The following is a 288,358-nucleotide window of genomic DNA, read 5'->3' as shown; positions in this document are numbered from 1 at the left end:
GATGGGCAACACAGAGACTGCACCAACTTTCACTAGATTTGTTTCATTCTGTTTTTAAACAAAAACTTCACATAAAAAATTCAATTCAGTTCAGGGACTTTAAGAGGAAACATGAAACTTGAAAGTGAAGAGTCTCCGACCTTTTCAGAGAGGTCATTTAAGAGTTGCAGAAGGCTCACAGCAAAGAGTTTTCAGATTCGACTGTTATGAATGTCCTGCCTCAGGTTCACAAGCAAGTCAAGTGCAAGCTTAAAGCTTCAAGTCGATCACTACTGAAGGGTCACTTAAGTGATTTAGTGTTGCACTTTCATAAAATACTTCTATTAAATGCTCAAAATTCAAGCAGCAGAGGTCAAGATATACTGTTTTCTATTGCCAAAAAGCCTGGATCCTACATTTCCCATAATGCAATTTCATAGCATCTTTTGTTAGATCCCTCCTGCCTCACAAACACCCACTACATCTTTCCAACATTACATCCACAATTTTTAATACAGGCTTTCAGTTATTATTGGTAGTGTCCATGCCAAGCTGAGATGACCCTGATGACTTCACTATGATGTCATCAGAGTTGTTTTGTCAGACTTGAGCCACAGAAGATATTATACAACTGTTCTCACAGGCTGAGTAGTGCTCCTCATGAGTAGTAAATCTGACATGTAAAATCACTGAAGTGCCCCTTTAACAACCATGTGTCCTGCCAACGTGCCCTTTAGCAACATACTGAACAGATTAGCAGCAGTGTACAGCGGGTATAAAGATCACCAGCTCACTTACTCAAAATCACTGAGCATGACCTACAGTGCTTAAAGAACTTAATTGTAAAGTATTGCCACACTGAGTGGTGAAGCGGAACTATGTGTCTCTCTGCACCTCCCCGCCTCACTGGTGGGATCCTCGGTTTCTCTGATGACGGGGTGCGACTGCGGCTTCTCGGGAGTGTCTGGAATGGATGCCATCTCCCTGCGGTGATCCACAGAGGCCTGATGACGGGAAGAGAGGGGACATGTCAGCATCTGAAACCGGCCATCGGTTGACATGTGAGGACAAGGAGAGGGAAAAGTAGGAGGAGGAGGAAGAGAGGTGGGTGAAATCGGAGGGCGCATGGGAAAGGCTTATTCTCTCCTCCACCGCCCAGCAGCTCTGGCATATCACCAACATTATGGCGGTAATTGATTCTCTCTGTGCCATTAGTTTCTGAGACAAAGATGCGCCAACTAGAGGGGGTGCTGTCACTTAGAGACTCACATGGCGCCCAGCCACACACTCTCACCAACACACAAATAGAACCATGCAAAGATGTACTCAGTTTACAGGCGCACACACACACATTTAGTTTTTCACACAGATGCAAAGTAGCATTGGTAAAATGTCAGCTGTCAAGGTCTGTTGAAGCAAGAGCATTCCTCATTTGCAAATAAGCCAAACATCAACAGTATACAGCGCAAACATGGTTAATGCAGAACTCTACACGCAGAAGAATCAAAGGGAATACAAATGACTGATGATCAGATTTGACATTCTCCTCTTATACATGACATTATTCTGTTTGTGTTATCTTTGTGAGGTTACTGTGGTCGCGGCAGAACAGCATTCCTCCAAAAGACACACACACACATTTACAGAGACACACACATACACACACACACAAACACAAAGAGAACTCCCCAGACAAAGAGCAGGGCATGTCTTTATCTCATTAAAGTTAACGAGAGGCTGCTGTCTTCTGCCTGTAGACCTGCTGTAATCTGGTACAGAAGCCTGCGCTGTGGGCATCAGGCCTCAGCGCCGTCACTACCGAGACCGTGATGTTCGTCGTCGCAACACTCATCACCGAAGCCCTCGCTGCTGTCACTGTTGCTCCTTGAGCACTCTATGTCATTATAATGGTAATTCTCGTCACCGACGTAACGGCCGTTTCTGAAATCTTCACCGAATCATCTTAACCGTTGGCACATGAATGCCAAACATTGTACGCCGTCACCATGGCAATTGTCTTTTGTCATCCTCTCTGATGCTGTTTCTCATCACCATGGCCACAGTAAGCAGTACCTGCTTCACACTGAGGAAAAGAGGTGGAACAAAAGCAGGTGGCACACACATACACACACACACAAAAAGTAGCACATGCACTGAATGCCAATTAAGCAAATGAAGGATAAGCTAGCGGAGACAATAGCCCCTCAAAGTCAGTTACGAGCTAATTAAAAAACATATAGCATACAATCTAAGATCACTCAGATCAGTTTGCCCTGAGGCGCTGCAAGCTTCTTGATAAGCGTTCCTCCACATCACTAAAGTGAGCTCTGCATGTAGGGACTGATGTAAAAGACGGAGTATTAACTGGTGGCACCCCTCCATCACTACAGTAGAGTTTAAGCAGCCCTGCCTGACTTTATTCCACTTGCCTCTCAAGGCCTGCTACTACTTGGATGCTCATTTGGAGTCTGTAATTAATTGGAGCCTCTATTTTTTCATCTATTTTTGTTTGGCTGTTGACCGACGTGTGGTCCTCTCACGCGCTCATCTTCAGGTCGACGTGGCTGCCTAATTAAGACTCCAGAGGACGGCTAATTGCTGTTGCGTGCCTCTCGGCGGAGCAAGGGAGCCTTCTCCCGGCGCTGCCCGGAAAGAGCGCCCGAGCGCTGAATTAAGGGGGCTTATGTAAGCTTGCGGTGAAACTATTAAACACCAACCAACTTTTCCTTGTGAGGAACTGCCACTTGATTTAATGGGCCTCATTAAAAGTGCACATCACAGAGATCCAAACCGCTCTCTCCAGCTTCACACGACAATGGGATAATGGTTCCTCCTCCATCCTGTCAAAGCCTAATCCTAAATATTGAACAGTGCTATTGCTCCCGCAGAACGATCCAAAATGGGCTGCAACGTTCTTAAAAGGAAGGATTCACATCATTTGTCTTTTTTGACAAGGGGCAGAGAGGAGCAGCTGAAGGAATAGATGGTGCTGAGCAGCTCTGTGTTGTTTATTGGGAGAAGTAAATGGAGAAATCTGGAGCTGAATGAAAATAGATCCTGTATCGAGCTGAAATATTGCTTTCATTGCACTCCTTAAAATTTTAAATAAGATTCTTCAGAGGAGGCGAGATCAAATACATGTTGGCATTGTTAAGGAGGCTGGCATCTGATTAAATGTCACCCAGTAAATCTTCACATCTATCAATAGATACTCTGTATACTATACATGTTTATACTCTGTACACATTTCTAAAAGAGGCAGAAAATGTGATTTAAAAAAAGACATACACTTTAAATAAACAGACTTAAAGACACAGTGAAATATACAAGCAGATTAGCTTGCTAGTAGTAGTGCTAGCTCAGCTACTCCATTGATTTTAGGTCACAGTGGTCCCAAAAAGAGTCTTCCATTTCTTTTGAGTCTCCATGCCCACCTCTGATCAAATGAAAACTCAGACTAATTTGATCAAATCCCTCTTGAAATAAAACCCCATTTACATATTCTGTTTCACACAGAAATATGTCATGTTACAGAAGCTAAAGATGCTTACATTTATTTGTGGCTGTGAAGCTGAACCAATCAAAATTCCTATATTAACAATTGATAAACTATGTGTAATAAGAAAAGTGTAGCTCAAAGTGACAAACCCACAGAGAATTATCACTCAGTTTTGCAGTTCCGCTCAGCTCAGTGGAGCTTTTTAACCTTTTTTAGCTCATTGTTTTGGTTCAACAGCCCTCGAATTTTCTGTTTTGTTTCACTCATACAGCTCTCATCAATCTCATAGCAGGCAGCTGTTTTCAGTGAAAAAGCTCTGATAAGAGGCTAAATCAGACCTAAAAGAGGAGTGAATATTAGCCTTACATTTGTCAGGCGTCCAGAAACTCAACTTCAAACGAATGCTAATGTGGCTCCATGCCTGCCTGTAAACAGGCAATAGGTTGCCAATATGTTTGCAAGTTAACAAGATCACAAGATGATAATATGTCAGTGGTGTGTTTACACCTTGTTCCACTGCTCCCAAAAAAAGGGCCAATAAAACCAACCCATAATGCACCTTTAAAGTGAGCTTATGTAACTGCTGAACAGTTGCCACCGTTGCCTGTTGAGTTGCCACAGGTGGTATTTACAGGATCGTGATAAATGCTATAACATGGTGTATCAGTGATAGAGAAGAGGTTTAAAAAGACAGCAAACTGACTCAGTATAACATTAACTAACATTACTTGGTACCAAGTTACCAAGTAAAGCTGTAGCAGCAAAAATTCTGAGTGTACTGAATTGAGCAAGAGTGTGTTTTATTACTTATGAATTTAACTTTTCATTTCAAAAGTCACATAGTATCTCTTTAAGGGACACATGTTAACTTGAGTTTAGAAGTCAGCCAACTGAAATTCCTTTCACTCACTGTTTAATCTTTCACCTTCCATTGACCTTAATTCAAACTAACAAAAGATTGCACTAATTCTCCCATATATTCTCTTTAAAGGGCTATAAATAGAAAGTCCTAAGAGAGACATCACAATTTAAAGAAAGAGAAATACAGTAGATTCTGCAGGAGAGACCAAATGAGGAAACACAGCAGCAACAATTACTTAAGAGACACAATTAAGGGATGAGCACAGCAAAGACCACTACCACAATGGGCGCTTCAGCAGATACCCTTGAAACATTCCTTCACTTCAAACACATAACTTGTGCCCCTCATAGAAAAAAAAAAAAAAGCTCTAAGAGAAGAAAGAGATGGTAAAAAAAAAACAAAAAAAACAAAAACAAATCAGGAAGAAGCTGGAAATGAGTCCAACTCATGCATAACTTCAAACACTCCATCTTCAAAGTTGCATAACATTAAAAACCAAGCCCACTCCGAGTTCTCAACATCAAAAACCAGCTAGCATCGAGGGGACACCGCCGAGCCTGCTGAGCCATGCCCTCACTCTGAGGCACAACATGCACCCACCCTCCTCTTCATCTCCATCCTATGTCGTCCCTTTATCGTCCTTGGGGTATTTGTTACCGCAGAGCAATACGGCATTATGGGTAAAAGGAGGGCCAGGTGGTAACACACATAATGACTTCCCGGCCCAAGAGCAAGCAGACAGAACACAGAATTCCTCTGAATTCTTTCCACCAGAATGCCTTTAGATCACATGCATTTTTTGTGTGTGTGTGTGTGTGTGTGTGTGTGTGTGTGTGTATGAAAGCCTGTAATGACACAGACGGAGGGTGTAAAGGGTGCAACCACCATATCATTAAAGTGTTGGTGCTGTCATTCATAACAGACCTGAGCTCAAAATTGCATTTCCGAGCAACTGAGTTTCTTTGTGGAACGCAGAGCAGGGGAAAAAAGAAGCAGTGGAAGCTACAGGATCAAGTGTGAGGTGAGAACAAGCAGATTGCAATCAGCAGCTACAAAGTGTGGGTGCATGTTGTCATCAAGAATCGACAAACGTATAGGAGGCAACACGGACAGAAAACAATACCGCCGTGTAAAAACACTTCAGTGTCTTTAAGTCTTCACTTGGCTTTTGCCCCTTCTTTGTCACTTCCAACTGACAAATTCTCCAATATACTGATAAACACATACAAAATCCCACCCACATGTTTAAACAGAGAAAGCTCTTCAGAAGCGCACCTTTCCACCCACATATGTTGACATACGCTCATGAACAAACTGGTAATGTTCCATCAAAGCTTATAGCGCCCATTAAAACACGGAGACACACATGGAGCCACGCTCGTAGTTAACACCCACACACTCTTGAATGGCGTGCATTTCCATCACTGCAATTGCCAGTGACAATCATGTACCCCACTCAATTACACCTGGCTAATTGTTGAGATGCCACATTACCACAGAGAGACTGACAAAGACAAGTCACACACTTTATATAAAGTCTCTCTCTCTCTAAATATATATATATATGTATATATATATATATATATATAAATAAACAAACCTTTGATATATTTGTGAGAAAACATATAGTATTGCAGTTGTGCATTAGCATGCAGCGCCCTCATGTAATCAGATAATGGATTATTTAAGCATCTGCTCTCACCGTGCCGTATAAACCGATGGAGATACAGTAGATTTTCAGTCTTTTTTTCTCTCTCAAACAAACACACACACACACATACACACACGCTCTGAGCACACACTTTTGCCTGAAGGATTTTAATTTGAGATGCAGACTCCAGTGTCATAGTGAATGATATTAAAAGTCGAATCATGAATAAATCAGGAGACAGAGGACTCACCTCAGCAATGTGACAGATAAGCAAAGAGAAACAGCACACAGGAGGAGACAGAGGGAGAGAGAGGGAGAGAGAGGGAGAGAGAGGGAGAGAGGTTCAGGACTGACGGCAGAGAGACCGATAAATAAAGCGACTTGCATTTTAACAATACAGACAGCGGCACTGTTTGATGTAGGCCATTAGTTTATGGCACCTCCTAACAAGGCTGTAATTACTTTACTGCTAAATCTACAACATACTATATACTACACTATATACCTTCATCTGTCATCTGATCACTCAAGAATACTTTTTTTATGACCGTTTCCAAACAGGGAACGTGTTCCAAATGAAACCCTTCATTTGTAACAAATCACTCAGCTGAAACATCAAGAGAAATTGACAATTTGTCAATTTGTCATGTAGTCATTGAACAAGACGGGATATCACAGCAGGGGAGTGGTAAATCCAAAAAATTTTTGAAGGGGTGCAAATTCATTCAAACTTCTGACACAGATTGTCAACGCAGATAACAGTAATAATATAGCTGTATAGTCTGGTTTCTTTACAATAATGCTTGACAATGAGGGCCAGAGTTACCATTGATAACACTGAGGTTATGTTTTTGGTTTTTTGGAGGATGTAAATGATTAGTCAGCCAATGACCATTATTCTTCAATTTCGCTGGAAATCAGGTGTGGAAATAGTTTGACAGGATCATTACTATCAGTGACAAAACATAGCCACAGCTGGCATGTTTGATTCATGAAATAAAATCACATTATACAATATACATGACCACCAGCCCATGCGCTTTCTTTGCTTCCACACACATATTTTTTGCAACATTTGCTTAAAAAAAAACCAAAAAAAACCAACAAGATCTTTAGTCATTTTTAAGTGTAACTGTAAACCTAATGGTAAGTCACTTTCATAACCAAACAAGCCACACGCAGGGCTGTCACTGACTGTCTCTGATGATGAAAAGTCCTCTCTAGACAGGGTTTAAAGAAGGACATACAGTAGTGCCATATATGTGAAACACCATTCATCCTGTATAAATGATGCATAAGTCACTTTCCACACAGACACTGGTATGTGTGAAAAAGTGCTGTGAGACTGTGTATATCTGCAGGCAGACACATATGTACACTTAATGATGAGCTGAGCTGAGTGTGAGAGATTTGCAATAAAGAGAAGGAGAGGGTAAAAGAGAAGATTTCAACATCTCTCTATGATTTTCTTTAAATAACTGTTATTTACACATTGCCTCCCTGATTGTACAGTAATGTTACAGCTCAGAACATGCATTGGTGTTTTATACTATACTATACTGCATGTAACAATAAAGGCTGCTCGGTACTGTTTAGATGTTGCCAGAACAAGGGCGAGGTAGGTTAGTTTAATATTTGAACAAGGTGAAAAAAAAAAGCCTGGATGTCTGCTGACACCAAAAACAGTCCAATATAATCTACCTCTCCAGCAACATTTTTCCTCCTCAGGCAATCCAATCCAGCTAAATTGAGCAGAAACCATCTGACCTCACATCAGTGATATACTGCATTGTATCAGCTCCTACTTTGAATGAAAGTGCTTGAACTATATTGGATGAGCACTAAAGGAAAAACTTTTACACAAAAGAAGTGGATGGAGGTACGGATACAATATTTTGCCTTGTTCCTCACTAACAGGATTACTAATGTTTACAAGTTCAGAAACAGGTTTGGAAGGTTGATGTGAGTGAGTGAGACCAGCTCATGAGTTGCTTCACATCTAAAAAGAAAAAAAAAAAGCAGAATTACAACAGTATTTTGTATTTTTGTTCAAAATTGAAACCATCATGAATAAAAAACCACAAATGAAAAGCTATAAACTCTCTGTCTGTTGAAGAGATGTCAGATGTCACATAGCTACCAGAGTGTGTGTGGATTCTTTAAAAGAATAACTAAATAAATTGGCTTATTTCCCTTCTTTCCAAGAGTTAGATGAGACAATTGATTTCAATCTCGCGTCTGTGCATTAAGCATGAAGCTGGAGCTGGGAGGGGGTTAGCTTAGCTTAGCATAAAGACTAGAAGCAGAGAGAAAGTTCAAAAACACACCTTCAAAAAGGCTTTCAAAGCTGACTAATTAACATTGCATCTTTTTTATTATTATTAAACGTGCACACAAACCAAAATGCAAAAACAAAGAATTTGTGGCTTTAGGTGGAATGACATGCTGGAACTATTTTTTGGCGAACAACAGCCAGGCACAGTAACCTCCTAGAGTTACAGTGAGGTGGGCAGGTTTGGTACCATTGTCACTGACTGTACATGGCAACCTGTGCTACAACTGGAGACGCTAGCCAGAGAAGTGCTAGACTGATAAATAAACTGCTTTAAAACCGCAACTTTGTGTCACTGTCACTTTTATATTTCTGTTTGTGTCCCCTTGAACAAACCAGGCAGGACAATATTTAAACTTTGTATAGAGTCAGGCTAGATGTTTCCCCCAGCTTCTAGTCTTTATGCTAAGCTAAGCTAACCTCATCCAGACTCCAGCTCTGTACTTCACCTAGACATTAGGTTGGTATCAATCTTTTATTTAACTCTCTGAATGAATGAATGAATGAATGGATGTGTGTATTTCCCAAAATGTTGACCTATTTCTTCAAGCTTGAATGGGAACAGCACTCAAGCAACACAGTTTTTTTTCTACATGCAGTGCTGTGAAGGCTCCTCCCTGATCACAGCTTCATAAAATAGTTTTAAAACCTGCAACAAAATCTTCTTCGCTGAATGTCTTTATTTTATTATTCTTTTATAATTTTATTTGAAATAAACTCTGTTGATGGCTTATGCTGCCTCAAGGAGATGCTAACTCAGGGAGAATTTTACTCACATGGAGAATTATAGTCTCCCGTTCGAAGCTCTGATCACCCCCCACCCATGATACCCACCCACCCAGAGCCATTCAGGGGGGGTCAGGAGGACAAATGAGCAGACAGAGCAGCAGAGTGAAATCAGCCTGCTTGTACAGTATGTGTGGGTGGGAGGCTGTATGTCATCTGCAGCTCTGTCTAACTAGCCGAGGGGAGGGTCCACACACACACACACACGACGTCAACTGTTACCTGGTGTGTGCGTGTGTGTATATGTGCACATGCATGTACTTGAATATGCATGTGTGTGTGTACGTCTGTGCTGTGAGGGGAGACGGCGGTGCTGTCGGCAGGTTAATCCAGCCCTCAGGCTAAGCATCAAACTTTCAGATCAGAGAATCAATAATTCAGACAGCAGCTTGTCAGGATCTATCACAGAACACAGACTGAGAGGCGGGCAGCGGCACGACAAAGGCACAGAGGTGATTTACAGCCTCATACAACTCACACACATACAAATAAAGGCGGACAGGCCTCCCTGCGTAATTGCGCGCGATGCACACGTTCAAATCACAGCCAGGGCTCTACACACACTCACACACACACACAAACAAGATGCTCAAAAGCAAAGAAACATGCGCATACATAAATTTACTCACACACAAAGAGCCACACCTTGACTCCAATCCCCAAAGATATTACAATATGCGGTGGAAAGAAACTGATTGATGGTCAGAATCACTTTTTTTGATTCCCAAACCTCAAAATCTAAACTCATTCCAGTCAGCGGCGCGTCACAGATCTACTGCTGTGCTTAAGATCCACCAGCCAGTCCATGAAGCATATACCACCCTTTTAATATGGCCGTGGCACTGTTGTAAATCCCCTGCAAATCAGAAAAACATAGCAACAAACCATGTCTGTTTAGTGTGCGTTGTGGGGGAGTGAGCTGGTAGGGGGTAAGAGAAATTGAAGGATATTTCAGCGCGTGGGTGTATAATGGCTATCAGAGGTGACTTTCAGTGGGATCAACTCAAAACACTCGCACACAAACGCACAAACAAGCTTTTTTCCCTCTCTCTCTCTCCTCGCACAGTCACAGACACAGAACATTAGCTTATACAGATAACCATATCAAATGATCACGCAGCAGCAACTACTGTAGCGAGCTCTGTGGGTGTATGTGTGTGTGTGTGTGTGTGTTTGTGTCTGCATGAGGCAGTCATAAAGTGAAAGTGCTGACGCTCAGAGACATTTTCTTGGAGCAGAGTGAGCCCCTGCAGGCCTGGTAACCTTGAGTTCTTTGCCGCGTGTGAACCGGAGGCTCGCAGTCAACATGGCGTGTGTGTGTGTGTGTGTGTGTGTGTGTGTGTTGGTGTGTATACAATGCAGCCAATCACAGCTCCTCTTACACACACAGATGGTCAGCAGGTTGTAACCCTTTACTACAGGCTGCGAGACCCTAAGGATTTCATTTCCACTCCACTTTTTAAGATCCCATTTGTGTCCCTTCATACAGCTCAACTTCAGCTTGATTTACTCACTAAAACCTGTCTAATCTGTGTCCTCTCGCTGTCCGTCCACCATGAGAGAAGGTCCTAGTTGATAAGAATGTTGATATGCTCATCTGGGTCATCCTCAAATCCACTTTTTTTGCCCCAAGTTTTACCTTTCAGGATACATACAGGCTGCTCTAAACCTTTGATTGCTGGAGTTTGTGGGTCCTGTGCAGCCTGAGAGGATGATGTGCTGCCATTACACAACAAATTCCACTACAAAATCTTTACATTTTTCATATTTTCTCTAATTTTCCCTCTTTCTAGTGAACACTTATAATTTTACCTACACGGGTCTAGAAAATTACTCTTTGACTGAACTGCTTACATCTTATGGACATGCAACATGTGACAAGGTTTCACAAGCAAATATTACTTTGTACTGAGTGAGAACACCAAAAAAGGTTAGGAAGCATGTCCTACAAGACAGTAGATTTGAATATCCGTAAAAGTTGTGAAGGACAGTGCTGTGTTTATTAAAGCTGGAAACATTACCAATCATTAAAAATCAGTTCCCAATCAAAGAATGTGTTTTTAAGTAGGGTTAGTGCATTCATGTTTAGACACCAGTTATAGGCAATATGCAATGTCATCATAATGCATTATTGGTAGTTTGATTTTAAATATATAAATACATATATATGGTGTATTTCTAGCATTCTGAAATACACCATTGTTCACATACTTTTGGGCACTTTTGGTCTTAGGCTGTTTTTTACGGTTTGGGCAGCAGAAGTGGGAATCAGTTTAAATTTTTGGTGTTTCGATTGAATTCATTCTTGATTCAAAATAACTTTAATAGAAAAGGAGGCAATATCTCCAGGCTCTTACTCCAGTACACTACAAGTTCTCCTGTCTTAGTCCACTGAATTGTTCTATGAAACATAACAGGCCAACAAAGTCTGTCCAAACAAATAAAGTATGTGGGAGTACATAGGTTTTTAAAAAACTTTCTAAAAACTTCAATAATTTGGAAGATGTTATAGTCCTCTGCCTGTCGATATGTACTGTATAATGTGTCCTGAGTGTTGGATCTGCATCATTCTCCACAATGCTGTACAGATCTTTGTTTCAATGAAGCAGGCTGTAGACTTTTAGGCGTGATCAGAGCTGGCTGGAAGTAATTTAAAGTGTTGCAGTGTGTATTGGCTGGAGGGCTTGTTTGTTAGCACTAAAGTTTGGTGCTTCACTTTTGCTAATGCTACTCTCTGGTTGGTGTCATATGATGTTTCTTCAAAATGCTTATAAAAGTTATAAAAGTCATTAAATTTAAAAATGAGCAAGAACACTTCATTAAATCTTCACCATATATATGATATGTTTTTCCATAAAAAAAAAAACATTTTCTTTAGTAAAAATCCTTAAAATGACATCTCCTTCCTCTCCCTCATTTAAAAATGTAGAATCTATGAATATGTAAATATTGTTCATTTCAAAAGTTCAAAAGTTGGACTGCTCCATTCTGAAAAGTCCATTCCCAGTGTTTGTGCACTGGAGTCTTCAAGTTTCCACATCACACTTATGTATATATAAGTTGCATACTGGACCATGTTTAGCTTCCAGACTAGTTGTGATGTCACAAATCATGCTTGTAAATACATTCAGATTTTTGATGAGAACAGAGAAACTCTCCACTTTAGGCCGATGAACGTGAGAACAAACTCTGCTCATACATCATTCTGCACAGAGAAGCTCAAACATCCAACTGAAGGAATAAGAAGAAAAACACATTTTTTGAGTGGAGGGGGACTTTGAAAAAGCTTGACTTCATAGTGCCCCCCACTTCTAAAAACCAAACCTTCACCCTTACACCTCACATGTCTAGATTCTTGATGAAGAGAGTTAGCGATAGAGAGACAAAGAGAGCAGCGGGGGGGAGAGAGAAAGACAAGATAAAGAGATAAAAGGATAAAGAGGGATGAGAGATGAGATGGAGGATGCAAGAGAGGAAAAGGAAGGAACAGCCTGCTTGCTTCCTGTGTTCATCTATATTTCACTGCACTTTCAATTAGTACCAGTATGGCTGCAAAGCGGCTGGGAGAGATAAAGAGCGAGATGGAGAGAGAGAGAGCGAGGTTTGCTCTAGGTCACTGTGGCCTGGTAATGGCCTCTCTCTCTCTCTTTTTAAAGGTATTTGCAAACATAAAGTGTGTTTGCTTTGGCCTGAAGCAGAGCATAAGCTTGTGGTTTGTTACATCTACATATTGCTCAGGTTATTTTTAATGTGGCAAAACTTCAAGCACGCTGTAATTTATCAAGAGAAGCCACATGGAAGCAGTGCTTTTGTTCATTGGTTGGAAAGTCTGGGAGAAGGATTTGGTGGGGGGAAACTCCATTTACAACTTTTTACACCCAAGCGGGTGCAAGAGCAAGCCAAGGTTAAAGTACAAACAAACACAATTCTCTGAATATGATATTATGATATGGTAGAAATTCATTTTAAAATAGCTTTGAAAAGTGGTGTGAGCTGATAGTGGAGTTCACCAACACTGAGTTCACCTGATGCAGGCAGAAGTTTTGGGAAAAACACTTTCTTGCTTAAAGTTAGATAACAAGATCGATAACTATCATGTAAGTCCAGAGCTGGAGCCAGGAGGTCTAGCTTAGCATAAAAACCTGGAAGCAGGGAGCAACAGCTAGCTTGATGCTCTCCAAAGTTCAGAAATATGCCGACCAACATGTTTAAAACTAATTAACTAACGTATTGTATCTCATTGTTTACAATAATGTAAAAACAACTATTTGTGGTTTTACTGGGGGTAACATGGAGACCAGCAGCCTGATGCAGTTATAGCACCTAACTCCCCATAAAACCACAACTTGCAGTTTTTACATTTCTGTGTACAAATTTAACAAAGAGGATAAAATTGCTTTGTCAAACTATTCCTTTAACAATGCCTGCATGTGGCCAAGTAGCTGCCATATGAGTGGCATTGTTCACATATTTGCCTGCGTACTTTGCATGTTCTGAAGGATTAAGGATAACCACAAGGTGTTGTGTGGTTACAATGCTGGCCCTCCCACTGTCATTCCCTATCTCCCTCTTTCACCTTGTTTCCTACCATCTATCTCCCGTTTTTCTAAAATATATATATATATATATTTTAAAAAATCCCTGGGCATCTTTGATGACAATGATGATTTCCAGTTTTGCGTAACACAAACATACCAAAACATGGCGACATTTCAAGGGGTTACCATATTGTATACTTTGCAAAAAAAATGGCTAAAAAGCTCTTTCATTTTCCCTTCTAAACTTTCCACCATACAGTAGTTGCTGTTGTTGATTGTTCAGAGTCTGCTGTCAACCGAACTTCACTTCCCCCAACATTCATGTGCTTAATTGCATCATGTGGACATGTACGTAGTGTTCATTTTTGAGCATGTGCACAACCAATGATCCAAAGGTGTGCAGGATATGCAGGGAAGCCATCATGCACATGCAAATGTGTAGTTAAGAGCAAATATGTAAGCGCTCTTTAAATGATGTTCTGAGATCATGTACAGTGCTCCCTGTAGTTGGTCAGATCAGTAACACCGAGCAAAGCTCAAGGATGTCTTTCAGCCATAACACAAAACCCCCATCTCATCAAGACCTGTGCCAGATTTGTGTGATTACAGTGTGCTTATGGTCAGTTAAACCACTCTAGAGTCAGAAACAACTGGTCTCAACCAGCTAAATACAGAAGAGCTGTCAGCCAAATGACAGGCTTGTTGTCAGAGCAGATCAGAGGTAGTGAGGCAGCACTGATGTTACCTTCTCTGACCTGTGTGAAGCTGCAGCTACTGGGTCTACAGTCCTCAGCTTGAGTACCACTACTATCCCAGCATCAGAGGGGTTTCCTTTTGTCTTTGAGTTATGTTTAAGGTTCATTTCAACTTGTACTTTTTGAAATAAAATCAGTGAATTTCTGTTTTTATTCATCTTATTGCAAAGGGGTCAAAATTTGATTAAAACAAAAAAAACGAACAAAAATCAGTTTGAAAACCTGACTTCAAAAAGGTTTTACTTTATAATCTATCCATTGTTTCTATACTTTAGGGGAGTCACGCAATCTGTGGCTTTTTTCACTTTAAACAAAGTATGTTAATGGTCAGTGGCGTGTCCTTGCTGCTCTAAGCATCGAAAATTCTGGATGTACTCCTCGATCTACTCCTGTGAAATTGGCAAAAGCTGTAAATGAAACTTAGTCATATTTAAACAGAGATGTGCTGCCCATAAATGGAACTTGAGTTCTTGTTTTGGCAACCCTATTGCTAGACAACATTAATATTGAATGGACTGCAAAACCCCAGATTTCAATCAATCCCAACATCTTTTTAATTCTTGAAGGCCGTACAACTTCCTGATGAACGCTGGCATTGGACATACATTTTGAGGTGCAGAATCGTCCAGTGTGGACATTATTCCTAGGAGTACTGATCTGGTTTTGGACATGGGAAGTGGAGTGCAAATTATGCCTAGCAGTAGGTTTTCATCATTTTAATGAGCTCATTAATGAACAAGAGCAAATGACAAAGACAGCTATGGGTTTTGTCATTTTTTAAAATCATCAGTGTGGAACTACCAGAAAACATTCACCTCATGAATACCACAACAGAGGGACATTCATATGAAACTGTAAACATGACCTCATTTGATGGCACCAGTACAATCATCAGACATGTGACTGAAGACATACATATGCAGACAGACCTCTAAGTAGTCTTGGGCCTCCTTGGCTCACTGTTGAAAGAAAACCACTGGTGTACAGAGCCTACCAGTTGGATTGGGGAGAAGGGGAATTGAGGGTGCATGAGAGGAAAGACCATTCCTGCTGCATCCAGCAGCTGTTATCTAGCACCACCTGCTTCTCCAGGGAGCCGAGGCCTACAGAGAAGTGACGCCAGCCCCCAGGCGTAACCCTGGGCGATGTATGTCAGCCATATGCCCGGCCTGCTGCAGGGACCGCTGCAGCAGAGAAATAATGACTCTAGTGTTGGGGTTGAGACAGAGAGACACTGTCAGCTCAGGCTGCATTCTGGCTGACAGCTCAGCTGACGCCAGACCAGGTCAAATCCCGGCCATGGACGATGAGGGGTTCAGGCCTTCGGCACCGCAGCAGACCTTTTTGATGTCAAACATCTAGCTTTGATAAAAGTAGTGCCAAAGGAAACAGAGCAGCCGATGTGACTGCAGGGAATGACAAAGAGTGATGCGTTAGGAAATTAATTAACGTGGGGAAAGGAGTGAAGCACCTGCCTCTGGGCTGCAGAGCAAAGCAGCCATCTGAATCAATGAAGCTGTGTTCGGCTTTCTTTGACCAGCCGGCCAACCCGCGGCGGTTAGCAGCATATGAAAGTGTAATGAGATGTCTATCGCCTGGCTCAACGTCACCCCTTCTGTTTCAAGCTAGCCAGAGCTGGATGGCAAGACTGTGATATGATAGCGCTGGCTGACACCTCGGGAATTGCAGAGAATTGCCCCCCTTACCTAAAAATAAGAGAGAGGAGACTAGAGGCGGACAGTGTTTTGAGGGAGATGATTCCTCTGTGATAGATGCAATCTACCTGCCATCCAATCTAACTCCTCCTGCCCTCTCCTGCATCTCAGTCTGCTCTCATCCTGCAGGTTTCCTCACATATCCTCTGAAATGGAGTTTTAGTCATGGTAAGATGGAGAAGAATCAACATTCCTGACAGAATTTTTGTGGCTCATGCAAACCTCAGTTTGCTTAACGGACACACACACACTTGTGTTACAGGCACTGTGAATTATGGCCCTGAAAAAAATCTTTTAGTTTGTCACAATTTTTGGTGCTAAGTGGTCATTGTGGTGTTTTTTGTGTTGTGGTGTATTTCCCAGAGATCATCTGTCAGTCACACAATGTGAGCTTTTCAGTTGATGAAGTGTTAGAGTCATTTTTCTTTTCTGGCCATCACTTCTCCTAGTTATTAAAAAATGGAAAAATAAAACACATCATATACTATGCTGCAGTTTGCTATGGTGCTGAGTTGTTGATTTCGTTACCACGGGGAAGATCTACGTAAATCTTTCATTAAAGTTATAATCCCTAGAGATGCACAAATCAATATTTTTAGGTCAAATGATTATGTGTCTGCCCAGCACTAGACGGCTAACAGACAAAGTTAGCAGCCAGCTGGTGAATGTAGTTGGAGCATAGTGCAGCCAAACATTTTTTCAGGAGTTGGACCAAAACAGAGCTCAAAGAGTGAATATTGGACTTACATTCACCAGGTCAACAGAAACAGGACTGTTAACACATTCACCACAACCATTTTAGCAGCCCAGTATCCTTAAGAACTATGTCCATTTTTACCCAGCCAGGAAAGAGTGTGTCCTTCATGCAAGGTGGGAAAATAAGGGTAAGAGTGGTCTAGGGGTGGATGAGTGTTAGCATGTCTGACTTACATGCAAGAGACCAGACCTCCAATTCCACCACAGACCTGCACTTAATATTTGCATTTTTATTAACCATAAGCATAACATTTCCAGAACTTTAACCCTAGCTGCCACATGCCTGACTGAATGCAATCATGGATTTGCTGAATTGTCCAGAATCAATGTTCTTGTCTATCAATAGTGTTGGTCTATTTTATGTCAGCTATGCCTTATTTTCAGCTTAAGCTTGAGTGACCAAAAGAAAAAAAATGCAGTTCTAATTTTGCTATTATATAGAACCTCAGTATTGATTCTATTTATGGCTAGCATTTTTACAGCATTCGTTGTTTTCTGACTCTCTTCTGTTACTGACTCCACATCTCCCACGCAAGATTTAAATTGAATACTGCATACGGTATTCACAGGAAACAATGTATGCATGTACGTACATGATTGAATCAGTGCACGTGGTGCATCGTGATATGGTTGAAGCCAGTGGCTACATCCAAAGCTTGATTTCCTCCAGTTTGTTTGGTTGTGCTGTAAACAGATACACAAGTTACTCTTCTTTTGTTCTTCTGTGGCAGCTCAAGTTGTGGTTGCTGCCCCAAGTGGTTGATGCACATCATTTTGAACAGAACTCTGGAACCTTTTATTTTTAAAACACATGTCAGTTACCACCAGTGTCATCAAATCAACCAGTGATTACAACTTCAGTTGGATTTAGGTGAAATTACTGATAACCCCGTCTTCCAGGCATTACCTGGAGGAGCTGTATGTGTTAATACAAATGTCCGAATCAGTCAGACCGGATATTAAACGGACTTTACCCTGCCAGCTCCCCAGTGCAAAGACTGTGTAATGTTCTCCGGAGAATTCACAGCGAGTGAGTGGGCTACAACTGCTCGCTGCCATAAGTGCAACATCTGGCAGTAAAGGAGATGGTACAAGGAATTTATCAAACAGCTGTCGAACAGACAGAACATAAACTTAAATATGACGTCTTTGACTTCCAGTAGTCAACTCCCCTCTCATCCACAATCACTATTTTACACATGTGGCTGGCGCTGGATAAACGCAGCAGGCCAGCTAAGCTGCATTGTTTTGACTGGGCCTGCATGTTCCGTTGTGTAGCTAGCGCTAATGGGACAGAGGACTTCCTGTGATTTCTCGTAAAATGAAAGCTGTTTTATTTCTTATGAAAAGCTTGAAAAATTCCAAATTTCCATATGGGAATATGACACCAATTAATTTCCCCCATCAGATTCAGCCGTGATACATGCAGCTGGTTAACCAGCAGCCTGTTCAGTGTCCTCACAGCCTGACAGTTCAGTAGTGGCACAGGGAGGGACGCTCTGCTTTCAGGACATCACAGCCTGTTGTGGACAGAGACAAAACACTATGCACACCTGATGCAGCAGTAGAGATTTATTTAGATCAGTTCCACAGGGTAGTGTGTGGTAGTGGTGCAACAGGTATGCAGGCTGTATACAGGATTCACAGTTGGGCTCCAAACGGTTGTGCCAATGACATGTTTACCAGCCAAATCTGCCTTTTCTTGTTTCTACTTCTGAAACTATTGTTTGTATTTCACTAGCAGGAAAGTTTTTCTACATTTTTACCATCATGACCCTCTTTGCAATGAGTGACAGCTCTCTCCACTGTTGCACTGCTCCAACAGAGCTTTCCTTATATAGACAAAAGGGGGCGTGGTAGTATTCTAATCACCAATAGTGGGCACGTGCCTGTCAATATAGAATGATTCTGATTCACTAACATACGCACGGTGGTAAGAACAAAATTGGCCGGTGTGAATGTCTCATGAATCTGATGGTAATTTTGCATGCACACTTATTTTGTGCACAAAGGGCATTTATTCACACATATTAGTGAATAAGGCCCACTGTCCAGAGTTCATATGTGAAAACAGCTATAGAGAGTTCTACTTTTACAGGAAAGTCTGTGTAAACTGTAAAAGTGATTTATACTTTTACATTTTGATAATCAATCTCAGATCTGGGATTTAAAGCCACTTTAAAGTTAGATCACGAAGGAACCGCTTTCAAACTCTGTGGTGTGATGGTAGTTTGCGAGAGGTGATGATGTCACCCTTGTTTGCCCAGTTTGATCTTCACTTCTCTCCGCTAACACTCCTCTCTCGCAGCTTTTTCCATCATCTGATATGGTGTTTCATTGATCTGTTTTCTCTGCTGCTTGTTTTGGCATCTCAACATGGAGTCAACAAGAAAAAGTCCCAGGGGCAGCAGAGAGTGGCTAGAAGTAGGATCGCTAAATTCTGCTAGTGTTAAAAGCAAAGAAATGATATACATGCAATCAACCAACATATAGTTTCACACTGAGATGGCAGCAGCTTCCAGTTCATGTATACAGTTTTTCTTCTTTTTGTGTTTAATATGCTGGATTTGCATAACTATTTTACTGTTTCTGTCCTACAGTGATCCCATATTGATTTTTTTTAATGTTCTTTCTACTGTATGTATTGTGTTGAAATTATAAAGCTTTATATGTATATTTAGTTTTTTGCATTTCATTTTACTTCACCCTGGAAAGCACTTTTAGCATAACTTCAAAAGTGCTATACAAATAAAAAAAAAATGATATAACTAAGCATCATGTATTAGGAGTTAATGACACAGAGATTGAGCTAAGACTAGAAAATCTTTAAAGAATGAACTGCAGAATTTCCCTAGTTTGGAACAAACCTTCAACAAGTTCACTCAAGTCCGAGATCTGTCTAGATTTGGATTTTTTGGTGCAATATTTTGCACATGGATTTGGAAACCGTAACACAGCTCAGCTTTTTGTCTGAGCTCACCTTGCATTTAATGAACTGTATTCCAAATTATTTCACAGACAATTCATGGTCATACATTTGTAATTTGACTGAGCAGAAACAGGAAAATGTAATAAAAGTAAAAGTAGAGTTACAGTATATTATAAAATATAAATCTATCCTCAGTGCTTGCGGGGAGAGATGCCTGCCTCTCTGGAATGGGCAGTATATTAAATAGATAATCTTTATGCCTATCTCTGTTTCATCATTTACTAATCATGTGTGCAGGATCACCAAAACCAGTTATTTCCAATATGTCGGGTTATGTAGCCTGTTTTACCCCAATGCCTATAAAAGCTCTCATGTCTCCTCTCGTCAGTCTAAATTGCTGCAGCCTGCCCACTACCCCATCAAAAGCCCAGTACTTTACTTTTCATAGACAAATGATCTATACTAGTAAAGTAAGGGCGTTGTGCAAGGATTTTGAAAATTATCACGAGACAACAATGTCCGCATACTGATGAGCAGCTGCAGACAGCAGGCAGGCCAGAAGGTAATGGTTGGACAAATGGATTTTTTTCTCCAGCAGACTACTGTCAATAGTGTTTAAATAAAGAAATGTGTAATAAATTTCATTAGACAAAAGCTGGGACAATTGCTGATTACCAAAGCATTGGCTTTGCTTCTTCAGTTATATATAATGAATGCTTGGCTGAAAAAAAACATCTAAGAATTAATGGAAACTCCAATCAAAAGAATTGAAAAGACTTTTTCAGAAGCACACTGAATGAATAAATCTTGAAATTTAAAACATCAACAGTGAGCTGGGAGGAAATATGGGGATTTAGAGGCATTATTAGGTACAATAATAGAATCAGGGAGTGCACCTTTGAGTAATTTTAAATACTGTATTAATAAAAAGGAGCTGCTTATGAAGCTTAGCAAAAGTTCAGTTGGGATCTTTTATGTTTACACTCACTATAAACTTAGATTTTCCTTTCCTGCTTCCAACTCAGTCCTCTGACAGAGGGCGTTCCCATTTTTCACTTCAACCAAACTGATTTTGCCATGAGCTTTGTGTGTGAATTATCTTGTTGCTGTTAAACTTTAAACCTGTTACTTTTCCTGCTGCTGCCAGCTGTCATTTTGGTGTCTGATCAACCCAGTCGCCAGAATAGAACTTTGGCATTGTATGTTTCTGCAAATCACGGATATGTTGAATCTCTATGTTTCAATCTCTGTGTTGCAATGTTGATCGCATTTTAAGCATTTCACATGTCATTTAATGCTACATTAAATGGCCATTATCAGGTGAATAATTATGTTTTATGGTGTGACAACAATGTAGTTAAGGTCTGGTTAGGTTCAGGCACAAAAACCACTTGGTAAGGGTTAGGAAAAGATCATGGTTTGTGTTAAAATACCTGGTTTTGTCACCAGAAAAACGGCTGCAGATGTCCCAACATCAGTTGAAATGTGAAGCGAGCAGTGGTCTCAAACAGTGGTCTCTGCTGATTTGATGTGAACTCTCTAGCCAACCACCCAACTGGCCTCCTCCAGACATGGAAGTGAGCTCATATAGATGTCATCTGAACGACTTCACTTTTCCTTTGATACGTAATGTAGAAATGTTGATAGGCTACGTATTAAACGCATTGCAACATGGAGATTAAACATATCCGTGGTTTGCAGAAATGTACAATGGTCAACATTTTATTCTGATGACTGACCATCCCACCCACCTCCAACCCATTCACCTCCATCACAACTGGCTGTTTAAAGGATCTGTCAAGTAAGTTCATCAGGAATTCCACTTTGGGTTTGGGTTGCACCAGCTATTCGTGAATCCATAATTAACCTTGTGAGTAAAGTCCATCCTGAGTTCTTATCGACTACTAAACAGGAAGTAACTGTAACTAATAGTTCCATGAGTTTTAGAAGCCAAAACAGTACATAAAAGCCAATCCACTGTAAATGTTGGTATTTCTTGTATATATATGTGCATATATTCTTAAATATGTGTGTTTAAGAGTTAGAAGTATTCATTCAGTTCAGACTGAATTTTAAATCTTGCCAGTTACATTATTATTCAACAGAATTTTGATCAAGTGCCAAGACAAATATGTCAACCATTATCCCATTACCTCTTTTACTCTTCTTTCTAAACAGGTCATATAGGCCTATAAGCAACAACCAATCTTTACATAAGAACAAGTTTGCTTGGTGCAACTGTTTTAATATAACTCAGCTTAGGTTTTACTTTCACTTTTTCACCACCACCAGTGTCCAGACTCCATCAGGGGTATATTTCGTGTACAGCTCATGGTGTAAAACAATAATGTCACAGTGAGTTCTAATCACCAAAGACTCCTCACATATCTCCTCAATTTTTCATCTTTTGCACACAATATCAAAATTGTTTTTGATAGCTCTTTATGCCTTTTTAATTAGTCGCTTGTGATTCCAATTACTTAATAGAACTGTATAAGTTCATAAAATATGAAATATATTCTCATACTGACTGACCCAGACAGATTTCTATGCAAGAAAGATCTGTTTTCAAGTCTTCACCCTCCCCCACAAAAGTAACAATCAACTTCCAGATCAATTAGCATTCAGTCTCAAATCTCACAGTATGTACTAAGCCTGAGCCGTGTATTATTGAGGGGATAATTGTTGCCTTGCGGTGGTTTGAAGTTGCTTGCTGACTGACTGACTGACACCGATACATACACATACATGAACAGTAATTACTAACAAGCACATAAAGACACATAAAGAATGAGTGACACCGATAATTAACGCACATGCAACACATGCACTTTTCTTTCTTGTGCCTTTCAGAGGGGCCTGTGTACACCCCAGTCAGAATAATCCATCTCCATCATGTCGACACAGCGCTCTGTCTCTGGGATTGTCACACTCACTAATTACTCTTTAAGATAATCAGCCTGTGTGGCTGGAGATTCAGCTCCCCTCCATGGCTCCGTCTTCTCGGGGAATGAGAGGTTTAATCTGTGGCGAGATCAGAGCTACTGGGTGCAGGAGGAGGAGGGGTGGGAGGCGAATGGAGGGAGGCGTGTGGAAATGAGAAGGAATTTGGGCATCTTAACAAACTCTTAATTACGTTCTCTATCCTCTGCTGGTGGCAGACGTAAATGGCGGTCCCCAGGGAGCCTCTGATCCACTTTCTGATCTGCAGAATTCACAGCCGAGCTGCTGATCAAAAAGATGGAGCGGCCTAGATGCTTCAAACACATGGGACCTTTTTTCCAGCGTGGGACTCGTAGCTTGTCATTGAGCGGAAGTTTGAATTGTCGAAATTCATGCTCAAAAAGAAAAAAAAAAAAAACTCAGCTCTCTTTAAAGACAAGGGAAAAAAAAGAATTTGAAGAGAAACAGGGAGTGTTCAATGGCTCCATGAATTGATAATGAGCATTCATGCAACGTGCTGAAGGCGTTTGTCCCATATATGAGGCAGAATTCATTGGAGATGACCTCCACCCACATTCTCGCTGTTCTAATATGCCAGGCACAGCTTTGATGTTCGCCATCAGCTGAATCCCTGGGGAGACTCTGCTGTAATAAACCACAGCAGTGAGCTCACTGTATACGCATTTGCCAGCAGGAAGTCCCATCAGCCTGTCCCACTGGCTCTCAGGGAGCTGCATGGGGTCAGGAGGCCACTGAGACTGGATCATGACACATAACTGTGCAGTATGTCCGTTGACCACCAGTGTCACATTTTACATCCTTTGTGAAAGAGAAATCAAACGTCAAATACAAGATAAATATTGTTGCAGTCCAGTGAAAAAGATTCCTCAAATATGGTTATTTTTAGCTTTACATGCTACTGGTAGTCTTGAGACAATTCTTCCCATTTATTAGGCTCAGAAACTCATTTCTGATTGGCTGGTGGGCATCCTTTCAGATTCGGTGTACAGTTCATCCACTGTTCTAAATTAGTGCACAAGGTAAATTAAGCAGTGGTTAACCATAGCAGCAATGTTTTCCATTTAATGCTACATTATGAGATAACTCTCACTGAAACTGACCAGATAAGCCAACTACAAACACATTTTTTAAAATGGTTGATGATTTAAAGACAGCCTACTTTGTTTTTTGAAAGGCTACCAGTCTAGCCAGGGATAGCAATGTCAGTCAATCTTTGGTCCAGACTGAAATATCTCAACAACTACAGGATGGATTGCCATGGTATTTTTTTACAGACATTTATGGTTCCTAGAGGATAAATCTTTCTGAGTTTTCATCTAGCACCATCATCAGGTCAAGATTTCAACTTGCCCAGTACTTTAGTTTATGACCAAATACCTGCAAAACTAATGACATTCCCATCAGCCTCAGCTGTACTTTGTGTTAAGTGCTTATTCGCAAAAGTTTGCTCACTGACATACTGTACTAAGATATATACCAGCTGAACATCAGCATGTTAGCATTTAGCTTAAAGTAACACTGTGACTATAAGTACCGCCTCATGGAGCTGCTAGGGTGGTTGTAGAGTTTCTTGTTCTTTGGCCATTCTTAATATCAGGAATATATTCCATCCTGTCATGATATAGTAAGTAATACTCATCAGAACACTTACTTTCACTTTGTTGTGTTCTTCCGGCTTCACTTTATCAACGTGTAGTGGAGTTTGTGGAGTTACAATTTATAGAAAACTTTTCACCTGTTAATGGATGTTTAAAGCTCTTGCATTTTTAAGCATAATTACATTGCACACAGTGTCCACATCTAAAGTTACCTTCATAGAGGTTAGCAGACAAAAATAAAAGAACTCTTAAAGTCCATATTTCGAGCACAAAACAGCCATCAGAACAGGTAATCCAGATGATGCAAGACATTACATAGAGGCCAAACATGGCCCACCATCATCCTCTCTTTTCATTGCATTGGCCTCTATTCATGCTCTGAGGAGGGCCTCTGGCCAAAACACGTCAGCAATGATATTTTGATAAAATACGAATCCACACAGGCATTGACTGCTATGGCAGTCTGCCACCTTTTTCTAATTTTGAACTGATTTGTTTTGTTTTGGGTTTTTTTGTTGGTTTTTTGAGGTTGAGCACCTGATTGAAATGTTCCCTTTCTGCCTTTTTTTTTTTTTAAAAAAAGTTGGATCATCTTAAAAAACACACCATCAAAAAAGCTTAACACAATTTATTTATTTATTTTAGTTTTTAAAAACTATATTTTGGAAAAATGTGTATACTTACACACTATACAAGGAAAATAGAGTGTAAGGCTCATGTGATGCACAAGTAAAGACAAAAGTACAGTGTAGTTACACCAATATTTGGCAATACTGGCCTTTTACTATGAATAGTACGTGTTGTTGATCCCTTTGTGTGTGGAATTTGCACAGAAGCTTTTCTATGTAGGTAAATGTGACTCACTCTTGTAATAGTCTGTGCAGATGCTAACGAGGAAGTTGATCGTTTGACTTTTTGGTGAATTTGTTGCATTCCAACAAAACCCCATAAATTAAATGATTTATATGAGGTATTGTCACTGATTAAACTTGAAATAGGATGATCTGTTTGGTGTAGCTTGTTACTGAGGGCTGCTTTCATTTATATTCTGATTTACAGTCGACAATGTGTAATTATATTCTCCTAAATAGAAATCCTCTTTTCAGTAACGATATAGGTATGAAATGATCTATCAAGAAGTATATAATATTTGCAAAGCTTCACCTTTGTATTGCATGAGTCATTTATAAAGGGGTTGATTGGTAGGATGGGCAGCACTAGTATTCTGGATTTCAGTGGAGAGTACAGTGTCTCACTTATATTTTCTGACATATGCACTATGCATTATACAGCATCATACAGTTTATGCAGATATCATACACTAATGTAGAGCTTGCATATCAGCCTACAACCTTTGTTAGATCACACAATTCCAAATCCTGTGAAATATGGAGACATCTCTGAACTAGCTGCAGAGGAACATGGAAGATTAGGGAGGAAAAGTGCATTAAGATGCTCTCGTTGTAAACATATACGAGGAGGGAGAGAGTGAGAGAGGAGTGTAGGTTTTTAAGTTGCTGTCACCAGGCTGTCACCGTGTCTGTCAGAACAGATCCATCACAGCTCTGACACATCAGACTTCACATTTGCATGGAGTGCAGCAGGAGCCAGTCCTTATTATGCATTCTGTCTCACACTAACCTTCCTCTCTCTACCAAATGAACTAACTAGCATCCGAGAGGCATATCTTATAAAAAAACGGTGTGAGCTGGGAATGATGGAGAGCTGTTGTTGGCTTTTGACAGTGTGTGTGTGTGTGTGTGTGTGTAGCACCAGGTGCCGCCATCTTCCCAGGTGTACAGGGATCAGCCATCTTGTCAGGTGAGCTGCTGCTAACTAACTATGTATTAGTTTGACTTTCTCTCCGCAGGCTCACACCACACACACAGCAACAAAGGTGAGGGGGCAATGAGGACTCAGTCGTGTGTGTGTGTTTGTGTGTGTGGCACAGTATAGTGGTGCAGATGCAGTCAGTCCCTCAGTGAGGAAGCCTCCGCTGGGACAGACACAGCTGTGGCACGGCATCGGGTTGCTAACGAGCCTTATCGCACAGGCGCTAGACTAGACACACACACACCAAAACACACACACACACACACACATATCAGACCATGGTCACTTTTGGGGACATTACATAAACTTACATTCATTTCCTGGAGACTTACCCTAACCCTAACCATCATCACTACTTGCCTAACCCTAACCCTCACCCTAACCTTAACCACTGACCCAAAAAACTGCTTTTTCCCCAATTCAGGACATGGCTTTTGTCCCAAATTAGACAAGCCGTCCCAAATTAACTGGTCCTGAGTCTGAAATTCGTCCCCAAAAGTAGCCTATGACAGACCACAGGAACGAACACATGTACACATGCAGGCAGTCACGCACAAATACACACTCAGACAGTCCCAAAACTGTGGTATGGGGTGATACACTGGTGAGTTAAATACATTCTCATAGCACACACGTGTGCACACAGAGATGTGAACCCTAAGACATGCATTTAATATTCACGTGCACACCTTATGTTATATACATACACACGGCAAAAAACACATGCATGCATGCTGCCATGTACTCAAACTATACTCAAACAACACAACACACACACGTATACACAGACACACATGCACAAACATTCATACTCAACACAGGAATGTGTGTTCTATAACAACACTAACAGTTCTCCAACACATGCACGTGCATATACTCCCACACATTCAACTAATGATGTATCTTGTGATATAATAACACATGTTCACTGATGTTCAACTGTCTAACATATTAGCTTGTATGACTACTGTTAGTGTGAGAAGCTCATAACTCCAGTGATTTTTGTGTTTGATTGTTTAAAAAAAAAAAAGTCAATTAAAATGAAAGGATCATTCCAATGTATTTCATCTTGGTTCTTATTTATGTTGTTTTGGTCATTATTTCTATCTGTAATAATAACATTGTACTGACCGGGTTGCTAGCATCTGGAAACATGGTAACATCACTTGAAATATGTCAGCCAGGACAAGAACCACAACCTCTAGTTTAATCAAACTTATTTGGGAAATAAATGAGCGCAAAGAGTAAAATGATTACCCAAAGTGTCCACTGTAAACATCAGTTTACAGAACACCTTCCTCTGGTCTACTCTACTTACCATTGTGTGGACAGTTCTCCTGTGCAATGATGGATTATTACATACATTTTTGTGCACTCACTTTCCATTTTACCTTCAAATAAAAGAGACTTTAGATAATCTGTCTGTTGTCTTGACTCCTCATGCTTTTTGACCTGTGTTTCCTGATCTTGCATTCATTAGTGTAGCATTATAATAAAGCTGTAATGAACTGGAAGTCTATAATGTCCTACTGGCGCTTGCCAGCATCTGGAAGTTGCTCAATGTCTTCTCTGATCCATATACTTCACATATGTTTGCACTTTCTTTACCTTTTATTGTCATTCTCTCCTTCTCCATATTGTTATTTTACTACTGATATTTCTGTCCACTTTGTATAAAACACACCTAATCTAATGACAGTATGCTGTTCAGATTGTAAAGCCCTCTAAGGCAACAAACTGTACTTTGTGATTTTGAGCACTATAAATAAATCTGATTTGACCTAATGTGGGTCTGACAAAAAACAAACTGCTTTTCATAGTTCTTTCAGAGTTAATATGCAGAAGATAGAAGGTTTTCACCTGGCAGCAGTGTACATTGTGTATGCAAATAACAAAAGAGACACAAAAAAAACATCTATGTTCTTATTTGTTTTTATTTTACGGTCACCAGATGAGCAGATACATCATTTTAGAAAAGAAATTGATATTTGCAAAAAAATTAGAATACAATTTTCTCAATATAGATTATGTACAGAATGAAATGTAGTCAAACTGAAATAGCATTCTGCCTCTGTGTCATAAAGAAGACAAAGCAGTGACGGGTCTGAGCGGTCCTCCATAGACCCATCTCCCTAACCAATAAATATAAACTGTATATATTATGTATGCTGCACTCAGCCAGGCCTGGACAATACCAGGGCAAGTTAGTTCTCAACAATATTCCCTTAATCAGTTCTCTTGTACATCACTGTGCTACACACACGCACACACACACACTCACACACCCACGAGAAGCTTGACACACAAGTGCACACAGGCCAGAGAAAAAAATTACAGTTGGGTTACAACAATGGGCCATCTTAACTCATGAAAAGGAAAGAAGAAAGCAAAAGGAATCTGTATGGAAATACCCGTCATTGTCCTTGATCATGAGGGAGAAGTGGCTTTCTGGTCAAAGCTCGCCGAAGCTGGCTGAGTAGCACTTGACATTTGGCCTGATTCAAACAGCCAATTCTACAGAAAGCTACCGAGCTGGAAAATCTCTCCCCAGTCTCACAGATCCTGCCTACTCATCTAGCTCCCTCCCTCCCATCCAGTCTCCCGCTGTATCTATCTACCTTTCTTCTCTCTCTTGTTCCTATTCTCTCTATCTTGAGTGGGAATGGTGCCAGGACAAGAGTTGGCCATTGCCCCCTTTGCCTGTTGTCCCCCTCTGGAGACGAAGAAAATAAAATGCACACGAAAGCTCCTATCCACGCTTGTATTGAAACAGGACAGACAAATGCACAATCACAGAACAAGCACAAGAAAAGACGACAGCAAAGTAAAGCTAGGGCCAGGACGGGGCGGGGAACGCTTGTAAAGGGGCTGCTTGAAGGACTTGAAGGACTTGAAGGACGATGTAAGCACACCACTTGCCAGCCGCTTTACCTTGTCACTGGGCGCAACCTCTCAAAAATCGCCCTCCTTGTGCTTGGCGGGGGGAAGAATTATGACTTTGTGCCGATGAGCGAATACACACACTTGCATAAATCATCCATCTTGTTTGGCGGTTAATTACTCTTGTTTACCCTCCGAGTAACCTCGGGATGGGGCGGCGCGATAGGAGGGAGCCTGGGAAGAGGAGATAGCACCAAATAGTAATCTGCTGACGCTGTTCATCAGCGTGCAATTCACAGGAGTAAAAGCACATAGTGGGCTTGAACCTGGGTGTTAGTGAATTAGACAAGGTTGCCTGGGGTCTGAGGACGGCAGCTCCATCAACATCTTCGCCTGACCACAGCTGCTCGCTAAGCTGTTCTGGGGTCAGCCGGTGAAGGAGCCACGCTGAGGCAGCCCAGTGCAGGCCAATCAGAGAGCTCCTCAGGATGTACAGCAGGCTCTGATCGTTGCTTATTTCATTATGGGGAAAGCTACATAAATCCACAAAATGGAGAGGAAGAGGCACAGAGGGAATATTTGCATTTCTCCTCTCCTATCATCTCCCCTCAATGCCCCCCTCCCCAACACCACCCCTTTCAATCCCTCCCCCATTTAGTGCAGAGTGACTTTAATCATCACTTTCGCCAAAACACATTAAGCCGGTGTGTCCGGAGTTGAAGAGGGAGAGGGGGGGGTTGAAAAAACACAGAGTGGCACATTAGATTTGCAATAGTGATGCATCACTCTGGCATTACTTTGGAGATTAAAGAAGGGACGTTGCATTTCAATGGAGTGGTGCTGATGGTTGCCTGATGGATGACTGTCCTGCTGCACTGAGCAGAACAGGAAACACCGCTGTCCACCGAGAGAGGAGAAGTCACACTGACCCTGGAGTTTCCTTCCTTTCTATCCCTCCATCCCTTTAGTTCTTATTCCCACTTCTTCTAAAAAACCTCCTTTTTTCTTCATCCTTAAACCTCAAAGCCTCCCCTGCCTTATAACCCCCAATCTGAGAACACCTCTACATTGAAACCTATTTATGCAGCTGTTTGATCATGTTCTCAAGTCAAAAACAACACCTCCTTTGTAGGAGGAGATAATACTGTAAAGTGGATTGCATACATTAAACTTAAGCCAACAAACAACGTGACTTTGCCTGGTCTTTGTGTTACTGCATCTGAATGAAAGGATGGATGTAAAGTGCTTGAGAGCTTGGGACAGGCAGGACGACATTGGGAGGAGAGCATAAAAAAAAAACAAAAAAAATAACTGAAGGGCATGAACAGTGGGGGCTTTAGCGATGGGCTCATTGGGGGCAGGTTCAATATGGAGACAGAAGGCTTTATAAAAAGGGGGGAGAAAGAGAGGAAGAGTAGGATGTGGGTGTGTAGGGAGTCCCCAGGAAACAAAATGACAATACGTATTTTGTTCTACAGTCTCAGAGAAACAGAATCACAGTCAGTCAGTCCAAGGGTACAGCCCACCAGCAGCCTGGCCCACTGGGTGAGCGTTCCAGTCATGTGTTTATGCAAGCCCTTGGGCCTGGGTTCACCCTGGCACCCAGCTCTGGTTGCTGTGCGCCGGTGGAGGGCAAGCAAACGCCCCTAAGCTCATGCCCATCCCCATGCCCACGCCTTGGGACAGAGAGCCGTCAAAGTTAAAGTCCATGCTCTCTGTGTCCATAAAGTCATTGAGCAGGATGGAATCTACATCACAGTCCAGGCTGTTGGGGACGTTCTCCATCTCCAAGTTAGCAGCCATTCTACTATGGGAGTTGTGCTGTTGCCCCTGGTAACCAGTGTTCCCCGACTGGTGGTTGTTGTGGTAGTAGCCGTGCCAGGAGTCGGTCATACCCTGATGGTGAGCTCCGGGGTAAGGCTGGTGACGGGGGTGAGGTGCAGACGCCAGGCGGCAAGGGTCCTGGGGAACGTCCATGACACCAGCAGGGTTAGGTGGCAGGGATGGCGATGTGGGGAGGTGAGGACGGGGCCCGTAGTGGTTAGAGGTCTTGAGGCTGTAGGGCTGCAGTATGTCAGTGCTCACCCGTGGGGAGAGGGCCTGGGGGTGAGGCCCACTGTGCATAGGGTTATGAGGGTTGTGGGGGTTGTGGTTGTGCATGTGGCTCTGGCTAGAGCGAGGGTTGTGGTCATGGCTGGGGTTTACTTTGTTACTGTGACCGTGCTCCTGACTCGGACCGTAGTCATGGGCGGGGTGGGGTTTGTGGCTGTGGCTGTAGTCGAGGCTGGCTTGGTGTTTGTGACCCTGATTGTGGTTCTGATGGTGGGTTGTGTTCTGGTCATGGACTGAGCCGTGGCCATTGTGTAGACTGGCATTGTGTGCGTGATCCTGGCTGTGACTGTGGTTATGATTGTGGCTTCGATTCTGATTGTGGCTGTGCTGGTTGTGAATGCCATTGGTTCCCTGTGTCATTAGTGTGTGTGTTTCCCGTCCCTGGCCCAGCACTGTGTCTTTGTTGCAATACGGAGGACCTCCAGTAAGAAGACTCTGCAGAGCATTGGTCTCTGAGTAGCCCCTCATTGGGCGCTGGAAGCTGGTTGGCTTGTTTTCCTGGATGGTCTCCATGGGAGTGTGGTGCCGGAGCATACCCATAGAGGGTTGCCCATACATAGGCCCGCAGTAGGAGCCCTCTGCCTTGGGCCCAGGCACGTAGGGATATCCGTTGCATTTGATTTGCGGTGGCTGGGGATAGCCGCTCTCGTCTAGACTGATAGCCCCAGTCAGATCAGTCAGCTGTGGCAGCTCCACAGTGGGGCAGTGGCCTCCAGTGCCCAGGGCCGGGGAGCGGGTGCTGGTGGGGCTGGGGTAGAGTCGTGGTGAGGCTGAACAGGACAGCCCCCCCTCCTCTGGTTCATCAGCCTCTGCCTCAGCCAGGATCGGGGACAGGCAGCCACTCAGGGTGGAGGCAGAGGAGGAGGTGCGAGAATGGAGATCTGTCCAGGTGTCGTACTCCTCACCCCCCATGCCAACACCTCCTTTCCCAGCTGGACTGCCATGCTCTGGAGAGCCCTGCATTGCAGGTCCAGGTCCTTGACCTTGTCCCCGACCAAGGCCTATGGCCCCCGCTCTCTTCCTGCTAATGCGACCCTTGGTCTTCAGAAAGCGGGTGCCGTTGTCTATAGAGGCTGCACGTCGTCTGGGTCCCTTGCCCATCTTCCCTCCTTCTGGGTTCAGCATCCACCAGGAACTCTTCCCCGTCCCTTCGTTTTGCACACGGATGAAGCGACTGTGCAGGGACAGATTGTGCCTGATCGAATTCTGGAATAAGAGAGAAAGATGGGAAGAAGATGGTAGGAGAGAGGGAGAAGGAGATGGAAAGGGGAGAGAGAAAAGAGATAAACATTAACACCTGAGGGAACATTTAGGGTTAAATAATCATTTCTTGAGAACACAAAGTCATTTCAAATTATGGCCAAACTATCAAGGCTGCACTGCGAGTGAGAAAAAAGATGGATAAAGAAAGAGAGGGAGATGGAGGGGAGAGCAAAGAGGGCAGGGAGAGTGAAAGACCAATCGATACCTCCCCTGACCAGCCTCTCCTCTCCACACGCGCTCACTGAGTCATAATATGGACATGGGTGCAGCCTCCACATCAAACCATCACCAAGGTTACAGAAATGAATCACGCGAGGCAACCCAATCACAGACAGCCCATATCGATTGCAGGGCCTCCAAATATGAGAGCCTGAGTTCCAGCCAGAGACGGGGAGGGAGGGGGAGGCGTGATTTGGCAGGAGAAGAACTGGAAGAGCACCAGAATGAAAAAAGAAACACTCATACATAGGCCTGGAATAAGATAGAGGGGAAGTAAACGGGGGAAGTGGAGGGGGGGGGGGGGACATGCTCATTTAACCTCTTTTAAAATCATGACACAATTAACATGACCAGAGGCAACAGCAGCGGATATCGTTATGATAAAGTCTTCCTGCAAGTTAGCTTTGAAGGAGGACGGCAGCGGTGGTTGTGGGTGAATGTGGAGTGCGGGGGGATGTATAGGATAAGCCTCTCCAGACCCCTGTTTAACTGTCTGAGTGGCAGCTGTATAGTTAATCCAGCAGCATTTGAAGCCGGTGCCAACCTGGTGTAAGTTGATGAGATCTAAGCCTGCCTAAAGGAGAGCTTAGCAGGGATACACATCATCTCAGCTGGCCAAGTTAGTCTAAGTACAGCATGTTCATCCAAATCTTTCCTGCTTGTGTCATTATTCACACTCTCTCCAGCTTTCCTCCCCTCGCTTTTCCGCCTTCTCTTTCTTTCCTCTCTTTTGCCTCTTCGCTCTTTTCTGATCTTTTGGGAGCAACAACCCCCAACCCCCACCCCCCCTCCACCTCCACCTCCACCTCCATCCTCTACCTCAAGCGCGCAATCACACTTTTCTTTTCCTCTCTTGAGATATCTATCTATTTCTGCCTTGTTTATTACCTGCACATAGCTCACAATCTCTGTCTCCTGATATCTCGGGCCATTCTCTATCTTCATTCACTCCCCGCCTCCTGTCCAATTTTCCTGCTCTCAGTCCCATTCATCTCCCTCTCTGTGTCTCACCGTCTCTTGATCACGACATTGCTCACTCGCTCCCTCTCTCCACATCCATCCTCTCATCACCTTACACAACTTCCAACCCCCTTCTTCCCCATCCTTCGTTCATTCATTCATTCACGCTGATAGGCGAGCGGAATATCGGAAACAAACAGCAGGAGATGCAAATCTGTGTTCGAGGGGGGCCAGCTTACATTTCACCCTTCAGCGCAATCCATACAGTCAGCATATGTACCCCTTCCTCTATTCTGGCTGCATACTGAGCCACATTGCTGAGAACTGGACAGCCAACTAAAAGAGGTGACGGCTTTTTGTTGTTTCAACATATTATGAAAAGCACAGCATCCAGAACAGCAGGTAATAGGTTTCTCGCAAAGTGTTTACAGGGGGAATTCAACCTTAAGTGGGTTTCAAATCAGTCTTGTATCCTACCTACTACTATTCTCATTCATGTAGAAAAGCCCCCTCCACATACACCCATCCCCTCAGCATGACTCCAAACAGGTAATTTCATCCCATCCTCCACTCAAATCACGCTGCTTTGACTACACTCTCTTCACAGATGTGGCAATTGGATTGGATGTGTTTTTTTTTTTTTCTCTGCTGTTCAGAGGGGTGCTCTTCAAAACACCAGGTCGGCAAAAAAATTTGCACGAGCTCAATGTTCAGCGGCGAAATAAGCCGACTGCACTTCTCAACCGCGGCGCGCTATGAAGCGCAGACTTAATCAAAGCCAAATTGAACGATGACGCCGTGTGAAAGAGGCCGCAAGTGGAGGTGACCCGCGTCAGGTGATCTGAGAGCGGCGCCCTGACAGGTTCCTCCTCAACATGACGGCTGGGCGTAGCCATGGCAACAGAGTAAACCAAAAGAGGGAGAAATGAAGAGAGGGGAGGTGATGGTGGGTAGGAGATGGGGGGGAAGCGGGGGAGGAGAGGGGGCTGATGCTGTTTGATGCTGCAGGCAACTCCAAACAGCCTTTTATCTGAGTCTGTCAGATTCCTGCTTCCAATCCACCAGGGAGGCTCAATCACCAGTAGTTCCAACGCCTCACTACCTGTACCAAGCTGTGATTAGCAGTTTGTGTGTGTGTGTGTGTGTGTATGTGTGAGAGAGGAGGAGAGCATACATACAACTACCAGAGCAACAATTACACCACAATAGTAAACTGCTGTTCCTTCACCTGCTGATATACCATACTATACTATAATGTGGCTGCTCTCTGCATTGTCTTCTATATATATTAGGATTCAACTAACATCTTTTCAAATCCTTGACATTTTTGGATTTGAACTGCTAATAGTGAAAGTTTGGTGCCAATACTGAACCACCTAATTTCAACACTTCAGTCTCCAAACATGATGATTTGTGATAGTAAGGGCCTATTATCTGAACACAGGGGAGCAATAAGAAGCCAATGAATCCTCAACAAATTAGAAGAGGTTGGAGTGACGCTACATATATATGAGGCCTCTAGAGCTCTTTAAGATGTGCTGCAGTTTTCTTGATGAAACTAAATTTCTCGACAAACATATTCATTCTCATGTGTGTGGCATCTGATCAACATGAATCAACTCAGGGTAAGGGTTTTCAATTGACAGCCACTGTGCAATTTATCAAGAAAATAAATGCATAATCAATCACGCTATATTCTTCGACTTTAAACGGCATCACAATACCATCCACTGTGACTGATGGCTAGTTACATCAACGAGGAAAAACACCACAACAACATTTCAAAAAGAAAATAATTCAGAGTCCAGCACTGCATTTTTTTTTATTGCAATCAAATATTATATAACAGGAGATGGCACTGATTAGTACGCTGTCAGCCACAGAGGAGGAGCTGATCAGTGAAATTTTTCAGCGTGGTCCTTGGTTGGAATGAAAACTTGCAGACTATCAGCCTTCCATGGCACACGGCTGCCCATCCCTGCCTCACTGTATATATATTAACTTGACAGAAAGACTGATTCTGAAGTGGAGAAGCCGGTTCCCTCTGCTCTCAGCCTTTGGCTTTCTGCTAATGCAGGAGGAGATGGACTGTTGCAGAGAAAACGGTGACTGAATCTGTCCTCACATCCACCCTGCCCCTCTACAGGGAATGCACCGCACTGTATCCAGCTCTACTACTGTATATTATACATAAATAGTGACTGAGTTTGACCCTGACACACTGCTGCTTTCACTGAGTCAGGGGATAGTCAGTCCAGTGGTTAGCTAATGGCCCATGGACACACAGATCTATCTGCACACAGGATTCCTTTTCAAAATGCCAGACCAGGCAAATATTTATGGCTAGGTTTGAACATACTGGTCAGTGTTCAGCATGGTGATAAATACTGATAGTGACAGGCCAATATGACTTTGAACTACATCATCTCACTCCACTGTATATGCTGTATAATTACAGCTGAACATTTAGATATAATGCAGTTTGAATATTAAGCCTTGACATTGAAAGAAGTTCGTCAATGTCAAGGAAAATCCCAACTCAAGGTTCACACAGTACAAGTTTTTTTCTAAAGCTTTCAACCATATCACACCGTCTTCAGTGGACTGAGTTATCTCCATTGTCATGGTGTTAGATCTGTTGACATGCAAGGTCAGTAGCTGCTATGATTTCATCCATAGAACTTATATTTACAGCTATGCATTTATAAGATGAACCCTATCCTGCTTGTCATTTTAAGCATCAAAAGTTAAACATCAAAATGTTAATCATGCTTATTATGTCAACCTACTGATGAAGACTGTGTGATATTGTCAAACTCTCCAGAAGAAGCTAACAAGTGGACCTTGAGTTGGGATTGTTTTGTCATGTTTGAATACTGTTTTTGTGGTAAGGGGTTAAGGGTGGCTCTTACGTGTCTCATCCTTTTTTTTAATGTGTGTTTGGGGGTGGCTTTTAATGTACTCCTCTTGGAATTACAACTTGAACATACACATGGACACAATAACGGGAACATCTGGACAGTCTGATGCAATACAGTACAGCATTTCTTACAGAAATACGTACATCCTTTGGAGTTTTTGTTGAGACTGTTTCAGGCCAAGAAAAAGTGGACTCAACTCTACAGTTGTACTAGATTATGTCACACTATGAGGTGCTGTTATTTTATCCACCTGCTGTACCAACAGTGCATTTTTATTGTCTCCAAACTGTATTTTAAACGGTCAGAAACTGTGTTCTCTTTAGCAGGATACCATGTGCCTACATCCTCCATTTCAGAATAGCAATAACAGAGCAATGGCTAATTTTCTTGATTATTATTATTATTTTCAGCCTCCTTGTCCCTTTTTTATTGTGGGTTATGTGGCTAGCGTTAATTACATCTATTGCAAATTTTCCAGTTTGTGTTGCATAGCAACGAGAATAATGTAACTCTTTGCACCCTTTTCCCTCTTGCTGTCTCTCTGTTACAGGCAATTCTCACAACTGAGCTTTGACTGAGCAGATACAAGTTTCCTCTATTAATTCTATATATCAACTTGTATCAAAATATAACTAAAACTAGACTATTATGCTATAAAGAAAAAAAACAGTCAGACCTTCCCAAACCTCAAAAATATAATGTTTACAGTCAAAGTAATGTCAAAAAAATCAGCTCCATTTTTTTCCCAGACTTTCCGGTCCAGGTGGTACTGTACCCACACGTTACACATGTAAACATACGCCACCATATATATATTTCACAACTTGACACATGTTCACCTCCATGTGTACGCGCACCCAGACTCACACACACACACACACACACACACACACATTCACGCCCCCCACCCACCCCAAACTGGCAATCATACTTAATCCCTCTCCAGCCTGAGTAATCCCCGACAATCCGAGGCTAATCCTGGTTAATTCTGGGCACTCCTCAGCTGGGTTTCACCCTGCAACCACAGAGACAGGGTGGGGATTGGTCGGATCATGGAGATTGAGGGTGGGCGCGGCATTGATAGACGTAATTGGTCGGACAGTTATTGGAAGCCAAGAAAAACAAGCACAGGTTTTCCATGGGTCCTCAAAAACGGCCGGATTGACCCCTGCTACGTCACATCGCAGCCTTACTGTCCAAAACATGTTTTTCACTACATGTTAGTATGTCCACGCTAATACAAGACCATGTTATTTTGTGTACTTGTTACAACCTGAGCTGGTGGGATAGATTAACCTTTTCTGTATCATTTAAAGGAATGGAAATAAAATGCTAAAATACAAGACACAAGAGCAGGATATACTGTATGACCCATTCCTTCGCTGTAAGGGCCTTCTGAGAAGTCATTAGCCTCTATTCAATCAGTTCTACCTACCCAAGCTCCAAGCTCAATTCTTCTTAGCGGCTATTGATCCTGATTCCAAAATGAAGCACTTAAGACGCCTTGATCAAGCTGCTCCTTAATCTAGCGTTAAGGAGATTGAGACCTTTTCACCCCGTGTCTCAGACAGACTTATTACTTTGGCACAGAGGTACAGTGGCAGTCAGAGCACATTTCACTATCACAGCCTCAGTTTGGGTTTTATAGTCTGTTTAAGCCCCTTTGGTGCAGAGCAGACGGCAGGAACACTTTCACTCTCTGCCATTTTGAAGAAGCTGTCAATATACACAAAGCCAAGAGTGTTAATGAAGCAATATGTCACTGAGAGGCAATAGATGGGAACGCTTTGTTAAAAACAAGGAGGCCTCTGGTGTTTGTAGACTCGACTGTGTGCCTGTTCAATGGAGTTTGCACATGGAAACTGCAGGATATGTGTGTTTGAACCGTTGGTATACTCATGAGAGCGTGAAAGCAGAAGCAAAGAGGAAACTGATTTACCTTCTGCTGCAGCTCTGTCAGCAGCGAGACGGGGTTGCAGAGGAGTTCAGTTTGCAGAGGAGTTCTGCTCCTGGACATTTTTATAGGCTGCTTTTACCTCTCTATCCTCACAGGAGAGAAGTCTCTTGGAGGGGATTCTTTTGAGGATTCAGTAGAACATCATGTAGTGGATTTTATAGTGCTTTCTGCTTCACATTTTAAGGAGCCCACCTCTAATTTATGACGCATTCCACAGCACATTCAAGAGGAAGGTTGCGTTTTAAATTCCTTGCAGTGCTCCATTAGATGTGGTACGGCACGATCTAGCCAAGTGTTGTGGAGATTGTTCTACGCAGCCTTGTTGAGAAGTAGTGGGACTAAGCAAAGCCGTTTTCTCCCCTTGCTCAACCATTATTTATTAATCCATTTCACACAGCCAGGAGTCATTATGCACGGTCCTGTCAATGGGTATCTCTCTATGCTGCGCATTTATTTGATAATAAGCAGGAGTGGGGGAGAAGATAAAAGCGCTGACTGCGTTCATTGTGGAGCGTTTTCTGCAGGCGGGGAGAGACTTAAATGAGAGCAGCCAGGCTCTGTGTGGGAATGGGTCTCGTCTGCTAAGCCTGTCTGGAGGCAATCGATGGAAATTAGTCAACGCTAAAGATTCACTTCCTGTGACTGATGTCACGGGCAGCGCTTGTCTCTTTGAAGGGAAATAAAGAAGTGGGAGGCTGAGGGATTAATGGGGTTGGAGAAGGTGTGAGCATGTGGAGTTCGGGTGGGGGCTAAGCTGGGAAGAAAGATGCTATTCTTTTGGTGGATTGCAGGGAAATAATAGGTCAGAGCATCCAGAGGAATGCAGTGTAGCTAGGAACATTTAAGGAACACAATAACTTAGTTGTGTATAAGGCCAGCAACAGCATAGACCAATCAGTTACAATAAAGACAACAATAGTGCTGCTGCTAACATTAAAACATCACCGCCAATGCAGTGTGGAAAGTTGCAAATACTGATATATTACATAGTAGTTGTAACAATAACTGAACTGTTTAACTGTTTACTGTAGCACCAGAAAATGGCTGAGACATGTACCACCTAGTAGATCATTTGACAGTGATATTAAGAACCATTTGATAAAGACTAAATGTAAAGAACATTGTGATGTGAAGAAAAAAAAAAAAATGCTGTAATTCAGTAGGTTAAAACAAGGAACCCTCAGAACAAGACTGGGTATTTGTAGGTCTTTGTAATTGGTGTCTTTGTCCTGGTCCTTGTCAAAGAGTCTTTGAAGAACCCTCCTGGATGAGTAATAGCGTTTACAGTACAAGCAGAAGGTACAGTTGTTTACTCGCAGTATCTGTGACAATACGATCAGAGTTAGTGTCTCCAGCATTTGTACTGAGGCCGCCTCCTGAAAAGGTGCACCAGTTAGTTTCTCCTCAAAGTACAGCCAAGGGACTAGCACCAGCCCTCAGGCGACAGAAGGCCTTTCACTCCCCCTTACTCCCTGTGGAGCTCCACAAGCTCTGTTGGGGGGAAGACAGAGAAACAAGGCAGACAGGGAGGGAAAAGACGGGTAGAGAGAGGCAGGGACCGAGGCGTTGTCTGAGGCTAACCTGAGAAAGGTAGACAGGAAGAGAGCCTGAGGGGCTAAGGGCGGACAGCGAGCCCAATCCCCAGCGGAGAGGCCTCTAATTGGAGCTGCCGGCCTGCCGAGGCAGCCTCTCCCTCCATGGACATTAGGAGCCGAGTAAAGGCGGAGAGCCCGGGGGCGGGAGGAGAGGGCAGATAAAAATAGAGCCGGCAGATTAACGAGCATCTGAAAGCGGGGCAGGGGATCGGAAAATCCTCCCTGCATGCCAGAGATGCCCGGTCCTCAGGCCACAGCCAGCTCTGTAAAGACTGACGGACCCAGAGTGGCCATGAGTGGTGCTTCCTTCCTGTTGGCCATCCTTACATCACGAACACCGGAGGAGGAAGGAACACCTACATGTCCTGCTCGAGGACTTTTACTTTGCTTAAAATGTGAATGAAGCACTAAGTTCTGAGGAACCAAGACAGTCAGACCAGGTCCATGTTCTACACAGGCTTATCACGTCAGGTCCTTTTACTGCTGCAGGTCTGGAGTCTGTATGTCAATATATCCAATACTCAAGTGTATGCGTATCATCTCTGACCACAAGGTGTGTGTTTTGAGTGAGAGCAGAATGTAAACTGAAGAGAATCGACGTGAGGAACAAGTTAAAGGAAAAACCAACTGGTATCAGCTGTTAGCTCCTGTTTTATGCAAACAGTCAAAGATGAGAAAAAGGTTCTGACAAGGGAACTGAAGACAAAATTTTAGGAAAATCAGTTGTCTACAAGATTTATGCTGTAAAATGAATTTTGGATTTTTGGAATTTGATTCACAGATTTTACATCTATCATTAATTTATAATAAAATAAAGAGTAAATAGGTTAGAACGTTGTCTTTTGTCCATCTATCACCAAGTATGCTATAGAAGGTTTTATTGTTTGTACAGGAGGTGGAATAGGATTATCAGCTACTATTATATGTTATAAATGTGTTTGAGGCATATAAATGAATGGGGTTTTTTCTATAACTTTACATTCGATCTTTTAGGTTATTATTATTATTATTATTATTATTATTATTATTATTATTATTATTATTATTATTACCCACTGTGGCTGCTTGTTAATTGATCGAAATTAATTGATAGTGCATCAGGCTGCTGCCGGTGTTTGTGTTCTCTCTGTTCGGGTCTGTTATGTTCTGGTCTATTCGGGTCAGGTCTCTCTTTTTTTTGAAAATTAATGGTTTGGGTAGATTTTCCACAGGTCTGTTTTAGGTCAGGTCCAACATTTTGGCCTCCACTGTGGTAGTGGCTGGGATAAAATTTTAAAAAATGCTCTTTTGTTCCATTTACTTAATTAAAATGACATCATCCTTTTTTGTGTCTCATGTTCAGATATTTAGCTCTTTTCTTTTCACTTTGTAATGGTTTTTGGGGGAAAGTTTTTAATGGATAAAAACAATAAAAAAAAAAAGGGATATTTTCTCTCATCCCTCATCTTTTTGATTTGTACTGGTGTAAACTTTTCTGCTTTGTCTCTTCGGCTTCTCTCTGGTAAAACCTACAAGCTAGCTGCTGAATGAACCAGAGGAACAATGAAGCAACAGTTTCTTCTGTTGTCCCCATGCAATGTATATTGCATGACATTATTAACTCTCAGTTTTCCAGCAATTACAAAATACATACACTTAAGTTCTTTTGATTTTATCTATCAAACGTTTAGACAATTAGCAAGACAAGCTTGTTCTTTTACTAGTTCGCTAGCTTCGAGCCTTGTGAACTAGCAAAAAACAAAAGACCCTAAACGACCATTTAGTATTATAACTAGTCTAATGTATTCTCTGCATGATGATACAGATAAGATACGGCTGGGTTCTAAAAGACTGGCATCCAAAAGAGCTTCACACATAGTGCGAATACAGAAAAAAGAACCTTCAATTATAGTAACAAGAGTAAATGTAGTTTGTCACCTACACGTTTGCCTCACAGTCATAAAAGGAGTGACCTCCACGGCTGTGATTTCTATCCTTCCCCTGGGAGCTTTCACACGCCAGGTGGAGCATCGTGACACCTATGGGAGCCAAAGGAGAAGCTGAGAAACAGGCCTGATCACACCTGCCACCGGGTCTCAGGAGAGCACCACCCACCTCAACACTCAGCTGTCACATCCATCCACACACTGAGGCTGTAAGACAACTCCAACAAAATGCACTGATCCACAGTCAAAAGCTGATACACTGGCAGAAACACAGGATGAGACGTTCTGAATGGCACAGTAATAAAAAGCAACAAAGGCTGGATTGACTTCAGGTGTTGGAAAGATGGGAACATACTTCAGATACTGCCACAACTTGCTATAAGAATAACAACTTTCCTCTTATCTTCAAATAATAAGTTCCACCTTTGGCCTTTTATCCAAACTTAGAGAGATTCCAAACAGAGAATGTTGTAGCCTTGAATGAATAATAGACCTCTGAAGAAGAGGTGATCAAATTTAGTAAAATGTCTGTACCTCAATTAAAAAGGTTAGTTTGCTTTAATCTAAATATGCACTGGAGAGCTCCTTTATCATTACTGTCAACATTTTGTACTGAAAATTCATTATTTGTTTAATAAAAAGGATGTATTGTTGAATACTCAGAGGTTGAGCACCCTTGTCCCCAAACTGCTGCTTGATAAAAATATCAAACTACTAAGTTGAATTCACTAATTCAACACAGATCATTAATAACCTGTTTATCAGACTAAATTGCCATTTCGTTTCACTTAATTCATCCAGTCTGGGAGGGGTTGCTATATTGTTTCATTTTGCCCTGAACAATTACAGTGAGTAACATATCCATTTCTACAATATCATTTTCAATCCACACAAATTGGTGGTGGCTAGCAGTGCTTAACTGTTTTCACTATGACTGAGGAAAAATGTTGATTTAAAAAGGATAGGTTCAGAACACTCATATGTACTGTGGCGGTACTGATTCCCCTTGAACACAGATGTTCTGTAAGAAGTCGGAAAACCAGCTCCCAGCCACATAAAGAAATAAAAGAAAAAACAAATAATATTCACTTGGAGAAACCTCACAAGGTGTTGCACAATGGGAAACTGCAGGTGTTTAGGCTTATCGTGGGGGAAGCACAACTTCTTGCTCAATGGGAACTAAGAAACCAATGCAGGACACTTGGTTTATGTTATGGTATTCCCTCAAAAGGTACCCTCACATCAGAAAGAAAAAGACCAGAAAAAAAGACACAAAAGGGCCTGAACAGGCCAGAGTTTCTGTCTGACAATCTTTTCAAATGAGATCTGCAACCAGTGGAGGAAAGAACAGAGTGACCATGGTGTGCAGTTTCTCTCCTCTCTTAAACCCCAGAAAAAGGGCGTTATCACACCCCGATTGGCCGAGACGGGAACGCACCCAGCTGTTCTCAATCACCACCTGGGAGCCAGTCCACACACTCTGTACACAGGTGATCTGCATAACCCTCCAATCAACCCAGACATGCAACTATCCAAATTTGGAATGGGGAGACAGAGAAATGATAGCAAGTCCCACAAATGGGTGACTGCTACAGTACAGTACGTTGGAAGATGGCAGTTTAGCCTAAGCTAACATGAGGTTTCAGCAGTGTGTGTTAGCCAGTTATAGTGTTTATTTCTAGTTATGGTTTTCTTTTAAAGTGTTTCTTTGCTGAGCTGGAGTGGACGGATACTTTGTAGGTTCAATGGCAGCAATAAATCTACACGTGACTGCCAGGACACAATACAGGAATACATATAGGAATACATTTTTGCACAGAACAAGGACTGTGGATCTTGGCTCATTTTTCCTACAGAGTAGTTGTTTTACAAAAGGTTTTGCTTCAGTATGAGGCTTTAGCAGTCTGAGCTAGCAGAACCGAGTGTGTAAGTGTGTGTATTTTCTGTATTTTCTTTTTAAAAGAAAATACAGTGTTTCTTTGTTGAGCCACAGCAAAGGGGTACGTCTTGGTAGTCACAAGTAGCTTTGTTGCTGGGGCAAAACACCAGAAGTAGACCTATATGGAGATACCCACTCGATTTGGCTAACTGAGAGTGCTGAAGAATCATATTAGCTTCAGCTGAACTTGCATTTTATGAGGTATGAGGACTGCAGATTTTGTCCCCAGTCTTTTACAGTGTAGTTGCTCTATGAATGCATTGCTTCACAGCCAGCAAGGAGAGACAGAATTATTGCAGACCCGTTCAAACCCAAACAAATCGTTCTCATCCACATTTGTCGTCATTTTTGTGGCAATGTTTCTGTCAGTCTGTCACTGGTTTTCATGAATGTATCTATTTTTTTCTGGCTCTGGTACAGGAAGATGATGCCTCCATTCTTATTCTCGCCTACAAGGCTCTGATTGGCACAGTTGAATCAGCCGTCAATGAGCACAACACCAGACCTATTGAAATTGCTGACAAATTCTGAGACGTGGGCAGCGATTCAGAGGTCTGGAAAACGAACATCACATCAGCACTCTGCAAAACTTTAAATGAGCCACATTTCATGAAGCGTAATTCTCATATTGACCCCTGATGGCAATATTTATCACAGCAAAACACATACACAGATTTATCAGGATCATATTTCACTGCAACCTGGGTGGCGTGTCTCTGTTCATAATGGATCATCATTAGCTTCATCTTTAATTGCATCTCTGTAACTCGATACCTGCCTTGGGGCCCACACTCAAATACCAAAGCTGGATAGGAATAGTAATGATATGAAATTTATGGGAAGAATACACACTTATAGCCTACAATAAATACTTCACAGTTTTGTTTGATTCAATCAGTCTCTTTTTATTCACCCAGCTTTGAAAATACTCTTCAACCCATGGGAATATGACTTGACTCCCAGAGAACAATTTTGCCAATTCACACTGTCACACTTTTTTGAGAACCCAAATTTCTTTTAAGAGAAACACATCTCTCATCAGGTGTGCTCTTTTGAAGTGCCAATTTGTGATGTGTGTTGACTGTCGTAAATCCAAGACAGGATACGTATTTGGAAAATGAAGAGAAACTGACGAGACGTGGGGAGAGAGGATATCCATATTGACAAAGTTAACAGAACTTTTCATTCTGTATCATCAGTTGACATCATGGTAGAAATAAAACCCCGCTCTGACAGTGTGCATATCACCCTTCGCAAGACAAAGCCACACAAACGCACACACACTAACACTCACACACATCTCGTGCTTCACTAGCATGGCATGCTGGGCCAGCTCATTACTACAATGCCAAGCTACTAGTTGCTAAGGAGACCTGAGGGAGAGGGAGGGTTCCTGTTGCCATGGCAGCAAGTCTGCATCCTGCCAACTGTCTTCCCCCATGAGACCTGACCATCGTAGACAGAGAGAGAAAGAGAGACGGGGAGGAAAAGTGAGGGCAGAACGAAGTGAGGAGAGAAAGGCTGGAGGGGGTTATGGTTAAGATGTTGAAAGAGGGTGACTTGTAAAGATGCCTGCGAGGCAACGAGCTTGTTGAAGAACCACAGAGACTGTTGAAATAATGCGCGGGGGAAATTGATGGGGTGAGAGCAGGAAAAGAGGGAGACCTTGGGAAAAAAAAAAAAAAGTCCCCCTTCTCTTTTGAAAGCAGCAATGTGCGTGCGGCAGCTTTCCCATGGACAACATGATCATTGCCTGGCCAACCACAACGAGATCCAGGCGTTGACAAAGACGCCAAAATGACGCTAAATACCCCCTCCCGACCCAAAACCCCTTCTTGACTCCCTCAATCCCCATCCCATAATGCCACGCATGTCCCCAAGTGAACCGCCCGCCTCTCGGCTTTTACTACGCGAGCAGAAGATCTGACAGTGCTTTTGGACGAGCGTTCACAGAGCCCATCCGTCATGGAAAGAAATCTGCTTTGGTGAGAGTGAGCGGTAATGAACGACGGATGGGAGAGAGAGAGAAAAGAGAGGGAGAGAGGGAGAGCATCTGGGAGGGATGAGCAGAGAGAGATTAAACTGATTGGGGAACGCAGAAGAAGGGCGAGGCGGAGGTCATACAAGGCAAAAGAAGAGAGGAGAAGTACTCAGTCTCAAATTCAAATTAGCCTTATTGGTTTCCAAGGACACTGAATTGTTTCCATCCTCCATTTCTTTCTCTTTGTCACTGTTTGTAACCCCCCCTCGCCCCCCCTTCCCTCTTCCCCACATTTCTCTTCTCTCTTTCCTTTTCTCTGTCTTACTTCATTCGTTCTTATTAAATCATTCTTTTCATTGCCAGGGACTGGTTCGTGTGCACATGTGCGTCAGGGGCGCCGTAATTGCAAAGCTACAACCTATTAACACCTAAAGCGCCTACACTCTCACCCCTACAGTCAGTGAGCTCTGCTTACCTGATCTGAATCCAGCAGGTCGCAACAAAGTATTAGGTTTGAGGTCGGGTGGCAGAACGCCCGTTTTGTTGCGTAAAGCTCCTGATTTCGGGTGGGTTTCAAATGTTATTTATCAAGAAAATTTCCCCTTTTCTCTCACTGACTGACTGTGCCACATCATCTCCTCCCATGTGTGTCCAACCCTGTTGTCAGACATTACATTGATATTGGACGGTTGTGAAGAACCCTGCATTCGTTTTTTTTAACATCTAATACCAACATTTCGTTATTCTCTTTTAATTTTTTTAATCTGCGCATTACAACCACAATATGATAAAGGTTAAGGAAAGATTGCTGTAATGGTAAAGAAACTCTGGTCATGGTATGGTTACTTGCATGCTAAAAAAGGGAAAGATGGCAGCATAGCCCTCAAGTTGCATTAGCCTGGTGAGCTAACAGTTCGGAATGGATGAAATAAATCAAAAACTTGTTTAAGGAGGGCGTTATTAGCATACAGTCACAACTACTTTAAAACTCATTTGCTTAGAGTTCTGCTACCCACCCTGAACTTGACAAGTCCCAACAAAGTATTAGGTTTTGGGTTGGGTTCAGGCTGTTTTGTTGCATAAAGCTTTGGGATTGGATTGGGTTGGGTTTGGTTATTTTTGGGTGTAATTCATCAAGAATTGATCAAGAAATGTGTTTCTTTCTCTCTCTGACTGTGTGAAATAAAAGTAAAAAATTATAGCTTCAGGTCTTGGAAGGAGTTTACATCACATAGGCCAGTACTTGTCGGGTTTAATTGAGTCAGGCTTTAAAGATGTGGATAAAGGCCTGGTTCAGGGCTGTGAAGAATTCCACATAACTCCACAACTTCTACTAATAGAGAGCATCGTAATCATGACTGTATTTCATTTTGTTCTCATTTATGACTGTCAAACTCAGCGAGGAAAAACATTCGGAGTTTACCGGCCATTTTCATCTGGCCAACATTGAGAAAAGACAGAGTTGATCTTGGTATGGACAAAAAGGTAAGCAGATAATTAACAGTTATGAGCTGCTATATATGACGTGCCATAGTACTGGCAACTGGTTGCAATTTGTGGCATTGCTACCAAACACACAAGAGGAATGCCTTATTAGCTGGTATAAGCTACTGGTGCTTTGTGCTGGAGAGCTGCCGGGCCGCAATTTGGATGTTGTTCGATTAATTACATTATATGATCAAAACTATGTGGACACTCTTGTAGTTTGGGGATGTTTTTCATGATTTGGGTGAGGCCCTTTAGTTCCAATTAGACCTCAGTACAACTTTGTGGCACCAGTATAGGGAAGAATTTTTGCTGTTTCTTCGTGACAATGGCCCAGTGCACAAAGCCAGCACAATAGAGAAATGTTTTTCCCAGTTTGGTGTGGAAGAACTTGACTGGCCTGCACATAGCCTCGACCTCAACCCCATTCAACACTTTTGGGATGAACACCGACTGTAAGCCAAGCGTTATCACGAAACATCAGTGTTGGACCTACGTAATGCTCTTGTGGCTGAATGGGAGCAAATCCCTGCAGTTAGGTTCCAAAATCTAGCAGAAAGCCCGAAGAGTTATATAAGTTATAGCAATAGATTAATGCCCACGGTTTTGGATTGAGATTAATAAGAGTGTCCATATACTTTTGGCAGTGTTTTTATATAAGCAAGAAAATATTTTGTTGTCAATCTGAACCAAGTATATCTCTTTGTCTTTGAAAAAAATGAATAACAAACAAATAGCCTCAGATATTGAGTCAGGTTTGGGTCTCACATTCAGCGGTACCAGCCAGGTTTAGTCGGGTTCAACTGAGTTCAGGTCTCAGTTTTAGGCCTGTGTAGAACACACACACACACACACACATACACATGCAGCACAGAGCATCCACATAGTTTTGCTTCCAACCAATTTCGTGCAATGAGCCAACATGCTGTAAATGTCCCAACCAATTCAAAGTGCTCCTCTCTCTCTCTCTCTCTCTCTCCCTCTCTCTCTCTCTCTGCACCTCGGTCTGGTTCTCATTGTGAGGGAATGTGGCGTCTGTCTCATTGTCACAGACGCTGGGAAACAAGAAGCCTCATCACCCTCATCCTCATCTGATGCTCTCCTATTCCCTCTCTTCACTCAGCCTCACCCTCAGACACACACACACACACACACACAGACATGGCTTTATTGACTTATTCATGCATGGGTTTGTTTCGGGGGCAGAGCTCCTGTCTGCCAGTCTGACAGACACCCCATGAACCCTCGAGACTCCCCTCCCCATCTTCCTCTCCACACACAGACACAGACGCACACACACAAACACACACACACACTCTCATCCTTCCATCCCCCCCCCCCCCCACCCCCCCCCACCCCCCCCACCCCCCCGCCACCCCTGAGCGCCCCTAAACCAAGCATGGCACAGGGAGTACTCATAGAGTAATCGGGGTTCACTCAGTTTTCTCCTCCATGGTTTCCCTCCTCCTCTGTCGTTTCCCTCCCCTCTTCACTTTCTACTTCTCTTTTCTCTCTCTGCTGGGGAGAAGGGGAAGGTATGCCCACATTTCCCAGAACAAAGACAGCCCAATTAAGTCAGTTTGAGTTAAGGTCTGTGTGGCAGAGAGGGATCGGAAGCGAGGAAGCTGAAGAGAGAAAGCGACGGCGTAGGAGCGAAAGGCAAGGAGAGGGAAAGAGAGAGACAGTCTAACGAACAGGGAGAAGAGGGGGTAAAAAAGAAGTAGAAGAAGAGAGGAGCGCGAGTCACTTTGTAGTGGAAGCGGGTCGACTTCGTTTTTAGCTCCTCAATGGGAGACTATGAAATATTAATAACTGCTCCAGCCATATACTTCAGAGGCCTATGGTAAAACTTAAAGTCTAATGAGACGCCGCTCATGAATTGCTAATGGGGATGCTGGAATGTGTGTTTTTTTTTGTGTGTGTGTTTGAGTGTCTGCACGTGTGTGTGTGTGTGTGTGTGTGTGTGTTTGTGTGTGCGTGTTTGTGTGTGTGTGTGTGCGTGTGTGAAGTGGGAGGGGAGGGGGGTCAAGCTGATAGCTGAGGGGTGGAGTATAGCAGAGCATTCAGTCTTTCAAAGAGTAGACAAGAAACTTCATTAGAGGCTTGAAGTTCCTGCTGCTGCACATCTAAGCGCCGTCGCGTTTTCTTGAACTGCGAAGTTAAGTTCAATGTTCTCGACGGTCGGACGGCAGCTAACAAAGTTGGAAACCCGTCCTGTTAATTGAAACAAAATGATAATGGGTTTTTGTTTTTCAGTGTGTTTTTTTTTTATGTGTGTGTGTGTGTGTCAAACTTTTCTAACAGTCCTGTTTCGTTTCATTTCTTGTTAGACATGTATGTTTGAACAGAAATGCTTACATGGGCTTCATCAGGAGATTGAATTGTTTATTAATATGAATAACTAAAAATAAGATATTGTTTAATATAATTCTATAGTTTGTAATAAAGCAGTGGTTCCCAACCGTTTTGGCTTATGATCCCTTAAAATGAAGCAGTGTCTATGTATGACTCCTTTTCACAAGCTGTTGTGAATTTGAATTGACTGACTTGTACAAATATCCTGTAATTCACCAGAAGAGTCTACAGCCATGCTAGCAGCTCTGTGAGGCTTTGCTTTTAGGGGCAGCTGTGCTTTGAGCTAAACTCTATGCTAACATTAGCTAATTAGCACCAAACCACAAAGTGCAGCTGATGATGATGGGAGTGTCATTAGCTTTGCAGGTACTTGGTTATAAACGAAAGTTAAGGACAAATTGAAAATTTGACCTTAGGATGGCACTAGAGGAAAAGTTAAAGGATCAGAGGGAACATGGATGAGTATATCAAATTTCATGGTAATTCAACGGTTGTGGAGACATTTAATTCAAAACCTCAAATGTCAATTATATGGTGGCACTTGCGGAAAAAGTCACAGGGTCACCGAAGTCATTTCGATTCATCACATGGGAATCATGAATGTGCGAAATTTTATGGTAATCCATCCAATAGATATTGAGATATTTCAGTCTGGACAAAAGTGGTGGACTATGAGACTGATGTCACCATTCCTATAGAACTGCATAGGACAGTTATTAGCCGTTATTGAGAACACATTATGGGATGCGAAGTTGTGAAAAATCTGGCTGGTGTTGATCTCCATCCAGTGGTTGATATGTATTAACATTTACAACTGCAGACCTGATGGATTATTGTAAAAAGTCCTTTATAAATGACTTACAACCATCCATAATGTTAATAACTCATGTCTCCTTATCAATGACAATTTATTAGTCATGCAGTTATTAGTGTAACTATAGAATTGATGATCACTAGACTTTATTGATGACTTAATGACATGTATAACTGTAGGATTATTAGACAGTGAGAAGCTCATGCACATCTATTGACGACTATTTTTTACTACCTGACTACCCAAACCTTACTGCTATTAATGGCATATAACTGATCTATAAAGTATTACTTTATTAACCATTATAAAAGCCATCAATTATAAGTCACAAGGTCTGACTTTCTAATGTGCCTTATGAAAAAGTGGTACCCAATATTCTATTAAATCAAAAAAAAACTATGCACTGGCAGAAGATTACAGTCCCCGATCCACTACAGTATGATCTGTATTCCTCTTTAACTCTCATATTGGTCTCCAGCCCAGATATATTTCGTGTAAACTGTACAGCAGTGAAGAACCTGGCCGAGTCTCCCGCTCTAATCTGTGCCAGAGCCGGCAGGCCTCACAGAGCCTTGCGTAACCCCGGCTGAGTGTAACGGCAAGGCTGAGCCATCAGCTGGGGGATTGTGGGCCGTGTGCAGGCTGGGACTGAGGGGAGCCCAGGGGTGTCGCCCTGCATCAGAGTGTTGCTTACTGACCTCATTTCTTACCTCCCTGAAACTCCCCAGGCAGGGCCCTGATGTTGAGATGCTGGGGCGGGACTGAGCCGTGTACGGTTAGACAAATTGGTATCCTGTTAAAAATCAGATCTGAACAATTCACTGTCATTCATTGATATATATATAACAGATTGATTATATATGTATTGTAGAGTTGATCAATACTTCACTGGGTGTCTGTGTGAATAAATTACCCTGAATTGATTCAAATAAGCTATTTTGATCAGATTTCCATATGCATGACTGTTTATTATTAGTAAGGGCCAATTAGTAATTAAGAGCACGAGCAGCAGGAGAATACCGCGTTAGTGCTTGAGCACACTCTAATGAAAGAATGGAGATTTTCCAGTTATTATTTTATTGAGAAAGTAGGCTACATCCACAAGCTGCAATTTGTAGGTGTTGCTAAATATGTGAAGTGGCGACGATTTATTTCTGAGCACCACTGGAGTGTTTCTGCCTCATCTCAGGCTGGTTAATGTGCGCATAAATACATTTAATATTGGGAGAAAATCTCACCTACCAGCAGTTTTTTTTTTTAAATGTTTCGATTAGAGTTGTCAACCAAAGCCCTTTTTTTTTTTTAAAGGAGGCACTATGTTTGCAGAATGCAAACATAGTGCCAATATAATATTGCTGCAATATTACAGCAATAGTGGGTAGTATTTCTAGTGGATAAATAGGTTTTCTGAATGTGTAAATACCGTACGTGGTGTCATATGATGCTTTCTACAAATGCAAACAAAGTAAATGTCATACAACTATGAGTCCTTTTCTTTTGTTATTTTGTCAGAACAGAAATATTTTATGTTTTCAACACTAACTGTTGAAAGACTGAGGCATTTACCAAGCTTATCGTGTCAAACCTGAATATTATTCATATGACTAATACATTCCCATCTCTATTTATTACATTATTTCTTTATCAACGAAAAGTTTTCTGCCTCAAGCAAACAAAAAACTATTTTGCGACATTGCAGGAATTTCACTGAGATGTGCCATTTCCCATTTAGCTCATCTAATTCAATATGTTGTCATTTGCATAAAAATGCATGGATGGGAAGTCAGCTGCTCTATAAGGATGCTACACAGTATAGAAGAGGATGAGTGCTATCTGTGGATAAGGCATACTGTGGTGTGGTCTATTTGTGTGTTTGTCATCTGTTCTACATATATGTCTGTTGACATGTGACTGAACAAATGGGCGTGATTTGTTAATGTAGATCTATCTATCTCACCGTGAGCGCTTATGCAAGTTGGCGTGCATGGCGCATGTGTGTCACACATGCATAGTAAATATGTAGCATTCGGATGTGTAGGAGTTCATTACTCTGTTTGTGTGTGTGTGTGTGTGTGTGTGTGTGTGTGTGTGTGTGTGTGTGTGAAGGGGAGGGGTGGAGGGTTGCAGCCTTTCCACATGAGTGGGGCTGTCAGTGGGCATCAGTCAGCCAGGCAGCGACAGGCGGAGCAGATCATTAGCAGAGACGTAGACAGAAAGGGAAAGAGAGGGAAAGGGAGAATGGGGAAGGCGAGGGAGAGAGGGAGTGCAGGGACAGAGCGGAGGGAAGGCCTCGGTGCTGCGTCTTTAATATCCGTCTTGCGAGAATTACATAGGTCCGTGCACTGCTCAGTCACGCAATCGCAGCGCTACGACCATCCCGTCCTCCTCTGTCCTCGCGTCGGCTTCATTACTGTTTGCTTCAGCTGGCATCTTACACTAGATCTGTCAATATATGTGGAAATTGATTAAAATAGCAAATTGAATGCTTTTTGATAATTCAATATTCTTAAATGTTCACACTACCTCCAAGAGTATTGTTATCTACCAGGGTGAAAAAACATCATTTAAACTCTTGATATTATCGTTTTGATTGCAGTCATGAGACAGCAGCTGGTCAAAATGATGTATTAGATACAAGTAATCAGTGGTGGAATTTTACTTAAAGCTTGGTTGACTTCAAATCTTCATAAAAGTATTCCTCTATAATATTTATGACTGAATATGCAACAGTTAACGTTCAGAAATATTATCCTCAGTTATTATCTATTCACAGTTTAACAGATCTGCTTCATCAGGACTGTGAGAGAGTAGTTTGATGAGATTTGATTGACAGTGGGCCGGCACCATAAATAGTAAAGCATACATCCTGATTGGTGGAAGGAAGAATGTGACATCACTTCCAGTGAAATAACAAAAACTGTTCCAACTTTGATAGAAAATGGTGTTCATGTAAAAGCCCATCACTCATAATAAGAAGCTAATTACAAGCAAAACTCTGCATTCAATATATTATTAGTATTTATTAATGGAATGAACTCCGTCCGCTGATGAGGACTGTGAGATGCAGTTGTTAGATGAGAGTTTTTATATTTATATAACTATAGAAGTATTAGAATTAGTATTATTAGTACTAGTATTAGTCTTAGCAGTATTAGTATTATTATATTAGTATTAGTATACCTAAAGTAAAAGTATTTTTATTACTGATGAATTAAAGTGTAAGAAAGCTCATTTTAATTAGTTTTTTGGGCAGTTTAATCAATATTAATATCATATTTCATGAGCTGCTCATGATTTGTATGTAAATGTAGTGGAGAAAAATGATGTATCCCAAAATTGTATTTAAGTACAGTTGGCTGATGGCACACAATACATAATAAAAGCTTATTATCATCACAGTATACTGATGTAACCTTTTTCATAACCACATCCAATTAAACATGGCATAAAGTCCTTACTGGGCCTCATTACAAAAAAACGACACGCTGCAATGTTGACTGTTTTGGAAAAAAACACCTGAAAAAAAGGTGTATGATGTTGTACAAGGTTCATTAGCTAAACGCAGTTATGATGAGATGAGAAATGAAGCACATTTGTGTAATCTGATAAAATGTGACATGAGAATAAATTATCATGTAGTCTCAGTAAATTAGCAGAGACGCAAATGGTGCCAACAAATAAAATATCACCTCAGACTGTGTTTAGCAACACCTACAAACCGGTGACAACTTGCTGCAAACTTAAGACAGTGATGTCTGAAATGTTAATTCACACCATGTTCAGTAACTAGCTTTAGTCCTCTCCCCCTGTACAGTATAGGAAGACCTTGTTTAATTCCGCCACTCTCCTCCACATCACAACTGCTTTGCATTTTGCCCTTTCATCGTTCGCCGGCTGGTCCCATAACTCATCTTTTAGTGCTGCGTCTTGCGGTAACCACCTTCCACTCAACAACACCATTAAACAGCCAGATTAATGCTGCTATTAAATCCACACATCGACTTCGCTGGCACTCATCAAAGACAGTATATATGACTAGCGGTATCAAGGATTTGATGAAGTCAGACTTTCGGAGGGCCAATAAATCAGTTAGGGAGGAGCAATCTAACACTTCACAAGGTAAAGGCTGACAAAGGAGGAAACAGACAAATCAAGCTTTACAGAAAATAAACACAACGGACATGTACACTTGTGCAAGCATCCAACTTATTATTCTTCTAAAGAGGACTTTCAGGTGACATTACTGATATGCTGGCAACCATATTGGAAGTACTAAGCTATTGAACAACTTTGAGCGGCTTTTCTAAACTAATGGCGTGGTCTTCTCTTCAGGAATAAACAAACATGATTACTTTTATTGCTGAATGTTATTAGAATGGCCATATAAACCTGATAGGGGGTTTACTGTTGGGCCCCTATTGATCCCCCATCTACCGCTATCTACACATGACAGTGTCATTATAGACACAGACACCCAGAGACTAGCCAGTACACCAGGTATTCTGTATGTTGGTTCGTTTGTGGTAATTTGATTTAACACTTAATTTAGGAGTGTCCACATGTGAGCCCAATACAATAAAAAATAATAGGATCTTACAACTAGATTTTGACACAGGGCCCCTCTACATGATGGGGCCACAGAATTAGCAAACACTAATTAGTTGATATCGTATTTTTGCGGTCAAGACAAGTCCGCAGTATTCAAATCACTGAAAACCAGATTAGTTACCAGAGGTGATTTTTTAATTGCTGATATATGTGGTTATTTTACTTGTTGTAAACACATCTGATTTTCTCTCATTTACTGATGGATCTGTTGACAGCACATCAGGAACCTAAAAAATGAAGCTAGTGGGCTTACAGTCTGAAATGATCACTGCAGTGAACAATATGAAGATGCTGAAAAGAACTAAAAACTTACTTATGATTTTACAATTCTCAGAGCCTTATTATTTGTAGATTAATAATACAGAATTTGTCCAGGTAAAGGTGTATATGGAGGAGTTCATCCTCTTGGGAGCATGAATATACTTCCACTAAAATTAATTACTATCTAAATATTAGGCCTATGCCTTTGATTTTTTTAAATAAATCCAGCATTTACATCCTTGAGAAAGTGTTGCACCTCTTTTTTATTAAATCAGCTGTTTGCTTTGGTGCTTCGGTACTCCCAAATGTTCTAATATGTGTCCTCCCAATGGCAGTAAAGGAAGACTAATGGGCTAATCAAAATCATTATGAATCAAAATCTGGAGACTATGGATATCCATACTAAATTTTAAGACAATCTGGCCAGTAATCGTAAATATCTTGCAATAGTGTTGGATAGATGAACTGATAAACACCTCAGTCGTGGTGGATGGTTCTAGCAGAGCAAAAACTAGAAGTACTGTGACTAGTGTTCACAATTACATTAGCTGTTTTGCTAAATTAGCTGCTGGCTAAGACAACGACCCCTTCAAGGCAACAAGACAGTGTTTTGAAGGGTATGAAACAACCTTTTTCTGTCTTGGTAATCTATTTGTACACAAACCAACCTTATCTGAAAATTCACTTACCAGAATTGACCTTGCAGCAGTCTTTTCAATTATCTCCTCTTGTTGTTAGCTTTACATTTACTCATTATTTGTGTACAGCCAATTCTCCACGCTCCAGAGGTGGCTGTTGTGATTCAATTGTGCCTCTGATTTAACCAAACATTGAACTGGCTAATCTGTAAGCGAATTCACCTTTAAGAGTATCATTTTTAAGGCATGGCAGACATGAGAGATGAGGGCCTGCACTGTAGGAGTGTAATAAATCAAGCCCTTCTAGTGGTGACCAAACATATTGTAGACCTTATGCTAAGTTAGGTCACTGCTGGCCACAGTTGAAATATTATCCTCATAAAACTTCACAGCACATCTATTTTCTCTCTCAAAAGCGGGACTACAATACTCAAAAGTACATCTAAATCAAATAAATTCTACCAGACGCAGACTATTGTGGATTTAAGTGCAATTTCTGTGGAGGAGCGGGCTTAATCTACGGCCGCAGATTTGAATTTCTGTACGTGAGCTCAAAGCGATGGAAGCCACAGCAGAGAGACAGAGGATGACAGGACAGAGTTTAGATTACAGAGAAATGGGGAGGGAAAAAGACAGAGAGGAGGGAGGTGGGGATGGAGGGAGGGAGAAATGCAGAGACAGAAAGAGTCTGGAGTTCATTCGAGGCTAGCTGTCGTCAGGCTCGGCGTCAGCCATCACATGGGCCGAATGCTAAACGCCGGGCTCTGAATCCTGACCTATTTTCATCAAACTGACACAGAATTCCACTGAGAGGCCGTCTTACGCTGCTAACCTCTGTCTGCCTCCCGGACCGCACACACACACACACACACACACACACACACACACACACACACAATTTGTACGATCTGTACATACCATAGTATAAATCTGCTTAACTGTGATTTAAAGCAGTTTAATGATGTTTGATTAATAATCTCCAAAATGACTAGATTGTAAATTATTTCTATTCAGCTTTGGCTTGAAAGGCTTTTATTGTAATTTGTCCGAATATGCCGTTGGACTGATGAATATTCATTAGAGAAAATACTCTTCCCTGACCCGTCTTTGTGCTGACAATAGACAGTAGGCGTGTTGTTCTTTTTCTATGTCTAGACTCAACTTGACATCGTTAGCAGACACCTTCCTGAGTATAGCAACTGCTTTAATAGACTTTACAAAAGACAATGAGCAAATAAGTCTGGTTAAAACACAGCCAATAATCCTGTTCTTTAGACACTAATGGCTTTAATTTTCAACTGGCTTTTATCAACTATGATCAAAGTGCAATTACAGACATCTTTAATGGAAATTGATTCAATTGCCAGCAAATGAATGTGACTTGATTGATGCTGAAAATCACCTGAACATGACTGAATGACACTGAGAACAATACGCATTAAGGGTGATTGATAGTTTTGTACAATGATAGATTAGCTTTTTACTACAGTGTTCTTTAACCACTGCAATATTAATCTCCATCAAATAATTAACATTTCAGCATCTTTCACTGTACAAATCCGTAGTAGTTTTGAAACTCTCCAATTGTCAGATACTATTTTAGCTCTTCTGAATTAACTCAGTTATTGGGCCTCATGCAAGAACATTTTTGTCTTCTTATCCTTAAACCTCTTTTACTTTTTCCTTGTGCCTTGCCCGTATTAATGTTCCACATCAGATCGTAACTGCACAAACTTGCCACAAAGCGCTCTTCAACTTGATGAATGCCACCTGTTCACAAGGAGGTGCACATACATGAGATTTGATCATCAACATAATCAACACAGCCATAAAGCTCCATAAGGCTACATGTTCTATTCCACTTGCGGCCAAGTTTGTTTCACAAAAATATCACCCAGTAAAAAGAAGAAATCTCACACCACTGAGCTTCAAATCCTTCTGCAAATGTAGTCGTGTCAGTAGTGAAATTAGTGGATCTGAAAAAATTTGAAGCTACTATTACAGCTGGCAACACTTTGATATCACAAATCCATACCAAGACAACTATAAAGGAAGAACGGTTTACCCAAAGCGGTTGTGCACTGCTCTTTATCGAAGGCGGGGAAGTTAACCAGACGTACCTTTGCCAAACCAACCACTTAGTCCCACTCCTTGAGGTCTTTTCTCTTGTAAAACTGAAACATACTGTTTGAAAAGACTTCTTATAAAGCATAAATCTTACTTTTGTGTCACTTGTCCAAGTTATTTTTCAAGTGCGGTATCTTCCTCGGACAGAGAAAAGTACCACTGGTACTTCACAGTGAGAATCGCCGTTGCAGTGGGTGGTTTTCCCCCCTAACTTGGACAACTGACACAACAGTGAAACCTATGCTTTATCAGATGTGTTTCCAAACTGTATTTTTTGTTTTACAAGAGAGAAGCCTTCAAGACCAACTGGTTCCCCACCTCCAATGAAGAGCAGTGCCAGACGCTTTTCAAAACTTTTCCATTGAAAACATCCGGGCTAGTCCCAAACAAGGCTAACTCACTGTCATGCTGTCCTGATTTACTGAGACACTTGAATACAATGGAGACATTGTTAATGTTATTAGTTACACCTGTGCTTTATTTCCTATTATGACTAATCAAAATGTCTGCTTTTAAAAAGGTTGTGATCTAGACTACGACACTATTGCAGTAATTGCAAAACATACATTTTACATGAAGTTATTTATTTACTGTACTTGTACTTATTTTAAACTCCAAATGTATTCAGATTAAGGATTATAATTTTTAAATCAAATAGGTGTTGATAACCCGTGGAAATTAACTGTACACGACAGGCGGATGAATTTTTTTTGTACCTAATGGGAAATTCTAAATATGAATAAGTTGTTGAATGTGATAGGTTTTCTTACCCTAGCCCTGGCTGTGCTGGTCTACCTCACCTCATTGGGTTGGGGGGCCATTGATTTCCTTTCACTTCTTTATTCAAAAGTAAGTCAGAGATCTAAGTCTAAGAGTCCCGAACACTACACTAGGTCTATTGAGTTGCAGAGAAGACCATTATCATTAACATTAGTATAAATGTCCACTTAAAAGCTCCCCAATGAAAAAGCGATGTCCACCTATCACAACTGCATCGATTCAGTGACTCAGAATACCATTCCCACTCCAGAAATTTGTCTTTGACTTGACAATAGCAGGCTACGACTAATAACTGCTAATGTTTCTAAGAATACAAGCAGCACAAATGCTAGACACATTTATTCACATACCTTACAGCTCACCATGACCAACAAATCTTTAAGAAGGATCTAGGATCTACACATTGATACGTTGTGGCAGGTTAGTTTATACTTCATACACTAACATATAGGCATTGTAAATTTGTTCTGTTTGACTGATATTAATTGTGATATCTGGTGCAATCACATTTTTTAACAGTAACTTCACTGTGAAATAGCAGGCCATAATTTAAATGGAACACAAGTCTGATTCTACTTGTCAAGCAGCAGCAGTGCTCTTGTTTTTACATGCCCTCCCCTCTTCAACTCTGCAGAAGTTTTGGGGTTGAAAAGCCGTGATCCAGGTTGTACAGCGTGACGCTGAGAGTTTCACTCTCCTGCAGCATTAATCACAGAGCTGCTGTCCTCTGACTGATTACCTCCCATCAATCTTGCTTTTCTGGGCCCTCCAACAGGAGAAAGCCCTCATGAAGATCTGATTAAAAATGTAAGTGACTCATAATAGGAGCACATGCCTGGCCTCTGAGACAATACACTGTGATAGTCAGTAAGCTCTGAGTGGGATTTATCTACTCATCTCCAAATGTCCATTCACCTGCTCACGTAAAGATACTGGCCTGATGTCAGTGAGGGGACCTGCTGTGAAGAGGTGAGGTCTGGAACAGTACCAGTGGAGACCCGTGTGTGCTTGTGTGTGTGTGTGTGTGAGAGAGAGAGAGAGAGAGAGAGAGAGAGAGAGAGTGTGGTAGTCATTTGCAGCTGCAGACAGGAGGGGGAGTGACTTTGAGAGTGTCTGAGAGGCACATCCTGCCTGCAATTAAGGTGGAATCAGAGAGAGATCTGTGCTGCCTTGATAATGAGCCTCATCTGAATTATTAACTAGAGCTGTACCCCCTGGACCTGGACTCCCATCAGACCGAGCAACACAACAACAAGAGCAGATGCACACACAAACACACACACACCGAATCTTCAGATCCATACAAACTTCTATCAAACCCATTTTAGCATGTGCAGGAACTCAAAAAGGAATCCCATTTGCAGTAAAAATAAGGGCAACACATTACTTGAAGTGGTGCTCATAAGGCATTATAAGGCATCAAAAGCCCATTATAAACACACTGTGAGTGCATGATGATTTATTAAAATTGGTGCATAGTATAATGAGTACAATATGCACAAAGTTAGGGGGTTGAATACTTTATGAAGCAACTGTGTCATTAATCACATTAAAATTTAGTGCAATTTCAGATGCATGATTACATTATAAGATTTTTGCACTGATTCCATTGGGATTATAATCAGTTTGTTGCTGCTATGAGTTGATGTATTAGGTTTGTTAGGGCGACTGTATTTCAAAATCAGCTCCTTGTGTAATGGCTGTCTTTCAAGGTTAGTTGAAAGTGTTTCATGAAACATTTTTTGTGTGTTTTGTATTGTTACTCACAGTTTGTCATATTAATTATAGCAGAAAAATAAAGAATTTAGTGATTTACAATAACCCTCTCATAGCTTTCATACTATCACTACACCAATCTGCAAGTTTTAGCTCCTTAACATCAAATCATGTAAACTTCACATTTTTGCTGACTGTTTACAGTTTTTGATGTATTTTTCCTACCTTCCAGGCAGCCTTTGGTTTCCATTGTTTGGTTTCCAAAATCAAACAATCACATCACATGGGTACAAAATGGGTACATGTGATGTACCCATTTTGCAAACTGTGCTGTTGTGTTTAACAAATTCTGGATGCGTGTTGTCTTCGCTCCACACAGCCATAGATTGCCATTCAATTCTGTATAGTGTGAAAATCAATCAATCTCATATATCTTACGTCACAAGCAGTCATTTTGCAAACTATGATGGTATCTTTTAATTGTTTTGAATGAATGTTGTCAGCTGCTACCATCGACTTCCATTCATTCCCATATGTCATATTCAAATGTATTTGAATGTGGTAAAAAAAAAATCTAAAATTTGATCTGTAATGTCCGAATTCATAATTTATCAGTAAACTAGGCAATTGTTATCTTCGGAAACTGACTAAACTAGCAAGTGATGACACCAAACCATCTGAGAAGTAATGTGTAGACGTACTTTGGATTCAATACCATAGAGGCCAATGATTTGATCAAGTTAAGGCTGTTTGCCAACTTTGTAGAATGCAACTGTGTTACAGTCACGTTAGCTTGTCACTCAAGTGAAGCAGCTCTACCATGCGTATTCTAAGCAGTTTAGGATTATGCTAGGTGGTTGCGTTTTGAATCATCTCACACAAATTACAGGTAAGGTCTCATTTGTTATAACTTAATTAGATTAGGTTAGACCAGTTAGCATAGATTTTTGTCAATATTACATTATCATTGAGCGTTTGTCCAATTGAAGGCCAGACAGCTTTGAAATGTATGCACTGCATTATCTCACAGCAATAATGTAACTGACAAAAATTATTTCCAAATTTAAGGTCACTGTAATGCGGGGTGCCCAATACATCAATCGTAATCAACTAGTCGATTGGAAAGGCCATGCTGGTAGATTGTGTGCCATTTTTTAAAAAATCCATATTTTAATATCAGATTTTTCAAATTTCCTCCCTCCTCCCTGTGCCCTCTTTCACATGATTGACATGAAGAGCGGCCAATCTGCTGCTGATGAGAACTTTGTTACATTAGTTTACCATTACAACTAACTTGTTAAAGTGTTGTACGTCTTCTGTAGTCAGCACTGCGCAGAATCCCAGAATGCAAAGCTAGCTAACAGAAAACTCTAGTGAACTAACCTCATTCATTCAAAGCAACCTAGCCCACCAATTCAAATTAATATGTAATAGCAAAAGAATGATAAAAAGATGAGTGCTGGACCAAGTAAGAAGCCGAAAACTTACCACTTCCATGCAGAAGGGGAGGAAGACTTTTTTTCACCATGTGCTATTCGAAGTGCGCTTGCCTGAAATGCAAAACTAGCATCGCTATTCCAAAGAAAGGAAATGTGGAGAGGCACTTTCAAACCCTTCATAAAAACTACGACAGCGATGTGCCAAAAGTGAGATGAGAAAGAGAAAGGTGAGGGAACTGAAATCACGGTTAATCGGACAGCAGTCACTTTTCACACAGCCGAATTCAAAAGCAAAGGCAGCCACCGAGGCATCGTTCCGGGTGAGTCATACCATCATAAAACATAAAAAGGCCTTCCACTCATTTCAGGATTTTAAAACAAACCTGAAATAGTATCCACTATGAAAGCTGTTCAGTTACCCAGAAACAGTTACATGGTGCGGTGAAGTAATGGCTGATGATTTGACACAGCAAGTTTGAAAGGACATAGTAGACTGCGAGTGTTTCTCACTGCAGCAAAATGATTCCACGGACCTAAGTGATACAGTGCAATTGTGCATTTATCACTTTTTTCATCGGGATGGTGTTAAAAGACATGACAGTGAAAGAGGAACTATTAACAATGTTACCAATGAAAGAACACACTCGGGTGAAGACATTTTTCAGACACTCAAAAACTTTGTTGACAAAACCCAGCTTCCAATGTCTAAGTTGGTGTCACCACCGATGGTGCATCTACGATGGTGGGCCGCTCTAATGGATTCATTGCCAAATAATAGGAGGAGGACACATTTCCCAACTTCCTTAATAATCACAGCATAATACACCAACAAGCACTATGTGCAAAAATGCTGTACATGAAAGGGGTCATGGATGTGTCAATGAAAATCGTCTGTTCTATTCGAGCAAGATCTCTTCAAAGGCAGCTGTTTCGTGCATATCTGGAGGAGGCTGACTGCAACCGCACTGACCTCTTGCAACACGCCGACGTTGAAATTCTTACAGGGATTTCAAGAGCTCCATCCGGAGATAAGGGAGTTTGTCTTTGGCGTTAAACATGCAGAATACAAACAACTTCATGATGATCAGTGGCTGCTAGATTTGGCATTTTAAACAGATCTGACCAACATGTTGAATGAGCTTAATTTAGAGCTGCAAGGAAATGACAAAACGGCGGTCGACATGATCAGCTCAGTTAATGCTTTCAAACGAGATCTTGTCATTGCAGGCTGACATTCAAGTGAAGGTGCGGGCCCATCTGGACAGTTTTGGAACTTACTCTTGGAGGAAAAGTATCCAAATATGAGGATATGTGCTACCTCATTGAGTGCACTTTTCGGCTTGACTTATTTATATGAGTCAGCCTTTTCCCACATGAAGATTATTAAATCCAAATACCGTTCCACTATGACTGATGATTATTTGGAGGCCTGCTTGAGACTAGCTACCAGCAGCTACTGTGCGGATTATGCAACTCTGGCTGACTCCATTCAGTGCAAGTCATCAGAATAAGGTCTTAAATCTATTGAAATGTATTGTGCTGTGGAGGGTCCATGCAGTAATGAAATGTACATTTTTCATGTATTTTCACCTATGAGATTTTGGGATTTTTTTTTTTTGGTTGTTAGATCATGTTGAGCTGGTCGTTTTAAAAGTTGCTCGCAAGCCAAAAAACTGTGGGTACCCCTGCTGTAGGGGATTACATAACTTAAACAAGGTTCAAAAGTATGCTGGTAGGTTTTCATACAATACTAAAATGAATGGAATCCAATGGCTGCCCAGTGTAGTCAACACAACGTTCAAAGTTAAATATCAGTCAAGGAGCTACTTTAATGGGTTACATAGCTCAGGCAAGTTTAAAGAGTCTGCAAATAGATTGTCATATCATAGCAAATTGAATGGAAATCAACGGCTGACTGGAGCAGTACACCAAAGACAACCAAATTTCTAAAACGCAACATGGTTTGCAAAATGGTTAGTTGTGATCTAAAGCACACAACACATGCTAAACCCCTGGTATGGTCCTTGTTAGCAGTGTAACAGCATTACGTGGTGACTTGTTCCTGAGTCACAGTGTGACAGTGAGGACAGAAGACTGAATGTTTTTTGACTAGCACTTTGCTCATCGTCCAAGCCAGACACTAGAACATTTTGAAGCCCTGAGGTCTGGTAGACAACATGGAGAGAATGTGTGCTGGGCCGACATTTTACGACACACAACCAGGCATGATTCCCAAGATCCGCCTGCCTGACTGACTGTTGTGTGTCTGGACTCGGTTTTCTCTCTGGAATTTCCGTCTGTAGAGTGTTTCTCAACATTTTATTCCAGCTGATTTATTCCAACTGATTGAAGTGTGAGGGCTGAGGGCGAGAATATTATGTTCTATTCCAACCACTATGACTCATTTAAGCAGTGAACACCCCGCCTCCACTGCCGGTGCATCCCTTGTTTACATCCAAGTTCTTCTACAGATTGAAGTGATAGCTGCCTGCACTCTATTCAAAGGCCTTTTGTAGCTCTGCATCAACTGACAAGGCAACTGATCCTCTCGGATCAAAATCTGTCCATCTCTGCATGGCCTCCTTTCCATTCAAGCCCCCAACGACTCTTCCCAACTGTTTTCTCTCCATTCACAGGACTGATCAGATGAGTTTTACTGTGGTCTCCAGATTCAACAACCAACCCCCTTTGCCTTCCAAATTCCTCTTCCTATTCCCCACCCCCGGTTAACCCAGCACCAAGCCCGCCAACTCGAGAGCTGCCTCTCCTTCTGCTGTGCCTTTGTGATAATAACAATAACTGTGTAGCAGTGCAGAGGGCTTTCTGTTGAGCCAGCGCCAGGCCGGCTGGCACAGGGAACCCTCTAAGCCTGTTCCACCATCTCCAACCAATTCCCCTCTGTCTCGGCTGGCGCTGGAGCATCACAGGCATTAAGGCTGCTATCAATGTGCTCAGCAGCAGGGGCCACCGCCACCACTCTCGCACTCGCTCTATCTTTTCTCTTTCCGCCTCTCTCCCTCTCCCACTCAATTCTGAATTCAATTCAAAAAGGGTTTTATTGGCAAGACAAATAATACCTTGTTCTTCAAAATGTCTCCTTGCCTCCTCTTTTCTCTCTCTCTCTCTCTCTCTCTCTTTTTCTTTGCACCTTATTCTCCTTCTCTATATGCTGCAACTGGGATCTCGGCAGAGCAAGGTGATGGCCATCAGCGTGGGCGGTAATACTTTACGTCAAGTGCATTGAGATGCATTACAAGCATATTAGAGGAAAAGATCCACTTTGTCAGCAATCAATGTTATACAGTAGATGAAGGTAAACTTACTTAAAGTCAGCTTGACTATTTTTAAGGCTGACATAAATCTTTTTATGTTCTAATTAAAAGTGTTTCCATATATACAGCATACCATACTACTTTATAAAGAATATTTTCCTGTCTGCATGAGTAGAAATTTTTAAAAAATAAATAAATAACCAGTGCTTACTGGTGCCTGCAAATTTGAGACCCAAACTGACTCGATACTGATGGATACTGTTAGCTCGGCAGGCTAATGAAACACATTGGCTACACTCTGGCTATGCATGAAATCACTCCATACACCATATTTACTGTCTGTCATGTGTCCTCATTGTACACTAGAAGGAGTGTCCATGACATTCACACTACTTTCTGCTAACAATCCCACAATGCAATGCGTCACACTTTTATAGATAGACTTTCTACAACTCTACACCTGTTAGTGATGACGCAAAATGATGGTGATTCAGTGTTTGGACTTGCTTTTAAATAGAAAGGAGTGAATGAGTGATTCCGGACACAGTATCTGTCTCTTTCTTTCTTCCAGTCAGGCACTGTACATCTACTTGCAACACTTGACACGAACGGATGCAGATGACTGGCACAGTCAGAGAATGAAAAATAGTAAATTAATAAATTTGAAATTAATCCAAACCCACAAAACATATTAAACTTGACCTGAAGCCTCATTCTTTGTCTCGACCTGTAGTGTTCGTGTCAGGTAGCAGAACTCTTCTGTATACTGTGTGCAGGGATTATCTATCATTTTGACAGAAGTCTGTGTGAACACGCAGCTTCAAACCGATCAAAAGATTTGCCAGAATTGTGCATTCATGTGCAATTACTGTACACAACTTTAGATAATTAATGTTTGTAGCCGTCTCTCAGGTGCTGCATGACAAAAACAAAGAAACTCTCACCATGTGAAAAATACCATAAAACGGACCAAACGTTCATAAGTTTAGGACAAAAAAAACAGGAATTAATGCCTCTCTGAATTTATAATTGATCCTCGTGTCTTGCTGCTTGTTGTTTGCCTTCTAGCTATTCATTATATCACAGTCTGATTACAACAGTCATACACCCACGATGTGCCTTCAACGTGCTGCTTTGTGAAGCCTTCAGGTAGAGTCATGAGCTTCTACCTGCCTGGTGCTGAATCTGTGTACAGTACAGCCTGCAGACAGGCCACAGCTCAGCACATCCATTCCCACGCAGAGCCACTTGTGAAATGAACATAACAGTGTGTGTGCGTGCATCATACCCCCCCCCCCCCCCCCCCCCCCCCCCGCCCCCCCTCCCCCCAACTACCACCGCCACCATGACCACCTACAGAACTGAACTCACTTCACATGACCAAACACAGCCTCCCACCTCAGATGCAATAACAAACATGGCCAAAACACTTGACCGCAATTACTGAACCACAGTCAGAGAAATCCATACATAGTCATCATGGTAACCCTGCTGCCAGATGCTTAAGCAACATTGTGTGTGTGTGTGTGCGTGTGTGTGTGTGTGTGTGTGTGTGTGTGTGTGTGTGAGACCACAATCAAAGCAATCCATATGATCCACACAAGAAGTGTGTGTACGTGTGTGAATGTGTGAAAGAAATCCAATCCGACGCTGTTGCCTTAGTGCTTGACTTAAACAAGTGAGTGACACCTCAAAAGTGTGTGTGTGTACAGTACGTGTGTGTGTGTGTGTGTGTGTGTGTGTGTGTGTGTGTGTGTGTGGTATTAAGAGGCAGGAGAAGCTGCTGGCCCAGATGAAGACAAAGAGCCCGGCGGCTGAATTGAGCAGCAGCTCTCAGACAGGATTACACAACAGCTCTTAAAGACTGCTTTTAATAGCAAGACTCTGACTGGATCTTATTTCCCTCCCACTCATCCCATCCAACCATCCATCCATATATACCCCCCCCCCAATCTAAGCAGAAACATACAGGAATGTGTGAGGGAGTATACATATTCTGTACCTCCGTGCTTCAAATCTCATTAAAATCACTGCCAACTGTTACAGTCCAACATGTGCGTGCATGTGTCCCCCCCCCCCCTTTTTTTTTTTTGTTGTTGTTGTTGAGGAGTGTTATTATGATTGAATCAAGTTGTTTTTCGCCTTGACTTGGAGCCTCTCTCCACCAATCAGCTTCCTGCCAGGCCGGCCAATCAAAACCTCCGGACAGGAGCAGGCATCAAGCTGGGCATCCCTGGGCAGCACAAACAAGGCCCCGGGAATTAAGCCATGCTTTAAATCCAATTTTAAAACCCCCATACCATAAAGATTGGACAGGGGTTGTTGCCACTCCGCTCAGTCCTAAATCAAATGGTGATTTTATTGAGATTAATCTGCATCTTAATACTGCTCAGTTGGAAGCTGGTACGGAGCCAAATGAGATGTCGAGGCAGAGGCAAGCGTTTAAGAAACCCTGTTTATGTGTGTGAGAGAAAAGGAGGGAGACAATGGCACTTATCAAAAACTGCTGTAACGATATGATAACATGACAGCAGCGGCAGATAGAGGATTTTGGATCAACTTGAGCGTCAGACATTCGGATGGTGTAAAATGCCTGTTAATCCCAAAGCAACTTGTGTTTCCTCTTCTTCTGTGTTCTTCTTACAGTATCGCCTGGCTGTCTCAGTAAAGAAGAAAACAGCAAAGCGCAATTTCAAAAGCATCAAAAGAGTATTAAAGGGGCTCTCCGCCGATTCTACACATGAATTCCCGTTTACTCGTCACAACGAGTATCGCTCAGCCTGTGATAACAGTTGTTGTCTTCTGTTTGAAAAAAATAACCCTGATGATGTCAGAGTGATGTCATCAGGGTTATCTCGGCTTGGGTTCAAGACTTCATATTTTTAACAGAAAACCTGTATTACAAATTGGAGGTGAGGAGTTTGAAAGAGAGTCTAATAAAAGATACAGTTGAGTTGCATTATGGTAAATGTAGGATCCAGTGTTTTTGAGTTTGATTCAATCTAGGGTCAGACTAAACATTAGGATATTTCTGCCTCTGATGGTTCAATTTTGAACATTCTTTTTTTTATTTGTCTTCTGTGAGTCCCCCAACATTATGGAAGTAAAATACTAAATCACTGGAGTGGCCCTTTAAATGTGCCTCCCAGCCATCATTACGATAATGTTGATGTATCTCTTTTTAAAGCTCCTGGACAGAATAATGCCAGTAAATACCAACTCCTGCTGTCAATTTAACAAGAGGGGAGTTATTGGAGTTACTCCCCACTTCTGTTGGAGTTAACAATGTGCATCCATTGCAGAAATTCTCATCAATTGCAGTGACCCTTATCGCCATTTGATTAAACACCTCAATAAACAGTCATAAAATAAGAGTGGAAACACAGCAGATCAAATTTTTTTTTGAATATATCTTGCGGGTTTTTTTTCTTTTCCTTTCCTAAAAATATCTAATTCAGATGACATATACTCGTGTTTAAATATGACTTAAAGCCCACTTTAGACAAATAACATTTAATGCCAGGAGTCCAGATATTGGAACACAGTGTACATTTATGATGAATTAACTGAACTGCAGTTTTAAGCAGCAGAAGTGATTTAGAGGATATTCAGCTTGCTCTGAAATGGCTGAAATAAAAAAAAAGAAAGTGACACGTGGAAGCAAAACTTTGTCAACCTACAACATCAAGAACTGTGTGCGGGGAAGCTACAGTACAGGGCTTGGAAACAAAAGACTACTAATCCTCACACAGAATGGGTGGTAAATTTAAGTAGATTACAGCAACCAATCTATTAGATTAACCTCATATTAATTTGAATTTAAGGGATAATCTGTAGTTACATCTGTTTGCTGTGACACTCCATGTCATCATCTCTTGTTATTGTCCTTTAAACCCCTCGCCTTGTGCCATGCTTTCGCGCAGCCCGTGCGTAATTCAACGTGCGCGGGGGGCGGGGTGGCTCCAAACGGTTTATCCCGAGCACCCAACCGGCGGCATGGGTGACGCTCCAGTCGCGGAGGCACACATTGTCCCCGGCGTGACCTGATAACGCAAAGAAATATAGGCTTGAAACCAGACACTTTATGAATGCGTCACAGCGCGTTAGACTTGTCTATCCAAAGAGAACCATAAAGAGGGGGAGTGTGGCTTCTCCTATATGCATAGGCTGCATCCCTAAATACGATGAACCCAGTGAACCCTTATCCAACCATGCTCTCCGCCCCTTTCCACACACCGTAGTGTGGAGTGACATGAGGACCCGCCACTGACATAAATTGCTGGAACCAAGGGTCAATTATGTGGCTTTCAAATATGCAGAAAAGGAGTTATGCTGCAGACACAGACTGAGGCTAAATATAGTGTAGCTTCTCCTCTAAAACCTTCACCATGTGGTATCAGAAAATTCTTTCATGTGGCCTACCTTCCATCCGGCTGAACTGTTGCTGTCGCCTTTATCCTTGAAATAAGGAACAAAGCGAACCATCCAGTCATAAATTTGGGACAGGGTGAGTCTCTTCTCCGGGGTGCTCTCGATGGCACGGGTGATGAGGTCTGCATATGACAGGTTTCCCCACGCGTTCCGCCGGGAGGACTTGGCTTTGCGCAGCTGGCCGGCCACGTCGAGCGCAGCCCCGGACATGCAGGCAGGAGCGGCCACGACCGGGGCCGGGGCGCCGGCTGGGTGCTTGATCTCCGCCGGTGCGCCGCCCTTTCTCTCGGCCCGGCATGCGGGCACGTTGTACTGCTCCACTTTGACCGATGCCAGGGCCAGACCTCGGCTCGCCTCTTCTCCCCCGGGGAAATCCTCCGGACACGGCAGCGGCCAGGTGCACGACCGCGACCGGCTGTGAGGCTCAAATTCCGAATCGATATCAACCTGATGCGCATCCATGCCGCTGTTCTCCATCATCATCAGCATGATGATCTCCCGCTGAATAGATGTCAAAACCGGGCAAGGTCACTATAACAAAAAGCTTGTCAATTTTGACGTCTGCCAGTGAGTTAAAATGCCCAAACTGTGCCCTTGTACAAAAGAAAAAAGAACAAACTGTATTGTTTCACACACAGAGATGATCAACCAACATGTAAAAGCCGGCAGCGGTGTGGGATATTATCATTCTCCTTGGTGCAACAATGTGGCATCACATCAGGACAGATGAAGGTGTATCCGAGGCATCAACAACAGTATCAGTCTCTCTTCCATGTTAATTGCACAACACCGGCTGTGTGGCTGCATGCAGGACCAAGTGACGGTCAAACATCCATTATGAAAGCCAGACACACTTGGAGAATGTCTCTGAGCTCGCTCCGGCTGCAGCAACAGTTGATCCCTTTGACAGATGAGGTCCAGTGCAGGTTAAAAGGAACGCTTATCAACTCCCAAATTAATTGACTTTATAATTTTCTCCAGGGTCTCATCCCAGCTTTTTTTTTCTACCGTCTCTCTGCAGATTGGCTGGTGACCGGCTTCAGCTGAAATGAAAACTCACTGCGAGCGCAATTACTCCCTTACAAATAGAAACAGGCTCTCATGAATCATTTATATGAAGCCGTGAATTTCCAGACGAGAAAAAAAAAATGCCTTCATGGATTTGATTTGGAGCATCCTCTGTGTCTCCTCTGCACGCCGCCAGACGCTTCACTTCTTATAGTAGATATTTCTACCTTTGTCTTTAGCTTTTCCGTTCACATGTCACATGGGTACCGTCTCTCTTCCTATTGCTCTGCCTTTATACTACAAGCCCGTGTAGTCTCTGCAGGCTTCAAGCCACTTAACTGTAGCCTGGAATAAAGTGGAATAAGTGCTGCTTCCATATAATTGGACGCCGCCTGGATCAAGTCACTCCCTCCAGAACAGGTTTCCAGAGGAGGAGGAGGAGGAGGAGGAGGAGGAGGAGGGTGTGGGAAGGGTGTGTGTGTGTGTGTGTGCGTGTGTGTGTGTGTTTGCGTGTGATGTTCCCAACAATACATTTCAAAAAGCAGTCATTTAAATGCAGCATAAGACAAATTTAATCACATAGTTCATCATAATGTTTTCATCCATTTCTTCACAAGTGACAGTCAAGGTGAGTTTTAATTGAATTATCTCTAATTAAAGATGAATGTTAACTTTAATTTTCCTGTTTTCTTCTTCTTTTTAAATGTCCTAATTAAGACAAACCGTGCATCAAATCAATGAATTCATGTCTCTCCAAAGAAAACTTGTTGCTATTAATATAATTTCATGTTTGAAATTCTTCCTGCCTGTGTGTTTTTTTTTATAGATGCTCTGCAGGCAAACAGCCTATACTCTTCATGTATAAAACCATATGAAGGTTACACATAGTGTTTCTGTGTAGATTAGATTAATGAAGGAGCCTAGCCTTGATTTATAGCGTTTATGATTCATAATGACCTTTGGTCAACATTTATGTATTTTCTAATGTAGTAATCCATAAGCCACCCCCTGCAGCTGCAAATAACTAGGAGTAAATCCATGTATATGTGAATATTAATACCTTCTCTCAGGGCTGTAGTAAGGATTTTCCAGATACCGAGGTCAGGAGTGTCCCTCTAACACGCTTATCCCTAAAATGTATTATTTAGATTTTTGTTTAAGTCTTTACTTGTTCATTATATTCTTGTCCAAAATGCAGTCGAATTTAAAGATTTCGAGTACAAAAATACTCAAATTAGCTTTTAAAATATATATGCGTATGTTTTTTACATCCCTATTGTCACACAAGAATATCAGTATTGGATGATTCTCCAAAACTCCAGATTATGTTCAGTAACATTTTTTAAACTCCATGGGCTGTGACGGGATGTAAACTTTGGCATGAAAGTCAGGCTGATCTGTTTTGCTAGGTAAAGGACAAATGACTTCCTGCATTGGCGCTGAATGTTGGCATTGGATGTAGATGATGAGGTGAGGAATTCTCCAGTATGGACACAATCCTGGAGTTACTGGTCTGTTTTTTAAATGTAGTGTGTAATCCTCCATGGTTGCTAAACAAAACCCTAAATTCACCAAGACAAATACATAAATAAAATACAGATGATGTCAGTGTCTGTCATTGCCTCTCTTTGACCAAATAGAGGAGGAAGTACGACCCTCCAGAGCACGGACTCTTTTAGTACCAAGAACTAAGACTGAGGAACTAAAGAGAAGGTAAGGTTCCTCAGTTCCTGAAATGGTTCCTCGGTGCCTTGAAAAGTTGCTGCAATGGAATTGGGCTCAATTATGGGTGCTGCTAGACTACTTATTTTGTTTATATTCTCACCAGCAGAGTCCCTCAAAACTTTCAAGATTGTTCACATTCTACTTTTTTTCATTTGCATATTTTTCATCCCTATTTTTGTTTGTTTTTCCATCTTAATTGCAGGGTTTTTGCTGTTGCAACCATCTAGTTTCAACTATTCTCTTAACATATGAAACAGTGTATTATACTAAAAATCAAATAATTTAGCAGATGGGGTTCTTTTTCCCCATCTACACAGCGCAGCTCATCACAACCTCATGATATAAGCTTGCGGGGGTCAACGAATCAAACTACAAACTCCCCTCACTGTCTTTGTCACACACCATCGCCTTTGGTGGGTCTAAGTCCATAAAGCGGGCTCCATCAATAGCTGCTCTGTCTGTTGTAAGCTCCTCTGGAAACCCCCAACACTGATAGAGGCTGCCACTCTCTGACAGCCGGTTGTCAGTGACAACCATAACCTCAAATGCACCTAAATGGAATGCTTTCATGAGGACTAAATGGGCCTATCAACATGAAGAGAGCAAGCAATCTGTGTGTGTGTTTGTGTGTGTGTGTGTGTGTGTGTGTGTGTTAGAGAGAGAGAAAGAGAGAAAGAGCAGAAGAAAAAGTGGAGAGAGATGCTGTAAATGGGAACAAACAGAGGGAAAATTCAAAACACATGGCTCTGCGGTTTTGAGAGGAGATTTTTATGCGCCGCAGAGAAGTTGTAACAGGAATGTGGTGTGACTCCTATCATATGGAATGAAAACACTGAAGCCATGCCAGGAGGGTGGATATAGGGTGTTTAGCTGTGGCTTACAGCAAAAGTCCTCGTCATCACGGCTAGGTGATGTACCGCCGCAGCGTAAACATGAGAAACATGAGTCACACGGCTGGACACGACATGAGGCAGACAGAGAATTACACAATTTCACACAGAGGCAGTGGATTTGTCAAAGATACTCTGGCCATTTGTGCAAAATATGACTACAAGACTGAACAGTTCCTTCTTCCAAGAAACATATTTTTGCGTCAGTGTTTCATTTCCAGCAATTATTTGACAGACAACTGATTCTGCCAACTGGATCCATGTGAGATTCATGTTTATCCATTGTCCCCCTATTATCTCATCATCAAGTATTCATGATATGCATATTGACTGTCACTACAACCTCCCTCAAGCTGCCTCTTCTTATTGATCTCTATGTCCACAGATGCCCAAATGAAGGGATGTAACAAAGGGTAAATAACCATGCTAATAAGCATGCTTCAGGATGGCAGAAATATATCTAGTTTAAAGGAACAATCCAAAATTTGGGGAAATATGCTAGCCGTCAAACCTACAGTCAGATAAGAGGATCGATATGATTTCATCTCTGTGCATCTAGTGCAGATATACTGTAGGTCTAGGATGTGTTAGTCTACCCTAGCACAAATACTGAAAGTAGATGGAAATTGCTAGCATATTTCCAATCTACATGTTGTAGACCAGAAAATCATCTGGCTTAATTAGTTCTTCAAACCATTAAAACAAGCTATGTTTATGTTTTCCTGACAACCTCTTGCAGTCAGGCCAATTATAACTGACTGTGACGCAGGGTGATACAGTCATAGTGTCATAAAGTTAAGCAGTTGCAGTGGATGGTTGGATGTTTTGACTTTGGTTTCTTTTGACCATGATCATGATCCTACCTGAACCTTGAAGTACTTGAACTAAACTTTTTTGCCTAAGCATAACCAAATCTAATAGGTGCACTAATCCAATGTTTTTATATTAACAATGGATCAAAAGTCTATGAATGTTGAGAAGGGTAGTAGTATATAGTAACCCACAGTAACAAACCCACAGAACTATCACCCAACTTTGCAGTTAGTCATCTCCTTCTTCATTGTCATCTCAACTTATTTTAGTTTTAAGGCCCATAAATTTTCGTTTTTGGTTCAGCCTTACTGCTCTCATCAACCTTGTTTCCACCGTCACACAGCTGTTTGAAGCAAACAAGTTCTAAAAAAACAAAAACCAAACACTGTACACTACCTGCCTAGTTGGCGTCAGGTAGTAAACACCAAATTATTGCTAATGTTGCAAGTATTTGCCAACACATTCACCACAACAACTTCATAAACCCTGTTCCACTGTCCCCAAGTTGCCTAAAAATCAACTAATGCAGCTTTAATCATAGAGGTGGAAGATGAGTAAATGCTTATGTGGGTTGTTTTGTAAGGTTCTGACATGACCTACTTTGTCACGGAGACTTGTGTAATGTATAAACCACTCTGTCTTGTTTTTACATTTCAGTGTGTGTAAAGGGCAGCTTTGAACTGTTGGAAGTTTTTTGTGATTTGACAGAGCTAGGCTAGCTGTTAACCCCTGCCTCCAGGTTTGTTTGTGTTTTGTGTGTGTGTGTGTTAAAGTTATACTAAACACATCCAACACAGCTGGCTACTGGACATACAGAGACGAAATTATTATTGATTTTTTTTTTTATTTAACTCAAGGTAAAATGACAAAGAGTGTGCTGTCTAAAATGTCTAAGTATTCATGTCCAGTTTATGAACGCTAACTGTAAATATGTTCTAAAAGGGAAAAAGTTCATGCCTTTCTGAGAAACTAACAGATTTTTCTTTTCTTTTGACGGTTGTTTGCATTAGGCTGATCACCAACTGGGGCTCAGGGTTTACTTTCCTTCTCAACACTCCATCACTAACTAGTCCAAGGCGCCTGTATACCTTAGAGTGAACACTAATTGCCTCTTCTCCACAGGTCTTCCTCCTTCATTTTCATGCCTTATCCAGTGAGCCAGTCAGTCAACCTGCAGGATTATTGATGTGTTTACTGACAGAGGGGGGATGCCACTCCCTGCCTTGGGAAACCCCGAGGCTTTCAACTGTTGAGTAACACTGACTGCTGCCATCGATGCTTTCAATCAGGAAAGTTGGGATGTGCTCTTCTGTGCTCATAATGAGGCAAAACAGAAAGAAAGAGATGGTTGCACACTGACTTTTTGACTCACCTGTTTCACTTTATTTAATCATAAAACTGAGATGCAACCATGGCCTCATGATTGTCCTCATGCCAACCCAACACAGAGGGAGTAAATGTGTCAGGACCTTGCAGCTCCTTCAAGGTGCTTGAACCAGTAAGCTTTTAAAGGATATTTCTGGTTTATGAAAACTGGTCCTTGTTTTAGCCATTAATCCTACTGGTAATAATAAGATTATACTAAAGCTTCTTCACCAGATCTCTTCAACAACACTATACAGAAGTTAGATGGAACAAGAATAACAGTCAGACTATCAGACTTTTTTAATTAACCACCAGGTTTGAGAAACTTATGTAAAAGAGGACATAAAAGGCAAATGGTAAAATTATTATCCAAGCTGTCATTTGCAAACAGTTTACAGACCAACTTCCTGATTCAGCTTTGACTATACACCATATTAATGCACGCACATATTTCACCTGTGCAATGAGGGATTATTAGCAAAATTTCAGGTGCACTCACTTGTGCTTTTTACCTGAAGTGGTTTAGATAGTCTGATTGAACTTTTGGCTGATCAACTGGCCGTTGTCCCATTAGACTTCTATTTAGCAATGTTATCAGAACCAATGAAACTGATGGCCAAAACTACAAACATCAAATACAGGATGTAATACAGAGGAATTATCCTTTAAAGCAGTAATAACTGATTTGTTTGGCCACTTGGGGGCAATGAAACTAGCTGTAAACACAACACTGGCATATTAAACAGTTGATGGCGCCAGTGTTAGTAAAACAAATGGCTGTTCACACAATCACCAGACATGGTGCAACCTATAGACATTTATTTGAAATTATGTTTGTGCCCAGTATTCCAATATTCACTTTCCTTTTAGCTCTGTTTTGGTTTCCACCAATTCCTGAAGAAATATCTGGCTCTTTAGCTGCTAAATGCTCTACTAGCCGGCCCCTAACTTTTTCCACTGAAAACAGCTACCTTCTGCTACTAGCAATAATGTTGATGAGAGCGGCAAGAATGAACAAAAATAGTAAAGTTATTAGCCATAAAATCAAAGCACTTAGCTTAAAGATGCTAAAATGCTCTGTGTTGCTGAGGAAGAATTCTCTAAGTTCAACACTACTAGTAACCCTTTACACATTGTGCATACTCATTTGATCACCTGTCGGTATGTACCCTGGTTTAGGGGTCACAGTTCGGTACAATTTAGGTACAGCAGGAAAAAAAGAAAGGTAGAAAATAAAATTTTGGTCTTTCATTTTGAAAAATATAAACATCCAACAATGGCTCACTGGCCATAACTATTAGTGAAACAGTTTACTGTGCTGCAGTGGAAAAGGGGAACAACCCTCATGATTTTTGCAAAGAGTCAGGACACCTGCTGACAGCTGTTTTATGCTGATTTATGGTCTAACTGTATATAAAGTAGTTCAAACTAGCTCCACCACCAGCAGATACAACAGTAACATGCTGTTTACACACTGTTCAGTATTAATAATCTAATGATGTCATATATGATAATATATCATCAGAGGGACCAAACCGCTACTTTTACTGCAATACTTTTTAACTACATTTTTCTGTCTCTCAGAACTGGTTCTTACAACATGCTGTCTGACCACATCAGAAATCAAATAATTCTGAACGGCTTCACTTAGAGGAGACTTAGAGAGTGAAAAGCCGACCATCACAGAGAAGCGAGGGGGACAAGAAGACGGGTATTGTTTCACTACGGAGATGACGTAGCATATTTTTATAATAATGTTGCACTCAGTTAATGTCAGGGGTCTCTCATTTGTCATCCTGATGGCAGGGTAACCTAGGCTACCTTGGCTAAGCTAGCTAACAAATCCATGAGCATGCTAATGCTGTACTGCCAAAACGTTCTGAGTAGAACTCACGCTCTAGAATTATTGTTCCACATGTCGGACTAAGTGGATTATTAAACTGTTTTGCCAGTAATTGTTCAGGTCAAGGAGCGTATTCATCAGCTTCAACAGCTGCATGCACCGAACCATAACGTTCATACCGTGACAGTTTGGGACGAATACATGTACCGTTACACCTCTATTGATTAGTGCAATTTTTAAGTCTTAAGAATGAATTTTTGCAAGGGCTAATACAGCTAAAACATTTTGTTTTGTTAATATCAAACACTAAGCAGTGCAGGTCATTGATAAGCACACATTCAACCAAAGAAGTAATCAGTGAAATCACCTGCTGTAATGCTTTTCTAAAGTGAAAACCTGTATACTGTTTTGCCTCCGTGGCACCTGGTTGGGAATCTCTGCATCAGGTTATAAAATGTCTTTGGGCAAGTCAGTTACTGTACATAACTTAGTTTCAATGTTCAGCCTTAAACAACCCATTTTTTTCTTCTTTCTCTCCATCAGTCCATAATCCCTCCCTCCAGCCCTCCCTTCTCTTTACAACCAACCCCAGTTACATAAGACTGCCGAAACTGTTGTTTTCCAGCGGGACTCTCTGCTGTGTGCGGAAACTGTGGGAGCGGAGGGTTGGGCATCTCAGCCTGTACTCTGCCGATGGCCATCCCAGGAATGCATCCTCTCCATGGGTCTGGGCCGCAGCCAACTATGTGGCCTCCCAATGTCACCGAGGCACCGAGACAAAAAAAAGACAGAGCACTTTTTGGAGGTTTTTTCCATAAAACAAAAGGCTGCATTTTACTCCCATATTGGCAGTACATGTTGAGGTTGTCTAATACTGCACGCGTGGATTCTTTCTTCTGCTTTTTATAGGTAGAAACCACAACATTGTGTTGTGCCTGCCTGCCTCACAGCCCCTTTGATGAATACAAACACAGTTTAAGTAATATTTAAAGAATCCCCCCTCAAGCAATGTTCAATGTGAAAGGGTTCAGGCAGACGCAATGACAGACTTCTCTCTGCCATACCTGACATAAAGAGGTTTAGCTAACACTACCCAACACCTACTGTTAATCCTATTTCAAATTGCACTCTCAACCATGAAATCCACTCACAAGAGGAAAAAATACACAGCGATGCAGTGCAGAGGTGTTACAAAGATAATCTTTCCCCTGCCACTTTTCCCCACTGGCTTTAAAGCAACAAAAGCAAGCAGGTACAATTAAAGCACGGGTAGGTCTTCTGAGCGAAAAAGGCAATGGGGGAAGGTTAGGTTTTTGTGAAATTAGGTTATGTTGGAAATAAAAAGGGAGAATAGCATCACACTGTGTCAGCGGGTGGTGCCAGACATATGGCAGACATTGGTGGTAACCACGCTGTAAGGTTTTTGCCAGGGCTTGATTTGACCCAGTCCTATAAAGCTTCCTGATGGTGGTTGCAGAAAGTTAATCACATGAACTCTTCCAGGCCTTGCGGTCTGCTGACCCAGAACTGATCCCAGAACTCAGGCATGAGTCTGGACAGCCATTTTTCTGAGTTACATGGCCTTTGCACGACCGACACAACTGAGGGTTCAAAAGGAGGAGCAGCGCGAACAAAACTGGTCTCCTCCGACCTAAACTATATATTAGGCTGAGGTTTGTTACATTCAGAAGTTGAGAGAACAATCTCACCTGAAGATCCATTTAGTAACTGTTCTGGAGCTTTTGATCATATCACATTATCTTCATTAGCACATGGAGTTTGCCCAGTTGTCAGTGAATTTCCTTTTCTTTTAACAAACGTTTTAACAAATGTCGATTTTGACCAAACAAATAAAGTCATTTTGCTGACATTCTCAGTTCCATAAATGAGGTGTTAAGGGGGGAGATATTCATATTTTGGGCTGATACTCATAATCTGGAGCCTTTTCTGATAAATGAACTAGGCTTCAGTGTTTCTTCCAGAGTTTTGTTCTTTGAAAAGCTGTAAAAGAGTTGGAGAGTGACTGGACAGTACTCTCAATACTTATAAATAAAAGGACACTTTTGGCCCAAGAAAGACGTTTTCCACAAAGAACTTTTAAACTCATGACTAAAAGATATGAATATGCTAGCTGAGAACAATTTGGGTTCAGTGTGGATTGCAGCTAGTGAGGGGGCTGCAGGCTGACAGGAGGCTGTAGAGAAAGGTGGTAGACAGTACGGGAGGCCGGCTGTGACAGGGGATGGCAGGGTGGGTGTCACCAGGTACGATTCCCCCTGTCTTGGTGTATCTCAAGAGTTTCGCCTGGCTGATCAGGGACGACAGGGCCACTGCTCCCAACCTTCAGTCAGCTGTCACACGAGGTCACAGCAGAAGACAAAGTAAATGCGAGTCACACACTGTACAGGCCAGACACGCGGGCCACATGCGTCAGCATTCGGCCGTGTGTGAATGCCAACGCATTGTACATGCATGTGAAGTCTGACACCACCCATTTTCAGCCCTGGAACAGGCTTGCGTGGGCCAACAGGAAATGATGTGGTGCTGAATTTAATTTCTCTATAATTTCTATTATCTTGGCGGTCACGGGTTAACACTGGGGAGTGAAAATGGAGGAATAAAAACACAACAACTTGGATTAGAGGGAAAAAAATGAGGGAGTTCAGAGGGTCGTATATCATTAAGCAATTGAGAAAGTTAATTAGGCAGCTCTGATAATTATTGCCATGGCAACCTGAGCGCACTCATGCAGATTTGATTAACGAGGTGCCATTTATCTGTACTGGCTAGACAGCAGGGCCTGCACAGAGCTTGAGAGACCCCTAAAGGTGGAAGCTATGCAATGTGTGCTTTATTCACAGCCGCAATATACTCTTATATTTCATTTAATGCATAAAAAACACAAATTCAGCCTTTACTGTGTAAAAAAGGAAACAATTTGGCATCATTTATTGCATCACTTTTACAAAGAAGAGGTATGAGGTGAAACAAGGCTTTAGTTTTCTATTTGCCATCATTGTCTCAATATTCTGAAATCTGAGGCTACTGGAGGTGTTTCTCATTAGAATATATGGCATTTTTATATCCACAATAGGCTGTCTATGACTATGGTCTTGCAAATATTTTTGTAAAATAAAAAATGGATGTGATTGGCATCTAGAGGACTGTGGAGTGAAGGAGACATAGGGGGGTGTTTGTGGATTACAGTACATTTGTTGCCCTCTAGTGGAAAAACAACAAAATTTAAGGTTGCACGCCTTGCTGCTGAAGGGTGTCTGGAGCTTTATGTAGCAGCAGGCAGCATATTTCCAGGCATAGAGACACTTCATTATGTGGTAAGGACAATTATTAACGGCTGTTAAGAGAGTTCAGTACAGCCATAATATGAAAAATAAAGCAGTGGAAAAAAAACATACTGGATTTGAAAAGCGTAGCTGAGCCATTTCAAAAGCAATACCTGTCACCAATCAGGATGTGATTCAAAAAGAAAGAACAGATAGGTGCTCAAAATCTTCAGAGAACATCTTCATCAACATGGGAAGAAAATGACACATTTAGCATGTGCTAGAGACATGCTATCAAAATCAGTTTGCTAAAAAAGATCACTTAATTAGCACTCTCAAGGGTTTTTTTTTTTTTTTTGCCATAGATGGCACCATTGGCAGCGTGCAGACAAAAGTGAGTACATGAAAGTAAAGTAAGCTCAGTGGGAGATTTCTCTAGGGACTCACTAATCCTCCTCCACATCATTCCACACAGCCAAGTGAGAAGTATGGATTATAGTTTATTATACAAATATCAAGCATAGATGAATTCTAATAACAGTCATATCAATTATAGCCCTCTCACTCTAAGTGTTTCATAAATATCTGACAATAGCACTTGCTTGAAAAGCCACATTCTGGTTTAAAAATAGAAAAAGAGAATAAAAAAAAACATTGATTTCGCTGTCACAAATAACGGTTTCTTTATTGAGTTCCTTTGATGTCAGTCTTCACCCGCAGTTCATAGCCTTGTCACAGTCTATTACAGGTTTGTCTACTGTTCCTTTCCTGGCTTGTGACATTTTCTTCCTATTTTTATGAGTACACCATCTACTGACCAGATTTAATTCAAATGAGGCAGAACTCATACAGTCAGCAGTCAGGAAAAATATACTGTATATGAGACAGAAAGAATATAAGAACTCTTAATTTCTGCACAAAGCTGCAACAATAGTTAGAGCTTACCTTATGCAGTTAGTACAGTGTTTGCAAATTTAAATCTATATAACAAACTCCAATAAGATATCAGATATAGCGTTGTTTGTGTCCTCAGAATAATACATTTTCTCCTTATGTTCTTATGGTCACGGCTTACAGTAACTGTATTCAATTACACTATCCAGGGAGTCTTTATAATAAATCTGTACACATCCACAATTGGAATCTGCTCATATAATGTCTAAATGTATAACCAGCCAGATAAGACAAAAAAGGAGAGCTGTGGTCTACATGTAGGTGCATTTTGGAATTAAGTAAATAAGCTGCAGTAATTATTACTCTAATAAAAACAATGGCACAAACCTGTAATGTGACAGGTGTGGCTTGCAGTTTTGTCAGCTGTGCAAAGCTTTTTTTTTTAGCCTCTTTTAGCTCATTGTTTTGTTTTTACAGGTGACTAACTCCATTCTCATCTACCTCATTTGCAGCAGGAAGCACTTTTCAGCAACCATTAAGAGTTAGTGGAAACCAAATGGTGCGAAAAGGTGAGTGAACATTGGACTTAGAAACTGTCAGACAGCCAGAAACAAGACTCCAAATGAAAAAAACAATTAATGCTGCTTTAATAGCTCCGTTAAAGATTTCAGTTCTTTTTGATTTGGCCTGTGGTTACTTACGTAACGGTATGTATGTTTTGAAAATCCCAGACTATCAATCGGACCGCCATGTGTATAAACGTTTCCTGTGAATCCATTGTGAGTGGGTATGGAATTTGAATCCTTGCGGAAAAGGTGGATTCTGCCAATAAGTATGAAAACTACTACATAGAGAAATAATCACTGATCATAAATATATTGAATGCCTACAGCGTCAGCCATAGTGAGCATAAAAAATGTGGCTTGATATAATGAAAATCTAAAGAATTATAACTTTAATTTACATTGGTTTTAAAAAACAGACAGTATTATGAAAAATGCCATTATTCAGCTAAAAAATGGTTACAAAGTCAGTAACGTAATAACCAGTGAAAAAGAAACATAGATACTATGAAGATTTTATGTTTTGGCTAATTCATTGAACATATTACATTTAGTTTAATTACATTAATTGCATTGTTTATGGCATAGCAAGTTATTGCACTACCTCTTCAGCAACTACCTATGCTAACAGGCTAACAGCTAACAGCTTATTAACGTTAGAGAGACAATCATATGTTGAGAATATCCAAAGCGCTTGTGGTTTCATCATGCTCTCATAAAAACTGAAACTTTGGCTCAATAGAGCAAGATTGAGTGTGCAAAAACTTCTTATGGATTAGAAATCAGGAAGTTCAGCCTAACAATGTAACAGCAGTAGTTACCTGCTCAGATAGCATAGTTAGCAAACTAGTTCTCAAGCTAACATTATCTGAAAACAAAAACAGATGAAACGTATAGGCGATAATTGCATCACTGATACATATATATTTTGATATTAGTTAATTTTGTCCATTAAGATTGAAATCAATGGGCAAATATTAACTTGAGTACAGTAGCTTGTGGTCAAAAAGGAGAACTTTCAATAACTACCATCCACCACATGGACAACAGGTGGATGTAACTACGTGTACTGTATGTGCAAACAGTAGAAAAGAGACTGTTTTATCTTTAAATAATGATTCAATTACACTGAGTGACATTAAGTGACAATTAAGTCATTCAGAGGTTGGAAAGTAATGTTGCAGGCAACTGAGATTACTACTCAGACCAACTATATGTAGGATTCATATTCACTTGGAGTGTCATGTTTAAATAAAAACGTGCACAGAACAATTTGAAAGATTATATGATCACATTAACAGTCTACACATAGTGACTTGAGATCATATAAAAAGAACATTTTTCAAGCAAAAGAGCCAAATATTTGATGCTTCTGTTTATCTTACATTACAGGACTTTGATTCTCGTTGGATTTTGGGATGTTGACCAAACAAAACAAGACATGTGATATCACCTTGGGCTCTAGGAAATCATGACGGGCATTTTTGTTTTGTTTTGTGATGTTTTATATATTTTATATACCAAACTATGAAATAATGAAAATTATCTTTAGTTGCAGCTCTAAACCAGCACAGAGGTTTATGTCTCTGATCTTTTCTTAATCCTTGACATTTGTATTGAAAAAAATAAAAACACACACACACAAAATCACTCACCTTTTTTTTTTTTTTCAAGAAACATGGCTCTAGTTCTTTTTGAATGCAGCTCGAATGTGATGTGTAGGATTTATCATTGGCATAGGCACTTTACTTGCATATGAGACTTGCCTGGTTCCAGACCTCTGAATCACCGCCTGCATCTCAGATTTATTCAGTCATTCAAATAGGTAGATGCTGTGTCCAGATCTATTTGGAAATGTCAGATACATTGGATATGTTACTCAATACTGATTGGTAAAGGCAAAAATAAAAATAAAAAAAAATTCAGCTCCCAAAAGAAATTGAACTTGTTTAACTGAATCAGGTTCCTGAAGCGTCCAATAAAGAGGTCAACATCCTCTGTGGAGGGAATATATCAAGTGTATGTTTTTGTCTGTTTACCTGGATTTACTCTTCATCACTGAAGGACACACAGGAACTCCTCCTCCTCCTCCTCCTCCTCTTTGGCCTCTGATGTCGAGGTTGCACTCTTTGATGGTTAAGGTGGAGATGTGCTTGCTGTTGTTGAACTCTGAAGTCTGTTTCTGTATCATAAAGTTTGACAATTTATTCCAAGTTATTCCACAGATTAATGAGAAATATTTCAACCAGAGAAGCGTAAAAAAAATAAATTTTAGTGTGTTCCAAAAGTCTGGAATCACATTTCAATTTTAATACCAAAATGTCTATGCTAATTTCTTAAACTTATGATTTATGGAGGACGCCGTTTGGATTTTGTTTTCTGGGGCTACCTCAAGTAAAACTTCCCTTTTGTGTAAAATAACAACCAGCACAAGCTGTGAATTATTAATGCCTCTACAGCTGTCAATCTTCACTTTGTCAGATCCAAAGACATGCTGGATTTCTTTTGCAAATGCATCTGGAGTTTGGTGTTGCTCGCATTCAGGGGGGGTTTTTTCAAAAGGTAACAGTGATTCCCCTTTGAATTCAGACTATTTTAAACACCCTGCTGAGAAACAACAGTGGCGAACAAAGATTGAATCTGTGCGAGTCTAGTTCCATCTCCTCTTCAAGCAATCCCAGCAGGCCTTTCAGCTCTTCATCCTCCCCCTGCTGCCAGCTCCCCTTGGGCAGCGCTGTATTGGGTCTGGGCTTTTTGCCCAAGAATGCACAACCGTGTAGATGCCCCAGATGACATGGTGGGGACTAATGGAACGTGCTGAGCTTGTGTGGATCCAGGCGTGGTCATCCCAGGAAAGTTCCATGTGCTGCAGTGAAACACCAGGGCCAAAGACCGGTTTTCATTGATTTCTTAACAATGGCAGTGAAATATGGAAATGAGACAAATAGCAGAAACAACATTTTCGATGCCATTATGATGTTTCTCACTCAGAATTTTTTCTCTTCCTGGTGCGGAAAAGTCTCTGCAAAGGACAATAAACACGATATACCTACTTAGTGACTAGAGAAACTACTGTGCAGACATTCACAAACAAATTTCAGCCATGGATATCAAGTCACACCTGCCAACCATTTTCAAAAATGTAAATTTTAAATTGCCATATTAGAAGCAGTTCCCAACGTTCTGTGATTTACTCAAAACCCTAAACTAGTAGCTGGATGGAATCTTGTGTTCAAATGTTTTAAAATGAGCATTTTTAACAAGTCAAAGAAGCTGCTCTGAAATTGCAAACACCCACACGCTCATAGTTACCATAGTGCCAGTGTAGTGTCTCTCACAAGATAACATCTGATGAACTAAATTCTCTCAGCCGCTGAAGGAAAACACACTAGCCTCAATGACTAACTTGCTTTGGCTTTGTTGCCGTTATGGATTTAAGTCTATTAAATCAGGGTCACATACAATTTTAAAAGAACAATTGAGAATTAATTTGCCCTTTTTTTTGGTTTTGACAACTGCCAGTGCTCACCATATTATTTTTATTGCTCACTTTGTCAAGAAATTTGCTGCCAGCTTTTACAATTACAGGCTTAACTGTGCACTGATCAATATAGTTTTATAACAAAATGGATAAAATAACCATGAGTAATGTGTAAGGATGGGTTCAGATTGTTCAGATCCAGTTCCCAGTTGGCAAAATTTGTTAAGCTCTGATCAATGCTAACAAATCTCTTATCTCTCTATCAGCTCATCTAATTTTCAGGTTTTAGGCTGCCACTAACTATTATAGGTTCTATTCTTAATATTAAAAGTAATACCTAAACCTCATTAGGTGCCATAATGTTGATCACTGATACAGATTTTTGTATTGATGACGATATTGACAGAATAGTAGTAGCATTTCTTTTCATCAATGATCAGTTTCTGCAGGAGGATACAAGGTAAGTCCCATCTGACATAGCATGTAAAAACAGTTGGAGTGAGTTGTACAGTGTATTTTCCTGCACAATGAAAATCACTGAGTTCAACTTTTACCCAGTTTGGGTCAATATAGCACCAGTAACTTTACCCAGTAGCAATCTGTTGTAACAAGCTTTAGTTTGGGTAAATAACCCAGCAGTAAAATAAAAATTAAAACTGGAACTAAAAGACTAAAACTGGGTTAAAACAACCCCTTGTCTTGAGTGGCTTTCTGGGTAACATTTATTGTGTAGGTGCTATATTGACCCAAACTGGGTATTTACATTTACATTTAACAGTAAGCAGCTTCTGATCTTTCTCACTTCATTCCAGTATGAATGCAATGTTGGAAAAGTGTCTTGGATCACTGTTTACAATGTATCAATGTGTCTGTAGGTCAGTGGCTGCTGGTGACTCAAAAAATTGGGGAGGACGAGAGGAAAACCAACATGGAATCTTACAACAAACTACATCATACTATACCATAGTCTCTATCTGATGAAATTGGAGGGCTGGGGGGCAATTTTATATGCCAATAAAACAATGTGCTTTCAAAAACAAAAACCCCTGAGTGGTGGAGACATAACATACACATATTGTTTCTAAACAAAGAAGTGCTCATTTTAGCCTTGCAGTGGTTCAGAATGTGTCATTTTACCAACAAAGCGAAATTCAAATTTATAGTATTGTTCTATTGTAACAACAGATTTATGTTCTCATCAAAAACAGACAACATATCACATGATTTACATGTGTTTCCTATCTATTTTCTTAGTATACAGAAATATATAAAGTACCACAAAGGTTGTAATTTGATACTCTGAGGTTCAAATCAGTGCTGAATACTAGAAAGATTGAACACTAAAAACATTCACAGATGTAAAAGTGTAGGTTCACATCAGAAAGTATTAATGCATGTATCACATACATGACTTACACACTCTTATCTATATGCACTACATACTAAATATAGTCTACAAAGCTGACATGTTATCACTTGTTATTCTGGTTACTAAGCTTATTACTCAATATACGACTCAACTTTAAAAACAAACAGAAGAAATTGTCACAACAAGCAGCCAGACCTCCTCCACACTCATTCACTAATCACACAACATCAACAGCTGACTGAACAACCGCTCAATTAAAAACTGGATCAATTCCAATGCATGAGTGAGTCCAGACAGTTCACTGTAACTTCAACAAGCAAAATACCCACAACACATTATATGATCTCTGTTGCATTCTTGTTAAGGAGATAAATTCACACAACAGCCACAGAGACATTTAACCATCAGAGATGATATTAGCGACCAAAGAGACAGAGAGAGAGAAGCTGTATCTGACTCACGTTATCTGACGTCTTCTCTTTTCTTTCATGGAGATGAAGTATCCATAACGTCCATTTGTAGCTGTTGGTCACCTTATTTGTTAGTTAACAGAACTCTCTCCAGCCGCTCCCTGGCGGTGTCCTGCTGCTGCTGCGCTGCATAATCCAAATCCATTCTCACCGTTAGCTTAACAACAGTCCTTAACAGTCCTTCCATGGATGTATAAAGACTCCTTCAGGCTGCCACAGCAAGCTAACTGTTGCGTTGGCTAACACAAGGAGCTATCTACTGCTTGTTATCTACTGCTGCTACTCTGCCTTACAGTGGAGAGAATTGAAGATGAAATCTGGAAACTATCATTGGACCAACGTGATGTCAATATTGCATTCTGATTGTTGATTGGTTAGGGAGGACGTCCTCCCTTGGAGCGTCATTTTAAAACAGTAGCATTAAATCGATGTAAGAGAGCCCACCCTGCGGAGGACAGCAGGCACCCGTCCTCCTCTGTCCCCCACTCCACCTCACTCTCCGCCACTGCCCCCCACCACCACTTCACACACGCTGCTCTTTCTCCTCCTGCCCTGCAGGTGGCGCTGTTGAAGCATTTTAACCAGAATTTCAATAATGGATTTTTTCCAAAGAAGAGAGAAAAAATATTTTATAAATAATACTGAGATTGGTAATAGTTTATTTCAACCAAATATTCTTTTTTATATTTTGATCTCCCTCTTGCCTCTCAAAAAATAGAAGAGGAGCAATCTCCTCTGCCTCTGTGGACCAGCCTCCACTGCTGTGTAGCTACCACACTATATGTAAGCAGCAAGTAACTGAAAGCACACATTAATATGAAGTTCAATGTCAGTGATATTTTGTACATCTTTTCACCAATAGAAGAGCTTTTCACAAACTGAATGAAAAAGTGCAGTGCACAATGACTATCATTTCTACATGTCTTAGGACACACACTTTAAACTGTGTGTCCCCTATTTTTGTTTTTATAGATTTGTTAAGCTGCACTTATCAGTATTTTTCAAATTCTCAAAGAATGTGTAGTGCTTAAAGAACAATTAGGAACCATCTGTGTTGTTCCCTTCTAGCATCTTGAAGTTCATTGGGTGTTTTTTTCATTGTGTTTTTACAACCTGTAACTTTAACAGAACCTGTTTCCTGCAGCAAGAAAAACTCTGATAAACCCACAGTAAACTGTCTACCCAGCTCCAATGACCAGCAGACAATTTAGCAACTTAAGAGACAGATATTGTTCTCAGGAGCTGTTGGAAACCAGACTAGGTTCAAATGAATGCCAGTGTTGCTCCATGTCAGTTGAACATGTACATTTTTAAGAAGTTTGCCATATCAACTTCATTAGGTGATAATATGTCAATGTTCTGTTTACTGCTTGCTTCACTGCCCCCAAGTGGCCAAAAAACAAAGAAATGTGAATCCAGCTTTAAACTTCAAATGATATAACACATAAAGAGAAATAGACACTGTTACAGCATGATCAGTAATAAAACAAATTAAATTATATGTGACATATATTTCATTAAAGGATGGTTATTGGTGCTGTTCTGCATGGTGAGAGGAACAGAGTCTGTGAAACTACAGACATGTTGGTCAAACAGGGTGTCAGTGGCACTGGTTTAGCCCTCATTATAGTGCACACTCTGTAAGTGAAGTTATTTGTTTTGTCCAGGTTAGTCCCAGCTAATGTGTATGGGCCAAGATAGAAAACATACCAATATACTCTACATATGGCCAACACATGATGCTAAATCACTGACACAAACTAGGACATTCAGCCATTTATTAATTATGCATTTTTCTTTATCTATTTTTTATTTTGGATGTCATGGAAAATGTATTTCTTAGACTCTTAATGGTTTGTTTTGGCCCCAGAATGCACCCAGCCCACGTCCTGTCTCTGAGGTCAGACTGCTCAGTTCATGGCTGAGGTCAGTGAGGTCACAGCGGATGTTGATGAGCAGTAGATAATTGATCTCACCTCGTCTAGCTTGTTTTCTTTCACCACGTTGAGGTGAAGTCTTGGGAGAGGTGTCCCTGACCAGGTAACAAAAACAACATTTTCCATTGTAATTCTACAATGATTCACATCTGGCAAGGTATGTAGTTTTCAGACAATTAGGTTGGTTGGCTGATGAATTACAAAAGAGTTGTTGACAAACTGTACACACAGTGAAAAGTTGCAAATACAGGTATTATTTACCATGTCCACCATGTTAGTTAGCTTGTTAGCAGGTTTGCTACATTTTTGTCTCTATTTGGTATAAAGTGAAGTACTGGACAAATTGAAATGGATGTTGGCAAGTATTCAATATCTGTAGAAAAACCTCCAGGTAGGTAATATTGGGTAAATTTATACATCTATTCTGATGCTCAGGATAATTAAAAGTCTAATCATGTTCATCCTGTGGGGAACATGAATGTGCATGAAAGTAAATGTGATGTAATCTGCACATTCGATTGTGATATTTCATATTTACAAGTGGCTAGGAATGTTAATGATAAATCATTAGTCAGTTAATTGCATTAAGAACATAAATATTGCAACACCGTCTTAAAATACTCCAGTACAACTTCAATATTGTACCACCTAAAAAGTCAGAAGAGCAAGTCAAAGGTGCAACACCATCCTCCCAGCAAACTATCATGTCGGTATTAGCTAGAAGAGGCTGTAGTGATGTGCATGCAAAGGCAAGTACTCAGAGGCTTTGCTTTATGATTAAATAATGACATGCTGCCTATTAAACATGGAGGACAGTGAGGGCTTTTGTGAGCAACTAAACTACATTGAGATTGTCATTAACATTGCTTGTGGCATTTCGACAAGAACTTTGTTTTCTCACAAAAAAGAAGCACTCCAATACAACTGGAACAGATGGAAAATAAATTGTGTCTACAAACAGCTCAGATTACAATTATGAAAAAGGGTAACACTGATAAACACTGGTGTGTAAATTGTTGCGGCTGTGTTTTGAGGCTCTTTTTTTAAGTGAGGTGGCAGGTGGCTGGTTAGGCTAATTTCATGCCAGTGTACTTCTTATATGAAAGCAAACTGCTGCACTTCCTGTTAAACCAGAAGGCTGGTCACACATTTAAAAGTTTTAATGTTTGATTCCTGGAGTGCATTTGCTCTCTGGACTATCACACTGTTCCTGTGAGGAACAGACCCTCCTGGCTGCATGCTGCCCAGACTTGTTCAGCACAGGTAGCCAGCTTTTGCTACGGTAATAAACTAATAGTCAGTTTCACTTACATAATATCAATTCACACACACAAACACAGAGCCACTCCCATGAATGCAATGCTGCAAGTTTAAGAGCTTGGTGTGGAGTGATTTGTCTTCAGGCAATAAAGCTTACCACATTTAAATTAATGGTGGCCAAGATTTTTTCATAATACCTGCTATCCAACTCTAGACTCAGGGGACTGGGAGTCTAGATTTGGATCTCCGATTGTCTGGTATCACAGAACTAATCCAAATCATGCTGCTCTCCAGTCATCATTAATCTTCCAGACTGGACAAGATAAACTGACAACCCATACTGCACAAAATTTGTATCAACAGGAATCCTAGTTTGGCTCTAAATTTATAATGGGCCCAGTTTATTGCCAATTGCGCAGAGTATTGAAATGCCAGCTGTAAAGGTCTCCCATTGGACAATTTAGCATCAGAAAACATTAGAAAGAAAGAAAGAAGCAGTAACAAGCAAGACATTTATAATGCAAACCCCTATGGACTTATCAAATGGGTTGCCTTATTTGACCTGTGATTGTAACCCCTTTATGTGATGATTCACAGCTGCCAATATGGTTCACCGGGATCATTATCACGAGGTCTTAGCATTTTTACAACGTCAGCTAAGACATTTATAGACACCGAGAATCCCTTTAGACATGTAAACTAGCCCCTGCAGAAATCTTTAAATGTAATCATTTCGTAAACCTGACTGCCATGACTGACATAATTGGCTACTGTTAGCATACTAAGGCTTGTATATGCCTCACTATGTAACAAGCTCATTTTCATGACCTCTATTAGCTCAGTTTTATCAGAGAGATTCATACTATTTAGGTCTCTAGTGATATTTACAGTATGTGGTTTGCATAAACAGACACTCTAAACATATTTGACTAAACACTGACAGTGTGTCTTATAACTGGAACACTTCTACTAAAACAGCACTGCAAATCAATCTCAAAATTAGTAAAAGTAATTTTTTTCTTTTTTTCTGGGGTGATTCTGGGGGCTGGATTCCTGAGAATCCATCTTGTCAAGCTTCAAATTATGTGCTTACCAATCAGCGTATTGAGGATTCTCACATGATCTCATGAATCCAGCTGTCCCGCAAGGTGAGACAGTGATAGATGGTGGTAGACAGATGGTTCATCCAATCAGCTGCCAAGTATTTTTTGAAAGTGCCTGCCCTTTTCCAAGCAGTTTCCAAGAACGACTTTTCAGATGGTTCTGTGTAACAAACCATCTGGCATGTCAGGTTATGAAACAGTTGCATTACATAACTATACAAGACTTATGCTTATGATAGAATTCAGTCTTCAATTTGGCATAATTGAGTATTGTCACTAAGCACATTGTATATGGTGAGGCGAAGTGCTAAAATGGGGTTATTTTGTTAAATTAGTGCAGTTTTATAAATGGAGTATATGCCAAAGTAAAAATGATATCCAGAAGAATTCTTACCTATGTATTTAGCTGCTTTATCATTTTAATATGTCAATAAACATTCCATTGTGGGATTTCTGAGGCGAGTTTGGCACGACAACCTTTCCACACGCAAGACAACCGAACTTGCACAAACTAACACATTTTATACAAGGGAATGTTTTGACTGTCTAGCATTTGATAATACTCATGTTTTATGCATATTATACCTTCTGCTACAGTCTATATGTGACAAACTTTATGCAACTTATCAGGATGAGCAGTCAAAAGGAGGCGTGTTGTTTTTTTGGCAGTTTGCTGCCATCTTTGCCCACTTGTTCTCTACATTGAATGCTGGGAAACAGGACTACAGAGATAAGACATATGGGGACTGTAGTTCTTCTTGAAAAGAAAATAAAGAAATTAAATAAATGAGACAGGACAAAATATATACTTTACACATTCTTCATGTACAGTTATCATAACCACATTTGCAGGGTACCCAGAAATACAGAGCATACAAACAGAGAGGCCTAAGCAATATATTAGTAGTGATGGAATACAGGCAACAAAGGATACACTATAAACCCTGTAACAGTTGACTTATCTGTCTGGACATCATTATTCATTCACCATTTTTAGACCAAGAAAGTACAGTAGCTCATAGTAAATTAAAAACAAAAAAAAAATCTTACTTAAAACAGAACTAAAACAAAATACTAATTTCACCCTGAAAATGTGAACCGAGTGTCTTGACCAGCTGTAATCCAGGAGAGTGACATAACTGGCAGAACAGCCTCCAGGTAGCCTGCTAATGTTCTGTTGACTTGAAATGCTTATCATCAATAGTAGAGAAGACATGGCCTTCACGTATCAGAAATGCCAAGGATGTCCTGTACAAGAACATAGACAGTTTGCAAGCATCTCACCTTGTTTCACAGTTATACATTATGTATGTATATATGTGTCCCTGGAATAGATCCAGTCTCTAGTTAGCTCCCTCCTAACAAATACAGTATGTGGAATGATAGGGGGCTCCATACAATACAAGCATATACTAATTTGTATCTTAGGTCACTCAGAGGCACGAGCATTACTTCAAAAGTGAGAAAATGAACATATTTGTATATATACACACCAGCAATGTACAAGAGGTATGATGAGTTAAAAAGGTACCTGATGTCTTTCATACTGAGGTAGTCCAGCTGTGTCTTCAGGTCATGGCAACTGATACCATCATCATGGACAGAGAAGCTCTTGATTACATTCAACACCTTAAATGAGGATCAAAAATTACTTTCTAATCCTGTGGTGCTATCAAATGGCATTTCATATAATATATGCACAAGTGATGTCATTTTTTTTATTGTCAAATGCAACACTGTTTTGTCAGGAAGTAATAACAACTGTCCACAGAGAGTTTTTGGAAAAAAAAAAGAAAAGACACAGCTCTGAAACATTATATATTATAATAACTTGTAGTGGTGGACTTCTCAAACCTCAGCAAAGAAAACAGAAAATATCCACCAAGTAAAATATGTTTGTAATATAGGTGAACTGACATTTTAAACCTACTAACCTGACCCTGGATGGTGGACAAACCATGTGGTAAGAAGGCGTCAGAATGTCCACCACCACACTTGACGGCTCTTCCAGACAGCGAGGCAGCAGTGGTATTCATATTCACATCGAACATCTGGATTAACAACACAGAAAATGCCAAATATATGAAATATCTGTGCCTGAACTGGAGTCAAATTCAATTTATAATGGATATTCTGCTCAGTACATAGCACATCATTGAATACTTGCAACTTAAGGCATAAAACAAAAGATTTGTTACAAGTAGTGTTACTGGCCAAACCCATTCACAAGCTCTGGTACCTTTCCAAAAAGCTGCATATGGGCTTGCACAACTTCCAACATGTGGGATGTGATCTCATTCAGGTCCTTAATACAACGGATGTCCATTGCCAGCAATGACCTCTGACCCTAATGCAAACAAAAATTGAATGTGTCATACAGTGTGTGGTCATAAACTCAGAGATCCTTCATGCTCACTCCCCTTTGAAGTCCACCAAGCCCTTTGTTTGTATTACTTACTTTGAAATTCCGTAGACTTCCTGTAACCTTCACATATGTTCCAGGAGAGGCAAACATCATCAGAGCACAGTCCTGTCAGAAAGACAGTTTGAAACTGATCATTTATCAAAATGGTGCAGTTTGCAGTGCTCATTTCTTTACCACTTAGTATTTCATAGTTCTGAAATGAGTCTTTTAAAGCCACATGCCTCTGTGTTAACCCACTGTTTCACATTCAAAGGTGGACCAGTCATGTCGTCCACAGAGTACTGGACATTTGTCACGAAGGGAGCAAATCCTCTGATGACGCCCACTAGGGACACCTGCAGAGAAAGAAGCGCATCAAAGGGTTATGTGCTGCACTATTTCTTGGTCAGGAGGAATCACTTTCTGGAGTCATGCTGGTTGCATGGCAACCTCATGACTGATTAAACAAGCAACCTTTAACATGTTAATTGGTGAGCTTTAGAGGTGCTTGTAGGCAGGTTTAACCATTGGACAGAGCCAGGCCAGCTGTTTGATCAGTTTCCATTCTTGGTGCTAAGCTAAGCTAACAGTTTCCTGGCTGTAGCTTCATATTCATGAGTGGGGTATTGATCTTCTCAGCTAACTGAGACACAATGTCAAACTATTCCTTTCATCAGGCATGTGTCCCTGCAAGTAAACAAGGCAGCATTCAACTACTGGGTGTCTAGAGGTGGGACCAAGTCATGGTTTTGCAAGTCACAATTAAGTTTCAAGTGTTGGCTGTGAGGCTCTAGTCATGACCAACAAGTCCCAAGTCATGTCCAAGTCAAAAAACAAGTCAGTTTCTAAAGTTCATTCTTGACCCCAGGAAGGAACCCACAGCAGTTGGGTGGAGCTTTCAATCACATGATCATCTCTACATGGAATCTGCTGAGTGTCATGTAACTCTAAATTCAAAATGTCTATTTCTTCCTGCACACTTTGAGGCGTTTCTCGACCATGTTGGCTTCATAGTGTCAAAGTCTTTATCTGTGTGTCTGCTGGTGTGCAGTGCCAAACACACATTTCCTTCCTGCAGACTGATTCAAAATACAGTATATCCGCTGACAGGAAGATGAAGAGTTGATGCACACACACTGCACAGCAGTATTTCTTATCTTTGGGTTTGAACAGGTTATCAAGTCATTTGACGTCAAAAGCCTACATCCAAGTACAAATTCAAGTCTTAAGTGTCCAGATTAATGAGACTTATCAGACTCGGGTCAAACCTATTCCTCTGCACTGTGCAGAACTGAGTGGTGATATGCACATGTAGAGAGAAATCATCTTATTTAAGTTGCGTTTCTCATACCTGGTGAAGTTCCCAGTCGCAGATTGCAAAGCTATCATTGCTGACTTGAGAAGCAGTCAGCAGCTGAGACACTGTGCAGGGTAAAATCTCAAGACTCCCTCTCTGTGGTGAAATCAAGGTTAAAGGAAAGCATTTTATTTTGGTTAAGTCCACCATATGAAAACAATTTTTTCAGATCCTAACACATGTATTTCAGTTACTATTGACAGACACACCTTTGTCACCACTGCTTTATGGCTGGTAATCCCATCAGGGGACAGACTGCAAGCTGGGGCGAAACATTAAATAACTGTTAGAGTAGAACTCATTTAAAAACAGCTTGTTTGCAAATCCTATTAAAACAAAACAGAGGAACAACAGGCCTCAGCGGGTACTCAGTTTGTGGACAAGTTTCATTCACAAAAAGTTCCCAAAGACTAAAAACACAGCACAGCTTCAAGTCCTGCTTTCAGAAATCAGAAGACAAACACAACAATAACAAATTTAGGAGTGACAGTCAGAGACCTGAAACAATAAGAAATATGAATCCAGCTAACATGTTATCAGAGCAGCTCTGCACTGTGACAGAAACAAAGAAGGAATGATTTGATGTGAAGTTAGATGCTAAAAAATATCTTTCTAAAGCAAAGCGCTCCATGATGGGGGGCCGGTCATGTGACAGTCACAGAGATATTAGAGGATCATCATCTTGCATGAAGCCCATTGTTTTACCTTGACTCCACATGTCAAACTTAACAGTCACACTGGCAACTACAGGTATTCCTCAGTAAACCAAAAACTTGAAATTTAAGAATCCACTACATAAAGAGCAGTCAGGCTGGTAGCACTAGCAGAGTATTTCTAACCTTTCTGGCAGCTTCTTTGTGTGCAGGCCATCAGGTGAGTTGAATTACCCAATTACCCATGGTGCAGTGCAGGACCTGTAAATGATCAGTGGTGAAGCCATTCATGCTTCTGTTCTTTACAACAGTTCAATTATTATTTCAAGTCATTTTATTTAAAAATCCATCAGTTCAACAGTGATTGACAGGTATTCACACCACTTTTGATAAACTTCATTTAATCTCTTCAAAATATCTTACAATGACATAAGAGCAAAATTGTTCATACAAAAGTGTGAGAGCAGAAGTTTGCCTGGCTGTGAGTTTGGATCTATTATTTGACATGATTCCGATTTTATAATGAAGTGTAATCTTCATCTGACACGCTACACTTTTTGTGTAAAGTGTGGCCCGGATTCAGGACCAGCATACCACATGTCACAATCCTGCATCACTGTCGCCCAGAACTGATAGATCAGTCACTAAGCACCTCAAAAAACTTGCTACAGGAGGAATGTTGAAAATACTTTTAGTTAACAGTGGGTATTCTTCTCATTGATCTGTTAGTTGTTAGTTTACTCCGCACCAAGTTTTCTACCACTACCATGGATGGATGTATAAAGAGAACTGGATACAGTGTTGGAGGCGGGCCCCCGTTCATTCCCATGAAAGTTGCTCAGTGGTGCATGCATGGATAATACATCCATGGGCACATGAAGCCAAAAAAGCCACTTCCTGAAAATATACTGCACAAAATTTATGGGCCCAATGCACCCATAAACATTTTGTGTGTGTCTTTGAAGTTTAGTTGGCAGTGACATTCTAAAACTGCAATTCGATTTGCACAGCACAGCTATGGCATCATGTCCTGTTAGTATAAAACTGAAAAGGATGTTCATTTCTTGTGTACTAACTGCACAAAAACAGTATACTATAAAGACTAGTGTACAGTACCTACCTGTATTCAGTAAGTAAACAGTATGTATACAGACAGAGCATGTCTGTATACATACATGCAAGTAGTGCAGGATTTCTTCTTCGTTTACCAACGTGAGTGCTATTCATCAACAATGTGCTCAGTGCTGCCACTGGTAGCTGAAGGCTCTATTGCAGTAACGCAAATGAATAAAATAGTAATGTCATTTATATAGCTTGCAGCCACCAGGGGCAGCACTGAGCAGCACACTGCTGCTGAGCAGCACACCAGTTTGCAAGTAAGAAATAAAATCCTGTGCCATCTTTGATTTTACATGATCTGTATAAACACTATATGCTAGCTGTATACAGAATACTAACCTTTATAGTGTACTGTTTTTTGGAGTTGGTACAAGACTGTTCAAGTTGATTTCTTGTATATTGACAGATAATGATACCAGACCTACGCCGCAGTACATGAATTAAACTGCAACTTTAAGAATGCAGCTGCCAGAACTTCTCAGAACAAAAGCAAGTGCTTTCCAAAAGTTAATTATATTGTTATTTCTGGGGTGTTTCTGGAGTGGTCTCATCCTCAGTTTTTTTGTCCAGTAACAGGCAGTTCCATTTCCTTTGTGCACTGGTTTGTGGGAGGATAGTGTCCAGCACACTCATAAGTCAAACATTTTTTAGTTTTTGTAATACTCTCGAGTATGCATTATTTAATCACTTTTCCATTGTGAACACACTACATTCTCAACCTCCTTTGGATTTGTATGTAGCTTACATAGCTATAGCTTGTATGGACAGTAATGGAAGGGACCGTTCTCATTATGTTTTTTTGTTACTTTGGAACTTCAGGTCAATAGGAAGATTGCCCACCACTGAGTGAATTCTTGTGTTAAACATTCCTGTAACAAATTGTATTAGCTGCTCAGTGAGTGACAAGTCTGAGTTCCCAGAGATAATAAAGTACAACCGTGACATGTAGTATCAGTCCTGGGTGAGGGCTGTGTAAAGTGGTGAGTTTTGATTGATTTCCCAGAATTCAAAAGAATTTCCAACCAGTCCAGTACCAAACAGAAAAGACGACTGAGTTCACCCATGTTGTATACCAGCTTTGCTTACACAAAATCACAAACAATAGGCCAATGAAAAACATACAGTTACCACTAGCACACCAACAGTATTAACCTGTAAATATATCACATCTTTTCAATGACTGAAAGAAAGCTGAAGCTGAATTAAGAGCTGAAGAAAATTGAATATCACAGCAATTTACATGTCAAACAAGCAGGGCTCTTGAAAACAGAGCATATCCACTCAAATGTACACAAACCTTGTTCATCCCCTGTCGATCCTATACAGTATTTACACATGTGCAAAGAAATTGAATAGAACAAATCAAAGTGTAAAAACACTCCCCAGAACTTGCTTTTGTTTGGCAAACGTCTAAAACCTCACAGGAAGCCAAGTGTCTTCCTCCTCCCCCTCTTGTCTAGAAGGATAGGAAGAAATCTGGCCGGAAATTACTCTACCCATCATCCTCTCCTCTGCTTAGAGCTCTGAGGATATGGGTGACCTACTTTGAGTCCAAACTTTGCTGCTCGTGTACAGAAAGCCACAAACACCACATTCTTGAAGAGGAGCAACATTGTCCGAAGCAGCTTGCATGAGCCTATCCTGCAGTAAAGACGGGCGAGTTAATACTGATTTGTGGTATTGCTAGTCATACCGAAACACCACGCTGAGGTGCCTTGAAATGTGGTGCGTCTCAAAGCACAGCTTCTGCCAATTTTGTGTTTGAGTGCAATATCAACGAGGCCACTATAGTGTACATGCCCAAAAGAAATTGTGAATTTCAGAAATAAGGCAAATCTCAATCGCACGGCAAGGGGGAAGAAACACTATTACAGCTAAGGGGGGAATTAAAGGCCATCTAGCAAATAAATGTTGGCAACAAGTCGGAGTTTGAGAGCAAGGAAGAAGGCTAGATTGTTTGGTTTCACAGGTTCTTGTAAAATTTGTCAAAGTGCACAAATTATTTATGACCTGAAAGGCAAAAGGGGTCCCGAGCATGATCCTCTGCCAAGTGCTGCAACAACTTAATAGGCTTAGAATTAGCATGTCGGAAGCATGAGGAAAGGGATTACTGTAAGATCCAGAGCCAAAGGAAACGAAGAGCAGTGACACAGTGAGAAGAGATCAAGTTAAACACAACAGTATTATGTGTCAAAAAAAAAAAAAAAAAAAGAAGAGATCCTCTGGCTCATGGAGGATTGTGTGCTGGTGTCTTCTCTCGCTTCTTCCCTGAAGGTGAGAGGCATCGCATGCATAAGTAGACTGTTGGCTGACATTGTGTTTGCCTGGTAAACAAATACCAACGCAGTTATCACACTGACTCCAGCCTCACAGAGCTCCTCCATATAATGCAGTAGGTAGTTACTGTATGAGGAATAAATATAAACAACAACAAAAAGTGCTTTCAGTGAAATTCACTGAATTCCTCGCCCCTTTTACTCATTCAGGGCTCTTGTCTAAATGGATTTTGAAATGTGAATATTCATGTCACTGCTCTTACAATACAAGCAGCTCATTCTTCAGCTAATTAAATCTATGTTTAGGCAACATAAGGATTTCTCTCAAGAGTAGATTTTGTTTGCGGTGTGTGAGGGAATCACTCACACAGTCTTTTGAATGTAGGCCAGTGTGTGTCATTGTAGTGTGCTCAGTTGTTTGGATATTCTTCTTAAAACGATAATTCTGGTTTATTACAACTTGGGTTTTATGTTCATAGTTTTGGTCATTATTGCTATTGGCTATGATAAATTGATGAATTAAATACAATCAGACAGATGTCCAACAGTTTCGGCAGATTATATAAACCACTAAATTTGGACAGAAAACTGCAACTGAAAGCACCTGAACTGTCAGTAAATCTCTCATGTGCAACCACTAGTAGCAACAACAAGTATGTTCGGCCATAGTTGAACAGGATTTTGGTCTGTAAATTGTAATTGAGGTTTTGGGTAATAATTTTACAGTTGGCCTTTGTTTTCTCTTCCACCTACTACCTACAGTAGTAACCTAGGGTTATGTTACTTCTAAGGTTAATAGCTAGCATATCATTAGCTTAGTGCATTATTATGTGGGGCTACAGGGGACATTAGTCAATGTAACACTGGTCAGAGATGCTACTGTATCAGAGTGAAGGCTTTCATTAGCGGTTGTGTCCTGCTCTTTACTGGTTTTCATTAGCCAAAGTTAAAGTTACTTTAGCCTCAGGTGTGAGTGAAATATGTTGTTTGGAAATACTGGCAAAAAAGTAGAAATTCAACCTTTGTGTTGCTAGTCAAAGTAATGTATGTATTTCTACAGTAGACATATTAAGTGCATACTATAATATAATACTAGGGCTGACTAGCTGTAGCTCAAAATTCAAGAACAATGCTACTCCTTTATTTCTCTGTTTTCTACTTTGATCATGTAGCTTTAGTCTTTTTTACATCAGTACACAGCACGGAGTTAGCTTTATATCATGTATGTAGCCATCAAAGCTGTTCAATTTTTGCGCTTAATTCAAAAGCTTTTTCAGGATTCTGATTTTCATATTAGTAAGCCGTAAACATTAAAAAGTCAGCTGGAGAGTTGTCACCTTAATTAGCTATCATTAGCTAGCTACTACTGAAATCTGCCAGCAACAGTTTTTCAGCCAGTGAGGAGCTGCTTTTGTCTATTTCTGTCTAAAAGCAAGGATCAAATGTTTCAACAATTAACACAAATCTCATGTGGTAAACCTACCACATAACAACAGTGACTAAAGGGTCGAAACTTAGCGAACAGCCAGTTTACTGTGAGTACAATGTTATTTTCACTGATAGGAATGTTGGCCAAAACTAAAAAAATAAGAACCAAGTTGTAATAAACCAGAGTGATCCTTTAGGCTCTATTCCTCATTTACTGTGTGAAGCGCTTTGTAATTAAAGGTATTACTATGCAGGATTTTCCTAAAAAACAACATATAGAGTCATACAAAAGTAATTTCTCTCAATCATCACTTATGACCCACTAGAAGTGTGTGGCAGTGTACTTATCTAGAGAGACTGTGGCCTCTGCCTGTATTTTCTTATTATTTTGTTGTGTTCCAGATATTTCTGGGTGTCCAGCTTTGTGCAGTGGGTGTGTAACCCCCAGCCAATAACAGCACACGGGGTGTGAGGTCAGGACTCGCAGCATAGCGACCAGGTTACATTGCTGTATCTGTCTCTCTCCTCTGCTCTGTCTGACACACACACACACACACACAGAGCAGAGCAGCCATAGCACACAGGATGAAACATGCACTTTGGCTGCATTCACACAAAACCTGGCAATGCGGCACCTTGTGCAGAGGTGTGTGGGCGTGTTTATTTGTGCTTTAGAACGTAGAACGACAATCAGAAAATAATGTTTTATTTATCTGATTCACTGCTTTGTTCCGTCTGTCTGTCTGTCTGTCTCTCTGTCTGTCTGTCTGTCTGTCTGTCTGTCTGTCTGTCTGTCTCTCTCTCTCTCTCTCTCTAGGGAGGAGGGGCCAAATGACCGACTTTAAATAGTGTGTTTACAAACAGCAACCAAAAAAATCCTGCATAGTACGCCTTTAATATCAAGTGTTTTTGTGTTTAAGGCTCTATATAAATAAAGGTGACCTGCCTTGATCATTATACATTCTGGTAAACTAGTTAGGGGTGCGTCTGGGACCAACACACTTATCTTTAAGTCTGTAATGGGCAGAAAGAGGAAAAACAGCAACCACAAGCACCTGCTGGCTGGACACTTGCTGATAAATGTCCCCCACCCACCCGACCAACCAACCGACAGAGCAGCCTTCAGAAAAAAACAAGTTATCTTTAAGCACCAAAGTTTGGCATTTTTCTCCTCCAAGAATACTGAGCAAAACTGACCTTGATAGGAAGTGTTTGTCTACAAATACCATCAGGCTGTATATTTTTATTACCTGAGCATTCAGGGCATATCTGTATTTGATGCCGAAACAGAATCAAATTTTTATGTAAATATTGTCATATTCATGCTGGTTTTTAAGTCAGGTTCTGTCAAAGCCACAAATGGCTTCAAAAACATTCCACACATGGAGGTGACGGTGTTTTAATATTGGCCCTTTGGATAAATGTGCACTGTAAAAATCACAGGATGATGTCTGATATTGCATTTCTAACGGTTAGCAGTAACAATTAGCACCGAGTCAAAGATGGCGTTTGTAGACAAACTATTTAACTATCACTTTGGTTTTCAGATCTAACTGAATCCAGGATTGAGGTCTTTTTTTTTTTTGCTCTTCCATCACGCTCGAGTTATTCTGTAAGGAGGAAGTGGAAGCTGTGATGTGATTAGCCTGAGACTAAGCTGCAGTTTGGAGCAGCAGCAGCGATGAGTGTCACACCTCTCCCCCCTCAATATAAAGACACAGCTAGTGTAGGACTGTATGTGCTTGGACAGTGGACGATGTTTAAGCCATGAAACAAAACAATAACTATTGTTCCCTAGTTAAAAATCAATAATCCCCCCATTATGTGACCATCTAGGATAACAGTAGCTGATGAAATGTGTACATGTGCTTGATCGGCTGAGTCTGTGGTGCCGTTTGCTCGTCCATCACGTGTCCCAGTCCAGCTCTCTGCATGCGATGCGGACCAGTCTGAGCTCCAGTTCAAAGGCGTCAGGCCGTTCCTGAGGGTTAGCCGACAGCATCTCCCTGATCAGCTGCTTCATGTGGCTGTTCATGCTCTTTTTCCTGGCGGGGATCAGCAGCTCCATCTTTGGATTCTCTAACAGGGCCTCCCCTAAGGGTACAATCTCGGAGCCCTGCTGCACGTAGCTCCCCAGCAGCTCCTTCTGAGTCTCCACGTCCACGAAGGTGATGCGCTCCACCATGGCCCAGATAATCACCCCCAGGGCGAAAATATCTGCCTTGGCTGTGTAGTGGCCCTCCCACACCTCCGGGGCCATGTAGAAGTCTGTTCCGCAGGCTGTGGACAGGAAGCACTTGTTGACGCTGGCCGGTTCCTCGGGGTTGAGCCCGGAGGTGGAGCAGACCTTGCTCAGACCAAAGTCAGCCACCTTGAGCGTGGGTTCAGACGAGCCAGCCGGTGTGCAAGCCTGCGAGATGAGGATGTTGTCTGGTTTGAGGTCGCGGTGTATGATCTGGTTGCGGTGCAGGAAAGCCAGAGCGCTGCCCAGCTGCAGCATGAAGCTGGTGTTGGTCTTGCGACTTGGCTTGCGTGACAGCAGGTAGGCGTTCATGTCGCCCCCATCGCAGAAGTCTGTGACAAACCACAAGTAGTAGGCACAGCACGGGTCGAATGTGATCTCACCTTTCAGAGACGTCTCCACCAGCTACAGTAGAAACACAAAGAACAATTTAAGTCAACATTAGAGCACTGTTTCATAAAAATGGCTCAGAAAAGTTGGACATATTGTGAAAAGTCGGTCTTGAATTAGCACAACAAACTGTTTTTATAAAGCCACCTCAAAGCTAACGTGAGCTCTCGAGCTAGATTCAGATCACCTGCCTGCAAGTGGAAACAATGCAGCATGTAATGTGCTGTTGTTTCTCATTGATATTAGCCTCACTGTTTGTTGTTCATTCTCTTTACATCGTGTCAGAGCTGTCTTAAGTTAATGCAAACCCAACATGTCCTGTGACTGCGGCTGCTTCAGATTAAAAGCATCCAACTGGCGAACCATGGGATGGCTTTTATTTTGAAACCGTCATGTAATTAAGATAAAACTTGGAAGTGATCCTGCTGAACACATATGGGAAAAATAACCTAAACAGCAACAAACAAGCCATTAAACGAGCTGTCTGGCATTTTACAGGAAATTTAAACAAAGTATCACCTCAAGCCCCAACAGACAAAAGCTGCATGAGCAAAGCCACAGTGATTATGTCACTTAGGCCTGGTCTAGCTGTCATGATTACTGATAAAATAACAGAAATGGGAAACAGTGTGAGGAGAAGAAAATGTCACTCATAACGAAACAAGCAAGGTTGTTCCGGCTTTGTATTCATAACATGCTGTCTGCCACCTTCCTTTGTAGGCCTTTTTTTTTTTTTTTTAAACATCAAAGCTGTGTGAGGAGCCTCTCATCTTTTTCATGCCTGCCGCAGGAAGTGAGTTCATTTAATCTCCACTTTTTGACGGCAGACCACAAACCTTGAGGTTTCATCCCATATCTCACATTAAAAGATTAAATGTGATGCATAGAATGAATCTGATAGATAGCATTTTGTAATACACACGGAATAGCTACAGGTTTGTTAAATGAATAATGTAAACTTAAAATGAATTGACTGATGCATACATATTTGCTCTGGATGTAAAACAGCTTTACTGGCAACACAAATGTTTGAATAAATGTCCGTAGTAGGCAATTCCTGGTGGAAATCCTGCTGTAAACAAATGGCTGCAAATTGTTTGGCATGACACTAGCCAAGGAATCCACTACCCAAGAAGAATAAATGCAAATTATCCCACAGTTGGTGCAGTCAGATAATTCTGCCCTATTATCATTTGTTCTTCTGTAAGCACGTACTGGAACATTACAGAGTAATAAAAAAAGAGCTGGAATAAAGGGATTCTGGGAAAGTGTCCAATGCTAGCACTGCAGAAAACTGAATGAACGGTCTGACAATAGCCCCGCGTGCCACTGAGAGACTATAATCAGGCCCAGGCAGAGTGCCTGTGAGTCCGCCGTCAGACAGCAGGGAGGCACTGCGACATGACAGGCTGCAGACAGGTTGACTGGGGAGAGGAGGCCCTTCTAAACCTGACAACACGTTCATGTGACTGTGGAGACACGGAGGCCACAGACAACACAGATCTAGAAACTTCCAGCTCATGTACATCAGGCAGCACACACACACACACACACACACACACACACACAGAGTGACAAAATCCAGGGTTCACCTGCAGATTTTCTATTTCAAGTGCCAATATTTGTGCTGATATTCTATGTCTAGTGTGACAATTTCAGCAGAAACATAATCTCTGACATTAATAAGTTTACACAACACTTTCTGATGAGTCAGTTGGCTTACTGGAACAGTCGCTGACTTTTATGTTTAACCTACTACATCTACATTGTCTGAGAAAAATCTGCAATGTTGTCTTTGCCAGCAGCAGTGAGACAGCAATATGTCAACAGTGGGAACATTCCTCTTACAATCTAGGATATTTTACAAGATCTCGTGAAATGTTTTGCAAATCAAAACCAGCTTCCAATTCATTACAGGAATTAAAGTGTTAGTCTATTTTAAGACAACATGTGGCTAACCAACAAGTGTTTTTTCAAACGCCTCTTAAATGTCATAATTACAAGTACTGTAGGTCGAGCTGCATTCCTCTACCGTCTGTTTTCTGCTTCCTCTGAAAGCTCGCTGTCATCTGTGTGCCGTGTGGACAGAAATGTTGTGGAAAAATCTTTACCGGCAGAGATTCAGTCTGCAGATATTAACAAGATCTGCTTTTGGCAAACGCTGCAAATGAAACCTTAACTGGGGCAAGTGTGACGGGCAGATCAACAGATAACTTTGTGTTATCTGATGATCTGTTCTATTACTGGCACTATAAAGCTGAGGTTTATTATGAATGTAGGGTTTGTTTCAACAGCCAGTCCAGTCAAGGTTTGAGGTTTATTTCTTATTAGTGTGAAGTCATTTATTAAAAACAGTCATTGCACCTGTAATGTCAGTCACAGAAAACTTACCCACAATTCTTTTTTTTTGTCAGAATACATTTGTATACAGGTTCTGTTCATACTGATGACCGAATCATTGATGAAAATATAAAACTTTTTTGTCTGCTAATGAAATATATAAATCAGACCCTACTAGCAACCCAAGGTGGACCAGAACTGAATTATCTGGGCAAACAAATGAATATCAACAATGTTGAGTCTTTGTTTCATTCTGGATGCTGTGACGCTGCAGTCTGACTAATCCTTCCAAATCTGGAATTACAGCTCACTGTAACTCACTAGTACTTGACACACTGGTTGTTCTGAACCACACCTGCTCTGTATCTGTGTGACTTTGACCTGTTATCTATCAGAGAGGAACAACAAGCTTCAGGATACACAGCCTTGTATACCTAAGAGTCATCTCATATCTAATAACCAGCTAACCAGATAATGTTGCAGTGACTGTTAACCCCGTAAACTTATGTGGGTTGGCTGAATGAAATATCTAAAAGATTCCGGCTCACATGGACATTTGTAAAAAAAGCACAATGAGAAACAACATGGTAAATTCCAAGTATGCATGCGGCTGACAGACCTCCTACCTCAAGATTCACAACTGCCTTTTACATTGTGGGATGATACACTATTGACCTGGTCCAAGAGGCAGCTTTACTGCTGTAGCTTTGCTGAGTCACTGGAAAATGGACTGAAGTGAAACGGAAACCCATTCCAGCTTTTACTCAGTGGAGTTACCCCGATGATGATGCTTGGAACAGGACTCAGAAATCATTTCTATTGAGACGATTTTGATAAAGTAAAAACACACCACAGATGATGGTTTAGTTTACACAAGAATGACAAATATGTGGAAAAAATTCAACCGGTTTTTACTCTTATTTTATGCCTGTAAACAAGCCCAGAGGTAGAATTCAGAACTGGATTCTTGCCTATTTTTATTTCAATGAAACAACTTATAGTAGGCTGCTTCTTTATTATTGTGATGCACGACAGATATTAATAGTCAGGCTATTGTGACATATAGTTAGAAACGTGCAAAGGAGCATAGAGTCAATTCACCAAGTTTCACTTCTGTGGGTTCACACACACACAAACACAAACACACACACACACACACACACACACACACAAACATACACACACACACACACACACACACACAAACAAAGAAACAAAGTTCTTCTTTTGCTTGTCCTAACAATAAAAATGTACAGAAAGAAAGATCTGTTCAATGTAGGATTTCATGGGTACTAATATGAACAGATGTAAATTATAATCAAATTCCAGACATTGACCAACACTGAGGACAAGACATGCGGTTAAAAAAAAGGAAGATCAGCTGATAGCCAGGACTTTGAAAACATTTCACACATTATTTGCTTGAAGCCAGCCTCATATAGAAAGCAACATTTATTTCAGCTTTTTCTTCGGTCAATCAAGTTCTGGCCTCACTGACCTTTTAAGGAGATATCAACTTGTGTGAGACTGATTTGCCGAAAAAAATGTGTGGAAAATGTAGACTTATGGTGTTTTCAAACCGGCGTTGTTTAGTCCAACTGAGTCAGACTCTGGTTGGTTTCCTTCTACAAGGGTCTCGATCCGGTCCTTAAAGAATTCTGGAGCAGTCAATTTGTGGTGGGAACTTGATCTGACCTCGATCTGACCAACTACAAGGAGTACTCAAGTCTGACCTAAAAGGCTCCTGTAGCTGGGTGCACTTTGCATGCTGGGATGCAGATGAGTGAAATCAACAGTTGCTAGCAGCTAGCTGGAGAATGGATCGAGGTTCAACCTGGACTGATGACAAAGTATGTTGCCTTCATCAGGACCTTCTTGTCTTTACATTCTCACTCCTGCCCCAGACACATCTGACCAATCAGAGGACTGAACTCTCTCACAAGGCTTTTAGTGATGCATCTTGGTTCCCTTGAATTTTTTCCAACAACTAATCCACAGATTCAGACCAGAGCAAAGCAGCTATAGGTTTGAAAACACCCACAGACCAGCTTCTACATTTGGTAAAAGTGTATCTAACCTTGTGGCTATAAGTCATTATTCCCTGCAGCCTCGTCAGTAAGGTCATCATACATTTTCTTCCTTGGAAGACTTTTACTTTGGGGCAGCTGCAGGAAGTGTTGAGTTTGCATTATCAGCGTAGTTACTTTGGAAGATGTGATGTGATAAATGATTTTGTTTTTGCTTGACCAGGTTTAGAGACCAACCCTCTAACCACAACATTTTCATGCTTGTATCTACCATCTTTACCGCTACACAAATATACCAACTGTCCAACTACAGTTTACTGTCACCAACCCTCTTCCATTGAATTCTGTGTCCTCACCTCCAGGTACAGCGGGGAGCTGGAGCCGTGGTTCATCCTCTGGGCCAGCTGGTCCCGCTGCAGGATACACTCCTCCAGGTGGATGACGTTTGGGTGCTGGCTTTGGATGCTGCTGAGGGCCCAGAACTCCCGCAGGGCGAGTTCCACATTCTCTGGAGAGTGGCAGCGGATCTTCTTCACCGCCACCCGGGCGCCTGTGCGCTTCACTACTGCCTCATAGACCACGCCGTAACTGCCACGCCCCACCTCCTGGATCAGCTCGTACTTCGGCTGGCTGCTGACCATCCTAGTCCTCACTGTAGACAAACAACATGGGTGTTAGTTTGCTATTGTTCCTACTTCTGTCTCAGTTATATTTTCGTCACATCTCATATTACTACTTCAAGTCTGGACGCTGTGTTTGAATGCATTTCTTGTATTTTTGCTGTTATTTGTGCATCACTTGTTGCATCATGTTGTTTCTAGTTGAATTCTTCATTCAGTGTGTTTTGTATGTCATCACTGTCTAGAATCCCCAATAAAGAAATGTAGGATTTCCGTCCTGTTGCTCCTTCTAGTGGACTAATGAAATCTGAGGCTTCAGCCTCAAAACCCATCCCAGTATCAACAACAGAAATACATATTACTCTTAAGCAGCACAGATTGTTTTAAAATTCTTCAACAAATATCTTCAATAAACCCAAATAAATAATCTCCCTACAGTTTTCATGAGAGTGTTACTGGACCAAACCTATTGTGCTGCTCCCAACTGTTGCCTTCTTGATTGGCCTTGCACTGCCAGAGAGTAGCTCTTAAACCAAGAGTGTTCTCCTTCCCTAAAGCATTAACATGAATTCTTCCCAAATATTAAAACAACAGCATTCCCTCCTCCAACAGAATCTTTTAGATTCAAATCATAAAATTAGTGTTGGAGCCATTTAGGCACATATTGGTATTTCGTAGAATGTTTCTGTAATCACATGATATATGTGCTCTAACATTATTTACGTTCATGCAACTGTTTATGTATAGTATATGTACAGTTCAAGTATATTTTGCAGAGACTTTGCTAATTGCTTATGTAACTTTATATACTTGCTATTATTCTTGGGTGCTGGAATGCAGGAACATATATTTTTGTTGTTTGCGACAGTGGATGGTGCCTGAAGGTGTTTTAATGTGTATGTGCTGAGATCTAAAGAATCTGCAAATAAGTTCAGATCAAAACAAGTGTCTGACCGTGTATAATGTGCTTAATGTGTACATGAGATAGCGGGTAATAATGCGTGTTACAGTTTAGAATATAACATCGAGTCAGTAATGGACCAGGACTTTATGTAACTTCAAATTAAGTGTCATTCAATGTTTGCCCTGCCTGCTGTGGACTTGTGAGAACATTGGGTTTCAACAAGAAAATTAGATTTAATTCACTAACACGAATCAAAACAAAAATACTACTTGCAACATGGTAAAATGGCCATTATAATGAGAGAAACCAACATAGCACCACTACACACAACATGCCTCACATTACCCATGAAAAACACACACACCTCAAACACACCACATTTTAGAGCCTCAAAAATGACCACTGTGTTAAACTGACATCAAGTTTCACAGACCGGTATCTGTTGTATCTGTTACGGGGTTATTACGTTACATTGTTCAGGTGTTTATAAAAGCACGTCACACTAACATGTGATGCTTAAGAGAAATTGCTGCGCCTATAAAAGCAGAGCACAGCAGTTTACATTGGAAATGGGAAGTATGGAAAAGGCATATCTAACCAAAGGTCAAATCATACCAACAGTCTCACTCATCCTTATCATGTAGTTATATAATCCTGTTCCTGCCACTGCAGAAAATAGCTCTCAGACTGCAACGACCGATTATTTCCATAATCAGTATGGACATCCCGATTAAGTTTTTTTTAGTCCAATGCGATACTTACATTCACATAAATGTTGATTAAACATGTATTTGACACGTTGAAATAACAGGTGTGGCCCACTAAATCTGCCACACCTGATTTTTCACACTGCTTGATCCAAATATTGAAGGTCCTGGTTCAAAACTATTACATTTAAAAGCTGAAATTACTGATATGCTATCAATGAAAGTTTAGTTGGAAAAACGCCACTCCTGAACTTGACATGACACATGTCACTCTGCTGGAGTTGTTGGAACTACAGAAACTTTATAAGAATTGTAAAGTGGTGTAACAGAGTGAGGCCTCTTCCCTCACAAATGACACCGGCTGCAGAGAGCACTTTAACACAACAACAGCCAAGTTTCATTTTGGCCTGTCATCAAGTTACTCATGGAATTCATTTTAATTAGCAACAGCTGATGTGACCCGCCACCGGCCACGTATGTCATTTTATCCAGTGAAAGTCAGTGCCAGCTACGAGTGAGAAGCTGCTTCCTGAATGTTTTGTACATTTGTTTTTGCTAATACGAGAGAGGAGGGATAACAGATACGATAGCGCCGGAGCTTAGCGAACATGTGTTTTTTTGCCAACCTTGGTGTCAGAACTCACGTCGGTGCACCCAAATAATTTCTCACGTTCACACACACACACGTTCAATAATTTTTGCTTCCACTGTAGAGCCCAGCTGTCATTGAAGGAGAGCAGCAATGCAACATAAGCAGGCTGAGGTGGACAAATCACAGCAGAGTAAAGAAAGGACTGGTATTTGATCGGCTTTATTTTAGCTGATAAAGATCCATTAAAATCTGCCTGGATTGGTTCGGGACACCTCTAATAATCAGGTATTCTAACAAGTTTTCTAACAATTAGTCAGTTCATTAATCAGATGAGAATACTTTTAAATAGTTTTTTTAAAGATTAAATGGGGCTGCAAATGATTATTCACTTCTTTATTTAAGTGAATTACTGAATCTGTTGACTATTTTTACCATTAATCAAATAATCTGATCTGACCAATAGTCCAAACCCCAAATATATCCAATTCACAATGACATATATTTAATTAGATTCAAAGTTATTGTCATTGCACACAAAATAAAAATGCCTACCAGTACAACGCCATGCAGTTTAGCATCTAACCAGATAGTGCAAACAGTAGCAAAAGTGCCTACAAACAAATATAAATAGGTAAATTATTATGTAGAATTAACTATGATATTTACAGTGATGATATGATATGAGGAGTGATATATTTACAGTATGAACACATTTGCTGGACATTTTTGATAAATGGTTTATCAATTATGAAATTTGACTGATTGTCTCAGCACTACTCCTAATTAAAAATGGTTTCCTTGTACAAATACATTAGTATTAATATCTAGTATTGTTTATTTAGAGATTGAATAAAAGTCACAAAAATATCATTAATACATAGTCTAGAAGAATGTGGCTCAGGCCTTACATTGCTGAAACTAATCTGAGTATTGTTTCAGTGGCTGATCCAAAAAAACATATTTATTGACACAGGCTGGATATACTGAATTTATGCCAAATGAATGGCATGTGGGTCCTTATTGATTCACAAAACCTGTTCACTGACATTATCAAAACTTTGCAGCTACTGGTATCAAACTGAATCACTTTAAAGTCTCCTTCCACTCAAAAATATGTTTTTCTTTTTGTTCCTACAGTAGGATGTTGCATTCATCTGCTTAAAGTAGAAAGTTTCTCTGTGCTTATTGAAAATCTGAATTTGGGGCATGATGTGTGACATCACAAATAGTTTGGAAGCCAACCTGGTCAACTATGCAGCTTACAGAAGTGATGATGTCAACTTCTAAGATTAAATATATTTACATATTTATAGATTCTGGAATTTTAATGAGTTAGAAGGAGGAGATGTAATTTTCAGGATTTTAACAAGATAATTTGCCTTTTTTGTGGAAAAAAACATATCAGATACAAATTATTATTTAAAGAGGACTATTTTATTTACATCTTAAAGCATATCCGGAGGGGATCTTTAAACATGCAGATTGTAATGTGTAAAGTGTTCTGACATTTACAAGCAACAGGACACTTGACAGTGACAAACTCATTCCAACACCTGCCTGCACCTGGCTGTTCAATTGACACATCATAAAACTTAACTTGAATGTAAAGATACTTGACACTTTTAAATTCGGAGATGATAAACATCTGCCAACAGTCTGAAGACCTGAGCTGTCTCCCCAGACAGGGATACTGATGCTAACTGGCTAATCAGACATCCACTTGTCTGATTGGCTAACAGGCTAACAGGCTAACAGCTATGTGGCCTGTAACGATGATGTTGGTTAGCTAACGTTAGCTAATCACGTTAACAGCAGCTAACAAAGAGTCCAGCTCTCGCCAGCACAGTCGGCATGAATGTCGGCATTAGCTTCTATCAGTCACACCTAAAAACAAGTTCATTACGATTCAATTGTACTAATGCTGGGGGCATGGAAGAGGCATGCACAATAAGCAGAAGGTATTGACAGTTTATTGTCCTGTGTGTGTGTATGTGTGTGTCAACCAGATTCCTCCAAACACATACACACACACTCTCCCACACACACACACCTGCAAACCCACACAGACGAGTAACCACAGCAGACAAGACGACCGTCTACAGACAGAAGAGGCTGCAGTTGTTTATGCTGTAACTTGTCATGTTTCTGTCTCTCACCTTTGAATCGTTTCTCAGGGGTTCATTTGTTGTCTTCCTCACTCTCCCTGGCAGCCATTACCGCCGCACACGTCCTGCTCGCACTGTGAGACACTGGACGTGAGCGCGAGCAGCTGCTGTGCACTGCAGCGCGCGTGGTGCCCAGGATGAGCCCACTTCCGGCTAAGCATTTCAAAATAAACTCCTCTATGCAAAGAACAGTAAAACTGAACGGATGAAACAGTGTGAAGCAGGTTCCAGTGGAGTAGACACTCCAACGCTGTCAGAGTCTCCTGACATTAACTACACAGCTATACTTAAAGATCCCCTCCTGAGTCTGCTTGGAACAATAATGTGTCTGATTTTGTTTTTCCACAAAAAAGTATAATTACCACTTTAAAATCCTTAAAATTGCATCTACTCCTTCTCCCTCATTAAGAAGTCCAGAATCTATAAATATGTAAATATATTTCATCTCAGAATTTGAACTGCTGAGCGCAAGATGTCTCAGTCCAGAATTCTGGACCAGAATCGTCTTCCAAATATTTTTGATGTCACATATCATGCTTGTTGGCCTGCCCCTTAAAATTGGATTTTCAATGAACACAGATAAACTTTCCTCTTTCAGCTGCTGAATTTGAAAACAACCTTTTAGTGTTAAACTCTGCATATACATCATTCTGCACAGTGAAGCTCAAGTCTTTTCATACCAATACCTGGGTGTTATGATAGATGCCACCCTATCAAGGACTCTTCATTAGAACTTATTTGTGAGAAGATACAGCAGCACATTTAATTTCTTCATAGACTCAGATCTTTTGGAGCCAGTGGCCAGATTATTTTTCTGTTTTTTAAATCAGTTATTCAGAGTGACATGCTGTGCTTTAGTACAGCCTGGCTCAGCAGCCTATCTGTGAAACTTAAAACTAAATTAAACTATACTTTGTGCGAAGATTATTGGCAAACCTGTGGCACACTCCTTTCAAGTAGCTCACAACAAGAGCATGCTCAGACTCGATAACAGTATCTCTCCTGATTCCTGTCATGTTTTTATGGGTAATTACCAACTTCTGCCCTTTAGGTGATTTGGAGTCCCTCAATTTACACGCAACAGGCTGAAGAATGCTTTTACACATCAATCTATCCTGTTGCTAAGCCAAAATCAGCGTGCTGCGAGCTGAGATCTGAATCCAGCGGATAAGTGATATGTATGACTGTCATGACTGTTTGATGTGTTTTGTATCTCTATGAAAAGAGTCATATGTGTAACTGTATGTTTAATCTGTGTGAAAATCTCTTGAATGGAACTGCCTAAGGATGCAAAATGAATTTCAGGGTACACTGATAATAAAAGCCATATTGTATCATATCGTATGTACCATATCAACAAAAGTAATATCATATACAGTATACTGTATTTAATGTTATATTCCAATGTAGTTGATATATTTACCAAAAAAATAATTCCTGCTCAGAATGAGAGTCTTTAAAGCAGTATTTAGCCCATCATGGTGTACTAGAACTCTTCATTAAACCCATATTAATGGATCCATTAAGCATTACGGCACAGGTGACACATCACAACTTTCCAGTAATCAGAGAAATCACATTATCATAATAACATGATTTTTAGCAATTAAAAGTTGTGTTATGACCAACAAAGCTGTCTTATTTTAATAGAAGACACATAGGTAAATAATTGATGCATTTAATGTAACTGCTTCAGTGAACATGATAATTGGTGTCTCATGACACCAAACAGAATCCTCCTCTTTGTATTACATGTCAGTGAAAAGCTGCATGATACTGAATGGCAAATTCCATTAATGCTGAGATATTATTGCACACATACCTGTTTTCACAGTGAACTATAGTTTAGAAATGTGACTAGTGACTTATTTTATTTATACCTTCACATTTGATATTTTTTCCTAAAATTGATAAATGAGTACACTATATTTTGAAGGAAAATTACAGCACTTCCGGTCTTAACCCTGGCCAAATTTGGCTAATTTTACAGTTCCCCACGTTTTTTTCAGCCAGTCAGTGAAATGCGGACACCCACCTCCCTCCCCCTTAAACCGAACTGTCACTTGCAGGAGGTGGACACAATAATATGAACACCTGCACAAATTGGGTTTTTTTTTTGTTTTTTTTTAGATAATTTCATAAGCAATGTATTAACTAACTGTATGTGGTAGGCCGAATTAATTTATTAATAGGATTTCTATAAATGTCTATAAATCTGCTTCCTGTCGCTTTGAGTTCTTTCTCTAATATTTTTCAGTATCATATAACATTTCTATCACATTTCACTCTTTGTTTTTTTATTATAATACAAGTCAAATAATTTTAATCCAAATTATTTGCGGCGCAATCAAATGCAAGCAAAAAATCTCAATCTCACAATCCTCCAATTAAACAGATGTTTACATTGTCTTGGCCTTGGAAACAGCAGTTTGACCAAATAAAATTACAACTCAAGGTCTATTTACTAGCTTTAGTGGTTCAGTGAATGGAGTTGGCCAAGTTATCGTGGTAATGACTTGGTTCCATAGATAGGTCACATGGAGACAACTGAGCTATCTCCATGACAACTGACCAAACTGCATCTGCTGGGAACGATGGTGAAATGCAGATGAAACATCAAGTGCACCTTGAATTAAGATTTTTTTATACTCTAGGCTACATTATAATCTTTTGTTAAAAATCTGATTTCATCTTTGATATGGATAGCATAGCACTTTGCTTGATTACAGCCATTGTCAAAGAACTGATAAATATACCACACAAGTATGCATCAATATGTTTATTTATCATTTTCACAGTGAATATTACCTTCATGATTACTGCCTAAAAATCAAAAGTCACAGGAAACACAAATCTTCTCTATGTTAGATCTTTGTTTTCCCATTGCATTGCTGCACAAATTACTTCAGTTGCAGGCTGAAACAGACAATCAGCAAAGCAGGGAGAAGATCCATATGCAATCACAAATGTAATCATTGTGTTTAATATGGCTACAATATAGGTTCAGCACAACCCTGAGCACTGTTACAGATTAAACATACAGTATAACCCAGAGTCAACATGAACAGTTTGCTTAATCCAAACATTCTTTGCCTTCACAATGATGGTGAGGGATTTTGGTATCGGAGTAGAATCCCTTGAAAGACTAAAATGGTGGGTGTGTCCACTCTGTTAACTAAAGATATGAGTGTTTGTTTGAAGGATGTGAGTGTAAGTTCCTTTGTGTGTCTCTCTTCCTGAAACAGGGCTAAGACTTCATATGAAAGCATTGCTTTGGTCTTAAGTACAGGATCTGTCATTATATTTGCAGCAACAACAGGCTTTGAAACACCAAAAAATAGAAAATCAAGTTCTGTGAGGTAGCAAACACATCACATTGAGAAGGAAACTTTAAAAAAAAAAAAAAAAAAAAAAAAGTAATAAATATTTGAACAGACAATTTAATAAACACAAAATTTACAAAACTGGTTTTTGGACATGCTGTTCTCAAGCTATCCTTATCAAAACCAAAATCACACCTGAGGTAGACTTGTATAGATTATTGACTAGACGATTTCTGCCTTGGTCACACACAAGAAGCAATACAAAGTACAAGAAACAAGACTAAACAGCGGGACTTGGACTACATTAAAGTATTATACATGGTAGATTAGAGCCCTTTGTACTGCAGCATTAAGGTGAACTCAAGCACATAATAGAGGCGTAATGATCCTTAATGATGATCAATACTGATGCCTTTAAACATCCTTTGTGCTTTGCAATCACCGGGCTCACTCACCAGTCCACTTCACATGAAAAAGTTAATCTATTATTCTACTCATTATCATGCAGACACATAATGAACATTATATTAATACTGTGAAAAAGACACTGTAAACAGTATGTACAATAAAAACATCATAGTGATGTTTTAAAATCTAGTGCCATGTTTGCTTTGACTTAACAAAATTGTCCATGGCTATCTGCTGTGTCTGGTATCCATCAGAGCAGGACTGTTAAAAATAAATATGTCATATTATTGTTCCACAGGATGTCTCCCTTTTCTGTTCAAACATTGTTATATACAATCAATCTGATGCCCAGTGCATTCCTGAGTTTAAACTGTGATAAACTGTTTCAAATGACTTCCTTGGTGAACCAACTTTCCCTTGATCTGCTTTGTTGTCCTTTTTGTTAATTCATGATGTCCTACATATCCCAGAATGCCTTTCCAGACATCAAGAGATAAGATATTTAAAAGAAAAATTCAACATTTTGAGTATGCTTATCTTGCTTTCTTTCTGAGAGTGAGGTAAGAAAGTTCTTCCTGTTCTCCCTTTTAACTGGGGGGAAGGGGAGCTAGTCAAGCTCTCTCTCTACAGTTCAAAACACCTCTACACCTTTCTAATTAACACAGTGGATCTTGTTCGATCTGTAACACAAACAGAAATGAAAAAATGGCTGTTGTTCAGCATGTTCTTGACAAACAAGTTCATCAGTCTGCCAAGTAGCTCCAAGGAACTGTGCACAGTCACTGCGCCCTGTTGTTGTTCGCCAAGAACTTGTTCCAGCATGTAACTCCTACGAAAACCATAAATTGATTTTTATTTTTCTGTTATGTGAGGATTAAACAAACAAGATATGATGTGTTAATTAATGAGCTTTAGAGCTTTTTTTTTTATTTTGACAAAGCCAGGCTAGCTGTTTCCCACTGCTTCCAGTCTTTATGCTAAGCTAGGCTAAATATATCTTGGCTCCAGCTTCAATCCTCTCATCTCATTCTTTGAAAGAAAGCAAAACCAGCATGTATTTCCCTAAATGTTTCACTATATTCCTTTAATGCTTTATAAGAATGTTTCAATGCTTTAAAGCTATTTGGATATGATGGCGTAGGCCAGGTGGGTGCATGTTAAGGCTGCATAACTTGCAACTTGAACCTTTTTGGCCACTTCAGCTACCAGAGAAAACAGGAATTACAGCTGGTGTTTTATGTAGCCGAAAAAGTTTACGCTGTCACACTCTATTGTAGCTGAATATCTTAACATGACATCACACTGTCTATCTTTGACCACTTATCCACTTGCATATGTCAAATACAAGAACAACCTGGACCAAGAAATGCAAGGTACATCATGTTAAAAGTACAGTGGATGGAAGTCATACATAAGGCTGCCACAGTACTGCTGCTCTATTTTGTCTGGCACATTATAACAAAGATGGCATGTACATGGCTCATTTGGCAATTGATGCCTTGGGTCTTCCGGCAACCCAAGACAGTAAAAAACTCAAACATTTAGACACATTCTAAAGGAAACTATGTCAGAAAAGTTCTCCCTGAGTTCAAAAGGAAATTGCCACAGAAACTTAATGCAGGCTGAGGTTATCGAAACAGAAAAAGTAATCTTCCACTCATGATAGCTAGAAGTATTTCCATATTGCATTGCTGTTACATAGATGATGGAAATTTAGCTAAATTAAAGGTAATGCTGTGTTTTTTTCTGTGCAGTGACAATATAGTTGTGGATGTATGACATTACATTGTCAGTAAACAATTACACAGTAACAGAATTCTCAGAATTTGTCAGAAAAGTTGTGACATACTGCACAGCATATTTGCAAAGGAAGTTAAAGCTTTGCACAACTGAGTTGTATTGAATATTTCTGAATCAAAGCACGGGTGTGAAAGGAACTATTAAAGATGTCAACTGTTCAGTCTCAGCCAGCAACAGAGAAAACTGGGAGGAAGAACAACTCTGAATAAATAGTTAATATAAAAAATATATACATTTAGCCAAGTGAAGGCTTGAGAGTTTTAGCATCAAATCATTACAAAAAACAAAAAAAATCCTTCCTTCATCACAACACCTTCCTACTGGCTCCATCTACAGCTTTCAAGTACAACATGTGAGCAAATATTTTTTGAGGAAATCCCTGATATTATGTGTAAAAACATTCCCCCTTGATTAATACTGTTTTGCAGACAAAGCCTGCCATACAATCAACACTGGTCTTGCATATAAGTTATATTATAATGAAATGGCAACTTGGAAATTCAGATATATGTAAGAGCTTCACCACTAATGGAAAAAAATATTTTCCCTGTTACAGGAGTGGTGAGATAATGTTGTTAGTTGGATGTTTTTAGTGGAAAATGGCATTTGAAAGCAGCTCCCCTCAACCCCTTTGGAAAGTGGAGGTTATGGCACTTATGTTAAGCTTGTGATGGTCACTTTTCACTATCACACCTGAAAATGATATCCCATTGTAGCAGACACAAGTACTTTCAGTAAAGTATTTGGCAGCCCAGGATACGATTTTTTGTTCTTTTTACATTCACATGTTGGATTGCTTACCTCAATCGTGTAAAATGTAATAATAAAAAAGAGATGTTTGCTATGTTTGATAATCATTTAACCTCATCATTTTCCTCAAAAAGATTCAACAGGGTGTAATCTTGCCAGGTCTTAGAAAGGGATTTGAACCCACAAACAAGGGTTTGACTGATATGGGTTTTTAGAAGCCAATAATTATATTCTTGACTATTTTTTAGACTGTAGCCATTTTGTTTTGTTACAATTGTCAGCATTAATACTTTTTGTTTTACACACTTTTTGTGTCAAGAAAGTTTCCCTGGAGCTTTATTCATAATGACTTCGGTGTTTGAGGTGCGCTAGCTGTCTCCATCTGTAGGCTTTAGAAGAAATATTCTTTGTGTGTTACTTATATTGTAAGGAATTAATTTTAGTCAAATATAATTATATGTCTGAAAAATCAAATAACCCTGAAGCCTAGCTAGCTAACATGCAAATCTTGCTAGCGAGCAGGAGTAACTAAAGCTATTTGGATAGAGCTAGGTGACCTAGTTACATGTTAAGGCTACATCTTAAAACTTAAATCTTCTGGGCTACTTTGGCTAATGTTACATATCAGAAAAACCAACAATTCCTTAAGGTTACACTTCCCTTCAGTAACTTTGCTCCTAAATTATTTTGTCAAGGCAGAGATGGTTGTCATAATGTGAGAAATTCTGATACAGCAAAAAATGTTTGTTATCCATTTTCCTTCAGGACAAATATTGGAACAATTTATACATAGGAATTATCCAATGGGTTATTTTTGTCATTCACTCATTATATTTGCTGTCAGTTTCCCATTGTCAGTTGTATCTGTTGTGCAATTGAATATAATTACTGGAAGAACCAGTTGGAGAACCAGATTCATCCATGGGTGTGACTAAACCCTATACTGCACCCATCATGCAGGCTTCATAGACAACAGTGACTAGCTTACATTGTTTTTTGTCACTACAGTCCAATATCTGCAAACCCATCTATCAGTCAAACCTGCCCTGATGCTTTAGGCCAGAAGACACCCTGTATGTGTGCAATGTTTTCGAGAGTAAACCAGCTATACTTATTGCATTTTGTAGAGAGGCTCAGCTAACAGAGGCACACATTGGACTTGATATCTGTGGCTACTACACGGCTGAATTTAAGTCAGGGGGAATGTTCTATATGTCTCTGATTGTTTCATTCCAAAGATAAGACACTTATCTAAGGCAGAAAAACAACACACAAAGAAAAAATTATTCAAAGTGGATATGTCTGTCAGCGTGCTATTGAACAACACATCACATAAATATCACAGTGATGATTCGCCACTCAATAAATAAAATCTGAGGTCGCTCTGTCTATAAGCAGTGTTCCAGTGAAAAACCTCACAGTTTCCCTGAATCGTTCACTCTAAGTTTTCAGAAAGGGTTGCATGGCTTTGCTCCTCTTCCTCATGCCTCGGTGAGGTTGCTGTTCCCTGAGAGCCAGGAGACGTAAGCTGCTGCTGCTGCTGCTGCTGCTGTGCTTTGACCGGACAGTTGGCCACCATGTGGGACACGCTCTGGCAAAAATGGCACTTTTTGGGCTGAGGGGGCAACTGGCATTCTTTGGCATGATGGCCGGGTCCTCCGCAGTTGTAGCATCTAAAATCATGACAGGAGAGGAAATGACTTCAGTGGTGCAGTGGTATTGAACAAAATTGGATTTAATAGTTTTAGGTAAAAGAAGAAGGAAAACACACACTTTACAAATCTATGCATAACCCAACTGCAGTGCATCTGAAGTGACGTGGTTGAATTCTACCACTAGAGGGCGACACACTCCCAGATTTGGTTTCGGAGTCCTTAGTCCCTTGTTAACATATCTGTCAGCATGTGTCTACATTAACTGCAGTCCCAGTGGTGGGCAGCTGTGAGGGGATTGATCAAATTGATCTCTGTCTCTCAAGGGATGTTGTATAAGGGAAACTCTGACGACCACCTTCTTAAGACATGCTTTGTTGTCCTGCCAGTCAAGCTAAAAAGGTGCATTTTGGTCTTGTTACAAAGAGTGTTAGTATATGGGCTACATATAACAGATTTACTCTGCATCACTTATTCAGACACAATCGGTTTTTGCATGTGCCTTCCTACTATTAATTCTTGGTTTATGATGAAGAACTTGAGTAGGAACTTTCACTTTCTTCCAATGAAAAATGTGAACTCATTTGGTATTGTATTTTACTTGCAGCTAGGTAATAATTAATTAAAATATTTGTCCTAAATGATTGATAACACAGTATGAAAAATGTATGCAAAATCAAACATAAAATTTTCAAATTGATGATAACAATTATAATAAATGTTATTTATGGAGCGCTCCTCAAGATATTCAAATCAACACAATAAGTTGAGAAGACCCTCGGTAACTAAAAAAACATTAATCACACATTAAAAGCAGTTTTCTAAAAAAAAACTGACGGTAAATTAAATGAACTTTGTTACATATAGACCTTTTTCTCAGCAGACATTTTGACATGTCATCGCAGGAAAAGCGCAGGTGTAATTAATAACATTAACAATGGCTGCATTACTTGAGATGAGCTAGTTGCAGCGTCCTGGTATTGTGCATGCTGGCTCACTGGCATGGCTTCTCATCATCAATGTGATTAATTACACTTGTGCTTTTCTTGTGATCATGTAATGTGTAAAATAAAAATGTACTATATCTTCTCTTTTTATTAGCTTCTAATTTCAGCATGCCAATTTTAGGTCATTTCAACAACAGAAATTTGTAATATGATCATATTGTCACAATAGCATTCCACTGAAAGTCAATAGATGATAACTTTGAATTATCATCCAGGTCAAAGCGTTAAGTATAAATCTCCACACTGACAGATGTTACTCAAGCTGCTATGGTTAAAACATTCACATTCCAGCTACTGTTTGTTGATCTTGCAGGTAAACTGGGTATTGTTGTCAATAAATCTATGTTGAGAACGCTAATGATCAGTTGCAAAGTGAAATCCTGTTGGTGAATTCATTAGGGCAGGAAAAACAAGGCAGGCACTGCAGCGTGACACAAAGAGGCTCGAGCCACTTAAACAGGCAGGGAAAAAAAATACATTGATTTTTTTACAATATGGACAATCTAGTTTTCTATCTGCCCTGGTTTTTCCCCTTACGGTCCACCTGAAGCTGAGCAAGTAAATAAACAGTATCAGGAGCAGTAAAAGTCAACACTCCCTGTCAAAGCATATAAATACTTTTTTCTTGCTCAAAAGTATTATGATTATGTTTCGACACAAGATTACATTGTTCATCCCTGGGTCAAGAAAATTCTCCCACCTCTCAATCTTAAAAAACCCTTTGAAATCCTAACAAGTAACATCAAGCTCTTATTTTTCATTCAGCAGTAACACCAATTCATTCTGATGCCGTAATGTCATATTTGCTGGTATCAGTCTGTAAAAGCTGACTGAGAAAAGACCCAAAAGTTTGATTATTTGTGTTTATGGTTTAAATTTTTTTTTTTTCATGGAAGAGCTCACATGTGACAGTGTTTAAGACCTGTGCCCCTCATCAAGTCATTAAAGGAAACTTTATTTGGCAAAACTGCAGTACAGAAATGCCAAAGATATGTTTGAAGTCATTTAAAAACAGTGTCGCTGTTACATTGTTTGTCCACAAAAAATATGTCTATCTTTGCTGCTGTGACGCCATAAATTTCCCCCCTTAGGGGATCAATAAAGTCTTATCTTATCATATCTTAATACATTTTCAGCTGTAAAACGTCCTGCCTGGTACTAAATAATGAACATCGGCCGATATATATCTGGGTGTCGGCCTCAAAAATCCATTTTGAGTCAAGTTCTGATAATCTGATGAATTACTTAACTCAAGCAAGATTCATGTATCTTCATATTGCTTTAATACTCTGCGTAAATAAATGGTAACTAATGGCTGCCTGCGAGGTAGGAAAAGCACATTTAATCTGACACATTATAGCAAGCTTTGGTCAGCTGTACATGAACAGAACTGGTGTGAATTCACAGACTGTTGAGGAAAATAACTGGCCGATAACAAATCCCATGAACAGACCAAAACCAACCATGAACAGACCAAAACCAACCATGAACAGACCAAAACCAACCATGAACAGACCAAAACCAACCATGCATTTTTTAACCCTAAATATTTTTTAAGTCAAATTTGGTCAATTTTTGTATTTCAAAGCAGTAAAAACATCTTTGTTTTCACCTGAAATTTTACGACTTTTCCTAAATTGACCCAGAAAACAAAAGTGGAAATATTTCAACTGTTATGCATCTTTGCACATGCATTCTGAGTTAAATTTAACCCGTATGTATTCAAAAATGTATTCTTCATATTCTGTAAAATTAATTGTAATTATTTTATGTTCTCCTGTTTTAGGTAACATAGGATCATGATATAGTTTCATTAAGGATTAATCTGATGAGGTGTTTATGAACAAAAAATAGATTTGTGGTTCAGAGATTTGGTATAAAGACTTATTTATTAGAAGATACTGTGAAAAGTCAGAGTATGAACAGTATGTAAGGGTTAATATTTTCCAACTATCCTGTCCTCTCTTTGTCGCTCAGCCCCAAGCTCATTGCTTTCTAATGAAATGTAAATCTTTAAAAACAGCTCACAAATATATAGTTTCATTTTATAAAAAATCTTTTTAGCAAATGTTACTCAAACAGGAGGAAATGGTGCATTTTGGAGGACTATTGTCAATAGCAGATTAATACACATTTGGTGCGCTAGTGAGTATTTCTGGCATAGGAAAATAAACTACAGTGTTTGTGTTTCTGAACAACAATGGCACAGATATAAGATATATCAGACAAGTGAGTAGGCTCAAATAATTATCGGTTTTGGTCTTTTCATGAGATTTTTTGGCAATAAGAAAACTACAAAATATCACCAGTATTATGCATTATAACAGCAAAATTACGCCTGTGAGATACAGAATGATGAAACCCAGATCGAGCCCTGGATCATCTCACCGCTAACCACCACTTCCTTCCTCTCTCCCTCCTTCCTCCCTGCCCCCCATCAGGGCTCAGTATTGATCAGCGTGGCCACGAGGGTATGAGAGGGAGCTCCTTTGTTTCAATACTACAGTGACCTCCGAACCCTGACCCCCGCTCGCTCACCGCCCCTCCTCCCGCCCTCCCCTCCACCTCATTTGCACACCACACCCCATTGTTGCTATGGCAGTGGTGACCTCTGACCTCTCTCAGGCACCTACATCTGTTATCAATTAAATGGATAGGATCCTTTCCTCTTCTGAATACAACATTTATGTTTGGGAGCCAGTGAGAGAAAAGGGGGAACATGTGAATGCAATCAAACCTTGTATTTCAGGACAGGAAGCTGTGGTATTATTTTTATCATTGCCCAACATGATTAATGAAGTAGAACTTAATAAGATGCTATCACATTAATAACCTTGTCCGATCTTAATGACCAACAATCTACAAATTAAACTCCTTTGCAACTTTCATGTTGAACCAGTAAGATGAAGAAAGTAAGAACATCTGAGTGCAATCAAATCTAGCAGGTATTTAAAGAGAGGAAGATGTGGAGTTCATTTTATCACTGTTAGCCATGATTAATATGGTCAAATCTAAAAGATGCTATCACATTAATAGCCTCTCTGGATCTTAATTGCCTAAAATCCGCTAAACAAGTTTCAAGGACAAACAATTTGCGATTACAAATAAATTCCTCCAGTAGTATTCATTTACAAGTTAATTTATAGCTCTCGGATTTTTGATTTGTGATAAAGTGATACACTTTGGTGAAGCTACACTGGGGCCAGAACAGAAGACAAATAGAGTGTGGGGGGTTGGAGAAGTGAAGCTTTAAATGCGAAGCCTGAAGAGATCAAACAAGCTATTGATCCAGCTCAGCCTGCTGCTCCACAAAGAGCCCACATTTTAGTAAGCTCTAAACATAACTTTCAACCTCAAGAAGATAAAAAAGACATCATTCATACAGTGCAGGTAGGAACACTGCAAACATCTCCCTCCTACATGACATTTTGTCTGTGATTTGAGTCAACAAGTAAAAAAATGTTTTAAAAAAATCAGCCGTTGCACAAAAATATTTGAACTTGTTTCTGATGAAGTGTTTTCTGAAGTCAAGTTAGATTTCTCTGACTCTAGTAGCAATCAACTTATTTGTTCTTGTTTCAAGATACAAACACTCATTTCTGAAAGATTCTTGCACACAGAGATTTTTTCAGATTTTTTGTTTTTGATTATTTTGCTATGATAAAGGGGATTAATATTAATTACTTGTCTCAGTTTATGTTTTCCAACTCAGAGGACATAAGAAGAAGATAAGAGTGTTTCCCAAAATTATATTTCTTTAGATTCTCAATGAAAATGTGGATGTCCTCCAACTAGACTTACCTGTCCCCCTTGGAGCGTCGTTTCTGGCCACCCTTGGGTCTTCTTTCGCTGCCCAGACATGGTGCTCCATTAGGTCCAGTGACCCGAACAGACTCCAGTCCTTTAGATGATTTTTTAAAGGTGAACTCAACGTCCTCACCCTCTCTGAGGCTGCGGAAGCCCTCCATGTGCAGTTTGCTCTGTTAGTGAGAAAGAGTGAGGGTCATGGGGTTTAAGCTGCTGCCACAAAATGCCAGGGTAGTGGTATAATAAACAAACTGTGTAAAAAGAACTGACAAATCAGCACCTTAAAAGGCTGTTGTCAGTAGACATGGAGATAGCTTTTACTGGTGAAAAGCTTCCTCATGGATGGTTTGTTGTAGACACAAGTTTCCTGGAGCTTATATCAAAAACCCTAAAAACGTCATGCATCACATAAAAAAAACTGAGATTGCTCAATTTTTCCATAACAACCACCATGTTTTTCCAGACTGAAAATGAAAGACCAGTGACAGCCCAGCCAGTGTCAAATCATGCGTTCAAGTTAAGAGTGCTCCACTAATTTAGCATTACATTCCTGTAACATTGTCTGACTCACAATGGACTTTTTTTAAGAAAAGAGAAAAAATTGATGCAGCTTTTGTATTCCATGCATTCGTCTTCCTTGTCAAAACCTAGTACATGTGTTATGCTAGTAGCAGCTAATGTGACCTGGAGCTGCTAGCCTCTAGCAGAGATGAGGAGTGGGATACAGAGGTCTGCTAACCTCACTTCTTTCTAACTCCACATCTCAAGATTGTTTTCATTTTCAAACTCATAGTCTTGAGCCCCAACCAATGCTGACTCAGGTGACATCACTTGAGGCAATTTATCAGATTTCACACAGCTCCCTCTGAAGACACAAAAGGCTTTGTACTACTTTTTTTTACATATGCAATAAAGAACTGCAAAAGGGGTTCGAAGTCCCTCTTTGAGATGTCAGTAGACTTAAACAGACAAAAACAGACCATTTTTATACCTATTCACACCCACTTCACACCTGTTATTGGCCAGGTGTGTGGAACTGAGACAGTAAGCAGGATTTGAACCTCTCTCTTAAACTCTCTTTTGTCATTCATCACACAATTACTCTTTTTTTCATGTGTACAACCGAGTGCAACAACATGAATGTCTTTAAGGTGTGCACTATTACCCCCGTTTGTACGATTCATCTCATCTCGTCACTCTCTGTGAAAGCAGGCTTTTGGTCATACCTTCAAGTGTGGCCATTTGGGCTTAAACACTTTTGCCTCTTGACACAGTCAGACAAACAGCCCATGATGAAGTTTGTTTGAAGCATACTGAGGCCTTTACAGTGACGTCTGAATGAAAGACATGACTATGAATTATCTATTGTTCGGCCTATAAAATTTTGAGGTTGTCTATATTGAGCTTTGCCAGATCACATGAGCAAAGATCAAGTGAACTTTGCAAGGCATACACACAGGCTTGGACACATGTTCTGCCAACATTCACCCGTAATTTATGTGAATATACAGCTGAACTTATTGCTGCTTGTTAGCTCTGTCATTGTTTATTGGCATGTTAAGTCTGTTATTATGGTAGTTACTGACAAGATAAATACAGTAGTTTGGGGTCAAAAGTTGCTAGATGTCCAAGATTTAAATCAGCCTATTCTATTTTTGGTTGATACATGACAAAGGTGCAGCTTACTTGAAAACAGATCGCACACTTGAGACAAACTGCATAAATGTCGCATTAATAGAAACATGGAGCCATTCTGTCAGGGAAACCTCAGCTCCCTCATAAAGCTCCAATCCTGTTGACAGCCGTTTTGAAACATCAATGCTTTCGCATACCCCTCCTCCCCTCTTGTGTCTCCAACCAAGCCTCCAAAGCATTCCTAACCCCAACCCCCTCCCCCTCTGCTTCCTCAGCACCACCACCAACATGCAGCCACAGACTCCCTAAAATGAGTCCATCTGGTCAAGTCTCAAGATGACCACTACTCTGGAAGATGCTGGGAAATGACACAGGGGGAGGAGTGCATTCCTGGGATAGCTACCAGGATAGGTGGCAAGAGAAATGTACCAAGAAAATTAACAGATTTTTCACAAATTAACTTTCAAATTGTAGTGATAAATGAAAAGAAGGATGAACTACAGAACCACAAGGTAAACATGCACCAAAAAGCAGCTAAGGAACACATTCATTTCAACATTTTTCCAAACAAAGCAGAACCAAAGGTAGCAATCACTGTAAATAATATTTATGTACTGAAAGTACATTTTATTGTAAACAACGGGTCCTTTGTCTCAGTATGGTCTACTGCTTTCTTGTTATGTCGCTATATGTTTGAGCTCACATAAATATACTCCATATTTCCTTGCTATATGCTTTTTTTATTTTCAACTACATAAAACACAAAGATAAAATTTCTGCAAAGACTATTTTGAGGATAATGGTTTGTTCTTAGTTGAGAGATCTTTAGTGGTGTAATGTTAACAACTGTGGTCTTTGAAATTTACAGAAATCACTAGTTTCTGGGCAGTATAACTCAATGCACTGCAGCTAAAAAAACAGAAGCAAATAACCAAAACACCAGTACACATATAAGATCTTCACAAATGTGACAATACATAGTTTTAGTATCCCATGGAAACTTCTGTTGTGTCGTAATTCACTTTCGTTATATTGTATACAACCTGCAGTGTTTCTGTGCATGCATTGTATATCTATGCTGCATACATGTTGTCATATTGGTGGCAAAAGTTGAGCCTGGTCCAACTTTTTTGATGATCCTGCATTATTTTGCTGGAGCCCTCTGCATTAACACTTCATCTGCGCCAAATGAGAGGGCTGTGTATTTTCACATGGGTCATTTATACCCTATTTTTTCACTAATACACGGTGTAAATGTGGTTCTATCTAGGGATTGTCTTTTAATGACATTTGAGATTTTGTAGGTGACACTTTAAATCCTGCTCATGCTAACTATCCAAGTTTCTGTTTATTCCAAACTAACAATAATCATTAAATGCATCATGCTGTAGGGTTCTTCCAGGAAACACAGATGGTGTTTTAGAGGAGAAAATGTAAAAGCTTCCCTGGCCTGAACACAGCTTTAGCCACTACAGTGTTCCATAGCTGAGAGTAACAAAACGTAATTTATTATTACAAAAGCATTCTTATATCCTGTATTTCCTCCAGCCCAGTGGCTTTAATGCGTATGAAGCCACAGCTGACTGTGGAAGGCTTATCGCTGGTTGGCTTGTGGCTCGTGCATGCCGCCTGGCTGAACCCAGACAGCTTGGTGATCATTATGGGATAGGAATCCAATTCCTGACAATCTAACAACCTCGGCATTCCTGCTCACACTGTCAACAGATTCATCAACCTGTCATCCCCTGAAACTCCCCACTTCATCCAGCAGTAATGTCACAAACAACATTACTGTTAGGAATACATTTATATTCCTTCCTCTATAGATAATATGTATACTATCTAACTGCTAACATCCTCTCTCCTAAATCCTCTTTTGTTTCTATTTCCTGTTTAATTTGGCCAGAGGTTCAACTCCACATAGTTCAAAGATCTTAGAAAGGTCTAATAATGTTCTTAATTAATTTGGTTTTTAAGATAACCGCAGATACCTTTGCAGAATACAATCCAAGACCATCAGCACTAACATGGAGCTTTCTAAGTCATCATGATTTTGGATTTTAACTTTGTACAGAGCCAGGCTAGCTGTTTCCCTCTGCTTCCAGTCATCATGCATTTATTGACATTTTAGGTACCATCTAAGGAATCATGTCAAACATTAGCATTTTTACTATATGAGCAAAACTAAAGACCTTCTTTTTCAATGGTTACTTTGGCTTAACTCTAATTAAACCATACTTAATACAGTATAAATATTTGCCAAAAGCCCTTCATTGACTGTCAAACAACTGCATGATCTTGATGCTAACAAACCTTATGGCTAGTATATAGATGCCATTAGCATTTTATTACCTCCATCTAATGAACTTTCAATGGTTATACAGTCGTTTGGCTATCATACATTTTTAATTTGAGAGTAAGAAGCTGGAAATCAGTAAGGAAAAACATCAGTGAACCTTAAAACTAAGACAATGTCTCTGCATATAGTATTATTTGCTACCAGAACCCTCAATCCTTCTGCACTTCAAATCAGCTATGTGTGACAGTCCCTATATCACTGATTCTAAGTACATGTAAAATACAGACAACACTTAAGACTAATAACCACCTCCCAAAGGAATATTGGTTTGATGCCCTTTTTTGGCTCTCAGATTAATTTCATTCAATATTTGATTGGTCATTATAACAATAGACCACAATCTGCCATTTGATCACACCTCTGCATACCGCATTGACACCCATGTTTCACTGAGGCCCAGAACAAGCATGTAAAGAGCCCTCATTCCCTCTCTTTCATTTCATCAGATGATTTACAGCAACACAGGGGCAGGTAACCTGAGAAGTGGTCCCTGCCAAAAGGCTCCACATGGGAGGTGGGACTGAAATTCAGGAGTGGGTGGGCTCCCTGATGCTTTAATGACTTTATAACAGGAAGCAGGGCTGGATGGGGAGAGGAATGGGCCTTGTTATCTCTGTTTTAGCCTCTAACCCCTTTTAAATAGAAATGTTTGAGCCCTAAACCCCCCCTCACACACCATATAAGTTCCACAGCAGATATATGTCTGTGAGGTAAAGTGAGTGGGAGAGTGGCGGTGCTGGCTCGGGCATGGTTGACTTTAAAATGTGTTAATCTGTAGGTAATTTTACACAAAAACCCATCAGGTGTGTTACATTCCAACAGGACTTTCATTGACAAGCTGGAGCAGCTTTCACTTTCTTCAAATAATGTTAGTTCAGGGTTTTTTTTACAAGTTGAATATGTGACAGATTTTTACTTTTGATGAGATTTTTCTAGTCACAGTGATATTTTTTTCTAAATTTGGACAGCTGTTTTACATTGCATGCAGACATAACATGTAACTGTTAATGTTCAGCATTCAAAAATGTAAAATAAAAATTCACAAGTCAGATGTTGTCCTTTTTTTTTCTTGTGTATATCTGCTTTGTTGCTTTAACAGGGAATCCAAATAAAAGCCAAGCTTTCCAGCCATGAATAAGAAAAAGAATGAGAATTCACTGAATTGTGAGGATTCAGTTGATTACACAAGACTGTGTGTTAAGCTGAAACAGTGGGATAACCTGAAGAGCTTTTAAATTTGTTTGTAATTCCTGAACATATTGCTGGTAGGCTGTGTACTTTTTGTTCTTTTTGTACCTCTAATGAGACTGTAAGGTGATAGCAATGTAAGATTCATTACTTACTAGTTTGTCCAAGCGTTGTGAGATATGGAGAGTGTGTTTTAGTGCATTGTTGAAGTCACACCAAGGAGCAATACTGTTCACTCTATAAAACTAAAACAATTCACCATAATAACCAAATAATGCATCATCATTTACATTCAAGGCATGTCAATAATTACCCATGCTTGAGAAATTGTGTAAGTATTTGGACAATGACATACCTTCTTTTTGGGTATTTATGGGAGTTTAAAGTGTAAGAATTGTCATTTTTTTTACATATTAGAGGATATTGATAGGGTTCACCCATTCAGGGTGTAAAAAGTAAAGTTTGACAGCAACTGCATCCGATTTATGTGCTGGGTTACAACAACACAACAAACTGTGTAAATATCCAAATACTTTGCCCAAAGACTGCACAAGAATGTTACTAATTCACTACAAGTGATGTGAAGAGCAGCAGCAGAGTCTCACCTGGTGGACGAACACATCTAGCGGCTGCTCCAGTGGTGCTCCGTCCCTGCTACTCATGGACAGGAAGCCAAAGCCCATCCGCACGTTGAACCACTTGCAGACGCCACTGCCCCGGGACAGAGCCGCTCCCTCCTCCTCGCTCTGCACACAGCCTCCTTTACAACAGACGGTACACACATAAAGCAATAGCAGGGGCTGTAATCCAATACTGTTCTTTTTTTTTTTTTTTTTTTAAATCTGATATTAGCCTGTAAAAAAACACATTCATAATTTGCCTAATGATATAATGATAGTGCTGCAGGTAACAATTATTGTCAGTGGTGATTCATCAGCAGATTATTTTCTAGATTCATTGATCAGTTTAGATTATAAAAAGTCAGAACATTTTCCCTGAGCCCAGATTGAAATGTGTTTTGTCAAAACAGTCCAAATATGATTTGAATATATTCAATTTACTAACATGAAAGACTAAAAAACATCAAATTATCCAATTTTTGCTTAAAATGATTCAGCTCTGTTTTATCAATTTATAGATTTAGAAGGATATATTCTTTAAAAAATAAACGCATTTACATGTTCAAACATACCAACAAGCCTTCAAAATACAATGTATGTTCCCTCTGTCAATATTAAAACCAATAAACAGCCAGATCTTTATAGAGGTGATGCTAAACAACATCCTTCATCTCTTACTCCATTAAAAGTTGGATTTATCAATAAACAAAAGGTTTTTGCTCTACCTGTGAAACTCTGGTTGGAAGCAGAGCCCATCCTGTCGCTCTCTGCTGCTTACTCTCAGCTTTAGATAAAGTGCTGCCCTCCTGCTCCCTCTTACACCCCCATTCTCTACCTCCACATCAACAAAAGCATGCTTTCCCCCAGACACCAAGTCATGGCAGCACTTCTGGAGAGATTTTTCTGAATAGACAACCACCCAGCCCCTCAGGAAGGAAAGAAGAAGATTCAGAACAAGACAATACAAGAGGAAGAAAAGCCAACCCTCCTTTTTGTCTGTCGGCCACCGAACCCCCCTCTTCCTTCTTTCAGAGCATCTTCAAAGGAACTCTCCTCATACCTTCTGCCATGGTGGGAGGTTTCCACATGCAGCCTCCTGCAGAAACAGCTCCGGCCCAGAAATATATCAGATGAAATGAGTGAACTGCATGCTGGACATCCGTGCACAGTGTGTGTAATCCTCCAGGAGAAAGAATGTGTTCTGCCTTCTTCCTGCTCTCCTCTTGCACAATATGCAGAAGGCCCCTGACCCTCCTACCTCTGGTAACCCTAACCACCCCCCAGCCACACACACACACACACACACACACACACACACATACACACCACCTTTTCGGTCAAGTCCACGTGATTTCCAATCACAGATAAATCACACATGTCCAATAAGATGGGGAGCCAACACAATTGACAAACTGACCAATCAGGACTTTGGGCGATGCAGCATTAGCGTTGCACCCAAGGGCCCAGAGGGATATCACCCCGCCCACTATTACCACCACACACACACACACACATACACACACACACACAACAAAAACCCAGCTGCAAGGCATTTAGCAGCTACTGGGCCCCGTTCTTCAAATGTGGCTTGACTAATTCAGGCTAACATGCTGTTATCAGGTTAAAATGATCTGGAGCAATAGATTCTTAAGACATAAGTCTCATCTCCTCATTGAACACACAAGTGACTATATAATGATAAACACATGTCTGTTGTGATGATGTATCCTTATTAAAACATCCCAAATAGTAGCTATTACTGCTTCTACATGTTTCAGCAAGTGAGTTCTGCAGCTAATGACTTAATAGGTTTTATTGTTGCATATGTCAAATCAAATGTCATATTTTCTGGCTCCACTGGTCTTTAAACAGTCAGAGTCTTTTAGTTGAATTTATGTCTGCTGCTCAGTGTATCCCAAACTACATTTCAATTTATAACTTTTTGCACAAGCTTTTATTTTGTTGTATATTTTATCATGTATGAGTATAGGTAACTCTTCATAACAAAAAAAATAAAATATGATTTGTCAAAAACCTGCATGTTCCTACAATACCTACAGTCATAATTATATCAACTGTCTTTCATTATAAATAGGAGAAAGCTAGTATCTGATAATGTTAGCTTGTATCTGAAAGTGAATTCATGTTTGGGGTTTACGGTTATGATCCAGCTAACTGTCAATAAACTGCATTTTAGCAGGTTTGGGTTAAAGGACTTGTTGCTGTGACAACGAAGAACCAAAAAAGACTCATGTCAAATCAACAACATTTCAATCTGGATAACCTGGTTATCCACATGTGAAGAACAGGGCTGTGTTCACAAGAGCTGCTCTCTTCATTCACAATAAAGTCTGCAAACATCCTCCCATCTGATTTATTATAGTCTAGTCAAGCTCATTCTCCAGTTACACATTAAACCATTTTAAGATCTGTTTAATGCATCGTTTCATAATACATTTGCCTGCACAAGTTCCACATTTCACTGTACTAATTATGCTTGTGATAAATAAAACATTTCAGTCTCAAAATCTCATAATTTTGCAAATTGATGTCTTAAGTCAGAATAGAAAAGAAAAAGAAAAGAGAGAAAAGGAGGAAGGGATATTGAAAGTAAATTAAGCTATTCAGAAGCAAAATTATACTTTAGAGATGAAAGTATAATAAATAATGAGTAAAATATAATAATAGGGGCATTTGACAGTGTTGCATGTCTTTGAGAGGTAAAATAACAAAACAAATCAGAAGAAACAAAGCAAACAAAACAACAAGCAAAAGAAAAAAACAACAAAAGCATTGAAAAGTGATTTGACCTTTTAGTCAAATTCTTTTGAAGCACTTTGTAATTTTGTTTTGTGAAATTATATGAATATTAGCTACTTAGTTAGTAGTTAGTAATTAGTAGTAGCATTAGTGCAGTATATAATGGGTAGTGTTTTCATTGGGTTATTTGTTTGGTTTAAGAGGTAAAAACAGAAGCAAAAACATGGAAGTAATCTCTTAATTTATCCCTTAAAAGAGCCTTTTCAATGAAGGTGGTAATTCAAGGATAGCTTTCGTACCATCTGTTAAATTTTATGTACATAATTCATTAAAAAAAACCTTGATATGTAATAATCCATTAATTGATTATTTAATTGATTAACCCCAAATTTGGTGTGAGCACCTGAATTTGCACTTTAATTGAAAAAAATCCTTTATGGTTAAAGTTAAGAGGTACTTGTAATGTTATTTTTTAAACTGACAGACGTTTGTACCCCTTAAAAACTCCTTAATCCACCCAGAAAAGCCATTAAAACCTCTTTAATATATTACAGTCCATTAATTTATCCATTAAGTATCCATTAAATATATGAATACTACATAAGAATCACTTTGAATATCTAATATTTAATATAAGTGTTGGCAGGGTATTTTATATCCATCATTGGATCCCTTAATAACACTTCACACTGATAATTAAGAGATTATATTTTAAATTACTGTGTAAATTAAGAGGAAGAGGAAGAAGTCATGTACCCCTTAAAATCTACTTAATTTGCTATTTAGGTATTTTTAAGAGAATTAATTGTGGCCTTTTGAGAAATGAAGCCAATGCGGAATGGCCACTTGAGGCTGGCTCCAAAAGTGAGTCATTCCCCATAGACCCCCATGTTAAAATGCCCAACTTTACAGCAGAAACATGCCTACAGCCTGGTACAAAGAGCAGTTTTGGTCTATAGCTAATTTCCCCTTTCATGACAACTGTATGGGGGTGAATTCACTCGTTTAAATTTTATTAAGCCGTAAAGTTATGCATAATGAAGGACAGGGCTGCTTTGAGTGACAGGTCCGCCAGCCGCTAGGTGGCTTGTTTCAGCCCGTCTCTTTGCCCATTTTTGATTGGCTGGGAGTTAGGCAGCATCACGCACTGCCAAGATGGTGATGGGTGACATCACAGTAACTACATCCATATTATATATTATATATATTATTATATTATATATATATTATATATATTATATATATATATTTATATATATACAGTCTATGTTGAGAACCCATTAACAGCATCTTCAACTGATAATTATTGAATAAGTGAAATATTTCAAATTAGTGGTTAAATTGAGGGGAAGGTCATGAACCCTTTAAAATCTACTTTAACAGCTTTTTGGTCAAGGTGTTTTGAGGGGTTTTAGTTTTCACCTTTTAAGATTAATAGACAGATTAAAAGATCTCTATCCACCATATTCATACTCAAACACCTTGATCCAGATCAAGTTGTTGGGTAAGTTTTCACAGCTAAATTAAGAATTAACTCAGAGTATTTTAAGGTATTGCTGTTTTGTAGTGACAGCTGTTTCTGACAATATCTGACAAGCATTAACCAAGCTGTCATCTTAGAAGAAACACTGCTCCTCAAAGTTCTCTGTGTGTCAACATTAGTGAAGGTCAGTGCTGTATTTCTGTCCTCCATGATAATTATACAAACTAATAGATGAAATTCAGACACCAGATGGCATCCTCCTCTATCTTTAGTCTTCAGGATGACTCATACTTGTTGTAGATGACATACATCTGCATGCTTTGTCTGCTGAGGTGAGTCACGTCCACCTGTCAAGGTTTGCAAAAAAAAGCCAACGGTGGCCTGTTGGGGTCAGTTCATTCACTCATGCTCATTAATAGGTAATGAGTCGCTTTCAAGCTGCTGTATAGAACCACAAACCTACTCTCATTGCAGCTGAGTCATGGAACTTCCAGTAATGACACAATCAATAGTCATCATGTAGCAATAATTTATTTCTCAGATGTGGTTTCTTTTTCGTCTTGCAGTGTTCTTGTTTTGCCTGCAGGGGAGCTGGCCTTGTCACAATTCAATACAGTTATGTGTATGTGTATGTGTGTGTGCGTGTGCGTGTGTGTGAGAGAGAGAGAGAGGGAGGGAGAGAGAGAGAGAGAGAGAGAGAGAGAGAGAGAGAGAGAGAGAGGTGTTGCCTAATTAAAACCAAATGACTACCTCCATTCATGCATCCTCTGAAAGTTACCATGGAAATGGAGAGCCCCACCGGCTGCCACACAACAAAACAGGCCACCCTAAGGTGACCTGGGTCACTCAGGGGGGCTTGTGGGAACAAAGCCTTGGCACGCGCTTGTTCAGCAGCCATCACTGAACCAACACAAACACACACACACACACACACACACACACACGCACACACAAACATATGTTACGTCACAGTGATTGAAAAGATGCCTCATTTTCCTTTCAATGACAGAGAGCAGAAAAAGATAGAAAGAGTTCTTCAACATCAGAATGTGTGCCTGAATTGCTCATGTTGGAGTTCCATTAAGACTGCAGTATTTATAGTGTGTAATGTTGTGGTGATGGTTGAGAGCACACTTGGGGAATGAGTGCCTGGGCCCTTGTCTGTTGCTGGGTGAGGGGGGGGGGAATAACCAGCGGCCCCACTGGGAAGCCTGTCAGCTCACCTTTCACCCCTCCTCCAGAGGGAAATCAATCGATATGCCTGATCAATAGTAAATCTATAACCCACTGCCATGTTTTGACAGATATCCCTCCCACATGAAGCCTGTGGGAAAGAAAGGCTGCTGCAGGCCACCTCAGCCCTGAGCAGGCAACAATGACAGGCTGAAGCCCTTTCTATCAAAGACTTCGGGTAAAGGAATATGACAAGGTTTTTCATTGTTGTTCCAGTTTTTCTTATCTTTCACTCATGAAATGAGACTGAGGTTAATACTTGGCTAATGCAACTTGTTAGTGTCTTTCAGTTGACCCTCCCTAAACTCTGCACATACATCATTCTGCACAATGAAGCTCAAACATCCAAATGAAATGAGCATTAAGGGGGACTTTAAGTTTTTAAATTATTAATGTAATATGTTAATATTACACCAAGTGTATATAAATTAACATTTAAAAGGTGAAAAAAGTCTGGTACTCAACACCCTGTTTTATCTGTAAGTCAAATTTTAGAACAGTGTGTTTTCGGTGGCTGAGACCAAAAATCATTTAGTCAATAATAGTGGACACCGAGACTGAATGGTTTAAGTGATTGTTCATATTTTGCTGTTGGGACCATAGTGACATTCTGCAGTAACAGATAGCTTAACAGCTTCCCTCATCAGGTGGGCTGATACTGGTCATTGGGTTCTCACCACTTTATGAGACTACTAATTGAACATTCAATCAGAAAACTTTCCTTTTCATTATCATCAGGTGCCTATATGGTGGCCATTTTATATGTATAAAGCTACAATGTGCAGATTTTTAAGTAATCAGAGCATCATTCAAATTAGTGTGATGACAAAAGTGTTGTAGAAAAAAATAAACAATCCTGCATTCTATGTGTTGCTTTTAGCCAGTTTGTCTCAGGCTTTTATGGACAGATCTGTAGGGGTATGCATTGCTCTCTACAATAGAACTATATAATTCTTGATACCTCCACAAGATGGCGCCAATATAAAAATATTTCAAATCCTACACATGGTGACTTTAAAAATGTCAAGTACAAAAAGGGCATTTGTTATTATCTTGGCTTCTTTGTTCTTGGATTTTGAGTCTAGTGTATAATGCTACATTTTCAGGGTTGAAGAATCTAATAGTGTGAGTTAGGAGAAGGCACAATGATTTAAGTCATAATTTTAGAAGATATCTTGAATTCTGATATGTGGAGAATGTAAATTTGCATTATATTGAAAAGTGTTCCTGATATTTTGCCCCCCTCATGTATGTTAATGGGGTGGACAAAATATTAGGAACACTCTAGCACACCATCACCACCCACTACAACCTCAATAATAAACATAAAGTATAATCATCACTTTTCTAACAATGTCAACAAAAACTGAAAATGTATAAGCTGCATAAAAGTAGAACTTATGGCAGAGCTGTTGTATTTGATTGCATTACATTGCACAGGTGTTCCTAATAAAGTGGCCTGTGAGTGTATATCACAACCTCCTCACTTTGTACTACATATCATATTTAGGACAGGTACAGTTAACTTCATGTATAGAGAAATGTTAAAACGAAGAGGCAAACAACAAACACTCATGTAAAAGCTCATCAGTACCATCCATCACAACAAGGGTGGAGGGCTGTTTTTGTTTCAGGACCAGGGACAGCTCCACTAACAAAGCAAAGCATTTCAAGCTGGCTTTTATGATATTTATGCTATTTTATGCCTAAATGTAAAGTCTATAAATCAAGATGCTGTTTAGTTGTGACCTCTGACCTGTTCCAGTATGCACTGCCATGCAGACCTACTGTATGGAGTGCCTTGGAATAAGTCACTGCCATCACATCACAATGCTGAAATTTTGAATTGGAAATTGGAGTATGGCACCATATTTCCTTGACTTTATACAGTTACAATCCACAGCTATTGCAGTATAAAAGGATTCATATACATTATTACATTTATAAACTTGGAGATGCTGCCATTTAAAGAAGATCCAGTCTCTCAATATATTATCAAATGTCAGTGGGGTTAAAATACCATGTCTACCAAGCACTGTGCTGTTGAATGACAACTCACTCCCAGATATGAAAAGGTCACTTCAATTGCTTGACTGCAACTAAGAAAATTATCTTTTCATGAATTTTAGTTTTGGAAATGTTGAGGCAACAGCTGAAGTTAACAAACCTTCTAACTGAGTTAAATCCTACATGTAAATCAGTTTAGCTAAATCCTTTGTTATCACTGTCCTGTGAAAACCATGAATAAAAAAAAACATCTATTTTTAGAAGATGAAAAAAGCTCTGTCTTCAGCTTTGCGCCAGTGCATTTTAGATAATCCAGTGGGTTTTTTAAATGGCTTATTTAGCATAAGATATAGGAGAAACTTCTTAACCCATATAGGAACTCTTCTTGCTTCTGTTTATCTGAAAAATTCTAAATCAGCACAGCTTCAACAACAGCAATCAATATTTTCTCCCAAGCTTGCATTTATATCTCAGTCATTTGAGGCTCTGTGTGAATGGTGAGAAAACAGTGCATAAAACTGATTTACCCATAGTTGTCACTGGTTTCAAACTAACTGATTTTCAGCCAAATGATATTCCTTCATGCAAAAAAATCCATGTGAAAGCAAGGTGGGGTCAACCTTTATTCTCTTGTGTAATTTATTCTATTTCAAATACACAGACACCATCTGTGGGTGACATTTGGACTTGCAGTTTATCCAGTCGTAATAATCTACTCTCACACACTATTGGAAGATAATGGCCAGTCTTACATTCTAATAGGTACAAGCACATAGATGATAAATGCACTATTTGATCACTCCCACTAGATGTCACCTCAAGCATGTATTGTCTTAGACTAGATCCACAATAAAATGAGAATGATTCCTTATCCAGTAAAAAAAGAAGATGTGTGAATCATATACAATTAGCAAACAGAAATGGCTAAATAAGCTATTATTCATCTCTTTACAATAGATTTTAGTGTACTGCAACAGCTGGAGACACATTCAGCTCTCCCATTTTTGGCTTTCACCATCCAAGCATAAAACATTTGAAGTCATAATGTATTTTATGCTTATAACATATCTCGGGGGCTGTTTTGCTGCAGAGCCTCTATTTCTATAAGTTCCACCGGATAAAATATACTTTAATATTCATGTGATTTTGTATTTGTACCTTATTTGTTGTATCTATATGATTAAAAAAATATGTAATTATGTAAATTAACCATTTACTTACTACACTTACTCACACAGATTTACAATATAGAGAAGATTATAAAAACACCCAAAAAGCTATGTTGATTATTAAGAAAGATTCTCCTTGTTTTGCAGCATTAACAGAGACTGAGCTCAGTTACTATTAATAGTGACTATTGATACAATGGGGTACCATTCTTTTGATAGTACATATGTCTCTTTGTAAAATGACAGAAAAGTACATATTCTGTGATGTTATGTTGCCCTTCCTATCAAAAATACTTGAGCATACGCTCTTTAACCAAGTCTCTGAATTCCTTTCTGAGAACAATCTGTACGATCCGAATCAGTCTGGCTTTAAGCGAGGGCACTCTACTGAGACTGCTCTCCTGTTGATAATGGAATCACTGCGTTCAACTGAAGCTGTTGGTCAGTCCTCAGCTCTATTGCTGCTAGATCTGTCAGCTGCCTTTGACACGGTTAACCACCAAATCCTCCTCTCCACACTCACTGAGCTTGGTATCTCAGGATCTGCCCTATGCTGGTTCATGCCCTACCTCTCAGGGAGATCTTTTAGAGAATTTTGGAGGGGAGAAGTGTCCAAACCGCATGGCTCACCCACAGGGGTCCCTCAAGGGTCAGTGCTCCAATGCGTGGTCCTCCTGCCCACACAGACCACACAGTCTCAGCATGGATATCATGCCTTGCTGATATCTTGCCATGGATGAAAGAACGCCACCTTCAACTTAACCTCTCTAAGACCTGCTTGTCATCCCAGCCAGTCCCTATATGCAACAAAACATCAGCGTCCAGCTTGAATGAACCCAACTCATGCCCACAAAGTCTGCCCGAAACTTTGGTGTCATGATTGATGACCAACTAACCTTTAAGGTTCACGTGGCCTCAATCACTTGGTTGGAGTCGATTTGGCCTGTACAACATCAGGAAGATGCATGCAGCAGAGCTCCTGGTACAGCCTGTTGTAATACCACACATTGACTACTGAAACTCCTTATTGGCAGGCCTCCCCGTATGTACATTCAAATCTCTGCAGATGATGCAGAACACGGAGGCACGTCTGGTCTTCAACCAGCCCAAAACAGCACATGTCACCCCACTGTTCGTATCCCTCCCCTGGCTCCAAGTTGCTGCCCGCATCAAATTCAAAACCTGACACTCGCTTACAAAACCATACCTGAACTCCCTCATTCAGGTCTACACTCCCTCCTGCTCACTATGCTCTGCCAATGAAAGGCACCTGGTACCACCACCACAACAGGCTCTGAGTTGCTAGCTAGACTCTTCTCTTCTGTAGTTCCCCGGTGGTGGAACGAGCTACCAAACTCCATCTGATCTGCAGAGTCCCTCTCAATCTTTAAGAAAAGACTAAAGACCCTTTCGTGAACACCTCTGCCCTTTATGGACTGAAAAAAAAATCTGCTTCTATGCATTGTATACACTCTATGCATTGCCTCTATGCACCACCTCTTGGCATCTACGTCCTATCGGACTCAAACTTAGCTTTATGGCACTTACTCGTGTTGTTGTCTCCTGACTAGATCCTTGCTTGTGTTGTATCAACTCTCAGATGTATGTCACTTTGGATAAAAGCGTCTACTAAATGAAATTGTAAGATGTTGTAAGATCTGTCAGACTACAGGTATTACCTCGTCTTACAGAGCACATCAAGCTAGTATGAATGCCACAGTGAAGAAGATGGAGGAGAAAATGGCATGTCTTATGAGGGGTTACCAACATCCTATTAAGTGATTAACATTCAATGAGTCAATTCTCTCTTTTGCACTAAAACTCAGCCACATCACCTCATATTTTCTTGAGAGATTCATATCAACTGTAGATGAAGCATTTTTGAAATGTTTCAGCTGTGAAATTATGATTTGAAAACATGTCTTCAGAGATTTTTTCAAAAGTAAGCAAAATTAAGATTGTTGACTTGTAGCCCTCCTTTGACCATTACGAGTCACCATTTACATTATAAGCTTAAAATATGAAATATGTTTTACAGCTGTAAAACACAGGATTGTATTTTGAAGTTTATTTTGATGCAAAAATAACTCTTTGTATCACTCTCCATATAAATAATAACAAATTACAGCAAATTTCCATTTCTCCATCACATGTGTATTGAGGGGGGTCTTAGGGGATTGGGTATTTGTGGGCAATGTGAATTATTTTATGTTGAATGACTGACTGGTTGCCCAAAAAAAAAACAATAAACAATGAATTACAAGAATTAAAATAAAAATACATTTATAGCTACATGTCAGAGCAACAGACTTTGTCATGAATTTCCTTGCTGTTTCTATACCAAAATATTGCTAGCATACATTTTAATTATAGGCCTAGGCTAAGTGTTGACAGCGTGGGAGCTGAATTGTTACTTTGATCACTCAGCACATGCATGTATAGGCCAACGGGTCACTTTTCTTGTATGGCTACCTATAACTAGTTGCAAATTACATTGTTCTTTCCTCTCAGCTTCCCTGGAAATTACTTAGAGATTACAAGGTAATTACAGACCATTAAAACAAAGCCTTACCAACATGATGAAGCCATTCTCGCATTCTTTCAGACAAAAATCTCTCTGTATATCCAAGATAATAGATGAATTCCTACAGGCATCTCCACCTCCTGCTTCTCTGTGGCATTAATCACCCCTCATACATCTCTTTCCGGTCGGGGTTAATCCCACCTCCCTCCTGCCTCGCCACGGAATCTAATGTTTCATTCTCTGGTTTATAACATTCAATAAAAATAGTCTTTCTCCAATACAGGGCTCGTACTGGGACCGGAACCACTTTCCAAGAAACAGATGTGGTCCGTAATAATAAGGATGGGGTGACACAGGAAGAGCAGATGATGGAGAGGAACAAGCGATTGGATGCAATACAAAGGTAACCAGGCTTGGTTTATTATAGCTTTAAAGAAGCCTCTGCTGTGACCAGACTGGCTTCTGTTTTCTGTACAGACATGGAGAAATTGTTGAGTGAGGGAACTGATTTGTCACTTTTCTTTCGAAGAGGAAAGGATAAGGAGGAATAAAAATCCGACATGATGATCATGGCTGTGCGCGGGGCGAACAGGAGGCGATTTATTGAAGCATTATAGAGCAGAATGCCCTCAGGTCGTGATTATGGAAGTGAGATGAGATTGCTCTGGTTATCGTGCGTGTTACAGGCTCGATTGTGCGCGAGCCGCCGCAGTGACTGAACGCCTTTTCTGCTACCTGCTCGACGCCTGTTCGTGCTTAAAGACGATGACTGCATTCATGGGATGTAGCAGCAGCAGTTGGCACTAACAGGAACCCGTGTTATCCCCCTGCTGGCTTCTGGACTGGCTGTTTTCCTGCAGCAGCAGCAGCAGCACCACGGACAGCGACAATGACTCGGCTCCGCAGAAAAGCTCTGGTGGCACTCTTCCTCTTCACGCTCTTCATCTTCGGGACCATGATGGGGCTCAGGACGCTGAAGCCCAGCGACGGATTCTCGGACCTGGCCCCCGGGATGGATTTCACCGGGGAGAGATCCGACAGGAGGAGGCTGGATGTGAAAGACGTGATGGTGTCTCCGGGCCAGTTCCACATGGGCAGTAGCGACACTAAGGTGGTTTTCACCAAATCGGACCGAGAATACAGTATTTTCTACGACGTGCACATCTTTTACTATCTGTGGTATGGCTCTCCAAGCATGGACAACAAGTACATCCACTGGGATCATGTCTTAGTGCCACACTGGGACCCTAAAATTGCAGCCAGTCATGCTCAAGGAAGGCACACACCTCCAGAAGACATTGCCTCAAGTTTTTATCCAGAACTGGGACCCTACAGCTCCAGGGACCCAAAGGTGCTGGAGTCACATATGACCCAGATAGAAGCAGCGGCAGCAGGTAACTATTCTCGCGTCACTGGCTCCACATGTTTTCTTTGTTATGGTAAAATGTTGACATTCTTCAGGGCAGTAACCAGGACTTACTGGGGCCATGAGACCAAGTCCCCCAATGCATCTTGAAAAGGGGTATAGGGCTCTACATTTTTAATCATTTGGATTTTTCATATTTTGTTTATTCAGTTAATTTTGAATTATATTTTCTTTTAATATGCTGTTTCAAAAGCATCTCCACGCCTTAGGAATAAACTCCTGATGGTGAAATACTGAAATCCTTCATTTTGCCAGTCTAAAAGGAGTCAAATTTAAAGGTGAATTTAGTCTAAAAATCTGGAATAAGCTTATAAAGTAACCACCATGTGTGTTTTTATTGTAGAGTGCAAATGAACTTAGTTAGTTAACAGTAGTTTTTGTGAAATATATAAAGTAACCTTATCGGCAGACAGGAGCTTGGATATTGGATGATTAAGAGAACCCCTGAATAAAGATTAATGCCAATGTTTTTTAAGAGAAAAAGTTGAAAAAAATCTTACATGTACATGATAATCATCATTAACAGTAAGTTGATTGCTTAATTATTAGTTCAACTTTTCGTTATGGAAAAGAAGTTTTAAAAAAACTCTTTGTTTATTAAATGCAGCCAGAATATTTTGTTTACAATGGCTCCCATCATCCCCTCCGTACTTCCTGTTGTACTAACAATCCAGTTTCAATACAAAGTTTGGTAAAAAACCAATAAGTCGGTGTTCCGATGGCCAGTGGGGGGCATTAGTCCATTATTGTTCATCATACATCCTCCACTGAAATGAGCATGACTTTCCAAAAATTTGACAATGCATGAAGTTTTAGGTATTACAGTCAGCTTCGCTACTCGCCCATCCACCAACCCGACCTCCACACCCTTACCTTCTGTCATGCATTGGAACTGAAAATTGGTACAACCCATACCTTGTAAGGTGTGAAACTGTCAAATATGGACATAATTTCTAGATACTGGGTTGAGTAAAATATTAAGATTTCCAGAAACCCAAGTACTTTGTCATAAAGACACCCCTGGTTAAAAACAGAAGGGGAATAGTTATAGAGGAAAATCTACATTTTAGATTTTAATAATACAAATTAATCTCAGTCCAATTAGTGATTGAATTTTAACATCATCACATTCAAACTTCATGCCTGACTGTACTCAGACCAGACTTCCTCCCCATGTTGTGGTGTTGTAGGGGTGCTAGTGTTGTCCTGGTATCCTCCTGGGGTGGCAGACGACCACGGGGAGCCCACCGAGGACCTGGTTCCTGCTGTCATGGACGCCGCCCACAGGCACAGCATCAAGGTAACTGGTGAGACAACCGGTATGTTTTTCCTTTCTGACGATTTAATGAATGAATGACTGCAAGTGTTAATTGTGTGGTGCTGCAAACAAAAGTGAGAACAACATCGATCTGAATCTTATATCATCAGCGCTGTGTTCTCACTGTCATAGTTTGGGCTCCATGGACCTTTTTCAAAGCAGACATTTTGACTTAACATAGTAGTACTGTTACTAATAACATTAACAATGGCTCTGTTCTATCCAAGTGTCCCAATAAACCATGACAGTGTAACAGTGAGCCAGCATGTGTATTACTAGCACCCTGAAACTGAAGCAGCTAAATGGAATTCAGCTATCATTCATTTTTTTATGTACACCTGTGCTTTTCCTACTGTGACATGTCAAAATGTCCTCCTGTGAAAAAGGCCTATCGGTTGAGCCAGTGTAAGCATGCAGAACAGAATAATGATGGACGATGGAAATAGAGTGACACAGAGTGACATGAAGAGTTTTAAAGATGATAATTCAGTCAAACTTAATTATGTTGAAAGAAATATTGATGTGACATTGTTTGTTATTTTGTTGAGTTTCTTTCTGACATGAGTGTCATTTCATATTGATTTCAGATGTGGGTTGGCCTACTTTGTGGAATAGGTTCAAAGGGTCATTCAAAATACCAGATATGAGCAATAGATGAGTTCTGGGCATGATTCCTGCAATGTGAACACAACATAAAAAAGTAAAGCTGCCAAACAATGAATATTTAATCCACTTAATTCATCCATCATGTGAATTAAAACAGACTTCTAAAGTCAGAATATCCTCTATACAATTTATTCAATAATTTTACACAAAATATCTTTGTTTGTTCATGTCCATCCTCAAACGTGAAGAGAGGAATAAGAATAGCATAGTAAGAGCATAAAGACATGGTCACACCATAAAGTGGTGCAGCAAAGTTAATTTGCACGTCTTCACAAATTAGGTGATAGTGGAAGCTACTGTAGGTGACATAGTGACTATTCACTGGGGTAGTTGGTGAACTACTGTAGCTGCTGAGCTAACAGCTAAGATACTAGCCAGCAGGGAACATGCTAGCACTATAGGTCACAATAGCTCTCCAAGTTAAGCCAGCTAGCTCTTTTGCTTACCAGATAATAAGTTCATACAGTGTATTCAAGAGATGCATTTGTGCTGTCGTACAGAGCACTCAAAGTCCCAAAAGTCCCTTGTGCACACAAAATTTTTCAGAACGATGTGGCTCCGTACCATTGACTCCTGTCTCATAACATTCTGCAACCCGTGTCTCTTTTGTGGAGCAGTTAATACCCAACAGAGCTGGATTATATAAATGTAGATGGTGAAAAGCAGCAAATAGGTTATGATAGCTTCCGCTGTTTTAGACTCTGCAGCACTGTGTTCTCTCAAAGGTCAGTACACTCAGGAAGTTTGCTGTTTGTCAACAGAGTCAATTCAGGTGTCAAAGTTAATTAAAGTTGAACTCAACATGAGAGATTTGCCAAATCTACCCCCAAACACTACAAGCAAGTCAATTTATCACAACAATTCCATTAAAGTGGATTGATATTGATATTACTGCGAAACGTTGCTGTTTTAAATGCTGGTGTGACCCGGCCTGAAGACTCAATTTTTTCCAGTTGAGAGAAAGTGTGTCATGCCCTTTATTCAAAATGAAACACGTGCATAGCATTGTGGTCCACTGAGGCTTCTGACAGTGAAGAAATTCATACCTCCATGTTGCGTCCCAGTGGCGTTTACAGTAATGAAACGCAGAGGGATGAAGATGTTCTGCTGTCTGACGCCTTTCTAGCAGAGCCATTAGCTGTTTTAGGGGTAGATTGTCCCTTTCAATGCACAACTCCAGTAAACAAAGTCATATCTACTTTAGCACGAAGGGGTTTCAAATGCCATTAAGCCAAAACATGCTGAAGGTGCTTGAGAGAGAGATGGCAAAAACAAACTGAGGACAGACTGTAGATTCAGCATTAACAGGACAGAAGAGCTTTCCCTCAGTCTATTTTCATACTCCTTATATGGAAGTCTTAGACCGAGAACTGGGTCTCTCTGTGTGTCTCAGTCAGACTTACACAACAGTGTGTATCTCACAGCTGACCTGAGGGCTAATGCTCTAGTGTTTCAGAGTACCAGAGCTGCCGCTGACAAAATACAGGCTGAAGTCTGTGTGTGTGAGCAGTCATGTGTATGTGTCTGCATTTTTTCTGCAAATGTCATATGTGTGTCTTCAGACATCACATGTCACATGATGCAGTGCTTTGGATACAGCCACTTACAGGGAGGTGTTCCTCTGTCCATGTTAAAGGTGGAATGAGATGTAAAGATGGATCATCCTTCTAAGTTCCATCCAAAGCAGACCACCAGTGTCACAGAAATCAGTTGACACATCACAAATGACACACAGGAGGGCACAGACTGATCCATAATCCCCCCCAGTGCTCCATCCTCACTAATTAAGCATAGATTGACCCTGTTTTCCCAATGAAATGTTGCTGTTGGGATGCTAGCTGCAAACAAGAGGAGAAAAATCAAAAACTAAGTAGAGCAGAATAGCACTACGTTCTCTTGTTGTCACCACAAGGAAGCGTTCTTGTTTTAGTGAGATCTGAATATTTTAATGAACTGAAAAAAACATTTCTTCCCTCTATGCTCAATACACAATGAAATATGCTTTTGCTACAAAATATATTGTATGTGCAAATGTGATTAACATCAAATGCACTAGTCGATATTTGTTTGTAGTTATATTGACAATGGGTGAAATGACTGTGTGTAATGTGTAATGTAATGTGAAAGGTGTCACTCATGGTGATGAACCCACAGAGAATTATCACATAACTCTGCAGTTCCCTTCAACTCTAATCAGCGATTTAGCATCTTTTAGATTATTGTTTTGGTTTTTACAGTGCACCATTTCATTGTTTTAGTCTCACCATTCTCATCAACCTCATTTCCAGCACCAACTATCAGCTGTTTTGAAAAAAAAAAAACACTGTGCACTACATGCTAAGGACCAAACACCAGACAGACAAAGTTAGCAACTAGCTGGTGAACGATACTAGTAGAGCATCTAGCAGCTAAAGAGCCATAAAGTTTTCATAAAGAGTAAATATTGGACTTACATTAAGCAGGTGACCAGAAACCCAACTCCAAATGAATGAAAATGGTGCTCTGTGTTTTCCAGGTGTTTAAATGGGCAACTGTTTGATAACACATTCACCATATCAACTTTATTAGGGTATATGTCCAACATATGGCCAAAAATGCAGGTTAATGCAGTTTAGAAGAGTAAATAAATACAAAATATGTTTTTGAGCTGTAATATATGTATTGCTCACATAATGTATGTGAGTAATTTTGCCGGTATAAATGTTTTTTGTGAGTAAAAAAGATGGGTTTGGTTAGATACCTGCTGCTGGTTTAGAAATGTAACTGCTGCTGCAAAGCTGACTCCTGCCCATTTGATGATATCATAACAAAGACTTCAAGGTTGTCTGACCTGAGTGGGCCTGGTTACAGACCTCTGAATCTGCCACATCTCTAATTTGTTCAGCAATTCAAGTAGGTGTAGATTGTGCTCATTGAGGCCTCTTTCAGCCTGTTGGAGAAACAATCGAGAGCTGTAGGTTTAACTATGAATAGGGATGTTATCTTCCTACATAGCTAACTGGCTACCTAGTTACATTATACATGTATATACATATACAGCTACATCGATTTCATCCATGCTTGTTGTCATTTTTGTGGCCATTTTTCTATTGCTATTTTTCATGGATGTATAGTTAGCTGTAAGAAGATGATGTCCTCATTCTGATTCATTGTTTGGGGAAACGGCTTTCAGACCCATTCAAATTACTGAAAAAAATCAGAGATATGTGTGGTGATTCCGAGGTTTGGAACCAGTCTTCCTGTAGTTTCCTTTACTATTAAGTCAAAGACTTGATGGAAGGTGAATGTGGATGTTTTGCATGTAGTTTACGCCGACCACATTGCAGGATTTCTGGTAATTCTGGGTACACCTGCCATTTTCTGCTGTTTGGAGTGGCTCCATTTTTTTTCTTTCCATGATGGTATTTTGCATTATCTCAGTGCACATTATGAGCTGAATTCATGTAGCATATTCCAACATGATGATAAAACATCAGGTTTGTGTTTGTCAACATCTGAAGAAAAGCCAAACATCATTGAAAACTGTTCGGAAGGCTTGTTTGTTGCAGCAGCATCTATACACCTGAGGCTTGTAATATAAATATGAGAGTCTGTCAGAATCACACAACATGGGGCCATCTGAGCAAATAAAGCACTTTTCATCCGCATTCATCCGTGGTTTATTCAACCAAACAGGAACAGATTGAACAGCGTCTTACCTCGCTGGACTTTCATGATTTCCAACCAGCCGAGACGACTGACAAGCCCGAGCCCGGGCACCAAACACTGCCATGTTACCATGGAAACTGTTTATGAAGACCTTGCAGCCTCTTTTTAAAAGGTGGAGTGGGCGTTGAGCGTTCGGTGTTTGCAGCTCGACAGCTCTGTCAATGCTTTGTAGCAGTCAATGCTTTACTGTTTGCTGCTGAGCTGCAGTAGACCTTTTTCCACCTTGTGACTGAAGCAAACAACCGTACCGTTTATCCTGGATGACAGAGGGCATCCATCACTCAACCCTCAGCTCCTGCAAAAGAAACACAACACACTGCTCTCTGTGAATTCATTTTCAATCCTCCAGTTTTCATGATTTCCTTGTTTGAATTCGGTTCCTCTAAAAACTCTATGAACCGAAATACCTACTGGATTGCATAAGTCTGAAAAAATAGGTCTAACGATAGTCTTTAAAGTTTTAATTGTTACTGAAAGGCAGCTGAAAAGGATTTCTGAGTCACCCTGAGTTAGTTGAGTAGATGCCATCCCGTGTCACCTGAATGTGTTGACAGATGGGATGACAATACAGGACAAGCCTGTGGGGATGGTGAGCATCTGCTTCACTTGTTTCTCCTCCTCCTCCTTCTCGGCTCCATTTTCAAGAAATGCTCAGCATCCTGCCGGCTAAACTTAGGTTCTGTGAGTTTATTTTTACACCATTTACCAGGCAATGCGGAAATTCAAGTACACTCGGTCTGTATCGATAAGTAGAGTATTGAATGTTGTGTCGATAAACTACACTGAAATTTAGATGTATGCAAGATTCCCCAATGTAAAGTAACAGTTCAATAAGCAGGTTGCTGTACTGTTTTATCTTGTGTTGCACCAGCTTAGCATGAGAACATATGTTGTGCAAGCAATGGGTTAATGTGGTAGACAGCTCTATAGGGGGTAATGCACAGTAATGTATATCAACAGTTAGTGGTGTTCATGTGCTGCAAAGTGTAGCAATTTGGCAATAAATGAGGAATTAAAATGTAATGCATAAATAAAATAAAAAATGCAAACAGGTTTCAAAACACTTAAGCTTAGAAGTGTGTTAAGAAACACTCAGTAATAACAAAATTATGTTTGTTTACAAGGAAAACTCTACAGGGTTCATCTAACAAGGACTCATTCAAGTGCAACTTCACAGCTCAAATTGATGTGTTTCAACATTTACAACAATGTGATTATTGTCACGCAATGTTGAAAATCAAAGTTTAAAGTCACGCTCTGCAGTTGTGCTTGAAGGTTCATTATAATTATATTATGAATTATCATCATCATTCATTAATGGTGACATATGATCTCACAGCTGAAAATATATTTGCTTTATTTCTTATTACAATACTTGAATGATAATGCAGAGTTTGCCCCTGAAAAAAAATCATTAAGTGTGAGTCATTTCCCCTTTCAATCATAAAGACACACATACACACACACACACACATCAGTAACTTCTTTGCAGGTGCTGAGTAATGGCAGTACCAGCACAAAAGAAGAGGAAGGAACTCAGTGGATATGATTGACAACATTTCAACTACGAATGCTCTTGAAGAGGACAAATGATTGACAACTTTTTGAGAACAAATGTCATTAATGGTTGAAATGTTGTCAGTCATGTCCGTGTAGAATAAAAGAAGAATCTGGGACAAGATAGCAATGCGTGTGTTTCCTTTTTTTTACTCAGCGACACCATATAACAAGACAGCCCGTGCTATGTGAAATTTTGTGTGCAAACGATGGTCACTAATCAAAAGCTACAATTACAATTATATAATGTGCATGATTCAAGATCCATCTGCCATCCATCATCATCTGTCAGAGAACTTGGACTTGTCTCAGTCAGTGTGCCTTGTTTCTCACAACGTCAAACTATATAAGTAGATAAACATAATATCTGCCTAACCTTACCCAAGTGCTTTGAGTTGCTAAAATTGATCATAAACAACATTAATAGTGGATATTGTAGGAAAACAATCACAAGGACTGTGTTGTGCACTTGGGAGAACATAGTCAGAAATGACAGTAAGCTTGTGTAGACTTGAACATGTATGTACTGATTAACTGGATATTGGAAGACATAGTGCAGATTTCCTCATTGAGTTCATCATCAAGAACATTTAGCACATTTTTTTACATTTGCATCAACACATGGACTATTTACTCTTCAGTAGGACTTGAATGGTTCAGTTGATTTGGTCAGTGTAAATGAAACTGACTTGCCATGACCTGTTCAGCCGTGTCATGATTACACATTATTGATCACCTACACAGAACAGCTTCACAGGAAGCCATTGCAAAGCTCCTCATGAAAGGCATAAGATATAGCATTTTCATTGTGTCCTTTAACTGTTCATCAGTACACTTGGTTAGATTGATGAACATGATGCTGTCATTCTGCTGAGCAGTTTGGTATTTGAGTATTCATACAAAAATATGCAATCACCGTGGAAACAAGTACCTCCAGAGTCGGAACGACATGACACTTCAATCAACACTCTAATTCACAGACGGCGCAGCCAAATAATTAGCGAGGTCCACTGACTACTAATTAAATGCTGCCTTCACACTAGCTGTCCATCAAAACAAATAATGCATTGGAATAATGAGCAACTGAGTGCTTAGTTTGAAAATTATTGCATAACCTCTTATTTTCCAGGTATTTGTATAATCATGTTGTGCAGTGTCCTTTCTTCAGTGTTCCACTGTTTTTTTGCACAGGTGGCCTTTCACATACAGCCATACAAAGGGCGGACGGACCAGAGCATGCATGACAACATCAAATATATTATTGACAAGTAAGTTGTTTTTCTAGGCATCCACTTTTCTCTGTGCCAGAGAGAGGAATAGCTGCCTTTCACTCACCAAAGAACTGAGCTCTGCTTTCCATATCAGCGGCACTGACGTTAGAAGCCTAGTGTTCTGGTGAAACACGAAGCCTAATGTGGGAAGGTGAGGAACAAGTAGTTAAATATAGATGTCTCCCCTGTGATCCTGCTATAATAGATCAGCAGGTGGCTTTTGCTCCAACTTTAACTGGTCTGAATATGTCTCAAAAGAAACCTGATTCTTTATCTATCTCACATAGTTTGATGATATTCAGCTTTTCCCGTGACTCAAGGAATGTATAAAATATGTCAGCTTTAAGAGGAGGACATGGAGAAGGGCTGTGAGGCTAATCAGATAGTGTTTCATCTAATAAGATATTCAGTAGTAGTCTGAAAAAAAAGACGACTGTGATCCCACACTGTCTAGTAATGGGAATAAAAGGTCTCAGTGATGCCATGTTTATAATGATAGTAGATTAGAATAAAATAAAAGGCCAAGCTAGCGTGCTTTGAGTTGAGTCCTATTCCTTTACATTGCTGCCAATATTTCCAGAAACCCACTGTGCTGACCATCTGTGTAAAATGAAACAAAAACTGGAGAGACAGAAAACCGAGATGATGGTTTTAGTAAGTCATGAATATTTTCTGAAGTCTACCTGCTGGCACAAACTGTGAAATCTTAGCTGTATTAAAGGTGCTGAATTATCAGTAAGTTGAGTAAGAGATCTATTGAACTCTGCCCCCTCCACTCTGGGAATCTTCCTATTCCCACCTCTGACTGCTGACTTACTGTATGTGCCCTGTATGTAGCACTTGTAGTTGTTACTATGCAATACTTTTTATTGCCCTTCACTGGGGATAAATTAAGTTCTTTAAATTAAATTATTTTATCATCATTAAATTTGAGACTTTAGTGTAGTTAACATCAAACAAACAAGACCAATAGTTTTACATCACTAGCATATAGCTTGTTAGCTTAACTGCCTGTCATTGTTGTTCTTGTTGAAAACGGTAATTTGGCCATAATGGGATACATTACTTAGCCAATGTGGGGCCTTTAACAGCAGTTAATATCTGTTCAGCCATGCTCCCTGAGACCTTAAGCTGCAGTAACATTTTTATGTGGACATTGATTCAAATGACCATGCAATGGGAAAGGTGTCACTTGAATTGCTGAATTTGTTCCCTTTCTCAGAAGCATTAAAGCATAGTGTAGGATTTTAAAATTTCTACATTTCTGACTGTGGTGAAGTGGTAGTAAAGAGTTGGGTTTTTGTTTTTTGTTTTTTTTTTAAATCCTAGCAGACAGCAAGACAAACTGACAAAGCACAGGAAGCCACCAGTCAGCCTCGTCAGCATAATCTTATTTTTGGAGACTCTTAATTTGAGAACAAATTAAAACCCTTTGGATTGGAAAATTTCCAGTCCCAATTTACAGTGGCAGTGTCAAATTAGGACAGTGTTGCAGATAGCAATGTACACTACCACCATTATAATCCCCCAAAAATCCTCATATAATAGCTTTAAGAATACTTTTTCATGCAACATTCTTAAATCCTTTTTTTTTCTCTCTGTCTTATTTTTCTCAGGTATGGAAAACATGGCGCCTTCTACAGATTCCGGTCCAGCACGGGGCGAGTCCTGCCTCTGTTCTATATATATGACTCCTACCTGACTCCACCAGAGTCCTGGGCAGAGCTCCTGACAGCTAAAGGCTCCCACACCATCAGAGGCACACCATATGACGGGGTTTTTGTTGCCCTCATTGTTGAAGAGCGCCACAAACATGACATCCTAGCTAGCGGCTTTGATGGCATGTACACCTACTTTGCTTCCAACGGCTTCTCCTTTGGCTCTTCCCACCAGAACTGGAAAGCCATCAAGGCCTTCTGCGATTCAAACAATCTGTTGTTCATCCCCAGCGTTGGTCCAGGGTACGTGGACACAGCTGTTCGGCCGTGGAACAACCATAACACAAGGAACCGGGTCAATGGGCGTTACTATGAGACGTCCCTGCAGGCAGCTCTATCCGTCAGACCAGAAATTGTCACCATTACTTCCTTTAATCAATGGCACGAAGGCACACAGATAGAGAAGGCGGTACCCAAGAAAACAGTGACCCGTTTGTACCTGGACTATCAACCCAACCAACCAGAACACTACTTGGAGCTTACGCGCCAGTGGGCAGAGAACTTCAACAAGGAAAAGGATAAGTGGCTGATGTGAGCATGGCTTTACTTAGCCTGGTTGATGCCCTGAGCATGACCAGAAATGACATTAAGTCAGCTCCTCTGTTGTAAGACAACAACTTTATAGTCATCCACCTACCCTGTTTCTCTCCAACTGAACACTCCTGATGAGATTTTCCCCAAATGTTCACTCTACCCTTACTGTTTTTAATCACTAACGTTTTTTGTACAGGATTGATAATATCACTAATATGTTGAAGCTACAAGGTCACAATGATGGACAGATAATCATCATTTCCTGATATGATAACAACTTGGTTAAGTATCTGTTTGCGACGTCAAGTGCGGCTATGTACAGTAAATCTCCTCTGTAGGATTTTTTTCTTATTTTCTTATGATAAAAGACTGTTCTTTCCTGTATTTCCTTGAAGACAAATTAAATTGTGTCTGTTTACTGTTGTGGAATGAGTGACATGTTTGAGGAAAAGTGGTAGAGGGATCACTGCACAAGAAAACTATCTTTCAAGGAAAGGTTAGATGTGATCAAAGAGATCTGTACAAAGCCCTGGGTTGTAGTCAGGTATGTATATGGTTATGAAATGTGGTACTTCAGTCAATTCTTCCAGACAGTCTAGTTTCAAGGTTGCATTTGTTTACACATGGTGAAATAATCAATACAGTCGAATTTAAAAGGGGGCTATGCAGACAAAAACATTGGATGCAAACAGAAGCTGCTGAGAGCTGCTGCAGCTGGTCTAAATTATGGGTGCATTGAGGATCTGAATTGGAATGGATTCGTTTTCTTGGTATACTGTCGTATTTCATTCATTTTAGGCCATTATAGACCAATCAGAGCTTGAAAACAAGTCACACAGACTCTCCATTTGTTTATTTATTGAACAGAGATTTGGTCGAAGGCTGAAAAATTCAGCTGTGAGGGAATCTGAACACACAGTTCTGACTTAAAAGATAATGCTGGTTTATTGCAACTTGGGTGTAATTGGCCATCATTTCTATTTGTTATGGTAACATTGTACTCACTGAAGCAGAGATCTGGGAAGGTTGTAAACAAGCTAACAGTTTAGCCAGATGAAGTAAACCACTTTATTTCGAGATAAACTGACAGTGCACCAGAATGTCAATGTCACTGAAAATGAGGACATGCCCTCAATGATACCTCTAGATGTAAATAAAGGTTGAATGAATGAAAAGAAGCAGGCGAGTCGAGGGAGCTATAGTAGCTGTGGAAGGAGGAAGTGAAAAGGGGTGCTGTAAACAAATAATATCGATGGAGGAGAGCCAGGATGATTCATAAAGGACGGATCGAGGGAGGGATGAAGGGTTGAGGGTTGAGGGTCGAAGGGTGAGGGATGAAGAGATGAGGGTCAAGGGGTGAGGGATGAAGGGATGAGGATCGAGGAGTGAGGGATGAAGGGATGAGGGTCGAGGGATGAAGGTCGAAGGATGAAGGGATGAGGATCGAGGAGTGAGGGATGAAGGTATGAGGGGTGAGGGATGAAGGGATGAGGGTCGAGGGATAAGGGATGAATGGATAAGGATCGAGGGGTGAGGGATGAAGGGATGAGGGTCGAGAGGTGAGGGAGGAAGGGATGCATGTGAAGTGGTAAGATGTGCGGCTCATAGACGCAGGGATGAAACAAAAACACGAGGCAATTAAGATGTAGGGAGCAGGCACGTGGGGAAATATGACCTGGCCCTAGCTAGGGCTGAAGCAGTCTGTTGCCGCACCATAGTGGCGGCGGGATGGAATCATCGCTGTGCCAGTGCGGGGGGCGCTGGGTAGGGAACCCGCAAGCGAGTGGTCGGCTGGAGTGGGTGGTGGAACTGGAGGCTGTGCAGAACTGGAAAGCCTGGCTTTGTAGGCCATGGAGGGGCGGAGTGGTGGAGGCCAGAGTGAAAGTGCTTGCAGGCACAATGTTAATGATGCCTGGAGCGAGGGGTTCGGCGACGGGGAGTGTTGAAGACACAGAAAAAACATTTGGGTGTTTGGAAAGGGAGGGGGAAGGGAGAGGAACAGGGATAGAACAGTAGGAAATTGAGTGGGTCCATCAGAGGGAGCACCATGGCTCGGTGCGACTGTTGCTGTGGTAATGGCAGGACCAGAGGTGGCTGAGGGAAGAAACATAAAAGAAGGAGCTGTTGGAGCAGGTGGAGCCCAAAGCGTAGAGGTAGCTGCAGCTGAAGGAAGGGAAGAGGAGAAGATGAGGGGATGTATTTGCGGGGGTTAATTATGCAGCCTGCGGACGAAAAGCACAAGACAGATCAGGCAGGGAGGGAGCAGGCACAGGGGAAGATACAACCTGGCCCTGCGAGAGGGCTGAAGCAGTTGGCTGCGTTGTGACGTCATCGACATGCAGCGTACAGGTGGTGCTGGGCGGGGAACCCGGAAGTGAGCGGCCGTCCGGAGCAGTGGTGGAGGTGGAGGCAGAGAGGAGCAGGAAGAACCTGGTTTTGTTGTCAGTTCGGCGAAACAGGATTTTTATCCGGAGTTCAGCCTGGCCTTCAGCCAGGGCTGAAGAAGTCTGGGCTCTGTTGTAGTAGGCAGTGTTGTGACGTCATGCGTCACATGTGTGCGTCGGCCCGGCGGCGGACAATGAACCCGCAAGAGTGGGAGGATTCGAGCTGCCGACGAGAGGGTTGGTGAAAGTAGAGTCTGAATAGAGTCGGAAAGTTTGTCTTTATCATCGTTTCGTAGGAGTGAGACGACCATGTCCTTGAGAGCTCGCTGGAGGTGATCAAACATCCGGTTGAAGATGTTAATTGCTTGGAAAAGAGCCACGTCCGAGTGGGCCATTGCGTGGATGCGTGTGGAGCGTCTGGATCCCAGCTGATCAGAAGCGCGGCGTCTGGAGGAGAAGGGTTCCATGTGGATGTGGTGGTGAAGGAGATATCTCGTTGGTACTGCTGGATCTAGTCGTGGGCGGTATGTTGCCGAGGAACGTGGATCACGGAGCACGGGCAGGAGGTAAGCGTTTGCAATGCAAGCGTGTCGTAGGTCGCATGAGAACTGAGACGAACGGGAGAGAAAGGGGTTAGACACGCTTACATAGGTATGCAAGGATGATCGAATTAGTGAGGCACAAAAGGGCTCTTTTAGACAAAATTTATGAGAATTGAGACAACTGAGAAAGAGGACAGAGATCCCACACAGGAACCACAAGAACTGTGATTGGTTATATCTGGCTGCTTAGTTTTGTGGACTACAAAACAAAATCTATACTGTGGGCATCTTTGGCAGGAGTCCTGTTAACCCCTGTGTCAAGTATAAATCCAGTTTAAGACACAGCTACTATATGTGGGCACAGGAAATCAGGTAAGGCTTTGTTCCTCTAAACTATAATAATGCCATTAAAAAAATTTAAAAAGATAAACCTACAGTAATGGGCTTGTCTGTGTTGGTTTGTGTAATATATAAGTGGTGGTTTTGTCCTTGCTTCCTTTTGTTATGCTAAGTTTCCAAGCAAGTGCTGCCAGTTCAACCTTATAAAACCATTGGAGTTAATTCCAGCAGTTGATTTGGATTATGTTCCCAATCCTGCATTAGCAAATCTCTATTTATAGGCATCTCATGCAAGTAGTTCAGTACACTGAACCAAAACACAAGAGACTGTTAGAGAGATGAAAATACACTACCTCAAACATTCTTGCTGTTAGCACTCCCTCACTAACACCTAGACATTTCAGGCAGTTCTAATCCATACTAAATCCATAAACCATTGAAACAGCTTTCAGTGTGCAGACGTGACTTTAGTCAGTTGATGAGGGGCGACATGCTCATGTGTAATTTACCAGTGAAGCCTGAGGAAATGCCTCCATGCCAGGCAGTTGGAAGTGGAACAGCTCAGGCGTAGTGAACCAACCAGTGTCCAAGTAACCTGGCTTCAGCTCTCATCTGAATGAGAAATCACTGGAGCAAAGATGATCCCTTAGGACACTCTAATGCCATGCTTTAATGGCTCTGCCCTCATAAAGCCTGTGCCCACGAAAATGACAGGTTACCACCAGGCTGCTGGCGGCCCACTTACAAATGTCAGGCCTGGGAGCAGCTAATCATCCCTAATCTACAGTTTGGGGTCTTAAAAGGCAAGTAGAGTGTTTTTTTTTTACTTTGGAAACTAAAATGCTGAGGGTAAGGGCCAGGATCATTCTACTACTATCACTTCTGCAAAAACTACTGACACTAAATGGATCCAGCTCTACTATATACTGCTGCTGCTATTTCTACCACTACTATTGCCAGTATTGCTCAGTGCTGGGGAATCGATCATTTTTAGCCATGCTAGCACCAAGGCACTAGAGATACCAATGTCAGTTGGTCGCTCCACCTTTTTGGTCCAGAAATATCTCAACCATTGGATGGAATGCTATGAAATTTTGTACAGGAATTCTAATGACTTCTGTGATTTCCTGACTTTTCATCTTACGCCACCATCAAGTCCAAATTTCAATTTTCAAATCAGTACTTGCTAATGTAAGCTGTGTTTGAGTCAGACTGACCTGTCCATGTCAGTAAACATTGCAACCTTGTAAATACCTGCAATGACATTCACATCAGCCTTAGCTTCACTTTTTATTCAGTGCTGATTAGCACATATTAGCATGCTAACATGCTAAACTAAAGTAGCCATTGTACTGTAAACTAACTTGAACATCAGTATTTTAACATTATCTTTGTGGGCATGTTAGCATGTTGAAATCAGCAGACCACCTATAGTGTCACTAGCATGCCTGTAGACTCAGTAACCCAGTAGCCTAATGTCATGCATTGGTTTTCATGACTTGTATGGTTACTAGCCTTGTGAAAGTAGTTACAGATAAAAAGTCCGCAAAATTGTGCAATAGGCATAGGTGTATAGTATGTATGTAGATGTCAATGGTGTGACTCTCAGAAAGTAATGTAGTGAGGTAATTGATTAACTTAAGGAGAGTAATTAATTCATTATTTTTTCAGCACTGAGCCTCACCCTAATACTGTCCTAAAACTTCAACTGATGTCTGTTTGTCTTGCCCTAAGAATTCACCAAGTCTCTTTGTCAGACCACTTGGGTCCATAGTAAGATATCATGAGACTGCTAAACAGATTGTAATCACATTTCTTTATTATATATATTTATTATATATATTTAGTCAATTTTTTAGTCCATTATTACAAGACTTTCTATTAAATTTGCTGTGAATGTTCATGGTACCCAGAGGGTGAATGCTAACATTTATGGGGATGCCCTAACTTTTTCTATAGCACCATCTTCAGGCCAAAATGTAAAGATTGCACACAAAAATATATAATGTAATGGGAAGATTGCCATAAAATTGAACACATTTGTATTCCTCAGAGTATGAATCTGTTCCAATTTTTGCACACAACATATCTCTAAATCTAATTGGCAGATAACCCTGAAATTTGTTATGAGCACAGTCATGTTGGGCCATGTACCAACAGTGGCACCACAAGTACAACAGACTGAGTTGTTTCTTGCATTGACTCAGAGGCAGCTGAGCCAAAAGGGTTTTGTCCAAAGTTGTTTTTCAGGCTTTTTTTATTACGCAATCCCATCCCATATTTTACATGTTTGCTACACCAGTAAACAAACAAGTTATGGTACAATTTCATTAAAATACATCATTAAGATGTCAAGACAGCTAATTGAATTTATAACTATGTGTTTTTTCTTTGAAGTCAGTCTTCCAAAGATGAGATGTTTTTTCTTTCTCCTACCAGTATACTGAATATTACAATAGTCACACTGTAAACATGCTGACAATATTATAATGAAATTGGCAAATGTGCTGGTATGTATGAAGAAAAATGTATGAGACAAGCTTTTCTTAAAAATGGAACCATATGTTTCAAGCAGGAGAATATCAGATAAGGGCTTTCCAACACCACTAAAACATCTGCTACATGACAGGTCATTTATCAAAGAAATCCTCTTTGTGCATGTGTGTGTGTGTATGTGTGTGTGTGTGCTCTATTTTTTAATCAATTACTTCATTTAAACCATTTTTAAAACGTTTTTCAAAATACCATGATTTAATGTATTTTCTCCATATAATTTTTCGACATGTTTATTTATTGGCCTTTCAATAACGTAATGAATTAATAAACTAATATTTCTTTTCTGTTCTTATAAAACCAAGGAAATAATGCTTCAGCACTCTTTTGCAGAACAACAACTATTTTAGCTATTTTTTACTAATTATTTACAACCAATAGAGACATTGATAGTGTCTCTGGGAAGCTATAAAATAGATCATTACTGTTGATTACGCAATGAATATGCTGAAATGTTATAGAGTGAACTGAGCACATCATTAACAGTGAATGTTAATGAGCCTTATGGCTCCAGCAGTGCAGTTGTATAATAGAGACTATTAGAAGGTTAGCTGCACGGTTATATTGGACTAAACCCAGCAGGCAGATGATACAAGGTCTTGTCTGTCTCTTCTCTTTCTCTGTATTACTTTTCCATAACCTCACTGTACGTGTCACAGTGTACTGAATCTACTAAGACTAAAGACTAAAGAATTAAATCCCATGTGTTTCTACCAGAAAATCATGGTAAAGCAGCACCATCTGCAGGATTTAATGAGCTGTAAAAGGGTGAAGATTTCATTTAATGGTTGAAATTGCAGCTTTTTTTTTTTTTTTTTAAAAAAGGAGGCTTTTAAAAATGACTGCAGGACACCACAGGCCTTGACTAAATAGGTTTTTGAAAGTCAATTCTGTATTACCCCAACATTTGTGTCATGGCAGGGTGGAATCCTCTGATGCAACATGTGACATTAAACCATATACTAAAAGCAAAATATTCTTAAAGGGTCTGCTTTAAATTCAAATCTAGCCATGGCATGTGTTATATAAAGCACTGTGAACGTGGTTATATGAAAACATGAAAAACATGAAGCTTCAAAGCTGTGGTTGTAGGACTCCAGCCTCTCCTCAATCAGCACTGTGTATTGGTTTTATGATCACTGGCAAGGAACATGTCCTATAAGAATTGGGTTTAACTCATTTGAAATATTTGTGAGAACTGAGGCGTCACATCTTTCCATCACCACTGGAATCAAAGACTGAAAAAACTGAGTCTGAAGGATTTCTCTCATATCCTATGAAGAGAAATGCTTGCAACACTTCTTAATGTAAAATATGTTGTCCAATTTGGAATGACATAATTACAGAATCAACGATTATCTAATAGACTCACTGTGAGCAAAGGAGCTCAGATCAGTCACCGCAGAGATAGAAATAGAAAGTTAATTTAGTGATTTCTTATGAGACCCAGCTGAACTGACTGTACATCTATTTTCTGCACAGCTGGTCAGTCTGCTGCTCATTTCTGCAGCCTTGCGATGGCAACAGGCTTATGACAGTAAAGCAGTGTGCGAAAGATGAGCAACTCTACTGTTATCCACAACTGTTTGTAGACTGCAGCACTTCACTTTCTATTGATCACATTCATTGATCAAACATCTAAAGGTGGCAGGAAAAACAGACTTGTGTTTCCTCTGAAGCCACCAGCAGGTCAAAGTTTTTACTTATCCAGTGAAATATCTCTAGTTGACAGCTTGGCACAAAACATTATTGTACAGACGTTTATTGACGTATACTAATGACTTTTTGTCTAGCATCACCATGAGGTTGACATTTATGGTTTCGACTGTAAGTTTTGATTACTTTGAATTTACCCTGGCATTAGATTATATACAGTCAATGACTTCATATATGTTTAACTTAACATTTATGATTCGTTTTCCAAAATAGGAATGTAAACCTGAACGGCCAAACACAGGGATACAAGAGCTCCATCTGGTGGAGTTTACAAGCCACTTGGAGACATTTTACTCGCTACAAATCATCCAGCCTGCCTGTGATGGATATTTGAATGCAGAGTTTCATCACTCTAACATACAACACAGGTTCCCACATGGACACTAAGCACGGAAAAATGTAAAGTTAAGAGTCACATTAATGGTTGTAGTGGTAAATTACATGGAAGGGAGTATATAATCTGATCTTTATGTGATAAACAACCAGAATTTCTCACAATGGCAAAACATCTGCATGTTTGGAAAGTGTACACAGTCTTTGTCCACATTGAAAATAATGTCTTTGCATCACAGTTTGACCAGTGTGTGATATGATGTTATAAATCTAACACATAAAAAACTCTTTCTTACAAAAGGTCTTAGATACACTGGTTCCTTATTACTGATGAAAAATAATTTAAGATGAAATAACAAACATTATAATACAATGTGAAGAACTGTCATAACAAAAGTCTTTAATAAAAATGTCTCTCCTGTAGTGACTCGCACTTTGGTCACAAACATCTCCTTAAAAGCCTGTTGACCCTGAAGCTGGTAACACCTATCATGTGACATCACTGTAATGATACAGTGTCATGGTATCAGACCTGAGATGATCTTATTACTTAACACTGTTGACAGAGCTGTCAGAGCAGAAGACTTGCCTGTTAGAACTTAAAACCACACATTTGACTTTGTTGTTGACCAAAGTCAAAATCAAAAGTCACAATCAGTTCATGGTTAACCAGAAATTTAAAGGTGAAAATTGAGTAAAACTGAATATTTGCTGGTGTGGATTTGGAGTCTGGCAACTCTCAAACTGTATTTCAGTGGTGGAAAGTAACCAAGTACATTTACTCAACTACTGTACTTAAGTACAGTTTTGAGGTACTTGTACTTTACTTGAGTATTTCCATGTGATGCTACTTTATACTTCCACTCCACTACATTTCAGAGGGAAATATTGTACTTTCTACTCCACTACATTTATTTGACAGCTTTAGTTACTTTTCAGATGAAGATTTGACACAATGGATAATATAACAAGCTTTTAAAATACAACACATTGTTCAAGATGAAACCAGTGGTTTCCAACCTTTTTGTCTTTTGACATCTTACAAAAAGCAGTGTGTAGTCGGGGTCACATTTCACATGTCTATCAGTTGTTAACAGCTCCACCAAATAGTGATTTTTCCCTCTAAACTTCTCACATGCTTTCATTTCAATAAATGTTCAAATGATCCAATATTTCAGTAAAAATCAAAGATTAATCCATTAATCATCTCACGACCCCTCAGATCTATCTGCTGACCCTTTGGAGGGGCCCGACCCCTAGGTTGGGAACCACTGGACTAAACTAGCTAACTGTATATAAAGTAGTGTAAACTAGCTCCACCTCCAGCAGCTACAACAGTAACATGCTGCTCTAACACTGATGCTTCACTATTAATAATCTAATGATGTCATATATAATAATATATCAGTCAGAGGAACCAAACCACTACTTTTACTGCAATACTTTAACTACATCAAGCTCATAATATGTACTTTTACTGTAGTAAGATTTTTCATGCAGGACTTTTATTTGTAATGGAGTATTTTTACATTGGTACTTTTACTAAGGTAAAGGATCTGAACACTTCCTCCACCACTGCTGTATTTTTCTGTCAGTACAGCAAGAAAATCTTTCATTTTCGTGGATTTTCTCATATGACAGGTGAGGTTGTCTGTTGTCACGGTGACATGACAGAATGATAATTGATTTACTTGGGTCATCATCCAGACACATCCTCAGAATCCTCATAGATTGGACTTGCCCACTGGAGTTGAAACATCTCACCTATCAAAATGATGATTTTGTAAAGCCCCCCCAAAAAATTTGCCAAGTTCTTTCCATTCTTGTTGTGAGATCTGTAACCCTGCTCAGATCAGCACTACAACTTTGCTGTAGTAGATGTGACTGTAAGCTATTTTAAAATGCAGTTTTTAAGGAAACTCCACATTGCAAAGATGGAATCAGAGACATGGCAGAAAACATATTCCTCAGGTAGGTAATATACACTTGACTCCTGCTGGAAAACAGATTTATTGCAGCAGTAAAATAGGCCTCATGCCATCGCCTACTTTTTCATTCCATAGATAAGAAAAATGTCAGTTCATGGTGTAACAAATTCAACATAAAATGTTTATTAGCCTTAAATATATGAAGTGCATACAGTACAGTTTCATAAATATGTACCTCTAGAATGACTCGATTAAAGAATTGTTAGAATGTTCTTTATCCTTCAGAAGAAACTATGACTAAGCACATCTTTATGAATATGCTGCATATACTCCTGTGAATCAATTCACACTTTCCTGTCAATGAGCAGACAGAGCTATGTTATCCTGGAAACTGCACAAAATGCTTTCATGTATTTAATCTTCAAACTTTTGTCATTTTCACAAACTCACTCTACATTTTTGATGCTGCAAGCTTTGATGTGCACCAAACATTCCCCTGCAGGAGCAATAAACTCTATTTTATTTTCTCTGAAATCAATTATTCAGCACCTTTTCATAATATCCTAACATAAAAAACATGGCGGTGTTAAACTCAATAAAACGACGGGAAGTTGAAATTGATGTTGGTTGTGATTTCACCGAGCTCCTTCTGTCACTGTTTATGGCAGCTTGTCAAATATATGACGCACTTATTCTTTGCCAGTAGCAGTAAAAACTCTACAATGTTCAGTTTTTTTGTTGCAGTGTATGCATTGATTATACAGCAGAAAGACTCTATGCCTACAGCAGGTTTGCTTGTTAAAAAAATTACAACTGCCATGGATTTAATCTATTAGTCAAGTATTTAATGCCACCATAAAAACCACAGTAGTAAACTGTCCCACATAAAGACAGTTAAAATATGCTTACGAGTCAGTGGCACCATTAAATTAAAGTCAGTCTGTGCGCTGCCTCTGTAAAATCCAAACAACACTGATAATAAACCCTGATTCACTAGCAAAGCAAACAGTGACAAATATGCAGCAGTGACAAAAGTACAGTTTATTATAATGATCAACGGTTGCCACGTTACAAAGTTATCAAAGGGAGGTACGGAGGGCGGGGCGCGGTCTGTAAAACAACATTACTACTTACAAATAAAAAGAAACATGGGGACATAAGTGATAAAAAATATAGTAAATTTGAAAGGAGTTCCATCTTTTTCTGGATCTACAGCAGGCCTTGTCTCTTCAGATCCTCGTAGGTCTTCTTGTTGACCACGTTTCCGCTTGAATCCTCGTACTCTTCCTGAAACACACACACACACACACACACACACACACACAGGTCATGAGATGAGCAGTATTATTCCTTCTATGATGTATGCCAGCTGTCTTGAGTGTGTACTTACTTCTGTGTCAGGCTGCCACCGCTCTGATGCCTTCTGAGACTTCAGTTTTGCCCACACTGGATGAACAAACACAAAAACGCTCATTACAACTTCTTCACAACCCACATGTATGTTTATGACAAGATCACAAGAAGAGACTTACAAGAGACGGCGTCCTCGATCTGCGTAACGTTAGCGAAGTGAGCGGTGTTGGGGATTCCCAGACAGCGCATACCGTGAGCATGCCTCCATTCCTAACCAGAATACAAGATACACAGTTTCAGAGACGCCACGAACACACAAAACTTATGTTGAATGACTTTAATAAGCATCACTGTGTAGCAGTGAGTCTTTGATTAAAAACAGGAACGTACTGCAAAGTGCCTCTGGAAGGCTTTGGGTCCCCTGTAAGTGTAGTTTCCACAGATCTCACAGTTGTAGTTGATGTTCAGCCCGTGGAGTTTATAGAGCCAGTATGGAATCGGCTGCAGGGAATAAGACAGCAGCACATATAAAGCAGAGCAGCGTCACACTAACGTTCTGTAAAATCAGTTTGAGTTGAATTTATATAAATCAAATATACGTTTTTCAACACAGACAGATGACAAGGTTTTAAAAGCCTGATACTGGATTTAAAAGCTACTCAAGCAATTTAATGCTGCAATAAATTCACTATTTTGATAAATGAATAATCATTTTAGTTGAACATTTGATGGTTTCAGCTACTCAAATGTGCAGATTTGAAAGCTTTTATGTGTCATACTGGACTGTTGACTGTAGACCTCAAGGATGCCCACACTGTGTTTTGGTGAGTAATATTCAACATAATCATAAACTCTTCTTTGTTTACAAGAAAACTCCACATGATACCTTTAAGCAAAGGATGTGAAGATTTCTTCCACCACCGTCCAAACCCAAGCTGAGACGTTTTCTCAGACCTGACAAATCTCCTCCTGAGACACATCTTATAACCATTTCCCACACCCTGACCCTAATACTGAATGTAAAAATCCTCTTTTAACACTAAAACACAACATGGGACCATATATAGAACCATTTCACAGCAGTGCAGTGAAGATGCCCACATGCAGCTCTGCAGCTGTTGTGTTGCTGTGATCATCTGAAACTGACACATTTAATAATGATGCTCATTTGTGTTCCTGTTCTGTCTGCAATTTTAGATTTTTAGTCATCTCTAATTAATGAATCACTGCATTTTATTGATGTCCTGTCACGCAATCTGATAATGTTGATAACATATCAGCTGCTGAGCTTCATTTTGAAACTAACCGTGTTGGCCTGCAGTCATGTGGATTTCCTGCACACAGATATTTTTCAACAGCTACCGAAACAGAATAACGTTCTGTTGATAAAGGCTCTTCATTATATAATACAAGTATCTTCATAATCATCTGTGCACTATCAAAATCCTGTCCAGCACTTCTCTCAGCCTCTTTTCAGTATTTGGTTTGTTTTGTCTTCAGCTGCTCTCTAAACTAAAAAAAACGCAGCTGTTTTTGTGCAGGAGTGAGACCTCACCTTGCCGTCCCAGCCCAGCGGCAGGTTCTTGGGGTTGTAGATGATCTCGTTGTCTTCGTCCTCGCTCTCGCTCTCACTGAGCTGCTCCTCCTCCTCTTCCTCACGCTCCTCTCCGGTCCTGGCTTGCTTCCTCTGCACGTTCTCATGAGTCAGCTGCCTCTGCTCCTGTAACCGCCGGTGACCACACATCGAGATCCGTCATCGAAAACAGTCCTACCTGAACCCACAGCGGTTGATTCACGCACGCTCAAAATGTTGCAGCAGCAGATATATTCACTTACCCCGAGAATCTCCACGTATTCATAGACCTGAGCCTCCAGGAAGGCGATTTCCTTGTTCCGCTCTGTGTCTCTGCAGATGTGACGGATGGAAACGGTTATGAATTATATCGAGAACGTTATCATGAGACACTGTCAGCGCCAGGCTGACATTTTTTTTTACACCCACTTACTTTTTGGGGCCTTTGGCTTTGGGATTCTTGGCAAACAGTGAAGGGTCCAGTGATTCCAGGGATTTGCCCTTTGTGCTGAAGAGTCTCTGAGCTCGCTCCTCCAGAGTCCTGTTCAACATACAGACACAGATTCTCATGTCAGACAGCTGCTCGACTGCCTGATGACATGCTCTCTATATGGCCAAAAGCTGCTGCCAATGATGTGCAGCAAAATGTGTCCTGACAGCACTGCAGGAACATGACCTGTAACACCAGGCTTCTCTCAACCTGAACTGCTCACAAGCTTGGGAGGGTTTGGTACCAGCTTCTTCTTTATGTTTGGTGCATAAAAATGAACACAATGAATACTGAGCATGGAATAAAGCATTCTCATGAACTACAAGATGAACAGAGAGTGAAAAGATTAGATGCTAGTCAGTTATTAAATGAAAGCTGCTGTTGGTACCTAACATAGGGTCAAATGAACAGAACAGTCACAGTCCATCCTGTGGAGAACAAAGAGCTGAGTAAATCATTTTAACTGCATTATGCCAAAGTGCATCATTTTAGTGCTGAAACGATTAATCAATTAATCGCTCAACAGAAAATCAATTAATTAGTAGCAGCCCTGATAATTATTTCAAATGTAGTTGTTGCTGCTTCTGTCTTTGCTTGACTAAACATGTGCATGTAAAAGCTGTTTTTAGATTCATCAGTCACCAGAAATGAATTGCTAGTGATATTGATAATTAATTTAATGTGATTTATCAAGTAAAAATGCCAAACATTTTTCCTGACACATTATAGACTGTAAACATGATAAACTACTACTCATTGAAAAATAATAAACACATGAACTGACAATGAAAATAATAGTTAGTAGCAGCTCTGGTCTTTTTTTTTGGTCTTTTGCACCAAATTAAATTCTCATTGTCGTTACTTTGTCATCTGCCTCTTCAAACTTCTTCCTCAACCACTGCTTGTCTCTGCTGGGATGACCAGCAATGACACTCCATTCTTTGAATGTAACACACAGACTGCAGTAGTGATCAGGTAGCTGAGGACAGAACGTGATAAAACTGATGCTTTTCTAGAAGATACTATATAGAAAACATAAAGGTGCATCATACAACACCAGCTACACTGCCTTGAGAAGTGAACTGCTCACTTTCTTCTCCCTGAAACTGACTACAGAAGGAAGGGACACAATCTTTTCAATGTGTTGTTGTAGCATCTGTGGACTCCAAGGTCCTGTATATTCAGCAACAGTAGACGACTGCTGTATAGATTACAGATGTGTATATATATATACACACACACACACACACACACACACACACACACACACACACACACACACACACACACAGGTATACTGATACATACATGACTGTTTGGTTTGTGTTTTGTTTGATAATGCTTTACTTGTTTTCATATCTTTTTTATTTATTTACTTATTTATTCCTTCTCTTCTGTATATACAGGGATACAGGGTTTAAGGGGAAGGTGGATTTTGTTATTTTGATTATTTTAAAGTCTCTGGACAGATATCTAGATACATCTTATCTGTGTTTTTTGACAAGATCATATGCAAGTATTTAATTTTATCTTCCTTGTATGAGTGCACTTGAACCATCACGAACAGCAGCGCTGCTGTCAGCCCCACGAAACCACCTGGAACTAGCATTTACTGTCACCGCCTGAAAAACACCAGGAGAACGTCCCAAAGCCAGCAGAGAACAGCGGCAACAAAAGCACAACGACGGCTACGTGTTACGTTTGAAGAAGTTCCTGCAGTGCAAAAAGGGCAAAAACGTACCGACTCAAAAACCCTAACGAAGATGAAAATGAGGTGCACCTGCAAAGTTAGGCATCACTGGAGTAATGGTGTGCAATACTGGGATCATGCAAACACACAACATGCTCACCCTCCACACTTCAGTCCCAACGCCATGAGAGCAGACTTCAATCTGTCCAGACCCAAAGAAGCCAACTCCTGTGTGACACAGTCAGTAGAATCATTAATGAGCAACCTTTGGATTGACATTAAATAATTAATCTTCCAGTTTGAGAATTTTGATTTCTTACCTCCCAAGAGGAAAAAGCAGAGAGGTCGAGATGAGCTCCGGCGTGTGTCAAAGCGCTGCTCGTCTCTTTCTACGATCCAAACAAACGGCAGAAAAAAAAATGTCAGATGAGCCGAACAACTAAAACCTGAAGCGTTGTCACACATGAAGAGGAGAACTTACAGGCCAGCCTGGAAAGGTGCCGTTCTCCCACTTTTTCTCAAAGTCTGACAGCACTTTGCCGTACAGCTCGTTCTGGTCCAGCAGAGGTTTGACCCGGTCTGTGTAGTCCTGCAGGTACTCCAGCATCATCTCCAAATACCTGTATGATCACATCACACAGCTCAGCGCACTCACATAGGATCCACAAAAGGTTTCACAAAGTTGTACACAGGTGTTAGCGGTCAGATCTGATGTGAAAAAAAAAAGCGTGATGGACCTACTTTTTGTATTCAGCGTTCTTCCTGTCCTTAGGGATGTCAAAAAGCTGGTCGAATGAAGACAGGTAAGTGATGTACTCCAGTTTCTGTAGGAAAGATCGTACGTAGTCGTTAGCAAGAGTGTAAGATCAGTTTGAGGGTGAAGAATGAATTATACAGACAATAAGGGATCATAACCTCAGCTCCCTTCAAGTTGATGTACTTCAGGTAGCAGTCGTGGAGATCCAGGTAGCGGCCGTATCCTTCCTCGTCTGTGAACTCAACGAGATCTGTGGAAAATACACACATCACTCAGTAATGCATTAAAGACCCAAAGAGCCAGAGCAGAGTGTTAGCCAGCTATCATCAGATTTTTACATCTCGCAAGTGTACTTTATGAACCCAGTTCTTGTTAACGTTCTCACTGTTGGACAGGAAGATCCTAGTGCTAACAGAGTCTTTGTTAAACTAGGTTACTGTGAGATGAAAGCCGGTAAAATGAAATCAATGCAAATGTCTTCTCGTTATGGTGGATTAAGACGTACTCTGAGCCTCCTCGCTGGGGTTGTCTCTGGCCTTCATCAGCTCCTCAAACTCTACAGACATGGGGATGGAAATCTGCGAGAAACGCATAATGACATTATTGTAAAACAGTCCGCTGCTGAGCCGTTACGTGTCTCATTAGAGCGTTTTACAATCAGAGATTAACTACCTCATTTGGGTGCTTTCGGTGAAACTCCTTTATCTGTTTCAGTCTGTTGTAGAACTCTGCAAACTCGTTTGGTCCTGAGATGGCAGCGAGTTCATCCTTCCTCATTCTGTCAATGAAAAAAAAGGTTGTCAAGGCAACAGGTTCATTGACTATTCTGCATGATATAATCCACCATAAACATAAAAAATAAAGTTATTATGAGTAGTAAAGTTTCTGCATCCAAGTTGATACAAACATTTTAAAATGAAAGTAAGAAATTAGGGAAGAAATACTTTTAAATGCAAATGAGAGATAAAGCAGGTAAAGCCACTTACTAAACCAGAGCAGGTTAGTTACTTAGTTAAGACTTACCCATCTTTGTCTTCATAGGAGTCTCTGAGATTTGCGCTCACTTCCATATACCTCTATAAAAAGATAGAAAGCTGATGATGGTGGAAATAAGGAGTCAACTCACAGAATGTGACATTTTTACTGATTTAAGACCTGATTGGCGGATCACTTATATACCGAATGTTCCAACAAACCCTATCAATGCTTATAAAGCTTGGTATAGTGTAAATGCGGGAATATTTAGCAGTTAATAATCAAAGACACGTTTAACTGACAAATTTTAAAGCGGAATTTGGTGCAACATTACCTCCAGTAATGTTTACTTGCAGAGAAATGTAGCTATTAGCTTGCACTGTTTAACTGTTTCCTGTTTAACTTGCATGTTTCTAGTCTCGAATGTGGAAACTGTAGATAACAATCAAAGTTTTACTACAAGTTTCTTTAATAGATGAAAATTTTTGTTAACTGTAACAGTAGCCCGACGCAAGGTTTCCTATTATTAACTGTTAGCTTGTGGATCAAAAACTCTCACTTACATCCAGCATTGCTCTTGTTCGGTGGTCAGAGTTTATCTGTTCCCGCAACTGTCAAGAAAAAGAGAAGATTATTATGAAAACATAAGTTAACTTCCAGATGTTTTAGATTAGCAACAGTGCTAATGCTAACGGGCAGCTCACCGTAGATTTCTTGTGCAACATTTCTTTTGTTTTAGCATCCATTAGTCGCTCTTTCTCCTCGTGGTAGCGACGCTGTTGCTCTAAAATAGTCTCCATGGCTTATGAAGGTAAACTATGTTTACTACTGGCGAGGTGAGGTTTGTAACTAGCTGGTTTAAAATGAAAGAAAACGTTACGGCTAAGTTACGTTTGTTTTCAATGGCGCATGTTGAGAGAGCTAATGTCCGCCACTGAGCTCGGCGTAGAGAAACATCGAACACGTCCAATAGTTCCGCAGCGGTGACCGCGCAGACAAATACAGTCGATAATATTTAAGGTCAATTAATTCGTTCACGAAAGAAATATTTTGCAGATAATCAAAAGATGACACGGAAATAGTGGTTTAATTAGTTATGTATATATAGTTGCCTGTCAGCTAATATTCAGGCGTCTGTCTGAGCTGTTTTATTGTTAATTTCAACTAGCTAGTTCTAGATTAATTAAATAAATAATAATCATCGAACCCTAAAAATCTCCCAACAGCAACAGGTCACCAAAGTACACATAAAATCAATAACTCCACTGAGGCTCCGTGTATTACATGAGGAAATGGCTGTAAATCTTTAATATATAGGCAATTGCTTCTGAAATCTTAATTCACACTTTTGAGCGTCGCCAACGCGATATTCCTCTTCTTTGCACTTCCTTTGTAGTCCACACTATCATCAAAGCTGCCATAACGCTTCAGAGAGCACACAGTCTGCGCGCATTCGCATGGGAGCGCGCACGGAGGCGGTCTGAGAGTTGTCAAGCTACTGTAAACAAAGAAAAGACCGGAACTAAAGACAGTCTAAGAGTAAGAGACTTTTACTGAAGCAAAAAAGAAAAGGGAAAAAAAAAGTCAGCACGAGGGTGTATGATAATGTGTTCTTTTGTGGCAAAAAGATTGGATTAAAATGGCACTGTTTGTATATTCATTGGTACAGATTGAATCTTGAATGTGAGTTTTTTTTTAATTTCATGAGAATTAAGGCAAGGTGTGCAACTTTTGAGTCCAAATTTGATGCAGTTGTTCTTGTCTCTTCAGGAGCAAAACCTACACAACAAGCAGGAGGTGAACTAGGTTTATTGATAGTTTTCTATTCACACTGGCAAAAGACTGTCACTTAACAGTCATCGCCATATTATGTTCAATAACAGCTAAAATACTGGTAACCACTATTTTAAATTTTGGTTGCAATATTGTAAAGGTTAGGTTATCTGGTGAACTGACTTCCTGTACAATAAACAACATGTTATTTAAGATAAGATGATTGATCCCAAAAGGGGAAATTCACTTGTTACCACAGTACTTAACAGCCTAAAGATGTAGGAAACAGATAAAGAACTATTTAAAAGAATAAATACAACAAAATCAGATATAAATAAAATTGTCAATGACATTCATAAGCTATATTTATAATGTATATTCGCCTTAGCATTGCACTGTATATACACAATGCAAAAATTAGGCCATACACATGATTTTTGCATTGAGCGAATTGCTCTGCAACTATATATAAGCAGAAGTACTGAATCTGGAGGTGCAACTCCACAGAAGACGCAGTCTTTGACTTTATGTGCAAGGTGTCACCCTGTCTCGTGTCTCTCTTGTCTCGTGCCTCACTCGAAACACGCGGGAGACGACCGTGCTCCCTTCTGCTTGTATTTTGCCAGCTAACATCGGAAGCAGTGCTCGTAGCTTCTGTGGAGCTTGACGGTCTCGGTTCGGCACATTCTCCAGCAGTCAGTCAAAGCCGCGGACAGCCAGCCAGCGTACGGATTACGGAATATACTGCGGAGGACATTCTCACACATTTCTCCTGCCGCCGCGCGTCCAGCCCGCTTAGGAAGGTGAGTCGTTCGTATTATTGTCTAAAAACATTCAACTCCACAGATAGCAGAGAGGTTTGTTATCGCTGTCTCCTCTGAGAGAGAGAGAGAGAGAGAGAGAGAGGGGCGGTGGGTGGAGGGGTGGTTGGGGGGAGAGTGAGAGAGCGACAGAGAGAGAGAGAGAGAAGAAGAGGGGGGCATCCGCTCCGTCTTTTGTGCTGGAGCTGATTTGGCAGTGGTCAGTGCTTCAGTTTCATCTCGTTCTGCCCTACTGTATGAAGATGTCTCCTAACCGAGGCTGCCTTTCAAACCTACCCCTCACTAAACGTGTGAACACAGCTCACAAGGAGGCCGTAAAATACCATTGAATAGTCGTTAGCAGCCACCGTTTAATTCAGCCACCGCTCAAAACAGCACTCAAGTCTAATAAATGTCAACTTCTATCAACCGAAATACGCGAGCTTAGCTAACAGCGCCAAACAAATAGAAAAGTTGATATTTCATCCCTCACGTAGCTGGTTTGTTTACTAGCAAATAATTAAATTGTGATAAGGTTGTGTCGGAATGTATGTGGCTTCTCTCTCTGGGATGTGATTTTTCTCTGGGCCTCCTCAATAACATACATGTTAGAAAAAGCTTCATGAAGGTATGGCTGAGGTGTTCTGACAGCTTCACACCTGAAGGAGGAGGGGGGGGAAAAAAAACCCCAATCTCTAATGGCAAGAACCTACAGTGATCTGCTGCTCAGTCTGCAACTTGAACTTCCAATGTGTTTGTGCTCACCTGACAGCTGGAAACACATCATTTTCTACATTGTATCAACTCTACCCTGAGAGGCCTCCGTTCACCAGAGCATGTACATGTTATAACCCGTGAAATGTTGCCCCTCTGCATTATCCTAACCCATATAATCCCCCAATTATCTCCCGCATCAGCTCACCACAAAATGCAGTTAATTGCATCAGATAGCCTGTGTGTGCACTGGCTGTTTGTCTAATGTCAAATGCCAAGTCAGCTTGCCAAACCCGCTGTCATGTTTATTGAACAATCTGCCCTTACTTCTGTCCAATTTGATATTCATTTCAGCTCTACAGCACGCAGAGAAAGAGCCCTCACACTCATTCATCTGTATCATACATTTTTCATACCAGAACTGGGAATGTAAATAGAGGTATTCACCTTGAGGTTCACACACACACACACACACACACACACACACACACATGCAGGCAGACTGATGGGGGAATTGGATTTAGTGAACATGACCTTGTAGGTGTCTTTTTATTATTGAGACTGGAGGCTTGTGACCAGCAGACGTTCAGCTCGACTGATTCTGAGGATGAGTGTTAAAAGATCTGAGGTCTGTATTTCACTTTTTATCCTCTGCTGCTGCAAATACTCCTCTACAGGGGACCACGGGATAACCTTAGAGGAGGAATAACCTCAGTAAGGATACAACCAAAGATTATTTTCCTTATGGGTTTATTTGCAGACGTTTTTAAATGTCTTGTTTTGTGGGATCATGGGATAGCCTGATCCCCAATCTTTTAGGAATCTTACGATTGGATTTGATTCCGATTCTCGGCTGTGTGATTCGATTCAGGATGCAGCTAATTTCACAGTTATCCAATAGTTTTAAAGTAAAGATGTAGACTCAAAGATGACCAAAGTCAGTAGGATATATCGCTACCTAGCATGGCTAAAAAAATCCAACAATACACTGTCAACAGAAAAAAGACAAACAGTAAATTAAGGACAAAAATGATGATGGTTGATGGTAATCATATTAAGCTTTATTATCCTTTCTTGATGTCGGAAATAGCAGTTTGGAAAAACCTTCTCAACAGAAGGTTCACTTACTTGTTGTTTCCGAAGCTTTCAGCCACAACAGACACTAAAGTCAAAGAACTAGAAGGAAATGTTAGGTTAATAAAACCACTGCTCATCATTTAATGAAGTCTTTTCCATCAATGGAATAAACACACATCATCCAATGAATGTAGAAATGAATGTTAGATGTGGTTGTAATGCCCCAACTGGAGACTACTACACTAAGTACCTGAGTTTGCTCTAAACTCTGAATATCAGATCAACGTTGACACTAGTGCTGAAATGATTAGTCAGAACAAAACGACAGAGATGAATAGTTTTAAGTCATGTATCAAGACAAAGTGCCAAACACTCACTAGTTCAGGCTGCTCAAATTTAAAGCTTTGCTGTTCACTCATCATTGTAAATGGAATATTCTCATCCTCTGACAAAACAAGTCATTTGAAGAGGCTAAATTTTGGCTCTGAAAAAAATGTGATGGACATTTTTAACACTAAACAATGAGTTGATGAAGCAATCACAGTTCAGGCTTGACACTGGAAATAGTAGTTTGACAGAACAATTCCAGCTCAAGGTCAAATTATGAGCTTTTTCTGGACCCTGGATGAGCCCACTGGACTTTTTTGAAATACTTGTTCTTAGTCTGTGCACAATGTTTTTTGTGTTTTGTTGTCTGTGTAAATAAATAAACTGAACTAAAAAATGTAACTCAAAAGTTATTCATAAAATAGGAACAATAGTCAACAGACTAATAATGGATAATCAAGAAAAATTGTTATTTGCAGCCATATTTGAAATTCATACATCAGGTAGTTGACATCATCCTGCTTTATTACAGTGGATTTGACTGATTACATATTTATTCCATAACCGCAATTCAGAAATAGCAGCATTACAGCATTGGCTGCAGCAAAACCTATTACGTGTGTGTGTCTTTGTGTACTCAGTAAGTATGCGTAACAGTGTCTGTGTGTGTGTGTGTGTGTGTGTGTGTGTGTGTGTGTGTGTGTGTGTGTGCGCACAACCATCCGGCAGTGTCAGCATGTCCAGTGAGGTGCAGCCGAGGCCGGACGACAGCCCCAACACCAGTGGGGGAAGCTCAGATGCTGAGCAGAGGGAGGCGGCTCCTCCGGAGCAGCCGGGCCCCGAGCAGCGGGACCAGACCCAGCCCAAGAAGAAGGAGGCCAAAATCTCCAGCAAGACCGCTGCCAAGCTCTCCACCAGCGCCAAGAGGTAGATCAGTCTCTTTTACTTTGTGTCCCTGGCTGGGTCTTTGCCCACTCTGCCCCGATGGCTCTCTTTAGCTGCTGAAGTGCTCATCTGTCACTCCTTCTATGGTTTTCTCTTTGCTGCTAAGTACTCACTGATATGTTGTTTCCTGACTTTCCACAGATCATCTGTCAGTGAAAACAGCTGGTGACACTTATGTGATTAATCGGTAAAAGTTGAGATGAAATGAAAAATACCTTTTAACACTTTTAGATCACATCCTTGATCATAACGTGCACCTATTTAACAATATATGCCAATGCCTACGTGGGCTTGAGTTTCAACCAATAATATCATGACATCCACCCATCAATCAATCTTCAACTTTTAGCGGCACAGAGCTGTGATTCATTATGACACGCCCACTTTTAAACAGTCAAATCAGATTTCTAACGTTACGTCCCGCCTGTCTATCCTGAAATATGTCACCACATGGAAGTTAGATACTCTTGAAACGCTGTTCAACAGAAACAACTCCAATAGTCCGGTTAATCATTTGAGTCACTTATTAAACAAAAACACCAAACATTCACAGCTTTCAGCCTCTGAAATCTGAGGATTTGCTGTTCATAAACACACAAGAGACAAAGTTCGCAAAATTAAACAACCTCTCCAGTTTTTGATCATCTTCGGGGTTTTGTCAAACCATTTCATGGAAAATTAGTTTTGTGAAATCATCATCATTTGCACAGAATGAGAGAAAATGGGACTTTCCACTTCACCCTCGTCATGCAGCTCGCACAACTGCTTTTCCTCTCGTTGGTCGGAAGAAAAGCAATATGAGGAGTGTTGCGATTAGCATTTGTCATTTTAAGAACAAAACAAAAAATAGTTGAGAGATCGATCAATAATGAAAATAATCACTCGTTACCACCCTAATGAGGCTTGATTTTCTGTGAGTGGTGCTGTTCTCCTTATCTGCTAACTTGTACTTTGTACATTGTTCCTCTATTTATTGAAAACACATCACTAGAGCATCACTTCCCTCCACTTCCAGAGAAATTCTTAGCAGATACCTAAACTGCCAACTTATGGTTATTTTAGTCATTTCCTGTTGTCCAATTTTAGTACTAGATGATTCAAAACAACTCTTCCTTCTTACTATTGTAACCTGAATGTCTTCGAGTGACATCTGTTGACTTGTGATGGGCATTTGTCACAATTTAATGACACTTTACAGACCAAAACAGAGTTCTGGGTGTCCTCTCTGAGTTACTGACAGGGACTTGTTTAAATATGTGCTCCATGACGTGTTGATAGGTGTTTGGCACTCTGGTTGGGTCACTTCTCTGTTGGGTTTTTATCACCAACATAATGGCTCGAGCCCCTCTGCACACATCCAATCCCATCTTAAAGGCTGCTGGGAAACGATGTGCACAGTTGGGAGTAAACACATCATTCAACAGAAAGGAATGTATTTATGTCAAAGGTCACCACTGTGAAGACCACTTGCAATTGGTCGACTGCACAAATCTGTGTGTCCAAGTTTACTGATCACGGCTATTTCATTGAAATAATTTGAATTGGGTTAGAACTAATAAAAGCTGGACCCTAAGGTTTGTGTTGGGGAGAAAAATAAGTTTCTTTATCCCCTTTATTTCAGGAAAAAAAAAATCAAGGTGTGTTTCTGTGGCGCAAAGCTACATCTAAACTATTGGTTGACAAATTGTTTCAGAGATCAAGAACAAACCTTCAATCTCAACATGGAAGCCAACATGGACAAGGAGTCCTTCAACCTGCACTCATTATTTTTGTGATCTGTAAAATGTAAGTTCATGTGGAAAAATGGCTGTTATAATTTTCCACAGCCCAAGGTGACATCCACCAACAAAAAACCTCCAAATATTCAGTTCACTATCATGTATGATAAAGAAAACCAGCAAATTCTTACATTTGAGAAGCTGTAACCAGCAAATGTTTGCCATTTTTGCTATCATCAAGCACATATTGCAGCTTTAATGGTGAAACACCAGTTTATTTACACATCCAGCAGAGCAACACTAGCATTCATTTGGAATTGTATTTCTGGCCACTAAATTTACTCTCCATTTAGATCTATTTTGGCCTCCACTAACTCCCAATAGAAATATCTGCATCTTAAGCTGCTGAATGTTCACCACAATGTTCACCAGCTAGTTGACTGACAGACTGAAGCGAACAGTAACGCTTTGGGTCCTGAAACGCTCCTTTGGGCTGAGGGGGAACTGCTGAGTTGGAGATAATTGGCTTCATCACTACAGGAAACCATTTTCACATTACACATAGTCATTTGATCCATTGTTAATATAAAAATATTGATTAGTGCAGCTTTAACATGCTCTGCAAAATTAAATATCTGCAATTCAGAGATAACTGAGCAATCTCCGTGCGCTGAGGAAGATTGTGTAATGCGATGAAAAGCTTCCCAATGCATCCCAATCTGGTAACAACTACCATGCCATAACCCCCTGGGATCTATATCTAACTGAAACTGAGAGCCTCCACATGTACTCTCGCAAACAGTCTGGCACCAGGTATTTCCTGGGAAAAACATCCTCTAGCACAAAGGAAGTGAGCACTGTATGCCTGTGACTTCAGCCACCACAGGCAGTTTGAAATAAATCCAGCGATGACTTCTTATCACCAGAGATGGCTACAACATAAAAAATAAGGACCTGGAGGGTTACCACTTTATAGGATGTTTGGCAGGCACCAAGTTTAGTTGCTCTACAGTGATAGTTCTTGTAATAAATCGTGCAGTTTGCTGCACACAAGCCAAAGCCGGTGTTTTTCATCATAAAAAGTATGCTCAGATGTTATTGACTTATTTGTGTTTGTTGAGGATGCAGAATGTAATAGTTTAGAGCTCGCAGGGTCTCAAGGGATTATCAAATGCAATGAGCTGTGGAACATTAGAGAAAGTGTTTGCTTTAAAGAGGCCGAGCACGAGCGTGAGGAACTGGCAGTATAATCAGTGTTTTTTCCCTTCGGATTGCCCCATCCTTGTTCATTGCACCACTCTCTCACAGGTCCCCAGCTTCAGCCGTCAAAATGTGCCACCTCAGGAAATACTGCAGATAAAATTACACAGCATGCACTCAAGCTGAGAATGAATCCATAACCGTGGAGATTGTATTACAGGCTTCTTTGCAAATATATGTCTTTTTTTTTTTCCCTCTTTCCCCCGAGTGAGTCGTGTGCAGTCATTTCCCCTCTGAGGAGAGTTTAAAGGAAAATCCCCCCCCTTGGATACTCTACCCGGTTATGTATCATCAACCTGTGATGCATAAGCCATTCCAGGAGTTCTTTTATGATTAAGTGTTGACTTCTTTGTACCTTCTTTGTAGCTGACCTCAGACAAAACCCCGCAGAAGAAAATACCAAGTAAACAACAGTTTGTACTGTTTCTATTTTGTGCTGGAGACGACATATGTTTCAAACACTATATACAGTGTCCCGTCACCTCATTCTCACACCCTGTGGCCTTTAATAGCCTGTGACCTCAATTTGGTTAGTAGTGTTGGCCACAGTAGTTCACCAACTAGAGCAAGTCATGCTGGGTGCTTGAGGTCAATGCTGGTGTTGATGTTTAAGAGGTTTGATAATCATATACCATATACTTTTCATATACAATCATATACTTTTTTTTTTAGAATTGTTACAAAGATATGTACCAAGTGGGACATTTTCCAGTTGAAAGATAAACTACGTAGTGACAACTCTGATTCTAAATGACCTCAAACATATCTTGATACTCTTGTACAAAGACGTCTTCTTTTTCATCCTCAAGTTCTCACATTTTTTTTCATTCACCAACATACACAGTAATACGATATATCTGCAATAAGCTAATATCTGCCAATATACTGACCTGGACAATTTATCAGTCTTGCTTTTTAGTCACTACATCACTATAAGCTTCCAGCACCATATATTTCGTTAGCATGTCTGACCAGGCCTTGTGAATTCCAGCAGTAGACAGCTCCATCATCTCAACGCCATGCAAAAATCATAACAATTGTCCAAGAAGAAGCTTATGTGGCGAAATCCATCGATGAATAATTCATTTATTCACTGCTGTCAAGCCAGCCAACAAGTTACATTACATTGCATTTGACTCTATGCAAGAATCATCATTAAGTCATAAAATGTTGGCTACAAAGATAGTTTTTCATAATAACTTTTGGCTTTTCAAAATGTGTAGACAGAAGGACCGTCCCAAACCATATGCTTGTAAGTGCTGAGTTCCTTGGGAACACAGATCACAATTTGGATTTGAAAGTCACTACTGTATATTGTGTCTGAAAATGAGGAGCCAAAAGATTCCATGGCCAAATTTGACGTGAATTATTTGGTGATTTGGAGAAAGTCTGCACATTGTCTTACATGCAATTGACAGAAATAAAAGAATAAACTCACAAGTGCAGCATGTCATTATCCATAAACGTTAGACCCTTTTATCCTGCAGAGAAATACAGTAGATATTATCTCAATTGTACAGTAAAGTAGCATTTTAACATGTTTGACAAAGTACATCTCTCAAGCTGAAAAAGAGTTTTAGTGTAATGTAAGTGAGCCTCACGTTGCATCTTTTGCGGTGTGATTTTGCACATCCGTTTATTGCCATGTCATCGTGAAATGAATGTTAATTTCGTTCATGAAAACTATGACTAAATATGTTCATCAACAACCTTTTTTTTCCATGACTAAGACGAGACAATGACAGGAAGGCCCCAACGTCATTAAACACTGACTGTTGACAAAAAAGGCAAAACTAAAATGTAGTTTAAACATAAAAACTTTGCCAAAATAAGGAAAAAAGAGAAGACAAAATATTATAGAATCACGGGAGCTGTAGCCTGAGCAGCACGTTAGCAGAGCAGCACGTTAGCAGAGCAGCACGCTAGCAGAGCAGCACGCTAGCAGAGCAGCACATTAGCAGAGCAGCACGCTAGCAGAGCAGCAGCAGTGAGTGCTCTGTCTCTGTGTCTACAGTGGAGGCGTTCAGGTACAGTGTTGAGTGTATGTCACCCACGTGTTGGAAACACTCAGGGCCCAATACACTGACTGTAGTTACACACATAAAACAGAGGAAAATAGACTTCAGGTCACGTTTACGTGTATATAGTGTGAGTGAAACATGAGCCGTTATGCAGCCTGTGTAGACAGCTGTATTGATTAAAGTAGCAGTGTATAACGTTACCTTTCCTTATAGCAAACCTTACCTTGTTTAACCTTTAATACTGATGCCATGTGAACTAGCTTACCAGACAGTTATTTTGTTAACCTTATGTCATTATTAAGTCCATGGGGCACATGTTTCTTTTCTCATTAACACCGACCTCAGATCTATTTAATTTTTTTTATTGCAAGCAGATTGCAGTTGGTGTGTGTACAGTATTCTTTTCAATTTTATTAGGTTAACTACTTTTATTTCCGTTGTTCAGAACAGAAAGGTAAGTTTATACTTTGGGCAACCAAAACATTGGTTTCAAAACATTTCATTGTCTGAACAGCTCTCCTTGTTTTATAATAGTTTTAAAGAAAGTATCGGGCCACAGTTGCTGAATCATGCTGGTTCAAAATAAATATGCAAAACAGAGCACGTTCCATGACTGGATGTATTCCTTATATTGATACCATCAGACCAGACACTTCCTGCAAAGCAGCATTCTTAATCATTCAACCTGTGTTTTTCATCAGATAACGATAAGATTAAATCTTATATGAAATAAGTTTGACTTCAGTAAAATGACAAAAAAATTAATGGTTTTGGCTGGACTTTCTTTGATTAAGATAAGACTAGAATGCCCAGACTTTTAGTCAACTAAAACTTGAGGTTTGCTAAATATGATAAAAACTAACACAAACATTTGACACAACACACCAAAAGTTCCAGGTACTTTGAACCCAGAGGAACTAATCTCAAGGACTAAACTTGGAACTTTAAGTCCCTGTTGTGCATCCTGTTTGTGTTTCCACTCTATCTGAGGAACCAGGTAGATCATGCAAATTAGACCCATGAGGAATTTAAAAATGATGGCAGCATTTAGAGACGCAGTATTAACACGAGGAAACAACAACACAGATTTGCCCTTTGTATTTACTGCTGCAGGAGTTGGATGTAATGAATGAATGAAAAGGAGAAATGCAGAGGAGGAGAATGAAACTATGCGTGGCTGTCTTCACTGTAAATCATCCGTTGAGTGTTTGATGGTTATTAATTTCTCCTTTAGAACATAACCGCTGTGAAACAATCAGAAAATAACATTTTATTTCTCTCATTTACTGCTTTGTTCTCACTACCGCCGCTCCCTCGCCCCCGCTCAACCACCACCACGCTGTCTCTCTCTCTCCCTCTCACTCACTCCTGCTCTCAGCTCGCTCATGCTATCTCTCTCTTTTTCTCTCATCTTTTTTAAAATGAGTCGGGACGCCTTACTTTACTTTTAATATTAAAAAATGAAGAGAAATGTCCTTCCCTTGTCCTAAAAAGTTCCTAAATCGATACTAAAGTACTTCCTTGTTTTATGAATGAAGCTGTGCTGTGTGTGTTTGACCAATCAGCGATGGTCATCTCTGCAAACTCCGCCCCCAAAGTTCCTGTACTTTTGGAAAGTAACCCCACCCCCCAACCCCCAAAGCAGAGACTTTTTTGGGGGTTGAGCAATCTCCCTGGAACTTAATTTAGACCCTGATCCCTGTGGTGGAAATGCAGGAAAAGGTTCCTCAAAAGGTTCTTAGTCACTGTGTAAAGTTCCTGCAGTTGAAAAGCAGCTTTTGAGAGCATTATGTAGAGCAAAATTTCACAAAGCAAAATAAGATGGCAGGGCATGTCATGCACTATCTAGTAAATATTGAGTGATTTTGGACAAAGCTCAGGTCATTGAATTTCTAGAATATTGCAAAATTTGACAAAACAGACAATAGAAGATGCAGATGTTTCACATATTTAATGCTTTTTGTTGGAGTTGTCAACTAAACTGCATCAGAAAGAGAATATTCAACCCAAAAGAAAGAAAATAAATATTTAATGTCATGGAAGCACATTTACTTACAGTCTGTGGAAAGTCATGGAAAAAGCAAACTGTAGATACATCAACACCTTGGTGGAAAAACCTGGTTTGAAACATTTTCGAGTCTCTCGCGTTTAACAAAAGCAGAAATGTAAATGAGACAGAGGTGGTCTCCTCTGCACAAGAGGGAATAACTGCAGCATTTACAGCTGAGTGAATGACTGTAAAATATAACACCTGGCTGCTGGATCCTTTTAGGCAAATCACTGGCGTAGTTATGTCATGAATACTTAACCAGGGAGAAATCTGACCCCTCTACGGTCTATTCATCAAACCTTTTTTTTTTTTTAATGTGCCCTATGAGGGAAATGCTCCCACCAGCCTCCTGAAAGCGTGAGGGGTGAGACAGGACCATGATCAGCAGCCAAATTAATTTGCTCAGATATATCAGATGATGATTCCCTCATCCGACATGGCCTTGTGACATCAATATCAATTTATGCGCGCGCAGTTAAAAAAAAAAAAAACGGCAAATATTCAGCCATGCATCCCCGTGTTGATCTTGTGTGACAGGACTTATTCCTGTGTTCAGTCACAGCTCTCAGGAGCTCATTAGAAAATCAATGAGGTATTCAGTGTGTACACTTACAGATTGATTTTTACAGGCAGGATTTATATAACTGTCTGTGTTTTGTGCGTGTGTGTGTGTGTGTGTGTGTGTTTTCAGAGTGTGATTGTAACACAGATCTTCATCTCGTTTTTAGGATCCAGAAAGAGCTAGCAGAGATAACCTTGGACCCGCCGCCAAATTGCAGGTAGGAGCCTGTTGATTGTGTGTTTTTAAAAGGGCTATCTGCTCTGACACCTGAGGCACTTTTGTGTGTGTGTGTGTGTGTGTGTGTGTGTGTGTGAGCCTGCACTGTGTGAGCTGTGTGAATGGATTGTGCCGGCTCAATGAGTCACATGAATTGGTAGATTATTGTGCCGTGTTTGCGCCACTGTTTGCTCTGGCTGAACCGTCGTGAATGGACCTTGTAAGCAGTCTGAGGCATGAATCAGAGTCGCGGGTAAAGAAATAGAATAAATAAATATCTGTACGATTGACCTGATTGGCAGTGTTTACCATGAGGATCACTGTAGCAACACTGTTGTGTTTGCTCACACTCCCAAAAGGGTTGGGAAAGGCACTCTGCTGTGGCTCAACTGGATTGCATGGTTTATTTTCCTCCAGAGTCAGAGCGCGGTGAAAGGCAGAGGTAACACGCGTTCCTGCCAATCAAGATCTGCGTAAGAGCTTTCATTGTGTGGGGTTTTGTGAGTCAGCAATCCTTCTCAAAACTTTTTGGGAGCAGCGTTTAGAGGGCGAAGGGAAGGTGGAGGTGCGAGCCTGACGCTGTGAGCGACGCAGGCAGCAAGTCACTGAAGTCCAGGCATTTCCTGTAGGGCTGAAAAACCAGAGAAACTCAATGATGCGAGGACACGCTCAGGGTTGTGGGCTGAGAAAACGTTGGCCACAGCTGAGTTTAGACACTCCAAATAACCCGACCTAAAAAGTAGGTATGCACCACTCTGACTCAGAGTGTCTACCAACATCTACAGATGTGGTACCAGTGCTGTCTTTCACTCACATTAACAATCTATAAACCTCACCGAGTGTAATTTATTGGAATACTTCTCATGTAAGCGAACATGAGGCCGTGACAGCCAACTCCACATAGAAGGCATTTGTAGGAGCGTTCCTGACGTCCGTCACTCGCGTGTCTCACGGAACAGATACGCTCCCATTTTATTAACTGTATCAATCCACACCGAGTCCCAGACAGTCTTATGGAAGACCGCTCGCATTTTTTTACGCTCCCGGTCTTTTTCCGTCATGTTTAGTGCAGCACAATCTGAGCAAGCAGCTGTTTAAATCACACAAATATCCCGCTGTATATGTGTTTTGAACTTATTATCCGTATCTATATCGATTGATCAAGGCTCCCGGGTCTTGTCTGTGAGCTGGCTTGTTTCACTGCGGGCAGATTCTCTCTCGCCCGCTACGGTGGTGGGAAATAAAATCACTGAATCAATAAAATACAAACACTGTAGATTTCTTCCCGCGGAGCCGACATGAAAACTGTTTTGGTTCAGTAAATTTGTGCCGTCAGTCAGCCCGGTGAAGGCAGTTTGTCCCCGCAGCCTGTCCTCTCTCGGCTCCACACGAGCTGCAGCTGAGAGATGAACGCGGGTCAGAGTCGCTGTCAGTGTGGATTGAAGAGGACGGTCTCGTTTCACATCTCCTATTTAGATTCCCAGTTAGATATTCATACACCATCATTCTTTTCAGGCTTGTGCATAACTTGATTATATTGTTCTAGACAGTTCAAATAATAATAATAAACTTTATTTATACAGCACTTTTCTTAACACTGTTACAAAGTGCTTCACAAAAAAATAAAATAAATAAAAGCCTGATCAGCCGTAGTCACCAAGCGGACAGTGTACAACAGAGCAGCTGATCCAGTGCTGTCAGAAGAAGAGAACAGCCACATCCATTGTTTGCATGGAACATAGACTCTGAAGTCATGTTAGTGATTTTATTCTCTGTTGCTGCTGTTGTAACTTTTTAACAAACGCTCAGCACTTTCCGTCTCACTATGTTAACTCATCAAAAAAAAACATTTTGAAAGGTGTTAAAAAAGCCACTTCTCCGTTCAAACCTTTGTGTCTGAACAATTCATCCACCTCGTTGCTTGCGGTGTAAAATGCACACTCACAGAGCCGTTTAGCAGGTGAGGAATGATAGAAAATAAGCTCTCTTCATGAAGAGACTATCCGTCAGAGTCAGGAGAGATCTCCCCCCGCACGTCGCCGTTTGTTTGTCGGCTCTCCGATCTCAAAGACAAGGCTAATCTGGTTGAAGTAAGCCATTATGTTTCCTGACAAAGGGCCAAACAGCAGAGGGGGGAAAAAGAAATTTCATGGGCAGCCATTTGTATAGAAAATTACATTTTTTTTTTTCTAAGGGAGGGCTTCCTTGAAGAACGTCCTCACTGAAAAGGAGCTCTTGTGACAAATGGATTCAGCACCGGCTGCGGTCGGACTCCTCAGTCATAAGTGAAAAATTAGGCTCAGGCTGTTGGAGCGTAGTTCAGCGGCAGGTAGAGAAGATAGGAGCCGGCGGAGGTGCGGCGGCGCTACTTGAAATGTAGATTTCTGTATTCATATGCCCCTTGGGGTATTTGCCTCACTCTTAACAGCTCCCAATTCCCCCACAAGGCTGTCACATCCCACGCCGTTTGATTTAGCCCTACACCTTTCACCACAACAATCCCCATTCAGGCTGTTCTTTTGTGCGATAAGCGAAGCACAATCGCACATTGTGAACATTAAAACCTTTTTTTTTTTTGCCGGGATAAAATTCTCTTAAAGCGTACTGTACCTCCGCTCACACCGTGTCTTTTTTTTTGTGGAACAAAAGGCTCCACATCTCCACAGCCTTTCTTCACCTGCTAATTGATGTGACAGTGTTAAATAGGCTGCGTTCACTGAAAGACATCAGATGTGAGGGGTTATGAACGGACGCTGTGATGCAGCTCATTACCCTACAGGCTTCAGCTCCTTTTTTTTTTTTTTTTTTTTTTTCTCCTCCCTGCCAGAATAAAAGCGCAGCTCATGATCACAGCCACTCCTACAAACATCCTCTCTGGCTCATTTTCTGCATTCCCTTCTGCAATAGCAGGAACGGTACTGTAATCCCTCTGGGGGGAACGAATAGAAAAACACCTTTAAGTTTTCTAAAGACAGCATGCCTTGTTTTAGATATCATTTGGCTTCATTTAAAAGGACTTAGCTGATTTTTTTTTTTTTTTTTTTTTTTTTTTTTGGGGAGGGATATGAGGAAATATTTTTTCATCATTCTTTTTAATCATCTTTGTCACACTGCCAGAGAGTAATTAATTGAATGTGACAAGCGCTCTGGAAGGGTATGTAAATAGCCCCCACACCAGACACATTATATTAGCCCAGTGCTTGCTCGGCCTTTCTGCCTCTCTCTCTCTCTCTCTCTCTCTGTGTGTGTGTGTGTGTGTGTGTGTGTGTGTTTTCCATAATTACCATATCCTTTCATGATCGTCCTGGCAGCGTTTTGATAAGAATCCCCCATCGGCTGAGGGAAAACAATGTGTGGATTCCAAGGGGGAATTGGCCATGCTCTCTCTCTCTCTCTCTCTCTCTCTCTCTCTCTCTCTCTCTCTCTCTCTCTCTCACTCTCTCTTTCTTAATCCCAGTAAGACTGTGCGTTCCAGAGGAATAACAGCGGATATCAGCGAAAGATCTTAAGAAATGAAAGCAATAAGGCAGAAGAAAGTATCAGTGCAGAATGGGTTTGAATGAGAGAAATGTGAATTCATCCATGACTATCAGGCTGGAGATATGATTGACTCAAACATAATTCAGCTTTCACCAAGAGCTGGTTCACTTTCTCAAAGGAAGATAATAGACACTGAGCTCAGCTTTACTCTGACAAAATACTGTCTTTCCATTCAGCTGTCAAAAAAAAAAAACCTCCACCATGTGAATGATGTTTATGTCATTTAGGTTATGCAAATGATTTGCTTTGTTCAGTTTCATAATGATAAGGCTGCACTTCTCCTTCAACAAGTGATGAATGTTGAGTATTGCTGTTTTTCAGTGACATGTTTCAACTTATTATCCAAAGTTGAAAACAAAGAAATGCATAACTGATCTCATCCTAATAATATCATTCACCCTTACATCAGTCTGTCTACAAGCTAGGTTTCAACTTTTCCTCCTTGATGAAAGTTCTAGGTTATCATCATAGTCACATTTCCCAAAATAGTGAAAAATGTCAGTCAGCATTATTTGCAGTCCATGGTGATGTCTTCAGATGTCTTCCAAAAGATATTCACTTCACTATCATTTAAGAGCAGAGAAAGCAGCAAATGATCTTTTTTTTTTTTTTCAAAATTGAATCTTGAACAGCATCAGATTGACCCTGATTACCCTTCATCAGTCACCCTGATGTGGTGAATAAAGCGTGGTGTTCAGGAGAAGAGGTGAAGCTACACACTAGTCTGCACCTCACTGTGTGAAAGTTGCAAATTGCAGCATCAAAGTTGCAACATTTCAATCTGGGCAATCCATGCAAGCACCAGCTTGTGGTGCTGCGTCAGCATCGATTCTTCCTCTCTGGTGACCTGTGCAGACTTTCCCACAGTGTTTTTATGGTGGAGTTTGTCCACCTCCCCTAAAACACAGGCCATCATAAATAATAAATACACATCTATGAACTGAAACATGAACCTTCAGGGGAAAGTGTGCAGATGTGTTTAAGGCATCATCTACTTATTAAATTGATAATGAGATGAAATGTGTCAGAATCCGGGGGACTTACCACCTCTGCTAATCATGCACAGGCGCAAATTACCGACCAGGCAAAAGAGGCAACAAGTACTGTATTTCTGCAACGGAGAGCATGATGCAGAGAGAGAGAGAGAGAGAGGAAGGTCTGATGTGATGTTTTCAACAGAGACCCAACAGCAGACTTCTGCCCTGAGGACTCCATGTCTTCATGAAAACAACTGCTGCATTATTTACTGTGACCATCCAGTGATGTCAATACAAACATGCAGCAGCAACAAGAGAATCACATGTCGGTCCAACATTAGCATGAAGCAACGTAAGAGAGTTCAGCGTTCCGTGCACGTTAATCACACTCCAGTGAGCTATGAAGATGAGGAAATACATTTCCACAATTTAACCAACTCGCATGGTGGTGTCTTTTTGCGTTGTGTGCAGTTTTATTGTGTTAAGAATGGAGGCGGTCAATAACACATGATGCTTCCTGTGGTGAAGGCAGAATCACAAGGAGAAAAATCAATATTTGTCAACTAAATCCCCTGACAGCTGGTATATTTACATTGAACCCTTTTTCATATGAAAACAAAAACCAATGTAAATATTAAATCATTTCCAAAAAGGCACATCTGGGTTAGTGCAGCATGTGGTTTTCCTGGTCCTGGTCTGGCCAGCTGGACAGTAGGAAAGTAGTTTGAGTCAAGGATTCCATATCTTTTTTTTTTTTTTTTTTTTTTTTTTTTTGCAGGATCAAGCCCATAACAGACTTTTGAGTCAGTAAAAGGAAGAAAAGATGTTTTACTGGCAAGTGTTTCTAGCAATGACTCTTCTCATACATCTGTCTCATAACTCTGTGTTTTACGAGGTATCGGCAGCTGTTACACTTACAGTATGAGGACCGTAATACACGCATATCAAAGTCAGAAATAACTTCTATATCTTCAGGGCTTTCTAGTCCCCTCAAGTGTCTGATGCAAGCACAAGACAGAGTTTAAAGATGTCAGTAAAACGTACATACGACCGAAATCCCCCCACAGCAGTTTCACAATGATTGACAGACAGGAAATTAGTGTTATGTTGCTATTCAGCTCTTTACCAGCCGTAGTAAACCAACATAAATGGAGCTTTTACCACAGAGATGATAAATCTACAAACCAACAAAGTGAACATGTCAGAACCAAAGGAAAAACATTTACACACACACTCTGAGACGTCTTCTAACAAACAGCATTTGAAATGATTTTTAAATGGGAACCTAATGGATTATACAACGCCGTAAGCCCAGTCTTTTAAAAAAAAAAAAGTACCTTCAGGTTCAACTTGTCTTGGCTGCTGTAAGGATTACCGGTGTCGTGAGCAGATAGAGACCTTACAGACGACGCCGTCCTCGCTGTGTCCACGGGACAGCTGAGGTAAAACGCAGCGTTCAGCTTTATTACACACTTCATCTCCGTTTTTCTTCACCACTAAAACCAAACACCATCTGCCACAACATAGTCTGTCAACAGTAAGGTGTAAATCAGCCCTTGTTTTCTGAGCCATTCTCTATATATCAGGCTTTGTTAAACATGTAGTAGAACTTATTTTCTCCATTCTATTAATCAATCAGATCAATGGAAAAATGAATCTGCGTTGTTTGTGCTATTTTTAGACTAATCAAGGAAAAATGCAGAACATGTGCTGGTTCCAGGATTTGCTGCTTGTCTTTGTCTAATATAGTAAAGTGAATGTCTTTGGGTTTTGTAATGTTCATCAGACAAAACAAGACATTTAAGGAAGTTGCCTTTGGTTCTGGGAAATTGTTATGTACTCTATTACATCACTATGTCTGTTGTTTTAAGTAGTAAAATGACTAATTGAGAATAAAATCATCACATTACTTGATAATGAAAAGAATGAAACAATGTGCTATGTTCAAAAACATCTTTCAGACAAAAAGAGCACGAAATGTTCGAAACAAATTTTTTGGAAAAAACCATATGGAGTTAACTTTTATCCAAACACGGATGCCACTATCACCACTTCTGGTTTCACACAAACGTTATGATGATGTACATGAAGGAAGTGATTTGTAGCATCAGCACATTCTTTACACATCAACATTAACTCAAAGCAGCACATGAACGGAGCCGGACAGAAGACTGTATTTAATGTAGATCGGTCACTTATCTGGTTAAAAGGGTCAGTCTCTGCTGACCCGACAGATCAGATCAGTGGATCCCTATTTCATGTACATTAATGTTGTATTACTGAGGGGAACACGGAATTCAGCAGCCCACCTCTGTTTAATTGGACAACCTCCACAGTCACCATTAAAAATGAGTACATGATATAAAACCTTATTTTAGAGAGGACCTCAGGGCCAATGTTCTCTCCATCTGTCTCACGAAACATCCTGTGTTTGTCTGGGCTCCCCAGCTTGTCATGCAGGGATTATTTTTTTTACTTTTTTACTAGATCCTTTAATATCAGACTCTGAAGAACATACAGGATGAGGATAAATTGAAAAATGCTTGAGAGACCCTTTAGTTTTTTTCTTCATATGGCCCAATAATTGAATGAGAAAATAGTGCACCCTGAGTCTTTATTTAGAAGGTACATTTGTCAGAGAGCAGTCTAGCCAAGTTCAACATATGAAAGTAGGTGTTTAGATACTAGCGATGAGTCGATTAATCAATTAGTCGATTGTCAAAATGAATCAGCATCTATCTTGAGAAGCGATTAATCATTTCAGTCATATTTCAAGAAAAAAAATACAAACATTCAATAGTTCCAGACTCTAAAATGTGAGACTTTCCTTCATCTTCTATGATAATAAACTGAATACAAGGTTGTTTTAGACTGTTGGTTTAATAAAACAAGACATCTAGAGATGCCACCTTATAACTGATAATGAAAATAATGCTATAGAAGTGGATTGGGCATCAGATACTCTCCAGAACTGCAGCTTCTTTCCTGTGGTAGAGTCCCTTTTCCTCTGGCATGTTCAGGGGGAGGTTGAAACATATGTGTGAAGCGGTCTGGTCTGTAGTTGAGGTCTGCATTTCAGCCCTGCAGCATCTCAGCCAGCTACTGTAGCTGTAGATGTGGTCTTGTCAGATAAATGGGAGGAGGTCCGGTTTGTTATTAGGAAACATCCCGCAGTGAAACAGCCGGCTTGTGGGCACACCAGCTGTTCAGCCAGCAACTCGCTGCTCAGACAAAAAGCTGCATTTGTTCATACAAGAACAGAGACCAAGGGAGGGCGGGACGATACAGTCTAAATGTGATTACAACAACAACTAAAATGATTATTACTATGAACTAACAGCTGTATAAAAAAACAGTATGTATGAAGCAGAATGCTGTGGTGTTGGTGATGACTGTGTAGTTTTGTGTTTTGGTTGATAGGGAACAGTGCTGAGCTTGTGGTTTGCTGTTGAGAAATGAGTGTGTATTTACCATGCCAGTTCACTGGTTATGGGGGAGGATAATGATAATAATAATAGGCTGTTTCATCATTACAGTCTGAAATGATGAAAGAAGATTGCTATATTACTCTACTTCATAGCCATGAATCTTTGTCAATGTATACTGCAATCTTCTTCCTTTCAAATACTTAAAATAGCTGAAATATTTCCACAACACCACTGCCCTATCAGAGATGTCTTCCTCATTCGAGCTCAAGGACTCTCAAGCCCTCGCCTTTGTAATGTTAGAAAGCAGTAGCATGTCACGCTGTGGTTAGTAGTTACAGTTTACTTTGAAACCACACAGTTGACTGTGTGTCACTTGATAGGCTGGTGTCAAAGCAAAAAAAAAAAAGGACTGTTGATAAGGATTATTATATTTTTTTAAAGAAAAAATCAATATAGCTTGCAATATGTGGACAAAAGTACCTGTCCATATAGATTTTTTTTAATCTTTTAGTGGCTTTTGATGAAGGAGAATCTTCAGGCTACAGCGTACTATGAGATTTTAGACATAGTCTGATTCCGATTTAACATCAAAACTTTGTGTTTGTCCCTTTCCTGTTTCAACATGACACTACCTCCCATGCGTAAAGCCAGCTCCATAAAAAAAAATGCTTGTCTCAGTTTGCTGTGGAACAACTTGACTGGTTTCCACAGAGCCCTGACATCAACCCCACCCAGCACCTTTGAGATGAACTGGACTTAATCACCCAACATCAGTGTCGGACCTCACTAATGGATGGGAGCAAATCCCTGCAGCCAGGTTCCAACATCTGGTGGAAAGACTGAAAGCAGAAGACCGGAGGCTGTTATAGCAGCGGATTAATGTCCATGCTGTCAGATATACATTTGGCCCCAGACTTACTTAGACCTTTTTGTGTATGAACTAAATTGGCTCCCTGAAGGCTAAGGCCATCTGAGACAGCCTGCTCTGTTCTGAAGGACTAATTAAAAGTTGCCAATATGGTGTTATAATTAAACCGCCAGTTCATAACTTGTAACCGTCTCATTTACACCTGTTAATGAGGTAATAGTTCATTGTTCACTTGTACACCTGATGTGAACACATAGCACTGCACATAACACAGTCAGTGATTTATTTAATTGAATGCTGAAATAATGGTACATACCTGCAATACCCGTCTCTATGTCTTATGATCTCTGTAGGGTTTCATAACATTTTACTGAATCCAAATCCACTTTCAAATCTGTGTATCCAAATCCTTTCAAATCCCTTATCAAATCTAATTAGGGGTTTTTTTCCCTTCAACACCAGCATGTAACTGAAGTTATGAATAACTAAAAGAGATTCAATTTAGATCTGTGATCATTTTTCTTGGCAGGGAAGGAAGAACCATATGTTCACAACCTGTAACTACAGCCTGAGAACAAGATAAGCAGCAGAAGATATATGCAGTGCTGATTAAATGACACCATGAAATAACAGGTGTAGCGCACTTACATCGCACACCTCATTTTACACAAGCTATTCGCTCCAAATACTGAAGGCCCCAATAACAATTAACTTAATGAATATTGACATATGAATGAATGAATTCTCCAAAAAAATGACATGAGGCGATCAGCTGGATCATTTTTGAAAAGTCACCAATCTTTTGGTCTTTTAGATTGATTGTAGAGTGATGATACAATCCAAGCTTGCATCTAAAATTTGCACTTATTTGACATGAAAATCAGCAAAAGTAAATGCGAATTAATGTGCATTTAGAAGTTTGGTCATTAAGATAAACAGTTGGTGGCACTAAATCTACAGCCGGTGACAAACTATTGCAGAAGACAAGATGACATCATTAAAAGAAAAGCAGCCAAAGCTCAAACAATGGAAAACATGATGTGAATATGACATCTCTGTTTCTTGTATTAATTTGAGGAACGTTGAAGTGACATTGAGGTGACACGCTTCATGATTTATTTGCTAAGTCTGTGTCCACTGCACATTTTCTTTCTATCGATACACCCCCTCAGCCAAGTGTAAAAAAACATAAAAATGCGCATAGAAACAGGTGGATGGAAACACCTGCAGTTATTTTCTTTCCGCTCACTAACAATCTTTGGCTGTGCACAGACACCAGCTTGCAGAGAGCACGATATCATCACGCAACAGCCAAAGGGTTATGGAAATAAAGCTAATTAACTACAGCTGATATCATCTGCTGCGTGTGATGTTTGTCATTTAGCAAAAGGGATGGTCAGTCCTGGCTGAAAATGAGATGCTGATACCTGAATCTTTCCTATATTTGTCTAAAAAAAAGATTTGTTGCTGTCAGAGTTTCACAAATCAGGTATTTTGTCAGCTGGGAAACTGATTGTGAAATGTTTGGATCTCAACCTTAAATCTCTGTAACAAGTGCGAGTTCATGGGAAAGCATGCAGTGTTGTCTTTCACTGATGTTGTGTGCATCTCATTTACTCAATTTAGTTGCGTATCCTAAAGTTTCTGGCTCCAATTTGGGGGGTCTAGAAAACCTGGGGTTGAGTAAATCAATGCCATTTGTTGTAACAACAACTAAAAGTGAAATAAAGTGAGTTGGACTTAAGAAATATCCTCAATTCACGTGACCACTGTGATCTCTAGATCTCTTAAACTGAGACTATCTCAATTTTAGTTCCAGTGCAGAATCAGAGTGATACAGACAGCAGACATGCACACAAGCACACACAACTGCTCTATTTATTCCAGTGAGTTTTTCAGAGATTATGTGCTTGTATGTCTAATGGAACATTCGCTACAGTTAAGGAGCTGCTTAAGACCGCTTTGTTCTCCTGTAAAAAGATTTCAAGCAAGCTGGAGAAATCCTGATCTGTCAGATCACTCCAGATCTGTGCGGCGATGCCTGCAAAATGGGTAGAATCCCTGAGAATTCACAAAAAAATGTAAAGTTCACTGTTTCAAGGAGGAAAAACAGAGGATAAAGTAGGAAGTTGAGCTGAGAATGACAGAGAGAAATGCACCCATCTGCTCGACAGAGGAGGGAGGAGAAAGATTTGTGCAGCCCCTGCAGAGAGATGGAACTATGGAAATACTGATTTTTCACTTTCTCTTTACCCAGTCCTTCTCTCCCTCCGGCTTCCTGTGAAAGCCTTTTTGACTTTCACACTTTATACATGTCTTCATCAGCTCTCAGCTGCTTCACACCGCAAAAAAAAGCTACTTCTGCTTAACACCAGTCTTTACCCTGTATATTATCTTCTCATTTAAATAGTATTGATTTTGTTTTTCTGTTTCAGTTTCAGAGGTCAAAGTGACATGCAGCTGAGTGTGAGAAGGTCATTTATCTTTACATATTTACAATGATATCTAAAAATCCTGTGTACATTATGACTTTTTTTATGAGTGACATATTGTTTGTTCCTGGATACTGTATAGTTAAAAGATAAAGTGCTGTTTGTGTGTCAGAGGCAACAAGGCAAGCGATTTCAACCTCAAAGAAAAGCTTTAATATTAAACTTTTCAGATATAATTAAATAGTAAGTGTAGCTACAGACAGGAAACATGGAGGGAGAGAGAGAGAGAGAGAGGGAGAGAGAGAGAGGGTTATGACATGTAACAAATGTCTCTGGCAAGTAGGAGTGGAAATCTTTGGGAATCTCACAATTTGATTTGTTTCCAATTCTTGGTGCATGATTGAATTCAGATTTGATTCTTGATTCCATAAACAGAAAGGGGGGCTGTCATGCAGCACTGTATCCCAAACTGTTCACTCCTGTCCTTTGTCCACTGAACTGCAACTAACTGGAACTAACTGTTCTTGATGAAGGTCCCCGTCTGACTGGAGGCATTAATTCACCAAACCTGAAGGCACAACACTGAGCAACAGAAAAAAAAGCAGAGAAAAGAGTGTGAGAGTGTAACTGAACCGTATTCATTAGGAAGCATCTTTCAGTCGTCTGCCTGTATGAGAATAATGAAAGAAAAGTGTCCAACATCATTGACTCAGTGGTTTTTGTAAGCATTTTCTGTCCATTGAGAGAAAATTAATCGCAAACTTTTTTGATAATCAATTAATGGTTACTGGTTCCAGCTTCTTAAATGTGACTATTTTCTGTTTTTTTTTAGTTCTCTGACATTTAACTGAATATTTTTGAGTTGTGGACTGTTGGTCAGGACACAACAAGACATTTGTGGTCGCACCTTGGTCTGTGGTGAAAAAGTGGTTGACATTTTTTTTTTTTTTACCATTTTCTGACATTTTCTATCTTTGTACTTGTGTGTCGAGTAGGATGAGGAGAGTTCTACCAAAGTGCACTGCAGCAGCAAACACGCTCAGTTTGTGAACTGTTTGGTAAAATCCTCCGTTATTCTTATGATCTGACATTTCAGGTAATAATAATCATGAGAAACACAAAGTATTCATTGACTGTTCAGAAAGGAACCTCTCACCTCTTTTCCCTCAACTGCTTCTGCTTCTCCATCCTCATTCATTTCCTCCTTTCTCTTGACTGCAGTTTGCTACAGCTGACTAAGCCTGTCTCTGCAGTGTGTGTGTGTGTGTGTGTGTGTTTGTGTGTGTGTGTGTGAATGAGGTCATCATCAGTGTGCGTGTATCAGCTATGCACATCATGTCTCTGTGTTGGATGAATGATTAGCCTCTCATTAGATATGCTGTCCTGTTCTGTAGAGGAAGGACTGCAGTATCCTCTTAGTCTCTTACAGAAATGCACACAGGCAGTTCTCTCTATCCACACACACACACACACACACACACACACACACACACACAGTCAGATGCACTATTCAAACAGAAACACAATTGCGCTCACACATAATTGTACCACTTCCTCTCCTGCGCTTAAAGAGGAAACTTCATTCATATCGGATACACAGACACACACTCTCACTTCCTGAGCATTACCCATTAGAACTAGACTGATACATCCAGCCATCAGTGGGCTTTTATTAGAGTATCATCCAGACATGTCCACCATCTCTGATGTGATGGTTCCTCACTGACTGCAGCTACGTACCCACAGTCTGAAAGAACTTAAGAGTCATTCATTTCATTGTTCAGTAATGTTTCTTTAAAATTAAGTCTCATTTGAAGGCTGAAAAGGCTTTTCTAGTCATCAGTCTAGGTTTAAGTGAAGAGCTGAAGTGTCTCTGGATGGTGTGAAAGCTGTTTGAGAGGTTTTTACAGCTTGCAATAATGAATCTGCTGTCAGTGAAACTGAAAAGACTTGTATGTGTTAAAATGTTGATATTAAATATGATAATTTGTGACACAGAAATGATTCAGATATAGAAAAACCACACTGGTTGAACCTTGTGCTCTTAGAAATAAAGGTGCTGACTAGAACCATATAAGGTTCTTCAGCTTGTCCCCATAGGAGAAGCCTTTTTGGTTCCTTTTATAAAGGTTCCACCTGGAACCCTTTCAGAGGGTTCTACCAAAACCCAGCATAAAGGGTTCTACCCAGAACTGTCTGTGAAAGGAGACTCTCTGAGGATAAGGCAACAGAACAGGAGAGGCTGTGTATGTCCCTGAGGTAACAGGTCAAAAGTGAGCATAGGACCAGTGGAATCACTAACACGACAGATAGGACACAAGCCAGGCACATCAGGCTGTTCTCAGCAGGTAAATTCATATAATCTCCAGCAATGGTGACATAGCAGAGAGGGAAGAGCAGCAATCCAAGGCACACTCACTACGCCAGATGAAGCTGTAAGCCATCTACAAACAAAATAACGCATGGTCCAATGAGAGCAATCAGAGTATGGGCACATAATAAGCTCCTAGGCCCCACACACCAAACCCCAGCCTTCCCCTGGGAGACTAGGGTTCAATTCCCGGCTCCAACACCCCTCCACACTGTAGCCTTCCATCCCCCCCAGCCCTCCCTCTATCTATAATGAAGGAAAAATAAATGAAGAGGGTCAACTGCCCACTCTCCAAAAAGAAAATAAATTTAGGGTAATTTTTTTGGCTCCAGAGCTCCTCCCTCCAGAGGTTGTAGTTACAGTGGTCAAAACAAAACTAACATGGTGACTCAGTAGGTGAGAGCACAGCAGTGTTATTTTGAAGATTGAGGGTTCAAAACATGATCTTCCCAGCAGACAGCACATCATGTAGCTACATTATATATGCGCACTGTACTCACTCTTAAAAGCACCAGTTAAGTATTGTACATCATGAATTAGAAGTGATAAAAAAATATATATCAGAAAAGATGTTCAACAGACAAATGCCCCTCAACTCAACTGTTGTCTCTATGGTCTCTCCACAGCCTACAACACCTATGTTGTAGAATACAAGTAAATACAAGTAAAATGAATTAATTAAAGGGATTCCAGATACATCTACATTTAAAAATGCTATTTGAAACATGGGTAAATATTTGAATATATGAGGGTGAGGATCTTCTAACACCCGTGCTTTCAACAATCCTCTCAAGAATTGAAGAACTCTTTCTTCCAAAAGGGGTTCTTTGGATGGAAAGGGTTCTTATTGGAACCCTTAGTCTTACAAAGAACCCTTGGAGAACCCTTTGTTCAAAAAAAGTTAGAGTTAGTTAAGTTAGTTAGAACCTCAGCCCTTCAAGAAGAACCCTTTTGGAACCGTTACTTCTAAGAGTGAGGTAGCATCATGGTCAAACCACAATACTACTACAAATAATATTCTTACTATACGTAAGCTACTTATAGTGTGTGAACAGTTTTATGTGGGTGCTTTTTGTAGCTCATTGTTGCACTCTTAAATTTCTTCTTTGTTTCTTTCTTCGTTTGACACTAACTTCTTCAAAGTTATTGTAGCCACTTTCCTGGCTTTCTGCAGTAACTAGAGTTCTTAAACATTGTAAACAAGAAACTGGGTTTCCATAATCAGGCTTGGGGAATAGACAAAGCTGATTTCTACAGCGAGAATTCTCCTGGAGAAAGCCATTTTTTGGTTCAAATTGAGTTTTATACATGTGCATGACAAAGAAAAATTATCTCTGTGGTGAAAGAAACAGACAGAAATTGACACTAAATGGCCTCTGTTCACCTCTGTCATTTCCATTAGAGGTGAAGTGATTACTCAATTGACGAAAAAATTATTTGCAAACTACTTTGATAAGTTTGATCCATTTTTTAAGTAAAAAGGCCAAGCTTTTCAAATGTGAGGATTTACTGCTTTTCTCTGTTAAAATGGCTAAATCGAGTATCTTTGTTTTCTTATCTGTTTTGTTCAGTTATTTGAAGACATTGTTGTGTTGTGTTATTATTATTATCTGACATTTTGTAGACTAAACGACGAATCGCTTTATCAAAAAAATAATCAGTTTGGTAAACAATAAGGAAAGTAATTAGTGGCAGCCTTAGTTTCTACTGCTGTAGATCTAAATAAACTGAGCTCTTACCACAGAGCCTGCAGAGCCTGTCATCACACAAAAGCAAAAAATAATCAGGAAGCAGCGTGTCATAGCCTGTATCACTAATATAACGCACTATGAGAATGCTTCACGCTGTTTATACTCAGATGTTGAACTATGTCATTCACTCTGTAAAGGGTTAGGGTTAGGGTTCAAGCTCCCGGTCCCCCTCCCCCTTCCTCTCTGTTGATGTTCGGCTAACGTTGACTGAGCCCACATTGATACACTCTTGCTAGGTTCATTGTTACTGTTACTAATGTTAGCTGGCAGGTGAAACAGTCACCATCCCGTCACATATTTCCAAAGGTGGAAAAAAGCGTTTTGACAAACTAAATATTTAAGGTCGTTGTAAAACAGCATGATTCTTCTATTAACCTATGTAACCTGAGTCCACCTTAAACCGCTGCAAGTATCCATCAACAGTGTATGAAAAGCAGAGTCTCTCTCGCTGCTAGTTTACTTTAACATTAGACTCACACAACACGGGTTCAATAGGAGAACTCAACTCTTCTTTCATATCAGAGAGCAGATGAGGTGTAGGTGCTTATGGAAGATGGAGAAGCAGGTAGGTTTTATGTGACCGTTGTTCCTAAATGTACATGGAGGAAATGGGATTTAAATTGTTTTTTTTTCCTGGAGGGAGGACCCCCAGACTCACCATTTTTTATTATGTTGCCCCCACCTCTCACACCAAAGTTACACTCTTGCTGAGGAGCCTGTGTAGCTCACCATCCCCACCTTAGCCAGCCTTCTGCAAACATAATTAAGAAAGCAAGTAAATGCCAGTAAATGAACATCAGCTTCTCTGATCTGCGGAGGAACGGCTGAGTCATATGTGTGTGTGTGTGTGTGTGTGTGTGTGGCTGGTTAGTAGCCAGGGTCCCCTGTCATCACAGAGATAAAGCGGACAGCTGACAGAAACAGTCCTGGGCGTCTCTTTATCTGCCTGTGTTGTTACAGCTTAACTTGACCAACCAGTTGTGAGAGAGGGAAGATAAGGTGAAGCAGCTCTGCACTGACACCAGTCATCGTGCATACCTGAGGCCCATACTGCTGCAGAAATGTGTGGCCTCAGGAAAGCCTGGCAGATAAGCTGCACAGTCCGTAGCCTGTTTCGTCTCTGGTCAGGTCAATTATTGATGTATTAAAGACAGAGAAAAGAAGAAATGACAAAGAAAGACAATGAAATGCATAGATGGACATTCAGGTTCCCTTGGCATCTTGTCCACAACAAAGATGATTTGTGTAATTTCTTTCTGTTTGATAGTGATAGTTTCAAGTAACGGACATTTTTACACTGTGTCCATTTATTATTTTCAACCCATTTTCAGCTTAATCTGTTGGGGCTGATGATGTGTCTTCTGATTTACACCTGGATTAACGTGCATTGCACATTCTGCAAATACAAATAGCATGTTAATACCAGCTGTAAATGGGGTGCAGTATAAGTCCAGCTCCGAAACTCGCTGCCAGATAAATGCTCATGTATCAAACTCCCACCACTAGCTTATAACACAGGCTTTCTATTAAAAACTAACCCGGGACTACTCACGTGAAGTCAGTATTTTTTTCTCAGACTTGACAAAGCTTCTCCAGTGCCATAGAAGACATTATACAACTGTTTTCACAGGCTCAATAGAGCTCCACATGACTAGCAAATTGGCTCTGACATTTAAAATCAATGGAGTTCCCTTTTCACAATCCAAAACAAACTAAAAGACAGAATCGTTTCAGGCTTTTTGTCCATTTTCTGACAGATATAAATGCCCTGTCAGGTGTTCTGTTTGGTTTTTAAAGTGAGAGTGTATGAGTCTGTGTGTAGTAACAAAATTGTTTTTAAACTGCAGTACAAAGTGTAACAGTTAATTAAAGGACTTGAACATTTGAAAATGAGAGCTTAGAAAGTGTTTTTTTTTTTCTAAATTAGACTGAACGTTTCTGTAAATAGCTTTTGGACTGCAACCATGAATCTGTATTCTTTAACTGGCTCTTCAATTTCTGTTGCTCTGCTCCCATCGAGCTCCCACAGCTCCCACTCGGTTCTCTCTGTTTATTTTCCATTTCTCATATCCAGCCAATGCTTCTCTAAACTGCAGTGCTGCTGAATCAATAGTGCAGCGAAAGCCAGGCTGCACCCACAGACTCCATTGTAGACTACACCTTAAAATCAGCCTATCATATGTTTCAGTCAGCAGACAACAGCGTTTTCTCCTCTTTGGCGACTTTGATCCCTCTCCGTTACCTATCTGAAAAGTATCTGTACCCCTTATCATCAACCACGAAGGAGTATTTTCATTCACTGAGTCGCCTCAGCTGTCCTCACGGCACACACGTCTGCCCTTGATAAGATTAATTAACCGCTCAGTGCAAAGATAGTTGAGTTTCAAGGTAGTTGTGCTGCGGTGGGCCGACTGTAGGTCACCTGCGCGCCAGATGCAGCACTATGTAGCCTGTGGGAGCCATTCACACTACTATCCTTCCCCATCCTGATACCAGTCACTGCACTGGCAATGCCCAGAGCTACCATTAATCAAAGAGTGTATTACATAGGAGAATGTACAGGAGGAAGCATCAGATTCCACATACCTCGCAGGATCATCCTCCACACAGTAAATCTCTGGTTAATTGTCTGAATGCATGCCTCAGTTGGTTTTCCAGTTGATGTGGCTGCGCTAGCTGTTGAATTCTTAATGTGCCCTTTTGTGGTTGGCTTTCAACAGCTATCACCTTCAAGCCTCAGCCCTTAATGGGGGGTGTCTCCCCTTTTAGTTTTCATGGCAGTTCAGGAGGAAAAAAAGGCATTAATGCTGTTTTAAGAGGAGCTAATGGATGAGCGTAAATCATCGCTGGGTGGATCCGTCCTTGCTGAAAGAGCTTCCACTGCACCGTGAGGAGAAGCAACTCTCCTGCAGGGGTGAGAGGTTAGCTCCTACCCGAGGGCTTGTGTGGGTAAATAGTGAAATCTTGGCACCAGGACAAATAACTCCAATGCAGAGCGAGGCCACGGTGAGATTCCATTACTGTTTTGGCAGGGAGCTCAACAGAGACAGCCAGGACGAGCCCCCGGCCTCAGCAGCTACCACCACACACACACACCGAGGATCAGCTTCCCACCAGGGCTTTTCATTTCATTCAGGTGATGAATCCCCAGCAGCTGGCAGTGTGGGGGGGATCTGCAGGACACCACAGTCATGGACACCAACCATGTTGAAGATGGTCTGAAAAAACAAAGTGGGATGTTGATGCCATGATTCAATGATTCAACATCCCCTCAACTGCTGTTGTTTTGACAGTGAACTCAGTATACTATGAATGTAGTTGCTTCAGTTTGGTGCATCATAACCATCATTTTCATTTTATTCTAGGCCTAATTTAAAACTGTTTGTAAGCAACCTAATTAACGTATGTCCACAATGTAATGAAATGTTTATGTACATTGACATTGATTGTCTTTGTTGGAATTAGCTTAACTGAGTTATTTAGTTTGATTACCCAAATATTCTTTTAAATGAAGATGTAATTCAGTGAAGCTGCATTTAAATATAATTGCGAAAGATTTGTTTATACAATTTGCAGTCAAGTGAAAACATAAAACATGATTTATTAAGGTGTTTCCAGCTGACAACTCTGTAATGCACAACATCAATAAGAAAGCATTGACAAAGATGTTGAGTGCTAATGGACTCTATCGTCCTCAGTATATAACCTTTATTTGGTATACATTAGACTGTATTTAATTTTTACTACATAGTACTTCGACTAAATAGTTTTGCCTGTTTAGTTTTGGAGGAAACATAATGTCTGCATGTAACACACAAGTGGTATGGAGGTGCTTTGGGAGACTGGGGTTCATGTCTTGCGTCCAGCGTGTGGTTAGATTGAGGCCACAAAAATACTTTGGTCAAGGTTAGTGTAAGGTCATGGTTTTTATTTAGTGCGAGAAATGTCAACACGTCCCATCTGTTGTCACTATTGACTTATTCAATATATAACCAAGACTATGATCTGTTCCCAACCTTAACCAAGAGTTTTGAGTTGATGGTGGTTTTAATGTGGTTTTTAACGTATTTGCAATTATAAATCAGTAGCGTATAATTGTAATTGTCAGGAGACTAGAGATGTGCCGGTATACCGTTTCTACTATATATATAGAGTACAGTCTAGACCTGCTCAGTGTGAAAAGTGCCCTGATATAACTTGTCTTGTTTTCAGAGTAAACCATGAACACAGAGCAGTGCTCCTGCCTTCATCAAAAGTTTTACTTTGTTTCGCCACAAGTGGCCTGTAAGAGCCCAGTATAACTTTTACACTTACTGTTCTATGTGCGTTTAAACATTTCTCTGCCTTTTAAAGATGTATTTAACTGTTAACATGTTCATGTGGTGTTTTTCACATGCTACAAGACATATCAGGAGTGAAATAAGCAGTCAACACCATGGCTGAGCTTTTCCGCTTTGAAACCGCAGTGTACCAAGGACAGTCTCTAAAACACAGATTCAGTCAGTCAGGATTTCCTACGTAACATATCTAAGGAGCCAATCATTTGTGATCATAGATAATTATATGCAGAGTCTTCCTTCTCGGGTTTTCCCCGACAGCTGATTCCAATCTGCGCAGAAGAGTAGAACCGGTTGAATTCAAATGCCGAGTCTGGCATATTGCAGTTACTTATCTCCTGGTGAACGCTCAGTCTCAACCGGATGAGATCCATTTTGTTATCCATTGAGCGAACGTTGACGAGCGAACTCTTGCCTCTGAGCCGTCGTAGTCTGCTACACCAGTCTACTGCCGCAGGGCATGGTGTCCTCAGGAGCTGCAGTCTGCTGAGCATTACTCTAAGCCTCAGTGGAAGTGAGGTGGACGAGTTACTGATAATGTTCAGAAGTTCGGTTGGGCTGTATCTTCTTGACCTAGTTGCACTGGTCGTGTTATCTGCACACTTACTCACGTTAAGAGAAGAGTCCCTAACACTCTTCACACCATAACTGGGAGCAAGAGAAGCCACTGATGAATATATTTGCATATTCATAGATTCTGGAATTTATAATGGAGGAGAAGGAGTAGATGTCTTTTTAAGGATTTTAAAGTGGTAGTTAATACTTTTTTGTAGAAAAACCATATCAGACACATATTACTGTTCCAAGCAGAGTATCGTTATACATCTTAATACATGTCTGGAGAGGATATTCAACACCCAGCAGATAACATTTACTGAAAAGTTCTTGCACTTGATAAATAGATCGACTAATTTCATGAAATTCATGAATTTCCAAAATATGAATGGGTGCATAGAATCTAACACAGACACTGTATTTAAATGTTTTTGATGTTATTTCTTATGCTGAGTCTAACAAAACTGCAATATACTGTACAGACCACTGTTCGGTGAATAAAATCCAAGGTGAAGTCATTTAACTATAGTTTAGCGCTAATAGTAAGATTTCAGGAAATGTGATTATCGTGATAATACCGTTTACCGTGATATTTGATACTGACACACCCCTACAGGGTTGCTGACAAATGATGAAAATGATTTTGGGATCCACTTGTGAGAAACTGGGGCGAGCTTTCCTTACTTCACAATGTCATTAATTAAGAACTCATCTGCACAATAAGTTTAAAAATCCATCCCTGATGCAGCCTGTGAGAGAACTGAGAACACCTCTTGCATACCAGATGTCAAATATTGCACAAGCTACGTGGTTCTTTCTTTAACAGTCCTGCCATATTTGAACTGAGGCATTAGGGAACATTTATGTAAGCCCCAAAAGCCTTTACTTTCACAGATAGATGAAGCCAGCATTGTTAAAACTTGCATCTCTAAGAAGGGCTTTACACTCTATATCATACCTTGTGTATCTATGTAAATAACCAACCAGAAGAAAAGTCTCCCAAAAACATGCTCCCTTTATATTCAGCACAAAATAGTGTATTTGTATACGTGCTGGCTGGTGACAGATCAGGGGATGAAGGACAGAGTGAATTATAGATAGACTGAATGCTTCTGGTTGTGAGTGATTGCAGTCTATGAGAGCGCATCTCAATAGAAGAGTGACGTGAAATCAATGTTCTGAGTGCAACCTAATCAATGTTGCCATGATGACTATGGGGAGGGCACTGAGAGATTGTTTTATTTGTTTAGCCTAGGGAGGTCACCCTGCGTTTCTTTGATACACCCACACCCTCTCTTTTCACAATAAGCTTGGCAAGGTTTTGTACTTGCTAATGAAATGGTCCTGCAATTTTGACAGCATTGTGTTTACGCACCGAGACTCCTCATGTTTCTTTTTTTTTTTTTTTTTTTTTTACAGTAACTTGGCAATTTTCCTCAGTCACTTAATTTTGTCCCCACAGAGAATGTGTTCATTTCTGTGAGAGTGAGCCGCCATCAGCTCTGCATACGATAATGAGAGAGCAGCTAACGGGTAGCTCAGGACATTCACTCACAATAGGGAGCTGAGTCAGCAGGTCTCTGTGACCTTCGTGTGTGTGTGTGTGTGTGTGTATGCCTCTTGAGGACTGTGTAATGGCACAGCCAGGTCCTGTAGAGAGGCCAGAGGGAGCGACTATTGAAACAGTATTTTACTTCATCCTAGACTTCATCCTGTAAAGATAATAATTGCTACACTTTACTTAAAGTGGTGCTTACAAGGCATCAGAAGCATATTACACTGTGAGCAAGAAGGAAGTGTGTGGTTATTAATAAAATCAGCATAGTATAAAGCACAGAATCTGCCAAAAGTGAGGTATGGCGGGGGAGTCAGAGTACTTTATGAAGTCTCTTGGGTCACTTTCACACCTATAGTTTAATAGTTTGCAGACTTTCATAGTTCAGCTCTTCAACATCTCTCAACATCTAACTTACTCTCACAGTGCCCATACTTCATAGGCCATTTATGCATCAAAACATTGACACACACTTCCTTTTCTTACACACAACCACATTTTTAACAATAGGACTTTTCAGTGCCTCTGTTTCATCTGAAATTTCAACTACTTTCACCACTCACAGTAGGTGTTAGCTGGCATTTCAGATGCATTCAAATCTTTAAAAAAAAAATAAGAGTTGAATGTTACACTTCAACCGAAATTTCAAGCGCTTTAATCGGTTACATAATGACACTTTAACTTTCAACTATTTTCACCATGTACATTTTGGCTGGCATTTAAACTCAATTGTCTCCTACTCTTCAACCGACAGTTCAACTGCTTTCAGAGCTTCCACTTCATCTGAAATTTCAAGTCCTTTAAACACTTAGAATGACTCACACTTCAACTGCTTTTGCAGCTGACAGCTGCTTTTGCAACTGACAAGTGAGATTATTATTCTTCACCTGACAGTTCAACTACTTCCATATCTTAAAACTTACATTCACACTGACATTTAAAACTTGACATTCTAATTTCCATTAGTGCACACACACATTTCAACTGCTTACACTGCACACACTTGAAATCTCTTCAACGCTTTCACATTTCAGCTACTTTCACCACTCACATGTCAGCTGGCATGTTTCAACTGCAGTCGTCTCTTTCTCTTCAACGGTGACCTGATTGACATTTCAGCTCCTTTCAGAGTTCACACTTCAACTGACATTTCAAGCGCTTTCATCACATACACTTCAACTGACATTTGAACTGCTTTCACCTGTTACATGTCAGCTGACATTTCAACTGTTTTCATCTTTCAGTCTTCAACTGCCATTTCAACTACTTTCAGTCGTCACATTTCAACTGACATTTCACCGACAGTTTCACACCTATCATTAGGTTTGGCAAAGACACAAGCGCATCACACCTCTGTTTTCACTTCCTGATGGATGAGGGAAAATCCCAGCACTCATCTGCTAAAGCTCATTACAGGTTACCAAAGTAACAACATGATCTTGCATGATTATATTAACCCTTTTTATAGATTGCCTAGGAGATTCCTGTACAGGTCCTACCATTAGCGCATGAATCCAGTAAATGTAATAGTACTTTGAATTCATGCTAAAATTATATACCCATTATCACACAATCTTGTGGTTGGTCCAGCTTGTGTTCACACCACAAACGAACCAGTATTGGTGCGAGACCTTCCTTTTCACACTTGCTTGCTTTCAGTTTTGCATCATCCTAAGTGAATCAAACCAAACTGGCAAACGCACCAAATTTCATTTGAACTGCACCAGGTTAGAGATGTGGTTCAGACAGAACAGATGTGAAAGTACTCTTAAGGCCAGACCCTTAAGCCAATACAACTTGAGGTTGGGATGTTTTATCACTGTCTTGTGTCGGTTCTATATTCTGCTGTGACACTGTCAGCATTTTGATTGGCTGGCTGTCTATCCTGGATGCACTAGTTGTCAATCACTTTGACATGTTGTCACAGGTAGATTATGTCACCACCTGTCAGATGTTTCAGCAGCATTTTCAACAACAACCTTGTAAAACCAACATTAAGTTTCAAGTTCATGTTAACTTCTTCAACCCTGGTGGACTCACTGCTCGGACCATTATTACAAATAGTAAAAGACAGAAAAAAATAAAGACAATAAGCTATTCTTACCATAGATATTATAGTTTTGACTCCATAAAGAAGTGCTGGAGCAGGCAGATACAGAATAAATACACAATATTGTCATACATTATGGATACATTTAATGATGCATTAGGGGAAATTCCAAGTTCTAGAGGTTAATATATTATTAGACTTTATGAAATTACAAAGCCCACCCTGTTCTTAATAGGTCACACTGTTTGTTGGTTTTCACTCTAATGTCTGAATTGTGAACAGGGACTTAAAGATACACCCCACCAATTTTTCAAGTCATGATCTGTTTACTTGTCATGGGGAGTACTACTCAGCTTGTGAAAACAGTTGTGAAACGTCTTCTGTGGTCTGACACAATAACCCTGCAGATGCCACAGTTATGTCATCGGTAGGGGTGGGAATCTCTTTGGTAATGTCTGACTTGAACCAATTTCCAATTCAGACTGATTCTCAGTTCAATAAATAGAAAAAGGGGCACTATTTTCAGCATGTGGTTTGAAAGACCATGTGTCTACCAGGCAGGGAGGGTCTAAGGAAAGACGCTATGGAGCTGCATTGTAGGAGGATTTTTAGAAGTTAAAACCATTCATTCTTAATCTGTCTTTCGCAAGGCCTCCAACTTTATGGAAGTGCAATGTTAGATCTTTGAGTACTTCCTCTAACACAACCGGCAATGGAAGAGGTTCTGCTTTATGGGGCAAAGATATGGTTAATGGCATTGTATTGAATAATTGAAGTGTCAGAAGAGAATATATGTTTTCATCTGTCCTATTTGTATGATCAACCTCACCAAAACGTTTTTCTCCTCTCATATCTATGGCTGGAATTGGATTATACAGTGTACAAAGAGACCTTAGCAATGACTTAATGAATCAGGTCATCCTCCCGCACAAAATATACTTTGAGTGTCAGATACTATTTTGGCTGAACAGAAGGAGAAAGCTTCATTTGTGTTCAGAAGGATTTCTTGTCACTCCTCGACTTCTCCAGAATTATTTAAAGTGTGAGCGCTCTCACCTCGAGCTCTGTCACAACATTGTCAGTGAAAGCATTCATTGCTTGCAGCATGAAGCTTGAAAGGTGGTGGCAGCGCTGAATTAATTCTGAACAGAAGCTACACCTCTGTTGTGATGCCACTGCTGGATTTACTTACCTTTTCAACAAGAGTAGACACTGCAGACTGCACACGCACACCACCGGCAAATCTCCATCCTCTGCCAGTGTGGAATTTTATGCCCTCAGTTTTTTTCTTTTTTTTTTTTTTTTTTTTTGAAGAGGATGAAAGAACTTTGACTTAAGACATTTTACAAAAGATGAAAGAGGCCTTTTAGATAAAAGAGCTGCTTTTCTGGGAAAGGCACATCACACTGGCACTGGTCTGATTTTCTAAAGACCACAACTGAGGCCATAAGAAGTGACCTAAAATTCTCTCAGGGGTGATTTCATTTCATAGCTTGTTACTTTTGAAGATTTCATTAGAACCAGATTCAGCAAAAGTTTGGGTGCTAAAGTATATCATCAGAATTCAAAAGTCAGAATACCACGTTTTTTTGCAAATCTAGCCTAATGAGTGGAACAAGGGTCAGCCCATGAAAAATTACACTCTCTGAATTGTTATAGTATCAGTCGCTTTGAAAAATCACATTAAAAGTTTGTGTACGTACTGTACTTCAGCTGCTCAGAGTCCTGTGAGACACAGACATCCTACAGCTCACATCAAACCAAAGATGCTGTGCAGTGGAAGGGCTCTGACCTTGATTCATTTCACAGCTGAAGCAACCTACATCAGCTGACGCCTGTAGCACACACCAAATGCATCATTCTGACAAAGGAAGTACTATTCAACATACTATTCATACTAAGTATGACGTCAAATTGAGTATGTAGTGCGTTCCAACTGCATAATATGTGGATTTTAGGTATGTGAGAATGCCAGATTGACCCATTGTCACCGATACCCGATCCAGCTATTTGAGTCAGTATTGGACCAATGTTGATATCCGTATCAGTGCATCTCTGGCACCTATCTGTGCTCCCTGCTGCATTGATGAAAGCTGGGATACCAGACAGCTGCTGGAACCCAGCCCCGATTTCCTCCAGCTCATCCCTGTTGGGGAAGCGGATGTTCCTCCTGAAAACACCTTGGATGCCCTTGCTGATCCGGTGAACTATATCGTGACACGTGGTGTAGGGAATGTCAAAGGCCTCTGACACAACCTTGAAGGATGTGCCATTAGCCAACCAGTACACAGAGACAAGAACCTCAAACGCCTTCCCCCATCCATGGTTGGTGTCCCCCTGTAGACGTATTAGGTTCTCCATTGTTGGCCTTGACAGACAGACGTCCTTCCTGAGGTCACCTTCCCTGAAATAGAGGCGCAACAGGGGAACATTTAGAGGATTTACCCTGCAGTATGGCCCTGTTGTACCAACCTGTAAAAGATATTTATGAAATCATTTAGATTGACTATTCTTATAATTTATTTGTCTATTAAATTATTTACAATTACTATTTATTTTACTTATTGGATACTTACTTGTTTATTTATACATACTGTCTATTGATTATCAAACATATATATCAATTTCTATGATCGTGTAATGAGGCCTTTTTCACTTTTTGAAATGTGTTTGATGCATGAAGATTAAATGATCACTTTAAAGATGAATTTATTCATGAGTCTGTCAGTGTTCTGATGCTATAAGAGATTGCAATTTAAGAGATTAAGATTCTCACTTTCTCTCTCATCTCAACTGTTCACATCACATTCATAAACTGACAGCTAGTGAGCTGACTGAAACTAGATAATGTGCTAATACTTATTTCTAAGTGAAATCCAAAATTCATGTACATCTGAATCATGTAACACAGATGACAAGCTGATTGCCTCTGTCGTCTCCGCGCTGCAAGTACTCTCACATGGTGGCTGGTGAGAAACATGGTTGGATTAAATAATTAAGAATGATGGTGAGTGAATGTGATCGGTCAAATGTGATCGGTTATCGGTTGACAGTAGTGATGACAGGAAATGTGGTAAGAGAGAGAGATCGGGAACAACATGCAACAAGGTCTCCAATCAGACTTGAACCAGAGACATTTTGGTTCATGCGGGGGTGTAATGTACGGGGGGGCAACAGGGGACATGTCCTAACCCTAACCCTAACCCTAAACCTAACCCTAACCCTAACCCTAACCCTAACCATAACCCTAACCCTAACCCTAACCCTAACCCTAACCCTAACCATAACCCTAACCCTAACCCTAAACCTAACCCTAACCCTAACCCTAACCCTAACCATAACCCTAACCGTAAACCTAACCCTAACCCTAACCCTGACCCTATGCACACTAGAACCATGTGGAAAAAGTACCCGCTCAAGGTCCCAGTCCCCCCTCCAACTCTTTACTTGGGGGTCTAAGGATAAAGCCCCCCTGAGACAAATTTTGTAATCTGTGATTTTGGCTTATATACAATAAACAGAAACTGACCGGACTAGACTGTCTCCTAAACACAAGCAAAAGCCTCACCACCTAGTTTGTCGGACTGAAAGCAACCTAAGTCGCTTATTTTAAGCAAGGAAATGGACAATTATTGGAAAAGAGCGTGACATCATTGTTTTTATGGCACTTGTAGCTGCGAAGCAAGAAGTCCGGTGATTTATTGCAACTGATGGTTGCAGCTGGAAGTATCAGACAATTGAAACATTCGAAATGTAGAAAATAGCACCACATTTTGTGTGTTTTGGCTGTATATGTATAGGAAAAAATAAAGTAACCCATACCACAATATGACGCCAAAATGAATAATCTCATAATGATAATAATAAATGAATAATTTATCACCATCATCATTGTCACTTCCCAGTTCTTCGTCAGTGGGAGGCAGTGGGATTTGGCATCTTTTATATATTACGCAGTGTTGTCCCCCCTAAGGACATAGAATCAACAGATGGGGCAAAAGTCCTGTGAAATACCTCGTAACCTATAACATTATAAACATTTCTTCAAAATATTACACCCCTGCCATCTGTACTTTGAAATGATAAAGCGATTTGCATGATTGCGGCTTGTTTTTCCATGACTTGACGATCTGCACATTATCTGAAGTCCTGTTTGATTTATGATTCCTGAAATTGGTGGTTGTGACAAACCCAAACCATCACTGTTGTAAAGCTGCATTTGTTGCCAAGAAGTATAAATCTGTGAGGATCTTGGTGTGTGTGTTCTTCTTCTTGTTGGCGGGTTACAAAATGATTCAGTTTTAGTGAATACTGTATCTTTTAATAATCTCACTGTGTCGTTCCTGAAACATCTCAGTTACCTAATCACCATCTCCTGGCAGCTCCTATCAGGTTAGAACACTTCTGAAGCTCTCCAAATATTGGCAGGAGCCATTCCCTAAATTGAAAAAGTTGAAATAATCTTAATCCTAAAAGAGTCAAATATGATTTCCTATCCCAAGATGCTTGATAAATATCCTGGGAAGTGATAAGTGTCCTGGTGTCTGCAGTGTAAGATTTTCCTTTCATTCCACCGCAGCGTGAAAGCCCCTTTTTCCATCTGCACCATTTATCTGCTGCTCCTTCATGAAGTCCAAGGCCAAACACATAAGAACCTCTGAAGACTATTCAGATTTCCAGCCTCTTTTCATCTCTCACTGCTGAAATGATTGGTGTACACTATCGGAGAGACAAACAGCACGGCAGGAAAAAAAAAGAAAAAAAGATTCAGTCTAGTCTAGTCTTTGTTTCGGCGTTCAGTCAGCTGCAGTCATTACAAACATAGCTGGTGTATAAAACAAGATTTACTCTCAAGCGTAGTTTGCAAAGGTTATTAGTCAGGATGAAAATAGAATGTAATCCAATTAAATCTTAACATTTGCTCTATGAGATGAAAAGGTTTCTGGCTTTTAGGTCATACATTATGAAAATGTAATTTTATCTTGCATCATTTTATTAAAGGAAAGTGTTCAATATATGATGGTGTGTGACTTAGCGCAGGAGTTCATTAAGTGCTGTCATTTACTTTTATGGTGTGCTCACTTTACCAACCTAATACATCATTTGATTTAGTCTTTTGTGTGATTTTTTTTTTTTTCCCCTTGAGCTTTCTGGCTTCACAAAGCAAAGCTTTACCAAACCTTACTCTATTCTTGATGTTTTTCCCTCGTCTCCCCTCCTCTCCTCTCTTTTCTTCTCTTCTCTTCTCTTCTCTTCTCTTCTCTTCTCTTCTCTTCTCTTCTCTTCTCTTCTCTTCTCTTCTCTTCCCCTCTCCTCTCCTCTCCTCTCCTCTCCTCTCTTCTCTTTTCCTCTTCTCTTCTCTTCTCTTCTCTCCTCCTCTCCTCTCCTCTCTTCTCTTTTCCTCTTCTCTTCTCTTCTCTCCTCTTCTCTCCTCTCCTCTCCTCTCTTCTCTTTTCCTCTTCTCTTCTCTTCTCTTCTCTCCTCTTCTCTCCTCTCCTCTCCTCTCTTCTCTTTTCCTCTTCTCTTCTCTTCACCTCCTCTCCTCTTCTCTCCTCTCCTCTCCTCTGTTTTCTCATCTTTGCCATCTACGGCGTTTTATTGGCTGTACTTTCTCGCAGCTACTGGAGGAGAGTTACCATTACCATTTCTGCTCTGTAATGGCAGCCATTAATGGCTACAGCAACAGTAAAGGTCATCATAAACACATTTGCCTCCCTTTAGGGCCTGAATGTGTAAGAAGATGAGGCAGAAATGACTCATATCCAACCTTATCATTTGCTTAAGTTATCACTGTGGATGCAGCGTAATAGACTGCATGGGGGACGTATGCCAAGTAGTTATTGAGAAAACATCAGGAAATCATTGACAAAGTTAACACTGTGATGTCATTTCTCTGAAGTAAAACTGTGAAATATACAAAGGATTGTTGAGGTTTTATACACAACCCAAGTTTATATTTTCTATGAGAAGGTTTATTCGATAGATATAGAGCTGCTTATTTATTTTGTAGCAATTAAAATATAACTGCAGCAGTTTTTATTTAGACAACATTTAACATTTGAGAACTTTTTTAAAAGCGTTTTGTAGAAAATATACGTATTTCTCATAGAAAGGTATCTGTTTGATAAATCTCAACTCAAAGTACACTTACTAGTTTTTTCCAGAGCTTTCAACCATATCTCATGGTCTATATCATTGAGCAACTAAGCAAACTCCATGCACTGATGAAGACTATGAGATGCAGTTGCAATCTCAAGAAAACACTTGAGTGGACCTTGATTTTTTTTTTTTTTTAAACTGTTAGAGGTGTTTATCCTTGTCTCTCTCTTGTAGTGACACAATACACTGATTCAGCTGCAGTCAGGATTTGTACAATTGTGACAAAACTAAAGTCTCAATTTGTATTTCAAATACTTTAAGGCATTTTTCCTCTAAAATGCTGTTGACCGGGAATGGTTTGCCTCACTTCTTGAGTCACTATCAGACTCCCTTTCCCTTGGTATTTCTGTCTATTCTTTCCTCATAAGCATCCAGTCATGTGTCGCGCACTAACTGAACTGCATCCTTTGTGAAAGGATACTCAGGCTGTCACTGTGCCTCATATAGACGTGAGAGGTAAGTGAGTTGGGGATGATGAGCTTCTCCCATGACTGCACTGTCAGTGCTTGCTATCAAAGCTGATCCTGCACCAAGCCTGAATGGCTTCATTCATTTCCAACTGCTCTATACTGATGCAAATCTCAGTTTTTATTTGAGGCATCATTAGAACAAGCATGCGGGGAGTGTATTAGATTTGATGCCTGCCCATGAACTGTCACTAACATTTAGGAAGTAATATGTATCTTTATTCCTTTCATATGATCTTGTTGGCTAATTAAATAGCTTAATGTGTGTTGATTTGTCCCTGAAGGACCTATCTGGATATTATGAGTCATAAACAAAGATGAATGTTCATTCATCATTCATTCTTTTATTGGCCTTTGTGTTTTATCCACTGGCCAAACAGTTTTTTAGGTGAGCCAAGCAGCACTGTTGTGTCTGCTGGTGCTGCTGCTACAACACACATTTTTGTTTCCATGGAAATTCCTCTTGCAGCGCAAAATGCACACGCACATACACACACATGCTCAGTCGCTGCAGGGATGTAATGTTGCTAGGCAACATGTTCAAGACAATGGAGAAGTGCAATTGGTTTAGTGCTGATTCAAAGGTTAGAGGGTGTCGGAGTTACACCGGGGTCGACCTCCCTCCAATCAGCCCTTGACACCTCTGCTCCCAGAGAACTCCTGCTTTGTGAATATATAGCTGAACCAAGTAAAGAAGGACAAAGGCCTTACACTTAGTCCTTTTGGCTAAAGCAACAAAGGAATCAAAAGAGCTTTTATCTCAAGGGGATTTAAGCATCTCACCTCTTTCTGGAGCTTTTTCACAGCGGATTATTCCTCAAGACCTTGAACCTGCCCTTAATTAAGAAAACTGACATGAAATCCTGCTACCCAGCAAGGAACGGCTTCCTGAGATTTATGGCTGTAACCAGCTGATGACTGTCAGTCAACCACTACACATGATCAGTGATATGAGCAGTGCTCACTTCAGTATGGAGCGCAGAGTACAGCGCAGAAGCAAAGTGAAGCAAATAAGCCTCAGAAAAAATGAAAAACAAGGCTAGAAAAGAGCTTTTTTTTTTTTGGTCTCTTTCAGGGTGCACCTTGGACAGCTCATTGTTTGTACTCCGAAAAGGTCAACAACAAATGAGGTCAAAGTTGAAACAGATTGAGCTTTGAGCGCAGCAGTGAGATATAAAATGTAAGTAGCGGTAGCGTTGCTGCAAAACACCGTGTCAGTAGCTCATGTCTGAGCAGCTGGCTCAAAAAATGGCATTTTTAGAGATGTTTGAGAATGTTGAGAAGCCAACATTTGTCCTTAAAGTCCTCTAAAAAAAGCATATATTTGAACAGCTATTGTTCCGTGACAACTTCATCTGCTGAGGAAGTGCGTGTGATATGCCTGAAAGCTCCGGGAACAGCGAATAACGGGTGGTTGTGAGATTGTTTTTGTCAAATCCACAGATGTGTTTTTGAAGGCATTGAAGGCCTTTGTAATGTAGCGTGTATTAGGAATGTATTTGAGGCAGAGCAGTGTTGTATCATCGGTCGTCAGGTTTTAATCCAGTTAGTTTGTAATCTGGAATGGGGAGGGAGGATTAGCCATCCGGGCCGAATGTAAGTAGATGGTAATGCTGGCGGGTTGGGTTTCATCCTCTCCTCCTGTCCTCTCCTCTTTGGTCCTGTCTTTTTTTTTTTTTACCACAGCGAACAGGAGCCGAGGCTGACAATGTCCTGCTGGCTTGTCGTTTCGAATCTCTGCGTTCATGGATATCTATTTGTCTTTTATGAATCACCTGTGCCCTGCTTGTCAAAGCGTGCAATGCGATCTCAATTTAATCAGTTTACCATCGGAGGGTGAAACGGTTTGCCTGGTAGGGGATGCTCAATCGAGGGGCAAGCATCCCGTTTAATCTCACACGGATTATTGAGTAAAATTTCCTGTCTGGCTGAGATGGTTGACTGAGCAGCAAAGGATGATTTTTTTTTGTTTTTTTCACTACTTTTTATAGTTGAAACCATTTTCGATTTTGGCTTATTTGAATTGACACCTCCCAATTAGAGGAAATCCTGACATGCAAATACTAACAAAACACTTTCAGTAAGATGTGTTGGGCGGCGTTTTCACACATAGTCAAACACACCCAATACAGTTGAAACAAACAAAACCACTCCCATATGAAAGATGTCTTAAATCCCCTCCCTCCTATCTGACTAGCTGTCTGTCTGTGAGCCATATTTCTTTATTTACCTGTTTGTAATGATTTGTGTGTTGTAGCCTCTCTGTACCTTCCCCTGGTGAGTCACTGACATTTGTGCAGTGCCCTTGAGCGAAGAAAACAAAGCAAAGGTGCTTCTACAATAATAACAGTGTGCTGGTGGGCTAGATGTCGAGGTGTCAAAGGCGTCAAAGACAATGTGAGCAAACATACCGAGAGCCCTGTTAGATTTGTTTCACACCCAGAAAAACAAAGGTTCCGGAGGTTGCGGGGTTCACGGTTAGATAAATTCCAATGGAGAAGAAACAAGAGTCCTGAAAAGTACACAAAGTAAAGTAAAAGCTAGGATATTTTAGATTTGAGGTTTTGTTTTTCATGACCCCAAACGCCCAAGGTTTTCTTAATTAGTGGTGTTTACTTAATTACAAATTTGTTTGGTTATATACACCACTAAAACACAATTAACAAGTTAAAAGGTAAGGGCCCTAAGGCGGCGGCTTCATTTTTTTACCCGACCTTGTATCAAAATCTATTTTCAATACCTTAAAATGTTGTGCTAATACAGTGTGGTGCATATCCCTGAACCTGCATTATGTGATTGATTCAATTGGGACACACAGTTTATTTTTGTCCTCCAGCCTGCTAGCCGGTGAATTCAGCCGTGGAAATTTCAATATCAAGTCTAGTCAGTAGGCATAGCGGAGGTCCACATTCAACACCTTTTTTCTCTTTTTGCGGTCATGATAGTTTCTGGTCACACAATAGGAAAAAAAAAAAAGCAATAAAAAGCAACAGGCTACGAACAAAGCAAGCTCGTCTGTCACCAACTTGAAAATGGATGAGAAAAGGGAAAAAAGGTTTTTCAGACGTATATTTGTGCAACCATCCCTAAACACCCCCCCTCCTCCCCCAGGATTAAAACCCGTAGTGTATATGACTTGATAGAGATGGACAGTCAGGGCTCCTCTCTGTCACTCAACCTCATTAGTTGAATTGATTAGCTAACGCAATCATTGATACGCCCACAGGGGAAAATGATAAATGATGCCACTTTGAGCGCAGAGGTCACACAGCCGCCGCTTATTGGGAGAGAGAACGCCGCTCTAAGCTGAAATCAAGTGGAGCTGTTGGCTTTGTAGAGCTGAGATTTCAGCTGCTTTCAGGCTAAACATGACAAGAAGTCAGTGTTCAGATTGTATCGCTAGTTTGTGCAACTAAATGTCAGCATCACTTTTCATAATCCTTTTGCACTTTGGGTTTGACTCTTATCAGCTTTAGGAGGAAAAGCTGCTAATAGCTGATGTTTTGTGGTAGCAGTTTCTTTCAATATGACTGATCTGTAACCCCAAATTGATCCTGTAACGTAACCACTGTTTTTATTTTTGAGACAACCTTTTTAGAATTGTGGATCAGCTCTAATTATCTTCTATTTTGAGGCAGATCAGTGGAAGGGGTCTCCTTTTTGAAAATGCACAGGTTTGGGAAGACTTTCCACTTTGGACCCCTGAAGACCTCCAGTCCAGCAGACAGCACTGAGTCAGCACCACCGGCCCCATTATCAATACAACCATCCTTGTATTTTTGTCAAGGGTGCCTTTAACAAAATCTGGTTTGTCTTTATTCCACAATCTCTGGTTTCATCACCATTATGGAAAACCAACCAGTCACTTTGATGTTCCGAGTAATAACAAACCATCATTATCTGCGGTGTAGAATGTAGACCAGAGATGAAGATAATGAGAGAACCCAGTGTGTCCTTATAGAGTTCTTTGAAGATGTTGGCGATCGATGCGTGCGCACTTCAGTCCCAGGATCCGGGCCTGTTGTCTGTTTGTCAGTCAGGAGCGAGGGAGAGGGAGATGAAGAGGAATGACGAAGCTCAGTACACTTGCTCATCACGTTTTTTTTATTTCTGCCGCCACAATGTAAGCATCACTGTATGTGGGTGTGGGTGTGTGTGTGTGGCAGTGGAATGCTGCTCCGCTGGTCTCGGCATGGCACAGAGATTTTTACAAGAGTGTTTATTATTATTATTATTATGCCTTCACAGAGTTGGAATCAGTCCCAGAGGTCTGCCCACCAAAAAAACAGGACAGAGCTGGCAAGGCTGCTTTCACTCAATCTCCTTCATTTCCTTAAAATGCTCTTTTTAGTGAAGTGTAATGTTTGCATTCAGCTGTCAGTATAAGTTTGAAATGCTGCAAAAGACAATTCTATCTGAGGTAAAAAAAAAAAAAAAAAAAAGAGAAACATGCTTCTGAATGTCAGTGAAAAAAAAAGAAAGGTCTGCATGAACTGTGTCAACGGGTTAACTGTTATTGTCTTTCGCTGTCGGCTAATATTCTTCATGCTGTGTTGAAACGTTTTTAATCATCAACTGTTGATTTAGCACAGCGGTCTTACAGATCAAGGAAGACAGATGAAATTTCACAACGTCAGTGACATTTTTCAAATATCGGTGACTAATGGTGTTTTCATTCAAGTGTTAATCAGTGATGAAATTGTGATATGAGAGGCAGTTTGTAATAATGATATAATAATGAATGAATACTGTCGTTTGATTGAGCTCACAGGGCAGGATATCATATTTTCCCACAGCATAGTCAATATAATACCATAGTTTTGCTACCAATCAACCAATTGTTTCGATACCTTACTTGAGGAATATACTGTAAATTCAAGTTCATTCTAGAGACAGACCTTTATTCTTCATCTCTCTTCTTCCACTTCGATGCAACTCAACAATTCCTCCATGTTTACCTGTTGTTTTAATAAATCCACTATCATGTTTGTTTTCACAGCACTAATTCTACCGGCACATTAACAGAGTGATGTCATATTCTGAGTTTATCTTCTCTGACAGAAATACTGTTGTCATTTACTTTGAAGTTTTTTCAGTCTCTGTTAAGCTACCGTCAATAAAACCCAACAGACAGATGGATATTTCACATTAAAAGTTCCAGTGGCTCAATGAGTACAATCCCTCTCTTATCTGGTAAGCTTCTATTGTGAAAAATCTGCAAGAAGTGTTGATTTTCATTAATGGTACCTTTAGTATCAATCAAAAAAACATAAAAATAATGAAACTAGTATTTCTGTTAAAAAGAGAAACTCAGAGCAGCAGCGTGGTGACCACTAGGCTGTATATGAGCCTTTATTAGCAAGCTTTCATATGTTAGCTGGAGACTGACATTATCTGAATACCAACACACTGACTGGCTACTTTATTGAGCAGGAAAAGGGAGGATTTGCACCAGACTTTGTGCTCAGTGCTGGAGGGGAACAGTAAACCTCAGGAATGAACCAGAGTCCAGAGGACTCACCTGACAGTCCTTTTGTTTGAGCATAAATACATGATTTTTGCTCAACAAAAATCATGTCAATAAACAAAAAACTCAACAAAAATCATGTCAAATTCAGAAAAACAAGTTTTTTTTATTTGTTGGAGTCCTGCAGAACTACAGCTGAACGCTTCAGTGCCTCAAGATGTTGCCTTTCCCTTTTTTTGACCTCTCCAGGCTCTTTTGGTAGAATCCCTTTGACTACATAAATTACTCACACAATTTGTAATTAACAGTATGCTTAGGATGTAATTTTAGTTCCTGATGTGTGAGTAAGTTTCCTAACAGTGGCTGATGTAGGGGTGAAACTGAGGTCAAATTAACATATTGTGTATCATCTATCAACACCGCTTCAGAAGCATCTGCATGTAAAAGTGTATTTTCACATTATATATATATAAAAAAAAAAAAGATTTTAGTTTAGCTCTTTTTAAATAAAAGTTAAAGTCTGAATACTAATGACTGAAGTTGCGAGTCTGTCTTTATCAACAGTTTTTTAGGAATGAACTCATCATTTCTTATACATGCATACTGTATAAGCTTTTACATTATCATTAATTCAGTCATCTGGAATCGGCAGTAGCCTTGAGGTAAGAGAAGCGGAAGATCAATATTTCAAATCCTCAAACATTTCAACAAATCCCCCAACTGGCTGGAAAATGTGTGTGATGAAAAGTGAATGAGTTACGCTCTCTGCTCCCTAATCAACCGCTATGGAGGTGCCCTTGAGTGGGACATTGAGCCCCCAGCTGTTGCTGTTGCTGCTGCTGTTGCTGCTGCTGCTGCTGCTACTGCAGTACAAGGCTGTGCTTGTACTGCACCGCTGCTGGTGTGAATGTGTCTGTCTGATTGTGCGGCAGGGAGTTGCTGGAAAAAGAGCACAGAGCTCACTCAGACTTTTTTGTCGATACATAAAGGTTTTTTAAAAGTAATCTGACATATTCACAACCCTAGGTGACTTAGTATTCTGCTGTTTGACTGTGATGTCCTAACAAGCTGTCACAGGAGATTATGGCTACTATCTCAGCCACAACTGACAAACACCCACTCAGTTCAAACATTAGTCACATTCAGCGTTTCGGCACTGAGGCAAGACTGCAGAGAGTTTTTCTGTTAGCTGAGCTCTTCCCTGTGGTTCTGGGCAATGAAACGCAGCAGTCTCAAACCTCTCTAGCCACCGGTGGAAGTTCCTGTATTTATGTTGCCATGAGAGAGAGAGAGAGAGAGAGTGTGTATGTGTGTGTGTGTGTGTACCCTGCCTGAGAAAAAAAACTGTTTTCAGAAAGAGCTACAAAAAAAGGTGGGAAGGAGGAACGGGTGGGAGACACTCGGAGATGGTGCTGTTGGGTGATGCAAGCAGTGTTAGAAAGGTCTTGGATGGCGGTGCAGTCAATAGTGAGAGTAAGGGAAATAATGGATTTCAAAAGTAGCACAGTACAACATATATATATATATATATATATATATATATATATATATATATATATATATATATATATATAGATATAGATAGATATGAAACCCATGCTTGAGTTCCTGGAAGAGATTTCAGATTAAAAAAAAAAGTGCAGCCATAAGCAGATAATGTACAGACTGCTGTAGCATTAAGTGATATAAATCCTGTAGGAGGTCCATAACATCCATGCAGTCTGAATACTAATATATTTACGGTCCATTAGCTCTGAATATGCTTGTTAGTTGTTTCTATGCAATGATAACGTCTTAGTTTAAGGTTTTAATACTTGAAAACCTGATTGATTAATGAATCTCGTGCCAATCCTGATTACATTTATGAAATCTTCTGTCAGACTGACATTTTCTTGCTTCACAGCAAAGAGGAAAATACCAGTAAAATAAGTCACCAGATGTTTCTATCAGCAAGATTTTGATGTTTTGTTTTTTTCCATAGGGTTTTCAGTTTATGCAGAAAACAAGGTCTGTGGTTGACATAACCCTGGAACAGTTCACACTTTTTCCTGTGAAATAAACCAGTTAATATCTCAGCTGTGATGTCTCAGGCTGTACAAGGTTCCTCTGTAAAAGGCTGTGAAACATGGCAAAAAAGTGTTTTCATTTGTAAATCATTTAATAAACAAATGGTGTGCGTACCATATGTCTGTAATAGCTGCAGAGATTATTTTCTTCACTCAGTCAGTTCCCAGTCTATTGAAAATATGTAGATAGTTTAGTTGAGCTGATGTCCGTCTGTTTAGTCTGCATAAACACATAACTATCGCCCTCTTTAATGTCTGATTATGTAATTCATCTTGAGCATGTGAAGTATATGTTAAATACAAGCAAGTGTAAATGCAACCAAGATGCATCTATAATAGATTGAAATCTGATGGCCTAAACCACTTTAGGATGTGGTCTGGACAGTTTGTTATTGGTCAACAGCGCACATTTGCGTGTCAAAGTTCAGTGCAGAAGGGACAGTCCACCTTGTGTTGTTGATGTAGTCAGATTATATTTTTCCAGTGGTCAGTTCCAGGCTATATAAAGGATCACTGTTGCAAGGGAGCTAAAGGATACCGAAAGAGCCTCGTCTTAATTATAGCGCTTCTCTGGCAGGGCTCTCGTAATGCTCCAGGCTCATTATTAATGGCTTACAGTGTGGAAATTAACACCGTGGGAAATAGCCGAGGCCGTCGTTGTCATTCAGCCATCATTATGAAAAGCACTCTTTTTTTCCCCTCCTGCAAGAGTTTTGGTATGTTATGAAGCAGCTCTCGGTCCAAAGATTTCAAAGAAAAATCTGCAGCAGTTGAATGGAAATAAAGACAGTCAACTTGCCTTGGATAAATAAGAGAGCATGCACTGAGGTAAATCTTGGAGGTCTGTGTCCTCCATCATTCTGACAGGCCTAGGCAGGTGGTAAAAATATAGATCTTTCTGTACTGGATCCCAAATCTGTCCTCCTGTCAGAGCTGGTTGTACCAGGCTGCAGATACAGAAAAAAGGAGGCAGTACTGGCAGAGCTATAAACATTTCCAGATGCTGCAGACTTAACTGTGGGAACTCAGCTGGGAGAAATATCAGTGGTTAGCCAACCTTAAGAGGCCTAGAGGACGATTTGAAACGTCTACCTTGCAATAGGATTTGACTAATAATTGGTGTTTCAAGGCCGACACTGGTAGTTTGTGGATTGAGCGTACCAACAGTTGTTCTTTTGTGCTGACATTTATTAAAATTAACCAGAGTCAAAGGGTGAAACAAAGTTGACTCTGTGGGTTGTTCACAGAGGGTGCATTAAACATAATAGAGGAAATTATAAAAATAATCATAATTTAAAAGAAAAGCTGTGTGTTCACCCAGAATTCTTAACTGTGCAGAAAAGCCTGTAAAACAGCAGTTAGACCAATATAAAACACATAAACTGTCCACTGAAACCATTTATTATAATACGACCGATACTACTACTGTTACCACTTCTACTATTACTATTACCACTACTAATAACATGATATGGTAATGCGTTCCAAACTTTAGGGACTGCAAAGGCTGTTTAGATTTGAGTTAAATTTGGGGGAAAGTGTTTGTCGGATGGTCGAACAGTGTCTGAAAACCCCCTCTCCTACACCTTTCCAGTCCAACAATTTCTCTTAACTTTCTGAAACTGACAATCCCGAATTCACACTCACTTCAGACAGTGATTTGTCAGGGGTGTAGAGGTGAAAAAGCAGGCAAGATTTGAACTTCTCTCTTTAACTCTTTTTTTTTTTCATTCTTCACACAACTATTTCAGTCAATTTATCAATGCATAAACAAGTGCAACACTTCCAGGAGACACTGTCTGAAAATGTGTGTCATTGTACCTGCGCTTGAAGAATTATCACATCTCACGCCCTGCTATGATAGTAGGCTGTTTGGTGTTTCTTAGGAGTTTTGCGGCAGAGTTCTGAACTAGTTGCAGTTGATTAAAGAAATAGATATACCAGAGAAGAATGAGTAACAGTAACCAGGAAGTTCTGAAGGCGTAGATGATTTTCTTGATATCATGAGGTGAGAGGAATATTCTTGCAAATTTCTGTGCTGAAGAAAGCATGACTAAACCCGTTGTGTGATGTGAATGTGAAAACAGACATGAGTCAAAATGACACCCAAATTCTTTCATACTGGCATTACATGGCTAGATAAGCAACCCAAGTAATGTTGAAATGTTCTGACTGTAGGAAGTGGAGCAATACCCCAGTTTTGCCAACATTCCGAAGTTAGATATATTTCTTGATGTCTTGAAGATTTGATAGTCTGCTAAGACTGTAATATCATCTGCATAGAAATGATCGAGACTATTGTACCAGCTGATAATGTTAATGTGGTAACATATAAATAGAAAACAGTATAGGACCAAGGATGGTGCCTTGGGGAACCTCACAAGACACTAGGAGAACATTAGAGGAATCATTTCCAATCAAGACAGAAAACTGTCAGTGTGTCCGCACCTCTCTAACACACAGAGCCACTGATTCAGTCTGTCAATAAGTATGTTATTGTCTCTGGTGTCAAATGCAATAATAACACTGAGCACCTGCCTGAATCTGCTTCAATCAGAATGTCATTAGTGACACAGAGATGTCTGTGATGATGACAGAGGCCAGATTGATTGTTTTTCAAATGCATTGCTTGATTGTAAGACCTTTTACTGAGATTTTGGACACAAAAGGCAGTTAAACCGGGTCTGTAATTGCTTTAAAGTTGTGGGTTGAGGTTTGGTTTCTTTAAAAGCATGATTGAAATGTTCAGGTACAGTGCCAAAGTGAAGAGTTGTTGATAATAGTAATACAGTAATATAAAAAGACCAAGATCGGCACCATATAGTGGTTTAATCTGACAGCGCTGCTCTACAACCTTTTGCATCAAAAAGCTATTTGACACATAAACATACAGTAGATTCCTCGTCGCCCACAGTGTCACATCAGGCTACCGCCTCACGCTGAGCAGAGCGATTTATTGGCCATGTTGTCCCCCGTTGGCCCTGGCACACTATCGCTCTCCGGACTATTTTTATCCATCCAGGGGAACATGTCGGCATCCGTTCCCCTGCCCGCTCCCATAATTCCTCTCTGTGTCCAAACACACGCTGACAAGAAATAGGTCTGCAGCAGCCCGGTGCTTTACAACAGACTGCTGTTTCACATGAACAACCCCACTCACGCTCTCATCTTACATTTATGTGCCTCACACATACTCTCACTCTCTCTGGATCTCTCTCACTCTGGCTTTCTGTGTGTGTGTGTGTGTGTGTGTTTGTGTGTGTGTGTGTGTGTGTGTGTGTGTGTGTGTGTGTGTGTAAATGATGAAAGTAAAAGTAATACAAGAAACCGACAGGGGCATCTGGCCTAATTCCAATAGAAAATGGAATTGGATTAGTGCCTCTCTTCTCGCAGCTGCGTGTGTGTGTGTGTGTGTGTGTGTGTTCTTGTGTGTGAGTGTGAATATGTATGCGTGCATACATGCGTGTGTGTCTGTGTGTGTGTGCGTATCTGTGTGTGGCGAAAATGAAGGTAACAATGGAGCTCGGCAGCAGCCAGCTGCCCAACAGTGAAGTGCTGATGAACAGTGAGGAAACAGAGCCGCTGCTGCTGCTCAACACCTTCCTGTGTGTACGTGTGTGTGTGTGTGTGTGTGTGTGAGAGAGAGTCTGTGTGTGTGTGTGTGTGTGTGTCTCATGCTTGCGTGCACATCCCTCACAGATCAGTCAACCACATGACATTGATCATACTCGTCATTTCTTCTGGCTTATAGATGCAGCCTTTGTTATATACACTGTAGTAATGTTGCCTAATCTTCTAATGGATAAGAACTTTAAATGGCAACTCTGTGCGGCTGATTTAACTGCTGATAATCACACACTTTATTTATTCACTCCCATGCTGCTACAGAGAGAGAATTGAGTTAGATGATTAGAGCGTCTCTTCCTCTCCAAACGACTGCGGGTAGATTAAATCTCTCCCCTTTTCTTCCCTCCGCTCTTTATTTTTCGTAAACGCAGCGCCGGTCCTAAAGGAGACAACATCTACGAGTGGAGGTCGACCATCCTGGGCCCTCCAGGCTCCGTGTACGAGGGAGGAGTGTTTTTCCTGGACATCGCCTTCACACCAGACTACCCCTTCAAACCACCCAAGGTGAGTCATGGCCTCCAGCTACACAGCACAACATCCAACCCCCCCCCCCACCCCCCACCCCCACTTCTCCTTCACCCAAAGCTTTACACAATGCCACCATTGTCACAGCTGGCTGTCAGCTTTCACCCTGTTGTTCAACAACAATGACTTGTTTAAGGCTTGTTCACCTACAGCGAATAATGGATGACAGCAGCACAGAGAGCTGAAGCTAGTCTGGAGATAAATGATGGTCCTATTCTCTTTTTTTTTTCTGCATATTTTTCTATCAATAATTTCTATAATTTTTTATTGCCCATGAAAAGACCAAAACCAATAATGTGTCTACAAGAATCAATAAATGAACCGTGGTAACTGCATATCATATAATGGCCACATCTGTAGCCTCAGAATGTCTAAAAGACTTCAAGATAAACAGTGCATGACAGAAGCTTTTGAATTTTTTTGAATTTGACAAAAAAAAATCATCAAAATCAGGTGTAAAAATGAACACTACTATGGCAAAACAGGCACAAATATAAAGATTCATATTTTTTAAAACCCTCAGTAATGAACTAAAACAGCTGGTGACTTTACTTTTTAACTCAAACAGGAGGAAGCAGTGCATTTGTTGGGGACTATTTTCAGCGGTGGATTATTCCACATTTGCTGTTTTAGTGAGTATTTCTAGCAACAGGACGGTGTGTGTGTAGGATTGACTCAAAATAAACCACAGTGTGTGTGTGTGTGTGTTCATGGTAATGAAGGAACATGTCATCCAGTGCAACAGTGTGGCTCACTGATGTGTTTTTAATAGTTTTTGGAACAATGGAGCTCTATGGCACAGAGGAATAAGATATACCAAGCTTTGGAAAACACACACAAAACTTGATTGAAGGATCAATTCAGTTTGGTTTTGGTCTTTTCATTCCATTTGTTAACAATAAGAAAAATCTAGAAAATCACCAGACTTACGCTTGAGGTGTTTCTTGTTATTTGTTCCCCCTCCTGATATGCATGCAGCTAGCATTCAGCAGCATTTGGCTTCCCTCCAGTGACGCTGTGGGTTTGTGGGTATGTGTGTGTGTGTGTGTGTGTGTGTGTTCTGCTGATGCAAGTGTGTGTCAGTATTTACACAGTAGACTGGCTGTCAGCGGTTGCCACCTCCCTCAGTTTTTAGTCGTGCTTCTGATTTTACCCTGAGTTTTGGTTTCAAGTCTAGAAATACTCGCTGGTTAACCTCTATCAGCTATTGAGAGAGGCGTGTTTTTAAAAATAAACAGGAAAAGTAAACAGGAGAATATTTTAGGACGCGTGCCATGTTTGGATTCCTTCGGATCATGGTTGAGAAATGAGAGAGAGAGAGAGAGAGAGAGAGAGAGAGAGAGTCGGTGAAGAGACAGTCGACAACAGCATCGGGACAGAATTTGCCTGTTAGATTATGAGGTACCTCATATGCAAAGTTCATATTTTTGTCCCGAGGGCGACGCTAGAACAAAGGTCAGGTGGTCACCGTAAACATTAGGATTCAACCTCAAATTCGTATTTGAATGGAAATCTAGCCATCAATTTGTAAGATACCTGTCACACCTTTGAAAGTTGTGGTCAAAATGGAAATTTGATGTGACTGTGGTGTTCATAGAAAAGGGTCAGAGGGACGCAAAAACCATTACCAGTCATCCTGTAGGGAGCAGGAATATCCTCGGGGGGATTCAGTCCAGTCTGTTCTCTTCTGTAGCTGTTTCACTGCCCATCAAAGTGTTGAAGTTTTATATATTTTTGTCACATTGTTCAGGCAAGTTGATTAAAACTGCAAGTACAGAAAACTGATACTACATGTTCTGTTGCTACCTTCTACCTCCCCACATTCACCACCTCTTGTAACAATGAGCGCTGCATTTTGGGTTATTCATTTTCTCCTGCTGTACTTGGCAGGAATGATTATTGAGCTTCAGTACTGAATTCAGGTAGATTCTTTGTCATTTACTCCTTTTACTCAGGCAACATTTTATGTCTTTCCTTTTATCCCTTTAAAGTCATTTGTGAATGACTTCCTGATGCTCTCTCTCAATAACTACTTGTCTCCCATGCAGCCGATTACGCTGCATCCACAGTGATAATTTAAGCAAATGATACGTTTGGATGTGAGTCATTTCTCCATCATCTTCTCACACATTCAGGCACTAAAGGGAGGCAAATGTGTTTATAAAAACACTGATGAATTTGTGAAGTTCTTTCATTAAATAGAAAAGAAAGTTAATATTCCTTTTAAAAAAAAAACAACTTTATCCATCTGTAAAATTTAAAGCTGCAGCCACAAATTAAAGTTATTAGCTAATATTTTGTTACAGCCTCAGGTATTTGATCTGCAGTCTGGTGCGAAACACGATTCCAAAGTAGAAACAATGTTCAGGTCGAGCCATGAGCCGACCAGCTGAAACCGCCTCCGTCCTGGCAGTCCGCACTGAGGGGGAAACAGAGCTCGTCTAAACTCTTGGCCTCCTGCTGCCTTGTTTTTCCAGTCTGGCTGTGAGTGCTGCCATCCAGCAGCTCACCAGCTCACAGCCACCAATCTGACAGCTGCAGCTGCTCACTACACTGGCTCACTCACTAATGTTAGGATGATAAGGCCAGTTTAGGCTCACACTGATACTCTTAAGATAGAGGTTGAGGATAGCGAGGACGTTGCTTCGGCGTTTTTGTTTTGATATGAGGTTTTATATATGTCTAATTCCTTGACCTGTTCAGCAGAGCCACCCAAGGACAGGAGAGATTAGACCGCTCTAACTAACATTATCCCCCTCCATCAACTCTAATTTCCTCATGGCTTTGAACTAAATTCCAACCACACACTTCATCTTCCTCTGCATGGGATCGTTCTCATTTTGGAACTTGTGAAATTGGCTGTTTAACGTGCCATGAAGCGCCATAAAGTCAAGCTTAAGCTTATGGATGATCAGCCATTCAATACATTTTCTCCTTTAAACCCAACCTTTCCATTCTGTCTCATTTGTTAAATATGTCATGATGACTGCCTTGCTATAAAACTATGAATCAGCTCCATTGATTTTCATTCCATTGGCCCCGAAATGACTTAAATGTGAACAGATTTGAGCTCATGATAGAGGAACATGCTCAATCATTGTTAAGCCAAGTGAGGCCCTTTTTATAAATGTTGGAACCTTTGCAACCCGCAAAACCATTAAAAGTCAAACATCTAAAAATGCACTACATCATAATATTTATAGATATTGTGATCTATAATTACATAAACCATGATAGAGGATTTTATCCATGTCTTCCATCCTTAAATCACCATTAACCCATAATTCAACAGTCTCTCTCTGCCAATGAATGTCTTCAAATACTCATGTTCATGATCCATGCAGATGATCCAGGTTTATGTCGACAGTTTTTTCTTTGTTTGTTTTTGTTAGGTGGTTTTTTGGTAAAGGTTTCAAATGGTTTCTCCTAAATGCAGTTATTTTTGCTCTGATAGCAGTGGGACTATATCACTTTTGAAAGAAGAACTAACACATTGTTCCCCTTCGAAATGAAAAGTTGAATTCATAAGCAATAAAAAAAAACAGCCCTGCTCAATTCAACACACTCAGAGGTTTTGCTGCTACAGTCTTACTTGGTCTGGTATGACTAGTAGCTAATGTTATCAGCTGTTCCATAGATATTCACTGTATAACTGACATTCTGAGTCCATTTCATGACTTCATGACTCTTTTTTACTTTCTGCTTCTTACTTTATGCTACATTTTAGCATTTGCCTTACATTATTACTTACACATGTCTTTACATTATTCTGTAATTGAACAGTGGCCTTGCATAAACTGATTTGACTTCTTGGGGACACAACACAAAAAGCCATTAACACAACACTGACATATTATCACCTTATATAGTCAATATGACAAATGTCTCAACAAACAGTTGCTTAATTACACATTCAGGAGTATTCATGGAATACATGGAGAATTCATTTGGAGTTGTGTTTGTGGCCACCTGATGAATGTAAGTCCAACATTCACTCTCCTTTCAGCACAGGTTTGGTCTCCACCAACTGAGAAAAATATGTCTCTTTAGCTGCTAAATGCCCCAACATGTTCACTAGCTAGTCTCTGAAGCTTATGAACCCAAACATTAGGGTGCAAAACCAAATAATGAGCTGAAAGAGGCTAAAACGGGATGTAGGGCTGAAGGGAACTGCAGCAGAGTTGCGTTTGTCACTACAAGCGACACCTTTCCCAAAATCATTTGATTCACTGTTAATATGAAAATATAATAGTGCAGCTTTTATGGATTGAAGTATTGGTCTAACATTTAGATTCAGATTAAGATTCTCGTTACTACTGGCCAGACTGGCATGGAATTAAGTTGTGGATATTCATGGCTCCTGAGAAGATGATTCCCAGTGACATTAGTGGCCCCATCATCAGGTCATTAACTGTACTGAACATTATCATGCTCCCCAGAGGATGAAACCTTTTCATTTTAGATCTTTCTTGAGTTTTCCTGTGTTGCCTCCATCAGGCCAGATTGGAATAAAATATACTGAAAACTAACGGCTGGTTTGCAGTGACATTTGCTGCAGACACTGGTATTGAGGCATTAAAGCTGCATTTACTCTCTAAACACATGGAGATTAATCAGAGCGAGAGACGGGATATAAAATGAGGATGCAGAGGCTGTGTTTGGAGGCTGTGGGATGAAACCATGATACAGAGGGGATGTAGGATTAAACCCGTAGCTTTTGTTACGTGGAGGCAGCATCATAATCTATTAGCATCAGCCATGATGGGATTACAGCCTGTTAATGAGACCACACAGGCTAGCCAGGGATCTGTTTCATGGCTGCTAGGCTGCCAGCATTAGCATGCCACCGCTAACCCGTCTCAGCGGAGGTGTAAGAACAGAAGAGGAGCGACTCAGACACGAGACCAGCCCTCCACCAGTCACCATCAATCACCTCATCTCCTGCCTGCCTTTCTCCTCACATCTCCGGAAATCCTTTCATGTAATGGAAAGCGTCCTGTTTATCGCTGTGTCTGTCTATCACCGAGTCAGCCAGCATCCCCTCAGCGAGACCCAGCGTGGAATGTGAGGAAGGGGGCGGGGGGGGGGGGGCTCGAGGGTTGTTTGTTTCTCATAAGATGGAGATGTGAAGGGAGGAATGGAGAGTTAATGAGAGGATAAAAGAGGGCAGGCTGTAGTCACAACGTGAACAGAACAGGGAGACAGGACTCCTAGCATTCCTGGACTGCCAGTCCTGGTCAGCAGCCTCTGTTTTAAAGAAGCAGAGAGGTCAAAGGTCACTCCTTAATGATGTTATGCTCCTTGTGCTGATGTTAGGCTCTGCTGAGTTCCAGATGACTGTCTTCACTTCACTGTTGACTAAAGCAGGATCCCTTCATACTGTACAGAGAGTATCTAGATTGATCTCAACCAGAAAGGTTCTTTCACTGCACTGAACCATACATTAAACTGTGCAATAGCTTTGAGGTTCTCACACTGGGTTAGAATAAACACAGATATTTATTAACGCATCAGTATATTGGTAGACATCCATTATAAGCCAGCTTGCACTTTGACAATCATTGAGACTGTGTATGATTTGATGTTAACAGCTTTGTGTCCAGGCAACCTGGGAGGGCTGTCAGTCAGACCTGAGTAAGGTTTCTAATGACCAAAAATCAATTTATTAGTCGATCAACAGGCAGTTGATTGTCAACAGTTTATATAATTGATTCATAGTTGTAATTGTCATTTATGAAAGAAAGATGCCAGACATTTGCTGTTTCCAGCTTCTCAAATATGAGGATTTTCAGTCTTTCTGATTTTCATATGTAAATGTAAATGTAAATGTATATGTAAAGTGAATATCTTTGAGAACTGTTGGTTTGTTGCACCATAGTAGTCTACAGGTTAAGATGCATGCTATATAACTGCAACATCCACGGTTAGAATCCAGCAGTGGACCTTTGTTACATGTTGCCCCCTAAACACTCTCTCCCTTCATTTCCTGTCATCTCTCCTCTGTCACTGTATGGATATAAAAGCATAAGATGCCCCAAAAATACTGAACTGTTGGTTGGACAAAACAAGACATTTGTCACCTTTAGCTCTGGAATATTGTGATTTTTTTATTGTGACTACTTAAAACAATAACAACAAATTTTAATTAATCAATAATAAAATAACCACAGTTAACAACATGACATAACATGACATGCAATAATAAAAAGGGTTTCAGATAACACTAAAAAGAAAAACAATCTAGTGTGGTTGACTGATGTGGCTGAAAGTGGAAAGCACTCACAGTTCTTACCTCAGTCAAACCAGTATGATCATGTGACTGTATTATTTCAACAATAGAGGCATTTTTGATGTTTAGAAATGTTAATCTAGATTCAGATCTGCTTCAAAATAAATACAGTGATAGACAATCATGGGATACATATGCCAGATTTAGTTTTATTTATTGAACTACAGTAGTGTGTCATAATGTTAAACATTCATTGCCTCATTTTATTAGCAAATTTAAAGGGAAACTCCACCACAATTTTTACACACTTCAATTTGGACCAATCTTTTTCTGTTTTCTTTATACAAGTGCACTTTTACTGGAGTGTTCCTTTAATTGAACCCTGTTAACATGTTTACAGTACATCCTGTTAACTAACAAGCAGACTAAATGATCTCCAACATAGTGGGTGAAGGTACAATGTTACACACAAGCACACCCTGTGCTTCCATCATATTGTTCCATCCATGCTGCCACTGTAAACCTTATTTGTAAGGAAGCTTTACTACATGCAAAGTATTATTGTTTAGTTCCGGTACATTTTACATAAATTGGAATATCTGTATTTAACTAATCTGACAGAGTGTATGACATCACATCATCTACAGCACAGTATATTGTGCTCATACACCTCTGACATGAGGCAGCAGTTTGAGTTCATGTTTACTGTAGATATGATCAACAATATGTTACCCAGAATTCATTTCAATGTGACATTTCCTTCCGGTTGCACACAAGCATTCATAAACATGTTTAATGCTATTCTGGATTTTAGTGGAGAGTTGTCTGAAAGGTTTTTCATCCAATCAGAAACCCTAATTGCTGTCAGTATAGTCCTGCTCTAAGAGACTGTCTATCAGGATCAAATATTGGCTATACGCAACTTGTAATCAAATTGTGGAACACTGATCTAACTCTCTCACTGGCTGCTTCCAGGTGACGTTCCGTACGAGGATCTACCACTGTAACATCAACAGTCAGGGGGTGATCTGTCTGGACATCCTGAAGGACAACTGGAGTCCTGCCCTCACCATCTCCAAGGTCCTACTGTCCATCTGCTCCCTGCTCACTGACTGCAACCCTGGTGAGAGCTGCAGCACACACATGTACACACACATATGCACACACTCTTGTCCTTGACATACCTCTCTCCAGTTCTAGCTGTGACAGGTTGACTTGACATATCTGTTCTGTATGGATAATGTACAAAGAGATGTGTTACTTTTGAAACACTTCACATATTAGAGTCGTAGATTGATTATTTGTCATAATTGACAAACCAACTAATTGTTGCAGCTCTATGGTTTGACTCTTAAAGTTTCTTTTTCACATTTTTGCCTTTATTCTAAGTTGTGAGTACAGAGAAAGACAGAAAATGAGAGATATGACGCAACAAAGGCCGTCTGCTGGAACTGAACTGGGAACATTCGATTCATGTTATTTGCCATTCTGGTAACCATGCAGCTACCAGGACATCCCACCCTCTCAAATATCAATATCAGTATTGGCCTGAAAAATCCATTTGAGCATTAAACTCAGACTTTGCCTTGTTGGAATTGTTACAGAATGTTACCTGTGAAACTAATGTTACATTTGTCATAACTTTTACAAAAACAAATGTGTCTCAGGTGCCCGTTCATACATTAGACTGTAGTAAAATTGATATCACATATGTGTAATGAAGTGCATGACTGATTCATGGAGTTCCATACAGATCCACCACAGTGCCTTGCTCAAGAGCGACTGAGTCAAAGCTTCAGTATGTTTGAAACAAACAACACGTTCTCATCGTGACCAATTCTACAAATAGTGCACGCGCTACGGGCAAGTCTCTTCTTGAAGGCGTTCACGGTGTTCCACCTCCACACGCCCGGCCAATCGCTGTGAAGTGGATATGATTGTTTCACAAGGGTACAATCATCGTCAGCCTCTGCAGATTCAGCTAAAGGAAATGAGATTTCATCCGCTTTGAGATGATCTGACAAACCCTTCATTTGTAGCAAAACTGAGGCAGCGATAGGTAACACTCCTCAACGCAGTAACCACACATTACTACCGTTGGTGTCGGTGAGTGGCGACTGTGGGCGCGAGAGACAGAAAAAAAAGGTGAAGCATTTCCATACTATTTGCATTCATCCTCTTACAATGTTGTGTCATAAATTGTGCTTCTGGGTTTTTCCTTCTCTCTCTCGGTCGCAGCTCAATCAATATTTAACCAGGACCGGCTGACTAAACACAGTCCTGTAAACAGCTGACACCGTTCTCACAGAAGACATCAACGTTTTTTAAAGCTATTTAGATCTATTATGGTTTAGTTTACCAGCAGCAGGGAGTTCAATCTGTCTTTTATGAACCAGTTAAACCAGTCGTTTCCTAGTTCCACCGCTCCTAATGTCTCTCGGTATAAAGTATTAAATTGAGCTAGCAGAGGTGGTAAAAACCTATCTGACATCACAGCGATGAGATCCAGAGTGAAAGAAGCGGGAGAAAACGTGTCAGAGCAAGAAAGGGAGTTAAAAGAGCAGGAGAATGACAGGTGATTTCAGATGTGAATCATGGGGAATGAGATGGCAAGAGAAAAGAAAGAGTGAAGGAGGAGGAGGAGGGGGTGGTGGAGGGATGGAAGAGATAGTGCTGATTGTGAAGACCTCTGATGATAGCTTGTGTCCTCTCAGCGGGGGGATTGCTCTTTGATAAACGTAGCGGCGGAGATTCTCCCACCGTGGGTGAAAATGAGAATAGCTGTTCCTCTCCTCCTCTTCCTCCTCCGTCCGCCCCTTGCAGCCCGAGTGGCGTTTTTTTTTTTTTTTTTACATGAGACGAGCCAATTCCTTTCAAGCGCCATACAAAAGGGACTTGAATGACACCCTGCACCCGTCCAAAAAAAAAAAAAAAAAAACCCCACCCTCCTCCTCCCTGTTACCCACGCACCGTCTATCCCTCTTTCTGCCTCTTGCCTCATCAAAATCGGCCCGGCTCACTACGCTTCTCACCGCTCGCTTAAGTGTCTTTTAAAGCCAGCCTGGAGTGCAGAACGAGGGCCCTGGATTTGAAATACCCTAAAAATATCTCCCCACCTCCTTCCTTCTGAAGATTTTCCTCCCACGTGCAGGCGGAGATCATCGGCATGTAGCTCATTAAAGCCAGCGAAGAGGACGGAATGACAGTTAAACAACCCCTCCGAGGGCCGCCGTTCCTCGTCCTCGTCGTCATGCCACGACCGACCCCTGCATCACGGTCCCGCCACAAGCACATATCTACCTGGGGCGTCCCGGTGGCTCATTTGGGCTCAGCCACATGCCATGTCAGAGCATATCTAGGGCTCAAATCCAGCCCAGGGCCTCTGTCGCATGTCATCCCCCCCTTTTTTTTTCTTCTCCTGCCTCAGCCTCTGTGGAACATCAAGCCAGAGGGATTCGTCCTCAGTGATTTCTGCTACCACTGTCTGGGTTAGATGGTTTATCTGGCTGATGCGCGCACAGATATACGGACAGTCTTTTATAATAAAGGCGTCTTCTCTTTTTCCTCCCCGCGGTAGCTTCAGGGGTGTCAGTTTGTCAAACTTGTAATAACACCTGCCGCGCCCTGCCTTTAAGGAGTGCTTTACTATCTGGATGAGTTCCAGGAAATGTGCAATGAAAACAGTTTAGGATTGTGTGTCCTCGGCTTGTGCAGCTCCTGTCTGCCTTCTGTTCGACAATAAAAAAAATTTAAAAAATGGCTGAAAGGTGTTCCAAAAAAAAAAAAGGGCTGAAATTACCATAAAATTACAGTGAACAGCTCACTCAGTGTAATCTGTGTTTATATGATTGCACTGTTGATCCAAGAGGTCCGCCGCTCGCCTCATTATCTCCTGGATTCTCCCCAAAATCAGTTTAACTTCGTGATTGGTTGTCACCTCTTCAATGGCTCGTTCAAGTATATTGATACTACGGTAACCGATGGAGAACAAGACAAAGATTTACACTCACCGTGCAGACGCTTCACAACACAACACGAGCTTCTCACCATCATTAAATGCTTTTTTTTCTAGCTCTTTACATCTCAAGAGGCTATTTGTACAGCACATTTCATACACAAGGGCAATGCAGAGTGCTTTACATAACGCATTAACGATATTAATATGCAAATTGAAAGGATAGAAAGCTCTTGAAAGGAAATTAAAAAGTTAAGAATAGAGACATAAATATAGGATAAGTAATAGATGAGAAATTCATTTACAGTGCAGAGTTGCTTCTAATACAACAAAGGAAATTAAGAGAGAATTTTCATTTGGATTTGATCGTGCTGTAAGTTGAGGCACATGATTAAGAAGTTGGTTCCATCTGTGCTTCACCCTGTTTGGTTCTGTACCAGCTGACTACTTCCTAAAGATCTAACGGCCCCACTGGGTTTATATTCTTCAAGGAGATTAGACATTTTGGCCCAATGCTGTTAAGTGATTTATTCACCAGCAGCAGCACTTCCAAATCCATTCTATAAGTAACTAGAAGCCAGGGTAATGTGCTCAGTGCTCCTTGTTAGAACTCTGGCGGCAGCAGCAGCGCTCTCAATGTGCTGAAGTTGTCGGATGGTCTTTTTTTTGGGGGGAAGACCAGAGAAGAGGCAATAAAATGAAGGAATAAATGAATTGAGATTCTCTAAAGGCCGTCTGGACATGAGACCAGCTCTGTAAAGTTCTGTTATAGAGAATTTGGGAGCTGCAGATGGAGGCGATCAGTGATTGATCAGTAATTTAAAGCAGCTAAGTGGAGCAGAAAGCATTTCTACTCTGTTTTATATGAGAATCCAAAGCAGCATGATTGGTTGTCACTCCCACATGTCAGCTTTTGTGGTTCCTTTTACAGTGAAAGGTATCTTGTTGCATCTCTAGTATTGTATGGCTGCTACAACTAACTACTTTATATAAAGTATCTGACAATGTCTGAAGGTGTTAATACCTGTTCTGAATGAACACAAGAAAGCAGGATGAAAGTGAGAAGTGTATAAATGTGGACGACAGCGCACACTTTCAGACAGTCTCATAGTCATTAACTTGTTTCTACACACAAAAAGTGATGAAAGCAGTTTTGTAAAGAACTTTCAAACAAATTCTGGATACTTTCTTAACTCAAATCATCGGACACAGCTCCACAACTCTGATGTTGGAAAGGTGTGGAGGCGTTTGAAACATACGGTGCAAAGTGTTCTTTACAGACAACACTTTGGAGCTTGAATCTAAAAAGTCCAGTCTTAGATTTAGTCTTCAAAAGCCCAGATTGGTCAAACAAGTAAAGCATAGCATAATACAGTCATAAATAAGCACTGATGTGGTGATTCAGGAAGCCAAAATGCTGCACAAGCTTCCACAAAGAAATAATTCTAACAGGACTTAAGTCTTTGGCTCAAGTTGTCACTTGTGAATTTTGGACTGAAATCTAGAAAAACAACCCGACGTCTTGACTCGGAGCTACAAAGACATGATGTGTAAGGATCCATTCATCCAGAAATATGGGTATAAGCCTGTAAAAACCCCCATCATTGAAACCCTAGCAGGGATTAGTGCGGAGGGGTGTTTGTGCTGCTTGCTCAGCCAAGCTCATCACACTGCTCCGTCAGCAGGCCGAGCCCCGCAGGAGACAGTCTGAAGCCAAGCAGAGTGTGTGTGTGTGTGTGTGTGTGTGTGTGTGTGTGTGTGAAGCTCGCAGGAGTTTGTTTCTCTCTCTCTCTCTCTCTCTCTCTCTCTCTCTCTGTCACCTCACTGAGAAATTGACCAGCGGCTGAGCGGCAGCGTAGTCGATAGAGGAGCCGGCGGTGGGGAATTCATAACGGTGGCTGTTGACTGACCGGACGTGCGCGGTGTATCAACAGACGGGACGGCACGTCTCCTCAGAGTCAGTGCTGCCGTCCGCCAGTGCTGCCGGAGCCCACCATGATCACCGCTGATTTACAGCAGCACGCTCGTTTTACCGCGCCGCCGATAAATAAAACTGTCCTCCGCGCTGTACGTCAAGCAATACAAGCTCCACTTCAGACCGCAGGAGTGATAGAGCTCCGTTTGTTTGACTTACGGCTTTTCTGTGATTTTTTTTTTTCTCTCCGGTTGTAATAAAATTCCCATGCATGCTGATGAGCCGAGGTGGTCCGCTGGAAGTTCCTAGACCAATTTTTTAGACTTTGATACATCGGCTCAAGTAATTGGATGTCAAACAGCAGCGCGCAGATGTTGTGATGTGTGTAAACATGCCGCATGTCCCTAATAAATAAAATATCACTCACACAGATGTGGATTTTTGAAGGCTGCTGCTGATATCACATTTTCCCTCTGAGAAAATCTGTTAGTGAAGGTTTCTATTACAGTGTGACCCTGACAAGCTGTAGTATCTCTACAACTATCCACTGGAAGGCCGCTCGATTTGTTCGGGATATTCTTGGTCCTCCATGGATGAATCCTGTCTTTTCTGACTGACTTTTCCTCCTGTGCCCCCATCAGGCCAAACTTTCCTCTCGTCTATTAGAGTATTGGAATTTCTTGATTGATTTTTTTAACCATTTTCCCTTTTGTCTTTATTGTACTATCTCCCAGCCTGTCGTGCATATTGCAGTATCTTATTTTGAAGTGTTGGTTGGATGCCACCTTGGGTTTTAGGAAGTCCTGATGGGTATTTTGTGCTATTTCCTGACATTTTACACCCTAAATAATGAATCAATTAATTAAAAAAATAACCAGAAGATCAGTCGGTAATGAAAATAATTGCTGGCTGCCTCCAAACTGTAAAGACTTTGGACAATGTATTGTTATGATAAACATGCTTTTACAACAGTCAAGGCAAAGGTATTTTAAACGACGGGCCACCATCATATCCATATAAAGATATATCTTGTTATAATATTCAAGGTCAAAATAGAGACTGATACTGGATTTTTAGGGCAGATGCTGATACCGAAAAGGATCAAATATCAATAAAATGCTGCCTATATAATGTCAGCACATATCTGACAACATATACCAATATATACCCATATATCTGGGACGGGCCAATATCGGCCGATAATGACAGCTGATTGATATATCGGTCAGGCTCTAGATCAAAGTATGACCATCCTCATAGCAAAAAAAAATTCCAATAATGTGGTTGTGCTTGAGCTTTTATTCTTGATGAAGTGGAAGATTCTGAAACAACCTTTTGACTATCATTGTATCATTGAAACAGCAATAACAATATGTGTGTTTATGTTGTGATTAGTGTCCAGTCAAAATCAATTCATCAAGTTAAGATTATTGTTGAACTTATTGATTAAAAGAATGATCGGTGTAGTGTCTGTCAGACAAAATAAGCAATTTGAAGACCCTCACATCAGACTCTGGTGACATGACAGGGATTCATCAGTAGGTGTTGACATTTTAAAGTTGCACCAATCAATATTTTTAATGAATCAAATGATTATGTGTGATGTGAAAGGTGTTGCTCATAGTGACAAAACCCCACAGAGAATAATCACCTAACTACAGTTAACCCCTCAGCTCTACTGAGCTTTTTAGCTTTTTTAGTTCATTGTTTTGGTTTTACAGCCCGCAACTTTCCTGTTTTCACTTCCAGTTCTCTCATAAAACTCAATAAATACTTTGTCTGTTGTGTGGAGTCTCACTGAGTTCGCTCCTCTTGTGTTTACAGCCGACCCTCTGGTTGGAAGCATCGCCACACAGTACCTGACCAACAGAGCTGAGCACGACAGGATAGCCAAACAGTGGACCAAACGCTACGCCACATAGACCAGCATGACTCATCCAGGACCTGCCCCAACCCACCCATCATATACACACACACACACACACACACACACACACACAAACACACACACCTCCCTTCCTCTGAAATCTATGGAAGCACACCCGCCCCTGTCATCCACCCCACCCCCCCCCCTCTCCCCGACCCAACCCCCCCCACACCCACCCCTGAGAAACGAACTGTTATTTGTTCCATGCTGACTTGAAAAGCTTCTTTTTTATACAAAGAGTCTATTGGGATTGTATTTTCCAATACACTGAATGTTGATATGGTCATGAAAAGCTTTAATACTGTTATTGTTCTTGTCGATGTTGTTGTTCTTATTGTTATTGCATTGTTTATAACATTGTCGCCACCCTCGTCATCTTTATCTAAAAGTGTGCGTGTATTATTCCTGTTTCATGTGATGGTTTTATGTAAAAAAAAAAAAGAAAAAAAAAAAGGATCATACTGAGCGAGTGCATTTAGTTTGTTTTCTTTCAGTGGTTTTTACGGCTCATGGTCAATATTAGTGCATGGCATCAGGATGTGTGTTCATGCAGTGGACATGTAGTCATGGTATTATTTCTGTCCCGGCAGAGTTTTGGCATGGAGCGAGCCCATCACCATGTATGACGATAGTGGTAGTTTGCTGTACATTTAATGCCTTGTGAGAATACATACTCATTGAATACTCAATTAAACACTGGCTGTAATGTGACAGACCCCGTCTCAATCTGTTGCTTCAGGATGAGTGTGTGTGTGTGTGTGTCTGTGTGATATTCAGTGTGTGTGTGTGTGTGTATACATGCAGGCTCCTCTCTCTCTGACCACTTCCTGTGAGAAATGAGTCGTCACAGGCTCACCGCAAAAAGCGAAATGATTCAAAGTTCAATTCAAAGTGAAAGTTAATTCTCATCTACTCAGCAAAAAAAAAAAATCAAAAAGTCACGTTATTGTCACATTTAGTTGAATTCTTTTTATTCCATTTACTGGTAACTTGAAGTGGAGCTGGTTAGACATATAAATATAGTTATATCATATATATATATATAAAGAAACATGAATTTATCAGTTTATTCGCACACTTATCTAATAGTGTTTTTCTAGGAAGTCCAGTTTGAGATAAGTGTGAAGGTTTATCAGACACCAAAACACTGAATAGCGTTTTATAATACGAGACAGAATTTTACAAGTCTGTAAAGTTACCACAGTGACAATCATCACCATCCTCCGTCAGAACAGCTGCCAAATAACAGCAGATTTATGCTGTTCACGTTTTTCTGTTTTGGTGCTGGACCTCTCTGCATCAGCACCCCCGCTGAGCCGACACAGCGGCCTCGAAATGAATGAGGGAGCCACAGCCTGCAGTGTCTGAACATGTGTTTTAACAACAGCATGAATTCATCTCGTAAAGGATCCTACAAGACAATAAAGCATCCTGTTCAGATGTTCTTCAATAGGTATCAGGCTATAAAATAAAAAAAACACCATCACACTGCTACTACCAGCCTATAGACACCAAACAAGACTCCCTTTACTTCTGTTGCTTTATGTCTTTAAGGCGTCATGCTAAAGGAATGTGGCTTTGTCTGTTCAGACGTCCTGTTTTGATGCTCCTGTGTTAGATTAAAATGCTCTAAAACCGCAACAGCAGCCAAGAATTTTCAAGGTCTTCAGAGGATGAATTCCAGTGATTCTGATCCCCTCACTGACTGACTCTCTATCTATCGCCCCCAGCAGGTTGAAATATCTCCAATCTGCTAAATGCATTAGCACAAGATTTTATAACTTAAGTGACTTTTTCATCCAGTGTCTCCATCATCCAGTGTCTCCAATATTAATAATAGTACCAATAATGCTTTATGATCCAATACTTTTTAAAACTGATGACATTCCTCAACTGTGTCTGGTGTCTTTGGTGTTTAAAAACAAACTGTACCCCATCTTACAATTTTTTTATTTTCATTTTTTTTACAATCAGCATCACATCCTCACAGAGCCGCCAGCTTAACTGTGTTGATTCTTTGCTGACATGGTCTTCCACTGATGTAGTGCTTTCACAACTGACTGTTTTCTATGATAAATTTGAATATGATTTTTCTTTTTTCTTTTTTTTTTTTCCTTCAGGCCTGTTTGTTTGATCTTATTCATTTTCCTTTGACCTCTCTTATCCACAGGATCACCAGTAAGGTCTTTTTTTTTGCTTTTTGCACCGTACTCAATTAACCCTTGCGAACATTTGTGTATGAAAAGCCAAAGACAACAGCTGTTTGCACGAACCACTACAGTACACACACCTACAGACACTAATAGAACAATGTAAGTGTGTTGTGATGTGTCTTATAGAAATGTTGGATCAGAAGAGATAAACCAGGATTTCATTCATTAGATCAGCACCAGAGCTCTACTCTGAACCTAATATATGTGTTTAAAATTCCCTCAGTCTGCACTCATGCACTATAACACTGAAAGGCATCACTTAATTGCCCCCCTGCAAAGCAATAGACATAGTGTCAAACACTCCTGTGGACAAACAGTCCAACTTTAATGTGAAAGCATGAAAGCAGTGTGGATGTTAAAGCAGCACTTGGACTGTTAACTGAGGACATAAAAGCCTGAGTGAGACACACACACACACACACACACACACACACACACACACACACACACACACACACAGAGTGAAGAGGAGAGAACTCCGACTGTGCTCCTGCTATCAGCAGAATAATCTAATAGTTTCATGTTATTGATGGACAGTGTGATGCGTCATCAACATGATGGAGGTTCGCCGCACATTCAGAGCTGTCAATCTATTCACTGATTCTCTGATGTATCTTATTTTCTACAGAATCCCAGACATCCTGAAAGATATTTTTTTTATCTTGTTTGCCCAAGATAATAACTTGTGTGCACAAGAGGACAATATCATCTCATATCTTGTTCAGATAAGATATGGATCACAAGTGATTATCATGTGTTGAAGATATTAAATCATATCTCCCTCATGCAAGATACTTGTGCTCACGAGATTGTCTAATATCTGGTGTATTAACTTATATCTTCTTCGCTCACAAGATATTAGATAATATCTTCTGAGCACAAATTCACACACATTTGCACAAGTAATTACCTCTCATGAATAATATATTAGATCTTGTGAACACAAGTTATTATTTGAAGATATAATTTGTGCAAGCTTGTGTGCATAAGATATCATCTTCAACATTTTGTTTACAAGACATAATCCCTTTTGCACACTTACAGATATTGATCTTGCTTATGCAAGTTCTTACTTTGTGCAAACAACATTCATATCCATAAGTTAATACACCACTTATTAAATAATATCTTGTGAGCACAAATTTGCAAAAGTTGTCAATAATAATAATTTATGCACAAAAGATATGATCTGGTTCCCACAAAATCACTTTATATGCACAAAAGTTATTATTTTTATGGACAAGTATTACAAGATACTTATGAGCACAAATTTGCACAACTGAGTGTATCATCCTGTGCTCATAAAGATATTAGATAAGTTGTGAATAGAAGTTCTTTTGTGAACAAGATATTAAATAATATCCTGTACACACCAGATAATAACTTGTGCATTCAAGTTATTATCTTCTTCCCACAAAATCATTTGTGTGCACAGGTTATTATCTTGTTTGATCAAGATTTAAGATAGCCTGTGAGCACAAGTTCACACGACTTATCTCACACTCATAAAGATAATAGATACTAACTTGTGAGCAGATGTTATTGCGTGAACAAGATATCAGATAACCTGTACACGCGAGATAATCACTGGTACCTTCAAGTTATTATCTTGTTCCCACAAAATCATTTGTGACACATGTTATTATCTTGTTTGAACAAAATATTAGAGCACAAGTGAAGATAACTTAAATCCTGCTTCATTAATCCCTACTTCAATTAGTGATTCCTACATTTCCCAGAATACCTTTTGACAACCCAAAGAGAAAGATGATGAACATGCTGAGAGGAATTGAACTAGCTGGCTAACTAGTAGCTGAATAGTGGGGTGAATCAGTGATTTCACTCTTATAGTGTATTGAAAACAGAGTGAAACACACAAACACTTGTTGACGGGCCTCTTCACAGCCGCTGTGTCCGCCATGTTCTGAGCAGGAGGAGATGCTTTGCTGGGGTTTTAGTCCCTGACTGTGTTACAAAACCAGCAAAGTGGAGCAACAGTGGCAGAGTTAATTACGGTTGACACATCAGGAGCGGGGAGGGGCAGAGCTCGTCCTCCCTCCCTCCCTCCCTCCCTCCCTCCACCCTCCTCTCCCTTCCTCCTTCACACGCTGCGGGAGGAAGAGTCTTGACAGAAAAGGAGAAGTCACTGATGCATGGATAATAATGTAACATTTGCAGTGAGAGGTAAGTGATCAATAGGAGTGAAAAGGCCAGAGCTGGTCTTGTGAATAAACAAGGGCCTGCTCTGCATTATAATGTATATAATGCAGGTGTAACGTCCCCACCAGACCAGAAGACTTGGAGTGGAGTTTGTTTGCAGTTAGTATAGACAGCTTCTTATTCCTGCTGCCAAAATGCCAAACAGGTTATTATGTCAAACATACGACCTCTTTCACTCTTCATATGGACACCTGACTGTAAACCTGTCCTTTAAACACATTACCTCTGTTTGGAGGTGACATATGAGGTTGTAAAGATTCCCGTATTGTCTCACGTGAAGCAATGAAAGTAAAATAAAACTTGAGGCCTCAATCTTTGGTCAGTTCTCTAGAAAATTCTCTCTAGAGATGCTGCGTGTGACTCCGGGAGAGTTTGAAAATTCAATAAAAGTGCTGCTTCATAATTCTAATCCCTTCACTGCAGCCACTTAGTTTAATCTTTATTTAACCTGCAGCACATTTCACATGTCAGGCCACTTAATCAAGAGCTATAATGGCCTTTTAAAAGTGTCACTCAACTCTTGGTCATTCTGTTTTAGTGTTAGGTAGTAACTCTAGCTAATGGCTTAACAGTAGCCTCCTTTTATTACATCCCAGTGATGAGTAGCTTAGTAATAAGCAACATGAGTGATGCTTTTTTTTGTTACCACATCCCACACCTTACAGAAATGATTCAGCACCCCTACTGCGTTTTATGTATGTGTGTTTGTGTTACATACACGTTTGGTAAAGTGGTTGACAGCTGATAAATGACGTGTAAATGTTCTTATTTACTTTGAGCAAAACGGTGAAAAGTGTTTTAAACATTGCTTGTGTTTAGGAGTCGTATCCTGACACGAGGATGGAGAAGCTAACCATCAGTTTTCAACAGTTAACATGAAGCAGTGATGTATGTAACGGCTGCTGCTAGAGAGTGAAGTAACAGGTAGTTAAGAGGAAGTAAATGAAATATTAGACATGCTTGAGAAAGGTCACTAAGTTAATTTCCTTTTTTTTTCTCTTTTTTTTGAGTAGTGGTCTCCAGCAGCTTGTGTTTCCATTGGACATCATTTAGCTCTTTTGTTTAATGTTGTAACTCGGTTTAAACCACACAGCTGTCACTCTTCGACGTCACTCTTTGACACCGAGGCTGTTATTTATGAAACTGATGAATGTAAATGTCAGGACGTCTGTCTGCTGCTGGACCAACACTTCCGGCGAGGAGAGGCACGCGTCCAGCGGCAGTGTCAAGCTCACTAGTTGTTCACGAGAATACCGGAAAGTTGGCTGCGCACCCTACAAAATAAAGGCGTCGTCAAACCTCAACCTGACGCTTGACGATGGACCATGCGGTCAGGGCTGAAGTTGTATTATTCCATCATAGGAGTGCGCTTGTTTTTATGATCAATAGCTCTGACAGTTATTTTCTTTATAACTGATTGACGATCATTATTCCCTGAAGCCCAAGTTATTATGTTAACATTTAACATATTTTGTTCTGTCTGATAAAAACTCAAATATAATGAGTTTCTCATTATGGAAAACTGGAAAATTACCAAATATTCACATTTGAGAAGCTGGTACCAGTACATATTTAGCATGTTTTCGGAAAAAAATGAATCATTTATCAAAATTGGTGCCAAGTAATTTTCTGTCAATCAACTAATCAATGAATCAACAAATCATTTTAGCCTTAGAGTACTACAACGTATCGTGGGGTCAACAGAGGTCCTGAAGGAAGTTAATCTGGCCATGGATTTGAGCTGTGGTTCCCCATCATGCTGACATTCAAGCCTGCAGTGATTACTAGTCATAGGTTTTCAAGGCCAACGCTGTTTTTAGACCAAAGGTGTGCTGAGTTCACAAAACTTTACCGCTAAACCGTTTCCAAAAATGTACAATTTTGTAGAATCTTTGCCGGTACAAAAACATGTTAAGCAACATTAAGATTAAACGTAACACTTAATCACAATCATACTGCTGCTAATAATAATAATAATGACAATAATTACAGTGAACACAGCATCTGATTACAACGTGAACTAAAAAATAATATCAATTGGAACAGCAGCTCATTTTATTTCAGTTCAATCAATTACAGCACAAATATGTCATCAAATAGCCTGACATACACTGAATACACGAACTTCAATTAAAACACAGGAAATAAATATTTTTAATGTTTTTTTAAATGTTATAAATGAGATCGCTTATCCTCTGTGCTTTTATTTTTAAAACGTTGACCGGACGTGTGCTTCCTCTTCATTGTAGGTGTTTTGACTGTGCGTCCAGGCGGCTGAGGCACACACACATAGGCTGTGCACACACACAAAGAAAGGTATAAATACTCAATATTTGTGTTCCAGCGCGTACTGTTGTATCAGTGTGTGTAGTGTGTGTGTAGTGTGTGTGTTGTGGAGGATGCTGGGACTGTGAGTGTGTCTCTGTGACCGTCAGAGGAGAGCTGAGGAGTCGGTCCATCCTGTGACTGAGATCAGCTGCATGTCGACGGATATAGCTTTAAAAAATGCGAGGAGAACCTTCAAGTGGATGGCGTGTTGTGTTTGTCCTGAATGGCGGAATGAGGAGCAGTGTGGCAGCGCTGCAGCACGCGCTCACTTGTTCAGGGGAAAGTTTGATTTCGCCTGCAGATTGTTGAGGGTTAGTGTCGGGGCTCCCTGCCCGACTGCAGCGACAGCGCCCCGCCGATGTATGCCTGCTTTCCATTTCGACCTGAGGTCTGGTGTTTGTGTGTGTGTGTGTGTGTGCGCGTGTGCGTATGTGTGTGTATGTGTGTGTCTGTATGTGTGTGTGTGTGTCAGGCAGAGAGGCCTTCACACGAACTATTTCACCAAATGATTTCCTTTGTCGCAGCCCGTCCGTCAAGGCTCCAGAATAACGCCGGGCTGCAAACATGAGCAGAGGTCAGAACTGAGCGTTATGAAAGAGGAAAATGCTGCTCAACAACATCCACACAGCCGTCATTCTCCTGCTGCTCCTGGGATCCAGTTAGTTCGGGCCTGGTAGTTTTAAAACGACCGAAGCGTTTATGGAGTCTGGCAGCACCGTGGTATTCATAGATGCGGGCTATACAGCGTCTATATGCACCGTGCACGGAGGTGTAAACGACACGCAAGATTCCGTTTAAAAATAAGACATTTTAAAGTTCACACGCGTATCGCACGGTGCTGCTACTCGATACAACATGATGTGCGACCTCAACGGAATTTGGAGGATCTTCTGATCAATTCGGCATACATGTGGACCACCAGAGAGTTGTCCATGTGAACAAAATCATGGCTTAAATTGGTTCACACAACTCACTGCCACCCACGGGCATGTTGGGTGGAAAAAGACAGTTGGGAGTATATTACAGTGTATTGGATGCATGCCGAATATAAGAGTGCAACCTGAAGATTTATCTAGTGTCAAGTCTTGCAGCTGCTGTACTCATTTGCCCTCCAGCAAGACTCTACAGTTAAATGTCAGATTTCTTTTTGAATGATTTAGATGTGCAGTAAAGATTATTAGGGCTTAGGTGCCTTTTTTAAAAAGCTAAAATAAAATCTTGTTACCTTTTTTTTTTTTTTTGGTTCCCCCAGGCTCGGTATGTCGGATGAAGATTCCCGTGCCAGCACCAGCTCTTCTTCTTCTTCATCCTCAACTCACCATCATCAGCAGCAGCAGCAACAGGAGCCGAACTCCCAGAAGAAACGAGAAAGCAAAGCCAGCATGAGCAAGACCTCCAAACTCCTCTCTACTAGTGCGAAAAGGTGAGTTTAGGTTGTGATGCAGGAGAGAGATCAGTGATGATCAGGACTCCAGGATGTAGTTTTTCATTTTTATCTTACACTGTCGTTTAAAGGCTCAGCTGAGCTGTACTGCCATTTATTCCCAGGCCTGATGTTCAGTCTCTTTAGGGAGAATGTATCACCTTCCCCAACAGCTGAAAACAAGCCAAGAGTTGATCCGATCTATCGGTGAGGAGTTCAGCTGAAGATGGAGGATTAATTGAAGCAAACGGACACAAGATCATTGATCCGAACCCGGACTAGTCTTGGTTGTCTAGTTTCTTAAAGTGACTTTTTTTTTTTTTTTTTTTTATGTCAACAAAAGCTTTCTTCTGACTCTCTGAGGTTTTAGTTGAACTGAAGAATTTGCAAAGCAGCTTTTTCTCATTTCCATCAGGCATCCTGGATTTCTATCCAGGCTTTGAGTTTGGATTTGCAGTATTTGATCAGAGCTTAGCTTTTGATGCGTAGCTTCTGTTTGCTCCCGCAGAATTCAGAAAGAATTGGCTGACATTACGTTGGATCCGCCACCAAACTGCAGGTAAGTCAATGACTGTGCAGCATCTTTTAAATGGACCACTTTCAATGTGTCGTTGATATGTGTGTGTGTGCATGTGTGTGTGTCTGCAGTTGAGCTGGGTTTTGTTTTTTTTAAGTCTGTGGTGAGAATTTGATGTAAGTAGTCCTTTTAGTGGTGCTCATGTAGGCGTCTTGAATATGAAAGTTGAAAAGCCTCTCTTTGTCTGTCTGCCAGAATGGAAGAAGATGCTTTTGCTTCACTTGCCTTGAATGTCGAGTCAATCAAAAGACTCAAAAAATATCAAAGTAATGAGAGACTGATGCTCTTCTTTTTCTCCTCTTTTAGACTCTGACAGATGAGATACAAGTTTTTTAGCGTGCGCTGATTATTTATAGAAACCTGACTTAAGGTTAGCTCTTTGTTTCGTGTTGCTCTCCTCACATCGCAGTGGATTATTATTATTATTATTATTATTATTATTATTATTATTATTATAAAGGCTGAGTACTGAAACGTATCCTTGACATCAAGTATTGACAGCTGGCATCAAACATCTGGACGGATCTGTAGACTTGTTAACGTTCAGCAGAACAAGGTCCTGACTTCCATTCAAATGATTGCCTTTTTTTTTTTTTTTTTTTGCTGAATGAAAACAAGGAATTTGTTTAAAACATCTGTTTTCCTCGAAGCAAGGTATCGCAAAAAAAAACATTTTTGATATTTCTACCAAGGACACAGGAAGTATGGAATGATTTGTGTGCGAGAGCTGCAGTTTGAAGCGGTGACCTCGGTGTCTGAAGGGGTTTAGTCGGCGAGCGTTGATCTCACCGGTTCTGATGAAAATGTAGCCGAGCAGATTTACTCAGCTGTAGCTAATCAACGCTGGTTCTGTGTGAGTTGGAAAAACAACAAAAAAAAATGCAGCACTGGTAGAAAAAAAAAATCACAGTTGTTGTTGTTGAGTCGTGGTTGTTAGCTGCCAGTGCTAACAACAGTGGAGGTCAACACCTTCGCCTGACCCCTAAAGGACCTGATGGTGTTGACATCCAGTGCTCAGGTTTTAACACACTTCCTGTCTGTGATGTTTTCTCTGCATGTTTTTTTTCTGCATTGTTTGCCAAATTTTGCCCGTTTAACCTGTCTCTGGAACAGGCCAGGCAGGTTTAGACACGCGTCATGAAATTGAATTATCACCATGAGCTGCAGCTACTAGAAGCCTCCTGCTATCACTGAACACTAGGAAGATGTTTTACACAACAGATCTGACACACAGACTTGATTCTGGTGATTATTCTTAAATCTGTTTGTTTGTTTTTTTTTATTGTAATAAGAAGAGAAGAAAGAACTTTATTAATCTTGAAGGAAATTCTTGTTCCATCAACATGCTGAATGCAGCAGAAACACAGAGTAGAGACAGTCAAATCTAAACACTATGTACAATAAATACAATGAAGAGAAATAGAGTGATGAATGTAGATCTGACAGTTCAAAATAGAACAACAGAGTAGTCAGAGACGTGTTGAAAGAGACAATGTATATTAATATTGACTGATAGAATGATGACCACAGCGCTGTCAGCAGAAGCAAAAAGCGATGGTGTGAAGATACTGCTTCCTCTACAGATATCACACTCAGCGTAAATAGTAAATGACTTATTCTGCATATTTGGCTTCAGCCTGTAGAATGTGATGATATGTTACACTGCCTTGTCCTTACTGAAAGAGTTTTTAAGGTCGTCCTCCTGCGACGGGAGGAGTTATAGAGTCTGACACATCCGACAGAATCTCTGGTTGGACTCTCAGAACAGAAGCAGCCTTCTTAACGGCGCTCCAGTGCTGCTCACTGAGGTGTCGGAGGAGCAGCTGGACATACTGTGGTCGATCCATGAGGTAGTTGGTTATCCAGACCAGGAGCTTGTACCAGTAATGATGGTCTGATGGTGTTAAAAGCACTGAGGAGGTCAAAAAAACGTGACCCTGACAGTGTTTCTGACTGTATCCAGGTGAGAGTAGACCTGTTGCACACCAATGCAGGGCTAACACCTGTGTATCATTACATCATTATGCACGCCTGAGTTACATGAATCGCATTGTGCTGCTGAGATGAAGCCGTTGCTGTGAGTCAAATGCTTGTATCGACACTCCGTCGCTGCAGAGAGGAAAGTTTCAGGACGACGTGATGTTTTTTTTAAAGCAACAGTTCAGGTTTCTCGTGAAGTGACGACAGGTCTTTTGTTGACTGTCGGCGGTAAATCCTGTGAGCCGTGCGTGTGTTTCTGATGAAGGCAGGTGGGAGCAGCAGGTCACGATGTCTAGACCTTAAAGCTGAGCTGATTGCATGGCAGCGAGCTCACACAGCCCAGAACCCAAAACAAGCATTTAGACGGTGACCACAGAGGAGCTTTAGGCTTCATCAGGAGCTGTTTCAACACTCCTCAGTCTGTGTGTCTGACTGTCATAAATCCCAACTTTGAGGAAAACATACACAATAGCTTTACCTGCAAACCTCCTGCAGCGTTAAAGATTACCTCCTCACAACGGAGGCCGGCTACAACCTGTGATGGCTTAGTGAGGAAGAGATTTGATGAATGCAGGATTGTTGAGTTTTGTCCAACCGATAGTTCAAATATATTCAGTTTATGATCACATAAATGAAATAAAAGCAGTAATTACTCACAATTGTTGCATGAAAAATGGCTTTGAATGAGTATTAGATCATGAAAAGAATCGCCAATTCATTTTCTGTTGATCGACTGATCAGTTAATCAACTATTTCTCGTAGCTTCACACGGTGCAGCATGCAGTGAACCTGCTCAGTGGGTGTCTGCAGCTCTCATCTGAAGAGGTCCAATAAACGAGATCAGAGATGTTTGCAACTGATGTTTCTATTTATATCATTTGAGAAACACACGAAGAGAAAAATTGAATTTCAGAAACGGCTGGCAGACCTCAACATCTGTCCTTTTTTTGTGTTTTCATATTGTTAGATATTGTTTTGATTTCCCTTTTTATCAGACAAAGAACATTATAGAGTCGACATGAAGCACGAGGGCAGAGAGGTGACAAAGCTCCCTGGCTCCGGTCAAACCGGGAATGTTGCACTTCCAGTCGGACCACCGCAAACGCCGCCGCTGGAGACGCGTCCGTAGACGTCTGTCTGCAGACGCCGGAGACGTGTGTCCTCACCTCGCTACACGGAGGAAACGCTTGAGATTGGAGATAAAAACAAACACACGCGTGGTGCGACCACACCCTGACTCATTTATCTTTGTATGTCACCACCGGCGTGAAGAAAAGGCCTCGTCTCATATTGTTTACTTCCACTCAGTAGAAAACCTTCTATTCAGCCCCACGTGCAGAGAGGGGATTTTTTTTTTTTTTTTTTTTAACTGGATTTCGGTCTTTTCTGCTTCATTTAGCGCAGAATCTGCTCATTAGGGTATGAATGGAGCCGGCCAGCTCGGCCTTGCAGATGCTGTTTAATGGATTATACATCGATGAGTCAGTTGGTTGTCGTCACATTTCTCTGAAGGTTGTTTCGGTCCTGACTAGTTTCCATTATCATCAGCGCCTCTCTCTCTCTCTCTCTCTCTCTCTCTCGTAGCAAACTTTGTTTTATGAGCGCTATACGGCAGTCTTTCATCTGTCATTTATCAAAATCTAATTATACTCCACACAGGGAATGCCATGCAGGGCCTCTTTTATTTTTTTATAGCCTCGTTGCCACTGAAGTGCGAACTGCAGACATCACAGGCCTGCTGCACCCCCTCCCCTCCCTCCCTCCCTCCCACTCGTCCTGTGTTGCTTTCATTCAACATGTTTTATTCCTTTTTTCCTCTTCGACCAGCTATTTTATTTATTGCCGGCTTCCTGACGCTCGCGCTTTATTCTCTCTGTCTTTCTCCTTTTTGCCTTGTGTCCTCTCGCGCCGTTGTCCACCATATCTCCTCTTTAAGATGTCGCCCTCGGGTGTCAGATTCCTGACATTCTAGGGTCGGGGCTCATGACTGCTAAAGTAAGACATGTACAGTAGGGTAATTGGTGTCAAGTAGGGCTGGATAGATGTGCTGTTAATGCTATTTTTAGCTTGGACAATTTGGAAATCATATAATTTTTGGATGGTATATCCTGATCGTATAACAAAAGCCACTGTTTGTTTGTTTGTGTGTGTGAACAAGAGACAGCGAGTCCTGGTGTGAGCCATCTGAGCTGCATGTGATTCCTCCGCTCAGCAGCTCTCCACACACCTCTGCAGTGTGTTACCGGCTTTGCGTGTTTGCGACTACTGAGGTTTTCTCAACAGCTTCTTCACATCTATAAAAAGCCTCCTCCCTGGAGAGGAAGTGGCTGGCCTGTACAGCGCTGTAACTTCGGAAAGCCCTGAAAGCAGCGCAGAGCTCTGAGCTGCTGCACAGATGGAAGTTTTAAGAAGTTTCCCTTCTGCATGCCAGGCTTTAGTTCGGGCAGCAAAGGGAAGTAGATGATTCATTTTTTTTATCTCCCGTCGGTGTCAGGTAGGGTGTAGAGAGTTTGAATGTCAATACTTGTTTTGGTGCCGAGTGAAAATGTTTCTGGGCCACCTCGAAGTCTCGAAAACTGGCATGAAATGTCAGGTCAGAGTCATAATCTTGTTGACTTATTCTTTGATCAGATAGTTCCTGATTTGAATCTACATTTTGCAGGTGTTGGATTATTTTAGGTTGGTACAGTTTTGCACAGCTGCATGTGAAAAGACAACATTTAATAGAACTTAAGCTTCTTTTGTTAAAGGGGAAAAAGGGGTAACGGCTCATTTTATGGTTCTGTAAATGCCTCCTTTCCAACAGTTTCCTGGGGAGATTAATGCAATTTGACACAAATTACAGGTAAAACTGACGGTGTTCAAGTGCTGCACTTCAAATTAATTAATTACAATTAATTGCTAAGTAATGTAACTTTGATTATTTAGTCAGTGCACAGCAGGTCAGCTAGACATGCCAAAAATGAACAATAATGTCTTCAACACATAATAAAGTTTTCAACAATAAGTGAATAATGAATACATTTAAATGGATGGCTGGGTTTGAATGGAGCAGTTCTTTATAGACTTCCTCTGGATATTAACAAGTGCTTTTAAACTCACCACAACTAAACTTACTAAAATAACAGTGCTGTTAAAAAGAACAGAAAAGAATCTAGAAATGACAAACCTGTAATATAAAACTTTTATGGGTTTTGCATATAAGCTATTAAAAAAAGTGTCATTTGGGTATAAACATCAGTCTGTTGTATCTGTGCAAGCAGCGACAGGCGTCTGACAATGTTTGTCTGGCCTTTTTTTTTTTTTTTTTCCCTCTGCATAACTCCCTGATCTTTCCACCAGCTCCACCATCAGGCCACAGTTTCCAACTGTACACTATCATGGTACAAATGGGGAAATGATTGTGACATATGGCTACAAAGGGTTAAACCATGTGATCTTAATGACCTCATGACATTTACTCTTGCGCCACCTCCAGGACAAACTTTACAACATTAATAGAAAAGCTTTAAAACAGAAAACTCATCAGTATGACGTTGGTTCAGCCTGCACTGTGTTAAGGCTGGTGCATACTTAGTCACATCTGCTTCTACATTATCTCCAATATTCAAACCATATTGTGTCTGTTCACAACAACTATAAACACATTCGATTTTTAATGAGGTCGACATGTTGTACAAATAACTTGGAGCACAACCCGGTGTAAAGAACATCCTCTGTTCTTTACAATACAATCAACTGTAAAATTATCATTTTATGCTGATGATGTGAGTATGTCCGTTTTAATATATCACTGCTATAATTAATCAACTGTCAGTAGAATCATGCAGTAATTATATGATCATACTGTGTTGTCTTTTACGAAATGGAAACAGCTGAACACATTTGATTGTGATGAACATCAATTTAATAGTTTTATATGAGATTTTACTGTGTCATGGAATACATTTCTTATTAGCATCATATTGATTTCAGCCATTGTTCCCAGCTGTAATAACATCAAGCTACTTTTATATGCCTACTACTCATCAGTCTGACACTTTGGTTTCAGAGGAGGAATATGAATGCTGCCATGTGATATTCATCCAGCACTGAAAAACATTTACAGGCTGATTGCCATTGTATTAAATTGGCGGGGTGGGAAGAGGCGGGTGTGTGTGTGTGTGTGTGGCGCTGCTTCGTGGAGTCTCCTCACCATTCAAGTGAAGTAGAGTCATTATATTGTCTCAGTCAGGCAGCTTATTACAGTGTTTCTGCTTGTCATCACAATACCATTGCAGGCAAGATAGTGGTGATTGAAAATGAGCCCAGTGTGTGTTGATGGAAGTGTGGATATTAAGGTCTACAGAGATGAGACTTGCACAGCGGCGGTTTGAGTTAAAAAAAAAACAAAAAAAAAAAACGTCATGAAACAAAACAGTGTTGAGATGGAGAAAAATATGAGGAGTGATAACAAGAGTGTGCTTAGTACAGAGAGAAGAATATTAAGAGAACAGATTTTCATCTCATCATCGTTTGAGGCTTTTACACTCAAACAGAAATTCAAATGAGGTTTTGCTCAGAAATCAATATGTATCTCCTTGATGTTACTTGTGTACTTATTCAATCAGAATCTTGATTACTAAAAAGAAGAAGTTTTATTTTTCACTTCTTCTAAGAGGTCAATTTCAGAAACATTTAAACATATAACCCATGAGGCATAATACCACACTGTAGGATCAACATCCCGCTGCTTCATGTCAGTCACAAGCTTCTTTACTGAGAGGCAGTTTTATTGTTGCGGCTTCACCTTTTTATCCAAAACTTTTCCATCTGTGTATGCTGTTGAATCCCAAATGCATCGGTTTGCTGTCAGGATTATTAATTCAGCACAGCCTCTCTGGTTTACTTCATTTTGCGTTAGCAAGAAGAAGGATAGCTTCATTCACTGAGGTCATCGGGGCATGTAGCGGCTGTATTTTAAGCTCATGCTGGAGTAAAAAAGCCACAGCTCACTGCATTGATATGCTGAGAGGTTGAACTTGGAGCAGATGATTGCAGAGCTGACTTTTTGTTTGTTACCTGTTGCTTAGTCTCATCTGTAATTGCAGCACTTTCTACCTTACTGTGGGGTCATGATTTGAGTCATAGAGTTAATGTATGGAGCGCAAGGTTACAGGACTTTTTTTCTCTTTTTTGGCAATGACTCAGCAGGTGTTAAGATAACATGATATGCATGAAAGGATGTCTTGGGAGGGGGGGGGGGGGGGGGGGGGCTCTGCTTTACAAATCTGGAATAGTGGAAGCAGAATACTGTGGTTCTCTCACATTTTAAATGTTCTAAAGGGACAAACAGCTTTACATTTTTAACAGTCAGTTGCTAATGTTATGTGGACTTAAAGAAGTTGAGTTTGCATCTCTTAGAACTCAGTTATCATTTAACCCCTGCCATGGAAAACAGTACAGACACTCTGTCAATATATATACAATATGTCAAATAGTTTAATCCTCTTTTGATCACTGATTTCTTTCTGATAACTGAACATATTCATCTACTGTTCTCCTCTGCTGTGTGTCACTTCTGGGTAAACCGCCTTGTGTCTGTTTGAAAGGTTAAAGGCTTAAAAAAAAAAAGAAACGCTGAAATGTCAGCACTCCTCCTCCAGTGCATGTGTACACAGAGGTCGCAGAAGAGGCTCCCCTGATATTGAAGTGAATGACAACAGTGATAGCATGGCATATTACCGCCTCACACAAAGCACTGGGTGGCCTTTGTGTGTGTGTGTGTGTGTGTGTGTCGTCGGGGGCAGGCGGGGAAGAAGCCCCCGCGCTCTTTCTGTGGCTGGCCTCTTGAATGTGAGACGCCTCTGTTGTCAAGCGAAAGAAACCTCAGTCTGGTTGATTCAGTGGGAAAAGATACAATATCTATTCTTGGCAGAGCAGCGGGTCCTGACTTGAGGTCTTGTGGTGTGACCAGTTACATGTATATTAACATCCTCATCCTCGGTCAGGCCTTGCTGCAGGAATGTTGCTAACACACACACTGTACATGAGCTGCATTCCTCTAGGGGACGTGTGGTATTTTTTTTTATACCAGAGGGGTGCTCTCTGCTGTTATTTTCACATCTGGATAGCACACTGCGGCTGTTAGATTAAATCTGAATAGTACGATGTCGTCTCGTCTCCGTGTTTTCAGCGTTATTTTAAAGAAATGTGCCGCAATTGGTCAACGTCCACGTGTTCCTGGTAGACTTCATGCTGACACTTGAGCACACACACAACACATGTTTTTGGAAAAAACAGGTACATCACAGTGTAGTCACATACTCACAATGGTCAGAATGATTTTCTCCAGCAATTAGCATTTTTGTCTGTTTGTCTTTTTTTGAGCTCCTGGTCTGTGACGGTGGTGATCGGCAGCTTGACGGATTCAGTCAGTTTCTGTAGTAAAGACGTTAAAAGATGCTTTGACTCGTTTTCACAATTTATGTCCTCTGTGGCAGACAAACTGAGCTTAGCAAACACTCTAACATAGTCACTATAAACAGACTGGAAGGAACTCACTAGCATAACAACATTAAAGCTACAAACAACCCAGAATGCAACACTCTCTGTAGACTGTCTGCTTTTAAAAAGAATATCTGATGTGGTGAACAGGTAACTGTCTATTCCTCAAATATAAAATGACCCTCATGTAATTGTCAGAATAAAATATCATCTTATATTTGGGCAAACATGGTATCATCTTTATATATTTCACAAGTTCCCAAACTGGAGGTCACGACCCCTAAAAGAGGTTTCAAGATAAAGCTGGAAAAAACCATTTCTTTTTTTTCTTTTTTAATTGTCCCAAATCTTAGTTTGTTTCTTGTAAAACTTTAAATTCAAAACTACTAAAAATATTAAACAAATAAAATAGACTTTTCTTGCCTGTAAGGAGTCACCAGGACTCTCACCAGGACTCAGTAGTGTATTTAGTGTATTAGATGCTGCCAGGTTTATTTTTGGAACTGTTTCAGATCTGTAGCTGCACCTACAAGCTTCACTTCCTATGACAACAAACAACGTCTCTGTTTGTACAAAACTGACACCAGGTTTCAGATTTGCCCCCAAGTTCTAAATTTCCATCACTTATGATTATGAGAAGTTAATTATTTTCCTTTTTTTGCCTCCGTGCCAGCGACAGCCGTGAACACAATGTTACAGGAACACCTTGAGGGAATTTCTTCAAATTTGGCACAAACATCCACTGGGACTCAAGGATGAACTGATTAGAATTTGGTGGTCAAAGGTCACCTTCACTGTAACATCATAATGTTCTGCAAAAACTCTTTATTAATAACATTATTCAACACCATAACTCAGGAACAGAAGGGGAGATTGTGAACTGGTGACACTGATCTTGGTTCCCACCTTGAAACTGTGGTGATTGTTCAGATCTTCTGTGCTGCTGGATTGAAGATGTGTGTGAAGACTCCATGTTCTAGAATCTGTAGCTTCTTTGCAGCAACATCATATCTGAAGCATCGTCTGCTGTCATGGCTACAACTTTGTTGTCTATCAGAATCAGCTTCACTGGCCAAGACACAGATGTAAAGTGAAACCTGACTGGTTAGCGGAGGCAGTATTTCTAGTTCTGATTATACTCCCCCCCGAAGTTTCACTCACTCACTCTCTGCTTATGTGTTTGCATGGAACAAAGCAGCCAGCAGTGCAGAATATACAGCTGCATTATATACTGAAAATATGCAGCGTGTGTTGCATTAGTTTGAGTCTGGTACAGCGTAGACTGTATAGAGTGTCATGAAATGATTTCTTGCGTAACTTAACAACCGATGAATCACATAATGTCCTACATATTGATTTAATGAACATTTAGTAGTTTCTTATTTTAATTCACCAAAAAAAACAGCACTTTAAACAAATCTACTTCTAGACCAACTTTAATCAAGCAATAATCACTTACATAAAGCCTTCCTGTACCTGCAGGCATCTGCCCCCGGGGCCCCCAGACTGTCAGTCGGGCCCCGAATGCTCCTCCTCCTCACTGTGGTGCAATTTGTTTAATTGGAATTTGGTCTAGTAAAGCACAGTGTAAACTAAAATGATAGAGGCCTTGAGGTGATGCCTAAATTATCACCTTTACTTCAAGGCCACATGTTGTAGAGAGGTCTATATTAAAACCTAGTCTAAAAGCTTTTATTTTGTTAGTTTATATGGTGCATAAATGATGCATACTCCTAAGTCCCCACACACTAACTTCTAACTAATGCATCCACTGTGCACGGTGATGTGGAGGAACAGGGGCCCACCGTTTTTGCCTGAGGGCCCACCAAGGTGTTGTAGTCTGCTTTGATCCCTCCACTCATTTACTGCAGAAATTCACATGACGGCAACAATAAAAACATTTAGCAGCTTGGTGATTTTTTTTTTTTTGTCTGTTGCCTGGACTAGTATGAAGGTCAGGATCCTGCCTGGTGTTTTCTATGTGTCGGCCTCCTTATGTGCGTGTTTGATAAAGAGCAGGCAGAGTGGAGCGTCTGCTTCAGAAAGTGAGATTATTGTCTGACATTTAGCTCTCTTGTCATTACTCAGAACAGGCAGCATACAGGAACTACTTATTACACAAGCACCGCACAGAGAAGGAGAGAATAATTCTTGTACTGAATAATGGATTATTTTATGTTTGTCATTTTTAGCAGCCTGTTTATTAAAAGAATTATCTGTCTCCGCTCTAGTTCCCACTGAAAACAAGTCTTTTATTTTTTTTCACTCCACAAACACGCTTTAAAGAGCCCTACTTATCATTTTAAAAACTGCAAAGTGTATTCTGGAGCGCTTCATCAAGCAGTCAATTATGTGAAAACATCTCCCGACATTAAAACAGTAACAGAAGCTGCTGTTGACTTACTGCTGTTGAATCAAGGCTCTGGTGAAGCAGCAGCAGCAGCAGCAGTCGTCAGCTCTGCTCCTCTTCAGCTTTATCTCACAGGCAAATTAAGTCGTGTTGATCTTTCTCTTTTTTATCACTTCCCACTCCGCTGGCACGAGCAGACTCACATGGGCGATTGTGCTTGATTTTTGTTTTTTTTTAATGAATTTCCAACAAGATGACATGGAGTAGATGTTTGGAAGACTTTCTGACAGCGCGACATCAGAAAAGCTGCTAATTACAGAGATGTTCTAGTGGTTTAGCAGATGTGAAAGTGAGCCGGAGCAAAAGATAAAGAGTCCAAAGAAATGCAGATGTTGGAAGTTGAGGCAGGGATTACAGACTAGGATTAAAATCTGGATCCAGAAATGGACAAAGAGTTGACAATAAATTAGGGCTGCAAATAACAATTATTATCAATTAATCTGCTGATTATTTTCTTGATTATCTATAAGTTGTTGTCCATAAAATGTCAGAAAAGAGTGAAAATGTCGATCACTGTTTCTCAAAGCTATTATATCTCAAATATATTCAGTTTACTGTCATAGAAGACTAAAGAAACCCGAAAATATTCACATTTGACAAGCTGGAATTAGAGAATTTGGACTTTTTTTCTTAAAAAAATGACTGAAAAGTCACTAAAGTTGCTGATTAATTTAATAGTTGTGGAAGAGACAAGTAGTAAAAAGCTAAAGATACATATATGAATCACTGTGGGAAATAATAAGAGAAATGAATCACTCTTGACTACTGAATATGCTGAAAATGACAACTGTATATAAAAGGTCCACTTACTTCCAGCTTTACTTGTAATATTTGGAAGTGATTCCTACTGTTTAAACAGCTTCTTATTCTATTCTAGATGTGTAGATATATTGTTTATATTTAATCTGGCTCAATATCACTTTCTGCTGTTTTGATGTTCCTGTGGGTTTCACAGTCTCATCTCATGTAATATGAAATACTCTCCTCATGGTTTTGCATGTGTTTGGCTTGTAATTAAGAACTTTTAATCATTAAAGCACTCTTAGCTGGATTTTAGAAGGTTAGGATGTGTTAAGTGCACCAGGCTGTAGAACTCACTTTCTGATATAGACCCCACCATACATATACATGCAAGATATAGATATGAAAACTCTGTCTGGTTTTACAGCATCCAAATATGAATCCTAACAAAACTGTTTCCTGTGTACCAACAGCGCCGGTCCTAAAGGAGACAACATCTATGAGTGGAGGTCGACCATCCTGGGCCCTCCAGGCTCCGTGTACGAGGGAGGAGTGTTCTTCCTGGACATCGCCTTCACACCAGACTACCCCTTCAAACCACCCAAGGTGAAACCCTTGTCTTGAACGCTCGTTCTCAAGGCGGCAAAGCCTGCTCTGAACAATATTGCAGTGACAGCTTCGGTTTGGAGAAGGTGTCATTTTCATATCTTCCACTAGACGGCAGCCCTGCACTTTGGAACGCAGCTGAATGGAATCAGCTCCTACTTCTCATCCTCCATTCCCAGGCCTCTTGATATATGGGATCACTCTGTCCTAATTCTCTCCTTTTAAGGAGGAGCTGTCTCACACGGACCGCTTTTTGAAATATGACGTGAGAAATGTTCTGAATCATTAGGCTGTCAGATCATCATACGCGCAATCTATCATCTAGCACGTTTAAAGCTGGTGATGTTTGCCAAATTGAAGTGTTGATGCTGCCAATTCAGATAAAGACTGAAAAGATAGCATGTAGATGTTTTGATGAGAGTCATTATAAAAGTGTTGATTTTATTTTTTATTTTTAATGGACTTTGGCCTAGAGAAACAAAATGTGTTAAAGCTGTGGATTAGACTCTTATGTGTGTGTGTGTGTGTGTGTCCAGGTGACGTTCCGTACGAGGATCTACCACTGTAACATCAACAGTCAGGGGGTGATCTGTCTGGACATCCTGAAGGACAACTGGAGTCCTGCCCTCACCATCTCCAAGGTCCTACTGTCCATCTGCTCCCTGCTCACTGACTGCAACCCTGGTGAGAGCTGCAGCACACACATACACACACACACACATGTACACACATACACATAAGCAGGGATGAAGGCCTGGTTAAACCAACTCAATCTGCTGACACACTTTAATATTTAAAAATATTTTTTTCCCCTCAGACAAGTCAAAAAGTCTTATTTTAGATGCAGTTACTTCTCATCCTTTTCTTTTTCTGGCGTTTGAGAAGTAGTCATGGTAACTCAGTATTCTTGCTTAAAACACAAAGGTCTTATCCGCAGTTGTTCCTCTTTGATATTGGATGTTTAGAGGCAAGATCATAAAACTCTTTATGTAGTGACTCTTACTTGCTTTACAGGACTTTACATAAAGGATTTTAAGGTTTAAATTCACTACCCTTCAATCTGTTTTCTGACTCCAGCTCGTATTACACAGCCTTAAAGCCCGTTTTCTGACATCTCTATTGAGTTAAAGTAGTTTTTTATTGTTTTTTTTAAAGATTTACTGCAGACTTATGACTCTCTACATGTAAGCAGTATACTGTAGTTTCTGATGTTTACGAGCAAGCTTTACTTCAACTCTAAAATTAACAGCGCATGTCATCCTTTTATTTTAGTTGATGGTACCTTTCATGTCATATCACTTCTTACCTTTAACACAGACGCTGTGTTCTTGTATAGTTATGAATGTCGACATTTGATAGATGAAACCATTATGACCTCTGTGAGCAGGGGTTGGGGCTGTAATTACATACACTGTGAATCAAGAGATCTAACCATACTGTTTATATCATGTAGCTCTCCCTTTTAATATCGCTGGCTGGATGAGGCCATTGTGGGCAATCTTGCAAATAAATAAGGACTGTTTGATGGCAGTATTGGATTTGCAGGATTTTTTAAAATCCATTTGACGAAGCACCGTTATTTATCATGTGTGTAATATACAGGTTTAACCAAACACAGACATTCTCTTGTGGTTCTTTAACTATAAAAATGGGTCTCAGTTGAATTTCTAGAAAATGTACTGTAGTATAATACAATTAACATATTGTTATTGTGATATAAAAAGATATACAGGATTTTATCCATATTGCCTGCAGCAGATGATAATGACAAAATTCATTATATAACATCCACAACACAACACATTAGAACTGATTTGAACAGTGTAAGTAATTAGGATTAATACTGTGTGTGTGTTTGTGTGTATGTGTGAGACGCACTTTGAAAAATGCACAAAAGGAAATGTTTTCAGTAGAATGTCTGCCTTTGTGTTCCGGTGTTCATATGAGCTGTCTCACCTCAAGACTTGTGTTTAATTAGATATTGGCAGATTGGTAACTCATGTACACAATGTGTACACTTGTGTGTGTGTGTGTGAACATTATCAGCTGCTCATATTAGCAAAACTACAATATGATATAAAACCACATGTAAAGAAACAGTATGTCAGTGCAGTTAGTATTACTGTAAACTAAAACAAAATCTGTGTTGTTGAACCCTCATTTTCACAAACTTTTTCTGCTTTGACCCCATTTGGAGGCTAAAATCTGTCCATCTTGAACTTGACATGTCATTTGGTCTTCTGAATACATCTAGCTCACTGAGTCTTGGTAGCATTGCTTTATTGTCCCCGCGCCAAAAATCAGATTTATTAACTTTTTTTCACAGCAGACACTTTGACTTGTCATAGCAAGAAAAGCACAAGTGAAACTAATAACATCGACTACATTCTAGAAACAACTGCACTCCAGTAGCAGTTAGTAGTAAGTTGATACTTACACCTGTATTTCATAAGTCAAAATGTCTGTACTGTGAAAAATATTTATTCAACTTGAGCTTTACCACACATGTTCCTCATCCCTGTGTGGCCTCCTGCAACACATGATATCTTATTTATTCAATCTGTCTACTAAAGGAAAGAATCTCAGTCTGTGTGTCCGTGTGTATGTATGTCCTTTGCATATCTCTTTAACCGTTCATCGGATTGACTGCACACTTGGTGGGTGCATTGCTGGGGAACAAAGGGAGTGTCGTGTCAAATTAGGTGCAATTTGGACATGCGATACATTTAATATTAATAAACTTTGAACAAACCAGCAACCAGTGAGCCTCTCCCTTCTGTGCAGGGGCAGAGCAAGTACATGGATGAGCGCAGGTCACCCACACACATACCCACTCAAATCTGAACTAAAGGCACAGAAAATAAGAACGATCAAAGAGCCCAATATGATCCAATATGACCCAAAACAATCTATCCACTTTATTTTAGGATGCACATTATTTTCATTTTAAATGAATCCCTTATTTTTAGACTACTTAAAGTGAGAAAAGAACATTTATGTACTATTGGAATATTTTCTATTTATAACTTATTAATAACTATGTTAGTTTCTCTCATATTGTTGTTGTATATACTCATTCACACCTCACATCAACTATATTAATTTTCTATGTGTTGAAGTGGCAGCTGGAGGCCAAGCAATCAGCAGTTTCCAAACAGGCACATTTTGAACAGGCACTGCACTAGTTAGTACCAAAACAAGAGGTCACTGCTCCTGGCCAAGAAATAGTCCCCAAACATAACCTGCCCTAAAAGCACATTTTATTATCCTATGATTTTTATACACATTTAAATCCATGTAATGCAACAATAAATGTGTTTTGAGTTTGTCAGACCACAGAATTGTGTGTAATTAACCACCCAGCCAACCTTGAATGATTAAAATTTGCCAATCGCCAAATACATAAAATTAGGTTTTAAAATCACGGAAAAATAAGCAGTATTTTCTGCTCTGAAATTTCTGGGAATGTGTCTGCTGAAGACGCTGAAAGCACAGCTCAACTGAACTGCCTCTGAGTTAATAACACACATATCAAACTCACGTATAAAAATACACAATTTAAAATAGGCCTTGTTTGTAGGTGTAAGGCAAGCAACATGGATGATATTTTAACAATAAAGTAATGTTAGGAGCTACTGTTGAATTGGGCACATATTTTGTAGGTAAATGTTTCAGTAAAACTATAACTTAATGACTAGTTAAAAGCGATCCATCACCAATCATCATTATAAATTGACTCTTTTTTTCAGTGTAGTCCGCTGTTAACATTACTCACTTCTCTGCTTTAAAGTCCTTGGCAGCTTCATTGTGGCCGTCACCCTTGGAGCTATTGCCTGTCACACCGTGCTTTTTGATGAAGTGCTGGCTGACAAATGCCCTCCTTCTGGCCGGGAACCTCCCAGCCGCACAGTCGGTGCTGAAGCCGAAGCTGCTGGCGGCTCCACCCGTCAACAGACGCTTCAGCTGGGTTTAAAATAACTCCTTGAGAGCTAACGTTGTCCGAAAATGGCTCCAGTCACTAGTAACAGCGGATTATCAGAAGTGAATCCCAGTTGTCTCCCATGAAAGTTTGTAGAACTACCTGGTGTAAAAATACTAAATATGAGTATGTGTGCTCTAGTGTTTATATAGTAAAAACCGTAAATGGTGAAAAACCGTTGAACCCTCTAACTCCACAATTCACTACCACATAGTTCAGTCTTTTAACATGTTTTCAGCAATTATTTTCTAATATGTATAATGTGTTTAAAAAGAAATCTGATTTTCCTTTACACAGACTTTAAACAAACAAGATACAGAAAATTAATTAGTGAGCTTTAGAAGTGCTAATAGGGATATTTTTTGTTACCTTTTAACAGAGTCAGACTAGCTGTTTCCCTGTTACTAGCCTTTATGCTAAGCTAAGCTAACTGACTGATTGCTTCAGCTTCAAGTTTCAAATTGTTCAGACTGACATGAGAGTGATATGGATTTTCTCGTCATATTTTTGGCATGAAAGCAAATAACCGTATTTCCACCAATGTTAAACTATTTCTTTACATACAGTAACAGACAAGGTTGATGGATATAAACTGATGGATATTGTCAAAAGTTACCCAAACTTTTAACTGGTGCTGCATATATTTGAATTGAAATGTTTTCATCACCTTTTCATATAACTTTTTCAAACTTCTGTAAAAAATTGTTAAGACTTTATTCAAATCTCCAAGCATATAGAAATATTCATGTCATGTTGCGTTTGTGTGTTTACAGCTGACCCGCTGGTTGGAAGCATCGCCACACAGTACACAACAAACAGACCAGAACACGACAGGATAGCCAAACAGTGGACCAAACGCTACGCCACATAATCACCAGAGGAGCTGCTGGTTGGACGACTTGGGGATGTGGGGCGTCGACTCGGGTGGGGCGTGGCTCCCAGCGGAGGAGGGAGGCGGGGCAGGTAGAGGGGCGGGTGGATTTTTATCTCGGAATTGAAATCTTAACTCCTGACATTTTGTTGTTTATTGTATTTTTTTTTTTTAAGTTATCTCCGGCCCAACTATAATCAAATCTGGCAATAATGCATTCTCTGTTTTCTCTTTTGAATTTTTAGTTCATGCTTGAAGATGGAAATTAATACTAAACTGCTAGATGAAACGTGTCACAGCATGAATCCCAGTCAATTATGTCAGTGTAAATTTTCACATATTAAAAACTCCAGTTGGTGTTTGCTCCCCCCCCTCCCCCTCCAAACTCCTGGTCTTTGAAAAGGTGTTTTACACATGTAGACATGTTTAGATATGGATGGATATTGGTTGTGATTTGTGTTCTGTATTGATGAAAAGCTGTTTTGTTTCTCCCTTAAAGAATTAAACATGACCAACTGAAGCATTCTGGTTTTGTTGGATCATTTTGTAATGCACATTTTCAAGCTCTTCAGGAATGTTCTTTTAATATGAAGAAGCTACAATTTATTCAGTGGATCTTAAGACAGAGTTACAGAGCAGAGAATAATTTAGAGTTAGCATGATTACTCTGTTCTATTAGCAGCACATTAAACGTTTATTACTCTTGAAACATTAAGGACAGAAACCGGCGTAGATCATCCTTCACATTGTTTAACCATTTTTCAAAAGTCAAGGAATGTGGCTCATTAAAGTGACGAAAATAAATTAGTTTAAAAAATAAATATTTCCTCTCAACACTGACATTTCTACTGTTAAAAAGGCATACACACAGCTTTAACTAGTAGCCCTATTAGATTACACAGGCTGGACGACACACACAGGAGTGCAACTAACGTCAGACAGACATTATGAAATCATACATCACAAGTAAAGGCAAGTACCATGAACGTTATTGCTGCCAGGCCATACTTGATATATGAGATGGACTGGACAAAGGCTAGCTGAGTCCTGCCAGAGGACAAAGATAAATGCTGCATTCACATCAGCTGGGAAATAAGGGTTTTTAAAAGCCATTTGAAAATACGATTAGACTGTAGCTTTTGTCAGCTGCTTGAGAAGTCAAGGGTTGTAGGAATGAAGTGAAAAGAGTCAAACGTAACATTTTACATGCACTATTCAGAAGTGTAAATGTAGATCTGTGTTTGGGTTGTCTCAAATCTTTGGTACTAAAGCTCTGGCCCGTGCTACACACTGAACAGCATATGAAAACATTTTCATTGACTGGCTGAAGACAGATGTTTTGCTGTGTGATAAAATAGCGTCATGTATTTTGTTAAATGGGAAAATGTCAGGTTTGTATTTTTGGTTTGTGGTTGATACTTTAATGTTTAGTTTGCTGTAAAAGATGAGCTAATAGAAGCGTAGTCATTGGAATAGTTGAGCATTTTGAGAATTTTTCTTATTAACTATCTAAGAGCAAGATGAGAATCATCAACATGTCTGTGTTAAGGACAGCTAGAGTCAGGACGTGGCTAACCTAGCTTAGCATAAAGACATGAAGCTGGGGGAAACAGCTAGCCTGGCTCTGTACAAAATTAAGGTATATGAATAACAACACCTCTAAAGCTTATAATTAACACATTGTATCTAATTTGTTTAACTTACACAAACAGAAATGTAAAAAAGTTTTAGTTTTGGAGGGAGTTTCATGTTGGAACTATTTCATGACAAACAACACTTTATCCATCCGCCTACCACTTCTGTGTGGCTATATCACAGGTTGTCGGATATGGTTTATGTAAAGGCAAGTTGGTATCAAACTTGGCAATATCACTGTGACAAGACTTTGAGAGGCTGTGTGCAGTCACTGAGCACAGATGTTTTTCCTCTATGTAAAGTAACAACTTGAAACTCCCTCAAGTGCGACAAATTTTCATTTCCAACTGAACTACAGCTGAGAGCAACTTCCTGAAGTCTTATCATCAGCTGGAGATGGCACAGTAGTGCTGGGAAGATGGATAAACTGTCAAGAAACAATCCAGCATGCAACTCCCCCTATAACCACACATTTTATAAATTCCTGTTAACGTGTGGGTTAAACACGGGAGATACTATGTGTTAATTAGCCAGCTTTAGAGGTGTTGGTAGGTGTATTTTTGCACTTTGGACAAGCTGTTGCCCCCTGCTTCCAGTCTTTATGCTAAGCTAAGATAACCACATCCTGATTCCAGCTGTGTATTTAACACACAGACATGAGGTTGGTATCAATCTCATCTCTGAAAGAAAGCAAATAAGGGAATGATTTGAATGTGTGTAAAATAGTAATAATCTACACAGAAGCAACCAAACTGTGGATTATGGACGGTTAAGCCTGTATAAATTCTCCTGCTGGTTATTCCCACATGAGGTGAATGCAGACTATCATTAACGGGAGCAGGAAGGAGTGAGTTTATCATCAGAGTTTCACATGTCGTTGGACGGGGTGCCTTTACTCTTGCGTCCCGGCAGAGGGAAGGAAGACTTGCTCTGAGGCTGCGTGAGGCGGCTGGTCAGCTGGGTGAAGGGTTCGATGAGGGAGTTGCGTTCGGCGACGCTCACCTCCCACAGCTTCACCTTCTCGCCTCGCGCCCACTGCTGCGCCACCTCCTGGTCCACCTGACGCCGCTCCCGCAGGTCTGTCTTGTTCCCAAGCACTATGACGGTCACCTGTTGACACAACAGACACACTTGAGCTCAATTATACCCAGTCAGGTCTTGAGGGTTTGTTATTTAAATGAATGCTCTATGTTTAAGTTGTCACTTTTCTATATGGAGAGAAATGACACAAAAACACAATAAACAATCAAAATTGTGATGTAATGTTGCCTTGATTTTCAACCAGCATGTCATTACTGTATCTCAGAACTTGCTCCTCTAGGATTAAACACATTTATGGAGTTAAAACATCTAGTAGATTAACAGAATATTTTGATGAATAGTTTAATTACTATAATCATTTTTTAAGCAAAAAATGGAATTAATTCACTCCCTGTCACTTCTTAAATGTTAACATTTGCTGGTTTTCTTGGTCCTCTATGACAGAAAACAAAAGTATTTTTGGGTTGTGGACTGTTAGTCAGACAAAACAATGTATATGAGTATGTCAACTTAGGCTTGAAGACATTGTGATGCACATTTTCACTATTTTCTGACATTTTAAAGAGGATATAGGAGCAGTTTAACAATCAGACAGGAAATCGTTTACCCGAGGTGGAAAGCCAAACACATCTTGACGAATCTCATCCCATGATCAGTTTAGTTAGTAGGTGACAGCCTAAACAACAGCTGTAGTCATTAAATATACAGTATGGCATTTGCTTTGTGAAATAGCTTTCTGCTCTCTTCCCCGAAATGTTCATAAAAGTGTATTAACTTTAATGATGTTAGTGGAGATAGTCTTTGTTTCAAGTGAGGTGACCCCACAGAACACTATCAACACTTGGCTATAAACACTGTGGAATTCATCAATAATGAAAATAGTTGGAGCCCGAGAAGTGTAGCCTTCTTTTTGTCCTCATAATCACTTTTTAGCCTCTGATAAAACACATACATTAATTTAATTTTATCATATTAATAAACTAGTTCACCCAAATTACTAACATAAAAAATGAAGAAACAAACAAACAAAACATGTTTCTAGTGGTATGTAGCCATCTACATTTTGGTTTTATTTGTTTTCAGATGTCTGTTTCTGAGATCTCTGCCTCCATCCTAACACAATAGAGGTGAATGGATTTCAATCCAATTTTTTAACTGATTGATTAAAACCGTGTCTTTCCAGAATGTCCCTGTTACTCTGGAAAATTCACTGAACACACTGTCAACATTTATCAGAGGGACTATTTCTTTGGTAGAAAGTAGTTCCAATTAAAACAGTTGACAGCCAGCTCTTTATTATCAACAGTTTCTGGAGGACACACTGATGTCATTGTTACAGTTGAAGAAATTAGAAGTTAGTAATGTAATATATCTTTTCTTTTCCCCTAGGCAAATAAAAGCAATACTATCTGTGTGGCCTTTAGAGGTAAGAGAGAAGATGAATGGACCCTTTAAAATGTTTGGGTTCTCTTCCATTCAGTGAAACTGATGAAGCCTGATATGTCAAACAAAACATCTCTTTTGTTTGAACACTTTATGAGCAAAAAGTCAAACTTTACTAAAAAAAAAAAAGCATGAACTGAGTCTGTACCTCTTGAGCTAGTTTCCCATATAATTAGTGTGCATGCACATAAATGCAAAGGAGCCTACATGCCCACATGAATCAAAGTAAATCCCAACTTCTCAGACATTCCCTTCAACTCTTAGGATGTATTCAGGTGGAGAAGTACTGTACAGACTTACAACTGGAAATGGGGACCAGCTGAAATGGAATTACTACCATGAGAATGAATTATGCTGCACATTTCAAATGCTTTCAATAATGTTCTACATGCTATAAATGTCTGCTAATGTGAAAGGCAGCATCACATTTTCTGAACGCAGCTTAGTAACACATTCACAAATTATGAACAGTCATTAAAGTGTACTTTGAACCAGCCGCACCTCTTTTTTATCTCTGGACTTATCTATTTCCTTCTTCAGGACGTCTACCCTCTTGAAAGACTCCAAGCTGTCTACGCTGTAGACCAGCACGAAGCCGTCTGCCACTGAGTAGTAGTGCTTGGGGAGGTCTTGTCCGTCATGGAGGCCTTTGGTATCATAGAGTCTCAGCTGTTCCTTCACGCCACGGTCAGTTTCCACCGAGGCCACGTACACATCTTCCTGGGTCTCACTAGACTCAGAGCCTGGAAAACACAGGAACAACAAATTCAGCAAATACACTCTCAGCCAATCAGTGACGTTACATTTAAATTCGTGCAAGGGGATAATGCACCAGTATGAAAATGCTATTATAAATCAAAGGGTAATCTAATTTAGAGACTGACAACATTGATTCTATATGAATCCAAATGTAACCTGTGTGTAAATACAACAGTGCTATTTAATTATGATTCATATAATTTCAAGTGTAATACTTACCTACAGTGTGATTGCCGTACAGCAACTGTTCCAGTATTGCAGTTTTTCCTACAGCTGCCTGGCCACACACCACAACTTTACAGCCTTTTCCCATTTCGAGCCTACAATGCATGAACACAAGACGTTACATATTTCACAATTTGATCTGGCACAGGTGAGACATGTTATAATAACCATAGACTGTTAACACGGTTGAAAAAGCTAATCTCAAACTGTTTAACGTAGCTAACGTTAACATTAGCTAATAGGTTTTCTGTAGCACCTCATTCTGCGTCATGTAACGTAAACATAACAATAACAGTCTGGCTGCGAACACACTTTATGTTAATAACTGGTACGTTTAAGGAAAACACCTGTCCGATACATACCGATAACTTGCTATCTATCAAGTCTTTAGGTGTAACATGACAACCAGAGCATCCATTCTGCTTTGCGATACAGGACTTATTCTCTCAGCGCGCATGCGCGACTGACGGAGTCACCACCATCAAAACGTAATAATAAACATTCAACCCTTTTAAAAATATATATTTATTTTTCCTCTTCCTATGTATTATTTTGTTTTTATTGCACAGTCCTTTTTTATCATGTCATAACTCAATTCCCTGGCACTTTGTTCTTTATAATTTAAAAAATGTTCTTGTTTTTTCCTACACTACATTTTAATGTTATTTAAAACCTAATGATTTTTTGATTTGTCTGTTTTATTTCTGTTGCCTTTTTGAAGCCCTTTGTAACGTGGATTTTGAAAAGTGCTCTATAAATAAAGATTATTATTAGTAGTAGTAGCAGTAGTAGTAGTAACATTTTTTTATTTAACGGTTTTCAATAAAGTTGAAAATAATAACTATAAAAAATATGTAATAATAATTATTATTATAATGATATGAATATGTGTTAATATATTAAATTACTGTTTTATTTATATTATATATGATACACAATGTGTGTAGTCGCATCGGACAGATAAATAACTCAAAAAATCAGTACACCGTCAATACACTAATAGTATGCCTAACAATAAAATCTAGTATATCTAACATACCTAACATCTATTACGCCGCGAGAGTTGCAAGAGTCTTGGCAACGTAATAGATGTCATAGTCTTGGCACAAGACTATATGGCAGCGCTAGCTCGAGTTTCTGTTATTTGTCTACATTTTTCAACATTTAAAAAAAAAGAAAAGAAATCGTCACTTACAACACTTGTGATAATAATACAATAACAGAGAACATTTAGGCTTGATAATGAAATAAAGATAACATAGAGGACATGACTTCACTTTCAGTTTGTTGATATAGTCAACATGGTAACACGACAAATGGTCAAAGTAATAATAATAAATAAATAGAAAATAAAAAATAACTTAACAGAAAAGGTAGGCAATAAAATCAGATTTCTTAAAAAAAAGAATCTTGGAATAGACTAACTGCAGTAATTTGACTACGTTTCCCATGAGCACAACAAAGGAAATACGTCACTGTCGTTTTCATAAGGCACGCTGGGATACGTACGCTCTCTCTTTCCGGCTGGTACGCCATCATGTAAGCGAGTATTTCTATGCTTTTGTACAACACGCAATCCATTAAAATCGTCTATTATAGGCTTTCATCCGTTTGTTTGGCACAGGACGATGTGTAGTTACTTAATAATTATGTATACGCCGTGAAGATTTTTTGACTAACAGTGTTATAAATACTGATTAAAGGCCATTTTATCCGGCGCTGAGATGCTGTCGATCCGGGAGCCGCTATACCAAAAAAACAACGTGTTACTAAGCAGAGCCGACACTTCTATTAAATTAGTACCCTGTTGGCAGCTTTAAATATGTGAAACCCGGCTCAGGGAATATGTTTGTCTTTTTAATAATTTTGAATGCCGAGCAAGCTACTATGCTAATGTTAGCATGCTAGCTGTAGTTCAAGTTGTATATCTGCGGTGTAACTATTAGATTTTGACGTTATCTTCATGATACCTGTGTCGCTTTACTATGTGATAATCGTATAGAAATGATCTGTTGTGAATGAATGCATGTGAAGTCCAAGTTGTTTGTATAGAAACAGAATGGCCTCCTCTGAATGCACTGTATCGTAGCAGCTTCGAGCCATGTGTTGCTGTTAGCCTGCAGTTGCAGATTTCAGCGAATTTTGAAGCAAATGGCTTTACATTAACTTTCATTTGCGCTATGCTGGAATGAATTATGGCTGTGTTGTTTTGGTTTTTAAGAACCTGCTGGCTCTAAGATGCCAACGACTGAAATAGGGCTTACAGTTCTTAGACACCATGCCTGATTTCAAGCATAGAGCACTTTTAAGTTAATATAATTAATTCAACACAATGTAAACATTTTCTCCTGGACGACTTTTCAGACTGCCAAATATTTTCTTGTTTCAATTCCTGCTCACTGTTTTGAAACTTGTTAAAATGTAGCTCAGCTGAACAGACATGAGTTTGTTTCAGATAGAAACATAGATGCTGGCTGTATGTCGTCCAATATCAAACTAGCAATGATGGGTCTCCCCACATGTTTGCATCATGTTGGATAAAGAGCTTTGAAATGTTATGATGCACTCACTTACATGACACATGTTTCTCTTTCTCAGATAAGTCAACATGGGAGCATATAGGTATATGCAGGAGCTATGGCGCAAGAAGCAGTCCGATGTGATGCGCTTCCTGCTCCGTGTCCGCTGCTGGCAGTACCGTCAGCTGTCCAACCTCCACCGTGCTCCTAGACCCACCAGACCTGACAAGGCCCGTAGACTGGGCTACAAGGCCAAGCAGGGTGAGTGCAGAGCCAGGATTGAGTCTCCTCCCGATAACACCTGCATATATGTGATCTTTCACCATCTGTCTACCATGCACATCACTTTTATTTAAGTGAAACTGGTCAAAACAGAACAGTTGTAATGTTAATGTCATGTTTTAGTCTTATAATGGGATAACTTACCTTGGATGACACAGTTCTAGCTGGCTAATGAGAGATTCAAGTAATTTTGTGTTTGTATGCGATATCTAACAGTATGTTTTTAATTCAAACAGGTTACGTAATCTACCGCATCCGTGTGCGCCGTGGTGGCCGTAAACGCCCTGTGCCCAAGGGTGCTACCTATGGCAAGCCAGTGCATCATGGCGTCAACCAGATCAAGTTTGCCCGCAGCCTGCAGTCCACCGCTGAGGTATGTTCATCTTCACTACTGAGCCTGTGGCTTTAAGGCCAGAACCAACAACGTTCTGTTTCGTCTCACCATCGTTTCCCTTGGTGGCGTTTGGTGAAAAGAGCTGTTGGTGACCTTCATTAAAAAGATTTCAGCATAACACTTAATCTGATTGTAAATCATAACAGAACGATCAGGGTATTAACAATGTTAAAGTTAGCATTGATTAAAAGCTACAGTTGGTGGCTTGTGAATAAATCGCACAGATTTGCATATATTTTTCAGAATAATGATCCCAAATGAGATGCAGGATTTGCAATTTAAAGTGATACTCCATCTGAAACTGCTGACATATGAAACACACCTCCTGTAAAGATGGTTCTTACGTTTTGTTATTTAGTCCGTCATGGAGGATGATGCTGTAATCCTTTTAGATTAATAATGATTTCAGTAGATATGCAAGGATGACTGTTCAGCATATCCCCTTTATTCATTCAATTATGAGCACCACTGCTAAAATTTTACATGATGATTAATATCAATGGGCTGCTACTGTGCTGCTGTGGCTTGTTTTCCTCACAGGAAACCAGAAGTTTTGTGGCGTAAAAAGTTTCAAATTTAAATACAGCGGCTCAAATACCCTGCCAAGAATGATTGTTCTTTATAAAGTTGCAATAAACGATATTTAGCCATATTAGTTGTCAGAAAACAACTATTTGCGATGTCAAAGAAGGGCTCGTGCATGTTAGTTCATGTGAATCCCTCTGTGTCCTCCGCGTCCAAGATGGCGGCAATGTCACAAACTTTCTCAAATTACAGCCAAACAGTACATTAAAATATGTTTATGAAAGCATTTGAGATTACAAATAGGCAGTGCACTAAAAGAATCTTCATCTATATTTGATCAGCTCTGCCTGGTTTGACAATTTGATCTGAGTTTCGTGAGCTGTCGGCTTTCTTTTTTCTTTTTTTCCCTTTTTTTTCCAACCCGTTTGGATTTAGATAAATCTGGAGGTGAAAATCATTGCAGAAATTTGGACTGAGTCGTTTGTGGGGTTTGTTTCTGCAACATGTAGGGGTGACTTTACTCCATCTCCATGTGGAGCTGATGTTGAAATGCCCGTCACAGGTCACTCAGAAGTCTCTTTCTAAATGCAAACATTACAGTTTGTCAAACACAGGTGTGACTAACAACATCAGGGCTGAAAAATGTATCAATTTTACTGAAATCACAATATGACCTACTGCCATTTTCAAATCATAGGAGGCACAATATTTGTTAAAGGCAAAATGTGTCAAAATATCATTTTAAATTAAATATCGTCATGCTGCAGACATGTCCTGGCCTACATGTCATATTCTATAGACTTGAGAAAATTAATTAAAATAATCATGTAAAATTATCATTCCCTATCAAATCGTAAGTGCATTATCAGTCAAAATAATGACAGTAATCACAGATATTTTTCCACAATCATTCCTCTCTAAATGAAGTGAATGTGTTGTGTTTAGTTGGTATTGTGTTTGCTGGCTCACTGACAGGAGTTAATAGACACTTGATTGGAAAAGAGCAGTTGTTAAGGTTATGAGACGTGTTTCTTGCTGTGACGAGTCAAAATATCTACTGTGAACAATGTCTCACTCGTATCCACATCAGTAATGAAAGCTGTAATTGGCATAATTTCTCTTCACGCCTGTATTTGTGAGTGTTGTGCTTGTGTTCATGCAGCTGTAGCAGTCCACTTGAGCCATGAAAATTGTATTTTCAGACAATCCAAGAAGACATTATAACTACATAACTATGTATGATTAAGATACTCTGGTATAAGAAAGTTGCATGTAATGACTTTCCCCTCTGCAGTCTTTCAGTTCAATTTGTTGTAGATGGTATTTGACATAGATCTGCAACAGTATTTGTAGTTAGTAGACTGGCATTGACTTGTAATACTGTATATACTATATCTGGCCAGCTGCATTCACACAAGCAGTGTCACAAGTGTCAAGTCACCACAGATTGGGAAGTTGTTGTTTCATATTCGCCCAAATAATTGAGTTAATTTTTTCACTGTAGCTACTGGTGTTGGATGTGAAGCGTCCATGTTTTTGATTACTGTCACTGAAACTTTTGAGGTGGAGTTGAAGGTATCGTCTACTTGGTAGTGAACATGTGTTGCTTTCAAAGAACACTGGATTTGTCATTGTTAAATTGAGCTTCTTTTATGTGATATGATCACAGAGCAGCAGCGTTGGTAAATACAAGCATGCGTACAGTTAATTGGTGTCAGCTTGTAGGATTACAGTGTTACAGTTCAAACATCTTGCTGCCACTTGGAGCTGCCAAAGCAGAGTTGCAAGTTTATGCATTGATTTAATTATCATACAGGATTTGTTTTTAATACTGACATGTCAAGTCTGAATCATTCACTCACTCTTTATTCCTTTCGTAGGAGCGCGCTGGACGTCACTGCGGAGCCCTGCGAGTTCTGAACTCCTACTGGGTGGGCGAGGACTCCACCTACAAGTTCTTCGAGGTGATTCTGGTCGACACCTTCCACAAGGCCATCAGACGCAACCCAGACACCCAATGGATCACAAAGGCTGTGCACAAGCACAGAGAGATGCGTGGCCTGACATCTGCAGGAAAGAAGAGCCGCGGCCTGGGCAAGGGCCACAAGTTCCACCTGACCATCGGAGGCTCTCGCCGTGCAGCCTGGAAGAGGCGCAACACCCTGCAGCTGCACCGCTACCGTTAAGGCACGCCACACATGTCTGTACATTCAAACAAATAAATGCCCTTTTTATGGTGACAATCCTGTCTGCTGTTTGTTTCATTCAGTTGATGTGAAGATATGAACAATTGTTCTTTTTGGGGATTTGACCAACAGAGGGTTTGAAACCTCGTACTATTAATGTAAACATGGTTTTAAAAAATCAAGTTCAGTTGAATGAATATTGCTTCTGTTTTCACTTATGTCTAATAAGACTTGTTATCAGGACTGGTAGTGTTTAAACCATGTTTGATCACTCTCTTGTGTCCTTGTATTAAGTCTCAATCAGCTTGAAGTGAAATAGGTGTTGGATGAATATGGCATATTATGACAAACTAAACAATCCAGTCTGTTTAAACTAGGTTTCTGAATGGCTTATTAAGATTTTTGTACAAATTAAGTCATAATGTCTAAATGAAGATTGTTTACACATCATTAAATTTCAAGTATTTAAATTGACCCAGTGTGATTAGAAACATGATGATTGAGTGATGAGGGCCAGTGAGAAATATTCTAGACAAAATGGTCTTAAAGTTAGAGCCAGTAAGCGACTAAATCCTTCACCTGCAAAGTCTCAGTGTTACTACTGTCCAACCAAAATAAAAGTGCAGCTTCTTGTCATGGTACTAAACCATATAATGGGACTAAAACAGTTAAAGACAACTGCATTTAACACCACTCTCACCAGGTTATACTCTGCCTTTGTTTGGTCAGTATTGGGGATCAATGGATATTTGTTCAGGTTTCAGGTTGTTGCTCTGCTACTGCAGACATGATTGTAGATATGCTAGAAGTCTCGTAGCATTTTGAGCTCCTTAGTATTTATTTGCAGTAATGAAACTCTTTATGGTGTTCTGGTAGAACTAAACCTAAAATTGAGCAACAGTAAATTGTTGCTACTACTCCCACTGAACATGTACAAAGTTAAATAAATAGTCTAGGTAATAATTTTCATAGTACATGACATTTGACTCAAATAAATGGTTCATGAGTACATCCAGTCTATTAAGGGACGATTCTGAACAGCTAAATATAAGTGGAAGTGCCATCAGTTTACATTCTCAACCATACAATTTACAGCCTCACCCTAAAAGTTTCCTAAATGTTAGGGGGAAATGATTTAAACCAGGACATCAAAGCCCTAATCCAAGCTGCTGCCTATAACCTGCCACACTGAGCTGCTTCCAACTAATTACAGATTTTGAGAGCAAAATATTCCTCATGTGAAATCCTCATGCTGTACACTTGGATTTATCCCCCCCACTCATCTCCTGGTTCTCCTCCAGGCTTAATCATGCAACCACTTAAAGAAACCCAATCTGGACCCCTTTTGTTCTCTTTCAATACTGACCTATTTCCAAACTGTGTCCATATCTAACCTGTTTAAAAAAAGTAGTCTGAAATGTAGTCATGTATAAGAAGAACATTAAAAAAAAGTGCACAGCAAGGACACTCCATACTGCACACAAGAATGACTCCTCTGTATTAATTATAATGATATTAGCACAGACCTTTAACTCCATATGGGCTCAAATACTTCCTCAGAGCTTATGACAGAGCACTATATTGAAAACAAAGCTGACCTTCTCTGTGCTGTGGAACATATAATTTGCTATCAGAGTCCTATTTTAAAGTCACTGGCTCGTGAAAATGTATTATTAAGCATTTGTGTCTGCCATTGACTGAACTATGAAGAACCACTGCCAACCCACAATGTCTGTTCATGGTGTGTGAGTGTTATAGTGTAGGTGACTGTGGCTGTTGGGGAGGTGGGGGTGTGAGTTCATGTGAAGTCTGGGAAAGGTGTAATTCAAGATGTATTTGGGTGTGAAGTGTTTCAGACTTGCATTTGTGTCGCTTGGGATACTATCAGCTTTGTATACATAAAAGAAAAGACAGGTGTTGTTCTATATTTTATTTATTGTCTGCAGACACCCCAAAAAGATCAACGCCAACAATGTGTCTCTCAAAATGTTTAAACTTTCCCAACTGTGAATCCAAAGCTCTTTTGTGCCAACTAAAAAATGTACATCTTTAAAAGCAGGTCACAAATATATTGTTTCATTTTGGAAAAATAGTCTCAGTAATTTCCAGAAACAGCTGGTCACTGTAGTTTTTAGCAAATGTTATTTAAACAGGAGGAAATAGTACATTTGTTGGGGACTATTTTCAGCAGTGGATTAATACACATTTGGTTCTGAGTGAGTATTTCAGGCAGCAGGGTAATGTAAACTATGATGTGTTCATGGTAATGGGGGAACATGTCACCCAGTAGTTAGCAGTTTAGCGTAGCTTTTAGCAAACATTACTCAAACAGGAGTAAATAACACATTTGTTGGAAACTTTTGACATATGACATGTCAGGTAATTAGCTTTCTTGCTGAGAGTTAGATGAGAAGATTGATACCACTGAAATGTTTGTTCGCTAAATACAAAGCTATTGCTAGCAGTCGCTTAGCTTAGCATAAAGACTATGGTGAAACAGCCTCACTCTGTCCAAAGTTTTAAAAAAAATCTGTACCACCATCTCTAAAGCTTACAGAGCCTAGTAGGGCCCATGGAGCAAAAACATCACTAATTGGTGCTCTTGGTTTAATAATTCATGTTCTTGACTTAATTTGTGTTCTCGATTCAGTAATTTGTGCTCAGATTTAATCATTTGTGCTCTTGATTCAGTAAATGGTGCTCTCAATTTAATCATTCATGCTCTCTATTTAATCATTTTTGCGCTCGTTAACAGATTTAACAGAATGACTCTCATGCCATTCTCTCATCTGGCATACACCCTTTCAATATGGATCAATTGGATTTAATGAGATTTTACATTGATCTTGGACAAAGATATGTGGATCTATTTAAAGCACAACACTGTGTTATCTCTGAGTTTAAAGCCATAAACACGTTAATACTCCTGCGGGTGTCATCCAGTTCATAAAAACTCAGCTTCAGAGTTGCTTCACGGACGCAGAATAAGTGCAAAGAACATGTCTTTTTTTGTGAGAAAGCAGGATGTTCGGCTAATCCTGACTGACTTGGATCCAGCTTGGATCAGTACTTTATCCACAGCTTTGCCTGGAATCTAAAGAGCAGCGCTCTGCTCTGAAGGTTTAAAATGTCCTTCCACATGCTAATATAACCCAGATCAATTTCTTTTCACATTCATAAATGCTCCCTTTCATGTTTTATATATCAGTAACATTTATTCTTTTGAAGGCACGTCTCTGCAGGGGACAGGAAGTAAAGATCAATCTGTATTGATGTATGATGTACGCAGGTAGGGGATAGAACAGGTTGTTCTGAGACTCAGATAACAGATACTCATATGACATATAATAAAATGAGTAATGCAGCCATTCATTTCTAACCAAACTTGATTTCCACTTTAATTTGCAGATTAAAATACATCATCCCCTGTAATTGTTAAGGTCTGTTTAATAGTTGCTGTTCCCCACAGAATGTAAACACAGACCTCTAAACCCTTCAGTATAAAGCTTTAATCAACATTTTATTGTACATAAACTATATTCTAGCAGCTTGTAATTCCATGAATAGAAACTAATCAGTAACATGCTGAGAGGAGCATGTTAGTGCTGCTATCCAACCCAACAGGGTGGCAGGCTAATGTACACTTTACAAATGGCTTGCAATCTCAACTTGTATGACAACATGGACTGAAGTCCTAAAAATTCCATAACGTCTGGGCAAACTCCATCTGCTGATGAAGATGGTATGTTATCACTAAAATATCCAGAACAGCTATTAAATGGACCTTGTGGTGACACGGTTTAAGAAATGAGCTTTTTGATATATTGACCTCCAGTATAAATTAGCTCTGTTTTACGGTCACCACATGCATACATCTGATACTAAAAAGATATTATCTGAATTAGCTTTTTGTGTTTGTGTTTATTTATGAGTTCAGTCTTTTTTTTTCTTTTTTTTTTTAAAGCTTTTAGTAAATGAAAGTTAATCGTGGAGCTCAGAGAAAGTAAGTCAACTCATAAACATGTCACTCTAAAATAAATAGTTCCTACAAAGTTCATAGTTCCTGATAAACAGTCCAATTTACCACTAAAACTTCCACACTCTCTTATGTATATTGGCTACATTTGTGTGGAAAATGTGGTCCTGTGACTGACGGCTATTAAAAGTTGGTTATTGCTGGTCAGTTTAGAGCTAATGTAACAGTCCTGAATGTTCCCTGATGTGATTTTTTTTAATCACATCGTGGTGCCATATTAAAACTCAAATGATTACACTCTTATTTGAATGGACTATGAAGCCTTTATGTAGATGTCAAACCACTAAGTACCAACTGTGCCATTTTATTCTTGTTCTTCAGGTTTGGCCAGCATTAGTGAACACTGAAGCCATCATGTTCACTGTGATTATGACAATTAACTGCTAACTGCTTGTTCGGCGTTTTTCACTCTGCAGGAGAGCTCCATTATCCTATAAAAGCAAACAAAAGAAGCACTTTTCCAAGTCTTGAATGTGAAAGTTTCACCGAGAGCAGAAACACAGTCACACATTTCACTTCTGGTATTTGGAGGTTTTGTTTTCTTAACAGAATAAATGTGTGCTTGCTGGCAACTTTTATCAGCCAGAATAATTCAGCTGCCAACAGCCTGCAATATGAACATTAGTTAATTCTTGTAACGACCATAAAGCAACACAAAACTTTTGGGTCAATCTGTAAAGGAAAGTCTTCAATAAAGCTGCTCAATAATGTTTCTCTTTTCCTTTGTACTGTGACCGTTGGTTAGTGTTTTGAATTTCTTTGTGTTGAGATGAGAATGAGTTTGAGGTAGACAGGTCCAGCAAACTGGCAGCTGATTCATGTTCGGCATGCTGACCAGCAGGTAGTGGACATAATTAAAACATCAATTATTGGAGACTGAGTAAAAGCTGGAAAGACTGGTCTGATCATATGTAATTCAATCAGGAACTGATCTAATGCACTGAGAGTGTTCTTGTGACTTCCTGACTGAGAAGGCTGCTGGAAACTGTCTGTCTTGACTACAGCTTCTTGTCACTTCTTCCCTGTGCAGCCGTATAATCTGGTCCACCGTCCGGGCGAGAGACAGTTCTCTCAAAACATGGCTTCATGTTTGTGGACCACCAGCACTGCCTAGCTTACTTGCATAGTGAGGTCCAATCACAATACAAGCAGCATTAAGGCTTATTAAGACCCGTGGATTGGATGTCATTATCCAGATAATGTATTCTGATACAGATCACATGTTAAACGTAAATGGGGCCTTAGTGCCAACAGGCCAGATTTGGCAGGAAATCAGCAGGTTTTGGAACTAAATAGGAAGAAGGAGCTGTTTTCAAAAAAAACAACCAAAAAAAAGTGTCTAAAGCTTTTGGAATTTGGGTCAAAGGAGACGAAGGACAGAGTAAATGGTTGATGGAAAAATAACTTGTGAGATGTTTATCCTCTTCAGTTCAGTCAACACCAACAGGGAGGGAGAGGAAGGGAGATGATTGACAATAATTACACCATGTTAATATATAGATGTTTTGAATATTTACTTTCTCAAACCGTGTGCTGTTAGTGTCATGATGTATTTTCCTACAAGAGGATGGAGCTCACAATGTTCCCACAGGGATCATGAAGTCATCAAGTGTTTTAAGTTTCTTGGGTTATGTTAACTAAGAATTAATGAATCCTGCAGGTCATGATGACAACATATTCCAGTGTCTAGCTAAAATAATTCCCTGACCTACCAAGTGAAAGGGTCAACTGAGAACATGGAAGGGCGGAGTGAGAACAAAGGTCATTTCTCACATTACTCCCACTCTATTGTGCATCTTTGCATTAGTCTGTGGGGCAGCAATAACCCCTGACCTGATCTGTAGAATTTCCAAAAAAAGAAAGTAGGGAAGAGGATGGTAAAGGCGTGGGACTGCTTACTCCTAAAAAGGTTTCATTGTAGTAAGTGAGGAAACATTAGCTGGAATTGAGAGTGCCTTAGGGAATGCCTGGCGCTGCATATTTGTGGGGAACTTCGGCCAGCTCCTGCCTGCTATTTGGAGATGAGGAGGAGGGAAGCATTTCTATGTCACGTTAACCCAGGAGGGAGAACAGCTCTGAAGCCACGTGACATCAGGTCATAGAACTGGATCCACTACCCTGCTGTGTGTCCTATTTAAACAGTATCCAGTGCCAAATACTCATGCGCTGGCGAAGTTGTCTAACATGATACAAATCATAAAAATGATCGAAACATTTAGTGCTGCTCAGTGGTTTTAATGCTGGAAGTTATAAGAAGTACTTGTTGTCTATTAGGGGTTAAAGGAATGTAATGTTATGCATCTTATGGTGCTGTACATCATGTTTCAGATGCTTTTTAACATTTCCAAGTATAAAATTCAGATATCAAACATTTTAAAGTTGCATTAATGCATATTCCCCATACTATGGATGGATAAAATAATTATGTATAACGTGACAGATGTTGCTCATAGTGACAAATCAAAGAGAGACCAACCCTGCAGTTCCCCTCTGCTCTACAGACCTTTTTAGCCTCTTTTAGCTCATTGTTTTGCTTGTTAGCCCACAAACTTGAAAAACCTCTGATAAACCCTCTGTGCACTACCTGCCCAACACCTAGCAATAGACAGACAGTGATAGTTACTAGCTGGTGAACATACTACGCACATTGACAACAGTGAAATCAAATTTGATAAGGAAGTTGAACAGCACCAATGCGGAGCTTTGATGCACAGGCCATCAACAGCTGGCTGATGCACCCAGCTGTGTTATATAATACATCCAAATTATCACAATTTTCTTAATATTGGACTGAATATAGATGAGTTTTTATTGTTCACATAGGGTTGCCTTGTTCTCAGTTGGTTGCTACATGTAGTAATAATAATGATGAGGGGGTGATGACACAGGTTAAAAGAGGGTTAATAAAATAAAACAATAAAACATTGACATTTACATACTGGCAAGATAGATTTTAGAGATAAACTCCTTGATTTTGTTTTAGTGCCCCAAAACACCTCATATTCCTACATTTCATCAACAGAGTTCACAGCCAGGCTTCAAAACTTCTGGGATATCAAGGCACTTTAACAAATCTGTTAAAGGAAGGAATCTGAAAAAGCTAGATGCAGCTAGAGATGAGCAGTAAGGGCTGGGTTTGAAATACTTGTGACTTTGTTACAGACATGCCAGGAGCTCTGTGAGCCTTAAAGGTCCAGTGTGTAGAATTTAGTGGCATCTAGTGGAACGGACTTGGCAGATATGGAATATAATATTCATACGTATGTTTTAATTAGTGTACAATCACCTGAAACTAAGAGTTGCTGTGGTTTCGTTACCTTAGAATGAACCCTTTATGTCCTATAGGGAGCATTTCCTCTTCTATGGAACGCGCCATGTTGCACCACCATGTTTCTACAGAAACCTAGAACAAACAAACCAAACAATGGCTCTAGGGAGGGACTTTGCGTTTTTTCACGAGTTTTGCGGCCCACGTAAAGGGAGGGGGAGGTGTATTCAGTTGGATGCAATCTGCAACCTCATTGCTAGAAGCCACTAAATCCTACACACTAGTCCTTTAAGTACATGTTGCGCTCCTGTAGGTAAAAACGTAAGCACACCTTGTGAAGCTGTCCTTAGGTAGAGGCTCGTAGATTGCCATATTAACTGGAAAAGAGAAAAATTTGACCTGCTGTCATTTGGGCACAATGGATATATGTATCAAATTTCATTGCAATCCATCCGATAGTTATTTCAATATTTCAGTCTGAACCATGCTGTGAAGCCTAAAAGCAGTATAGATGACATTCCTCGTGTGTTCAATATTCTATTGTGCAATGTATTACAGCCTTTATTTTTGGAATCTTGTGAATTACACTCATATTTCCTATGAGCACACAACTAATTGGAAATGCTGTCTATACAGTCAACATTATGTCTGAATTTACTTCTGCATTCATGACTTACATTCAGGTTTTTCTCCCAACATCTTCATAACAATTGTATTAATGTTGTGGAAAACATGACTGTGCTTTGTGCGTCTTTACAAATTTAACTTGTAATCAAAAACGACTCAAAGCAACATTCAGCAAAGGTCCTCCATATTTTATACTAATCATTTTCAGTAGTAGGACATGAAGAAAAATCAAGTGTCTTCATTATTGTCATTTGCAGTTCAACGTGACGCTGACAGGTAGCTATACAGCACAAAAGAAAAAACTTGCTAAAGTGAGGAAAATGAAAGCAAATGGTTTATTATTAATCAGTTTCATTCAGATTACAACAGAGGCTCTATCATCTTCATTAATATTTTATTCAGTAGAGACAACTTTTTAGGCTTTTTTTAAAATTAATCTTGTTTCCAGTGTGCTTTAATGTGTTCTGCTTCAAATCTGCTTCAAATTTAGGTCGAAGAAAAAAAACAGCCTGCAGGCTTCATGCGTTTTCCAGGGAACAAACAAGTCATGTTTCGACAAACTGGTTACACCTTAAAATGTACCAAGAGAGCTGTTTACATTGTTTCATTACCACACCAGAATGCTGGCAAGGTTACAAGGAACACAATTGACTCAACTTTGAAAGATAAAACTGAGAGACTAAGTATCTTTAAAAAAATAATGCTGGCATGTTTCGCAAAAGGAAATGAAATTAATGCATGATCAATCATCATCCTCCTTACCCCCCAGATTCTTCAGGGTTAATTAGTGCTTATATTCAGAGTGTGAAACCTGTCATTAAAATGATCTGTTCAAAGAGAGTTAATGAGAACGAGAAGAGTAAACAGGATACCACAAAGGAAAAAGGGTGCTAAGAGGTCATGTCTGCTGTGTTTTGAGGGAATATAGTGGTTGTGCTTCACTTAATATATTACTAATAATATTATTAATATATTCTTCAGACGTTGCCCTTGACTTCTCCTCCAATATCTCAAAATAACATAACTGCATGGAGCTGGTACAACTCCTTTAACCACATAGCTGAAAGAGGAAAAGCATAAAGGACTTAGCTCAAGGACTTAAGATAAGCTCAAATTTTAACATTTCATATCTTAAGACAACTTTAATTTTCATAATATGCATCACCAAACATTTCAGATGACCCATTTCAAAGTCAACTGTAAACGAACAGATATTACAGACGGTAAGTGTGTGTTCCAAATGTCCTGAAGAAAACACGTGTGCACTACAATGATGGCTATAACATCTGGCAACATGTGATGCCTAATTTGACATGTTACATTTAACTGTACTGCACTTCTGCTTTGTGTTACAATGAGTAAGAAAGGAGCAACTGTAGAGGCTGGTGAAAAATAAAGAGAACATACAGTCAGTTAGTTAGTAAGCTCTACATGTATTGTGTCTCTGAGGAAAATAAAGCGCTACAGAGAGGACTGTTGTCCTGAATATGGGAAAAAAAAACACATCGTTATGACAGCCAGCTGTTTAGTGTTTTTTACTATAATAAATCACAGAAGTGAAGCCTGAAATAAAATATGAGAAAAAACAAATGTAAGAAGAAATTTAAAAAAAGACCTTCCCCTGCTCTCCCAAAAAAGTACAATCTCGGAACCTATCGGCCAGCAGATATCCGGATAACAGATATCCAGACCAAGACTTCCTCTTCTGTGCTCCGGTCATTGTCTACAGTCCGATTAGCGAATTGAGATGTCAAGACAGCATTTTGGCTAATCTCCATAAACAAATATATACATATGAATGCAGGTAATTAAGAAAAAAAGCTAATAAAATGTTTAAATCATCATCAGATGATAACCAATGGGTTCCAAGATTGCATTTCGGCCAATGCATTCCACCTCTTATGCTCTCCACATGGACTTTTTACCTGCATGCAACCAAACCCACTCAAACGCGATTGGTCAATACTACTCAGGCTATAAACGGAAACCAGAATGCTTCCAATACCGAAATCTTGTCCCGTTGCCAGATTCTGCATTCATATGCAGATATCTGTTTTCTAGAGATTAAAAAGTCAGACTACCCTCTGTTCACCTATAATGAAAATTACGATAGCAGCCCCATTTTACAACGAACCCCCCGCCCCCACCCTAATAATTTTCATACAGTCCCTTATTCCTGGCAGCGTAGAGGATGCTCCAAACAGAATTTAAACCTTCATGTTGGGAAATAAAACGTATAGAGAGTATGTGAACAGTTGAT

General features: G+C 40.2%; 10 protein-coding genes and 1 long non-coding RNA gene across 19 annotated transcripts; 4 read left to right on the top strand and 7 right to left on the bottom strand.

Annotated features, from left to right (window-relative positions):
• Positions 1-29,730: 29,730 nt before the first annotated feature.
• On the bottom strand, positions 29,731-71,290 carry foxo6b (forkhead box O6 b). Its single transcript, XM_044336025.1, has 2 exons — positions 69,867-71,290; positions 29,731-32,395 (listed from the first exon to the last, which is right to left on the bottom strand). Exons 1-2 carry the CDS (start codon positions 70,362-70,364, stop codon positions 30,668-30,670), a joined length of 2,226 nt encoding a protein of 741 aa, XP_044191960.1. The 5' UTR covers positions 70,365-71,290; the 3' UTR covers positions 29,731-30,667.
• A 21,394-nt stretch (positions 71,291-92,684) lies between these two features.
• Positions 92,685-96,552, bottom strand: LOC122969981 (replication protein A 32 kDa subunit-like). 3 transcript variants are annotated; one of them, XM_044336052.1, is made up of 9 exons: positions 96,481-96,552; positions 95,851-95,903; positions 95,636-95,737; positions 94,527-94,640; positions 94,339-94,410; positions 94,120-94,227; positions 93,815-93,940; positions 93,412-93,509; positions 92,685-93,128 (listed from the first exon to the last, which is right to left on the bottom strand). In XM_044336052.1, the coding sequence occupies exons 1-9, from the start codon at positions 96,509-96,511 to the stop codon at positions 93,047-93,049; spliced, it is 786 nt and encodes a 261-aa protein (XP_044191987.1). In that variant the 5' UTR covers positions 96,512-96,552; the 3' UTR covers positions 92,685-93,046. The 3 variants fall into 3 exon arrangements, with proteins under 3 accessions (XP_044191987.1, XP_044191988.1, XP_044191989.1); XM_044336053.1 differs by having other exon boundaries at positions 93,815-93,931; positions 96,481-96,543; XM_044336054.1 differs by having other exon boundaries at positions 96,347-96,481.
• Positions 96,553-101,993: 5,441 nt separating this feature from the next.
• Positions 101,994-113,234, bottom strand: pdik1l (PDLIM1 interacting kinase 1 like). Its single transcript, XM_044336044.1, has 3 exons — positions 113,096-113,234; positions 108,473-108,768; positions 101,994-103,764 (listed from the first exon to the last, which is right to left on the bottom strand). The coding sequence occupies exons 2-3, from the start codon at positions 108,755-108,757 to the stop codon at positions 103,024-103,026; spliced, it is 1,026 nt and encodes a 341-aa protein (XP_044191979.1). The 5' UTR covers positions 108,758-108,768; positions 113,096-113,234; the 3' UTR covers positions 101,994-103,023.
• Positions 113,235-120,444: 7,210 nt separating this feature from the next.
• Positions 120,445-132,409, bottom strand: LOC122969987 (protein lin-28 homolog A-like). Its single transcript, XM_044336061.1, has 4 exons — positions 132,379-132,409; positions 131,639-131,793; positions 125,846-126,024; positions 120,445-121,058 (listed from the first exon to the last, which is right to left on the bottom strand). The coding sequence occupies exons 1-4, from the start codon at positions 132,407-132,409 to the stop codon at positions 120,821-120,823; spliced, it is 603 nt and encodes a 200-aa protein (XP_044191996.1). The 3' UTR covers positions 120,445-120,820.
• Positions 132,410-143,031: 10,622 nt separating this feature from the next.
• On the top strand, positions 143,032-155,445 carry maneal (mannosidase endo-alpha like). The gene is made up of 4 exons (XM_044336037.1): positions 143,032-144,223; positions 145,446-145,555; positions 152,696-152,772; positions 154,392-155,445. Exons 1-4 carry the CDS (start codon positions 143,719-143,721, stop codon positions 155,026-155,028), a joined length of 1,329 nt encoding a protein of 442 aa, XP_044191972.1. The 5' UTR covers positions 143,032-143,718; the 3' UTR covers positions 155,029-155,445.
• Positions 155,446-165,842: 10,397 nt separating this feature from the next.
• Positions 165,843-172,618, bottom strand: sf3a3 (splicing factor 3a, subunit 3). Its single transcript, XM_044336030.1, has 17 exons — positions 172,365-172,618; positions 172,224-172,271; positions 171,709-171,761; positions 171,358-171,463; positions 171,191-171,263; positions 170,844-170,935; positions 170,670-170,752; positions 170,410-170,548; positions 170,249-170,317; positions 170,089-170,156; positions 168,182-168,289; positions 168,012-168,081; positions 167,731-167,895; positions 166,566-166,676; positions 166,355-166,445; positions 166,213-166,268; positions 165,843-166,109 (listed from the first exon to the last, which is right to left on the bottom strand). The coding sequence occupies exons 1-17, from the start codon at positions 172,458-172,460 to the stop codon at positions 166,032-166,034; spliced, it is 1,506 nt and encodes a 501-aa protein (XP_044191965.1). The 5' UTR covers positions 172,461-172,618; the 3' UTR covers positions 165,843-166,031.
• A 1,411-nt stretch (positions 172,619-174,029) lies between these two features.
• On the top strand, positions 174,030-242,035 carry LOC122969984 (ubiquitin-conjugating enzyme E2 E2-like). The gene is made up of 6 exons (XM_044336056.1): positions 174,030-174,236; positions 177,081-177,278; positions 185,074-185,124; positions 227,145-227,277; positions 234,503-234,650; positions 241,222-242,035. The coding sequence occupies exons 2-6, from the start codon at positions 177,088-177,090 to the stop codon at positions 241,317-241,319; spliced, it is 621 nt and encodes a 206-aa protein (XP_044191991.1). The 5' UTR covers positions 174,030-174,236; positions 177,081-177,087; the 3' UTR covers positions 241,320-242,035.
• Positions 242,036-247,967: 5,932 nt separating this feature from the next.
• ube2e1 (ubiquitin-conjugating enzyme E2E 1) lies at positions 247,968-267,678 on the top strand. Of its 6 annotated transcripts, none has more exons than XM_044336047.1 (7): positions 248,125-248,396; positions 248,610-248,659; positions 249,338-249,508; positions 250,017-250,067; positions 262,176-262,308; positions 262,845-262,992; positions 267,061-267,678. In XM_044336047.1, the coding sequence occupies exons 1-7, from the start codon at positions 248,238-248,240 to the stop codon at positions 267,156-267,158; spliced, it is 810 nt and encodes a 269-aa protein (XP_044191982.1). In that variant the 5' UTR covers positions 248,125-248,237; the 3' UTR covers positions 267,159-267,678. The 6 variants fall into 6 exon arrangements, with proteins under 6 accessions (XP_044191985.1, XP_044191981.1, XP_044191982.1 ...); XM_044336048.1 differs by lacking the exon at positions 248,125-248,396 and adding an exon at positions 248,429-248,473; XM_044336050.1 differs by lacking the exons at positions 248,125-248,396; positions 248,610-248,659 and adding an exon at positions 247,968-248,073.
• A 48-nt stretch (positions 267,679-267,726) lies between these two features.
• Positions 267,727-274,925, bottom strand: nkiras1 (NFKB inhibitor interacting Ras-like 1). 2 transcript variants are annotated; one of them, XM_044336059.1, is made up of 4 exons: positions 274,836-274,925; positions 272,256-272,356; positions 271,779-272,020; positions 267,727-269,903 (listed from the first exon to the last, which is right to left on the bottom strand). In XM_044336059.1, coding segments are annotated over exons 1-4 (588 nt in total). In that variant the 5' UTR covers positions 274,838-274,925; the 3' UTR covers positions 267,727-269,660. The 2 variants fall into 2 exon arrangements, with proteins under 2 accessions (XP_044191994.1, XP_044191995.1); XM_044336060.1 differs by lacking the exon at positions 274,836-274,925 and adding an exon at positions 272,624-272,734.
• Positions 273,729-278,224, top strand: rpl15 (ribosomal protein L15). The gene is made up of 4 exons (XM_044336057.1): positions 273,729-273,800; positions 274,860-275,041; positions 275,299-275,435; positions 277,862-278,224. The coding sequence occupies exons 2-4, from the start codon at positions 274,870-274,872 to the stop codon at positions 278,165-278,167; spliced, it is 615 nt and encodes a 204-aa protein (XP_044191992.1). The 5' UTR covers positions 273,729-273,800; positions 274,860-274,869; the 3' UTR covers positions 278,168-278,224.
• On the bottom strand, positions 274,927-275,286 carry LOC122969991. Its single transcript, XR_006399126.1, has 2 exons — positions 275,207-275,286; positions 274,927-275,081 (listed from the first exon to the last, which is right to left on the bottom strand). It is a non-coding gene; the product is annotated as an uncharacterized LOC122969991 (long non-coding RNA).
• Positions 278,225-288,358: the final 10,134 nt, after the last annotated feature.

The sequence above is a fragment of the Thunnus albacares genome, chromosome 19, assembly GCF_914725855.1.
Source record: "Thunnus albacares chromosome 19, fThuAlb1.1, whole genome shotgun sequence".
Classification (NCBI taxonomy): Eukaryota; Metazoa; Chordata; class Actinopteri; order Scombriformes; family Scombridae; genus Thunnus; species Thunnus albacares.
The sequence above is the reverse complement of the archived record's forward strand: the minus strand, read 5'-3'. Positions and strand labels throughout refer to the sequence as shown.

Coding starts and splice junctions, on each gene's coding strand:
- rpl15 (XM_044336057.1), top strand. CDS start 274,870: ATGGGAGCATATAGGTATATGCAGGAGCTATGGCGCAAGAAGCAGTCC. Junction 275,042..275,298: donor GGGCTACAAGGCCAAGCAGG/GTGAGTGCAGAG, acceptor TAATTCAAACAG/GTTACGTAATCTACCGCATC. Junction 275,436..277,861: donor GCCTGCAGTCCACCGCTGAG/GTATGTTCATCT, acceptor TTCCTTTCGTAG/GAGCGCGCTGGACGTCACTG.
- foxo6b (XM_044336025.1), bottom strand. CDS start 70,364: ATGCTGATGATGATGGAGAACAGCGGCATGGATGCGCATCAGGTTGAT. Junction 32,396..69,866: donor ACAGTTCAGCCGGATGGAAG/GTAGGCCACATG, acceptor CTCTTATTCCAG/AATTCGATCAGGCACAATCT.
- ube2e1 (XM_044336046.1), top strand. CDS start 248,238: ATGTCGACGGATATAGCTTTAAAAAATGCGAGGAGAACCTTCAAGTGG. Junction 262,309..262,844: donor ACCCCTTCAAACCACCCAAG/GTGAAACCCTTG, acceptor GTGTGTGTCCAG/GTGACGTTCCGTACGAGGAT. Junction 262,993..267,060: donor GCTCACTGACTGCAACCCTG/GTGAGAGCTGCA, acceptor GTGTGTTTACAG/CTGACCCGCTGGTTGGAAGC.
- LOC122969981 (XM_044336052.1), bottom strand. CDS start 96,511: ATGGCCTGCACACAAAGAAGCTGCCAGAAAG. Junction 94,641..95,635: donor GCGACTGGGAACTTCACCAG/GTATGAGAAACG, acceptor CTTTCTCTGCAG/GTGTCCCTAGTGGGCGTCAT. Junction 93,941..94,119: donor ATATGCAGCTTTTTGGAAAG/GTACCAGAGCTT, acceptor TTTTCTGTGTTG/TTAATCCAGATGTTCGATGT.
- LOC122969984 (XM_044336056.1), top strand. CDS start 177,088: ATGTCCAGTGAGGTGCAGCCGAGGCCGGACGACAGCCCCAACACCAGT. Junction 177,279..185,073: donor CTCTCCACCAGCGCCAAGAG/GTAGATCAGTCT, acceptor TCTCGTTTTTAG/GATCCAGAAAGAGCTAGCAG. Junction 185,125..227,144: donor GACCCGCCGCCAAATTGCAG/GTAGGAGCCTGT, acceptor TCGTAAACGCAG/CGCCGGTCCTAAAGGAGACA.
- maneal (XM_044336037.1), top strand. CDS start 143,719: ATGACTCGGCTCCGCAGAAAAGCTCTGGTGGCACTCTTCCTCTTCACG. Junction 145,556..152,695: donor CCCACAGGCACAGCATCAAG/GTAACTGGTGAG, acceptor TTTTTTGCACAG/GTGGCCTTTCACATACAGCC. Junction 152,773..154,391: donor ATCAAATATATTATTGACAA/GTAAGTTGTTTT, acceptor TATTTTTCTCAG/GTATGGAAAACATGGCGCCT.
- pdik1l (XM_044336044.1), bottom strand. CDS start 108,757: ATGGTCAGCAGCCAGCCGAAGTACGAGCTGATCCAGGAGGTGGGGCGT. Junction 103,765..108,472: donor GCTCCCCGCTGTACCTGGAG/GTGAGGACACAG, acceptor TTTCTACTGTAG/CTGGTGGAGACGTCTCTGAA.
- LOC122969987 (XM_044336061.1), bottom strand. CDS start 132,409: ATGGGCTCTGCTTCCAACCAGAGTTTCACAG. Junction 131,794..132,378: donor TTCCAACCAGAGTTTCACAG/GTAGAGCAAAAA, acceptor TCTGTTGTAAAG/GAGGCTGTGTGCAGAGCGAG. Junction 121,059..125,845: donor CGACGCTCCAAGGGGGACAG/GTAAGTCTAGTT, acceptor TCATGATTTTAG/ATGCTACAACTGCGGAGGAC.
- sf3a3 (XM_044336030.1), bottom strand. CDS start 172,460: ATGGAGACTATTTTAGAGCAACAGCGTCGCTACCACGAGGAGAAAGAG. Junction 170,157..170,248: donor CTGCTTTTTCCTCTTGGGAG/GTAAGAAATCAA, acceptor TGTGTCACACAG/GAGTTGGCTTCTTTGGGTCT. Junction 166,269..166,354: donor GATCGAGGACGCCGTCTCTT/GTAAGTCTCTTC, acceptor TTGTTCATCCAG/TGTGGGCAAAACTGAAGTCT.
- nkiras1 (XM_044336059.1), bottom strand. Junction 272,021..272,255: donor GTACGGCAATCACACTGTAG/GTAAGTATTACA, acceptor TGTGTTTTCCAG/GCTCTGAGTCTAGTGAGACC. Junction 269,904..271,778: donor AGTCCAGAGATAAAAAAGAG/GTGCGGCTGGTT, acceptor TTGTGTCAACAG/GTGACCGTCATAGTGCTTGG.